Source organism: Haliotis rufescens, unplaced genomic scaffold, assembly GCF_023055435.1.
Source record: "Haliotis rufescens isolate VD_foot unplaced genomic scaffold, xgHalRufe1.0.p SCAF_8, whole genome shotgun sequence".
Taxonomy (NCBI): domain Eukaryota; kingdom Metazoa; phylum Mollusca; class Gastropoda; order Lepetellida; family Haliotidae; genus Haliotis; species Haliotis rufescens.
Window position 1 is genome coordinate 29,562,406 of NW_025964372.1, and position 251,624 is coordinate 29,814,029.

A 251,624-nucleotide genomic window follows, 5' to 3' on the forward strand; every position below is an offset into this window, starting at 1 on the left:
AGAGACGAATGCATGAGACTCGAGTTGTGAAACATGCACCAATGTCTTATTCAAAGTTTCATGTCAAATCTTTTTGATGTTCCAGTGTTTGTTGTTTTTCAATAAAAGTGTTTATCACAGAAAGATGTTCTCGTTTGCGTTTTCTTTGAGCTCAACCGCATACAGCCACATTCGTGAAATGCCGTCTAGTATTTAAAAAGACAAAGAAAGACATCTCATACATTAAAATTCTGTTTCCACACGTAATGGTTCAAGGGACTCGTGCGGTAGCATCAGCATTGTGATGTAGTGTACACTTTCCTAGGGTTGGTCCTTCTGTTTAGAGAGACATGGTGAAAGGGATTCTTAGGTGGTCCTTCTGTTTAGAGAGACATGGTTCAAGGAACTCTAGGACGGCCCTTCTGTTTAGAGAGACATGGTTAAAGGGATTCTAAGGTGGTTCTTTTGTTCACAGAGACATGGTAAGAGGGATTCTTGGGTGGCCCTTCTGTTTAGAGAGACATGGTTCAAGGGATTCTTGGGTGGCCCTTCTATTTAGAGAGACATGGTTCAAGGGCGGCCCTTCTGTTAAGAGAGACATGGTTAAAGGGATTCTAGGACGGCCCTTCTGTTTAGAGAGACATGGTTCAAGGGCGGCCCTTCTGTTTAGAGAGACATGGTTAAAGGGATTCTAAGGTGGTTCTTTTGTTCACAGAGACATGGTAAGAGGGATTCTTGGGTGGCCCTTCTGTTTAGAGAGACATGGTTCAAGGGATTCTTGGGTGGCCCTTCTATTTAGAGAGACATGGTTCAAGGGCGGCCCTTCTGTTTAGAGAGACATGGTTAAAGGGATTCTAGGACGGCCCTTCTGTTTAGAGAGACATGGTTCAAGGGCGGCCCTTCTGTTTAGAGAGACATAGTTAAAGGGATTCTAAGGTGGTTCTTTTGTTCACAGAGACATGGTAAGAGGGATTCTTGGGTGGCCCTTCTGTTTAGAGAGACATGGTTCAAGGGATTCTTTGGTGGCCCTTCTGTTTAGAGAGACATGGTTCAAGGGCGGCCCTTCTGTTTAGAGAGACACGGTTCAAGGAGCTCTAGGACGGCCCTTCTCTTTAGAGAGACATGATTCAAGGAACTCGTGCGGTAGTATCACCTTATTTCTGTAGTGTACATTTTCCTAGGGTGGTCCTTTTGTTTATAGAGACATAGTTAAAGGGATTCTTGGGTGATCTTTCTGTTTAGAGAGACAAGGTTCAAGGGATTCTAGGGCGGCCCTTCTGCTTAGAGAGACATGGTTCAAGGAACTCTAGGGCGACCCTTCTGTTTAGAGAAACATGGTTCAAGGAACTCTAGGGCGGCCCTTCTGTTTAGAGAGACATGGTTCAAGGAACTCTAGGGTGGCCCTTCTGTTTAGAGAGACATGGTTCAAGGAATTCTAGGGCGGCCCTTCTGTTTAGAGATACATGGTTCAAGGAACTCTAGGGCGGCCCTTCTGTTAAGAGACATGGTTCAAGGGACTCGTGCGGCAGTATCAACTTATGAATGTAGTGTACACTTTCCTAGGGTGGTCATTTTGTTTACAGAGACATGGTTAAAGGGACTCTAGGGCGGCCCTTCTGTTTAGAGAGATATGGTTCAAGGAATTCTAGGGCGTCCCTTCTGTTTAGAGAAACATGGTTCAAGGATCTCTAGGGTGGCCCTTCTGCTTAGAGAGACATGGTTCAAGGAGCTCTATGGCGGTGGCCCTTCTGTTTAGAGAGATATAGTTCAAGGAACTCTAGGGCGGCCCTTCTGTTTAGAGAGATATGGTTCAAGGGACTCTAGGGCGGCCCTTCTGTTTAGAGAAACATGGTTCAAGGAACTCTAGGGCGGCCCTTCTGTTTAGAGACATGGTTCAAGGGACTCGTGCGGCAGTATCAACTTATGAATGTAGTGTACACTTTCCTAGGGTGGTCATTTTGTTTACAGAGATATGTTTCAAGGGACTCTAGGGCGGCCCTTCTATTAAGAGAGATATGGTTCAAGGAACTCTAGGGCGTCCCTTCTGTTTAGAGAAACATGGTTCAAGGATCTCTAGGGCGGCCCTTCTGCTTAGAGAGACATGGTTCAAGGAGCTCTATGGCGGTGGCCCTTCTGTTTAGAGAGATATGGTTCAATGGACTCTAGGGCGGCCCTTCTGTTTAGAGAGATATGGTTCAAGGAACTCTAGGGCGTCCCTTCTGTTTAGAGAAATATGATTCAAGGGATTCTTGGGTGGCCCTTCTTTTTAGAGAGACATGGTTCAAGGGCGGCCCTTCTGTTTAGAGAGACATGGTTAAAGAGATTCTAGGGTGGTCCTTCTGTTTAGAGAGACATGGTTAAAGGGATTCTTTGGTGGCCCTTCTGTTTAGAGAGACATGGTTCAAGGGATTCTTTGGTGGCCCTTCTGTTTAGAGAGACATGGTTCAAGGGCGGCCCTTCTGTTTAGAGAGACACGGTTCAAGGAACTCTAGGACGGCCCTTCTCTTTAGAGAGACATGGTTCAAGGGACTCGTGCGGTAGTATCAATTTATGAATAAAGTGTACACTTTCCTAAGGTGGTCATTTTGTTTACAGAGACATAATTAAAGGGACTCCAGGGCGGCCCTTCTTTTTAGAGAGATATGGTTCAAGGAATTCTAGGGCGTCCCTTCTGTTTAGAGAAACATGGTTCAAGGATCTCTATGGTGACCCTTCTGCTTAGAGAGACATGGTTCAAGGGACTCTAGGGCGGTGGCCCTTCTGTTTAGAGAGATATGGTTCAAGGATCTCTAGGGCGGCCCTTCTGTTTAGAGAGATATGGTTCAATGGACTCTAGGGCGGCCCTTCTGTTTAGAGAGATATGGTTCAAGGAACTCTAGGGCGTCGCTTCTGTTTAGAGAAACATGGTTCAAGGAACTCTAGGGTGGCCCTTCTGTTTAGAGAGACATGGTTCAAGGAACTCTAGGGTGGTCCTTCTGTTTAGAGAAACATGGTTCAAGGAACTCTAGGGCGGCCCTTCTGTTTAGAGACATGGTTCAAGGGACTCGTGCGGTAGTATCAACTTATGAATGTAGTGTACACTTTCCTAGGGTGGTCATTTTGTTTACAGAGATATGTTTCAAGGGACTCTAGGGCGGCCCTTCTGTTTAGGGAGATATGGTTTAAGGAATTCTAGGGCGTCCCTTCTGTTTAGAGAAACATGGTTCAAGGATCTCTAGGGCGGCCCTTCTGTTTAGAGACATGGTTCAAGGGACTCGTGCGGTAGTATCAACTTATGAATGTAGTGTACACTTTCCTAGGGTGGTCATTTTGTTTACAGAGACATGGTTAAAGGGATTTAACCAGAGTCAAACACAATTTATAACTTCAAACAATGAAACATCATAAACACATTATTTTGTACCATGAAACACATCTGAATGTTCAATCTTGGGATCCTTGGAATCTGTCTGACGTCAGAACACTTACAATGATAGTTTCTAGATGAGAATGTTAAACCCTCGATAAATATAGTTCTGGCGTGTCTTGTTCCCATTTCAACAGCCATAATTTTGTACTGGCTAATACTGCCACTACTACTGCTACTACTACTAATACTGCTACTACAACAACTACTACTACTACTACTGCAACTGCAACTGCTACTACAACTGCAACTACTACTTCTTCTACTACTACTACTACTACTACTGCAACTGCAACTGCTACTACTACTACTACTGCAACTGCAACTGCTACTACAACTGCAACTACTACTTCTTCTACTACTACTACTTATACTACTACTACTACTTATACTACTACTACTACTGCAACTACAACTACACAACTACTATTGCTAATATTGATGTTGTTACAGTTGCTTATACCGCTACCACTACTGCTACTGCTGTTGTCACTACTGCTACTTCCCCTCCTTCTTCTTTTTCTACTACTACTGCTACTGCTGCTGCTGCTGCTGCTACTGCTGCTGCTGTTGCTGCTGACACTTCTACTCCCACACCACTATTGCTGGTATTGCTGCAGCTGCTATTGTACTGCTACCTATGCTAATACTTCAGTACTTCTGCTATTGCTGATGCGACTACGTACTTTTACTACTATTGCTACTTCTACCGCTACTGCTACTATTTCTACATTTGCTACTATTTCACCAGCCGTTTGTTGTTTTTTATCGAGAGCCTACATAGAGAGTTTTTTCTCGACCCCGTGTGTTTGGTCCGTAATTTGTATGCAAATTAGTCACATTGAGTGGATTGTTTTTTCCGTGGTATCTTAGCAATATTCTATCTTTATCGCAGCGGAATAAATAACAAATGTGCAGGCCACTTGTAGTTAAACACAGTATTTCTGATAACGTTCTCCTTATCAAATATATAAAACCAGAGAACAATCAGTCTAGCCAAAACAGTCATGAAAATTATATGGAAGCTTCACTGAAAATCAGCGATAACTCCAGAGCCTTCTTGCCCACAGCGATTTCAGCGATCGTAATTCCCAAGCTTCAGCATATACTGCCTTGTTGTCCGGGTTGTGTGGGTTGCCTTGTTGTCTGTGTTGCCTTGTTGTCCGGGTTGTGTGGGTTGCCTTGTTGTCTGTGTTGCCTTGTTGCCTTGTTTCCTGAGGATCACATTTTCCGAAAATGAAAAAAAACAAAATCGTGCAGATAAATATTTAATAGAAAGGAAATGTTTGGAATGTGTTGAAGAAAATGCCAAAGCAACACGTAATCGACCGGTAAGTTGAGACTGCCTTAAAAAAGTGATCACGACAGCAACCAATAAATCTCCAAATAACGGAACAAGTCATTGGGCATTGCAACTGTCAATAGCGAGCATGTGATCCACGAGATGAGATGAAAGCCTGGCCCCGTCGTCTCATGTTCCAATTAAGCGTCTGGTGGATGCCAAGGGAAGATTGTTCCACTATTGGGTGAGAGCAATTCCGAGTTCCTGGATACACAGGACTCCGTGAGATGGACACATGAAGCATGTTCCAAAGGTGTTCGATCGGGCTGAGATCTGGTGAACGAGCTGGCCGCTCCATACCGACGATTGTCTCTTGCTCAAGGTACACATACAAGATCTCATCCCTGTAACGCATACCTGTCAGCGTCCCCCTCACTAACACACGGAAATCAGTTCTCCAAACCAGGCTGATTCCAACCCAAACCATTAATGAACCACCTCCCCATCTGTCCTGCTCGGCTACGTAAGCCTCCTGAAATCGCTCTCCTGCTCTAGCTCCCACAGGCGACTACGGACTGTCTGAGTTGAAATATTTACTGCAGTGTCGTTCCGCAGTTCATTTCTGAGCGTGGTTCCCGTCAACAAAAGATTACGTCTTGCTCAGAGCAAGAGAAACCAGTCATCTCGTTGCGTGATGGAATATTCATGACAACCTTCATGTCGCTGGGTAGCTAAACCACGAGCCTTTTAGCAATGTTCCAGCAATATCACGGCGGGGGGCACCAGAAATGGGTTTCACACATTGTACCTATGTCGGGAATCGAACCCGGATCTTCGGCGTGACGAGCGAACGCTTTAACAACTAGGCTACCCGACTGCCCATTATCAAAACAATATTGCTATTAAAGGAGATGACAATTCCGAAGTTTTTTGTTTGTTTGTTTGTTGTTTAACGCCGCACACTGCAAGACATAGAGTGATTGACATCATGAGCATCGATCTACACAATTGGGTTACGATGACATGCATCAACTACGTCAGCGCCCCTGAGTAACCTGTCCCGTTGGTCGCATCTTTCGACAAGCATAGGCTGCTGAAGATCTTGATCATGTTTAAAGAGGGGCTAGGTTCAACGGCATGTACCCAATATTAATCCTTGCGTAAGACACTGCAAGTAAGGCAATGTTCGAAACAGATATTTGTGAGATAGCAGTGAATGATTGAGTATTGTTTAACGCCGCTTGCAGCAATATCCCCGCAATATGGGGGCCCCAGAAATGGGCTTTACATATTGTACCCATCTGGAAAATCGAATCCAGGCCTTGGGCGTGACGAGCGAACGCTTTAGCCACCGCCCATTGAGACCGCTAAAACCACCACACAACCAAAACAGTAAACCACCACAAAACTAAACAATGATACAACCACAAAACTGAACAACCATAAGACACCAAAACCGAACAATCCGATAAGGCAACACAGACAACTAGACAACAAGGCAACAAAGACAACAAGGCAACACAGACAACTAGACAACAAGGCAACAAGGCAACAAAGACAACAAGGCAACCCACACAACCCGGACAAGGCAACGCACACAACTAGACAACAAGGCAACAAAGACAACCAGATACCAAGGCAACACAGACAACAAGGCAACCCACACAACCCGGACAACAAGGCAACAAAGACAACAAGGCAACAAGGCAACTCCGACAACAAGGCAACACAGACAACAAGGCAACCCACACAACCCGGACAACAAGGCAACAAAGACAAAAAGGCAACAAGGCAACTCCGACAACAAGGCAACCTGGACAACAAGGCAACACAGACAACAAGGCAACACAGACAACAAGGCAACACAGACAACAAGGCAACACAGACAACAAGGCAACACAGACAACCAGACAACAAGGCAACACAGGCAACACAGACAACAAGACAATTAGGCAACTCAAATCAACAGATTGTATTTCCGTCTCCCACAGTGCTAAATGAATAATGAACACATGCCCAGCGGCAGAACACAGTTGTGCTCGAACCCCGCCCCGGGGCTGATGCTATCACAGGCCTAAAACAACTACACGGGCCGAGCCTTTTGGAAGAAACTGATAGCGCCTCTTGTGAGAGTATACGTTGCATATCAAACAGAAGCAACTATTTTATTCATCCGGAAAATAGAAACACCTGTCATTATCAGTTAATTGCGTTTTTCAGGAGTGCTATGTGTGTCCGATTTGATGGATGATGAGGGTTTTCAGTAAGGACAGGGTGGGATACACAAAATAACAGACACTCACTAAACCGAATTCCCAGAGGACTAATATCGAGGCGGGGTCCTTCTGAAACAGAAATCTGTATATTAACACCGTTTGTTCGGTGATATTATTTGCACTAACATTACTAAATGTTGGATTAGATTGGCATAGCCTTCTGGAAAAGGGTAGTAAATCTTTCTCTTATTCTCTATTCAAGGTATAGTTTGGTACAGAGTTGTATCTTAGCTGTGAGACCGTCAATAAATTGAGAGTGGCCCTTGCTCGGTTTAGATATTTTTCGCATCAGCTGTGTGTTGAAAAAGGAAGATTCGCTAATATCCCACGTAAAAGAAGATTATGTCGTATTTGTAATGCTGGGTATGTGGAGGACGAGTGTCATTTTTTGTTTGCCCCGGTTATAACAAGTTACGGGTGGGTCACTTTCCAAAGAAATATTGTGAATATTCGACCAAACGAAAATTTTATATCTTTATATCTACAACTGGTTACAGATTAATACGTCTAGCTAGCAATATCTATCAAGCGATGTCACTTCGTATTACATTATTGTCAGAACAATAAGATCTGTGTACACCACGTCCATTGTAATACAAATGAAACCAAAGGCCGATGGCCTACACTTACGAAGTAAACCGAACTGAATGCTAAAAGTTTGTGTAGAAAGTGTTTTTGTGATATAAATCCTCCAGAAATCAACACCGATGTTGACATTAACGCCGGAGAGGGCCGTGCAGAAAGAATTAGGATGATACTGTAGGTTTTGAAGCAATTGCTTTTTATTTGAGAGCTAACCCAGCTTTCAGGGCAGTTCTGTCACAATGGACATGCCGTGTAAGTGAGTGAGTTTGGTTTGACGATGCTTTTAGACATATTACAGCGATATCACGTCAGGTGACACAGACATAGTCTTCACGTGGACCAATGTAGGGAATCGAACCCAGGCCTATGACATCCGGGCTAAACTAGTCTGTAACATGTTCCGTTAACCGCCGGAAATAACGGGGTGTGGCTATAGTACGATCCCCGAGTTCGGTACTATATAAATATATAGAGCGACAAACCCATGATAGAGTGAGTGAGTTGCGTTTAACGCCGCTTTTAACAGTATTCCAGTTATATCTCGGCATGTCAGCTTAATGTGGGAGGAAAGCCCGAAGTGATGCAGGTCTTAGACGTTTACCACTTCGGCGCAACCCACAATCATTGGTTTCTGGCGTACCCAAGGGACACAACTCTGCACAGCGAATTTCGGCGCCTTAGACGACTGGGCCACCCACAAACACGTGCAAAGGCAAGTTAATTGTTTACTTGAAAAAACACGGGAAGATATGACACAAGTCAAAATGAGGTATGGCTCGGACATCATTTTAGTCATTGATGCTTCAAATTTGTAAATGTTCTCCACGTGTCTACCATGTAACTGTTTGAAAACTTTACTAATGCCTTGAATGTTGGAGAAACTTTTTGTGGCAACTGGGCAATGATGCCCTTCCTTTTCCGAGTCCCGTTTCACGTAGCAAACGTAGCGCTACGTAGTCTTAAATCAGGGTAGAAGTTTCGGCCACATGACTCTCCTACAGCTACGGCAAGCTTTGAGAAACGTGACCCTGAACAGAGGCGTGTCCACTGGCCTGAGGCGTATATAACATTTATATCATTTCAATATATATCACCGTCAATACCTGATGACAAAATGGTAATGGGAAACAATGATTCACAACGACCAACTGCATAACGAATTTCTCAATAACAGAACAAACTTAAACAAAACATAGAGGTATTTTAGTAAAGGAACTTTCAATACATTATATGTTTCAAGTTCATCCCTTATAAATATCCCGCCGTACATTTGTCCCAAAGTGCAATACTGTGTAGTTTGAACGGCTTTCAGATAACGAGGAGAAGCCCAGGGCTATATGTGTGTAGAATTGTAAATATGTCGAACCCTACCCCCGGGCCTAGGGTAGATACAAGGAGGATCTGGCCCATCAGAGACTTCCATGGACCCGGTGTCTGCAGGACTATAGCTGTCTAACGGTAAGGAGGGGCGGGGGAATCATGAATTTATATCAAAGTCTAATGATTATTTGATTGCTCAGATAAATTTTTAATGTTTGAATGTTCTCGTAAATTATTAAGTAATAACTGTTTAGGAATTTTAATGTTTTATTGCCTGGTGTGCTGACTCTCCAGGTGTTGCTGAGGATGTCAACTGAAAACCGTGTCTAAAATATAGAGCGAAATTTTCACATTTTTATTTGTAAAGATTATCATAGAAACCGTTAGCTCTGGGAAACATGGGTGTGTTTTATAAGGAACGATGCCGGTACTGAGATTGTTGAAAATAACTTTGTTTGGATTCTCTAATTGTACTCGATGGTAGAACTGTTTCTTTAATGTCACAGTTTCAAGTACCTAATCAACAGCGCGCGAATAACGCAATTAAAACTTTTCACAAAAAGTTCTCATTGATACATCTTGTTATCATGGAATAGAGAATTGAAGTGATCTCTACAAAGTTTCCTTTAGGACAACTCACATAAGGCGTCGAAGCACTGTAACACTTGCCTAAAAACTAAACAAAGTTCTCATTGATACATCTTGTTATCATGGAATAGAGAATTGAAGTGATCTCTACAAAGTTTCCTTTAGGACAACTCACATAAGGCGTCGAAGCACTGTAACACTTGCCTAAAAACTAAACAAAGTTCTCATTAATACATCTCGTTATCACGGAATAGAGAAATGAAGTGATCTCTACAAAGTTTCCTTTAGAACAACTCACACAATGGTTTGAAGCACTGTAACACTTACTTAAAACTAAACAAAGTTCTCATTAATACATCTCGTTATCAGGGAATAGAGAAATGAAGTGATCTCTACAAAGTTTTCTTTAGGACAACTCACACAAGGGGACTAAGCACTTTAACACTTGCCTAAAAACTAAACAAAGTTCTCATTAATATATCTCGTTATCATGGAATAGAGAAATGAAGTGATCTCTACAAAGTTTCCTTTAGAACAACTCACACAAGGGGTCGAAGCAACTGTAACACTTGCCTAAAAACTAAACAAAGTTCTCATTAATACATCTCGTTATCATTGAATAGAGAAATGAAGTGATCTCTACAAAGTTTCCTTTAGGACAACTCACACAAGGGGTCGGAGCACTGTAACACTTACTTAAAAACTAAACAAAGTGCAAAGAAGTATAACTCGTTTTAATGGAATTTAGAAATGAAGTTATCTCTAGAAAGTTTCCTTTAGGACTACTGACAAACAAAATAACAACATTAAAGGCATAAGACAAGCACTATTTTCAATGCGTGAGTAATACATGCATACACATGCAGTCAACCAATTATGTAATCTACCAAAGGTATCTTCTAAAACACAAAACACTTGAAGACGTAATAAAAATATAATCAACAGCAACAACTAAGTCAAATAAACTCCCCTTGCAAAGTCATCTTCGGGCTTCTCCCACATTAAGCTGACACGCCTTGATGTAAGTGAAATACTGTTAAAAGCGACGTTAAATCAAACACATTCACTCACTCACTTGAAACGTTATCGAACATGGAATAAGACCCTTTCATGTTTTTATTTTGAAATTGAACAAAGTGAAAAAGGTTGAGGGCTATTTTTCTGAACATGTATAGTCTTTCTCGGCGGAGGGGTACCCTAGTGGTAAAGCGTTGCCAAGTAGCGGAGGCCTGAGTTCGAATCCCAGCAAGGGTGCAATGTGTATGGCCAATTCTTGGTGTCCCAATATTGCTAAACAGGGCATGAAACCGAACTCACTCACATGGGTTAAAATATTTATTGGTGACGCCCATTCTTGGCTTTCCACTAAATGTTAACCATATCAACTAACAACACACACCAGGTGTTCCAAATACATAATCGGTTCGAATCCTTGTTCGCCCTGATTATATTTCTGCCATATCCACCATATCCGTGCTAGGTTTTATCAAAGTTGCAAAGGTCTAAGACATGCTTAAATTGAGATTTGTTCCCACAGTACGCTACAGTTCAAAGCGGCGTTAAACCAAACTCAGTCTACATAACCGTCACGTTCTTAAGTTTTCAAGTGATGCCCATTCTCGGTGTCCCCCGCCGTGTCTTGGCTGACATATTGCTAAAAGCGGCTTTAAACCAGACACTGACATCCTCCCTGACATCATCCCCGCCACAATCGAGAGGCTGGTCGTAGTTATCCATGGCGGGTGAAACATGACAGGCTTGTCCTGTATTATGACAATCTGAGCCTTGTTCTTGACGCTGACACTTAGTTTGTGTTAGCTGGGACGAATATCGTGAGCACATTTACCATAATTTAAAATTTGAAAAAAATATTGTAATGCTGTTGCTTAATAGCATTGCGATAATATGGTCACCATCACCTTACCCAAGGAAGATACGGGTTAGAATTTATCCTCAGCAACCCGTGCTTGCTGTAAAAGGCGCCTATGAGTGTCGTAAGGGGCGACCAACGGGATCGGATGGTCAGGCTCGCTGAATTGATTGATGCATGTCATCATATCCCAATTGCGTGGATCGATGCTCATGATATCAAACACTGGATTGTCTGGTTCAGACTCAATCATTTACAGACCACCGTCATATAGCTGGAATGTTGCTGAGTGTGGCGTTAAACAACAAACAAACAACCTTCACCTTAACATAGCCGTTCTTGTTTTTCTGGACATGATTATCAAATCAAATATCAAAATCAAATATTCTGAATGGGTACTCGCATATCTCTTCCAAAAGTGGAACTGTGGATAGACACGAAAGAAAATTGTTAATGATCAACGGTATTTATTAATTTGGAGATGTGTATCGATAATATCGAAAGTGTAGCGTAACATCAATGGTAGCCACTGATATTTTTACTTATTCACTATACATAAACGTCGGACAATGGACAATTGAAATGTGGCGACAGTTTGATCGATCGTTTCCCCACTTAATATCAAGTAGGCTTCAACTAACACACTCCAAGTGTTCATTAGCTCCGAATACATAACCGAACCGAATACGGTTCGCCCTGATTATGTTTATAGGTTTGTCAGCACCATGCGCATGCTAGTGGGTTTTCAAACAAAATATTTTGGTTTCGGGATAAGTAATTGTTTTTCCTTCAATTATTATCATTTACCCATGAAAATACACCAAGGAGATTAGAAATTTAAAAACCCTGTTTTGTTTGTTTACAGCAATGGCAGTTTTAACTGTTGCCCGGATTGTATCGGTGTTTCTTTCGATTGCGAGTATCTCCTTGCACGTGTCCGGCCAAGGTCAGTATGTGTCAACACTTGCAGCACAACACCACACAGAATAACATGACACCACACGACACCGCCACACGAAATCATATGACACCAAATGACACCACACACCAACACACAACACCACACGACACCAACACACAGAATCACACGACACCACATGACACCAAATAACGCAACACGACACATCACATAACTGCATCACACAACACACGACACCATACAACACAACACTGCACCACACAACACAACACAAGACCAAACAACACACGACTCCACACGCAACACCACACAACAAATCACAACACAACACACCGCACCATACGACAGCACCACACAGCTCCACGCGACATCAAACAACACAACACACAACACCATACATCTTCCCGAGGCAAGTGAGTTAATTGACTATAAAAGTCCAGTTTCCAACCTTGCCGAACTAGGCTGGCATTATGGTGTTTGGCTGGACTAACGAGTCTATGCATAGTCCAAACAAAATCGCGCAACGAAATCGAAATCCGGTTCGTAAACTGTCATGCAGATTTCGGTCGATTGCAGGATTTGCAAATCATTTGCACCGCCAACTCGTTGTCAACAGATATTTTCCAAATCTTTTCACGTTTTTAATGAAGGTGCTCACGTGATTTGATGCACTTCGCGATCTAAGACCCGTTTTATCATAATTTTGATCTTGATTATCGATCAGATCGTCTTGACTGGGCGCCGCCATTTTGTTTGAAGCAAATGCAAGTGATACGAGAGTGATATTTGATTGGTCCATAAGAGAGGCATAGAAGGAACGTAACTCGTAATAGCCACTGGTGGCGCTACGATCGAGCCCAGGAATTCCAGCCAAGTTCGGCAAGGATGAAAACTGGTCTTTAAAAGTCAGTTAACTCTCTTGCCTCGGGAAGATGTGCACCACACGACACCATACAACACAACACAACACCATACGACACCACACCAAAAAGTCGGTATTGGATGGGGAAAAGTCGCGTGATTTCTATTATAAATTCAATTAAAGGGAGATTATGTTCAATAACTCTCAATATACTAGTACTCGATTCATCTAATTCGACACGATACTGTGTGAAGATATGATGAACCCTCCATACAAGGTGGTTGCGGCAGGCGAGGAGTAAAGCGAGGCGCTGGGGGAATGTACTTTTGCCCTGTACTGTAAACTAGACTCTTACTACCATTGCTGGACAATTAGTAATATAATCGATTGTACATGTAATAAAATAAATTAATAATCTCCTTGTTTCATATATGGTTTAATGGACATGTTAGATTGTCTGATATATACACATACATATTTGAATGTAGACATGTAATTTTCTATTTTGACAGACTCAATGATAGTACACCAAATGTGCACGCGGACATGCGACAGTTCTGAAGACGGTTACTATGGCAACTGTACTTCCTGTTCTCATTTCGTTATTTGCAAGGACCAAGTGGCTTTTGACTTTATGTGTAGTCCGTCGACGCTCTACAACGCCAGGATCGGAGTGTGTGATTGGTCGAATGAACTCTTAGTCTGCGAGTAAGTTGGGGTTTTTTAAATCTACTCAGTAAGTGAAGCAGAATTGCTTCCATCCATCCATCCATCTATCCACCCACCCACCCATCCATCCATCCATCCACCCACCCACCCACCCATCCATCCACTCTTAGTCTGTGTTTGAGACAGACTATTTTTGCAGTCAGAGCTTTAAAACATATATTTTTTCTCGGAAAATTAGTTTTATCCGAAACACGTTATTTTTCAGACCATCTAACATGTCCATTAAACCATATATTTTCAAAACCTGAGGACAAAGACATACCCGTTTGGGGTTTCAGTTTGAAAGCTTTATTCAAATATATCAGGCAGGACACACAAAACACATCCATGTGTGGCCGACCATTTAACATTTGTGGAGGGCTGGGATTTAATCCCAAAAAATGAATTGTCTGACATTAAAATTACACAGTTGCAATATATTTTTGATAATATAAATAATATATTATTTTAAAATAATATTTTGGCTTTTAGCTTTAATGAAACAAATATCTGGTTTGGCAGCTGTAGCTGAACAAATATCTCAATACATGGGTCTCAGTACAAAATCCCAGCTTCCTCCTCACCGAGTGTCATATAGTCGGTCCCTAATATCTGATGATTCGTAGTTTATAAACGCTCTTGGAATAACTGTTGTTTGCAAGCCAAGCATGTCCAGTGAACGAGTTAATTATTTTGTAAAACCAGCATTTTCGGTAACATATTACTATTTTGTTTAATTTATGTGACACATGAAACGACCACCCACATTCTCTCTCCCCCGCTAAGGGTGTTGCCACTTGAGGGGATCTACCTGCTGATTGGCGGAGTATTGGGGTTCGTTCAGATTTGAAATGGCGGCCATATTAGATTGTTAGGGTGACACGGTATCTGTGAACATGCAAAGCTTTTCAAACTGTTTCATGCTTCAGTTTTATGCACAGAGTGCATAGTTTATCACCAAACGTCTGGACTGTAATGTAAACTATGTATTGGGGCTATATGTCACAGATCTGATAAAATGTAAACATCTGACAAATAAAACTATTTGTTACCGTGAATACCATCTTGACATCAGCCCACCTCGGGGCACTATAAACTCCACATTACCTGCTGACATTAACTGTGTGGGGAGCATGTACGGGGAAGTGATGCAGGATCTATTTACTGACATGAACCATGAATCTGCATCATCACTCTAGCCTACCCCAGACCACCTCGACCACCTAGACACCTAGACCACCCTCGACAATTCTACCCTAGATAATACTAGTCATGTCTACCATAGACCACGTAGATCGCACAAGACAATTCTATCCTAGATTATCTAGATCAAACTAGACATTGCTACCCTAGATCGCACGAGACAAGTCTACCCTCGACCATCTAGACCACCTTGACAATTCCACCATAGATTACCCAGATTACACTAGACAATTCTACCCTAGACCACCTAGATCACACCAGACAATTCTACCCTAGACTACCTTGATCAGACGAGGCAATTCTACCATAGCCCACTCAGATAACGCGAAATAATTCTATCCTAAACCACCTAGATGACACCAGACAATTCTACCCTAGACCACCTAGATGACACCTGACAATTTTACCCTAGACCACCTAGATGACACCTGACAATTTTACCCTAGACCACCTAGATGACACCAGGCAATTCTACCCTAGACCACCTAGATGACACCAGGCAATTCTACCCTAGACCACCTAGATGACACCAGACAATTTTACCCAAAACCACCTAGATGACACCAGGCAATTCTACCCTAGACCACCTAGATGACACCAGACAATTCTACCCTAGACCACCTAGGTGACAACAGACAGTTTTACCCTAGACCACCTAGATTACACCAGGCAATTCTACCACAGACAACCTGGATCACACCAGACCCTTCTAACCTAGACCACCTATATGACATGAAACAATTCTATCCCCGTTCAGATCAGACAATTCCACCTTAAATCACCTTGATCGCACAAGACAATTCCACCTTAAATCACATTGATCGCACAAGACAATTCTACCTTAAATCACCTTGATCGCACAAGACAATTCTACCTTAAATCACCTTGATCGCACAAGACAATTCCACCTTCAATCACCTTGATCGCACAAGGCAATTCCACCTTAAATCACCTTGATCGCACAAGACAATTCCACCTTTAATCACCTTGATCGCACAAGGCAATTCCACCTTAAATCACCTTGATCGCACAAGACAGTTCCACCTTAAATCACCTTGATCACACAAGACAATTCTACCTTAAATCACCTTGATCGCACAAGTGAGTGAGTTGGATTTAACGCCGCTTTTAACATTATTCCAGTTATATCACGGCGTTTCAGCTTAATGTGGGAGGAAAGCCCGAAGTGATGCAGGTCTAAGACGTTTACCACTTCGGTGAAACCCACGAGCACGGGTATGGTGCTGACAAACCTAGAAACATAATCGGGTCGAACCGGGATTCGAACCCACAATCAAAGGTTTCTGGCGTGCCCAAGGGACGCAACTCTGCACAGCGAATCGCGGCGCCTTAGGCGACTGGGCCACCCGTGCCCCCATGATCGCACAAGACAATTCTACCTTAAATCACCTTGATCGCACAAGGCAATTCCACCTTAAATCACCTTGATCGCACAAGACAATTCCACCTTTAATCACCTTGATCGCACAAGGCAATTCCACCTTAAATCACATTGATCGCACAAGACAGTTCCACCTTAAATCACCTTGATCACACAAGACAATTCTACCTTAAATCACCTTGATCGCACAAGACAGTTCCACCTTAAATCACCTTGATCACACAAGACAATTCTACCTTAAATCACCTTGATCGCACAAGGCAATTCCACCTTAAATCACCTTGATCGCACAAGACAATTCTACCTTAAATCACCTTGATCGCACAAGACAATTCAACCTTCAATCACCTTGATCGCACAAGACAATTCTACCTTAAATCACCTTGATCGCACAAAGGCAATTCCACCTTAAATCACCTTGATCGCACAAGACAATTCCACCTTAAATCACCTTGATCGCACAAGACAATTCCACCTTCAATCACCTTGATCGCACAAGACAGTTCCACCTTAAATCACCTCGATCACACAAGACAATTCTACCTTAAATCACCTTGATCGCACAAGACAGTTCCACCTTAAATCACCTTGATCGCACTTGTCAATTCTACCTTAAATCACCTTGATCGCACAAGATTGTCCGAAATTAGGCCCGACGTCAACCCAAGGTCATCCCACAACACCTTAGATCACAGCGACCACCTAAGCCCATGTCGAGACCAAACCAGATGACTCTAGGTCATCCTTGACAACTCTAGACCAGTATAGACACCCCACAGCCACCCTTGTCCGTCCAACCACCCTAATTCACCCTTGAGTTACCCTCCTAGAGTATCCTAGATCACCCTTGACCATCTTAGACCCTCTTGGAGTATCCTAGACCACCATTGACCATCCAAGACTACATGTATTTTAGATCACCCATGACGATCCTAGACTCCATGTATTTTAGATCACCCTTGACCATCCTAGGCTACATGTATTTTAGATCATCCTCGACCATCCAAGACTACATGTAGTTTAGATCACCCTTGACCATCCTAGACTACATGTATTTAAGATCACCCTTGACCATCCTAGACTACATGTATTTTAGATCACCCTTGACCATCCTAGACTACATATATTTTAGAACACCCTTGACCATCCTAGACTACATGTATTTCAGATCACCCTTGGCCATCTTAGGCCCTCCTAGAGTAGCCTAGATCTCCCTTGACCATCCTAGACTACATGTATTTCAGATCACCCTTGACCATCCTAGACTACATGTATTTTAGATCACCCTTGACCATCCTAGACTACATGTATTTTAGATCACCCTTGACCGTCCTAGACTACATGTATTTTAGATCACCCTTGACGATCCTAGACTTCATGTATTTTAGATCACCCTTGACCATCCTAGACTACATGTATTTTAGATCACCCTTGACGATCCTAGACTACATGTATTTCAGATCACCCTTGACCATCCTAGACTACATGTATTTTAGATCACCCTTGACCATCCTAGACTACATGTATTTCAGATCACCCTTGACCATCCTAGACTACATGTATTTTAGAACACCCTTGACATTCCTAGACTACATGTATTTCAGATCACCCTTGGCCATCTTAGGCCCTCCTAGAGTAGCCTAGATCTCCCTTGACCATCCTAGACTACATGTATTTTAGAACACCCTTGACCATCCTAGACTACATGTATTTCAGATCACCCTTGACCATCCTAGACTACATGTATTTTAGAACACCCTTGACCATCCTAGACTACATGTATTTTAGATCACCCTTGACCATCCTAGACTACATGTATTTTAGAACACCCTTGACCATCCTAGACTACATGTATTTCAGATCACCCTTGACCATCCTAGACTACATGTATTTTAGAACACCCTTGACCATCCTAGACTACATGTATTTTAGATCACCCTTGACCATCCTAGACTACATGTATTTTAGAACACCCTTGGCCATCCTAGACTACATGTATTTTAGATCACCCTTGACGATCTTAGACTACATGTATTTTAGATCACCCTTGACCATCCTAGACTACATGTATTTTAGATCACCCTTGACGATCTTAGACTACATGTATTTTAGATCACCCTTGACCATCCTAGACTACATGTATTTTAGATCACCCTTGACCATCCTAGACTACATGTATTTTAGATCACCCTTGACCATCCTAGACTACATGTATTTAGATCACCCTTGACCATCCTAGACTACATGTATTTTAGATCACCCATGACGATCCTAGACTACATGTATTTTAGATCACCCTTGACCATCCTAAACTACATGTAGTTTAGATCATCCTTGACCATCCTAGACTACATGTATTTTAGATCACCCCTGGCCGTCCTAAACTACATGTATATAGATCATCCTTGACCATCCTAGACTACATGTATTTTAGATCACCCTTGACCATCCTAGACTACATGTATTTTAGATCACCCTTGACCATCCTAAACTACATGTATTTTAGATCACCCTTGACCATCCTAGACTGCATGTATTTAAGATCACCCTTGACCGTTTCCGTAACCCTGTAACCGTAAGAGGTTATTGTATAAACTTAAGTGGTTTGTATTCTTACAAAGAACAGACATTCTTCAAACTGTTTTTAAAGCTGAAAAGATAAAACCTACGCCCAAAGATATCCTGACGAGGTTTCTAATAAAGGAGTGTCGATTTCTTCTCTGCTTTGATCCTATCCTCTTATATCAGTCAATCGCAGCATTTGGTTCACACCTATGATGAGATGAAATTTGTTGGAGTCAAGATTGTCTTGATTTGGTGGCTTGATACACCCATTACCCTCTCATAAAGTTGTTGAGTGGTGTTGGTATGTAAACGGACATTATGTATAGCCCTGAGATACGTAGAAACTGTGTTAGTTTTGCAGCTGGAGACTGATAACATCAGGGATCGGGAGCAGTACGAATCAGGAATTCAAACAAACGATCAGCAGATCCTGGCATATCTAAGGGACACAACTCTGCATCGCGAATTCAACCTTTGTAATTAATACAAATAGGTTCTTTAATCGTCTTTATTTTTATCGCCAGCCCATTGTCTACATCTGCAACTACTTCAACTACTGCTACACCAACTACGACTACAACTAGTCCTACAACTGCAACTACTGCTACAAGTCGGACAACTAGTCAGACAACAAGTAATACAGTTCAACAAGCGGTCCAGATGGCGGTACGGCGCAGTAATTCCGGTATGTGGCCTGATGGGAAATAACCTGCGCGGAGGTTAACAAGCATTCGTGACCAACTCGTGTTATTCCGGGACAAGCCGAAAAGCGACTCGTGCCCCTCTCATGGCAATTTTTGCGTCCAGGTTCCGGCATACCTAAAACAATTGTCAACTCAGTGCGTGATGGTTCACATATATTTCCCAATATATCATATATATTTCAGATGCAAGTTACAGCACATCGGGACATGCGGAATTATACAGTATGATTGAACACATTTAACTGTGTCTTGGGTATATTTTAAGATGCAAGACATATATAAAATCAAAAATTATTTCTGAGGGATTCTTTGACGAAGAACTTGAAATCATACGCGCATTCTGATAGGTTTGTCGTATTTTTGCACATGACATTCATCGATAGGGGGACGAGTCTTCTTGCAGGTTACGGAAAGGGGCGAGTGGTGACGAGTGGTTAACAAGTTGTGCATATATGTCCAGTGACGTCATCCCAGTGTCCTGTCATTGTCTTTATATCTCATACAATCCCCAACATGTGCAATGCCAACAGCCTAACGAGGCCTTGATGAATCACAATGTTTTTGAGAATCTTTGTATCCGGTACATGGACACCAGCAATGGATATTTTACGTCCGTTTACCAAGGTTCATGGATGTTTTGGAAAACGAAAAAAGATGAATGTTGTTTCAGATTTTTCTTTAGGTTTATAAGTAAAACCAAACACTTCCCCTGGGGGTTTTATGGGATTTAAAACCCTATAAATGTCATAAAAATCCACGGACGCGTTTTATCCGACACATATAGGCTTTACTATTACACCGATGCTTCAACTAAGAGCAATTTAAGCCCAAGGTCAACAGTGGTTGTGTTTTCACAACATATGTGTTTGTTTGTTATATCAAACACACAAAGGGGCGGTCGGGTAGCCTAGTGGTTAAAGCGTTCGCTCGTGACGCCGAAGACCCGGGTTCGATTCCCGACATGGGTACAATGTGTGAAGCCCATTTCAGGTGTCCCCCGCCGTGATATTGCTGGAATATTGCTAAAAGCGGCGTAAAACCATATTCACTCACTCACTCACTCACTCAAACACACAAACCTGTCTTCAGCTAGGCAATGTATAAACACGTTCCCTTTAGGCACGTAACTAATTTTTCATAAAACAGTGGAACAAACAAAATTTAGTGAGTGTGGTGTCACTATATCAAGATAGTGGCCACTGATCATGAGCGTCATATACTGAATACATGTTTAGAATCGAACCAAGGCGTTCGGTCTGACGAGCGAGTGAGTGAATGTTTTGGTTTTACGCCGTTTTAGCAATATTCCAGCAATACCACGGCGGGGGACACCGGGAATGGGCTTCACACATTGTACCCATGTCGGGAATCGAACTCGGGTCTTCGGCGTGAGACCCGTAAAGATCCGGGGTAGAATAGGTCTTCAGCAACCCATGCTTGCCATAAAAGGCGACTATGCTTGTCGTAAAAGGCGACTAACGGGATCGGGTGGTCAGGCTCGCTGACTTGGTTGATGCATGTCATCGATCCCAATTGCGTGGATCGATGCTCATGATGTCAATCACTGGACTGTCTGCTGAGTGCGGCGTAAAACAAAAAACCAAACCAAATCTTCGGCGTGACGAGCGAACGCTTTAACCACTAGGCTACCCGACCGCCCCCTGACGAGCGAACGTGCCATGTTCCACAGAGCGCTGTAACGCTATATATCTTAGCGCTATAACGATCGTAACTCCCATGATGTCATAGTGCTTAGGTCGTTTTGTGGAACGGGAAACATAGTGCTAACATTATCACATCTTCCCGAGGCAAGGGAGTTAACTGACTATAAAAGTCAAATGGAAACTGGACTTTTAGAGTCAGTTAGCTCCCTTGCCTCAGGAAGATGAGACTATGCTTACTTAAAACAATCTTAAAGCTAAGATCGCTTTGTGGAACGGGGTCTGGAGAACAAGGTAATCCTCGAGATGTCCATGGCTGTCATACATAGGTTCATTTCAAGGTTTTGTTTTTTGTGTTTTTTAGTTTCCATCATTCATAAACGTTAACAAATTGTCAGATTTATCATCCATTGCAGCTGTGTATGACGTCTGCACAAGCACCTGTGTCGGTCGCGACAAGGGCTACTACGGCTTCTGCGGCGACTGCAGGAAGTACGTCGTCTGCTACGAAAACATGTCGGTGTTCACGTGTCCAAACTCTCTCCTCTACAATTACGTCACAGCCAACTGTGATTGGCCAAAGAATGTGCCGAAATGCGCGTGAGTACTGACGTCATGGTATTGTCACGTTGCCGCTGTGGGGCCGGCATATGATGATGATGATGATGATGATGATGATGATGATGATGATGATTATTATTATTATTATTATTATTATTATTTCTGGGTTGGCGGGGGGTTTCAACGCCGCGCTCCAGTGATCGATATAGTGAGCAACGATCAACGCCTCCGGGGATTCGAACCAGGAATCCCAAGGCAGCCGGGAATATCATGTCTGGATTTACGAAATAGCAGCGTAAAAGAAGAACGTCTTTTTGTCTGTACGGCGAACTGGCATCTTGTAATTGTAAAGAGATTTTCGAAAAACCAAAGCTTTTGGGGAATCCTACGAGTTCAGGTTTGGTTCTGAGAGACCAAAGGATATGCTCGGGAACCCACGACCTGCGGAATCTGGCTGTGCATGGCTATGGATAGACTTAGATCTACATGTAGTCACTGAAATGAACATATTTTACAGATGAAAAACAGTTGTTAAATTATAGTAATATAATATAATAAAAATGAGCCTAAAGATTCTCTTCATTTTCAGATAATGTAGTAATCTAGACTTGCCAAATATTATAGACTGGCGTACTTGTATGGATGTATTTGTTTCAGGGTCTGTATGACAGACCTGTGCTCCCTGGTTTGATAAAGAAATGTAGACTGATGTTTTATTTTATCCACATATATTGTTTGTTTATTGTTTAACGCCGCACTCAGCAATATTCCAGCTATATGACGGCGGTCTGTAAATAATCGAGTCTGGACCAGACAATCCAGTGACTGACATCATGAGCATCGATCCACGATATTGGGATACGATGACATGCATTAGCCAAGTCAGCGAGCCTGACCACCCGATCCCGTTAGTCGCCTTTTACGACAAGTATAGTCGCCTTTTACTGCAAGCATGGGTTGATGTTGACTTGGTATTAATAATAGGTCTCTGTTGATGCAATGCAATGCACATTTGATTTCCTAGGACAACATTACAAGGACCTGTAGCCCGACTAAATGAAGCTGCAGTAATTATCACGTCGGCAACTACAACATCGCCCAGACCAACATCACCTACAACATCTCTAGCGACGCCTCCCATTACTTCTGTAACAACACCAGCAACTACATCTGTAACAACGTCAGCGACTACATCTGTAACAACGCCATCTACAACTTCTGTAACAACCTCATCTACGACATCCCTAACTACATCTGCAACCACAACCCATACTACTTCAGTTACAACATCGCCTACCACTTCAGCTACAACATCAGCAACTACCTCTGCTACCACATCAACTACTACTACTTCAGCTACAACACCTGCCACAACATCATCAACTACGGTTACTACCTCCCCTACTACCTCAGCCACAACCCCGCCAACAACCTCAGCTACAACATCAGCAACTACCTCTGCAACCACAACCCATACTACTTCAGTTACAACATCGCCTACCCCTTCAGCTACAACAACAGCAACTACCTCTGCTACCACATCAACTACTACTACTTCAGCTACAACATCTGCCACAACATCATCAACTACGGTTACTACCTCCCCTACTACCTCAGCTACAACCCCGCCAACAACCTCAGCTACAACATCAGCAACTACCTCTGCTACCACATCCCCTACTACTACCTCAGCTACAACCCCGCCAAGAACCTCAGCTACAACATCTGCCACAACGTCAGCAACTACTACGGCTACGACCTCTCCTACTACTTCAACTACAACCCCAACAACCTCAGCTTCAACATCTGCCACAACGTCAGCAACAACCTCTGCAACTTCTACAACTACGTCAGCTAAGCCCTCTGACGCGATACTAAAAAGTACAATACATCGTTCAATTTGATAAACCCCCTTAAACTTTAAAGCTACTCTCTCTAATTCCTAAAATGGCGCCGTGGCTCAATTCATAGAGCACTGCAAATTCCACAGTATGATGCGAATTGTCTTTTTTCTCGTGTGTTTCTCAACCGATGCTCAGCTTCAGATGTTGGCTGCGGGCGGAAGAAAAGCCTGCCTCATGCCATGACCGATTCACTATCGCAATATGAAACAAGCGGGTGTTCTTTAATTTCTTTTCAGTAGGATACATGCATATGCAAGGTTTGCTGTATCGGTGTTGAAAGTTTGAAAGACCCTGAGCACAACAAACATATTAAAGATAGCTTAATGTCGTATAAAGGGTAAGGATAAGAATTTATGGATGAACAACTTCTTTATTACAATTAAGAGCGACGTTGTTTCGGTGTAGGTTCTAACTTGCTTGATAGCGGTGTTAGAACCTACACCGAAACGGCGCTCTTAATTGTAATAAAGAAGTTGTTCATCCATAAATTCTTATCCTTACTCAGTACTCCAACTTCTAAATGCGCGGCCTATCAAAGAAGAGGTCGTATGAAGAGTTTGGGGCAGTCGTAAATAAGGGTTGCTATTGAGGGCATACAAACTATTGCAATAGTATTGCGATAGTTCGAAACACTATTGCCATACATTTGAAAAATAGGTATTATTTCGGTAATATTGTGATAGTTTGACAAGTACCCCTAACTCCCTGTAACCTTACATGCATTATTGACATGGTGACAAAGGGCAACAACTGAGACAGATACAGCAGATTGTCTGTTTGTTTGTTGTTTAACACCGCACTCAGCAATATTCCTGCTATATGACGGTGGTCTGTAAATGATCGAGTCTGGACCAGACAATCCAGGGACTGACATCAGGAGCATCGATCGGGGGTTTCCATAATGGTGACACGATGACATGCATCAACCAAGTCAGCGAGTCTGATTACCCGATCCCGTGTATAGATGACGGCGCTCCTATAAGCAAGGCTATATTAACGGGGTCTGGACTAACGAAGTTTCACTGTGTCAAATTGGGTTATTATGACTACCACTGTTGACAGATATCAAGTCGTGTACACAAGACGGGTGTGCAGGGAAACCACGAGGATATTACCCAGACTGCTCGGACCCCTGCCGGAAGTTCTACATCTGTGGCGACGGAAACAGCATGAGCGTGGACTGCCGCCCATTGCTGTACAACGCTAGGAAGGGTCAGTGCGACTACAACTCCGTCAACAACTGCGAGTACGTCATCCCAAGGTTTTCTCCAGACCCTAGAAAATAAATAACCAAATAAATCCAACACAAGTCTAGAATGATTTGGCAAGTCTAGAATGATTTGGCAAGTCTAGATTGGCTCAGCTCCACGAAGTATTATTGTTCTTGGCTCCATTTGCATATTTTTTTGCGTTTTTGCAGATATATAAAAAAAGATGACTTTATTTCTGGGACTTAATGTCAGTCCCGGACTATATGGCAGTTCATGGACATGCTACACAAAGCGAGCGTAACTCTACGACTGTCGTAAATCTATGTTTATGTAGGGGAGTTATTACGGTCACAGCGTAAGATCGCTTTGTGCAAAGTGGTCCACAAACTGCTCGTTACACTGCCACATTCGTTCGCTTGTTTGTTTGTTTGTTTGTTTGTTTGTTTGTGTGATGTTTAACGCCGCACTCAGCAATATTCCAGCTATATGACAGCGGTCTGTAAATAATCGAGTCTGGACCAGACAACCCAGTGATTAACATCATGAGCATCGACCTCCTAAATTGGATTACCATGACATGTATCAACCAAGACAGCGAGCCTGACCACCCAATCCCATTATTTGCCCTCTTACGATAAACATGGGTTGCTGGAGACCATTTCTAACCCGGATCTTCGCGGGTCACATTCGTAAGCCTATGATGAACTATATTATTACGATAGGTCGTAACGCTACAAACTTTTTTATGGATTGCGACCCAGGGCCCTGTTCCATAAAGCCATTTTAGCCTTACGATGATCGTAAGTACCATACCTTAACACTGACTTACGACAGTCGTAGGGCTAAGAAAATCTGATTATCTCTGCTGGGGCCTCCTGTCTATGAAGTCTAGGTCGAGACGTTGTAGTCAAACTGAGGTATTGTCTGTATGTGTAATTTGGATACTCGTTGTCTGTAAACAATTGATTCATGTGTTTAAACAGAAATGCGTCACCATTAGCTGTCGCTGTTGCCGTTGCATCCCCAACAACGTCTGCGACAACTAGTCGTGAGTATGATTTTTATACTTTACTTTGTTACTCTAATGAGTGAGTGAGTTTGGTTTAACGCCGCTTTTAACAGTATTCCAGTTATATCGCGGCGTGTCAGCTTAATGTGGGAGGAAAGCCCGAAGTGATGCAGGTCTCAGACGTTTACCTCTTCGGTGAAACCCACGAGCAAGGGTATGGTGCTGACAAACCTAGAAACATAATCCGGGCGAACCGGGATTCGAACCCACATGCCCAAGGGACGCAACTCTGCACAGCGAATCGCGGCGCCTTAGACGACTGGGCCACCCGTGCCCCCGGAGTTGTAAGAAATTAAAACGGTAGCATGTGAAAAGTGTAGGTGGGAAGGGAGATGAGCTTCGTCCTGTAATCCGACGGATAACGTTTGTTTGGTTGGTTGGTTGATTGTTGTTTATTGCCGCACTCAGCAATATTCAAACTATATGACGGCAGTCTGTAAATAATCGAGTCTGGACCAGACAATCCAGTGATTGACATCATGAGCATCGATCTACGTAATTGGGATACGATGACATGCATCTACCAAGTCAGTGAGCCTGATCACTCGATCCCTTTGAGTCGCCTCTTACGACACGCATAATCGCCTGTTACAAGCATAATCGCCTGTGACGGCAAGCAAGGGTTGCTGAAGACATATTCTAACCCGGGTCTTCACGGTTGCTCGGATAACGACATCAGAAGTGGGGTTAACTGCCCTGTAGGAGCATAAAGGGTGACGAATATACAAGGTCATTCGGCGTGCATCCCAAGGCAAGTGTAGCTTACAGACTGCGGCGTATAGTGAGTGAGTGAGTTTGGGTTTAACGCCGAAAGTCTTGAACGTATACCAGTTTGTTGAAGTCAATCAGTAGGAATATGTGATGAGTAAGGATCAAAAACAGGATGAAACTATGATTCGAATGGACGGTCAGTGGATCCTGGCAAAGTTAAGGGACGCAACCCTGCGCTGCGATTTGAGCATTCACGCTCTATCACGTGTGTCTCTGGGAATACGGCAGCAGAGTCATTAATATTTTTCCACATTTCAGAAACTACAACCTCACCTACTACATCAGCCACAACATCCGTAACCACATCACCTACTACGTCGGCATCCACATCGCCAACAACGTCTCCCACAACCTCGGCCACCACTTCACCTACCACATCAGCCACAACTTCGCCAACAATCTCGGTGACTACTTCAGTGACCACGTCTGCAACAACATCTGCCACAACATCGGCAACAACCTCGGCTACCACATCAGCAACGACCTCGGCTACCACATCAGCAACAACTAGTCGTGAGTAGCTAATCGACCCTTCTTGTTTTTTGTTGTTTTTCGGGACTGAACTACACGTCAGTAAACAACCTAGCTTGGCCATTGTAATGATAATGATTCTTCCTCTTCTTAAGCAACGACATCTCCAACTACCTCAGCAACGACATCCTCAACAACTTCAGCAACAACGTCTCCAACAACCTCCGCAACGACCTCCCTGACAACTTCAGCAACAACGTCCCCGACAACATCGGCAACAACATCCGAAACTACATCTGTAACCACTTCAGCAACAACGTCCCCAACAACCTCAGTAACTACATCCCAAACAACTTCAAAGACAACATCTCCAACGACAAGTCGTAAGTACATACATTCATTTCTTAAACAAACATGCACACATGTATAAAAAAGCTCTTTTAATACTGTGATTTCATATCGCCATCAGCCACAACATCGATAACAACCTCACAGACAACCTCAGCAACCACCTCTCCTACAACCTCTGCCACAACCTCTGCTACAACGTCTGCCACAACATCAGCCACAACCTCTGCAACAACCTCAGCCACAACTTCTGCAACAACGTCTGCAACTACCAGTGGTAATTACTACCTCATTCTATTGAATATCCGTCGTTTAATGTTGGGGAACCAGAATATGATATGGTCCGGCTTAGATCTTGATGTTTGGACTTAGTTTGGTTTGTGTTTTAGTCAAAGGTGAGTTGGTGTGGTTTTCAGATTGTTGTTTTTATGTTCTTTGTACTTCATGTCTTACGCTTGGTTTACGGATTCGACAATCTTAAAAATCGACAATTCAGAAAAAATATAAATCAGAAAGGTTTTTTTTCTACCGCCGATGGTAATGACCTCATTGACAATAAACGTGACAATGAAGCACCGCTGTCAGATTTAGATAACAAAATATCTATAAAGACCCTAACCAGATTTTGTTTTTTTATTACCTGCCGGAACAAATAAAAATTCGGGTACATGTATTTTATTTGTTTCGACCTACCGACCACATCAAAATCAGTCAACCAAAACAAGAGGGCCTTATTGACAAAAAATACCTAACACAAAGAATGTTTTGAAGTTTTCCTCCTTAAGAATCTCGGTAGTGGAGTGAGTGAGTGAGTGAGTATTACGCCGCTTTTAGCAATATTCCAGCAATATCACGGCGGGGGACACCAGGAATGGGCTTCACACATTGTACCCATGTCAGGAATCGAACCTGGGTCTTCGGCGTGACGAGCGAACGCTTTAACCACTAGGCTACCCGACCGCCCCCTCGGCAGTGGAAGATGGAAGGGGACCTCTTCCAAAGGTAGTAACGTTGCAGTTTAAACATTTCGGAACGCATTGGGCGGCGTTTCCAACAAACATGTTCACAATATCGCCTTCTCTTTACTTCAGCTACCACATCTGCAACAACGTCAGCAACAACCTCACCCACAACGTCGGCAGCCACATCTGATACAACTAGCCGTGAGTGCTTGAATTATCAAGAATGATTCAAAACATCTCCTTTTGTAAACTGAGAGATTTCAAAATACATGTACAGGCTCAAAGGAGTTTTGTCCCTTTTATGTATCAGGATCCGCTGATCGTAAGTTTGAAACACGATTTGCCTTGCTGACGAACCTTGGTCTTTCACCATATCCACGTATGTCTGGTTTTATCAAATCAACGACCTGCTTAACTTGGGTCGTTTTCTCACACTATCATTTTACTGAAATACAGTTGCTTGTTCGTTTGTTCGTTCGTTCATTTGTTCGTTAATTCGTTCGTTCGTTCGTTTGTCTGTTGTTTAACGCTGCACAATATTCAAGCTATATGTCGACCTTGGCCAGTAAATAATCGAGTTGGATCAGACAATTCAATGATTGATATTACGAGCAACGTCCCACTACGGCGTTGATATCAGGAACGTCACCGGGAGTGACTTCCCTGTTCCAGACAGTCACCTCTTACGACAAACATAGGTTACGGAGGTCCGATTCTGACCGGACAGTTAAAATCAGGGATAAACTAAACTCCCCACCGCCAAAGCGTAATCCCTCACGGGAATCAAATGTATTTTCTTACACTTTATCAGCTACCACGTCGCCAACAACATCAGCTACAACATCCGTGACGACTTCAGCAACCACGTCAGCTACTACATCCAGGACAACATCTGCGACCACTTCAGCGACCACCTCTGCAACAACATCAGCTACCACAAGCGGTAAGCAGGGAAATAACATTATCAACCAGCTTCGAACCATCCTGGGCCCACTTGCACAAAGCGATCTTAGCGCTACAACTATTGTAAGCCTATATTAAAGTATGGGAGTTAAGATCATCTTAGCGCTAAGATCGCTGTTGCAAGTGGACCCTGGGTGTACTTGTAGCCGAGTGATAAGAGGCGTGCGGGGTTCGATTCTGTATATGGGTACAATGAGTGAATCCCCATCATGATATCTCTGGAATATTTCTGAAAGCGGCAGACCCGGGTTCGATTCCCGACATGGGTACAATGTGTGAAGCCCATTTCTGGTGTCCCCCGCCGTGATATTGCTGGAATATTGATAAAAGCGGCGTAAAACCATACTCACTCACTCACTCACTCTGAAAGCGGCGTACAACAATACTCACTCCATCCCCTCGTTCAGTGTTTGAAATAGTTGATTGTCTGGTGGTAAGTGTTGCATGTTTCTCTTCTACAGCTACTACGTCTCCCACCACATCAATTACAACATCTGCTACAACATCACCAACTACCTCTGCTACCACGTCACCTACGACTTCACCTACGACGTCTATAACAACCTCTGCTACCACATCACCTACAACTTCAGCAACCACGTCACCTACAACATCAATAACAACCTCTGCTACCACGTCACCTACGACTTCACCTACAACGTCAATAACAACCTCTGCTACCACATCACCTACGACTTCACCTACAACATCTATAACAACTTCTGCTACCACATCACCTACGACTTCACCTACAACGTCTATAACAACCTCTGCTACCACGTCACCTACGACTTCACCCACAACGTCAATAACAACCTCTGCTACTACATCAGCTACTACCTCTGCTACCACTTCACCTACGACGTCACCTACAACGTCAGTTACAACCTCTGCTACCACATCAGCTACTACCTCTGCTACCACGTCACCTACGACTTCACCTACAACTTCAATAACAACCTCTGCTACCACATCAGCTACTACCTCTGCTACCACATCACCTACGACTTCACCTACAACGTCATTAACAACCTCTGCTACCACGTCACCTACGACTTCACCTACAACGTCAATAACAACCTCTTCTACCACGTCACCTACGACTTCACCTACAACGTCAATAACAACCTCTGCTACTACATCTCCTACGACTTCACCTACCACGTCACCTACAACTTCAGCAACCACGTCACCTACGACTTCACCAACAACGTCAATAACAACCTCTGCTACCACATCACCTACAACCTCTGCTACCACGTCACTTACGACTTCACCAACAACGTCAATAACAACCTCTGCAACCACATCAGCTACTACGTCTGCTACCACATCACCTACGACTTCACCCACAACGTCAATAACAACCTCTGCTACCACATCACCTACAACCTCTGCTACCACGTCACCGACGACTTCACCTACAACGTCTGTTACAACCTCTGCAACAACATCACCTACAACTTCAGCAACCACGTCACCTACGACTTCACCTACAACGTCAATAACAACCTCTGCAACAACATCAGCTACTACCTCTGCAACCACGTCACCTACGACTTCACCAACAACGTCAATAACAACCTCTGCTACCACATCAGCTACTACCTCTGCTACCACGTCACCTACGACTTCACCTACAACGTCAATAACAACCTCTGCTACTACGTCACCTACGACTTCACCTACCACGTCACCTACAACTTCACCTACAACGTCTATAACAACTTCAGTAACCACGTCACCTACGACTTCACCCACAACTTCAATAACAACCTCTGCTACCACATCACCTACTACCTCTGCTACCACGTCACCTACGACTTCACCTACAACGTCAGTTACAACCTCTGCAACCACATCACCTACTACCTCTGCTACCACGTCACCTACGACTTCACCAACGACGTCCAAAACTACCTCCGCCACAACGTCCGTAACAACCTCAGCAACGACGTCAAAAACAACATCGCCGACAACATCGGCAACAACAACGGACCCCTTCAACTGCGTGTACTCCTGTCCTGTTGGGGGTGCCACTCAGGTGTATGCGGTCTGTAATTCGGGTTGCTTCATCTATTGTGTCGACGGAAACGAGATCAGTCGTAACTGTGCAAATTTCAATTTCATGTCCTAGAAAAGCAAGACTATATTATTCGCTATATAAATTAGCCACATTAATTCAATAACTAACCGTGTTGGAGTCAACAATAAACTATGGGACTTTCGGCCCTAGACAGGGTGTTTGAGAAAGACACGGATGACAGGAATACGTATCTTACCTTACACATGAATGGTTGGCTGAGACCCATTCTATTATTTTCAATGTACCCCGCTAACATGTAAAGAATATCCTTATGTTCCTTGCTAGAACTGCCGAACTGTTGACATTACATTTGCCACATACCAACCCAAATTTTGTATCTCGAATTAATGATGTTAGACGCCATTCTCCGGAATGTTACGATATTTTTCGAATAAAACAGATCTAGGGGGAATAACTCTATGTTTGATTTCTGTCGTCTGCTATTTTTCGAGTGAGTGAGTGAGTGTGTTGGGTTTAACGCCGCGTTTAACAGTATTCCAGTTATATCACGGCGTGTCAGCTTAATGTGGGAGGAAAGCCCGCAGTGAAGCAGGTCTCAGACGTTTACCACTTCGGTGAAACCCACGAGGACGGGTATGGTGCTGACAAACCTAGAAACATAATTGAGCCGAACCGGGATTCGAACCCACAATCATAGGTTTCTGGCGTGCCCGAGGGACGCAACTCTGCACAGCGAATCGCGGCGCCTTAGACGACTGGGCCACCCTATTTCTCGATGAATGTGAAACATGAACGAAAGGGGTGAATGCTAAACTGTGATATTCTTACTGAATCGGCCCAGAATATACATATCTAAGACATACCTGCAATATAATAGTGAGTGAGTGAGTGAGTATTGTTTTACGCCGCTTTTAGCAATACCCTCAGCAATATCACGGCGGGGGACACCAGAACTGGGCTTCACACATTGTACCCATGTCGGGAATCGAACCCGGGTCTTCGGCGTGACGAGCGAACGCTTTAACCACTAGGCTACCCGACCGCCCCCTGCAATATAATAAGGTTTGCGGTAAGAAATATCCGTTGTCCACTGGTACCTTTGGTGACATGGGTTGATGGACCCTGTTTGTTAGTTTGCGACCCCGATGGTACATTAAGGGTCAGCTCATGTCCCCCTCGACACTGCTGGACAACTTACAATATGTATGTGTTATTTAACGCTGCACCCAACTTTCAACCCAAGGTTCTGATAGTTCCAGCGAACCTTATTACAGTTCAGACTGCACGCCATGTGACGCCCTGTTGGGGCGGGGCGAGATGGTATAATACTGTTAACCTTCTAGCGCCTAATGGGCAGCTTGGGTTGTATACTCCCCAGGAAGCTGAAAGTACTCTACGACCAAATATGTCTTGCATGATAATCACATCTGCAATAACCACAACAACTGCTACTGCAGCTGTTTGTGTTTGTTGTTTAACGCCGCATTCAGCAATATTCCAGCGAGATGACGGCGGCCTGTAAATAATCTAGTCAGGATAAGACAATCCAGTGATTGATATTATGTGCATCGATCCACGCAACTGGGATACGATGACACGCATCAACCACGTCAGCGAGCCTGACCACCCGATCCCGTTAGTCGCCACTTACGTCAAGCATAGTCGCCTTTTACCTCAAGCAAGGGTTGCTGAAGACCTATTCTACCCCGGATCTTCACGGTTACTACTACTACTACTACTACAACTACTACTACTAGTAGTAGTAGTAGTAGTAGTAGTAGTAGTAGTAGTAGTAGTAGTAGTAGTCCCATGGGAAATTTTTGGTAAGAGAGAGCGACTAAATTGATCGGGTGGTCAGGTTCATTGACTTGGTTTATAGGGTGTCATCGTACCCCGACGGGGTAGATAGTTGCTCATATCATTCACTGGATTGTCTGGACCAGATTCGATAATTGTTTAGGTCCCCGTCATATAGCTAGAGTGAGTGAGTTGTGTTATATGCGAAGTCCTGCAACATACTGGATATAGCGAATGGATCTGTGGTATTATAGACATAATACCCTGTATATTCGAGGATGAGTAAGAAGATATTGTGTTAGACACAATTTGATATAAGTGAGTGTGTGAATATAGTTTACGCGGCTTTTAAATATACACAAGCCACACATAGTGAGGTGTGAGTTGGGTTTAACGCCGCTTTTAACAGTATTCAAGTTATATCACGGCGTGTCAGCTTAATGTGGGAGAAAAGCCCAAGTGAAGCAGGTCTCAGACGTTTACCACTTCGGTGAAACCCACGAGCACGGGTATGGTGCTGACAAACCTAGAAACATAATCGGGGTGAACCGAGATTCGAACCCACAATCATAGGTTTCTGGCGTGCCCAAGGGACGCAACTCTGCACAGCGAATCGCGGCGCCTTAGACGACTGGGCCACCCGTGCCCCTTCAGTGTGAGGAATCGAACGCGAACGCTTTAACCACATGGCCCCCACAACAAATAAGTCAGTCAGCACAAGGAGCAATGGAAGCCTAGTGACACAAGGGTAAAGGAATTGGATTTTCGCTCACTTGACTCACCCGTCGTCCGACGAATCCCATTTTCAATATGGCCACGGAAGCCATATTGAAAAACCTATTTGTGGTCATTACTCATTTTTGTTCAAATTGGAAAAACATTCTCGCACTGTAAACCCTGTATCAAATAATAAAGAAAAAGTTGACGAACGATGCTGAAACGTCAAGTGATTTTTCCCACGAATGATGGCACCTAAATTCAAGTGGTTTGAATCCGATTTTCACATATTGAAAAAATGTATACATGGCTACACTCTAAACCAAAGTGTTCTACTTCTGAACACTAGACAGAACACATGAATATAACACTTTTAGAACGCGTCCATGTGTTCTGAAAATATTGATGTTCTCGGCCCAGAACAGGTGTGTTCTACAAACATATTACTAACGTTTCAACGTGTTCTGACGATGTAACACTTTTAGAACGTCTGTAAAGATTCAGGACACTACACGTTAAAATCAGACACGTGCTTCCACAGTACAGAAATATAATAATACATAGATTTAGAGTGTATTACTCAGTCATTTTTGTTCACGCTGGAATAGAATTTGGTTCATGAGTAGTTTGTATTGGGGCTCCACATGGATGTTCCGTCTTTCACTATATTCTAAATTTAACTTTGATTTGACCCTTGCCCTTTGACCATACTGAAAGCTGAAACAGTTTATGGTCATTACTAAAACATTTTCTTTCAAAATTTAATCAAATGTAATGTATGTGTACTTAGTGGTACGTATATAGCTAGCATTGCAGACAGAGTTAAAAAGCTATTTATGGCTAGTACTCGTCAGGTTTTACACAAAATGGACTCAAATTTGGTATTTGTTTAGTTTGTTGTGGGATTCAACACGTTTGAACATCTGAACACCAATACTGACAGCAACGTTTATTAAGTGTTGACTACATGAGATGAGCTTAAATGACGTGGCACTATTTTAAGAATACAGGGCGATCTTCGACTTAAAAAGGTGTATTTGTGCCCAACAAAAACTGTTTTTTGTACTCATATTATTTATTACATATCTTGACGTTACTTTGCTCAAAAGCTGTTAGACCAGGGTTACAACATTCAAGGCCTTAGTTTTCAGAACGTTTATGGTAGACACGAGGAGGACATTCTAAATTTGACACATCGGTGACCAAAATGATGCTATTTCCTATTTTGACTTGTACCATATGTTAATATTTGTTCAGGTGAACACTTGACTCGCCCTTGCATGTGTTTGTGACGGATGCCACCGGTGGGGTAGGATACTCTCACCTTTTCGCGAACACCAGGTATCAACACTATTTGATCGTGGTTCATAAACATATACACCTGTGACGATCCGGGGTAGAATAGGTCTTCAACAACCCATGCTTGCAGTAAGAGACGACTTTGCTTGTCGTAAGAGGCGACTGACGTGGTCGGGTGGCCAGGCTCGCTGACTTTGTTGATGCATGTCATCGTATCCCAATTGCGTGGATCCATGCTCATGATATCAATCACTAGATTGTCTGGTCAAGAATTGAGAATTACAGACCGCTGCCATATAGCTGGAATATCGCTGGGTGCGGTGTTAAACAACAAACAAACAAATAAATACACGAGAATGGTGTGATCGGGATCGTACAATGGAGGAGGTGGTCCGAGTCACAACAGAGAGAATCTCACCCAAGTGCTTCCCAGATCAAATATATCAAGACTCGTTGATACAAAAAGTTACAAATATCCGACGCTTGTATTTTATATAATACATAATGTACACATAACTCCAAAGCAATGGTAGTGAGTGCGTGAGTGAGTTGGGTTTAACGCCGCTTTTAACATTATTCCAGTCATATCGCGGTGTCAGCTTAATGTGGGAGGAAAGCCGGAAGTGATGCAGGTCTCAGACGTTTACCACTTCGGTGAAACCCACGAGCACGGGTATGGCGCTGACAAACCTAGAAACATAATTGGGGCGAACCGCGATTCGAACCCACAATCATAGGTTTCTGGCGTGCCCAAGGGACGCAACTCCGCACAGCGAATCGCGGCGCCTTAGACGACTGGACCACCCGTGCCCCCCAAAGCAATGGTATTTGAGATTTCACACTTATCATATTGGAACATATTACATCAACTTGTGATGAAATAAAATATAAATGTATGTTAGCTCAAATATTTATAAAATATTAGTCAAACGTCAGTACAGAGAGCAAACGAATAATCATATACCAAGCTTGTACCCGTATGTGAGTGAGTTCGAAGGTCTTCGCGGCCCTTTGAGCTATATCACGGTCCTTGTTCCATTTGCAGTCTAGTTAAGGGTGGCGTTGTACAAAGGATCTTGGCACTAAAGTGATTATAACCTCCATACCTTAACATAGACTTACGACAGTCGTAGAGCAAAGGTTATTTTGCGGAACGGCAACCACCACGTCATAAACACGACGTGTGAAACTGGCATACTCTAGGTTGATATACAGTATACCGTTTGTGTGGGACAACAAATCTTGCTCAGAATGTATATTCCTACTATAATGTGAGGGAACCCCCACCCCCATCCCCACCCCCACACCTCCCCACCACACCCCCAACATAACGCAGGGCGTATATATATATACGTTCAGCGCTAAGGGGAATCCCCGAGCACCAGTATGGTACTTAGAGAGCAAAAATCATCACAGAGTGAATCTGGAATTCGAACCAAGACCGTCTTAATGAGGAATAAAATCTTACCCACTCACTCACTTAGACGCAGACACCATTTTAATGTTTTGGATCTCGTGCGCGTTGGATTTTGACAAGTCCAAATGCATATCGAACGATTAATTAATATTTTCTTTGGTACAGTCTATACATGTATGAATTCATCGAATTTCAAATAATGTTCTTTTAACCTTCACCTCAAATTCAGTTACTGAGTGAGTGAGTAAATGTTGCTTAAGCCGCATCAGCAATATTCCAGCTATTCGCGGCTTCAGTTACTGAAATGGCTCAAACAGATAGTTCTCCAAAACAAATGCTTGTAAAATGTTATGTTGGTGAATAAGATAATGAAACACTTAAAATAATTACAAAATATTTCGCAGAAAAGAAAACTGTTGTTAACGGTTAAAAGATGGAATTTCTACAACTCTGAGATATGAACAGACAACAAAAGACATGAGCCGTTTTGAACTCTGAACTGCAGACGAGAGCAGGAAGACTTTGCACGATTTTCACACGATTGTGTCATTCGCGCACGCGCGAAGAGGCATTTTGTCCTCAGTCGTCAGTCGAGTCGGCACGAGAGAGCACGTGGACAGCACACGTGGTGAGTTTTCTGATGAACATTGCTACTGTTAATTGTTGAAATCTTGCAACATGTCTGAACAAAGCATCATTTACGTTAGCGCAATACCTGAAGAATTTTTCAACAAAGAATTACTAAGCCGTACTGCTGACATCCTTTGCATTGAAGGAAAATTCGACAAGGACTGTGTGTTCCGGTATTTGGAGAGTAAGAATCTCCATAAGAGCGTCGAAGCATTTGTCCGTACGTCCATGATACAGAAATGGGCATTAACTTTCAACGACAAGTCGGCCCTGGAGGAACTGTCAAAGTTATCCCCGTTCAGTTCGGAGGGTTCTCGCTACAGCGTCTCGCCCCACCAGGGGGCTCAGTACGCGCTCCGCATCCATCGCCTTCCTCCGCGAGTCCCCGACACACTCGTCGCCCATGCGCTGAAAGAATACGTTGACAAGGTGGTGAAGATAACGAGAGAGAAGGTCGACTACAAACGCCGCAAGCCGCGAGTTGTTCGGAACGTTCTGGTAGAGATGAATTGGTTTCAACTCTGCAAACTGCCCCATCGGATTGAAGTCCAAACACACGAATGTCTTATTACCCTGCGAGACAGGGAGTCTATGTGCCTCTACTGCAAACATATTGGGCACATCCGACGACAGTGCCCGTACGAGAGGGACAGGGGCCCATTCCTGATTCCAATCGAGAGTCCAGATCACCCTAACACGACCATCTACGTCACTAAAGATTCGCCTCTTGCAAGACGTGCTGCCAAAACTCATAAAGTGGGAGCCAGATCCTCGCCCAATGGAGCCCGGAAACCAAGAAACAAAACCCAAGTTCCAGCATCGAGCACACCAAATGTTGAAGACAAGGATCGGAAAGAATCGGCTCCAGATGTTTTTGGAAAAGTCCGCAAGCTGCTCAGAGCCAAGGATAACCCTTTCTCTGTGTGGCCACTGTTTGGTGCCTTCGTGGAGCCAACACGCAAGCGTAGGATTGACTTGCGCTGGTCCCTGCCTCGACACTTTGCCCTCAGTTTGTAAGAACTGTTTCAACCAAGTGATGGCATTTTTTCCATTTACATCAACTCTGATAATGTAATATTATGGAAGTATATTTCTGATTCTATGAAAATCATTTTAATTTGTATTCGAAAGACTTTTTTTTTTCTATTTTCTTGCCAATTTCATGTAATGCTACATCCAGCTGTCCAAAATGTCGGACTTGTAATGGACAAGACAGTCCAAAGATGGACTTAAAATGTTGAGTTATTTTAATTTATTTTATCATTTCACGATTTGTTGGACATTTTATTTGTATGTTTATGTACAAAACAGGCTTGTTGAAATCTGATTTTATAATTAAGGGACAACTTTACACTTGTTCTGTTTGAACCAATCTTATATTTGCAATAAACACTTAATTACATGTTGAAAGTGTTCATAACTTCTGTTACATAGCCAAGGAATCATGGAGTTCCCTGGGGCACCATGGAATGGTCAAGTTATACAAGACCGAGAACGCCCTGGGATTTTGGGTCGGAACAGGTGCCAAAGAGTCGGTGCTTGACCCAAGTAACGGGATCTGGGTTAAAATAGGTCTTCAGCAACCCCTGCTTGCCATAAAAAGCAACTATGCTTGTAAGAGGCGACTAAAACGGAATCAGATGGTCCGACTCACTGACTTGGCAGGTGCATGTCATTGTATCCCAATTGCGTAGAGCGATGCCCATGTCAATAACTGGATTGTCTGGGGCAGACTCGATTATTTAAAGACTGCCATCGAATAGCTGGAATATTGCTGAGTGCCCGTAAAACAAATGAGTAAAAGATCAGGTGGCTACATTGTTAGACTTGTTGCTTGTCAGGCCCTAAAGATGTGCTAATGCTATCAAACACTGGTTTACCTTATTCAAGACGCATTTGGATTTGGCCATGATTCAGATTGCACATCAAAATAGTGCAACGGCACTATAGCTCACCAGGATATGTAGTAAACAGTATATAGAATGTAAACAACCACTTAAAACAAAACATAGGCTACCAACAGGATTGGGTGGTAATGATCACTGACTTGGTTGATGCTCATGTCAGTCACTGGATTGTCTTGACCAGATTCAACAGACCGTAGTATAGCTGAAATATTGCGGAGAACGGCTTTGTACAAGAAATAAAGTTACTGACAGCATTGCCACTCAAATGTTTTGCAAAATTACCGAGGACTAAAGTATAAACAAATATGAAGTAACTATCCTACATGTACAATGTTTCTAAACCTGCAAGAATGAAAGTACCATATTTTGTTGAGTATAATGTGCACACCTCTCTAGTAGATTCAGAATTTTTTTGGGGAAAAAGAAATCGTACATATGTCCAGATATACAATGAACACTTTTTAGAACCAGACGGTGTAATTACATGATTAATTTGCTTACTTCAGTACGAATTTATTGACATGGTATTTCCGCTGTTACGTGCTCACGGTAATGTCTTTGCGTTTGGTGAAAAACCCATTATGGCGTGTATAATGCGCATCCCCTTCTACATAGCTTTCTTTCTTTAATTTAGTTTCAAACCCATGGAGAAGTTTCTGAAGCATACACATTCTCCAATTGTATCTCAAAACAGTAAAATACTAATGAGTCCTCATGAGGAGAACCACACATGCCAAACTTCAGCATCCTCACTCTGGCAATTTCAGAGATGTTCACAATGAAAAAGCTGCCTTTTGTCATAAGAGTATTACCATACCTTTTGAGCTGAAATGGCCATATTTGAAAATCAGATGGTTTACTGGTGTGAAGTTTCATCATCAGTGGTTTCTGAGATGTTTACAGTGAGAGGAAATGCATTTTCAGTGAATTTAGGAGCATGGTTACAAGGTCAAAATCTATATTATCAGGAAACAAAATGTGACTTTTGAGCCCACAAACTACACACTTACCGAGTTGCATTACATTACACCCTCTTGTCTCCTACCCCAGCCACTCAACAGTAACCCAAATCCCTCAACTAGGACCCCAGCAACTGAGCCCTCGCCTCCTCGGCACCTGCCCCCCTCAGCACAACCCCAGAAGCCAAACCCCCTCAACACACCCACCGTAAGAGGCGACTAACGGGATTGGGTGGTCAGGCTCGCTGACTGGGTTGTTGTTTAACGCCGCACTCAGCAATATTACAGCTATATTACGGCGGTCTGGACCAGACAATCCAGTGACTTTGTTGAAGAATGTCTTGGATCCCAATTGCGTGGATCAATGTTCATGATATTAATCACTGGATTGTCTGGTCCAGACTCAATTATTTACAGACCGCCGTCACATAGCTGGACTATTGCTGAGTGCGGCGTCAAACAACAAAACAACACTCCCACCCCATCCAAGACATGACACAAGACTGCAAGTGTAAGACACTGTTTTATATTTGACAACACATTATATACAGTTGAGCTTCTAACAGAGCACTGAATCTGTACAACTTCAGACATGCATAGGACTGGTGAAATGCTGACAGGACTTACAGACCCTAGCATGGCAGTGAATAAATAGCAAACTTACAAAACACTGATCGCATTGGCTTCATTCTTCATGTCATAGACTACGCCCAAGTCAGCCGAAGCTGTTTTCTCAAGTTTAAAACCCCATATTGTTTGGTAATGGATATTTTGGAAATGTATGACAAAACCTATACAATATAAATTACATTTTTGCCCAAAATTTCCCAAATATTCTTTGATCATACACTCATTTTCTTCGATTGCAGTAAGAAATGTGTGGACAAATAGTAATAAAATGACAAAACATGTATAAAGAGAAAGAAGTAGCAGAAATGTGATCTTCTATGATGTAACAAAACAATGGGAAATATGCTCATTTCTCTGGAAAAAAATGGAACTCTCATTCTCTTCAATTTTTTTCTAAAATTCATCTTCATGAGAACCCTGTTAGGGTGAAAACAATATATACAATCACAAATAAAACATAACCTAAAAACAGACAAACATGGTCCTGATGAACAAACTCGTACTGTTCATATTTTCACCATAATAATGTTCCGGTACTCCTAAATGTAACCATGGTAACATTCTAAACAAATTACATAAAACAAAGTCAGCACAAGTTGCATGTAAGGGTGTTAGTCTTTATCAGACTAGAATCACAGAAATTGTATTGCACATGTCAGTACATAATGGAATACCTATCTACACAAATATTCTACAGTGTACAACAGAATTCTTTCAAAAATTGTCTAATTTTGTTGTCTTTAGTGTAATATGTCGGTCAAAGAGAAATATTTATATTAGAATTAGTGAGTTGGGTTTAACGCTGCTTTGAACAGTCTTTCAGTTATATCACAGTAAGTTATTAATATTCCCTTAAATCTAAAACCAATTTTGTCTTTCCTTCCTTGATCAAAGTAAAATACTAAGGAAGGAAGTTTCTCCTACACAGGATATATTGGACATCATCTCAACCTGGACTAAATATACATATATATATATATACCGTACAATCAAGGATAGAATGCTGTTGTACAATATTGTACATGTAACAAATACATACAACCTCGGCACTATCTACTTGCAACAACCTACCTGCCATTGTGCCAACTCATCACATCAAAGAATTGGATATAACATTCTTCAACAACCTGATAGTAAACGTACAAAATAATAATACTTCGTATTCATGAAAACAGTTACCATAGATACACAATACTTCAGAACCTGAAGTAAAAGCTTTGGGTAATAATTGATCGGAGCCACAACATGCTACATGTCACTTCTATGCCTGTAGATCGGTCTCTTGAAGAAAATTGTTCAAATATATTCTTGTTTCTCAGATTCCCAACTTTCTCAAACATTGTTAAGAATACATTTTTCAATGAAATTTCATTTAAGCAGGAGATTCTAACTTATTGCACTATCCATGCCTTCCACTGACCTTGTGTCCATCTCTTCGAATTCCATGCAACAAAAGGTCATGTTTACTTACATGGATTTGTAACTACTCAAAAATACATTAAAAAATATTAATCATCCCTCCCTCTAACATCAATTTGGAAAAAGTCATGAGAAACAAAAATATTTCTGAACTGGCCTAACATCAAATGTTCAGTATGACATCTTACTATGCCTACTACACATCAGAATATCCTGTCTGTCTAGAAGATGGGAATGTGAACTCCCAGGCAAAACCCATCACACCATGCAAAGTAAGTCAAACCCTATTATCAGGGATTCTACCATGCCATTGAAGAATATGTGATTCCTACTGGCGTTCACTTCCAAATTAAAATAAGAGGTTTCAAATACAGTGAGATTACCTCAAATTTCAAAACAGTTACCTCCGAACTGTACCCTTTCCAGTTGAACTGTTCCGATTAGCAAACTTCCAGTAACCCCTTTACATGTATGTAGATGACTACAACTGTCCAGAAGGTGCAGGATCCAGACTAACAGGGTTCCATTTTACTTGATGGAGTAAGTGGGTGACAGGGGATACCAGAAATGGGCTTCACACATTGTACCCATGTTGGGAATTGAACCCGGATCTTCGGCTTGACGAGCAAACGCTTCAACCACTTGGCTACCCCACCGCCCATTACTTGATGGATGTGTTGACATCTAGTCAAAACAGTTTGGACATATTGGCTTATAACACTTTCTACCGTAACAACTTCAGCATGGAATGGCAATCCTTAAAACCAGGGCTATACCCACTTGGATCTTGTTTGTTTCTTGTGGTTTGTTTTACAGAGGTCTGTGAAACTCAGAGCACAGTATGGTGCTCACAAACCTAGAAACAGAATCAGTTTGAACCGGGATTTGAACCCACGATAAAAGGTTTCTGGAATGGCCATGGGACGCAACTCTGCACAGTTAATTACAGCGCCTTGGACGACTGGGCCTTCCTTGACCCCAGCCTAGTTTTAAGGGTGAGTGAAGTTATCATGATAAGAATAAATACATATTGAAGTTTATATTAAATGGGAATGTGTAAATTGATAATATATGTACATCATAAACATAAATGGACACATTAAGGTGCTAATTACCTTAAAAATTGAGTAAAACATTATGAATATATGAAATTGGAATTAAAGAGAAGAGTGTGTGTTTCAAAGACTGTTTTAGAGTTAAAGTACAGTAAGAAATCATTGGCTATTCTGCCTGTGCTACAGTGACATAAAGCTTGTGAACCGTTGTCTTTAATCCAGGACTCCAGTTTTCGACATCTTTGGGTTGGTAATTCAGACTTTCTTCTCACTGAGACTTACTCAGGTTGTCATCTTGTACAGTGAAACCCTGTTACCTCTGGCCACTTATTACGTCGAATACGGTACCTCAAGGACCTGGGTGGGATATATCCAGACATCATAGTCTGAGACAAGGAGTGAGTGAATGAGTTTGGTTTAACGCCGCTTTGAACAGTATTCCAGTTATATCACGGCATGTCAGCTTGATGTGGGAGGAAAGCCTGAAGTAATATTTACCACTTTGGTGAAACCCACAAACATGGGTATGGTCCTGACAAACCTAGAAACATAATCAGGGGGAACCGGGATTCGAACCAAAGATGATAGGTTTCTGGTTTGCTCAAGGGACACAACTCTGCACAGTGAATTGTGCCGCTTCAGACGGCTGGGCCAATCTCAATATTACATTACACAACATATTTGGATTTGACCAGAACCATCAGATAACATAGTCTGAAACAAAACATGTCAACTTCCTAAAGATGTTTTTAACGAGTTTCACTGCACCTTCAATGTAAACTCAGGAGTGAGTGAGTGGGGTTTAATGCTGCTTTGAATTGTACTTCAGTTACATCATGGCTTGTCAGCTGTTAACCAATCTGGTGACACCCACAAGCACGGGCACGGTGCTGACAAACCGAGAATAATAATCAGGGCGAATCTGGGATTCGAACCCATGATCATAAATTTCCTGGCTTAAGGCACACAACTGCTCAGCCTGCACCTTAGACAACTGGGTCACAGCACTTCCTTCTTAGGAATGAGTTAACAAAGATTTCACTGTTTAAACATGTCATTTCAGTTCCGTAAATCTGTGTATGTATGTTATCCCATCTGAAGTTAGCAAATGTCCAACGGTAGCCCTGGTGTACTACACAGCTTCACAGCACCACTGATGCTTGCAGGCAGGATATAACAGCTAGAGCCCTAGAAGAGTGTGGCTAGTGGTCCCTTTGTCTGCACACGTCCTGGTGTGCGGTCCCAGCTGGGTCACGGGGTGCACGGTTCAGCAGCTGACGTCACGCAGGTCACTCAGGAAGCCTTCTGGGGTCAACACACTCGTCGCACCTGGGAGTGAAGACAGGCATTATTGAGTGGTGGGTGAATGAATGGGAAAGAGTTGATGGGTGGGTTGGTATGAGTTAGTGAGTGGGTTTGTTTTGTTGGTTTGTTTTTTAATGCTACACCCAGTACTATTCCAGCTATATGAAGGCAATGTGTGAGAGAGTGAGTGTGTGAGAGAGTAAGTGTGTGAGAGAGTAAGTGCATTGTGTGTTTGTGGGAGAGAGAGTGTGTGTGTGTTTGTTTGTTTGAGAGAGACAGTGTGTGTGTGTTTATGTATGTGAGTAAGTGGGTGTGTGTTTGTGGATAGGTGTGGGAGAGTGTGTGTGTGTGTGTTTGTTTGGGAGAGAGAGAGACAGTGTGTGTGTGTTTATGTATGTGAGTAAGTGGGTGTGTGTTTGTGGATAGGTGTGGGAGGGTGTGTGTGTGTGTGTTTGTTTGTTTGGGAGAGAGAGAGACAGTGTGTGTGTGTTTATGTATGTGTGTAAGTGGGTGTGGGAGAGTGTGTGTGTGTGTTTTTGTTTGTTTGAGATAGAGAGAGTGAGAGACACAGAGAGACAGACAGTGTGTGTGTGTTTATGTATGTGAGTAAGTGGGTGTGTATTTGTGGGTGGGTGTGAGAGCAAGAGTATATGCATGAGAGTGTGTGTGTATGTGTGTGTGAGTGAGTGAGGGTGTGCGTGTGTGTGTGAGTGAGAGAGTGAATAAGTGGGTGACAGAATGTGTGAATGTGTGTGAGTGTATGTGTGAGAGTCAGTGTGCGGGTGAGAGAGTGTGTGCGTTTAAGAGAGAGAGAGAGTATCCTTTCCTTACTTAAATATGAACCATAAGATGTCTGTGTGAGTAGACACTGGGTTACTTCATTTAACACTGACGGTACACCAAATGATACGGTCACAACACTATAAGTTATCTATTTGATATTGATATTTAAAATAACAAATACAAAATGAAAATTACAATTGTGTGTTTCTTGGAAAATTTTGGTTCATACAAAGCCTAGGGGAGCCCATTATATGTAGCATAACCATCGACTGCCTGCATTGCCATTCTCACTTACCTATGAGGACTTCCCAGTTCTTGACTGACTGTGTGACTTCGTATGCACACCGCATCTCCGAGTACGTCATCCCCCCCATGATGAAGACCATGAGTCGAGGTCCGCTCCGAGCACTTGACTGACCCTTCTCCTTGTGCCAGTGGCCATATCGCGCGCTTGGAACACTGGAAGACAAGAAGCCAGTATAGAGTCTTCCATTTACAAATAAAGTGCATGTGATTCCATGGCATTTGATTCACTAATGAAGCAATATTTTTAGCATTTATGTTACCATAAATTTAAAAAATTAGGCCATGCCCACTAGCAGACTACTTTTGTAGGCTTGTGTTACGTTACTGCAATGATTGATGTCAGTGAATCGTGACATACACTTTAGTGTGTTAATGATTAAATAAGCAGTCTGGGAATTTATTATTGTTGATTTATTTTATTTATAAGAATTGATTTCAATATTTCTTGCATAATACAGAGCAGAGCATGTATACTGTTTTGTTGGTCATCTACCACCTACGACCTACGAGGTAGCGTTGTAGCGAGGGATCACTGTATATGTAAAATATAGCGTGCACACTTTGCATATATCCATCTTAAGTCAATTCTTAATTGAAGTCTCATCCTAAATACCATTGTAATCAATAAGGGTCAGTTTCAATGCTGTTTACGAGACAACACCCTGTAAGCGTGGCCAGAGTGGCCATTACCTTCGAGCAGACATGGCAGACCGTGACACGCCCCCGGACAGAAAGGTGAAGTGTTTCCCGTCCAGCTTCTCATCTATCGCATCCTGTAGCAACAGTAACAACAGTATGAACACCTGCTCCAGGAGATGATCTTACCTGGTTATACTAGAGCTGCAAACTTGTCAGTCAAAACATTCCCCAGACCTCAGGACTGGCTACATGAAAATCTCACCAGCCCTGTTCAAAGGATCATTTTGTCTGTTGCAATTATAACTAGATCTCCATAACTAGTGTAGGTAGTTGTCAGAACTTGGAAGAAAAATGTGGCCCGTCCATGATAAGTAACTTTTTTTTAATCTCGCCCATCCTTCATGGCATTAGCTCGTCAAGGATGGTGGGACTGATGGACATTTGTAAATCTGGTCATATTTACAAAACCACTTGTAGTCAAAGGAGGTGGTGAGGTGAAATGGGGTTTTACGTTGCGTCCAAGATTATTGCACTTATATCATGTATATAGTGACCTGCATGTACGTGTGTGTGTTTGTGTGGCTGCTTATACTAGTCCGGACTGATGCCGATTTATAGTGCTAGCTCACTGAGATACCATGCTGCAGTTTAACATGAATACCCCACTCAGACACAGTATACTGACTCCGAGCCGACCAGTCCTTGTTTTAGCCCCTTAATGCTGAGCGCCAGACAGGGTAACAACAAGGACCATCTTTTAACGTCTTTTGGTATGACGCGGCCGGGGATCGAACCCCGGACCTTCCGCTCTCCGGGCAGACGATCTACCTCTAGACAACGGAGACGGTCTGTAGTCAAAGGAACAGCCATGAGGAACTTATTAAATGTTATGTCAAAATCTCCCCTTGCTTTCATGGAACACTATTATCTCACCCAGGTATACTGATCAAATTTGCATAACTGCTCCATAATAACTGTAATACTTGCTCCATCTGGTAATAGCTATACTAAGCAAAAGAAGAACATCCGATTCTTTAACATTACATGGCATGATGTAGTAATATGAAAGAATCAGGTGCTCCTTAACTTCTTTTGAGAAGTATATTTCATAGGTTCCACATTTTATCATCCTTCTGCCAAACTGCCGGCATTGTAAGCTCCACACACTGATGGTTGTGGCCACAACTGAACCTTGTGCATATAAGCATTGGTTAGCAATGTTTGGAGTTTAAATCAAACAGGTCATAGTGACATGGATTTTTTACTTCCTTGGGCTAATCATATCATTCAGCATCATAACTTTAGGTGACTTTGGGAAAAATTGATGTTTAGATTAGTGCCCTCCTCAAGGGCTCCCCTCTTGTCTGAATCGAATCATCTAACCTCAGCACGTTGTACATGAGGGGTCATTAAGAATAACAGCTTGACAAACACATGGACATAGCGCATCCAGGAGGTATAAGTTTTCATAATCCCACGACTCTTCCAGAAATAGATGAGAGAGTGAGTTGGGTTTAATGCCGCTTTTAACATTATTCCAATTATATCAAGGCGTGGCAGCTTAATGTGGGAGGAAAGCCCGGAGTGATGCAAGTCACAGGCGTTTACTACTTCGGTGAAACCCACGAGCACAGGTATGGTGCTGACAAACCTAGAAACATAATCAGGGCGAATCAAGATTCGAACCCACAATCATAGGTTTCTGGCGTGCCCAAGGGAAGCAATTCTGCACAGCAAATCGCGGCGCCTTAGACGACTGGGCCACCCGTGCCCCCCAGGAATAGATGAACTCTGGCATACATGTGCAACTTGGGTCTGTATCAGAAGGAGCTCAGGCTATCTGGCACAAAATCCAACTTTCGGCCTGACTCTGTGTGCCTACCTCTAAAATGTCCTTGAGGTATGGCGTCCATCGTGAAAGCTGGTACGAGTGTTCGGCTGTCCTCTCCTTGCGGTTGTACGGCTGGTAGGGCTGGGCCTTGCGCCGTCCGCCCTGCAACACCAACCCTTGGTATAAACACACCATCACATTCTCACTCCTTCACACAAAACAAATCTCTCAGCAGTGAACCCATCATGTTGCTGGTCCCTGGGAAAACTTGACTGATTATAAAGGCTTCTTTGTGTAAACCAACATTAGAAACTGGCACTGGTCCTATAGTCCTTGCCAAACTGCCTAATAGTTATGGTATGATAAGGACAAGGAGAATTTTGCTATTTTTAAGGGTTTTGCTATATGTTATCATTATAAGGATTAGTGGACTAAAACTGTTAGTTTGTAATGCTGTTTAAACACTTCATATGTTTCTAAAACTAAGGTAGGAGGAGGTGAATAACATTTGAAAAAACAAAAACACTTTAAGTGACTTCGTAAAGGAATGTCAAAAGAAAAAGTGTTTCTTACAATGTTTGTTTTGTTTTTCTTGTTTATTGTTTAACGCTGCACTCAGCAATATTCCAGCTATATGACAGCGGTCTGTAAATAATCGATTCTGGACCAGATAATCATGGCATCATGAGCATCGATCCACGCAATTGGTGAGGTGAGGTGCGGGGAGGTGAAATTGGGTTTAACATCGGGTCCAATATTATTGCACTTATATAGGGACGTGCATGTATGGCTGCTTGTACTAGTCCGGACTGATGCCGATTTATAGTGCTAGCTCACTGAGATACCATGCCGCAGTTTAACATGAATACCCCACTCAGACACAGTATACTGACTCCGAGCCGACCAGTCCTTGTTTTAGCCCCTTAATGCCGAGCGCCAGACAGGGTAACAACAAGTACCATCTTTGAACGTCTTTTGGTATGACGCGGTCGGGGATCGAACCCCGGACCTTCCTCTCTCTTGGCGGACGCTCTACCACTAGACCACGGAGGCGGTACCACGCAATTGGGATATGAGGACATGTATCAACCAAGTCAGCGAGCCTGACCACCCGATCCCGTTAGTCGCCTCTTACAACAAGCATAGTCGCCTTTTACGTCAAGCATGCGTTGCTGAAGACGTATTCTACCCCCGGATCTTCACGGGTCGATAATCTTGACAATAGGGACTGTCAAATAAAAGGTTATGGATTTTTTTTAATATTGTTAAACATAGTTGATTCAGCTTTCTTTTTACAAATTTTCAGGTGATAATTCAATTCATTGCTCAAGAATATATTTAACAAGGGTTTTGTTTGTTGAGCAACAAATACACTAATAGTCTGTTTTCAATAAGTGTGATAAGATATGTTAGTATGCTAAGTGAATGAATATTGCTGCCAAGTCAATTTTCAGATAAATGTTGAAATATCAACAGTGTATTCAGATTAAAAAGGGTTTAGGTCAAGGTCAAGGTTAACATAAAGAGATGACCTTGACACAGGAGGCTTAATACGGCATGTCGTGATAACAAATGAAATGGGTGTATAAAGCATTATTGTAGTACTTCCCTGGCAAAATTTGATGTAAATATTGCAAATAAATACCGGGTATATAATAAACTAGGTCATGTCTGAAAAAGAATATTTATTCAAAAACAAGAGAAAAATGTGCAGACAGAGAAATATGAAATGAAATAATGTCCGAGTTTCACAACCAATATTCCAAAATGAAATAGTTCTCTTTTCAGTTAGTAATAAGTATCAAGGAAAACAGCCTTTCCTAGTCTCATCAAAACTTACATTTTATTTGATTGCTGTTTAATGCTGCATTCAGCAATATTCCAGCTATATGGTGCTGCATTCAGCAATATTCCAGCTATATGGTGTCTTTACCAGACAATCCATTGATCTACATCATGAGCATCGGTCTACGTAATTGAGATACGATGACATGGATCAAGTCAGATCGCCCAACCACCGGATCTCGTTTTACAAAAGTTTACGTGATGTGATCAGGCCTAAAGTGAGAAACTCTCCCTAGTCCTGCACTCACTGAATGGACTAGTGCAACTCTGGATGTTTTAATAATGTCTTGACCTACAAACTAGAAACCACGGTAACCCCTGTTGGGTATAACTCAAAAACACCAGCTTGTTTATGATGAAACTCATGCTTCAGGGTGTTCATAGCTGTGTAAAATCAGTCACACTACGTGGATCATCATACATGCATAATGGACCAAATTCTCCTCGTCAAATTCCCATGGCCAGAAGATTCGAAGAGTATTTTTCTTTGACAAATGGTAATCAGAACTCTCTCCGCTGACAGTAACATGCAATTACATGAAGGGCAAGGTATGACAGGAGCCCTTCTGGCGCACAGGAAATGTCAAAATTAAACATAATGGCAAAATTGTAATAATCGTTATTATCGTTATTAACGACCTCATCATGTTCAAATGACTAAATATCAGCCATGTTCATCAGTAACACTTTTGGGACTTGTGATATTTACAAGTAGAGAAATGAATGGTTTGTTTGTTTGTTTGTTTGTTTGTTTGTTTGTTGCTTAACCCCGCACTCAGCAATATTCCAGCTATATGACGGTGGTCTGTAAAATAATCGAGTCTGGACCAGACAATCCAGTGATTGACATCATGAGCATCGATCCACGCAATTGGGATCGATGACACGTATCAACCAAGTCAGTGAGCCTGACCATCCGATCCCGTTAGTCACCTTTTACGACAAGCATAGTCGCCTTTTACAGCAAGTATGGGTTGCTGAAGACCGATTCTACCCGGGATCTTCACGGGCTGAGTATGAATGGCAACCAGGGAACATCCGCGACCAAATCTGGGATTGTTTAACCTACATTTCCTTCGTATATCAGCTTTGGTCAAACACTTGCTCATGCTTTAATGTTAAACCAATATTTCCTGACCACCTATAAAATCAGAAACATTGTACCCATATCTTAACATCTGGGAATGTTATAAGCAGAAACCAGGTACAACAAACTACACACCTGAAAACTTTTATTGTAACAGTTTCTGAAAGTATGTTTCACTTTTTTTTATAAAGCAGCTCCAGTGGGCCACAGAGAATCCATATCATACCATGTCCTTAAAATATAGTCTCAAAAAACATGTTGTGAGAAGTATGTGCAGCATAGCTCGGAATGGACTCTTCCACTGGCAGTGGTGCAACTTAACACTTAGTGAGTGAGTGAGTGAGACAGTGAGAGTGAGTGAGAGGGTGAGTTGGGTTTAACGCCGCTTTTAACAGTATTCCAGTTATATCACAGCAAGTCAGCTTAATGTGGGAGGAAAGCCCGAAGTGATGCAGGTCTCAGACGTTTACCACTTCGGTGAAACCCACGAGCACGGGTATGGTGCTGACAAACTTAGAAACATAATCGGGGCGAACCGGGATTTGAACCCACAATCATAGGTTTCTGGCGTGCCCAAGGGACGCAACTCTGCACAGCGAATCACGGCGCCTTAGACGACTGGGCCACCCGTGCCCCCGAGACAGTGAGAGAGCTTAACATTGCTTTTAACAGTATTCAACTACATCACGACTTGTCAGCTTCACGTGGGAAGAAAGCCCAAAGTGTGGCTGATCGTAGACATTTACATGCATGGTGCTGACAACCCAAGGGATCAGGGTGAATCTAGGCATTGAACCTATGATCAGCAAATCCTAGCACGACTAAGGGACGCAACTCTGCACGCTAGACTACTGCGCGACCTGTGCCTCCTGTTACAGAATATGACAGATCCAACACCAGCGGATTTCTTACATATTTTTATAATAAAGATACTCTATTTGTCATGTGTATATCAAACTGGAGACTATCCTGCCCATAATCAACTTCATGCAAAAACACAGGATAGGAAGTGTGGAAAAAAGAAATCTCCATTATAACGCCAAGATCAGGACACATCCATTCTGTGTTATAGTGAAGTGCAGGAAACAGCATTCAGGGGTGAAAGGGAAAGTTCAAGGACAATCATTTCATCAATAAGTGCAAATCAAAGGCCCCATGCAAAATCATAAGATTGTTTTAATATCCCTTTCCCACACGTGAATATGCTGACATTCTCAAGTAACATACCCATTGCATGAAGTAAGAAGTCTTCAAACAATGACATTCAATTTTTATAAGCTGCATTTCAAAAGCTGTAATAATTTGAGATGATGTCACCAGTCACAGCACCATTGGAAGTTTCTCGGTTATTTTTTCAGTTGTGAATTGTTTATTACCAGATGTGCAGACAACGCATGCTTCCACACTCATGCAGTGCAACAATGCATAATCGTGCACAATAACACGACCGGATGGTCAGCAAATAGCAAAGATGAGTCTGAGGCTATATCCTGTAGCATGACAAAACAGTCTGTTACCACGACGCCACTTTACTGTTACCATGACGACACTATCAACCCTATTACCATGACAACATACAGAGTACTACAAACAGACCGCTTCCATCGACTGTTAACATCCACACTATCAGTACCTGATATACAATGATACAGAACTTTTTTAACAGAATAGCTCACTTATATTTCCAACATGCATAAAATTCATAATGAATTGAAAAAAATGAACTTTTTCTACTGCTAATTTACTGAAAAGATTCCTTTACAAATCAAACAAATGTCATTGTCATATTTCACTTTCTAGATAATGAATAGATAGAAATTCAAAATTACAAAACTAAACAAAACAAAATTAAGAAAGATACATTTTTCAAAATGGATCCAAGTTCGGATTATACGAGTACAGATCTTTGGTCATCTCATTGTCATGGAAACCATGTGTAACAAAAGTGTGAAATTGAGGTTTAAAAAGAGTGCAGACACTAAATTTTGTAGATGTACCAAAGGCCTGAAAAACATGAAACATAAGTGCCACCCTTCAAACACAAAAACTTTATTATTATTGGGGCTTTTTTTTAACATTGTGTATTCACCTTGAAGCAAATTCATTTTGAGTAAATGTTTTGTAATTAAATTATCCTTTGTACCAGGTTCTTGTATAAACCATAAATCTAGCAATGTTCCACAAAATGACAAAGGATATTTTTTTGTCCTGAAAATAAGATAACATTATATTATGAACATGATTAAGACAGCTATCCCTCAAGTCACATATATACATGTATGTGAATATTTAAGTTAGAAATCTTTATGTAATGTTTGTGAAATAGAACAAAATTGTTTTAAAAGATTGTCATTTTTCCAAACATTGGTTAAAGTTTTGTAAATAAATCATTATTTCCTAAATTTTAAAAAATAGTCCTAAAGTAGTAGGGGGGATACTTGGAGTATTTTGATTGCTAAGAAATATATATTAATATTTTAAGACAAGCAAAACCTAAACATGAGATTCAGTTTAATAATAATAGCCAGTTAACCCTTAATCATAACAGTTAATCCTGGTGATTAAACTGGTTAAACCTTAATCCTGATGGTTAATCAATTAACTGTAAACACCTAACTGTAATCCCTTAATCCTGATACCTAACTGTCAACACCTTAATCCTGATACCTAACTGTCACCCCTTAATCCTGATACCTAACTGTCACCCCTTAATGTAGCCTGTCATCCTCACAAGCAACCTGTCATACCTTAATCCTGATACCTAACTGTAAGCCGGCATTCCTGACACCTAACCGTAACTGTAAGCCCTTAATCCTGATACCCAACTGTCAGTCCTTAATCCTGACACCTAACTGTAAGCCCTTAATCCTGATACCGAACTGTCAGCACTTAATCCTGATATCTAACTGTAAGTCCTTAATCCTGATACAAAACTGTAAGCCCTTAATCCTGATACCTAACTGTAAGCCCTTAATCCTGATATCTAACTGTAAGTCCTTAATCCTGATACCTAACTGTCAGCCCTTAATCCTGATACCTAACTGTAATCCCTTAATCCTGATACCTAACTGTCACCCCTTAATCCTGATACCTAACTGTCACCCCTTAATCCTGATACCTAACTGTCACCCCTTAATCCTGATATCTAACTGTAAGTCCTTAATCCTGATACAAAACTGTAAGCCCTTAATCCTGATACCTAACTGTAAGTCCTTAATCCTGATATCTAACTGTAAGTCCTTAATCCTGATACCTAACTGTCAGCCCTTAATCCTGATACCGAACTGTCAGCCCTTAATCCTGATACCGAACTGTAAGCCCTTAATCCTGATACCTAACTGTCACCCCTTAATCCTGATACCTAACTATCACCCCTTAATCCTGATACCTAACTATCACCCCTTAATCCTGATACCTAACTGTAAGTCCTTAATGTAGCCTGTCATCCTCACAAGCAACCTGTCATACCTTAATCCTGATACTTCAACATCCCTGTCGGCTCTTAATTTTGATACCAAACTGACAGTCCTTAAACCTGACACCTAACTGTATGCCCTTAATCCTGATACCTAACTGTAAGCCGGCAATCCTGACACCTAACTGTAACTGTAAGCCCTTAATCCTGATACCGAACTGTAAGCCCGCAATCCTGACACCTAACTGTAACTGTAAGCCCTTAATCCTGATACCGAACTGTTAGCACTTAATCCTGATATCTAACTGTAAGTCCTTAATCCTGATACCTAACTGTCAGCCCTTAATCCAGACAAATAACTGTAAGCCCTTAATCCTGATACCTGTCAGCCCTTAATCCTGATACCTGTCAGCCCTTAATCCTGATACCGAACTGTCAGCACTTAATCTTGATACCTAACTGTAAGCCCTTAATCCTGATACCCAACTGTAATCCCTTAATCCTGATACCTAACTGTAAGCCCTTAATACCCATACCTAACAGTAGGCGCTTAATCCTGACACCTAACTGTAAGCCCTTAATCCTGATACCGAACTGTCAGCACTTAATCCTGACACCTAACTGTAAGCCCTTAATCCTGATACCGAACTGTCAGCACTTAATCCTGACACCTAACTGTAAGCCCTTAATCCCATTACCTGTCAGACTTTAATCCTGATACCTGTCAGCCCTTAATGCTGATACCTGTCAGCCCTTAATGCTGATACCTGTCAGCCCTTAATCCTGATACCTGTCAGCCCTTAATCCAGATACCTGTCAGCCCTTAATGCTGATACCTGTCAGACCTTAATCCAGATATCTAACTGTAAGTCCTTAATCCTGATACCTAACTGTCAGCCCTTAATCCTGATACCTAACTGTAATCCCTTAATCCTGATACCTAACTGTCACCCCTTAATCCTGATACCTAACTGTCACCCCTTAATCCTGATACCTAACTGTCACCCCTTAATCCTGATATCTAACTGTAAGTCCTTAATCCTGATACAAAACTGTAAGCCCTTAATCCTGATACCTAACTGTAAGTCCTTAATCCTGATATCTAACTGTAAGTCCTTAATCCTGATACCTAACTGTCAGCCCTTAATCCTGATACCGAACTGTCAGCCCTTAATCCTGATACCGAACTGTAAGCCCTTAATCCTGATACCTAACTGTCACCCCTTAATCCTGATACCTAACTATCACCCCTTAATCCTGATACCTAACTATCACCCCTTAATCCTGATACCTAACTGTAAGTCCTTAATGTAGCCTGTCATCCTCACAAGCAACCTGTCATACCTTAATCCTGATACTTCAACATCCCTGTCGGCTCTTAATTTTGATACCAAACTGACAGTCCTTAAACCTGACACCTAACTGTATGCCCTTAATCCTGATACCTAACTGTAAGCCGGCAATCCTGACACCTAACTGTAACTGTAAGCCCTTAATCCTGATACCGAACTGTAAGCCCGCAATCCTGACACCTAACTGTAACTGTAAGCCCTTAATCCTGATACCGAACTGTTAGCACTTAATCCTGATATCTAACTGTAAGTCCTTAATCCTGATACCTAACTGTCAGCCCTTAATCCAGACAAATAACTGTAAGCCCTTAATCCTGATACCTGTCAGCCCTTAATCCTGATACCTGTCAGCCCTTAATCCTGATACCGAACTGTCAGCACTTAATCTTGATACCTAACTGTAAGCCCTTAATCCTGATACCCAACTGTAATCCCTTAATCCTGATACCTAACTGTAAGCCCTTAATACCCATACCTAACAGTAGGCGCTTAATCCTGACACCTAACTGTAAGCCCTTAATCCTGATACCGAACTGTCAGCACTTAATCCTGACACCTAACTGTAAGCCCTTAATCCTGATACCGAACTGTCAGCACTTAATCCTGACACCTAACTGTAAGCCCTTAATCCCATTACCTGTCAGACTTTAATCCTGATACCTGTCAGCCCTTAATGCTGATACCTGTCAGCCCTTAATGCTGATACCTGTCAGCCCTTAATCCTGATACCTGTCAGCCCTTAATCCAGATACCTGTCAGCCCTTAATGCTGATACCTGTCAGACCTTAATCCAGATATCTGTCAGCCCTTAATCCTGATACCTGTCAGCCCTTAATCCTGATATCTGTCAGCCGTTAATCCCGATACCTGTCAGCCCTTAATCCCGATATCTGTCAGCCCTTAATCCTGATATCTGTCAGCCCTTAATCCTGATACCTAACTGTAAGCCCTTAATCCAGACACTTAACTGTAAGCCCTTAATCCTGATACCCGTCATCCCTTAATCCTGACAATTAATCAAGCAGGCCCCTACTCCTGACCCTAAAACTGATGGTTAACCTGTCATCCCCTCATCCTGATGGTCAACCCCGAAGCGCCAGTCTGAGACACAATCCTCATCTCTGCTACTGCTGAAACTAAACAAACCAAAACATAAAGCCGAGAGAGGAACGAAACCCAACGGAAATAAAGGTGCTGCTACACACAGTACCTCACCATCACAGTCGAAAGAACAGAATCAAATCTAGAAACCAAGGATCTAGTAATAAATCTAGCTGCAAAAACGTAAGCCCATTCAAATTCCAGAGTTTCAGTGTTTTGAGGGCAACGTAATCACAGCTATGCTCCATCTCACCTGTAGACCGCCCTGAAACGTCCCATAACTAGAGCAGTCTTGAATAAGACGGCTATAGTTTTTCCCTTGACCCTTAATAATAAGTGGCATGAAGGAAAAGAAAGACAGAATGTATGTAAATGAAATAATAATCTTCGTTTGTTTGTATATTTACCTCCAGAATTCTAAAAGAACTTTCGTCTAGACGGCTATAGTTTTTTCCTTGCCCCTTTATATTGAATGGTGCATGAAGAAAGAAAATAACAGAATCGTTGTATTTGAAAGTTATGGAAATGTTTTGTAAGCCAGTATCAAGGCTTCCTTTGCTTCATAAAAACAAACAATACAGAAGATATTTAGGTGACCAACTGCATGCTATGTGTCAATAATATTTTCTAAAAGTGAGATGAACGTAATGTAAATAAATATCAAAACATGGATCTGAGAAGCATCAGTATGAACATACAGCATTTATATACTACATAGAAACTCAGAGCATAGCTGTTTAGTATCAGAAACATTACGTTATAGTTTATCACAGGAATTGTGCCATAAGGCTCAGTAGCTCACCTTAATATGGGGTATTTGCAACATTTTGAATTTGAAATACAAAATTTTGAGTGAGTGAGTTGGGTTTAACGCCGCTTTTAACATTATTCTAGTCATATCACGGCATGTCAGCTTAATGTGGGAGGAAAGCCCGATGTGATGCAGGTCTCAGACGTTTACTACTTCGGTGAAACCCACGAGCATGGGTATGGTGCTGACAAACCTAGAAACATAATCGGGGCAAACCAGGATTCGAACCCACAATCATTGGTTTCTGGCGTACCCAAGGGACGCAACTCTGCACATCAAATTGCTCAACCTTAGACGACTGGCCCACCTGTGCCCCCAAAATCAAAATTAAAATATGTTAACATCTTCTTTTTCATGACACTTTCACTAATAAAGATAAAATGAATCTTGTTTGACAGAGGAAAACCTTTTTGGGTAGGGGTGGTTTCACTATCTAAATGCGAAATGATTCAGAAATTATCTAAACTTGGAACATTCCATTACACCAGAAATGGGCTTCACACCCTGCACCCATGTGGGAAATAGAACCCAGGTCTTTGGCATGGCAAGCGAACGCAATGCCACTGACCCCAGTGAAAAAGAAATGTAAAACACATCTTAGCACTCAAAAAGGGTAAACTGCTGGTCCCATTGAATTTGATTTCTTTTTTTAACGTTGTATTGGCAATATCTCCGGGATAAAGCGACTCTACAAATGACTTCGTATCTGAACAGTAGCTAAACAACATTTTCAATATGGCCACTGTTGTGCACACCATAAATCATGATCATGGGTTCAAATCCCGGTTCTCCCAGATTATGTTTTTAGGTTTGTCAGCACCATACCCGTGCTCGTGGGTTTCACCAAAGTGGTAAACGTCTGAGACCTGCATCACTTCAGGCTTTCTTCCCAAATCAAGCTGCCATGCCATGATGTAACTGGAATACCATTTAAAGCATGTTCAAACCCAACTCACTCACTCACACACTTATAGAGAGATGCATTGAGTAAAATGTCAAGGTAGCATATCAACATGGATGCTACACAGTTTCAGAGAATTGTAAAGGCCCATGAAGAGTGGATGAGGTGAGGTGAAATTGCGTCGCGTCCAAGATTATTGCACTTATATAGCGACATGCATGCACACGTGGGTGTGTGGCTGCTAGTACTAGTCTGGACTGATGCCGATTTATAGCGCTAGCCCACTGAGACACCTTGCTGCAGTTTAACATGAATACCCCACAAAGACACAGAATACTGACTCCGAGACTCCAGTCCTTGTTTTAGCCCCTAAATGTCGAGCGCCAGACAGGGTAACAACAAGTACCATCCTTAACATCTTTTGGTATGTTGGTTGGTTGGTGTGTTGTTTAACGCTGCACTCAGCAATATTCCAGCCATATGACAGCGGTCTGTAAATAATCGAGTCTGGACCAGACAATTCAGTGATTAATATCATGAGCATCGATCCACGCTATTGGGATTGATGACATGCATCAACCAAGTCAGCGAGCCTGACCACCTGATCCCGTTAGTCACCTTTTACGACAAGCATAGTCACCTTTTACGGCAAGCATGGGTTGCTGAAGACCTATTCTACCCCAGAATCTTCACAGGTCTCTTTTGGTATGGGCATCAAACTGAAGAGTGGATGACGGTCGAACAACAAGTCACAGGCCCACACAAACATTCAGTTTGCGGGAGCTAAAATTGATTTGATAGAGTGGAGGATTTAATGGTAAGCAAAACTATGAAATCAAAACATGAAATTTCCAAAAGAGTTTGCAGAACTTTGGCAAAAATAAAAAGCTTATGACAATATCCCAGACCAGATTCATGCAGGATTATTTACACACCGGTAATTTACAAGACTAAATTATTTAGACATTGTGAAATCTGCTGATATAGTCCTTAAACAAATTTACAAGATTAAATCACAAAGACATGTTGATCACTGCTGTTTAATTCATAACATAACGCACTTCATTGATCCTGATCGAAAATAATTTAATCTGTGAATAAGTGTATATTCACGGTGGATATTTGGATCAACATCCCACGTTGTTGGTGTACAATTACACACAAAGTCACTAACCACCCGATCCACTTTGTCACCTTGTATGACAAGCATCAATAACTGGGGCCAACTCATGCCTGGAATCCCTACTGAGATATACTTTGTTTGTTTGTTTGTTGTTTAACACCACACTCAGCAATATTCCAGCTATATGACAGCGGTCTGTCAGTAATCGAGTCTAGACCAGACAATCCAGTGATCGACAATATGAGCAAATGGGATCGATGACATGCATCAACCAAGTCAGCGAGTCTGACCACCCAATCCTTGTCTCCTCTTACGACAAGCATATTGCCTTTTACAACAAGCATGGGTTGCTGAGGACCTTTTCTAACCAGGATCTTCAGGGGCCCTGAGATATACATGGTATATAACATACAATTCTATGTGGAGAACTTTATCACATCAATATTCTTACTTTTCAAATATTTAGCTAAATGTTTCGGCTTGTTTGTGGCTTAGAGCTTAAACATGCATAGAAGCAGTAAAAAAAATTATTGTCTTGTCTGGATAAACCACAGCTCTGCTGCATTGCACCTAAATCCAAGCAACTTAAAACAAAAATAAAAACAGAGACTCAAATGATTTGATAAAAGAAACACAAAAGAAGCTAGAGAGTAACACAAAACAAAGTCCAGTGATGGATAATTCCCGCCGCCACATATCGAGTCTCGTGTCCACCTCTCCCACAGATACACCCAACCAGAATTTTTTAAAATACACACCCCTCCACACAAGACTAAATTTAGTGGGCTGGTAGCTTTGAGCCCTTTGCTTCCATCAGAGCCATCCTGGTAGTAAGGTCAAGGTCAAGGTCAAGGTAACATAAGGGGCTGTATAATGAGTCTCCAGGTAATATTAGTTATGGAGTAGTTATGTTTTTCAACAGGTATTTGCATTTTCTTAACTAGATTAAAGGATGCTATATCACAAACAATTTATATGGTTATAATGTTGTCAATGTTTTCTTTTAGTTTTTCAAATAAAGAACAAATCTGGAAAACTTATGAAACAGCCCCTCAACATCAAAGATTGTGCTACTGTCATAATAATCATTAAATCATTTAATGACCTTGGTATAAGAAAAATTAATTCAAATTTTCTGAAAAACAAAATAAGTTAGTATTTTTGGCAGTTATTATAAGCAATAAAATGGTTAGGAAAATGATTATGGAATCCAAAAATACTGTTTAAAAAACATTAATGTCGACAATAATCACGATGATAGGGAGATACTGGAGTACATTCACACAAACCTAGATAATGGCCTGCATAACCCACAAAAATGCATCACAATAAATTCAGATTATGTATCTACTTTGTTCAGTACATACTATTACTGCATCACTGAAGTAAGTAAAGTTTTAACAATATACTGATTTCTCAAACAAATGAAAACTGAACAAATGAACTCTCATACAACTTATCAGCATTTACATAGTAACAGTCTAAGGTCGCTGGCAAGTTAGTTTTGTTTGTTTGTTTATTTGTTTGTTGTTTTACGTCGCACTCAGCAATATTCCAGCTATATGACGGAGGTCTGTAAATAATCAAGTCTGGACCAGAAAATTCAGTGATTGACATCATGAGCATCGATCCACGTAATTGGGATATGATGCCATGCATCAACCAAGTCAGCGAGCCTGACCATCCGATCCTAGTCGCCTTTTACGGCAAGCATGGGTTACTGAAGACCTATTCTAACCCAGATCTTCACAGGTCGGCCAAGTTAGTGTCAAAGTTGTTATTTTGATATATGCTACTAATCATTTTCTTTCTTTAAATAATCACAAGTGAGGGCCAAAAATCAACTATTTCTATTCCCAACAATACTCTATTAATCCACAACCTACAGATGATGTTCTCTAGCCCCAGCCTTGTATAAATAATTTGACATTGTGTTACCATGGTTACAAGTAAAATGCTAACCTCCAGCTGTAATCATAAATCCTTAACTGCCAATTATTTCACATTCCTATAAACAAACTGGAAGTGATTCCATAGCTCTTGCTTCACTAATAAACCTTTATGGTCTTGGTATGTGGATTTACGCCATATGCACACCGTTTTTTATGTTTATACCTCCATAAATACTAAGAATATTGAAGTCTACTCTTGAAAAAAATTAATTAGTCTATTAGCATGATTAGATAAAAGGTATGGTTTGTGTTATGACTGATGATTGATGAGGATGATTTCCAATAGGGTTACCATGGTTACAAGTGGAGTAACGGCTTTCAAAGTTTTCTATCACAAACATGATAAACTTATCACCAACAACTTATAGTTCGAAGTGAAATTAATAAAGTTCATTTCAATCTTACAAATATAAAACTCATGAATAAGTAACAAGACATTAAACATAGTAGGTAAAACTACAATATTACGGGGTTTTTCTTCTAAATGATCAGATAGAATATTACATATTATATGCATAGCCAAAGAAAATAAATAATTGATGAAAAATTATCACATTGATCACAAAAGGCTAGAGTATTTCATGAATCTTAAAATGCTTGATATCATAAGTGTGCAAGATGTACAAATATTGAGAGGACGAACAATCAGGTTCTTGTTCATAAGAACTCAGTTTTAGTTAGCATTATCTAACATAACCAGGATTATAACATAAGAAGATATTGTATATCATTATATTATATATATGGCACAATATCAAATACTTCACAAGTAACGTTTATGTTTTAATCTATATCTGTTAATTAATCCTTAAAAAAATCACAAGACTGAACATTCATACCCAAGGTCAGTGAACCCCAAGGTCAGTGAACCCCAAGTTTAGTGAGAGTTATTCCGGTCTAATAGGCTTAGTGAATAATACTCATATTGATACTACAACCTACTGAAATGATGACAACTCTAGTCTATCAGTTTTGGCACTGGAAGAGTTTGGTAAGCAGATTCAATGTGTGTAGTGGCAACATAGCAATCCCACAGGAATTACAACAAATACAGAATAGTTCCCATCAACAGCCGTGTACGTTGTTGAAATGTAAACAGTGTGTATGAGGGCAATGGATTAACCATGATAGCACGGAGTCTGGGTACTTGTGCTCCATGCTTTTGTGTCATCCGATTTTAAATAACATGCACATGGCAGTCTTACATGCATTAACAAATTGTTCCCTCACATTTCGCACGAAAACGTGCAAAAAAATATATATTCATAAAAGTATTTTTACCTTACTCAGCCTGAATTGGCTCTTAAGTATTCTAAATGAGGCCAAATGTAATCAACTAGGTTTTCATTCAAAACAAAAGTGAGGATCAAAGATTTTTCTAGAAACTGGATGACATTCTGACAAACTCTCTTTTGATGCAAGTCTGTGTGTCCGTGTGTCCATGTGTGTCCATGTGAGTCATGTGGGTCCATGTGACGTGTGTCAAGTGTCCATGTGAGTCATGTGTGTCCATGTGACATGTGTCATGTGGGTCCATGTGAGTCATGTGGGTCCATGTGAGTCATGTTGGTCCATGTGGGTCCATGTGAGTCATGTGGGTCCATGTGATGAATCCATGTGGGTCCATGTGTCTCCATGTGAGTCATGTGGGTCCATGTGAGTCCATGTGGGTTCATGTGAGTCACATGGGTTCATGTGAGTCACATGGGTCCATGTGACATGTGGGTCCATGTGAGTCATGTGGGTCCATGTGAGTCATGTGGGTCCATGTGAGTCATATGGGTCCATGTGACGTGTGTCATGTGTCCATGTGAGTCATTTTCAAGGCTGTGAGTCACATGTGTGTCATGTTTGTCATGCATCATGCGAGTCATGTGTGTCATGTGCAAGTCTATGTGAGTTGGGCAAGTCTGTGATGTGATACTATGTGTGTCCATGTGACGTGTGTCATGTGTCCCTGTGAGTCACGTGGGTCCATGTGACATGTGTCCATGTGAGTCATGCTGGTCCACGTGGGTCATGCGGGTCCATGTGAGTCATGTTGGTCCATGTGAGTCATGTGGGTCCATGTGACATGTGTCCATATGAGTCATGTGGGTCCATGTGACATGTGTGTCATGTGTCCATGTGAGTCATGTGAGTCATGTGGGTCCATATGAGTCATCTGGGTCCATGTGAATCATGTGGGTCCATGTGACGTGTGTCATTTGTCCATGTGAGTCATGTGGTCCATGTGACATGTGCGTCATGTGTCGATGTGAGTCATGTAGGTCCATGTTACATGTGTGTCATGTGTCCATGTGAGTCATGTGCAAGTCTGTGAGTCACATGTGTGTCATGCATCATGCAAGTCATGTGAGTCATGTGCAAGTCTATGTGAGTCGGGTAAGTCTGTGATGTGACACTATGTGTGTCCATGTGAGTCATGTGCAAGTCTATGTGAGTTGGGTAAGTCTGTGATGTGATACTATGTGTGTCCATGTGAGTCATGTGCAAGTCTATGTGAGTTGGGTAAGTCTGTGATGTGACACTATGTGTGTCCATGTGAGTCATGTGCAAGTCTATGTGAGTTGGGTAAGTCTGTGATGTGACACTATGTGTGTCCATGTGAGTCATGTGCAAGTCTATGTGAGTTGGGTAAGTCTGTGATGTGATACTATGAGTGTCCATGTGAGTCATGTGCAAGTCTATGTGAGTCGGGTAAGTCTGTGATGTGATACTATGTGTGTCCATGTGAGTCATGTGCAAGTCTATGTGAGTCGGGTAAGTCTGTGATGTGATACTATGTGTGTCCATGTGAGTCATGTGCAAGTCTATGTGAGTCGGGTAAGTCTGTGATGTGATACTATGAGTGTACAGGTGACATGAGGTGAGTAGAGCGGTAGAGAGGCAGAGAGTACTTACATCCTGTATGATGGGGATGCCGAGGTTCTGCATGTTGGTGACGATGCACTTCTCCTCCATGGGAATCTGGGCATGCTGGAGCAGCTTGGCCAGGTTCTCCTCCGTGATACCTACAGTGTAGTACAGTCGCACGTCAAAGTCATATGACACTATGTCACATCAAAGTCATATGACACAGGTACAGTGTTGTACAGTCACACATCAAAGTCACGTGATACTGTGTCACATAAAAGTCATATGACACAGGTACAGTGCCGTACAGTCACATGTCAAAGTCACGTGATACTGTGTCACATCAAAGTCATATGACACAGGTACAGTGTCGTACAGTCACACATCAAAGTCACGTGATCCTGTCAAATCAAAGTCATATGATATATGTACAGTGTCGTACAGTCACATGTCAAAATCACATGATACTGTCCCATCAAAGTCATATGACACAGGTACAGTGTCGTACAGTCACACATCAAAATCACATGATACTGTAGCATCAAAGTCATATGACACAGGGACAGTGTCGTACAGTCACACATCAAAATCACATGATACTGTAGCATCAAAGTCATATGACACAGGTACAGTGTCATACAGTCACACGCCAATGTCATGTGAGTGTGTGAGTGAGTTGGGTTTAACGCCGCTTTTAACATTATTCCAGTTATATCACGGCGTGTCAGCTTAATGTGGGAGGAAAGCCCGAAGTGATGCAGGTCTTAGACGTTTACCACTTCGGTGAAACCAACGAGCACGGGTATGGTGCTGACAAACCTAGAAAAATAATCGGGGTGAACCGGGATTCGAACCCACAATCATAGGTTTCTGGCGTGTCCAGGGGACGTAACTCTGCACAACCATGTCACGTCAAGTCACATGATACATACAATGTAGGATGTTCATACATCAAAGTCACGTGATACCTATTAAAAGACGGTCACAGAGCAAAGTCATGTGATACGTAGAGCATGTAGAGTAGGATGTGCACACTGCACAAGTCTTGTGATACCATGACACACAAAATTCAAATGACATTTTCATACGTATTTCAAGTCATATGACATGTACAACTGAATCAATAGAGCATGTCTGCATCTATTTCCTTTAACGGAAGTCACGCATGTTAAATAAGATATAAATATTGTCACAAAACTTATCATGCTTGATTAGGACAACAATACTGAGGTTGGAGACCAGACACAATGACACCATTGCACTACAGACAATAGACAATTTACCCAATTAAGATGTCCATTGGCGACCTTTGTTTGTTTGTTTGTTTGTTTGTTGTTTAATGCTGTACTCAGCAATATTCCAGCTATATATTCTGGCAGTTGTAAATAATCAAGTCTGGACCAGACAATCCAGTGATTGACATCATGAGCATCGATCCATTCATTATGGATATGGTGACATGCATGAACCAAGTCAGCGAGCCTGACCACCCTATCCCATCAGTCGCCTCTGATGAAAGTAAAGTCGCCTTTTACGGAAAGCATGGGTTGCTGAAGATCTATTCTACCCCTGATCTTCACAGGTCCCATTGGCAACCTATTCCATTGAGTCCCTTGAGTTTGCTGGTACCATATGGCAAACTATTCCAACCGAGTCCATTGAGTTGGGTGCTACAATACACATGGCGACCTATTCCAACCAAGTCCACCAAGTTGGCTGGTACCACATTGCGACCTATTCCAACCGAGTCCATTGAGTTGGCTTCTACAATACACATGGCAACCTATTCCAACCGAGTCCATTGAGTTGGCTTGTAAAGTACACATGGCAACCTATTCCAACCAAGTCCATTGAGTTGACTGGTAAAATATATATGGCAACCCATTCTACCCTGAGTCTATCAATATAAAGCTGGCCTCATAATGCTCATTAGAGCTCTGTGGTAATAACAGGAAAGGGGACACTGAGAAAGGGCTTAGCACAGTGTATACATTAACAGCTTGAAATCCTGATCTTGAATGTGAAGAGCCGACGCCTTACCCATCTGAGCTAGCCCATTATTGTTAGTAGTACTTACACACATGGTGACGAACCTTTCCACAACGAGGAGATTATTATTTTTGACTTGCCCGACCTGACTCACCTCCCTTGTGAATGATGTAAAGGAGGATAATCCTGATCTTGTCATAGGCTGTGATGTTCTGGTCCAGTAGGATCGGGACGATGTTTCGCATATGATCCTTCACCTTTTCTCCATCTGCATCAGTTCCCATGGCAAGATCCTGACAATTACAAAGAGTACTCCCTGAGTCCCTTGATGAGAATGAAAATCAAGAGGGAGCCAACCTGCCCCCAATGGCATCTGGTAAACCACTTAACTTGTCTTGGCATCCAATTTAAGAACTCTTGAGTCATATCAGCTTACATAGCCAATACAAGTTAATACTGGGACTTCAAAGTGCATGCTTATGAGCTCAGGGCTAAATATTGTATTGCAAGGAATAAAAAAGACTAAAAAATAAAGTTTAACGTTGAAATATTGGCATCTGCTTACCAGAAAAACATTTCATGACCTCAAATATACTACACTGCGTCATCCAGAACACCACTTAATAACGCTCGTCATCTGGCGTACCAAAAGAGGGTCGACACCCTCAATCAAGTGCATACTAATCCATTGACCGCGGTAATGATGTAGTGCTTTGAGTTCATGCCAAAAATATTTTAGTCAACTAGACCGAGCCTTTGTGTTAATGCATGGACCTTTACATGCAAAGCTCGATCAAGAGAATTTTACTGGACTCTTGCTTGGGACAAGTGGCTAAAGTCACAGACTGCTTCTAATCATCAGTGATGGTTGTTTTTTACAGCATCAAAGGTAAAACAATATCTGAAAATATTAGTCATTGTCCTAAAGGACTCTACCACATGTACAATCACAACTCCCAACACTGTCTTACCTGTTCTACTTTACACAGCTTGTCTATATGTTTCTGATACTGCCTCAGGCAGTCCTCAGCAAGATGGAGGTGTATGGAGTACAATCACAACTCCCAACACTGTCTTACCTGTTCTACTTTACACAGCTTGTCTATATGTTTCTGATACTGCCTCATGCAGTCCTCAGCAAGATGGAGGTGTGTGGAGTAGTTGCTCAGCTCCTTCTGGTACTGAGGCATCTTCTTCAACATTTGTGACAGGTCTCGGATGTTGGCCTTGTCCGGGGTGGTCAGACGCTTATCCTCAGCAAAGCGTTTTAGTTTTTTAGTTACTTGTCTGAAAAAAACAACGTATAAGCCAATTAGAAAGGTTTAGAAAGTTAACATGAGACAATGATGACAGTTTTATCATCGCTAATGTTTCTGGGGTTGTCATAGTCAGTGGGTTGTCACGGTCGGTGGGTTGTCATTGTCGGTGGGTTGTCATAGTCGGTGGGTTGTCATAGTCGGTAGGTTGTTGGTGGGTGGTCGGTGGTCGGTGGGTTGTCATAGTCGATGGGTTGTCATAGTTGGTGGGTTGTCACAGTCAATGGGTTGTCACAGTCAGTGGACTGTCACAGTCAGTGGGTTGTCACAGTCAGTGGGTTGTCACAGTAAGTGGGTTGTCAGTGGGTTGTCGAAGTCAGTGGGTTGTCAGTGGGTTGTCACAGTAAGTGGGTTGTCAGTGGGTTGTCACAGTCAGTAGGTTGTCAGTGGGTTGTCACAGTTAGTAGGTTGTCAGTAGGTTGTCAGTGGGTTGTCACAGTAAGTGGGTTGTCACAGGGTTGTAAGTGAGTTGTCACAGTAAGTGGGTTGTAAGGGGTTGTCAGTGGGTTGTCACAGTAAGTGGGTTGTCAGTGGGTTGTCGAAGTCAGTGGGTTGTCAGTGGGTTGTCACAGTAAGTGGGTTGTCAGTGGGTTGTCGAAGTCAGTGGGTTGTCAGTGGGTTGTCACAGTAAGTGGGTTGTCAGTGGGTTGTCACAGTAAGTGGGTTGTCAGTGGGTTGTCACAGTATGTGGGTTGTCAGTGGGTTGTCACAGTCAGTGGGTTGGTGAGTGACACGACCAATTGAATGTCCAGTTTAGTCGTGTCTATGTTGGAGAAGTCATGAGCAATTTTGGTTTCTCGCCCATTTACAATCGCGGCGCTTCCTGCACTTGCAGCCCCACCATAAACATTTTTACTAGAAATATCTTTCTATAGGGTCAACCATTTTCTATTTTCATAAATGTCACCAAACGTTTTTTTCCGATGTTCTATCTAAACTGGTTACCAAAGCGTTTACTCAAAAAGTCAAGTCTGGCTTTGGGAATTTTTATTTCATAGTGACAGATTTCAGTAGCTGTCACTGCATTTCGTTTCTGCAATTGACATGTTGGCTGCGATACAATGCGCAGACACTCGATCAACTTTTGTAATGCATGCTAATTGATGGGATCATCTCAAACCTCACCTCAGTCATCTTCCCGAGGCAAGGGCGTTGACTGACCTTATAAGCCCAGTTTCCACCCTTGCCGAACTAGGCTGCAATTCCGGAGTTACATTCTGGCTGGACTAACGAGTCTACGCATAGTCCAAAATTGCGGAAAAAACTAGTCATCCAGTTCGTAAACAACATGGGTTTCAACGTCAACTGGGTGTCGACATATATTTTCCAAATCATTTCATGTTTTTAATCAATGTGCTCAAGTGATTTGATGCATTTAGCGGGATAAGACGCATTTTATTACAAGATAGATCGTGATTATTGATCAGATCGTCTTGACTGGGCGCCGCCATTTTATTTGAAGCAATGCAAGTGATATGAATGATGGTAACTGATTGGTCAATAGAAGAGACACAGGAGAGACGTAACTCGTAATAGCCACTGGTGGCGCTGCGATCGAGCCTAGAATTTCCAGCCTCGTTCGGCAAGGGTGGAAACTTAGTAAAATCTAAATATTTTTTACATTTGTATACTTATCCTGCATTACTCCTTAATGCATTCACTGCTTACTTACGACAACTAGAAGGACAGCGCTGAGAAGGTCCTGGGTGAAGAAATAAAGTTGTTGTTCTCAAGTCCCAATCAGTGGCCTTCCGTCGCTGTCCTGTGACCTTGATGACACCTAAGGTCATCTTCACATCACTGCCTGTCGCCCAAGCTCTTAGAAAAACATACTTTTGAGGTTTCTGAAGCCAAAGTGGGGAGGCAAGTCTAATGACAGGTGGGCCTTAAGCGTAGTAATGCAGGATAAGTATACAAATGTAAAAAATATTTAGATTTTACTAAATTTTTTACTTATCCTGCATTACTCCTTAATGCATCTGTATCGGACGGTTTGGAGGTGGGTAAACCTTCAGAATACAGAAACCTCAATAATTCACACCCTGCAATACGACCCTATTTGGTCGATAAACCGTGAAGCGGAAAAGTTCAGACAAAAACGCCATTACGGTAGGGTTGTTCAAAAATCAAAAACATTGAACATAGGAATTAAAGAGAAATTCCCTATACACGCTTAGTAATAAAGAAAATAATAGCTATTCAGCTAATTCTTTACTTACTGCATCATAGAGCCGTCGCTGACAAACAAGATTGTCTAATATTCTTCCACTGGTGGCGACTGAGTGACTGCACATGGAAGTTGACTGGCTCTGTATAGGGCGAGTTCATTATTTGCGTCAGTGGTTGGCAATCTGCAGGATAACAACCAGAGGGCCAAACTTCGAACGTCTTCGACATCCTCGAGAGTCACAACGCGAAGGTTATGACTAACGAAAATATGTGTCGAATCTCCAGAAATATCCTTCCGTGATTGTTCCAAAACCACAATTGCCGTGTTGAGCCCTGGTAAGGCTGACACCTTGAGATCTTGAGGGTAATTCGCTCTCGGCGAGTTCCGTTTGATGATCTCGTAGGCCTGAAGGATTACTGCGCGTAACCATATAGATATGGTGTTTGCGATTATGCGACTAACTTCTGTCGTGGACGAACCACGCCTTGTCTTGGAGCATCGAATGAAAACTCGAACTGCTCGCACCGAGCCCAGGAGAACTTCACCATGTACGATTCCCACAATAGTCGATATCGGTGGGATGGTGAAGAACGGTCGGGTTGGCCTGGTAGTAGATTTTAGCAATAAAATCCCAGCATAACCCTAGATGTCCCGTTCCGTGCGTCCCATGCTCAAAACGGATCCGGGTTGAGTCGATCACATGTAGTTCGCTCACCCGTACCGCCATTGCTAATGCCAAGAGAAACCATTGTTTCCTTGGTGATGTCCAAGCTCCTCACAGCGATAGCCCGTTCGCGGAGCTCTCTATACTATACCGAGAGTGTAACGAAGGTGTCACGCGCTGGGAAGGAGCTTGAAAATGAGGATGCAATGAGGGGCTCGAAGGGGGCCCTCGCAAACCTCGAAGTACCACGTTCAAGTCCCAATCAGGTGGCTGGAACTTGGCCTTCTGATCCTCAAACCTGAATGAGCATAATATGGCCTGTAGTTCCGTGACCTTAATCACACTGTGAATTCCAGCTGAGTGGAAATTTCTCACAGAAGCATTCCAGTTACTGCTTCAGGAATACAGCTCTTCTTACCAACAGTATGTCTATGTTGGATTTTCCCAATCAAACTGTGGTCAACGGTGGGGTTAACTCTACCCTTATACGGACACCATGATATAGTGCGATAAGTACGAAATCGTCCTTGAGACTTGTCTCTGCCACTCCCTTTCTCAGTAAGGGAATGCTGCTCTTCCCTGAGAAACGCGCGTCTAGGCTTATAATTCCCTGACTTGGACTTTCCAAGCTTTTTGGGAACTTGACGTGCGTGTCTGCGATCTGTTCGTTGAACAGGGGAGTAGATGATCAAGGTTGACGTAATAGACTGCCCTTGAAACCAGCATCTCAGTTGGAAACGCTATAAAGTCTTGGGTGTAACGGTAATCACCGTCAGAACGGTCTCAAGATGAATTTTCCTGTGGTCAAACTGACGCTGTAGGAAAAACACCATAGTTTGGAAGTGATCTAATCAGATAGGGTTATCCTCTAATAGATTCTGATCCACTGCAAACATTGACGATATTGGTCGCTTAAATCACGGAGCAAATGTGAGTTTTGGAGAAGGCTTCCTCCAATGACCTCGTGGTGTCCCTCTTATTTACCCTGTTATCAGGGGAGGGCGTTACTGACACGAGATGGTCTGCTTCCCAATCGGGTACATGTGCTAAGCTGATCATGTGCCGGTTACGTAACCGAGTACACTGTAAGCCTTGGGCTAACGTCATTGTAGAGACCTTGATTGATACGCAGACGCTGCGCTCAGCGCAGGTCTGGAATGTTGGAACAGCGCTAAGCTGATCGTGCGACGTTTGCGTAATAGGAGCGCTTTGGGTAGCAGTCAGACGCTGCGCTCGGCGCAGGTCTATGCTGGATATGTTGGAACAGCGCTAAGCTGATCGTGCGACGTTTGCGTAATAGGAGCGCTTTGGGTAGCAGTCAGACGCTGCGCTCGGCGCAGGTCTATGCTGGATATGTTGGAACAGCGCTAAGCTGATCGTGCGTCACTGGCGTGATAGGAGCGCTTGGGTATCAGTCAGACGCTGCGCTCGGCGCAGGTCTATGCTGGATATGTTGGAACAGTGCTAAGCTGATCATGCGCCGCTTGCGTAATAGAAGTGCTTGGGTTGTAGTCAAGTGCTGCGCTCGGCGCAGATAAATCAGACACAAAGCTCAAAAGTATTGACTGGATCAAGGCTTGCGTCTAATCTACCCCCATCATAGCATCTCGATACGCTGGTGCTGGTGCTGTCGCCGACGTCACAGATTATCATACATGTATCTGGAAGTGTCCGGCGGCTGAAAAAATAGGAGCAGTTACGATACTCACAAAATCCTCCGGTATTGTTGATTTCGGTGGATGGTGTACTTCTGCAATCAGTCGTCATAATACCTGCCGATAATAACGGTTGGGTGGTAATGACAGAACCATATGTCATTCGCTATTCTGCGATAGTGACATTCCTCTCGTCTCACGACGGAATAACTGCAAAATATGATTGTGAGTAATCTGCTTTTATATAGTAAACTCGTTGGATTAGAGATTTACATAAAAATTACATTTTGAATTTTGGCGAGCACATCTACGTGCATGCCTATGACCGTGGATAAAGAGCTTTGGGCGATTATTCCACGACAATATGTACACCGAGCAAACATAATTATGTTACGCAATTAAACCATTGAAGAAATGGTACTGGAAGAATGCCGTAGAATTGAACAGTAATCTATCGGCAAAAATACGAATTGCAAGGGTATACAATATTTTTATATACGCAATTCAATGTAAACCAAGGCTATTTACATTTAGAGATTGGAGAGCACATCTGCGCGCAAACCAACCAATCGTGGATGATAATCTTGTAAGGTTTTTTCCACGACAATTAGTAAAATGCTCAAAGGTATGTTACGCAATGAAACCCTTGTTGATGAGATAATACTGGAAGAGTGCCGAAGAATTTGAACACTAATCTATCGGCAAATTTATGAGTTGCAAGGATATACAATATTTTTGTATGCGCAACCCAATGTAAACCAAGGGTATTTATATTTTCATTTAGGGTTTGGAGAGCACATCTGCGAGCAAACCAAACAACGTGGATGATAATCTTTGTAAGATTTTTCCCACGACAATTAATACCACGCTCAATCATAAGTTACACAATTACATATATATATGTATATTCAATGTCTGTACATATAGAGTAGGGAAAGGGCCACCTAAGTTGGATAACTTTTGCCCAATCCCGTTGACCATATATGTCAATAAAACATGTTTAAAACAAACACAAATACGCCATTGTTGATGAGGCGGTACTGGAAGAATGCCATAGAATTGAACAATAATCTATCGGCAAAAACTACGAGTTGCAAGAGTATACAATAGTTCATATACGCAACTCAATGTAAAACCAAAAATACCAACAAAAAACTATTTAATCGCATAAACATAGGTACGCAATAAAAGAATTGTTGATGAAGCGGGACTGGAAGAAAGCCGTAGATTTGATATTAATCTATCGGCAACCATATTTTTAACGAGTTGAAAAAGTATACAATAATTTTAGTATACGCAACTCACTGTTACGCCAAAGCTAGTAATATTTAAGAACATAAGAATATGTTATATATACGTAGCTGAGAATTGTAAACAATATGACTACCTTGGCAGGCAAACGATTGTAACACAATTCAAAATGGCGGCGAACAACAATATTTTGGCGGGAAAAAAGACAAGCGTCTTTTCACGCCTAATTAATTCACATAAAACTACACAACATGGTGAAAGTAATATGAAAAGAATACATCACCCATCGCAGATCAATTTTTAAGATTGTAGACAAACTGAAGGTCTAAAATTAATCCAAAAGGAGAGCTCCGCTTGGACACGTCCTAGCTGTGCTGCGACAAGCAGTGATGTGACGATGACCTTAGGTGTCATCAAGGTCACAGGACAGCGACGGAAGGCCACTGATTGGGACTTGAGAACAACAACTTTATTTCTTCACCCAGGACCTTCGCAGCGCTGTCCTTCTAGTTGTCGTAAGTAAGCAGTGAATGCATTAAGGAGTAATGCAGGATAAGTAAAAAATTGGACTTTTATAGTCAGTTAACTCACTTGCCTAGGGAAGATGCACCTCAATGTCAAATGACAATGACTGCCCAACTAACAATCAAGATGTGTACCTAATTAACACAGTGATCCCATGATACCTGCCCCTTTGTTGTTGATGACTGGTGATGACTTGCAAAACAAACATCGTCAAGCATGGTCGCTGTCTGGTAAGTGGGAAACAAGTATATTGCACTGTTGGTAATTGAAACTCACTGTCCAGACCCAGAAACCAGGGTGACGTACAAAACAACCTTAGCGCTAAGACTGTCGTAAGTCTGTGTTAAAGTACTGGGTGACATTGTACAAAACAACCTTAGCGCTAAGACTGTCGTAAGTCTGTGTTAAAGTACTGGGTGACATTGTACAAAACAACCTTAGCGCTAAGACTGTCGTAAGTCTGTGTTAAGGTATGGGAGTTACAATCACCTTAGCACTAAGATCGCTTTGTACATCGGCACCCTGATGTCCGGATAAGAGAAGCATTTTACATAGTATTTATCTGGTTTTATCTAAATATTGTCCGGTATTCGAGGTTTCTGGGTATCTGGGTTCCACTGTACATGATTATATATCTACTCACTGAGACACTACAGCAATGTGCTGATGTCGTAGTTCCAGCCAGAGCTCATCATGGTCGTCCAGGAGAACCTCTTTCTCGTTGACATCACTGCCGCTAGTGTTTTCGTACCTGTGGAAGGTGGATCATGTGTATTTATACTTTATAGACACATATCTTGCATCTATTCATTCAGCTTAACCAAGGGTGATGTGGCAGAGGCATTATTTGTTTTGTTTGTTTGTTGTTTAACTCTGTACTCAGCAATATTCCTTGCTTTAAAAGGCGACTATGCTTGTAGTAAGAGGCGACTAACAGGATCGGGTGGTTAGGCTTGCTGACTGCGTGGATTGATGTTCATGATGTCAGTCACTGGTTTGTCTGGTCCAGACTCGATGATTTACAGACCGCTGTCATATAGCTGTAATATTGCTGAGTGCGGTGTTAAACAACAAACAAACAAACTAAAAACATTTCTTGTCTTGAGATTAATGTGAAATGACATTTGATCACTGTCAGATTCAAGTTTTGATGTCAAATGATCACTCACTTGTAGACATCATTTTCTATTGGCAGAAGGTCATAGGCCATGGCCTGGAAGGTCAGCTCATGCAGGAGAGGAGAGATGGGGTCAAATCCTCGGTCCAGAATCAAAAGGACAGACCTGTCCTTGGCAATACCCTGTTGAGCATACAACTTCATCAGTAACACAGATAATTATTGTAAAATCACCAAATTAATGCGAGTATCAACCCCTCGCCTAAAATGCATCAAGAAATTAATGCGAGAAACCCTTCCTAATTAATCAGCAAACGATAACACCAAGACTGAGAATGTCATGCAATAGTATGGACTTATATAACTTGCTACCTTCACAACATAACTTCAACTGCTTAACATGTGACTAACTTCCATGATATCAAAAGCAGGAACTTCCAGTTAACGCATATTCAAATGAGAAAGGTCAGGTAAACAACAAAGATTTACAGGTCCTAAGTGTTGTCACACAATGTAGCGCAACCTTCTGAAAGTAAATGCGCAGTGTCATGTACATTCGTCAGCACTCGCCCCTTTCCGTAACCAGCAAGAAGACTCATCCCCCTATCGATGAATGTTATGTGCGAAAATACGACAAACCAATAAGAATGCGAATATGACTTCAAGTACTTCGGTCAAAGAATCCCTCAGGAATAATTTTTGATTTTACATATGTCTTGCTTTTAAAAATATACCCAACACAGTTAAATGTGTTCAACCATACTGCATACTACTGTAAGTTCCGATGTGTTTTCAAGAGTATCTGGAATATATTCGATATATGGGGGAAATATATGTTTGTTAATATCATTACACAAGTTGACAATTCTTTTAGTTATGCCCGTTTGCGCTAAGGCAGAACCCATCCCGGAATAAAACAAGTTGGTCACAAATGTGTTAAGTATTTGCCACCACTGCTGTGACTGTAAGGGCCTTCTGACTACGTGGGTGAGCAGACTTTTACTTGAATGTTAGGGAGGACTACTTTAGTTCCACTGTGGGCATCCTGCTTGACTGAAAGTAGTTATCAGAATCTGTAAAATACAAGCTAGTCGAAAAACTAAAATCTATGAAGTAAGAAAGCAGTTATATTGTGACCAACCTCCCCCATGGTGATGTCATCGGCCTTGTAGCCATCGATCTTCTGCTGCACCATCTGAGCAAACTCAGCATTGCGATCAAAGTCACTGGAATATTAGAATTGTCATTGTCAAAAACATAAAACACAAGCATTTTACAACATACTTCTGTCCGTGCCAATTCTCAACACTCAACATTGCTCACTCATGTTTTACAAGAGAAGCATAATATTTCCTGTCACTGGTATGCAGTCTTTGCTTCAAACACACACCTGAGCATCAGTCAACAATAACATTTATTTCTGCTTTTAATATTAGTTTTCCATTCTAACAAAAGGGCTGCCAACATGTTTCAAAATTTCCAAAATTCATTCGTGAAGAAAGTTAAGAATCAATTTCGATAAAGTAAACATTATTATGGTTATATCATATCAACAGGACATGATCAGGACAAAAGGCAATTTTTTTTCGCATTTATCGCCCACAATTAAATATCCTCAACACACCACATCAGCCATTTTACAGTTCACTGTGACTTGATGAGTAAATGCTTTAGCCAAGAAGCCTTCCTGGGATGCAAAATAACCTGAAATATTAACTGGCCAGAGTTGTGATACATAAGGAAGTAGACTGGAATTTTCACCTAAAAGTCAATAAAATTAACTCAGGCAAGCAGACTAATGCCAACCCACTCCCTGTTGTGAATGTCTTACAGAGTAATAAGTCAAAACAATTGCCAGGCTGCCATCAGGACCCACAGACTGCAGAAGCTGGGATCTCTAGGAGTGCCCTGTGACACACATAAACATCTCTAGGAGTGCCCTGTGACACACATAAACATCTCTAGGAGTGCCCTGTGACACACATAAACATCTCTAGGAGTGCCCTGTGGACCACATAAACATCTCTAGGAGTGCCCAGTGGACCACATAAACATCTCTAGGAGTGCCCTGTGACACACATAAACATCTCTAGGAGTGCCCAATGGACCACATAAACATCTCTAGGAGTGCCCTGTGGACCACATAAACATCTCTAGGAGTGCCCTGTGGACCACATAAACATCTCTAGGAGTGCCCTGTGGACCACATAAACATTTTATAGGAGTGCCCTGTGGACCACATAAACATCTCTAGGAGTGCCCTGTGGACCACATAAACATCTCTAGGAGTGCCCTGTGGACCACATAAACATCTCTAGGAGTGCCCAATGGACCACATAAACATCTCTAGGAGTGCCCTGTGACACACATAAACATCTCTAGGAGTGCCCAATGGACCACATAAACATCTCTAGGAGTGCCCAATGGACCACATAAACATCTCTAGGAGTGCCCTGTGACACACATAAACATCTCTAGGAGTGCCCAGTGGACCACATAAACATCTCTAGGAGTGCCCTGTGGCACACATAAACATCTCTAGGAGTGCCCTGTGGCACACATAAACATCTCTAGGAGTGCCCTGTGACACACATAAACATCTCTAGGAGTGCCCAGTGGACCACATAAATATCTCTAGGAGTGCCCTGTGACACACATAAACATCTCTAGGAGTGCCCAGTGGACCACATAAACATCTCTAGGGGTGCCCTGTGACACACATAAACATCTCTAGAAGTGCCCTGTGACACACATAAACATCTCTAGGAGTGCCCTGTGGACCACATAAACATCTCTAGGAGTGCCCAATGGACCACATAAACATCTCTAGGAGTGCCCTGTGACACACATAAACATCTCTAGGAGTGCCCTGTGACACACATAAACATCTCTAGGAGTGCCCTGTGGCACACATAAATATCTCTAGGAGTGCCCTGTGACACACATAAACATCTCTAGGAGTGCCCTGTGACACACATAAACATCTCTAGGAGTGCCCAGTGGACCACATAAACATCTCTAGGAGTGCCCTGTGGCACACATAAACATCTCTAGGAGTGCCCTGTGGCACACATAAACATCTCTAGGAGTGCCCTGTGACACACATAAACATCTCTAGGAGTGCCCAGTGGACCACATAAATATCTCTAGGAGTGCCCTGTGACACACATAAACATCTCTAGGAGTGCCCAGTGGACCACATAAACATCTCTAGGGGTGCCCTGTGACACACATAAACATCTCTAGGAGTGCCCGGTGGACCACATAAATATTTCTAAGAGTGCCCAGTGGACCACATAAACATCTCTAGGGGTGCCCTGTGACACACATAAACATCTCTAGGAGTGCCCTGTGACACACATAAACATCTCTAGGAGTGCCCTGTGGCACACATAAATATCTCTAGGAGTGCCCTGTGACACACATAAACATCTCTAGGAGTGCCCTGTGACACACATAAACATCTCTAGGAGTGCCCAGTGGACCACATAAACATCTCTAGGGGTGCCCTGTGACACACATAAACATCTCTAGGAGTGCCCGGTGGACCACATAAATATCTCTAGGGGTGCCCTGTGACATACATAAATATCTCTAGGAGTGAATGTCTTCCAGTGTAAAAAGTCAAAACAAATACCAGGCTGCCATCAGGACCCACAGACTGCAGAAACTGTAGGCCCAAATAAACTCTACAGGCCACCGTTTTCAAAAAAAGACTGCAGCTTATACAAATACAGAGACACGATAGACACGGAATTTACTGCAGGCCAAAGGACGCATACAACTTTGAAACTACGAGCCCGAAACAAGATCTACCTTATTTCGTTCACTTATTTCGAACACTGATGTCTCACCTCCTAAATCTGACAGCAGGGTACTCCCCCAGGGTGGCACACAGCGTGGCGATCTGCTCCGCACAGCGCTCCAGGTTCGTGGTCCTGCCCCCTGTCCTCTGGGGGTTGAAGTAGTACTGGAAGGTGTCATGCGAGTCCAGGGAAAACACCTGCAGCCAGGAAGCAGCATGACCAGTGATGACAAACACTGAGCTTCTTTGTTTGTTTTACATGTTTTAGGCTTAAGTCTGCAATGTTCAGCTATAGCAGGACATATGTTGGTTTGGTATTTTAAGAGTTGGTAAGTGACAATAAACAGGAGGCATTTTATGGTTGACATCTTCTTTATGCTATTAGGTGCCCTGTGGCACACATAAACATCTCTAGGAGTTCCCTCCCTACATTGTTAGAGTCAGTGTTTCATTACCTGTGCTTCATATGGAAGGAAAGCAATGTTGATCTCCTTCAGAGTCTTCACTCTCTTGCTTGCACTGGATTTAGTCAACTCGTTGAACAGCTCGTCAGGACATGCTGGAGACAAAACACATGTTACATTCCTGAACTGTTGCCTCTGCATTATCTTTGCAATTAGATTCAGGGATGTATGTCAAACATTTACTTTTGTGAGTGAGTGAGTTAGATATAACACTGATCTGAACAGTATTCCAGTTATATCACGGCGTGTCAGTCTGATGTAGAAGTAAAGACCAAAGTGATGCAGGTCTCAGGTGTTTACCACCTTCATGAAACCCACAAGCGTGGGTAGGTGCTGACAAATATAGAATACTAAACGAGCTCCCGTGTAATACCAATTTTATGAAACTCGTGAATAGTTCTGGTATCTGACTCGCTTTCGCTCGTCAGATACCATAACTATTCACGAGTTTCATAAAATTGGTTTTACATGGGAGCGAGTTTAGTATTTTATTTATTACTGGCCATTTATAACGTTTTTAGAATTATACTGTTGAGTGTGAATAGGCTGACACCTACACGATCCACGGCATAATCAAACTGAGTTTAACACAGTAATACTTCAAATACGTCAAAAGTTGAAACGTATGAATTTAATACCATCCAAGGGTCCACCTTTAGAATTCAGGCGTCCGTTCCACAAAATTATCGTAGCGTTAAGGTTATCGCAACTCACATACTTTAACTTAGACCAACGACTGTCGTTGCGCTACAGTACGATCGCCAATACCCGATGACGTAATTTGTGGAATTTTGTTGCAAGATCCTTCGGCGAAACAATGCCATGTGACGTCAACCTAGCAACAAGGTTGCTGGGGTCATCCAGTGTGCATAAGCTCCTCTCAGTGATCTATCATCTCCACACGCAATGTCGTTGAATAAGCCAAGGGATGTTGAGAGCTTTCAATATTTGTTCGTGAAACGTGTTCCGAGAGTACATAAGCACGCGTTTTGGTATTACACAATGTGTAATAAAGCTATATGTTTATTAAATGGGTGATCTTTTCACGGGCAAGTAATAAACCTAGATACATAACAGGGGTGAAGGGGAATTCAAACCCACGCGTTTTGGTATTACACAATGTGTAATAAAGCTGTATGTTTATTAAACAGGTGATCTCTTCACGGGCAAGTAATAAACCTAGATACATAACAGGGGTGAAGGGGAATTCAAACCCACGCGTTTTGGTATTACACAATGTGTAATAAAGCTATATGTTTATTAAACGGGCGATCTCTTCACGGGCAAGTAATAAACCTAGATACATAACAGGGGTGAAGGGGAATTCAAACCCACGCGTTTTGGTATTACACAATGTGTAATACAGCTATATGTTTATTAAACGGGTGATCTCTTCACGGGCAAGTAATAAACCTAGATACATAACAGGGGTGAAGGGGAATTCAAACCCACGCGTTTTGGTATTACACAATGTGTAATAAAGCTATATGTTTATTAAACGGGTGATCTCTTCACGGGCAAGTAATAAACCTAGATACATAACAGGGGTGAAGGGGAATTCAAACCCACGCGTTTTGGTATTACACAATGTGTAATAAAGCTATATGTTTATTAAACAGGTGATCTCTTCACGGGCAAGTAATAAACCTAGATACATAACAGGGGTGAAGGGGAATTCAAACCCACGCGTTTTGGTATTACACAATGTGTAATAAAGCTATATGTTTATTAAACGGGCGATCTCTTCACGGGCAAGTAATAAACCTAGATACATAACAGGGGTGAAGGGGAATTCAAACCCACGCGTTTTGGTATTACACAATGTGTAATACAGCTATATGTTTATTAAACGGGTGATCTCTTCACGGGCAAGTAATAAACCTAGATACATAACAGGGGTGAAGGGGAATTCAAACCCACGCGTTTTGGTATTACACAATGTGTAATAAAGCTATATGTTTATTAAACGGGTGATCTCTTCACGGGCAAGTAATAAACCTAGATACATAACAGGGGTGAAGGGGAATTCAAACCCACGCGTTTTGGTATTACACAATGTGTAATAAAGCTATATGTTTATTAAACGGGTGATCTCTTCACGGGCAAGTAATAAACCTAGATACATAACAGGGGTGAAGGGGAATTCAAACCCACGCGTTTTGGTATTACACAATGTGTAATAAAGCTATATGTTTATTAAACAGGTGATCTCTTCACGGGCAAGTAATTAACCTAGATACATAACAGGGGTGAAGGGGAATTCAAACCCACGCGTTTTGGTATTACACAATGTGTAATAAAGCTATATGTTTATTAAACGGGTGATCTCTTCACGGGCAAGTAATAAACCTAGATACATAACAGGGGTGAAGGGGAATTCAAACCCACGCGTTTTGGTATTACACAATGTGTAATAAAGCTATATGTTTATTAAACGGGTGATCTCTTCACGGGCAAGTAATAAACCTAGATACATAACAGGGGTGAAGGGGAATTCAAACCCACGCGTTTTGGTATTACACAATGTGTAATAAAGCTATATGTTTATTAAACGGGTGATCTCTTCACGGGCAAGTAATAAACCTAGATACATAACAGGGGTGAAGGGGAATTCAAACCCACGCGTTTTGGTATTACACAATGTGTAATAAAGCTATATGTTTATTAAACAGGTGATCTCTTCACGGGCAAGTAATTAACCTAGATACATAACAGGGGTGAAGGGGAATTCAAACCCACGCGTTTTGGTATTACACAATGTGTAATAAAGCTATATGTTTATTAAACAGGTGATCTCTTCACGGGCAAGTAATAAACCTAGATACATTACAGGGGTGAAGGGGAATTCAAACCCACGCGTTTTGGAATTACACAATGTGTAATAAAGCTATATGTTTATTAAACGGGTGATCTCTTCACGGGCAAGTAATAAACCTAGATACATAACAGGGGTGAAGGGGAATTCAAACCCACGCGTTTTGGTATTACACAATGTGTAATAAAGCTATATGTTTATTAAACGGGTGATCTCTTCACGGGCAAGTAATAAACCTAGATACATAACAGGGGTGAAGGGGAATTCAAACCCATGCGTTTTGGTATTACACAATGTGTAATAAAGCTGTATGTTTATTAAACGGGTGATCTCTTCACAGGCAAGTAATAAACCTAGATACATAACAGGGGTGAAGGGGAATTCAAACCCACGCGTTTTGGTATTACACAATGTGTAATAAAGCTATATGTTTATTAAACGGGTGATCTCTTCACGGGCAAGTAATAAACCTAGATACATAACAGGGGTGAAGGGGAATTCAAACCCACGCGTTTTGGTATTACACAATGTGTAATAAAGCTATATGTTTATTAAACGGGTGATCTCTTCACGGGCAAGTAATAAACCTAGATACATAACAGGGGTGAAGGGGAATTCAAACCCACGCGTTTTGGTATTACACAATGTGTAATAAAGCTGTATGTTTATTAAACGGGTGATCTCTTCACGGGCAAGTAATAAACCTAGATACATAACAGGGGTGAAGGGGAATTCAAACCCACGCGTTTTGGTATAACACAATGTGTAATAAAGCTGTATGTTTATTAAACGGGTGATCTCTTCACGGGCAAGTAATAAACCTAGATACATAACAGGGGTGAAGGGGAATTCAAACCCACGCGTTTTGGTATAACACAATGTGTAATAAAGCTATATGTTTATTAAACGGGTGATCTCTTCACGGGCAAGTAATAAACCTAGATACATTACAGGGGTGAAGGGGAATTCAAACCCACGCGTTTTGGTATAACACAATGTGTAATAAAGCTATATGTTTATTAAACGGGTGATCTCTTCACGGGCAAGTAATAAACCTAGATACATAACAGGGGTGAAGGGGAATTCAAACCCACGCGTTTTGGTATTACACAATGTGTAATACAGCTATATGTTTATTAAACGGGTGATCTCTTCACGGGCAAGTAATAAACCTAGATACATAACAGGGGTGAAGGGGAATTCAAACCCACGCGTTTTGGTATTACACAATGTGTAATACAGCTATATGTTTATTAAACGGGTGATCTCTTCACGGGCAAGTATTAAACCTAGATACATAACAGGGGTGAAGGGGAATTCAAACCCACGCGTTTTGGTATTACACAATGTGTAATAAAGCTATATGTTTATTAAACGGGTGATCTCTTCACGGGCAAGTAATAAACCTAGATACATAACAGGGGTGAAGGGGAATTCAAACCCACGCGTTTTGGTATTACACAATGTGTAATAAAGCTATATGTTTATTAAACGGGTGATCTCTTCACGGGCAAGTAATAAACCTAGATACATAACAGGGGTGAAGGGGAATTCAAACCCACGCGTTTTGGTATTACACAATGTGTAATAAAGCTATATGTTTATTAAACGGGTGATCTCTTCACGGGCAAGTAATAAACCTAGATACATAACAGGGGTGAAGGGGAATTCAAACCCACGCGTTTTGGTATTACACAATGTGTAATAAAGCTATATGTTTATTAAACAGGTGATCTCTTCACGGGCAAGTAATTAACCTAGATACATAACAGGGGTGAAGGGGAATTCAAACCCACGCGTTTTGGTATTACACAATGTGTAATAAAGCTATATGTTTATTAAACAGGTGATCTCTTCACGGGCAAGTAATAAACCTAGATACATTACAGGGGTGAAGGGGAATTCAAACCCACGCGTTTTGGTATTACACAATGTGTAATAAAGCTATATGTTTATTAAACGGGTGATCTCTTCACGGGCAAGTAATAAACCTAGATACATAACAGGGGTGAAGGGGAATTCAAACCCACGCGTTTTGGTATTACACAATGTGTAATAAAGCTATATGTTTATTAAACGGGTGATCTCTTCACGGGCAAGTAATAAACCTAGATACATAACAGGGGTGAAGGGGAATTCAAACCCATGCGTTTTGGTATTACACAATGTGTAATAAAGCTGTATGTTTATTAAACGGGTGATCTCTTCACAGGCAAGTAATAAACCTAGATACATAACAGGGGTGAAGGGGAATTCAAACCCACGCGTTTTGGTATTACACAATGTGTAATAAAGCTATATGTTTATTAAACGGGTGATCTCTTCACGGGCAAGTAATAAACCTAGATACATAACAGGGGTGAAGGGGAATTCAAACCCACGCGTTTTGGTATTACACAATGTGTAATAAAGCTATATGTTTATTAAACGGGTGATCTCTTCACGGGCAAGTAATAAACCTAGATACATAACAGGGGTGAAGGGGAATTCAAACCCACGCGTTTTGGTATTACACAATGTGTAATAAAGCTGTATGTTTATTAAACGGGTGATCTCTTCACGGGCAAGTAATAAACCTAGATACATAACAGGGGTGAAGGGGAATTCAAACCCACGCGTTTTGGTATAACACAATGTGTAATAAAGCTGTATGTTTATTAAACGGGTGATCTCTTCACGGGCAAGTAATAAACCTAGATACATAACAGGGGTGAAGGGGAATTCAAACCCACGCGTTTTGGTATAACACAATGTGTAATAAAGCTATATGTTTATTAAACGGGTGATCTCTTCACAGGCAAGTAATAAACCTAGATACATAACAGGGGTGAAGGGGAATTCAAACCCACGCGTTTTGGTATTACACAATGTGTAATACAGCTATATGTTTATTAAACGGGTGATCTCTTCACGGGCAAGTAATAAACCTAGATACATAACAGGGGTGAAGGGGAATTCAAACCCACACGTTTTGGTATTACACAATGTGTAATACAGCTATATGTTTATTAAACGGGTGATCTCTTCACGGGCAAGTATTAAACCTAGATACATAACAGGGGTGAAGGGGAATTCAAACCCACGCGTTTTGGTATTACACAATGTGTAATAAAGCTATATGTTTATTAAACGGGTGATCTCTTCATGGGCAAGTAATAAACCTAGATACATAACAGGGGTGAAGGGGAATTCAAACCCACGCGTTTTGGTATTACACAATGTGTAATAAAGCTATATGTTTATTAAACGGGTGATCTCTTCACGGGCAAGTAATAAACCTAGATACATAACAGGGGTGAAGGGGAATTCAAACCCACGCGTTTTGGTATTACACAATGTGTAATAAAGCTATATGTTTATTAAACAGGTGATCTCTTCACGGGCAAGTAATTAACCTAGATACATAACAGGGGTGAAGGGGAATTCAAACCCACGCGTTTTGGTATTACACAATGTGTAATAAAGCTATATGTTTATTAAACGGGTGATCTCTTCACGGGCAAGTAATAAACCTAGATACATAACAGGGGTGAAGGGGAATTCAAACCCACGCGTTTTGGTATTACACAATGTGTAATAAAGCTATATGTTTATTAAACGGGTGATCTCTTCACGGGCAAGTAATAAACCTAGATACATAACAGGGGTGAAGGGGAATTCAAACCCACGCGTTTTGGTATTACACAATGTGTAATAAAGCTATATGTTTATTAAACAGGTGATCTCTTCACGGGCAAGTAATAAACCTAGATACATAACAGGGGTGAAGGGGAATTCAAACCCACGCGTTTTGGTATTACACAATGTGTAATAAAGCTATATGTTTATTAAACAGGTGATCTCTTCACGGGCAAGTAATTAACCTAGATACATAACAGGGGTGAAGGGGAATTCAAACCCACGCGTTTTGGTATTACACAATGTGTAATAAAGCTATATGTTTATTAAACAGGTGATCTCTTCACGGGCAAGTAATAAACCTAGATACATTACAGGGGTGAAGGGGAATTCAAACCCACGCGTTTTGGTATAACACAATGTGTAATAAAGCTATATGTTTATTAAACGGGTGATCTCTTCACGGGCAAGTAATAAACCTAGATACATAACAGGGGTGAAGGGGAATTCAAACCCACGCGTTTTGGTATTACACAATGTGTAATACAGCTATATGTTTATTAAACGGGTGATCTCTTCACGGGCAAGTAATAAACCTAGATACATAACAGGGGTGAAGGGGAATTCAAACCCACGCGTTTTGGTATTACACAATGTGTAATACAGCTATATGTTTATTAAACGGGTGATCTCTTCACGGGCAAGTATTAAACCTAGATACATAACAGGGGTGAAGGGGAATTCAAACCCACGCGTTTTGGTATTACACAATGTGTAATAAAGCTATATGTTTATTAAACGGGTGATCTCTTCACGGGCAAGTAATAAACCTAGATACATAACAGGGGTGAAGGGGAATTCAAACCCACGCGTTTTGGTATTACACAATGTGTAATAAAGCTATATGTTTATTAAACGGGTGATCTCTTCACGGGCAAGTAATAAACCTAGATACATAACAGGGGTGAAGGGGAATTCAAACCCACGCGTTTTGGTATTACACAATGTGTAATAAAGCTATATGTTTATTAAACGGGTGATCTCTTCACGGGCAAGTAATAAACCTAGATACATAACAGGGGTGAAGGGGAATTCAAACCCACGCGTTTTGGTATTACACAATGTGTAATAAAGCTATATGTTTATTAAACAGGTGATCTCTTCACGGGCAAGTAATTAACCTAGATACATAACAGGGGTGAAGGGGAATTCAAACCCACGCGTTTTGGTATTACACAATGTGTAATAAAGCTATATGTTTATTAAACAGGTGATCTCTTCACGGGCAAGTAATAAACCTAGATACATTACAGGGGTGAAGGGGAATTCAAACCCACGCGTTTTGGTATTACACAATGTGTAATAAAGCTATATGTTTATTAAACGGGTGATCTCTTCACGGGCAAGTAATAAACCTAGATACATAACAGGGGTGAAGGGGAATTCAAACCCACGCGTTTTGGTATTACACAATGTGTAATAAAGCTATATGTTTATTAAACGGGTGATCTCTTCACGGGCAAGTAATAAACCTAGATACATAACAGGGGTGAAGGGGAATTCAAACCCATGCGTTTTGGTATTACACAATGTGTAATAAAGCTGTATGTTTATTAAACGGGTGATCTCTTCACAGGCAAGTAATAAACCTAGATACATAACAGGGGTGAAGGGGAATTCAAACCCACGCGTTTTGGTATTACACAATGTGTAATAAAGCTATATGTTTATTAAACGGGTGATCTCTTCACGGGCAAGTAATAAACCTAGATACATAACAGGGGTGAAGGGGAATTCAAACCCACGCGTTTTGGTATTACACAATGTGTAATAAAGCTATATGTTTATTAAACGGGTGATCTCTTCACGGGCAAGTAATAAACCTAGATACATAACAGGGGTGAAGGGGAATTCAAACCCACGCGTTTTGGTATTACACAATGTGTAATAAAGCTGTATGTTTATTAAACGGGTGATCTCTTCACGGGCAAGTAATAAACCTAGATACATAACAGGGGTGAAGGGGAATTCAAACCCACGCGTTTTGGTATAACACAATGTGTAATAAAGCTGTATGTTTATTAAACGGGTGATCTCTTCACGGGCAAGTAATAAACCTAGATACATAACAGGGGTGAAGGGGAATTCAAACCCACGCGTTTTGGTATAACACAATGTGTAATAAAGCTATATGTTTATTAAACGGGTGATCTCTTCACAGGCAAGTAATAAACCTAGATACATAACAGGGGTGAAGGGGAATTCAAACCCACGCGTTTTGGTATTACACAATGTGTAATACAGCTATATGTTTATTAAACGGGTGATCTCTTCACGGGCAAGTAATAAACCTAGATACATAACAGGGGTGAAGGGGAATTCAAACCCACACGTTTTGGTATTACACAATGTGTAATACAGCTATATGTTTATTAAACGGGTGATCTCTTCACGGGCAAGTATTAAACCTAGATACATAACAGGGGTGAAGGGGAATTCAAACCCACGCGTTTTGGTATTACACAATGTGTAATAAAGCTATATGTTTATTAAACGGGTGATCTCTTCATGGGCAAGTAATAAACCTAGATACATAACAGGGGTGAAGGGGAATTCAAACCCACGCGTTTTGGTATTACACAATGTGTAATAAAGCTATATGTTTATTAAACGGGTGATCTCTTCACGGGCAAGTAATAAACCTAGATACATAACAGGGGTGAAGGGGAATTCAAACCCACGCGTTTTGGTATTACACAATGTGTAATAAAGCTATATGTTTATTAAACAGGTGATCTCTTCACGGGCAAGTAATTAACCTAGATACATAACAGGGGTGAAGGGGAATTCAAACCCACGCGTTTTGGTATTACACAATGTGTAATAAAGCTATATGTTTATTAAACGGGTGATCTCTTCACGGGCAAGTAATAAACCTAGATACATAACAGGGGTGAAGGGGAATTCAAACCCACGCGTTTTGGTATTACACAATGTGTAATAAAGCTATATGTTTATTAAACGGGTGATCTCTTCACGGGCAAGTAATAAACCTAGATACATAACAGGGGTGAAGGGGAATTCAAACCCACGCGTTTTGGTATTACACAATGTGTAATAAAGCTATATGTTTATTAAACGGGTGATCTCTTCACGGGCAAGTAATAAACCTAGATACATAACAGGGGTGAAGGGGAATTCAAACCCACGCGTTTTGGTATTACACAATGTGTAATAAAGCTATATGTTTATTAAACAGGTGATCTCTTCACGGGCAAGTAATTAACCTAGATACATAACAGGGGTGAAGGGGAATTCAAACCCACGCGTTTTGGTATTACACAATGTGTAATAAAGCTATATGTTTATTAAACAGGTGATCTCTTCACGGGCAAGTAATAAACCTAGATACATTACAGGGGTGAAGGGGAATTCAAACCCACGCGTTTTGGTATAACACAATGTGTAATAAAGCTATATGTTTATTAAACGGGTGATCTCTTCACGGGCAAGTAATAAACCTAGATACATAACAGGGGTGAAGGGGAATTCAAACCCACGCGTTTTGGTATTACACAATGTGTAATACAGCTATATGTTTATTAAACGGGTGATCTCTTCACGGGCAAGTAATAAACCTAGATACATAACAGGGGTGAAGGGGAATTCAAACCCACGCGTTTTGGTATTACACAATGTGTAATACAGCTATATGTTTATTAAACGGGTGATCTCTTCACGGGCAAGTATTAAACCTAGATACATAACAGGGGTGAAGGGGAATTCAAACCCACGCGTTTTGGTATTACACAATGTGTAATAAAGCTATATGTTTATTAAACGGGTGATCTCTTCACGGGCAAGTAATAAACCTAGATACATAACAGGGGTGAAGGGGAATTCAAACCCACGCGTTTTGGTATTACACAATGTGTAATAAAGCTATATGTTTATTAAACGGGTGATCTCTTCACGGGCAAGTAATTAACCTAGATACATAACAGGGGTGAAGGGGAATTCAAACCCACGCGTTTTGGTATTACACAATGTGTAATAAAGCTGTATGTTTATTAAACGGGTGATCTTTTCACGGGCAAGTAATAAACCTAGATACATAACAGGGGTGAAGGGGAATTCAAACCCACGCGTTTTGGTATTACACAATGTGTAATAAAGCTATATGTTTATTAAACGGGTGATCTCTTCACGGGCAAGTAATAAACCTAGATACATAACAGGGGTGAAGGGGAATTCAAACCCACAATCACAGGTTTCTGGCATGTCCATTGGACGCAACGCTGCACATGTAAATGCAGCGACTTCCACGAATGGGCCATTCATGCCCATGTACATAAAGGAAACCAATGTAAGATTGCCACCTGGCAAAAGCATTGAATATAGTGAGTGGACTTCAGAAACTGTATTTCATACAAAGCACAAGGCCTCCAGCGTGTTAATGAATGGTGCTGGTAAACTTCAACAAACCAGACTGTTTAACTGCAGCCTCCACTCACTCACAAGTCAAAACATAATTTTGAGTTTCTTAGTGCGAAAGCTTTCTCAAGTACGGTAATACACACGTCTTAATATTTAACACATCTTTTTGGTTTCTATTGGCCATGACAATGACAGGTCACGAAAAAGTCAACTAAATTCAATGTCACAGTGAGTTAAAAATCAATTGTAAATTACCACTTTCTGATGCTCTGTTAACAAGGTTAATTTACGTGATTTAATTAATTTACTAAATATGTTTTGTTCGGGGCACATTATGAGCATCATACTTGCTCTTGTGTAACCATGGTAACTTACCTTCCGTGAAGAAAACATGCGCAAGAGCGTACTGTGTCGAGTGGACATTCTGGAAGTCTTGTATCAGACCCTTCACCGACTGAGGATTAAAATACAAAGTCTCATGTAATTGGGGTTTTTTAGAGAGAAAAAGATGCTACAATTCTGCAACAACAGTTTCATTTCAAATCAACTTGACCAGTTCTGCATGAAACACTTACAAATCACAAATACGCAGGGATATTAATATTTCACAAATATTCGGAAACATCTTCAAAGTCTACATTTCAAAATTCTGCAGGTATTAACTGTGTTAGTTGTGTATGGGAAAATTAATTACAAGCTGATTCAAAATACACCCAAACTAACCTTTTCTGTTGGGGTTATAAGGTATATAGCCTCCAAATTCGGCAATGGTTCTCGTCGTTTGTTGATATCTTCAACCACTGTAAAGGAGAACCAGAAACAATTACATCATATTTCCAGACAGTGGAGGTGTAACGACATGGTGGCGTCATGATACGATACGTAACCTGATACTATGGCTGCGATATGATTCGTATCCCGTTACAGTACTTTTATTTCAGAAGTCTTTTTGTGTTATGTAAGCATTTTTTGTCTAAATCAATGCATTGTATCGTGTATCACATATCGGGATACAATACTGTATCGATGTATTGTTAAACCACTACCAGATAGCTACAGACTGTCATTGAATATATTCTATATAGACATTGTATTACCATGATACTACTATAAATATACCATAGAACAAATCCACATCAAATAGCATGTGTCATTCAGTAATTGTATTGACCCTAGAAGAATTGGTCTTCAGCAACCCAGGTTTGCTGTAAAAGGCAACTATGCCTGTTGTAAGAGACGACCAACGGGATCGGGTGGTCAGATTCGCTGACTTGGTTGATGCATGTCATCATATCCCAATTGCATAGATCGATGCTCATGCTGTCAGTCACTGGATTGTTTGGTCCAGACTTGATTATTTACAGAGCGCTGTCATATAGCTGGAAAATTGCTGAGTGTGGCGTTTAACAACAAAAAGTAATTTATCAACTTGTGCTAAGTGAATCTGATGTAGGTCTAGGCCAGAGTTTGAAATTCCTGCTCTCCCGCAACAGGCAATGTTAATCATTGACCAGCATATTTTCATGCTCTCCTATTTTTTAGGCAGAAGTATGTAAAGACAATAAAACAAAAATACCTAAAACAGTATGTGTGACAGAATTATTCATGTTAATAATTAATATAAAACTTTAGGTGTTGATCAAACAAACTGCTCATCAAACAAACATATCTGCTCATCAAACATGCATAATCTGCTCATCAAACATGCATATCTGCTCATCAAACATGCATATCTGCTCATCAAACATGCCTATCTGCACATCAAACATATATATCTGCTCATCAAACATGCATATCTGCTCATCAAACATGCATATCTGCTCATCAAACATATATATCTGGCCATCAAATATATATATCTGGTCATCAAACATACATATCTGGTATAAAAGGTCAAAACTCAATTTAACCAATTTGCATCGCAAATTTCCACATACATGTTATGCCACTGGACATGATCTCGGTCATGTTGAGACATGCTGAGATCATGCGCATACTCAGCTGGTCCACAACCAGCACCTTCCAGTCCGATCCTGTCTTCTTCACAGACAGGATCACATCATTGAGTATCTCTGAAAATGGAGCAGAAAAGAGAGTTACCATGGATACATGACATCACTTTAATTCAAGGTTCATTAGCATTTTGGAGATACACGACCAATAAACCAATAGCCTTGATATATCAACTTGTGTGTCAGTGGCTGTTATGGTAAAATGCAAACAATGAATTATTCAGTGTTATTAGGTATTACATTGCAGTAACTATTATAACAGGTGAGGTGGAATAGGGTGTGACCTCACGTTCAAAATATTTGAACTTCTATCATTGTCTATAGCAACATGCGTGTGTATCTGCTTGATCTAGTCCGGACTAATATGCTTTTATAGTGCTAGCCCAATGAGCTGAGACAGCATGCCGTAGTTAAACATGAATATCCCACTCAGACACAGTATCCTGACTCTGAGTTGATCAGTTCTTGATTTATACCCTGAATCACGAGAGCCAGGCTGGGTAACAAGAAGTACCTTATTTTCATGTCTTTTCATCTGACACCGCCAGGGATCAAACCACCAACTTTTCGCTCTCCAGGCAGACACTCTATGTACTAAACCACAGAGGCTGTCATCAATATATCATGGTCGCCATTAACTATTCTGGACAAGACACACTAAGGGTTCATAGTATAAGCAATATGTACTTTTCTGTATCAGGATTTTGAGTAATTAAACTAAATATATTCAGCTATTTCCAAGGTTCATTGCAGACATGTAAATGAACACAAAAAATAATTCATCAAGTCTCTTACCAGGTCCGGACGCAATGCCAGATTTCAACATGTTCAATCAATGCTGCACTCAGATTACCTGGTCATGCTGGTGTTTAGAGGTTTATTTGACAAGTGCGAAAAGAACGGTAACTCTCCTTAAAGGGGTGTAAGTCTTTATTCGCACCATTGCCTTGAGTTTTCAGTGATGCCTTCAAATTACAAGGTAAGTTAATATCCAGGGTTAGAAATTGGCACTAGTCCTGTAGTCCTTGCCAATCTGCCCAATAGTTAATGTATAAGGACTAGGAGATATTTGCCATTTTTAAGGGTTTTTCTTTATGTTATCATTATAAGGACTAGTGGACCAAAAATGTTTCTACCACTGATATCATACTCAAATCACTGTACACCTTGTAATCACAAGGCAAGTAACCCATGGTGTTTTTTCAAAGTGGCGACACTATTACGAGCGCCAGAAAACTTTCAGACACATTTTCTCTTTTAAGAGCAAAAAACTTCAAAAGTGCAAAGTTGCAAAGTGTATTACATTCATCCCTAATGTTATTTCCTGCGTTAAAACTTCTCCCATTTCAAAAATGGATTGTACATCGAAGTTTGAATACAGCATCTGGTGGCCTGATGCTTTAGTGAGGTAATGATTTCATTGGTTTATCTGGATTCTCAGATATCATATCGCGATGATTTGTAAACTGAATGTCCTGAAAACAAAACTTTGGGGTATTTTTTAGATATACAAGGTAGTATGTGATGATTGTGTTCCAAGCCTATCGAAATGATACAAGAGGGTAGTGGTCAATATGATAACCGCCCAGTAATTTGAGTGCAGTTTTGCGTCCAGACCTGTTTATGGGCAATAAAGCGCCTATTAAACATTCTCATGTCATTATCATCATCCCTGATCATATCAATCTTTATTATGTTTACCTGCAAATACTTTGCATGATAATGAGCAGCATTAGAAATTGTCACTTGTCCAATAGTCCTTGCCAATCTACCCAATAGTTAAGGTATCCTTAGGGCTAGTAGAAATTTGTCTTTTTCAATGGTTTTGCTATATGTTATCATTATCAGCTGATTATAAGGGTGAGTGAGTTAGCATGGTTTTACGCCACTTTTAGCAATATTCCAGCAATATCACAGCGGGACACAAGAAATGGGCTTCACACATTGTACCCATGTTGGGAATCAAACCCAGGTCTTCGGCATGGCGCTATAACCACTAAACTACCTGACTGCCCCGCTGATTATATGGACTAGTGGGCTAAAACTGTTTCTACCGCTGATAACATATATTTTATTTATGCAAAAGGCATTACACAGATCATGCTGATTGGGATTATTTATTGACAACATCAATAATGCAATATTACATCAATGCCATAATACTCTATCAATCCATACCACTGTTCATTATTAGGGATTTGTTGTGGCACAAAAAATTGTATAAACCTGTTTCATGAACATGATGAAGCGTTCATCTTTCTTAAATGTACAACGCAATTCCTGATCGCCTAAACAAAGACGCATATAGATAGATTGTATATACGTCTTTGGCCTAACCAACAAACACATCACGATGCCATATCCTTGTTTTCCTTATGACCTAGAAATCATACGATCGCATGTTAATTTTCTGTCAAAAAATCAGTAACCAGAAGTGGTCGAATTATTTCCAATGGATCATCTAATTTGTATGACAGGCAGTGATTTATTCGACATATTGTTAAAAACGTATATTCATTTACTCAATCTGTTCTACGAATGGAGTTCTTTCGACCAATGTCAAATACAGTGTCAATATGTTAATGTACTGCATATTTATGATCCACAGTGACAGCAAATCAGATCAAAAATATTTTAGTCTGAGACTGTAAACACGGATTTTCAAAGATGCTTTGTACAATGTAGTAATGGGGAAATCTGAATATACAGTTTCACATTTGATTAACTGAACTGCCACGATATATAGACATTATCATATTTCTTACTGTCGTGAACTGCCCTCTTCAACGCCATCTTGGATGAGTAACCCTATGAAGCTCCTCGCAGCGTTTTCCTGCGCGTGCAAATCTATAACGGTTTCGGTTATCCTTGTCTGGAGCCTAATGCAAGTGCTCGCTGGGAAAGAAATATTCAAATTAAAACCAAACTTAAATGTATCGAATATAATGCTTTTTATTTCAAAACGATTCCATAATATGTTCTATGATTTTTGTCAAAATATTTCTATTTTGTTTCGAGGTGATGAATATTTCCATAAATGGGAACGGAATACATAATGCGAAACGAAATATATTTCCGGCTAAACTTATTTCACGAGGTATTAAAATGTGGCCAAAATCATTTTGTGTATAAGCGTGTATAAATTTTATTTACGTGGCACTTGTGGCTCTAATGCGCAGAAAATAATTTGATACATATTTGAAAGGAATATTCAATAAGCTGTTTACATATTTTACGAGTGGATCAAACAGTGAGTGAAGCGGTAGTAAAAGGCTCACGGTCACCCCACATATCGATCACAGATTGTATCAGATTCTCGTCATTGACAGAGTAATTTTATTAGGATATGTAAAGTTCCACAAGCTTGTTGAAATGAATTTACCTAGAAGTAAGCTTCTAAAACTATCACATAAAAATGGTTGTGCATTATAATAGTGCTCATCCAACGAATGAAGAATCGTTATTCAAGTGAAAAATATAATATTAGCACGTAAGAGGTATTATTCCGACAGACAGATTGGAACGAAAACAAACAACTGAGTTGATAAGAACAAATGACAATAAAAACATATTTACCGTAAAATGCATAAAAAAGGAGGGAAATCACAGGGAGATCAAGTATATTTACATACAGTAAACTACGGTTATAACGAACACGCTTATAACGAACTGACCGATATAACGAACTTATTTTTTAGTCCCGGCCATTTGTTGTATATATGCTGCATATATGCTTATAACGAACTACGGTTATAACGAACGAAAATTAGTGGTCCCTTTGAGTTCGTTATAACCGTAGTTTACTGTATATAGAATTTGCATATGGGGTCTGACCTGTTTGAAAGACATGCAGACATCATTATAGGATTCAACCTTTCGACAGTCATTCATCAGGCAATTCCAGACTCTGTAAACCTGACATGTAAATGAATTGACCCGAATATAGATGAGTTTTATCCCTGGGTACCTCCACTGTAACTCCATGTGGGGGTGGGGGAGTAGTTCGACTGCATACATTTATGAGATTTTGAAAGTATTGTGAACAATATTGAAAATGAAATGTGTCATATTCTTTAAACGATTTACATGGAGATAGTTAGTGCCAGCTGAAGACACCAGGTCTGGGAGATGACACTTATAGCCAGTATACACAAATCTTAGGGCTGCTTAGTATTTTGTCATATATACTTTTTAGTGCTGGACTTGGTAAAAAAAATGGCAATTAAGGGGATAGTGAATGGGGTTTAACGTTGCGTCAAAGAGTATATACACACGTGTGTGTGTGTGTGTGTGTGTGTGTGTGTGTGTGTGTACTAGTAGTCCGGACTAAAGCCGATTTTATAGTGCTTTCCCACAGAGACACAGTATACTGACTCTAAGCCGATCAGTCCTCTTAATATCGAGCAACAGGCAGGGTAACAATAAGTACCATTTTTAACGTCATTTGGTAAGACGCGGCCGGGATTCGAACCCGGACCTTCCGCTTTTCCATGCAGACGCTCTACCACTAGACCACGGAAGCGGTCGCCTGTGTAATCAAAGCTAGGTCAGACAAATCAGTGACTAAAAGCAAGCACAACGATTGACGCCTTTGGTCTCTGATGACACATTCTGCTTGATTAAGACTGACATTTAATCCAGAAATAAAGTTACCTTATTTGAAAAGATATATATCTACAAAATTAAAAATAAAACCCAAATGGAGCCCTGAACTATGCTTAAAATGTAGGCAATAAAGACTTTCCAAATCATTCCAGATTTTAGTTGTTTTCTGTTTTTTATTTTTCTCTAGGGTCTGGGAGAAAGGCTAGGCTAGGCTACATAATAACCCTTCAATCACTATCCTAGTCGGCTCTAAACCCCTTGAACACTCGGGTTAGAATTGGTCTCCAGGAACCTATGCTTATCGCAAGACTCGACCAACAGGATTTGGCGGTCAGGCTCGCTGACTTGGTTGATGCATGTCATCGTATCCCAACTGCGTAGTTTATGACTCATTTGCATATGCATCAACTTGTTTTCGTCGCTATAGTATGGCTGAAATAATGCCAATTGGACGTTAACGTTTATAACTCACTCACCCTATTGCGTAGGTCGGTGCTCACGATGGCGGCCCGGTCCAGACTCGACCATTTACAGATTGCCGTCACATAGCTGAATGCGGCGTTAAACAACAAACACACAAACAAACAAATGTAGCGATAAGCATAAAGAACCTATCTCTACGGATAAAGGGGCACGGGTGGGCCCAGTCGTCTAAGGCGCCGCGAATCGCTGTGCAGAGTTTGGCACGCCAGAAACCTATATGATTGTGGGTTCGAATCCCGGTTCGCACCGATAATGTTTCTAGGTTTGTCAGCACCATACCCGTGCTCGTGGGTTTCACCGAAGTGGTAAACGTCTGAGACCTGCATCACTTCGGACTTTCCTCCCACATTAAGCTGACACGCCGTGATATAACTGGAATACTGTTAAAAGCGGCGTTAAACCAAACTCACTCACTGACTCATCTCGACGGGTAGCGAGTACCGCCCAGGTGATCTTCCAGTCTATGGCTCCATTTACAATACTGTTATACTTGATTCAATTCGGCGCTGTTCCCACAACCGGTAAATGACTGTATACCATTGATCTGAAATTGAAAGTTTGAATGGTTGCACAGCGTAAGTAGTAGGTACTTATGCATTTTCATAGTGTGGTGGTGTCTATGTACGAACTCAGTAATGCGCATGTACTATATACAGTGTGTTATTGGTGTAAGGAGCTTATCTGTGAGCATAACAACAATTAGGTCATATAAGTTCATTGCGTGTCGTACCTCACCTGCTTTGATCGATGCTCACTATATCAATCACTTGATTGTCTAGTCCAGATTCGATTATTTACAGACCACCGCCATATAGCTTGAATATTGCTGTGTTAAACAACAAACAAACAAGTTAGACACCCTGGTCAATATACATAATGTTATCGTGTATCAGCACCGATACCTATATAAACTGGACGTCAAATAGCACAGATAATTGTCATTATCACTATGCGAAATATAATCAAGCTATCTGATTGTCTAGTCGCCATCTTGTAAAAACAAAACAAAACTTTTCCATAATTATACGCTATCTTCGTTGGAAGCAAGTGTTTATGAGTCATTATCAATTAGTAATGATACCAGGTGTTGGCGGAAAGGTAAGCGTATACTGCCTCATTGGTGGCGCTGTTGGAATATCACTCGACAGATATTGAGTGACCTGTGTCTAGGCTAACGCCGCTTTGAACACTATTACAGTTATATCACGGCGTGCGAGGTTAACGTTGGAGGAAAACCCGAAGTGGTGCAAATCTCAGACATTTACCACTTTGGTGACACCCACAAGCATGGATATGGTGCTGACAAATCTAGAAACACAATCGGGACGAACCGGGATTCGAACCTACATTCATCACAGGTTCTTGGGAAAGCTATTGGAAAGTTAAAGTGGGTAAAATAGGTGGAAATGAATCGGTTATTTGAACATTATTGAGCGATATCAGATACTTCTTGGACACATAGTTTTGATTTTGTCAATCCGAGCAGAAATTCCGATTCACATGCATAAAAAAACCAGATAAGTATTGATGTCCATGGTGATGCCTTCTCTTGCTGTTTTTTACTTGCTTTACGGATTTTATACAGATAAATACTTGCCGGTAGGTATAGAAAAATTTAAAAATATGCAATTTATTACTTTGGTTATTTTTCTGCTGGCATAAAACAAATAAAAAAGGTTAAATGTGTGAAGAGAGCCTGCATCACAGCTGTTGCTTTGATTCACGTGTTTAATACACACACACACACACACACACACACACACACACACACACATATATATATATATATATATATATATATATATATATATATATATATATATATATATATATATATATATATATACAAAAATGAGGTAAATGTTCACTCGGTGTACATGTAATATATAATAAAATAATAAAGTGTGTGTGTGGTGTGTGTGTGTGTGTGAGCTGCAGTGGGTCCTTGTTTAAAACGTATATTTGGGTGCAGTATGCCATCAGCTTATCGGTGGGATAAAAAAAGAGAGAGCATATTCTACACTCCCTGTTTACCGAAACAAAATTTACAATCGGTTGATCCACAAAGCAAGTGAAAAAAGTGTGCATGAACGTTCGTGTACACCCCCGACCTTCGGTCTCACGGTATACACGTCCAATCTACTCGTAATACCCCGTAGACCCCTCTATTTACGTATATTTATAAGTGCAATAATCGTGAACGCGATGCTAAACCTCATTTCACCCCACCTCCATTGACACTTGCAACTTTCATTAAGCGTCATAAAATCTAGGTATGCGTTGTATACTGGCGCGTCACCATCTTGTAAAAAACGTACAACTGTTTGTTGCCCAGTCGGGTTGCAATAACACACAATCAACAAAGTCACCGAACCTGACCATCCGATACACTGAGTCGCCGCGAATGTGTTCTGTCTTTCTTAATTTGTTAAAAGGCAACGACAGCATCGAAGCCATAATGAAAAAAGCCGCCATATTAAATGTTGAAATTGTTATAATTTTGGGTTTGGGGCATGCATTTTTACCTTATAAGAGTACGACCAGCATAGGTTGCTGAAGATGAATTTTAACCTGGAATCTCTTGTGATGAAAATCATGAGATGAAATATATTTTTGGCGTTTTTTATTTTATTTCATTGTGCGTTACGTTAATTAACATGCATCTATTAAAAAAAAGATTGTTTTGAAAATACTGACAGTTAATTTTACTTCCTGTTTAGTTTTTAAACCTCCCGGGTGTATCTTTTAAATTACCAAATACAGTTCTACCATTTCGCAAGCCAACACCCACGACTTCTGCTCTGCAGCGTAATATTTAATCCGTAAACTATCAAAAAACAATAAGTCAAATTCCACACACGCATTCCCTTCACCGGGGTCAGGAATTGTGCAAGCGCAATGACTTCAAATGCACCATTGCACATCACTATCTTCTCAATAAGCAATTAGTGCGAGTTCGTTCAATAAACAGCCAATAATTGTTTGATTGTTGAAGAGTGATTTATCACTCCGATTCACGAGATGATGTCTGCGCTGTTGTTACGTAACACTAGGACGGTGATGTCAAGTGCAGCCGCTCATGCCGTTGTTGATACGGGCATTTATATTGCTCAACCACTCAAGTACCGTATTTTCTTTAATAAGCGCGCCGACGCTTAAATTTTCCATCCAGCTCCAAGACCTTGCGTTTGATAGCGGTACAGGGATAGATAGAGAACCAGCGCTTAAGATTTCATATCTACATTATATAAATATACAATAGGGATCTAGTTGAATCGGACATACCTTGCACACATTCAGTATTTGGCGCTAATTTTGATTATAGTTCCGTTAAACAAAGCGATCTTTTACAGATACAACACATAATTCCCATTCTTTGCGCTAAGATAGCTTTGTACATAATTTATAGGCGCTTATTAGAGTGAGTGAGTTTGGTTGAACGCCATATTGAACAGTAAGCAATCATATCACGGCTTGTCAACTTGATGTGGGAGAGACGCCCGAAGTGATGCAGATGTTACACGTTTACCACTTTGCTGAAACCAACGAGCATAAATATCGTGTTAACAAACCGAAAACAGTCCGCACGAATCTGGGATTCGAACTCGCGACCATGGGCTTCTGCCACGCCCAAGGGACACAACTCTGCATGGCGTATGTCGGCGCCATAGACGAAAGGGCCTTTCGTTAGAGGAAACACGGTGATATTTAAAGGGAAAATCTGTTCAACCTTCTGACGACCATTTAGAGTCAATGTCTAGACGTTGAGTGAACGCTTGTTGTGAAACTGAGATAGAAGGGTGTTAGGACGCACATTGACTGTCTATTCAATATACATGATGAATTTTGAGGATGCAGGCAAAGATTGGTTTGGATATTGTCTTGATTAGCTCGTTTCAATTTTAATGTTCTTTTGCCTCTTAAATGCACCCTAAAGAATTGGGACGCTAGGGATACCAATCGCCTCCAGCCTAATCTCCCTTTAAAATGAATGGCTGCATATTATATACTCTGTTAATAAAATTATTTATAATCAAACAGGACCGATTTAAACTGTTGTGGGGGCATTCTTGCATGTATTCAGTGCGCAATGGATAAACGAGGATTGTGTAGGATTTAATGTTGATATTTTGACATTTCAAGATTTATGAACAAACAACAAAAATAAGATTCTGATGCAAAACAAAAGGGTCTAACAAAAACTAAAGTCTTCTTCTACGTCATCAAATATATTTTGATTGTATCACTCAAAACATAACATTTCATTTCATTCAACAAATAATATTAATCAGAATCTTTGTGTGAATTTGACGTAATGGAACAAAGACGAATCCAAGCGGTCTAGTTATTGACCGATTGCCTGTCACTCATATTGATTTTCCTTTTATCTCTGTGGCGACTCCGGATCCGCATCATTGTCCATTCCACATTTCATATTTCCCCAACTACCTGTGTTATTCTGTTATTGGTGCCCAACCTTCGAATATGAGACTGTTTTTACAAGTTTCAAAGCATCTCCCGACGTTTAAATGAAGTATGATCTGTGAACTTAATGTGTGGATCAGTTCCTAGGATTCTGACAAGACGTAAAACCTATTTTACGAAGTAAATGTCATCAAGCGGCGAGGCAAAAGCAGGTGAGTGGATGTCGCTTGTTTCGAGTGATTTATTTCAGCAGTACACATGTCATTGCGTGGGCTGTGTTTGTATAGCCTGAATGGAAAAGAATATTTATTGGATCCACCCCATACCCTTTTCTTATTCAGTGGGTGCATATTATGTGTGGGTTTTTTAATCTTAGTTAACAATATGTACATCTGCACTGTCATTCTGACACAACAGTCAATACAGATATGACAACTCGTAGGTGGTCGATTTATTTGTATATACCTGTATATGGTGTGTCAATGTGCTCACAAAGATACGTACATGCACACATACACAAATCACAAGTAAAAGCCTTATTGAACAATTTTATCTTCACAGTAAGAGGAGTTCTATGTCACAACAAAGTCTTGGACAGAGATAACTTTGTTTGTGTCATAGGTTCACAGACAGCCTTTGTTTTTTAGATACGTAAGGATGAAATATTTTTTGGCCACTCAGCATCTCTTAGATGGGTTTATTAGCAATAGGTAATACACTGTTACATGTGTAATAAAATGCTTTCATCTTTGTCTGCACAACTAACATGCCTAAGATTTCAGAACCACAACTGAAACATTGGTGTTCTTGGAAAATTTGAAATATTTTGATACATTTGGTGTATGTGCGTGATAATATCCTTCAAAATATAGATGTTTAGAAATTTTGAAATACCAAGATGCTTTTGATTGCTGACTTTTAAATGAATCAGATGTACGTATAGGCCTACCATACCGCTTTAGGTTCACATGAACATTATGAAATGGTGAAAGTATGTATTGGAATCAACTTCGGATGTAAAAACATGTAAGAATTGTCTTTCACTTTTTGTCAATCTCATTAAAATCATATCTACTACGATACAATACCCTGAATCCTGAGCAAAAATTGACTGTCTTAATCAAAAGAAGGCTGGATGGGTTCTTGAGCCTATCAGAAGTCAGCTAAAACAATTCAGCTCCGTTTCTTTGCCATCTCAATTCAGAAATTTCAATCTTAGAAAACCCACACTGAACAAAATTCACCCTTTTTGATGTACATGCCTGGTGCTTGGAAACTATAGGATTTATGAAATATTCTCAATGTAATAGTTTGGTTTTATTAATTTGCCTTCGTTTTCGAAATACCAAAATCAGATATGCCAGTCTGAATGCTTCACTCACAATTACTAATTAAGAATTTCTGTGCTGATTGGCTGTTCACCTCATGTGGCCCGTGGAGGCATCCTCGCTTGATTTTTACAAGACATTTACATATGTTCTATTAAAGCACCTGTTCGGATGCCTCAAGCCTATTATAGAAGGGGTTTGCGATTTAGGCTGAAAAAATCTACCAATGAATGGCATTGATACTCTGAATTTGAGTGTATTTCTTGGCAGAATAGAAATGTCAGTTATGTGTAACATGCTATCTACTACTTGATTAGTTTTAATAATTAACATTATGATTAATTATATATAAGAAGCCATACTTTCTCTGTCCTCCAGAACTATTTGTGTCTGTTCTCTAATACTATGTATGAAAACCCTGAAACCATGTAATATACATGTATTGTAAATAAAACCAACAAAAACCCTTTCTTATTTATAAGAAATCCCAGCCAAAAGCAGAGTCGATTGTACAATTCCAACAACACCATAAGCATATGTTTATCAATCCCTATCAAAATAGTGATGATAGTAGGTGCTTGTGAAACGGTGACCGTATCCTGCCCCACTGGTGGCACCTGTCACAAACGCATCCAAAGGCAAGTCAATTGTTCACCTGAAAAAACTTGGGAACATAATTCTATGTATGTTATAAGTAAAAATAGAGATATAAATCGGACATAATTTTTGTCACTGATAGATCAGTCTTCAGAAGAATGTTTTGAATGGATCTCTGTGTCAGAAACACCTTCATATTACCAAGTACCATCATGTCCAGGAAGGGGAAGATAATCCTTCTACACATTCATCATTAATGTTATGACAGTTGGAATAGCTGATGGATCAGCTTCGCAAGGATTAGGCTAATAATAGTCTTTGATGAAGAAGTCAATTTCACTGCTTCCACTGTCGGCATGTGCATCTTCCCTCCTGCCTGTTTATCCAACAGACAAGAATAGAGAGCCAGATCGGTACTATTTTGGTGAGCTATACCTTACTGGACATTCAAGGTTGATGTGTGGGATGATAACATGGCACATGGCTGTGCTGTGTGTAAAGATGTAGCAGGCACTAGGGCCCTTCCAGAAAGCATTGTGCTTTTATGGTTGTAGACTCCAGTTTGGTCCCAGCAGCATAGTTTTCTTATTTAAACATATATAACTACAAAATAAAGAATACCGTATTCGACGTAATAAGCGCCCCGCTCTAATAAGCTCCCACGGCGACATTTGCTAAGATATTGGCTATTGAACAATCCCAATCAGCACCCCTTCCGAGTGATCAATGTACACAAGACATTTATTCGCGTATAATACACACTCGTGAGTTATATGCACCATTAATTATGGGCATATAATTCTGGAAAAATATATCTGTCGTACATAAACATTTCAGGCTGTCAGCATAAACCACGAAATTTATCTTTCAACTCTGTTTTTTCCACCAAAATAACATTCTAATAAGAGCCCCCTATTTCTAATTTTGAGAGCGCCCTGGTTGCTTATTACGTCGAATACGGTATATAACTACAAAATAAAGAATACTGTATTCGACGTAATAAGCGCCCAGGGTGCTTATTAGAGCGGGGCGCTTATTACGTCGAATACGGTATTATCCAAATTGAGACCAGAATTTCAGAGCTGTGCGATCTAGACTTGCCAAATCAGTCTAGACTTTAGTTGGATTCATTCTTTTAATTTATTCTCTTGGGTCTGGGAGACTAACTATGATGGTTTAACTCCCTTTCTTTAACATTGAGGGGCAGTGGGGTAGCCTGGTGGTTAAAGCATTGGCTCATCAAGCTAAAGTTCAGAGTTCGATTCCCACATGGGCTTCAATGTGTGAAAACCCATTTATGGTGTCCCCCGCCGTGATGTTGCTGCGAAATTGCTAAAAGGTGCTAAGAACCATACTCACTCACTCTTTTACATATACCTTCGACAGTCATAGCGCTTCACTCTTGTTGTGGAACAATGACCTGGACTGGATTAGTATGACAGTATAAATCAGATATGTATTGAGGCTACTTTTTGTGAGTGCTCTTTCCCTGATTGCTCTGTGGTCCTAGGCATCATAATTGTCCAGGGCCCCGTTCCTCAAAGCGATCTTAGCACTAAGGTGATCGTAAGTCCCGTACTTTAACATATGGTTACGATCATCATAGCGCTAAGATCGCTTTGAGGAACGGGGCCCTGATCTTTGATTTGTCATCAGTGTTCCTGTGCTCACAGGAATAGGATGCATGAAACCCTAACATCGTCAACTCTGTTGCAGATCAGTTCTGAAGACTTATGAAATTAGATTAATTTGAAACAATGCATGGGCATTGGAACGACTGTAAGACATTTCCTGGCTTGTTTTCTTTAGGAATCACCTAAGGGCATTTTGTGTCAGGCAAAAGTAAATAATGAGTGAATGTGGTTTCATGCCACAGTCTGCAGCATATATAATGGCTGAAATTTAGCCTTGACCATGCAAACCAGTGATTGATAGCATGAGTAAAACTCCATGCTGTCAGGGTATGTTGACACTAGGGCTAGGACCATACACCAACTGTGCCATCTGATACGTATCACGATACCATGCTCATGATCAAATACATATCACAAAATCTTGCTCACGATCCGATATGTATCACAGTACCTTGCTCACGATCCAATATGTATCACAATACCTTGCTCACGATCCAAATCACAATACCTTGTTCACGATCCAATATGTATCACAGTACCTTGCTCACGATCCAATATGTATCACAATACCTTGTTCACAATCAAATATGTATCACAGTACCTTGTTCACGAGCAAATATGTATTACAGTACCTTGCTCACGATCCGATATGTATCACAATTCCTTGTTCACGATCAAATATGTATCACAGTACCTTGCTCACGATCCGATTTGTATCACAATACCTTGTTCACGATCAAATATGTATCACAATACCTTGCTCACGATCCGAATCACAGTACCTTGTTCACGATCAAATATGTATCACAGTACCTTGCTCACGGTCAAATATGTATCACAGTACCTTGTTCACGATCAAATATGTATCATAATACCTTGTTCAAGATCAAATATGTATCACAGTACCTTGCTCACGATCAAATATGTATCACAGTACCTTGTTCACGATCAAATATGTATCACAATACCTTGCTCACAATTCAATGTGTATCACAATACCTTGCTCACGATTCAATATGTATCACAATACCTTGCTCACGATCAAGTATGTATCACAATACCTTGCTCACGATCAAATACGTATCGCAATACCTTGCTCACGATCAAATATGTATCACAATACCTTGCTCATGATTCAATATGTATCACAATACCTTGTTCACACTCAAATATGTATCACAATACCTTGTTCACGATCAAATATGTATCACAGTAACTTGTTCACGCTCAAATATATATCACAGTACCTTGTTCACGCTCAAATATGTATCACAGTACCTTGCTGACGATCTGAAATGCCTGATCACGATGCTTACATGTGCTATTACATGTGGTGTGTAAGTCATCTTTTTCATAGACAGGGTGGCCAAATACCTGGCACACTGATGATTTACAGTTGGCAGTGTCTAGTATGGCGCAATGGATGAATTTTTTTAGTTTTCACTACTAATTAGTGTTTGATGTAATAGTTATTAAAGCAGACATTTAAGGTAAGAATAAATATTTTTGACTTTACTTAGTGTGGGACTGTGATCGATACTTGTATTGAGAAGTAATATTTGTGATATATATATTGGTGTATCGTCCTATTACTATTTGAGACACATTTATAGCTACCAAATGTCCATTTAAGTCGCCCATCTAACAAGAAGGCGAAGGGGACCCATTCACTCGGCTCAGTCCAATAGATTCTTGGCCGGCACTGGCAGGAATCCATTTTGAAACTCGTCTCCTGCATGTGACTATCATGTGACTCAACATGGCAGCAGCCGTGAACCTTATTAATGATTTGAATTGCCTATGTTGCTTTTGTTCTCAAGACAAAGTAAATACCTAATTTCTAACTTAAAAAACATCCGTCATAGGAACTATATGCGACGGGATCTGGTGTTACTGGGTTTACGGTGAATTCATGCAATATTACTACACCATTGTCGCCCATTGTATAAAGTACATGGTGAAACGAGCCGAGTGGACCTGACCGGGGACCCATTAAATCAACGAGTGTCTACTTGAAACTAAATTGTAAAAAACAGACAGGTTAACATAGTTTTTATATAATTTTAATTTCATTAAACCAAGTCATAGGAATGATTCAATAAAAAAAGGTAATAGAGATTATAATGATTCATTCATTCATTTAATGTAGACATACTACATACATCAGTGTGTTGAGATTTGAATTCCAGTGAAATGCTCACTGGATCTGATTTGTACCTGCTTCCTGGGTGATTAGGGGTGGTCGGGTAGCCTAGTGGTTAAAGCGTTCGCTCATCACGCCGAAGACCCGGGTTCGATTCCCGACATGGGTACAATGTGTGAAGCCCATTTCTGGTGTCCCCCGCCATGATATTGCTGGAATATTGCTAAAAGCGGCGTAAAACTATACTCACTCACTCACTCACTCACTCCTGGGTATATAACTACAAAATAAAGAATACCGTATTTGACGTAATAAGCGCCCAGGGCGCTCTCAAGCTTAGAAATAGGGGGCTCTTATTAGAATATTATTTTGGTGAAAAAAACAGAGTTGAAAGTTCGTAAATTTCGTGGTTTATGCTGACAGCCTGAAATGTTTATATACGACCTATATATTTTTCCAGGATTTAATTGCCCATAATTAAGGGTGCATATAACACACGAGTGCGTATTATACACGAATAAATAAGTCTTGTCTACATTGATCGGAAGGGGTGCTAATTGAGATTGTTCACTAGCCAATATATAAGCAAATATCGCTGTGGGCGCTTATTAGAGCGGGGCGCTTATTACGTCGAATACGGTATTATCCAAATTGAGACCAGAATTTCAGAGCTGTGTGATCTAGACTTGCCAAATCATTCTAGGCTTTAGTTGGATTCATTCTTTTAATTTATTCTCTTGGGTCTGGGAGACTAACTATGGTTTAACTCCCTTTCTTTGACATAGGGGGCAGTGGGGTAGCCTGGTGGTTAAAGCATTGGCTCATCAAGCTAAAGTCCAGTGTTAGATTCCCACATGGGCTTCAATGTGTGAAAACCCATTTATGGTCCCCCATCGTGATGTTGCTGCGATATTGCTAAAAGGTGCTAAGAACCATACTCACTCACTCTTTTACATAAACCTTCGACAGTCATAGCGCTTCACTCTTGTTGTGGAACAATGACCTGGACTGGATTAGTATGACAGTATAAATCAGATATGTATTGAGGCTACTTTTTGTGAGTGCTCTTTCCCTGATTGCTCTGTGGTCCTAGGCATCATAATTGTCCAGGGCCCCGTTCCTCAAAGCGATCTTAGCACTAAGGTGATCGTAAGTCCCGTACTTTAACATATGGTTACGATCATCATAGCGCTAAGATCGCTTTGAGGAACGGGGCCCTGATCTTTGATTTGTCATCATTGTTCCTGTGCTCACAGGAATAGGATGCATGAAACCCTAACATCGTCAACCCTGGTTATTGTCAGGTAGGTTTTGAGGACAATACAACCAAGAACCCCTCTAGCCAACAGAACAGTGTTCAAAATTAACGTAAGTCCTCTGGTCAGGACAGAAAACTCAGGAAGGATGAGTGATTTTTACCATCAGATAGAAGACAACTCTGTTGCAGATCTGTTCTGAAGACTTATGAAATTAAATTAATTTGAAACAATGCATGGGCATTGGAACGACTGTAAGACATTTCCTGGCTTGTTTTCTTTAGGAATCACCTAAGGGCATTTTGTGTCAGGCAAAAGTAAATAATGAGTGAATGTGGTTTCATGCCACAGTCTGCAGCATATATAATGGCTGAAATTTAGCCTTGACCATGCAAACCAGTGATTGATAGCATGAGTAAAACTCCATGCTGTCAGGGTATGTTGACACTAGGGCTAGGACCATACACCAACTGTGCCATCTGATACGTATCACGATACCATGCTCATGATCAAATACATATCACAAAATCTTGCTCATGATCCAATATGTATCACAATACCTTGTTCACCATCAAATATGTATCACAGTACCTTGTTCACGAGCAAATATGTATTACAGTACCTTGCTCACGATCCGATATGTATCACAATTCCTTGTTCACGATCAAATATGTATCACAGTACCTTGCTCACGATCCGATTTGTATCACAATACCTTGTTCACGATCAAATATGTATCACAATACCTTGCTCACGATCCGAATCACAGTACCTTGTTCACGATCAAATATGTATCACAGTACCTTGCTCACGATCAAATATGTATCACAGTACCTTGTTCACGATCAAATATGTATCATAATACCTTGTTCAAGATCAAATATGTATCACAGTACCTTGCTCACGATCAAATATGTATCACAGTACCTTGTTCACGATCAAATATGTATCACAATACCTTGCTCACAATTCAATGTGTATCACAATACCTTGCTCACGATTCAATATGTATCACAATACCTTGCTCACGATCCGAATCACAGTACCTTGTTCACGATCAAATATGTATCACAGTACCTTGCTCACGGTCAAATATGTATCACAGTACCTTGTTCACGATCAAATATGTATCATAATACCTTGTTCAAGATCAAATATGTATCACAGTACCTTGCTCACGATCAAATATGTATCACAGTACCTTGTTCACGATCAAATATGTATCACAATACCTTGCTCACAATTCAATGTGTATCACAATACCTTGCTCACGATTCAATATGTATCACAATACCTTTCTCACGATCAAGTATGTATCACAATACCTTGCTCACGATCAAATACGTATCACAATACCTTGCTCACGATCAAATATGTATCACAATACCTTGCTCATGATTCAATATGTATCACAATACCTTGTTCACACTCAAATATGTATCACAATACCTTGTTCACGATCAAATATGTATCACAGTAACTTGTTCACGCTCAAATATATATCACAGTACCTTGTTCACGCTCAAATATGTATCACAGTACCTTGCTGACGATCTGAAATGCCTGATCACGATGCTTACATGTGCTATTACATGTGGTGTGTAAGTCATCTTTTTCATAGACAGGGTGGCCAAATACCTGGCACACTGATGATTTACAGTTGGCAGTGTCTAGTATGGCGCAATGGATGAATTTTTTTAGTTTTCACTACTAATTAGTGTTTGATGTAATAGTTATTAAAGCAGACATTTAAGGTAAGAATAAATATTTTTGACTTTACTTAGTGTGGGACTGTGATCGATACTTGTATTGAGAAGTAATATTTGTGATATATATATATTGGTGTATCGTCCTATTACTATTTGAGACACATTTATAGCTACCAAATGTCCATTTAAGTCGCCCATCTAACAAGAAGGCGAAGGGGACCCATTCACTCGGCTCAGTCCAATAGATTCTTGGCCGGCACTGGCAGGAATCCATTTTGAAACTCGTCTCCTGCATGTGACTATCATGTGACTCAACATGGCAGCAGCCGTGAACCTTATTAATGATTTGAATTGCCTATGTTGCTTTTGTTCTCAAGACAAAGTAAATACCTAATTTCTAACTTAAAAAACATCCGTCATAGGAACTATATGCGACGGGATCTGGTGTTACTGGGTTTACGGTGAATTCATGCAATATTACTACACCATTATCGCCCATTGTATAAAGTACATGGTGAAACGAGCCGAGTGGACCTGACCGGGGACCCATTAAATCAACGAGTGTCTACTTGAAACTAAATTGTAAAAAACAGACAGGTTAACATAGTTTTTATATAATTTCATTAAACCAAGTCATAGGAATGATTCAATAAAAAAAGGTAATAGAGATTATAATGATTCATTCATTCATTTAATGTAGACATACTACATACATCAGTGTGTTGAGATTTGAATTCCAGTGAAATGCTCACTGGATCTGATTTGTACCTGCTTCCTGGGTGATTAGGGGTGGTCGGGTAGCCTAGTGGTTAAAGCGTTCGCTCATCACGCCGAAGACCCGGGTTCGATTCCCGACATGGGTACAATGTGTGAAGCCCATTTCTGGTGTCCCCCGCCATGATATTGCTGGAATATTGCTAAAAGCGGCGTAAAACTATACTCACTCACTCACTCACTCACTCCTGGGTATATAACTACAAAATAAAGAATACCGTATTTGACGTAATAAGCGCCCAGGGCGCTCTCAAGCTTAGAAATAGGGGGCTCTTATTAGAATATTATTTTGGTGAAAAAAACAGAGTTGAAAGTTCGTAAATTTCGTGGTTTATGCTGACAGCCTGAAATGTTTATATACGACCTATATATTTTTCCAGGATTTAATTGCCCATAATTAAGGGTGCATATAACACACGAGTGCGTATTATACACGAATAAATAAGTCTTGTCTACATTGATCGGAAGGGGTGCTAATTGAGATTGTTCACTAGCCAATATATAAGCAAATATCGCTGTGGGCGCTTATTAGAGCGGGGCGCTTATTACGTCGAATACGGTATTATCCAAATTGAGACCAGAATTTCAGAGCTGTGTGATCTAGACTTGCCAAATCATTCTAGGCTTTAGTTGGATTCATTCTTTTAATTTATTCTCTTGGGTCTGGGAGACTAACTATGGTTTAACTCCCTTTCTTTGACATAGGGGGCAGTGGGGTAGCCTGGTGGTTAAAGCATTGGCTCATCAAGCTAAAGTCCAGTGTTAGATTCCCACATGGGCTTCAATGTGTGAAAACCCATTTATGGTCCCCCATCGTGATGTTGCTGCGATATTGCTAAAAGGTGCTAAGAACCATACTCACTCACTCTTTTACATAAACCTTCGACAGTCATAGCGCTTCACTCTTGTTGTGGAACAATGACCTGGACTGGATTAGTATGACAGTATAAATCAGATATGTATTGAGGCTACTTTTTGTGAGTGCTCTTTCCCTGATTGCTCTGTGGTCCTAGGCATCATAATTGTCCAGGGCCCCGTTCCTCAAAGCGATCTTAGCACTAAGGTGATCGTAAGTCCCGTACTTTAACATATGGTTACGATCATCATAGCGCTAAGATCGCTTTGAGGAACGGGGCCCTGATCTTTGATTTGTCATCATTGTTCCTGTGCTCACAGGAATAGGATGCATGAAACCCTAACATCGTCAACCCTGGTTATTGTCAGGTAGGTTTTGAGGACAATACAACCAAGAACCCCTCTAGCCAACAGAACAGTGTTCAAAATTAACGTAAGTCCTCTGGTCAGGACAGAAAACTCAGGAAGGATGAGTGATTTTTACCATCAGATAGAAGACAACTCTGTTGCAGATCTGTTCTGAAGACTTATGAAATTAAATTAATTTGAAACAATGCATGGGCATTGGAACGACTGTAAGACATTTCCTGGCTTGTTTTCTTTAGGAATCACCTAAGGGCATTTTGTGTCAGGCAAAAGTAAATAATGAGTGAATGTGGTTTCATGCCACAGTCTGCAGCATATATAATGGCTGAAATTTAGCCTTGACCATGCAAACCAGTGATTGATAGCATGAGTAAAACTCCATGCTGTCAGGGTATGTTGACACTAGGGCTAGGACCATACACCAACTGTGCCATCTGATACGTATCACGATACCATGCTCATGATCAAATACATATCACAAAATCTTGCTCATGATCCAATATGTATCACAATACCTTGTTCACCATCAAATATGTATCACAGTACCTTGTTCACGAGCAAATATGTATTACAGTACCTTGCTCACGATCCGATATGTATCACAATTCCTTGTTCACGATCAAATATGTATCACAGTACCTTGCTCACGATCCGATTTGTAACACAATACCTTGTTCACGATCAAATATGTATCACAATACCTTGCTCACGATCCGAATCACAGTACCTTGTTCACGATCAAATATGTATCACAGTACCTTGCTCACGGTCAAATATGTATCACAGTACCTTGTTCACGATCAAATATGTATCATAATACCTTGTTCAAGATCAAATATGTATCACAGTACCTTGCTCACGATCAAATATGTATCACAGTACCTTGTTCACGATCAAATATGTATCACAATACCTTGCTCACAATTCAATGTGTATCACAATACCTTGCTCACGATTCAATATGTATCACAATACCTTGCTCACGATCCGAATCACAGTACCTTGTTCACGATCAAATATGTATCACAGTACCTTGCTCACGGTCAAATATGTATCACAGTACCTTGTTCACGATCAAATATGTATCATAATACCTTGTTCAAGATCAAATATGTATCACAGTACCTTGCTCACGATCAAATATGTATCACAGTACCTTGTTCACGATCAAATATGTATCACAATACCTTGCTCACAATTCAATGTGTATCACAATACCTTGCTCACGATTCAATATGTATCACAATACCTTTCTCACGATCAAGTATGTATCACAATACCTTGCTCACGATCAAATACGTATCACAATACCTTGCTCACGATCAAATATGTATCACAATACCTTGCTCATGATTCAATATGTATCACAATACCTTGTTCACACTCAAATATGTATCACAATACCTTGTTCACGATCAAATATGTATCACAGTAACTTGTTCACGCTCAAATATATATCACAGTACCTTGTTCACGCTCAAATATGTATCACAGTACCTTGCTGACGATCTGAAATGCCTGATCACGATGCTTACATGTGCTATTACATGTGGTGTGTAAGTCATCTTTTTCATAGACAGGGTGGCCAAATACCTGGCACACTGATGATTTACAGTTGGCAGTGTCTAGTATGGCGCAATGGATGAATTTTTTTAGTTTTCACTACTAATTAGTGTTTGATGTAATAGTTATTAAAGCAGACATTTAAGGTAAGAATAAATATTTTTGACTTTACTTAGTGTGGGACTGTGATCGATACTTGTATTGAGAAGTAATATTTGTGATATATATATATTGGTGTATCGTCCTATTACTATTTGAGACACATTTATAGCTACCAAATGTCCATTTAAGTCGCCCATCTAACAAGAAGGCGAAGGGGACCCATTCACTCGGCTCAGTCCAATAGATTCTTGGCCGGCACTGGCAGGAATCCATTTTGAAACTCGTCTCCTGCATGTGACTATCATGTGACTCAACATGGCAGCAGCCGTGAACCTTATTAATGATTTGAATTGCCTATGTTGCTTTTGTTCTCAAGACAAAGTAAATACCTAATTTCTAACTTAAAAAACATCCGTCATAGGAACTATATGCGACGGGATCTGGTGTTACTGGGTTTACGGTGAATTCATGCAATATTACTACACCATTATCGCCCATTGTATAAAGTACATGGTGAAACGAGCCGAGTGGACCTGACCGGGGACCCATTAAATCAACGAGTGTCTACTTGAAACTAAATTGTAAAAAACAGACAGGTTAACATAGTTTTTATATAATTTCATTAAACCAAGTCATAGGAATGATTCAATAAAAAAAGGTAATAGAGATTATAATGATTCATTCATTCATTTAATGTAGACATACTACATACATCAGCGTGTTGAGATTTGAATTCCAGTGAAATGCTCACTGGATCTGATTTGTACCTGCTTCCTGGGTGATTAGGGGTGGTCGGGTAGCCTAGTGGTTAAAGCGTTCGCTCGTCACCCTGAACACCCGGGTCCGATTCCCGACACTGGTACAATGTGTGAAGCCCATTTCTGGTGTCCCCCGCCGTGATATTGCTGGAATATTGCTAAAAGCGGCGTAAAACTATACTCACTCACTCACTCACTCACTCCTGGGTGATTAGCTTTAGGAATGTCTACATCAATACAAAGGACATTACTCTGTATCAATGAATCGTCGATCATGATATTGGTTAATTACAACGATTTCACTGGCAATGGTACCATCCAGACTAATGACCAATGTTTCACACTGCTCATCACAGAAGCTGCCATAATCATGCCGATCATGTACGTAACTAGATATGTAATATCACTTATTTGGCATTTCTGCAATGGAAATGCCAATCACAGTCAATATTGCTTGGCACTTGAGAGCTGACTGGGTAATGACGTTCTTAAAATACTCAGTTGTCATTGATTCCATCGTGATCTGTTTAGACATTTTTGGACTATTGATCGGGCTGGGATATTGCAAGAAGTAGTCATCTGCACCTGAAAAAGACCTTGGCAGTGTGTGGCCTTGCATGGAGTTGAGACGAGGTGTCAGTGTTATTTGGTTTGCAGAAATCTTAATGTTCGGTTAGGTCCAAAAGTCAGACTTGTTTAAGATGTGATAAGGAATGAGATTATGATTAAATTTCTGAATATAGAAATTTTGATGGTTTCTGCTATAAATAGGCCTAATCTGGTTTCCAGCAAATCAATGTTGAAGTGTTCATGAACTCCTGACTTTTTTATGACTGCCTCCGTGGGCATGTCGTACTAAAAGACATGGTACTTGTTGTTACCCTGCCTGACGCTCGGCATTAAGGACATAAAACAAGGGCTGGTCGGCTCGAAGTCGGTATACTGTGCCTTACTTGGGTATCCATTTTAAATTCCACTGTAAAACTGGCATTAGTCCAGACTAGCACGCACGCATGCACGCACGCACGCACGCACGCAAGCACATCGCTATACATGCTATAAGTATATAAGTACAGTACCTGATTGTTTCATTATCAGATCATTCTGTGGTAATCTTGATCATGGTGAACTGTTAAGGATTATTTTTCATGAGGTTACATTGAAGTTTGGTTACATGTGATTGTCATGATTGTTATACTTCTGTGTCTGAAATAACTGCCTGCCTGCCTGCCTGCCTGCCTGCTCGCCTGCCCGTGGCTGCCTGCCTGCCTGCCTGCCTGCCTGCCTGCCTGCCCACCCGCCTGCCCGTGGCTGGTAACATTTCTGTTGCGCTGCATGAAATATATCTGGCAGATAATTTTAAGACTAATTACGTATTCAGTTTTATCATAACTCCTTGTAGATTCTAATGTGATTGTTTTGCAGTCCAAGACTTGCAGAAAATGTAACTGACTGCAGAATTGCAGAAAAGTTGAGGAATTTGCCTTGTTTTTATCAATCACTTCACCAATTTTCATTACTTTCAAGCTTTTCTTACAGAAAATGTAACTGACTGCAGAATTGCAGAAAAGTTGAGGAATTTGCCTTGTTTTTATCAATCACTTCACCAATTTTCATTACTTTCAAGCTTTTCTACAAAATTTTGCACTTGAATGATGCCAAAACATTTAAACAAACAAAATATGAATCCTGCAATAAAACGAAATTGGAAATTCACACTTTCAAACGGTCTTGTGACATAATGCATAATTATTTGCATAATTTTATGTCTTATCCAACAAAAACCGTGTATAATGACAGTTTGTGGAATTATTTTGTTTTTGGAATTGGATTCAACGTTTTGAAAAATGTGTTTGTATTAATTTTGAGGAGGAAATCGTTATGTTTTTAAACGGAGAATTTTCCATAGATTTTAGCTGCAGAATGTTGGTAATTTGACTGTAGAATTTGTCTAGGACTGCCTCTTGTGAGATGGAAGCTAGGCTACTGGGGACCTATTTTTTTTGGAATCCAAAATACAGCCCTCATAGAGCAGCTTGGAAATAATCAAGTTCTAGGAAACCTGAACAGTTCTATCCATAATAAGATGCCAAGCTGACATTTTCTTTGCTTTTGAACAAAGGAAATTTAAGAGTGTCAGTTTCAAGATAGATTTGCATAATTTGAAATTGAGGCCTTTATATTTCACTCTCTTTCAAGATGAAGGAATAATCAAATGTTTTTAGAGATGATAATTTATGATTTAATCCCTATAATCATTTGTTTTATTTGAAATAGGGCATTTAATTTGTAATGTCCTTGCTGTTTATGAGGTTAGTGGAACAGCTCTCACTTCATGCAAAGATATGGTATCATGCGTTACCGAGGCAATACTTTTAATTTGATAACAGATTTGATTGACCTGGACCAAAAGCCACAAAGTTTTTTTTAGTTTCATTTGTGAAACTGCTTAGTCTTTTGTTTGCTTATCATCCTGCATGTATTGCCTGTAAAAAAATTATTTTTTGTTGTTGATTTTAATTGTGATCTGTCAATTAGCCAAAAATAATAATTCATTGCCTGAGATATCCAGATATTCTGGTGGCAGACATTGAGTTACTGCACAGCAAATGGTGTAGGTTATACAGATGCCAGAATATAGGCATTCTGATGTGAGGGTGCCTAAGGGATTCTAGCTGAAATGACTCTTAAAGGTTCATTGCTCTTGGGGCCTGTGTGTTGAATATGGAGCTGTGTATGTCCTAACCAGGGAAGACAATGTGCGTGTATTCTGTGTGTAGTGGTGGTGCCAGAGAAATACAGGCATTATTTTGAATTTAGTTCATTGGATTGAGTACATAGAGCTTGTTATCGCATTAGGTTTATCATGAGAACTGGAATGTTTGTAAAAACCCAAGTTGATATATGCAACTCCAAAGAAGTTGAAGAACACCGATTTTTTTTACGACTGGTCTATCCGTCATGGCTTCTGGGTATTGCAATGCACAGCCTTCCAATTGTTTATGATCCTTAACTTGTTTTGAGTGGTAAGTTTTGTGTAGTTTATATATTTGACTTGGTTAGAAAATCTTAGAGAACCTGTGCTGATGAATCTAGATTTTCCAGATTTGAAACCTTAGCACATTGTTTGAAATGTGATGACCTTAAATTGTTGGAATGTTGCTAAAAAAACCAACCTCACTCACTCACTCATTCACCGGCCCGCCCGCTCACTCACTCACTCACTCACTCACTCACTCACTCACTCACTCACTCACTCACTCACGAAAGGTATTTATAGTTTTCTTTGGATAGTCAATATATTACAATATAATAAACAATGGTTTTTTTATGTTTTTTTAAATTTAATGTGTATTTAATCAGATAATGGTGATTTGTTTTGTGTATATTACGCAAATACACATTTTGTCTGGATCTCAGGGATGTAAACTCCTGAAAAGACAATATTCAGGGATAGACTAAGGACGGCACAACAGGTCAGCTGGTACTGAAACGTACTGTCCTTCGCGAACACTCCCTGACCAACAAGTCGGATAGGTTTGGTCATCTGAGGAATTCTAGACATAAATATTGATAAATATTTCAATACACTTCTGCATACTTGTGTCTGACTTTGGCAATACCATCAGCACGCTAAGCCCTTCCTTACATATTAGCAGGCCTTCTGTCATTCCTTGTGGGGATTCCAGGGAAAAGTTGGTCCCCAGCAACTATGGTAACGTATGTTTATCGTAGGCGGTAAACAAAATGGAAAAGTAGGTCTTGTTAATGTGTGTGTTCTCATGCTCCAGTGTAGGGGGTAGTAGGGTAGCAAAGTGGGTAATGCGTTCGCTCATCACGCCTAAGATCCAGGTTCACTTCTCTACATGTGTACAGTGTATGGAGCCCATTTCTGGTGTCCCCTGCCGTGATATTGCTGGAATATTGCTAAAGCGGTAATAAAACCTCACTCACTCACTCACTGAGTGGTGTGGGTCTTTCCTCATGCTTTCAGGCACTGGTTTGTCTGGTCCAGACTTTATTACAGGCTATGGGTAGATTGCTAGAACATTGGTGATTCAGAGTTCATCATGAATAACAACTACTTCTCTTCTGGAACAGGGGCGGTTGGGTAGCCTAGTGGTTAAAGCATGCGCTCGTCACGCCGAAGACCCGGGTTCGAAGCCCGACATGGGTACAATGTGTGAAGCCCATTTCTGGTGTCCCCCGCCATGATATTGCTGGAATATTGCTAAAAATGGCGTAAAACCAAACTCACTCACTCACTCTTCTGGAACAAAGAACCAAGGGCAGTGGGGTAGCTTAGTGGTTAAAGCGTTCGCTCGACGCGGGTTCGATTCCCCAAATAGGTACAATGTATGAAGCCCATTTCTGGTGTCCCCTGCCGTGATATTGCTGGAATATTGCTAAAAGTGGCATAAAACCATACTCACTCTGCATTAGGAACCAGGAACCAGCACCTGACCTGCCATTTCAGACCAATTACAACTGTCAATTTCACACTTTATGACCATCGATATATAGATAAGTAATCATTGTGTCTAACCCCGTGGATGATGGCATTTGTGACAGAAAACCGTCACTCTCATGTGAAGAGGATGGTAGGTGTAATTAGTGATTACTAGGGCTGCAACGAATAACCTATGAGGTGAATACAATTCATATCACGAATATAGGGTAATGAATACGAATATTAATTCACGAATACAATAATAAGTCAGCAGTTGATGTATTATTTGTCATATTCAGCATGTTCAGTGAGGCAACAACAACATAAATTATTTGACATGGTTTGTTAATTATCTATATTATACATTTACATACTACACTTGTCCAGGTACTTAGTCTTAGTATCTGCTCAAATGCTACAATGACCAGTGACCAAATTCCTGTCAAATTAAATATTATAAGAGTGTTGTCTTTATCATGTTTATAGAAACCTATGCATATCATATGTTCTTATGGACATTTTAGGTACAGGGTATGTAAATGCACATGATTGCATATTCATAAATATTCGATTCTAGTGGCAACGAATAACGAATTCAATTCATGAATGGATACAGTTCGATTCACTGAATACGCGAGTGAATCGTAACGGCCCTAGTGATTACCAGATTTTTCGTCTGAAACCCTTTTCAAAAGAACAAAGACGTTGGGAAAAGGCTAAGAACGAAGTTGACCTATTTCTTTAGGTCACCAAGGAGAATGTTAGCCCACAGTGGTATTAATTCATTAGGTTTGTGAGTACTTTATTTCATTTATGTCACAGTGCGTAATGACTGAAGAATAATGGCTCGACTTAGTCTCCTCCAGATGACACAAAAGCCAGTGATCGCCTCAAGTGTAGTGCTTTCAGCAGCCATTGTGGGGGATGAAGATGAGGTTCCAAGTGGGCTTCCAGACTGACCATCTGGCCGACATGGATAGTTACAGTCATAATTACGCTCTTTGAAGGTCGCGTGGGGATTGCCGGGGCGTCACGGAGGGGTAGAGTGAGGACAAGGACAAAGGATGGGGGAGGCAGGGATTATTTCCTCCCAATGTCCTGGAGGTGTGGTATGGCCACCCTGTAAACAGTGATACATAATGACGCAAAATGTGGGTCTGATTAGAATGTCATTAATCATGTTAATCAAGCAAATGCCTGGGCTCTTAGAAGACAGGAAATGTCATCCAGTAGCCTAGACAAATTGCTTAATTTTAGAAATGTTTTTGGAAATAATAAAATCTAAAATAAACGTCATGGAATTGGAGATCTTAAGATGCTTTTTAATAAATTTTCATTGTGTAATAATTAGGGATGGGTATTGGAGGTTTAAAGTTTATCACAATATTTTGCGATGCACAAGGCTGTATTGCAATATGTATCACGATATATTGTATAATTCTCAATTTTGAATTCTGAAGCAATCTGATACATTAAGGTATGAATTGAAGTTCATAAATGGAACAAATCAAGATGCTGGTACAACATGATGTTTACTCAGTCAATAAATACGCAGCCATCTTGGATGCATGCGCCGGGGCAGCGAAGGCATTTGGCAAGTATATGACATTAAACACATGACAAAAATCGCTATTTGAAATCACCCGATATATATGACCCGAGCATGAAAAAATTATATTGTGATACGAAGTGTGGAAAGAATGAACTTCATTTTACCGATATACCGATAATAACGCAGACCCTTAATAATATTATTAACATCTAATAATATTATTAACATCCAAAGTCGAGTTGATAAATAGTTGATTGCCATGATCATGATGATCATGCACGTATTGCATATGCTCTGCTGTTGTCATGATGCACCCAAGTGATGCACTATGGGTAACTGGTAATGTCCCATGGAAGTAAGGATGTTTAGCAAGGAACAGTCATAGTGTGTTCACTCAGTACACCACATTCATCATCGTCAGTACTTCGTGGCTTTGTATACTCTACGTTCCACCATAACCTGTGAACATACTTGTTCTGGTGTAGTCACTATTTTTAAACCAACCATTCCTACCATTGCCAGGTTCCAGCGAGTATTCTGACCAATGAGCACTCCGGTTACAGTGGCTTTATTTCCTTGTGCCCATCGGTTCTACACATTGCTTCAGTGTCAGGAAACGGTAGAGTTTACATCAGATCCATGAATTGTGCACAGCCTCACTACAGCACTTGATTTGAAATAGCCATGCATCACTACTCCACCGCAGATCGGCACTATGTATTTACGGATGGTGTAGGAATGTAGTCTATACAAACCTAGCAAGTATTGATGATGTGCATTCAATGTCCGGGACCTCTATCCAGTTGTCCAATTGGCCGGAAAACTGATACACAAGGTCTGATACGCAAGGCCTAATACACAAAAAAACTGATACACAGAAAACTGATACACATGGTCTGATGCAGAGAAAACTGATACACAAAAAAATGATACACAAGGTCTGATACACAAAAAACTGATACACAAGGTCTGATACATAGCAAACTGATACACAGCAAACTGATACATAGCAAACTGATACACAAAAAACTGATACAGAAAACTGATACACAAGGTCTGATACATAGCAAACTGATACACAGCAAACTGATACATAGCAAACTGATACACACACAAAATGATACACAGAAAACTGATACACAAGGTCTGATGCAGAGAAAACTGATACTGAGAAAACTGATACACAAGGTCCGATACACAAAAAAACTAATACACAAGGTCTGATACACAGCAAACTGATACATAGCAAACTGATACAGAGAACACTGATGCACAAAAAACTGATACACAGAAAACTGATACACAGAAACGAATATACAAATCTGATACAAAGAAAAGAGATAGACTGATAACTGCTTACATGACTATAACAGATATATGATGGTCGTATATGTAATAGATATCCTACCTAGGATTAGAAAATGAAGTCTATGATTCACTATCTTATTTTTATCTTAATTCAGCAAACAAATAATTTATTAGTTCCCATGATAATAAAGGGTCACAGTAGGTCCTTAGTATCCCACTTAGGATCTGACTTAAATAGGATTCAGTTTTCTGTTTTCTGTGTATCAGTTTTCTCAGATGCACCAGTTTTCTGGCTGATTGTATCAACTGTTGCTCATGCTATCAACCACTAGTTTGAAGGCTACTATGATGTAGATAGACTACTGCCAACTAGCATTAAAACACATTAAAACAACATTCACTCAGAAATTCACTTTTTTGTTTGACAACAGTGAACTGGTTTGATTACTTACAGATGCTGTGATTTTGCATATTCTATGTTCTAATCTAAGATAGACTACTGCCAACTAGCATTAAAACACATTAAAACAACATTCACTCAGAAATTCACTTTTTTGTTTGACAAGTGAACTGGTTTGATTACTTACAGATGCTGTGATTTTGCATATTCTATATTCTAATCTAAGATAGTCTATCTACAGTGTACAAAAACATTGACATCCATCCACCTATTCTTTGGTTCATGATGATTGCCCTGGGAATGGTAGCTGAAATAGCTGTTGATAATAAGATCATGTGTACTTTCAGTCTTACCGGGGGAAATATTCGTTTTGTAAAAATGTGTATCTCTTCCCACAGAAATAGATTTTATGACAAATCAGTATACAGATTATGGATGCTTGACTTTTATCTCAGTGGTGTTATTATTTCAAACAATAACAAAGAACCTTTAAAAAAATCTCTTCCTTTGCGACCAATTCACAGTGCAGGAAATTTCTGCTGACTTGGCAAATCGTGTTGAGAGAAAACATTATGATGAGAAAGTACTAATTGTGCTCATTTACATAAACACACAGACACTCTGGCAGCAGGGGTGAACCAGGCCATGGTGGCAACTTCCTATGTATTGATTTACTGCATGATGGTACATTCAAGTGATGTATGGCTCCGTCTAGGTGAACCATTTCATGGTCGACAATATAACACGCACTCTCAGCCTGTCTGTGTCTTCCCATTGTTTTACCTCAAAAACTAGGCTATGTAGCATTGGTTCAGCTGTACAAAACTGTTTAGCATGCTTGCTGCCTCCTGCGATTGATATTGAAGCGACACTGAAGCGATTCCGGTAGCTCCTCACAGAATCGATCAATAGTGGATGCATTATTAGTTGGCATGACTCATCGGGGCTTCAATGATCCTGCTCCCATCGCAGGTCTTAGTTAGACCAACCAGTTAGTGTTTGCAAGCTGCATGTACAATATTTAGGATCAAACTTAATTTGAGGACTTTTAAATTAACCAATATTCAGTGAAGAGGAGAGGAGCTTGCAAAGTATGGGCCTGACTGGATCGTTTGTTTTTAGCATCCGATTAAATTCGACTTTTTAATGTGAAGTTTGCAAGTCTGGATGTGGATCACTGTGGCTGGATTGAAAGGTTGGTGTTTTGGGGTCGGAGGACCTTCTCTTTGAATGCAGCCCATGATGCGTGACTGATTGTTGGGAGCAGCTGGCTGAAGGATAAGCCCAAGATATACATTAATTCTCATGTTTAGATGCTCGGATCAAGTTCAACATTCAAGACATGGTGTGGAACGAAATCACTGTTATCCTGCAGTGTTTATGAAATACGCCCGGACACTACCTAGACCTGTTCTGTTAATGCATTAACATTGACGACATGTAAATATATGTTACTGTGTTGTAATAGCATTAACTTTCTTTGATGTGGAATTTGAACCCTTATTCAACAAACCGTGAAACTCATTGTGTTAAAAATATGTGAGGATTCAAAAACTGGAGTAGCGGCTTTGAGTTGTTTAGCCTATCTAGGATGAGTCATGGCTTGGGAGAAATCCCCCTCTCGGCTCAGGAGACAAGATACGAAATTACCTTTATCTCCGCTCCCTTGCTTTCACTGCTAGAGACTGTGCAGGATGCATAGAATTTAAACAGGGTGAAGGAGACTCCAACCCTGCAGTGGAGCTGACTGTCATTGTATGTACATTTTGTGCACGACCGTGGATTTGATGAAGTGCAATCACCGTTATGTATCTGACAGACGTTTCTGACTCATAATTGTTTTCTGATGATCAATGAGAATTAGTAGATTGACAAGATTTGGAGACTGGATTCCAGGCCGAAATCTTCATATGACGTTTGTGATGAAAATGGAAGTGTTGGATTTAATGGATGTGTGGGACTACTGACTTTTGGGGATGAATTCAGTTTGACAACCGAGGAGGAAGACCACTGATGGGAGAGTGATTGGGAGAAGCTGAACACATGGAAAACTCTCACCGTAGGTTCTACACAAATCTCAATATAACGAGATTATGATGAGGTGAATTAAAAATTCAACAATACTCTTCAATCTAACGTGAATTTCAATTTACTCATCTAAACAATTAACCAATGGTTAAAATACAAAAAATTATTAAAGGATGATCTGTAATTGTTTTCATTCATGGTTTATTTATATGCGATTAATTGTCAAAATTGTGACTAAGATAATTGTTTGTGATGAATGTGTAATTCAAGGAATGTTTAAGTCTATCTCAACTCTTCATCGTAGTATTTAGGGATGCGGCACGTCCTTGATCCGGCTAACTACTTATAATTCTCACTACAGTGGCTGGGAGATTAAGGGGAAGGTTTATTTAGGGAGATCTTGGCAAATCCCTCTGTGTGACCAGACAGTCAATTGGATTCATCAAGAAGTCTTCCAACAAAACATGTTGAGATGTAGGCACTTTTTCACCAGGATTGTAAATATGTACTTTTGTTGTAGTATTTCCCTAGAAACTGTAACACAGATTCAGGGCTTTTTTCTAGCATGGGGTCAAACTTCAAGGTCAGTGGAGTGGCTTTTTCAATGATTTTCTTATTTGTGGGTTAATGTTTGCACTACCTTCCTGATGCTGTGTTGAATGTTTGTCTACACCCGGACAGATAATTGGCCAGATCCCCTCCGGTTCCCTCCCCTCAAACTAGCAGTTGGTGATACAAATACCTTCTGGGCCACTTAGGTAGACAGGTGCCCTCGGGGGCATCTCATAACCGAAAAGGAAGTTTAAGTGTTTCTTGTTATGGTATTGTCAAATTGATATGATTATTAATGAAACTTTTCAGTTTGATTTTTAATCTTTAAGATGATATTGAAAAGGGAGTGGTTTCTTTAGGTTTTAGTTTGCAAATTAGGAGTCAGGTTAGTTTGAGTGGTAAATTGTTGTTCTTCAGAGCTGCTTGATATCTTTTGTGATGAGTTCAATATCAAGTAATGTTTTCAAGAAAGCATGTTTTACTTGATTCATTTTTGCTACCCAGTACATATGTTCTTGACAGAAGGTGTTATTAATCAGACTATCAGAGTGCAGTTATTAAATTCTAAATTATTTTATGTGAACACTCTTGTCACACCGAAGGCCTGGGTTCAATGCCCCACATGGGCCCCGCCTAAATATTGCTGCTCACTCACTCACTGGCTCGCTCACTCACTCACTCACTCACTCACTCACTCACTCACTCACTCACTCACTCACTCACTCACTCACTCACTCACTCACTCACTCACTCATATGGATGCTTGTGTAACATTTTGTACTGTGGGTTATAAATAAAGAAATCCGAGAAGCAGAAAATTTGACAAACTTTTAAAAGACATGCAAGACTTGTTTCTTCAAGAGAGTCTGTGACTAGATCAATCATGATCTAAGTGCATTTGAGCAGTAATTTGGAAAACATGCCATTCAAATAAGGGTAACAATAAGTACAATCTTTTAACATCTTTTGGTATGATGCGGCCCCATTTGGTATCATGTGTGAACCATGCTTCAGTTTAACATGTATGTCCCACTCAGACACAGTATACTGACTCGAAGCTGACCATTTCCTGTTTTATCTTCTTAATGCGGATCGTCAGGCAGGGTAACAATAAGTACAATCTTTTAACATCTTTTGGTATGATGGCGACGGGTGATTGAACCATTGACCTTCCACTGTCCGGGAGGTGCTCTGTCCTCTACAGCATGCAGGCAAGGTATGGATGGATGTTCCTTTGTATGTTGTCTAACCATGATATTCCCATCCCGATCACCCAAACTGCAGGCTTTTCAGGATGAATGATTTCTTGCAAGTGAGAAAGCAACAAGTGGATTAAGTAATATGATCTGCTTTACGAACGTACTGTGCCATTACATGACTGAAATACTGTACCAAAGGGCTATACGACAAGCTCACTTACGAAGGTAGTACATGCACTAAAAACTAACACGTAGTCTTTGAAAACATTTCTTTAAAATAATTGTAATGTATTTTTTTCAATAGAATCTTTCCCCCTCTGCTGTTTTCATGTGGAATCAAGAAAACTAGACTTGGTTTAGGGTCATCTAGACTTGCCTTGTCTTTTCGTAAAAAAATAAATATATTTGAGCATCATGGCGCAGGACGAAAATGTTCCATTGAAGGAATATAAATGTTGAAATAGTCAGTCCTGTCTTCAAAGTTCAGCTTTAGTTTCTGAAGCATGTTTTGAGAAGCTCCCTGTTCAACGTTACTGAGGTAGTAGCAGTTTTGTTTAATTGCAAGGGTTAGGTCAGAGAGCAAATCAGTCTCCCTTAACCTCCCAGTAGACCTAACGTTGGACAGGAAACATCAATACTCTCCTGTAATTGTGTCTTGGCTAATGAACAGAGGACGAGAGTGAGCAGTAGTCGATGTGTCAGATGAGGGACGGTGTATGATTCACAGGTGATGAATATGGATACAACATACATCAAGGGCTTGTGTTTGACAGCAGACATCATCGGCTGCTCACTAGGTCGTCGTGGATGGATCCTTTCGTCAAAATGATTATTATTGATTTTTGAGTGGAAATCAAGGGGGATATGTCTTGTTCAGGATTCTTTGTCTTTTGTCGATCTAAGGTTGAGTAGAAGTTGACAACTGTTCAAACTTGGAAACCATGTCATCAATGTGTTAAGTGTAGTATCTTCTATTGTCAGATTCAGTTTAAAGCAATAGGGTTTTTACCCAAGAATTCAGATGTTTTGACTATTATTGTTGATTATCAGACCCTTTCCTCCCAAAACAGATGGTCATTTGTTATATTTTAGTTAGTATTGGGGGGGCATGGGGGGCCCAGTTGTCTAAGGCGCCGTGATTCGCTGTGCAGAGTTGCGTCCCTTGGGCACGCCAGAAACCTATGTTTGTGGGTTCGAATCCCGCTTCGCCCCGATTATGTTTCTAGGTTTGTCAGCACCATACCCATGCTTGTGGGTTTCACCGAAGTGGTAAACATCTGAGACCTGCATCACTTCGGGCTTTCCTCCCACATCAAGCTGACACGCCATGATATAGACAGACAGACAGACAGACAGACATGTTTATTCAGTAAAAGGCCAATGGCCCAAAATACAGACATGTGAGCATGACATTTACAGGGCACAGAATTTATCATTAATTATTTTGTGAGCATAATATAAGAATTTACAAACTAGAAATAATGTTTGCTCATTATAATTACTAAGAATATTTATTTACATGAGAATTACTGTAATGAGTAGGCATAGGAAGATTAACAAGGTATTTTTGTCTTAGGGCAGAATATAAATTACAATTAAAGAGTACATGGAATTCATCCTCAATGACATTAACTCCCTTACTACTACAATAGTTACAGAATCTGAGTGAACGGTCTGTTTGATACTGGAATACTGTTAAAAGCAACGTTAAACCCAACTCACTCACTCACTAGTTAGTATTGGATAGTATTGGTTTAGTCTGTGACTTTAGCCACTTGTCTGAAGCCTGAGTCAAGTAAAACTTCTTTTGGTTTAGTAATCTTTGCTAATAAAAGTACATACATTAACACTAAGGTCGACTAAAATTGATGTCAAATAACTGGTTCTGTCTAGTAAAACCAAATGTTTTTGCCACAGATGTTAACATCAATTATTTATTTACATTTTTGTGTGTTAATGTCTTTCACAGAATCTTTTTTATTTTGGTCCCACACACATTTCCAACTTTATTTTGCAACAAAGTATATAAATATCTCCCTGATCAGAAAATGAGGCAGCAATTCCAACAAACAAGGAATCACTTTAACCAAATTTCCACTAAATAAAAGCCAGCTTTCATAATCAGTAGGGCGGTCGGGTAGCCTAGTGGTTCGCTCGTCACGCCGAAGACCCGGGTTCGATTCCTGACATGGGTACAATGTGTGAAGCCCATTTCAGGTGTCCCCAGCCGTGATATTGCTGGAATATTGCTAAAAGCAGCGTAAAACCATACTCACTCACTCACTCATAATCAGTAGCTTAAATTAAATTCCTCACTTGGCTGATAAATTGTTGCCCACAAGACATATGTGATACACACTCACTTCCTAAAGAAACGCGAACCATAGAAACATAGAGAAGTATGTATGTTTAGAAGAAACGTTTCCAATGTGTACCACTAATGACAAAACTAACAATCAGTCAAGTGTTACCACAGTAGCTTTATTTTTATCACAATATGCTGCATGTGTTTTCCAAACTTTACACGCAATACCTGCACGAGACAAATGGTGCATCTCGAGTTATGGATCTATGATGTCACATGTGATGCGTTCATGAGCGTCAGTTCACGCAACATACCAGTATGTTCGTTTGTGCATAAAACCAATCTAATGTCTCTTGAATATGAGTTATATTTCATATATTAACCAACATGTATGCAACTCATGTGTTTTTGTCAGTGAGTATACAATTAGCCATGGAAGTCAAACATGGTAAAAGATCGGGGCAAACACTAGACTCCACTTCATTTCCACATAAGCTGTAACAACCCCCCTTGAACAAGGCGCCCCAGCATCAACGACCATGTGCAGCGAGTGTGACATTTTTGTTTTTGCATATTATCATATGTCACAGTCACTTTGACATTTTCAAGACAGAATATTTGAAATTGAAATTGGTAATCTGATCTGATGGCTCGGCAAAAAAGATGGAAAAGAGAGACAGATCTGTTTCTTGCTATGCAGCCAGCAAGGGGCCAGGAGCAGCCATGTCTATTGTCTGCATGTTGTTGTAGCATCATGGAGGTGTTCATTAGCAAAAAATAGTTCTTCTTGTTGAACTCAGCAGTTTTCGAGCTGTGTAAGGCAGTCTGTAAATTCAAGTCTGGAATAGACAACCTAGTGATTGGTATTGTGAGCATTGATCCCCCAAAAGCGGTGTATTATGCACGAGATACAGTAATACTACTAATAGGCACAATGCAGTAATAAATAAGTCTTCATTTTTTAATTTTTTTATGTTTTTGCCTCCTTTATGACGTGTAATTAAGTTGGTCTGGCCGTATTAGGAACATTGAGATATGTTGATATGGTGAGGTGACATTGTGTCATCATTACATTATCTGAATTGAATTTGATGTTTAATCGGAGTTAATACATGCTGTGTTTGAAATAAAGGGGATCTGGGCGTCGTTGAGGTTTGCTGCTGATAATATTTCTATTAATCCTACTTTTTTACATTTAAGATGTTACAAGCACTACAATATTCGACCTTATTAAATGCCCCACTCCAATATGTTCCCTCTGACCAGCGTCTAGACTAATCTGGGGCAGTCGGGTAGCCTAGTGGTTAAAGCATTCGCTTGTCATGCCGAAGACCCGGGTTCGATTCCTGACATGGGTACAATGTGTGAAGCCCATTTCTGGTGTCCCCCGCCGTGATATTGCTGGAGTATTGCTAAAAGAGGCATAAAAACCATACTCACTCACTCTAGACTAATCTGTAAGGAATGTTTACAAGTGCTGCATACAAAACACAAAAAATTATATCACAGTCCATATTTTGTTGTGTGCATTACAATTTTGTTTCAGTAAAACATCACTGTAGAAAGAGTATATAATTTCACAGGGTACTTATTACAGTGAGTGCGGTACTTCAATCTAATGCTTTAATTTGTAACACTGATTTGCTGGTATTAAAGTATGTCTTTGATATATGCATGTGGTTTAATGTGGCTAGATCTGGCCCTCATGGTAATCATAACTGAACAAACAGTAATACTCATATCAATACCTCTCTGGGAATCTCTTGATAGATTTCACAAAAACATTTTGATATTGCAGCAGATGTAAAAGTTTTATATATTGATATTGTGAGGCAACACCTGGTTTTTGGAGACAAACATGTCCATAAGAATACCAGGGAGTAGCCACCCATCTGTGCCATCCCAGGGGGGACCAGTGCAGGTGACAGGCTGCTAGCACTACAACTACTGTTGTTCATGCACTAGTTGAAAAGACAGATTGTAACAACTGTCTTTATTTCTACAGTTGAGGATTTCTAGGTGAGGAATTTACTTGTTGTTTGATACTGATAGTTAAGATATGGTATATGGTTTTACCTTGAAGTAGAAAAAGTAGGGCCCCCTAAAAGTGGGGTCGAGGGGACCCCCAATGATTGATTCCATGTGGCTGTGCAGGCAGTATGAGGGTCCAGTAAAGTAATGAAATGGTTTGGTTTGGTTTGTTGTTTAACTCCGCACTCAGCAATATTCCAGCTATATAACGGCGGTCTGTAAATAATCAAGTCTGGACAAGACAATCCAGTGATTAATATTATGAGCATCGATCTACGCAATTGGGATTGATGACATGCATCAACCAATGAGTCTGACCACCCGATCCCGTTAGTTGCCTCTTAGAACAAGCATAGTCGCCTTTTACGGCAAGCATGGGTTGCTGAAGACCTATTCTACCCTGGATCTTCACAGGTCAATAGTGTAGTGTACTGTCTAAATAGATATTGCTAATTCTCGCTTTTTAATTTTATCCGTTTTACCACAGGCAGCGGTAGAAACTAACATTTTTAGTCCACTAGTCCTTATAATGATAACATATAGCAAAACCCTTAAAAATGGCCAATTTCTTCTAGTCATTATGATACCTTAACTATTGGGCAGTTTGGCAAGGACTATAGGACCAGTGCCAGTTTCTAACACTGCACAGGGATTCTGTTATTGATTCTGGATTCCATACTTCATTTTCTTTACAAAATATCACAAGGATGGGGCACCTTATTTATTATAGCATTTCCTCCCCAAGCCAACAAGCCAGGTTCGATAGCTAGGTTATATGTACTGTAACCTGCATAAAAATCCTACTCACTCACTCTGTCTTAATATTGTGTGATTATTCCTCAATACGGGTTCGATAGATATCCTACTCCCTCACTCTCTCTTGAATAGTCTTTGATATCAAATATTTGAAAATCGATAACCAGAATCTAATCAAGAATCAAATGATGTGCACCCATTCATTTACACCAACTAATGCCATCCATACAAACACATTCATAGAACTTCACAACCAAGATGGAGAACTATCAGCCAGAACCCTTTTCAGAATATGTGATTCCGGTAGAAATACCCCGGGATAATGTCCCAACCATTATTACTGGCTGCTGCTGTGGCACCGAGGTTGTTGTTCGCTGTTGAGGCCGCATGACCTTGTGTTAAAAAACTCTGGGAGTGAAGAGATCCTACATTGATTTGCCATCATAGACAAGCAGGAGGATATTGTCTTGAGACTCTCCATGGAAGGAGATGGGAAGGGTTAAGATTAATACTCTTGGCTAGGCCTGACAAGCCTGCTACTATATTAAACCTAGGAATGTTTTGAAATCATGGGGTCCGCAGATGGCAGCCTGAGAGTAATAAAGCTGCTTTTCTAATTTATTTCTGGATTGTGTGAGTGAGTTAGGATTTTACATCACATCGAACAGATTCCAGCTACATAGTGACTCACTGGTTTTGGACAACTATTTTTATGATAGACAATAGAGTGAGTGAGTGAGTGAGTATGGTTTTACGCCGCTTTTAGCAATATTCCAGCAATAAAACAACACCAGAAATGGGCTTCACACATTGTACCCATGTCAGGATTCCTACCCGGGTCTTCGGCGTGACGAGTGAACGCTTTAACCACTAGGCTGCCCGACCGCCCCGATAGACGATAGAACTGCATGGTTTAACGGGTATAGCAGTATAATGCAATATTTTTATTTTCAAGCAATATGTTGTGAAATATTTTACTGTGTACCAGTGTATTGGGTAAAAAAAATGTAACAAGTTTCATTATTATTTGTATAGTTTACTATAAAATTTACACAGAAATTCCTTCACAAATTATGTTTTCTATCATTAATGATTGACAAAACCTGGGGTAGAATAGGTCTTCAGCACCCTATGCTTGCCATAATAGTCGACTATGCTTGTCGTAAGAAGCGACTAAGGGGATTGGGTGGCCTGGCTCAATGACATGGTTGATGCATGTCATAATATCCCATTTGCATGGATCGATGCTCATGATGTCAATCACTGGATTGTCTGGTCCAGAATTGATTATTTACAGAATGCCGTCATATAGCTGTAATATTGCTGAGTGCGGCGTTCAAAAAAATATAATCGAACCAATAGAGAAAACTGTGGAAATGATTTTCTCTCACATTGTATTTCCCTTGATGTATCCATGACTACAAACTCATCGTGACTGACCAGAATGAGTAATATTATGTAGAAAATAGGATCTGCATGTACAATCAGTGTCAATCACTGTCAAACACTCTAGCTCCCAATATATCACAATACTTATCACAGATACCTGTTTCGCTATATATTGCAATGCAATCTTTTTGCTAATACGGGGCGGTCGGGTAGCCTTGTGGTTAAAGCGTTCGCTCGTCACGCCGAAGACCCGGGTTCGAATCCCGACATGGGTACAATGTGTGAAGCCCATTTCTGGTGTCCCCCGCCGTGATATTGCTGGAATATTGCTAAAAGCGCCGTAAAACCATACTCACTCACTCACTCACTTTTGCTAATACATAGCCCTAATAGACGAAATTGTTTTAATTCTGTATTCGACCCTGCAATCGGTTTTCTCGGGGGTCAGGGTTGTTTGCGACTTACACCATCTACCATGAGCAAGGAATAGTCCATATTATTTTCTTTGTCATTTAGGAAAAATGGATGCCCACCAATGAAACTTGCTTGAAATAAAATGAAAATTATTCACCCATTCACATGATAACCCGATTAATACAGGATGGATCATATCCATAGTCCTGTAGTCCTTGCCAAACTGCTTAATAAATAAGGTATCATAAGGACTAGTAGAAGTTTGCCATTTTTAAGGGTTTTGCTATATGTTGTCATTATAAGGATTATTGAGTGTAAAGCGATCAAGTGAGCGGGGTAATAATAGCGCTTTGAGCATGCCCCTGAGTGGTGTGGAAATATATGTAGACTATCATTATCATAATTCTGGGTGCCCCCATTGATGTGGCTGAAATATTGCTGAAAACGTTGTAAAACCATTAACGCTCACTATATATACTTGACTTCCAAGTTAATTTGAGCTCTGATAATATTAAGTCTGATGGCAGCTGTGGGAAGTGATCAGGGCCCTGTTCCAGAAAGTGATCGGAACTACGATTTTCGTAAGTCTGTGTTAAAGTATGTGAGTTATGACTGTGTTAGCTCCACGATCGTTTGTGGAACCGGGACCAGGCCGGTTGCGATGTGAAGCAACTGCTGGACTCTATTGATTCTTCCAACTGTGTAAGAACTCTCCAAGACAGGCTCTTTGGTTAACTTGTCTACGTAGCAAAGTGTCCCCCCTAGAAGCCGACACCTTCCTATTGATTCCACGGTGTTTGACATTTAAAACACACAAGTTGACTGCCATAGGTGGCGATGTGCTGCGTGGAAACGAATGAGCCCATAGTTAACTGTGAAACTGAGCTAACAGAGCGTGTGGCGACTGAAGGGAAATTGATGTTAGGTTCAAATACTGCTGAAGAGTTGAAGATTAGCGATGCTAGTGTCAGAGATGTTTTGGAAGGGAGTTATTTTTCGTATTGATCCGTATGAAATATAGACTTTTTCTTTGCTTTGAAATATGATTGGAGTGAGTGAGTGAGTGTTGCATTACACTATTGTAGAATGTTCCAGCAGTTGTCATGAATAAGCTAACACAATGTACCCATCTGGAGAATTGAACCTGTTCTTTTACATGAAAGTTTTGATCATTATGCTATCCAACTATGCATGAAATTTCGAACTCTGGAAAGTTTCACCAAAGTGGTAAATGTCTGTCATTTGGCTTTTCTCCCACATGAAAATTGCAGAAAGTATGTGAAAATCAAGTAATCTACCCCTGCCTCAGCTTTTCCACTGCATAGCTCTGTCATGTTTACAGCCAGTGCCTGTCACAGTCTTGACAGCAGGTCAGTTTTGACCAGATTTTCCAAGGGAGTACAATGTGTTTGTACTGCAAAAGTTCCTCTTTTTCTTGCTAGGCTCCAGGTTTGTTTAATTCTAGTTATGTGATAGTGCCTTGTGTCAAACTCAGCAATGGGCGAGGAACTCTGGAATGTCTGGGACCATGTGTTACTGACCTGCCCACAGTAATATTACAAAGCAGTATGATATTGATAGGGACATTTTCTGAATGAGTCAGTAACTGATTAAGCTTGCACACCTTGAAATAGACTGGGATGTTATACTAAGTGGTGTGTAACCACCAAGGAACTATCAGCTATAGAATCATCTGCCCAAGGCAAGGGAGTTAACTGACTTTAAAAGTCCAGTTTCCACCCATGCTAAACTCGGGTGGAATTATGGAGCTATGTTTTGGCTGGACGAACAAGTCTGTCCATAGACGAATCAAAATTGTATCATGAAATCAACATCCTGTTTGTAAACTTCCATGCAGATTTCAGTCGATTGCAGGATTGGCAAAGCATGTGTACCGACAACTTAGCGTCAAAAGATATTTACCAAATCTTGTCATGTTTTTAATCATTAAGTTTAATAATTAAGGTTCTCATGTGATTTGATGCACTTCGCAAAGTAAGACCCATTTAATGACATTATAGATCTAGATTATCAATCAGATCGTCTTCACTGGGCGATGTCAGTTCATTTGAAGCCAATGTAAGTGATATGAGAAGTCAGTGTTAGAAATTGTCACAAGTCCTGTAGTCCTTGCCAAACTACCCAATAGTAAAGGTATCATAAGGACTAGCAGGAATTGGCCATGTCTAATGCTTTTGCTACATGTTATCATTATAAGGACTAGTGGACTAAATATGCCTAGCTTGGCAAGGGTGGAAACAACTTCTACAGTTAGTTAACTCCCTTGCCACGGGAAGATACTATTGAATATGACTAATTAAATGCTGCAGGAAAAATATGAGATGAATCCCATGATGAAAATACCTTTTATCTGAATGTCAACATTGATTAGACCATTTGTCGTCCCTATTCAGTTCAAAGTTTATATGAAATTTTAATGTTCTATCATGCTTAGTACTGAGATAAGCCCTGTATGGCTTCTCCTGCAACCCAGTAAACTACAGTTACAACAAACTCAAAGGGGACCACTAATTTTAGTTCGTAATAACCATAGTTCATTACAAGCATATATACAGCATATATACAACAAAAGGTTGGGACTCAATAATAGGTTTGTTATATCGGTCAGTTCGTTATAAACGTAGTATACTGTGGTATTTGAAAGTTGCTGATGGTGTGTATGTTGTGTTTAGTTTGCTTGTTTGTTTGTTGTTAGTGAGGCACAGACTGCTTAAATGGTCCTTTTCTATTGAAACTGGATTGTATCTGAACTAAAATTGTTATAGTGTTATATACAGGTGCAGGGATGGTAATAGAGTTGCCTCCCTTTGTGCATGTCGGTTTCAGTCAGTGTGAACAATGACCTGTGAAGGCTTCTGATGCAGTATTAAACCCTAATGGTCCAGCACTTTAGCATCTGACTTAAACAGATAGTTATTCTCATACAAACATTGCTACAAATAATCAGTTTTCGATAATGATTAGTTTAGAGAGAATATTGATTGTAAAACCTGTGCTTATTTTAATTATATGACTACATTCCAGTATGATTTTGTTGGGAATCACATTCTGATAAAAGACAAATGAGTCTTGAGATAAAACAAACACAACATGAATGTAAATATTACATTGCCTAAATATGTCAGTGGAATTCCCTCTCAGATATGCTCTTTAATTACATGTATATTGCAAAACCAACAATTTATCCAAGTGAATGCCCTGTGTTTTTGTTACACAATGGCAACCTTCAAAGCCCAGTTTACTTGAACCCAAGTTGTATGCAAATTGAGACTGAGATGGACTGTGTTGATCACACCCATAAACGTGATTCCTGTCACATAGGTCGTAGTTGACTTGGATGTATCTAGTTCCCAATCTCTGTCTGCTGATACACAGTGGTCACTGAGACTGATTGTCTCCAGTGTGGATGGGTTCAGTAGGTCAGTATGAGGTGTTATATCACATGGCGGTTATGATATGTATACCCATATATATATATATATATATACTACTCAAAAGAAGTTAAAGAACACCCGAATCTTTCACATTACTATATTTGATCTTTCATGCCATGACAGATTAACTATAGTAATATGAAAGAATCATGTTTTCTTTTACTTCGTTTGAGGAGTATATTTCGGTGTTAAACAATGTCCGCTAAACATTATCTTCTCTCCAAATCGGTGTTAAATTGTTACCTAACCTAATTACCTGAAAAATACCATGGACAAGTGAATTTATTCATGGCAGTTTTAGAATTTAAGAAGAAACTGGCAGATCTAGAGAAGGTGCAGGGGGTGCACAGTTTGCTGTCTTGTCGAAGTATGGTTCTTATGTTCCTTGCAAATACATCAACTAGCCCATTGGTCATTGACCAGTGAAAATCTAGAGGGACTAATTTTCTTTCACCTAAAATGTAGATATTTTACGTACACCACAAGTTGTGGACCAGTTGCCTATGACCAATGGTGGGTCTCTCAGAGTATGGCTACGGGACCATTTTGCTCACACTGAGAGGGTTGTTGGTGGTCCTCAGGAGTCAGTGACCCCCAGAAAGCTGGGGCACTTACCTACTGTGAATAATTTGGATTTAGAAAGAGGGACTTTGCTTTATTGTGTGGTGCCCATTTCCAGTACGATTACATAATAAGTGTCCTGTATGAAACTGAGACATCACCTCTCCGTTATTAGGGTAGTATTTTAACTGAAAGATTGAATGCATCATGTTTATGGTTGCGTTGATGGTCCATCTGTTGTGCAGAGTTGCTTCCATTGTGAGTTTAAATCCCGGATTCACCCTGATCACGTTTCTAGGTTTGTCAGTACCATACCTGTGCTCCTGGGTTTCACCCAAGTGGTAAACGTCTAACATCGGCATCACTTCGAGCCTTTCTCCCACATCAAGCTAACAAGCCGTGATGTCACTGAACAACTGTTCAAAGCAGTGTTAAACCCAACTTATGCACTCACTCACACTCATAATATTTGAGTGAGAAGACAAAGTGGGTTTTGAATTATTTAAATCCAGCATACTAGGACTGCCATGTTGTGTTGGCCAACTCTGTGTCTGTTCAGCAGCAGACTAAACGTATACTAAGTGTTGTTGGAAGTCAAATTGAGAAAAAACACATCATTTTGTTCAAAATTTTGATTTTATTTAAATCCTTATTTGCTTAACTTCAGAGGTCTTTTAACATTGCATGCCATGCAATAATGTAAAACTGAGGATAATAGCCTCTTACTCCTCATTGGTCCTGTTATCAGTACAAGTCACATCTACAAAGCCATGACATTGGTGGGGTGGTCGGGTAGTCTAGTAGTTAAAGTGTTCGCTCGTCACGCCGAAGACCCGGGTTCCATTCCCGACATGGGTATAATGTGTGAAGCCCATTTCTGGTGTCCCCCGCTGTGATATAGCTGGGATATTGCTAAACGCAATGTAAAACTATACTGACACATTCATAACATTGGTAATAACTATGACTTATTGGGACATTTTTAATTCCAATTTGGGAATTTGTACTGACATTTGCTTCAGACCTGGTGCCAAATACCAGCCTCTGAGCAGATCTAGATAAATCCCTGGATACCTAGAAATAATATTGCAACAGTTTTTAAAGAAGGTCTTGCAAAGATGAGGGTTGTAGTTGGTTCATTTATTGTCGGTTTTCTTGTCGGGTGTTTAATGACATCAGTACAAACAAGGTTGAAGTGGGTTCAGCGACGTGCCGTAGATCAATGGCAGACGTAGGACAAGGTACCATTTGAATAATGAAACATGTAGGCAAATGAAATTATGTTATAGCGACGATCCGGCTTCCTGCATTTCAGGTGAGAACGTGCAACTATATACAAGTGACATACTTGCGGCGCCGTTATCACTCTGAAGATAACAGCATATCACTAGATGAAGATTGTCTGTTGAGTATCCATGTTATGCAAGGTGCCCGTGACTATCCCAGGTTGCAATCAGCGTGCTTCATCTGTTTTGTAATGTTTCTTATTGAACGGATCCTCCTACTGCTTGTAGACTAGCCTTGTGAGAAATAGCCATTAACACCAGACCTAGGTGTTTTCAGCATTGTCTGAGCGGGATATTTCACCAAGACCTCACTAAAATAGACAACTGACTTTTTTCGTCTGTGAATAGACTGTTAATAGGTCTTTCAGCAATTGTGGATGCAGTTCTCTCGTGCACGTCAGGGAGAAAGGCAGCAGACAGATAGTTAAGACTCTTGTGCTGTCGCAATCACAACCCTTTATACCAGATGGTCTTACAGGTTGTTAGACAATTGAGGACGTCGACGTACTAACATTTCCTTGATTACAGCAGTGTAGTCCTTGTAGAGATTGTGCAGTGTTGGTTGTGTTGATGTGAAATGGACACTGAATGACAGAGATGTGTTTGAAATGGGCATCTTGTAAATAGCGTGGATTACAAGACAAGAGGTTTCATTGGATATATATCACCATGATGGAGCATTCCAAGTCCCTCTCGGACACTGAGCAGCCTATGACAGAAGGTAAGGGGATGTTTTCCGTGCATGTCTCTCATTATGTCACAATGTTGCTATGTTTTGATATCAAGCGGGGATTCATGTGATGAATGTTTGTCAACATGCATCCAGGCATCCTGTTTCCATTTTGTGTGCATGTGATCTATTGTTTGAATGCTGGTATGGGTTAATCATGTGTTGATGCGACATTAAGAAAATTTTGCTATGTCAGCATTTTTAACCCTGCTGTATCAATTTGAATGTCATTGACTGATATAGATATTTTCAGGACTTGTCTTCAGCATGTTCAGATGTTGTTTACCTACTTCCACAGCGGCAGAAATTGGCACTAGTCCTAGAGCCCTTGCAAAAATGCCCAATAGTTAAGCTATCCTACGGACAAGAAGAAATTTATCCTTTTTAAGGGATTTGCCCTATGTTATCATTATAAGGACCAGTGGCTTCCAGATATTGTTTACAACTTAGGACCATTGGTTTGTGATATGTGTTCTATTGATAAAGCACGATGAATTACATACATTATATATATTAATCAAAAGATTTTGTCATATGGCCATAGCGTCATGCCGTGACAAATTAACTGTAGTCATTTGAAAGAATCAGGTATTCTTTAACTTCTTTTGAGTAGTATGTGTTTTGATTTCATTTGCATTAACTATTGCTCATTACCATACTTGCAAGGAATGTCTCATGCTTCATAGTGATCAAATTGGAAATAATGTGAGGTTCAAAGAAAATAGTACGTGTCAGTGTGTGAGGTTATATAATGTGTCAGTGTGTGAGGTAATATAATGTGTCAGTGTGAATAAGGTAATATTATGTGTCAGTGTGTATGAGGTAATATTATGTGTCAGTGTGTATGAGGTAATATTATGTGTCAGTCAGGGGTCCGGAAAATTTAAAATCCCAATCGGACATTTGCATTTAGGCCACGCCCCCTTCAAATAGCGTATTTTAGTACGACTTTTCACACACATTACAAGTTTACGTATTCATAATATGATGAATTATGAATTGTTTCAATTTAAATTGTTTAATTCACCGGACAATTAATAACAAATAATATCAGTTTAGATATACATGGAAAACATACGTTTGTTTCTGTTATAATAACGATCTGTTAACGAAGTGAATGGTCTAATTAATATTCATGAGTTATATTCATGAGTCTGCTCAAGTGTACGTGTTGTAACATTTGGATCCAGACTATTATCCCATATTTGGTCATCACGTGACCTCATGGGAAAAGGGTTTTTTTAAACTAAAGATTATTTAAAAACAAGACAGATAATTTAATCACAAATACTAAAATATTGTTGATAGCAATAGTTATTTGAATACTTTTTTCATCTGTACTTAATTATTGAGCATAATTTTTTTTTATATTGATCGTCCGAGAAAGCAAAATGGCGGTCAATCAAGATTCAATATACGACTAGCTACTGAAAACAATAAAATCTGCAAATCCTCATTGTATGTCAACCAAGTGAAAGTCGTTAGCCACGATTGACAAAATGATCGTCCCGACTTTGAGGGTTTGGCAGATCCGCTCGACTGATCTGCATCGGTCGACTGGCTGTCGTCCCGCTTTCGCTTCTTGTCTGAGGTTACGTATCGTAGCATTGTGAGGATAATGAGGTACATCGATGATGCAAGGTATTTATGTACAGTTGTAAACACCTTTCACTCAAATTAACAAGATGTTCTCAGTAATTAATCCTTGATTAATCAGTGTCAACTCAGTTTATTGCCTATTACAGTGATTGACCGATTGGACTATCATGTAGGTACGATGTATTTACAGCAATCAAAACAAACAAAGCTTGTCAGTGTAGATAATGTTCATTGTGTTGTAACTGCAGACAGAAACTACTCAGTCCTAACTGTTGATCATGTCTGGTCAAAATTTAAGAATGTCCGGACAATACTTTTTAAAATGTCCGGTAAGCAATATTTTCAACCAGACATTTGAGATTCCCAATCGGAAATGTCCGGCACATATGACGGTTTCCGGACCCCTGATCGAGACTATTATCCCATATTTGGTTATCACGTGACCACACGGGAAAAGTTTTTTTTAAACTAAAGATTATTTAAAAACAAGACAGATAATATAATCATAAATACTAAAATATTGTTGATAGCAATAGTTATTTGAATACTTTTTTCATCAGTTCTTAATTTTTTACCATAAAAAATTTGGATATCGATCGTCACAGAAAGCAAAATGGCGGTCAATCAAGATTCAATATACGACTAGCTACTGAAAACAATAAAATCTGCAAATCCTCATTGTATGTCAGTGATTGACCGATTGGACTATCATGTAGGTACAATGTATTTACAGCAATCAAAACAAACAAAGCTTGTCAGTGTAGATAATCTTCATTGTGTTACAACTGCAGACAGAAACTGCTCAGTCCTAACTGTTGATCATGTCCGGTCAAAATTTAAGAATGTCCGGACAATACTTTTTAAAATGTCCGGACAGAAAAATTTAAATGTCCGGTAAGCAATATTTTAATCCGGACATTTGAGATTCCCAATCGGACATGTCCGGCGCATATGACGGTTTCCGGACCCCTGGTGTCAGTGTGTATGAGGTAATATTATGTGTCAGTGTGTATGAAGTAATATAATGTGTCTGTGTTTGAGGCAATATAATGTTTCAGTGTCTATAATGTGTCAGTGTGGGAGGTAATATTATGTGTCAGTGTGTATGAAGTAATATAATGTGTCAGTGTGTATGAGGTAATATAATGTGTCAGTGTGTGAGGTAATATAATGTGTCAGTGTGTATGAGGTAATATAATGTGTCAGTGTGTGAGGTAATATAATGTGTCAGTATATGAGGTAATATAATGTGTCAGTATATGAGGTAATATAATGTGTCAGTGTGTATGAGGTAATATAATGTGTCAGTGTGTATGAGGTAATATAATGTGTCAGTGTGAATGAGGTAATATAATGTGTTCCTAGTGTTGAGCTGGAGTTGTATGAGGCAGTATTATGTGTCCCTAGTGTTGAGCCGGAGTTGTATGAGGCAGTATGTGTCCCTAGTGTTGAGCTGGAGTTGTATGAGGCAGTTTTATGTGTCCCTAGTGTTGAGCTGGAGTTGTATGAGGCAATATTATGTGTTCCTAGTGTTGAGCTGGAGTTGTATAAGGCAATATTATGTGTCCCTCGTGTTGAGCTTGAGTTTTATGAGGTAATGTTTTGCTGATTCATGTTTACATTGTCTTGTCACATGATGGGCACAACCACACGGCTGTGAATGTCCAGGACACTGTGTCGTGTAACACCAGTATGTGCCAGGAGCCTCAAGTAGACAGTGTAGACTACAATACTCCGTAACCGGACCTCGGTGTCCATGTACTGACCTCATCAAGGCTGTCTGTCACCAGCTACAGCTGAACAATATTGTCAAATCACATTCAGCTATTCATTCCTTTGAACGATCTATTGTTTCGTCTTGAATTACAGTCAACATCCAAATTAATTAACTTGTATATGTATGGTGTGTTGTTGAATATGAGTAGAGACAAAGTTCTTGTAAAGAGTTTAAACTGATTTTTAGGGTTTGTTGGAGTTTTTGTATTCAGTTGATTGCATTGAAATCAAAATAACTGGAAAACCTCTGGCAGCGTGGGTTCGAATCCAGGACGGGACTCAACATTGCTCAACCCCCTCCCCCCCAAAAAAACAAGAAAAACAAACCCCAAAAAGTATAAGAATCTGTACTTTACAAAGAAGGTGTTATCCCAAATATAGCATTTGTTACATTTGACCACTTTCTAAATGGCATTGTGTGTTTATAACTCAAAATTAATTTGAAAGTGATGTTTCATGTTTTCATAAATATTTGACATTAATGATAGGCATAAAAAAGATTATGTGTTCTATTTTTTTTTAGCATTCAAAAATATTCTGGGCATTGAGTTGACATGGTCATATGTTGTAGTAAAACATGTTTGTCATGCTGATATGAGTAATCTAGAATACTATCAACATGATCAAATACATTTTGCACTTGTACTTTTATGCTCCAGCAAGTGATAGCATGCATGTGTTAAATATATACTTCTTATCAGCTTATTTATTCCTGCCCAGGAAGTGGACACTCATAGACACTGAAAATAGCTCCCCAGTACAGTTTAATGTGTCACATGATCTAGTCACATGACCAGCCCATTCGGACTGTCTATGGTCAGATGATGCTGGTGGAACTATATGTTCCTCTGATGTGATCTATTTATAGCATTCAGCTTCCCCCTCACCATGTGTGTCTAAGTTCCTGGCACTGCGCCTGATGCTGTGGTAGAGCAGAGGCTGTGCTTTAGTCAAAGTGGAGAGATATTTATACAGCTAGTATAGGCTTGTGGATTTATTCTACGCTTTTTGGATTACCTACAACATGGAGAAGAGTATATTTTGTGGCGGGTTTTTACTAGTGGATTTATTTTGGTGAGTGTGCATTTTTGAATGGCTGCTTTTGTGGTAGGTTATGCATGGATACCGGCATGAGATGTCTGCCTCAGTATAACACGGCTATTGTTATATGGTGTGAAACTACCTCATTATAAGGCAGTATTTTGATAATGATTTTATTTTTCATGTGATATGACTTCGCCTTTAATAAGTAGGCGTGATTGATGGGTAAAGTAGCTCATTTTGACAGGGTGGTTATTTATTATTTAAGTCATGCTGAACTTATTTCATTGAAATATTTCTCTAAAATTTTGTTTATGATGTGATTAGTGACGTATATAGATCCTTAATTCATGTATCCTCGTAATGAGATATATCCAAGTATATCTTCAACTATGCAGAGTTGTGTCCCTTACCTGCCAGGATCTGCTGGTCTGCTTGCGCCAGATGAACATTGATTTTGATCCTGTCAGCATATGATATCTGTGTTGTTGGATTTCACCAAAATTGTTATCATTACTTGATGTCTGCCCATGCTTTGTCAGAGAGGTGTTTTTGTCGTTTAATAGGCAGGCAGCAATATTCCAGCTATGTCATTGAGGCTTGTAAATTATCAAATCTGGAGCATACAAGCCAGTGATTGATATTATAAGAAATGATCCACACAGTCAGGGTATGATGACACACAAGCAACCAGCTGCCAATTCTAGCCTGGAATTCCATGTAGTGTGTGTCTGTGATAAAGCATGGGTTGTATATTCCTCAGGGAGCTGAGAATGAAAATTGAGTGCACATTGATCCATTGGCAGGAACAATAATGTAGGATTTTGAGCATGCTTTCAGGTGTGGATTTGGTGTATTATAAGTATGTACATCATTATTGTTATCACAGGGTGGTTTAAGGGAAATATCAACAATAACATCCAAGCCTGATACTGACCAGTTGATGTACTGTATTTCCCCAGTTAAGGCCATGACATACCATACCATACCATACCATACCATACCATACCATACCATACCATACCACAGGTAGAAACTAACATTTTTAGTCCACTAGTCTTTACAATGATAACATACAGCAAAACCCTTATAATGGCACATTTCTACTAGTCCTTATGATACCTTAACTATTGGCCAGATTGGCAGGAACATACAGGACTAGTACCAATTTCTAATGCTGTACCATACCACAAGTAGAGCCCTGGGGCCTTCACGATTTAGGTTACTTTATTTTATCTGAATATCTCCCCTAACAAAATTAAGTTGAGGTTAAGATTATTGCACTGTGTGTGTGTGTGTCTGTGTCTGTGTGTGTGTCTGTGTCTGTCTGTCTGTGTCTGTCTGTCTGTGTCTGTCTGTCTGTCTGTCTGTCTGTGCAAGCCCACTGAGATACCATGCCACACTTTAACATGAATACCCCACTCAGACACACTGTACTGTGTCCGAGCTTGTTTTAGCCCCATAATGCCGAGTGCCAGGCAGGGAAGCAACAAGAACCATTTTTTAACATCTTTTGGTATGATGCGGCCCCAACCTTCCCCTTTCCAAGTAGATGCGTAGATACAAATAACATAGGACATGACCCCACTCACACACCTTCCTTAATTTTGAATGCTGATTAATTATCAATTTTTGACATTTGGATAATGTCAGGGACTAATTTTGAACAATGGCTTACCAAAACCTCAGGCTCTTCAGCATTATTGATATACTTCTGCTTCAAGACAGTTTGCATGGTTTTGTTGAAATGTGAGCATTATTCTGTGGGAGTACTGGTATGATCAATCAGCTGTTGGCGAGTGGGCTAGTTATTGAACCAATCAATAATGAGTCTCGTGTTGTAGATGTAATTAACACCTAGGGTAGAGAATTGAGTGTGAGGGGTCACCCTACAGTGTGTGGCTTCTGTGGTAGGATCCACCATCTGCTGACAGCAGATATTGAAAAACAAAATAAATGGTTAATGTAAGTTGAAATACTTCATGGAGAGAAGTATGTGGCAGGAAATATTTGGCATACGCCGACACAACTCGTAAACAGGTCACAAGTCACAGGTCACCTTGACCCTGCTACTTTGCATTTATCAAATCTAATAATAGTGTCCCAGAAACCAACTATCGATATTAGTAGATGACAGGATGTAACAACAAACAAACAATAATGACAAACCATAAAGGAGTTAAAATTTGTTTTTTAATTAGTTTTAATTATTTTAATTTGTGGTAATAAGATCATTAAATCAATACTCTGGACAATTTCTAATCATTTTCTGATTCATAATGAAAATTTGGTTGTCAGGAAAGCGCAGGAAAATGTTTTGTTAATGATGTGATGTTTCAGTCAGATTTGCAACTGTATTTATACCAAAAAGAGCCCGTTAGGTTTGAGCAGTATTTCAGTTATATCATGGCCTCCAGCTGTGAGTGAGTGAGTGAGGTTTGAGCAGTATTTCAGTTATATCATGGCCTCCAGCTGTAAGTGAGTGAGTTTGGTTTACTGCCATTTGAACAGTATTTCATATATACATATATATGCTTGCCACCTGCTGTGAGTGAGTGAGGTTTGAACAATATTTCAGTTTTGTCACGGTCACCTGCTGTCATATTGATGGATTATTGCTGAAACCCTAAAACCCTATTCACTCACTATCCTCATGGAGGGTTTGGGGTAGGAGTGGGACATTCTCAAATATAACCATGGTTGCAAAAGTGGCACAAAGAATGTTTTGGTGCAAATTAGGTAATAAATTACAGTAATATATGTAATTTTAATTTCATACTGTCTCTACTTCCACCATGCTCTTCACACATCAATACACTCTATACACATACAGATGGTCTTCACACATCAATACACTCTATACACATACAGATGGTCTTCACACATCAATAAACTCTATACACATGCAGATGGTCTTCACACATCAATACACTCTATACACATGCAGATGGTCTTCACACATCAATACACTCTATACACATGCAGATGGTGAGAGGCTTTACTTAAATGTCATTGTTAGTAACCTGATGTAAAAGTGTTGGCTTGTCTCACCTTAGAACCAGGTTCAAATCCCATGCTGTCATACAACTGTCATAATATTGCTCAGAGTAGCTTAGAACTATACTTGCTCACTCAGAAACTAAACAATGTACTGAGGCAAGAACTATTGTATTTTTTGTGTATTCCTTAAAATAACTATACATAAGGTTTTAGCAACAGTATGAATGAGAAAATAAGCTAAGATATATTTTTAACTTGTTTTGTCTATAAATGGGTGGGATTGGCTTGAAATACAAAATTTACAGAAATTAATTGTTTGAAAATAATGACTGATCCTTTCAAGAACAGGCATTGTCATTGGTTATGCATGTCATCGATCCCAATGGTGTGGATCGATGATCATGATGTCAATCACTGGATTGTCTGGTCCGACTCGTTTATGTACAGACCGTCATATTGCTGGAATATTGCTGAGAGCGTCATTAAACAACAAACAAACCAAACCAAAACAACATTGGTAATGTGACCATATCATGCACACCATCTATCAGTATCAGTTTCATGTATTCTTGTTCGTTATTGTTTTTTGTCTGTGTAGCAAGTTTAGCAACCTGTTTCAAATATAGGATGTTCTTTGCAATAAATACCTTATTTTATCTTATCTCTGAAATTTATCCCAATAAATCTGCTACAAGAGCTTCTCAAGATATGCTACATAAGCCATGAGGTTGGATGTTCCTCTTGGTTGATAAGAGACTCTTTAGGAAGTTTTGAGGGCTGTGTTTACAACTATATGTATATCCATTTAGTCCAGGTCAGTGGGAGAGATTTATGGGCCCCTGGAGTGCCAAGCTCCTGTCTGTTTGATATAAGTCTGCAGCATCACTACCCTACAGGAAGTCAGCCTGCAGCCTGGCTGGTGATGAAATGGCTGTGGAGATGAGGTGATAGGCGATGTCAGCTGTGTAGAGATGAGATAAGCAATGTTCTGTGTGCCTCCAGAATGAAGTCATATTAACGAAAATAGGCCAAATGATTTATTTCTTGAATTTTAGTGTAAGCCAGGATTAGAAATTGACATTAAGTAGATTGCAGCTCTGTAGAAGATCATTTTGTGGACTAGTCAAATTAAAAAAAAATTAAATTATTACATTAAAGAGAGCCTAAACTTAGGCCACTTTTCAGTGTCAGCAAGTTTTGATTGAACAAACTTATTCTGGTAACTCATCTTTGGGGATGATTCCGGGCTAGAATATTGGCCACCAGCAACCTAGGCTTGTCTCCCTGTGGGGGTTTGAGGTAAGAATGTAGGCCCTCCCCCAGCAACCTATGCTTGTCTCCCCGTGGGGAATCCAGGTTAGAATGTAAGTCCCCAGCAACCTATGCTTGTCTCCCCGTTGGGATTCCAGGTTAGAATGTATGTCCCCAGCAACCTATGCCTGTCTCCCCGTGGGGATACGAGGTAAGAATATTGAGCCCCCAGCAACCTATGCTTGTCACCCCGTGGGGATTCGAGGTAGGAATCTTGAGCCCCCAGCAACCTATGCTTGTCTCCCCCTGGGGATTCGAAGTTAGAATATAGGTCCCCAGCAACCTTGGCTTGTCATAAAAGGATACTAAATTGATCGGGTGGTTAGACTCGGTGACTGAATTGTGAGGACTGATGCTCATGATGTCAATCACCGGATCATCTGGTCCAGACTCTTGCTATGACTGATTGAGATGCAGATTACCCATTTATTCTGTTTGTAAAGAGAATGTGAATTGAGGGGGAGCTACATTTAAGCAAAGTGGCAATCTTGGCAACATTTAATCTGGTCATTCAAACCCTGCTGTTATGAGGGTAATGCTATTTGTAAGGTCAGTATCAGTTGCAGACGTTGAGGCCTGCCATTAACTGCCCTGCTGAACAGACCAAGTTGGCCTTCGTTACCAGCATGAGGGTATTATCAAATAACAGTATCCGACACTTAGCCTGATAACTTGTAAGCTGGTTTATGGTAATTCTATCTATTTAAGCTATTATGCCCACTAATTCGTCAAGATCAATCAAGCTATAAATGACTACCAGAATTCCACAGAGGTAATATTCCACCAACCTACAGTGACTTAGTCTGAAGCCATGGGCACCCAACTGTGATGGCTAATCTCCCTTCGACGGCAAGCCTTTTTCAATAATTTTGTTGTACAAAATTGCCCACCAGTGTATTTTTGCAAGATAATGGTATATGACTATGGTTCTTACTAAGTATGGGTACTGGAGGTTTAAAGCTGATCACAATGTTTTACGATGCACAATGTCATTGCGATACGTATTGCGATATATTCCATAATTCCAATTGTTTAATTCAAAATAATTTTGAAACACTAGTGTATGAATTGAAGTTCATAAATGGAACCAAACAAGATGCTGGTACAACATAATGTTTACTCATTCAATAAATACGCACTGATGCATGCTTCGGATGCATGCTTCAGGTATTTGGCAAGTGTAAAACATGATAAAAATCGCGATTTGAAATCACCTGATATACCAAGCATTAAAATATGATATTGTGATACGTATCGTGGAAAGAATGAACCTCAATTTACTGATATACCGGTAATACTCACACCCTTAGTTATAACACAGATGTAGATAACAGATCTAACTTTTAGCTGAAACGTGTGAAAAAAAGGTTTTGTAACTTGAACATTCTGTCAGAGGGGTTATTATTTGCATGAAGTGTGTGGTTTTGTCAATCTGACCTGGGTCGACTATTTCTAGCAGTGCCTGATTAGGTTGCTCCTGATGCCGACCAGCAGTGGCATAAAAGTAGGAAGTGTTCCTCATCCTCATTGAAATAGAAGTCACAATGATTTGCTTCAAACCTATTTAGAGTGACCTGCCCTTGCCATGTAAAATAATCTGAAATGGAACCCAGATCCAAGATGATCATAACTTTCATACTTTAGGCAAAATTACATTAATACTTTGTACATGAAATTGTCACCCCACTCAGTTCTGCCAAACTGGGGGCGTCCGGGGAGCCTAGTGGTTAAAGCGTTCGCTCGTCATGCTGAAGACCCGGGTTCGATTCCCGACATGGGTACAAATTGTGAAGCCCATTTCTGGTGTCCCCCACCGTGATATTGCTGGAATATTGCTAAAAGCGGCATAAAACCATACTCATTCACTCACTCACTCTTCAAAACTGTCATGCTTGACATTCATTGACAATTCATGTACACAGGTATCATGAACAACTTGATTGTAAAGTTATCTAAAAATAAAGATCATCACATATTTTAAAAATTTAATAATTATTTATTGTGGCCTCTTAATGGCTTTCACCAGTTGTAACTCTACGATTGTTTCATGACAGTCTGACATGCATCGCTATCAATGATGAACATGGAGACAGGAAGAAACTAGTTTTTTGGCCTAATTATGTGATTGAGGAAGTCGTAGATACATTGGGAGCATGAAACTGTTCAACTCACATCTGCTCAATTCACACATCGGAACCAGTGACACATGTAAGGCAACCAAACAAGCAATTCATCCGTCTGCAACTTTTCAGGTGACAAATGTCAAAAGGACGTGTCAATGATTTTGTCACCTTTTGATAAAAATTCTTCTAAATCATTACCAAATGTGAAAATGATCTTAAGGACATTCAGCTCATGTGTTTGAGAGAGTCAGTTTGGTTTTTTACAGTATTTCAGGTATATCACAGCCACTTGGTTTCATATTTGCTTTTAAACCTTGCATTTTCCCTGGAACACGAACGTGATCTGAAAGCCTGTCTGTGGACTATCCAGGAGGTTTCAGTGTACCAACCCGAACTTTTTGGCATCACTTTCACTTTGTACCCAATTACAGCCCGACTCTTCCGACTAGGTGCTGATGTTGTAGGCTTTAAGAAGTCTAATGATTGTGCATGTGCCACAAAGTAAAGCTATGATGTTAAGGGATCACTGAGTGGCATGTAGGACCTGACGACTCAGGGTACATAGGCTCACACGCAGGTACGTCACACCATACACCCCACGAGATGGGTGGGGGCGGTCTAGTAGAGTAGTGGTTAAAGCGTTCGCTCGTCTCACCAAAGACCCGGGTTCGATTCCCGACATGGGTACTTTTTATGAAGCCCATTTCTGGTGTCCCCCGCCGTGATATTGCTGGAATATTGCTAAAAACGGCGTAAAACCATACTCACTCACTCACTCATGAGATGGGTGGACTATTTATATTGTTAAGATGATAATGTTTAAGATGGACAATACAGGTTTTTACGAGATGCACAAAAGGGCGTCCAGTACTCACAAATGTTGACATTGGACACAGAGAAAGAATATATTGCATCCCGGTGGATGCACAGTAATATTCATTGTACCTACACCGTATCAAGAGCAGTTGTGGGTGTCATTTCACCCTTCCATCATGACCACTGTCCACGTGATCATTGGTTCATTCCTAGACTAAAATCTAGTCTCTGAAATGAACATATCGTACATAAAAAAACAGTTGTTTAGTTATCTTAATAAAAATATAATAAAAAGGAGCCCAGTGACTCTCTTCATTTTCAGATCTAGACTTGCCAAACATTATAGACTTGCATGGGCTGTATTTGATATATATTTGTATCAGGGTCTGTAAGACAGAATAGTTCATTCCAGGCTCTATTAAAAGTAATTATCCAAACATACAGTACACTACACCATTTCATTACTTCATAGACCGCCTCCGTGGTCTAATGGTAGAGCGTCTGCCCGGAGAGCGGAGGGTCCGGGGTTCGATCCCCGGCCGCGTCATACAAAAAGACGTTAAAAGATGGTACTTGTTGTTACCCTGTCTGGCGCTCGGCATTAATGGTATCTCAGTGAGCTAGCACTATAAATCGGCATCAGTCCGGACTAGTACAAGCAGCCACACACACACATATACGTGCATGCACGTCGCTATATAAGTGCAATAATCTTGGACGCGACGTTAAACCCAATTTCACCTCACCTCATTACTTCATATTGCCTGCAAGGACTCTTAAAATGAAGTATCGTGGTCCCCTGGGACCTCCACTTTTGTAAGTCAAGGTAAAACCCTTGACAAGAAGACACAAGATCAGGTTAGTTCTTAGTAAGCATGGTTAAATGGCAGGTCTAGACAGCAATTTTTTAAAGTCATTTTGTTATATCAATTTATCGATATGTCATGATTTTTTTTAGTTTATATATCGATGCTAAACTTACCAACCAGTCACACCCGTACAAAAAGGGTGTTGCATATTCAGAAAATTCACAATTACGGCTGGAGGTTTTACTACATTGTGACGGAGGGAATGCCATGTCAGCTATCTGTAGGAGTCCATTAGCGGAGGCTGGCTGCCGGGCAGGTATGTTGGCTTGCTCAACCAACCTGGCAGAAACAGGCAGGTACAGCTATTTCGGGGCACAGTTGGGATGCCGCAATGTGTATTACAGTACATATGGTGTGTAAGAGGGAGGTACATCTGGCTCTCGGATAGACTTGCACAAGTCTCTCGGGAAATAAATATTAGTTGAAATCATAATTCCCAGGTGATGTGAGGAATAAGAACATGTTGTCCCTTTAAGAACCTGCATACTGTCCGCTTACATAGTCTTGCCTATTATAAGGATAGAATTATTATACATCCATTACAGACTTGGATTACAAGGCTCTGTGTGTGACCTCCACTTTCATTCCTAGGGACATAATGATAGATGTGATAAGAGTGTGTCAATATTTAGCTGCTGATGCATCAATTTGGGGGGGGAGGGAAGGGAGGGGCATGGAAGGGAGGGGCACGGGTGGCCCAGTCGATTTGCGGTGAAGAGTTGTGTACCTTGGGCATGCCAGAAACCTATGATTGTGGGTTCGAATCCAGATTATGTTTCTAGGTTTGTCAGCACCATACCATTGCTTGTGGGTTTCACCGAAGTGGTAAACGTCAGAGACCTGCATCACTTCGAGCTTTCCTCCCACATAAAGCAAGTGGGAATTAAACCCAACTCACTCACTCAATGCGGGGTTTGAAATTGTTTTTTATTTTTGATAGTCCAATCTTTGAAATTCATGCTTATCTGATAACCTGTGTCTACTAAATTATGCTGAAAACAAGTAAACATTTAATAATGGTTGTACTCATTGACGAGTAATCTCTGGGATTTGACATTTACCACCTTGGTGAAATCAACGTGCGTGGGTATGGTGCTGACACACCTAGAATTATACTCCGGGTAAATCTCTGGGAACCACAATCACAGTATTCTGGCATGTGGGTAGTGTACAGTGAGGCAACATGTGGGTAGTGTACAGTGAGGCAACATGTGGGGTAGTGTACAGTGAGGCAACGTGGGGTAGTGTACAGTGAGGCAACATTTGGGGTAGTGTACAGTGAGGCAACGTGTGTATAGTGAGGTAAGGAGATGAAGCTGAAGAACTGCTTCCTGATGTGAACCAGATGGTAGAACCCATTGAAGACAGAAACTACTTGTCTTCTGGAGAACTCAAACCAACTTCTGAGTCGTCAGAACCCCTCAGTTGCAGGCCCACAGCTGATTCTTGGCATCCTTTAATGGTGAGGATCTAACCAAGCCTGACAACACTAGTGGTATAATTAGCCCTGTGGACGAGGGGCATCCCTGTTTGCTACCCCAAACTCTCTTATCTGTTAGCTGTGGGCTAACCTATAGTCACAGAAATAAAGTTAGGTATGAAGTTTAATGAAGTGATTCTGTGAAGGATCCCCAGAAGTTGACATCAGTAGTGCAGTGAAATTAAGTTAATTTGGCAATGATTTTTTTATCAATGGGCCAGGAAATTTGTTCTGTCAATTGGCAGTTAACAAAGAATTGTTCTTAAAAAATGTGAGATCTTTGGGAAGAGTTAGCTAAAGGCAACTACAAGTACCATATTTACCATGACAAGATTGTTTTTTTTGTCATAAAATAAATATATTCCACAGTTATGGTGCAGGACTAGAAGTTGGTCAGGGGCACTTAATTCTGCAAATAGGGTAGTCATGACAGCAGAGTTGTCTTGCCACTGGACTTACAGCTGTGTGAGCAGCAGGATGGGATATTGTATAACAACTGTTATGTACCACCTGTTCAATATGACAGATATCAGTTCACAGGTGTTGAAGGAAGACCTCAGCAGGGGCGGGCGGGGGAGTGACGGTGTGTTCTTCACAGTTTAGTTGGTGTGAGTTATGGGCATTGCTATTTTAAAACGCTTCTATTTCAAACATGTTAATCATGAGCTGTGTGAACATGTGTCCAGTTCCTCAGTGGTAGAAACAAAATGTTTCTTTCTCGTACAGACTTCAGGGTATATCAGTCATTTATGAATCTTAAGTGCAGTAATGTTTATCTCTGTTTTGTTTTGCAATATTCCGTCTATATGACGGCGGACTGTAAATAATCAAGTCTGGACCAGACAATCCAGTGATTGACATCATGAGCATCGATCTACGCAACTGGGATTGATGACATGCATCAACCAAGTCAGCGAGCCTGACCACCCGATCCCGGTAGTCGCCTCTTAAGACAAGCATAGTCACCTTTTACGACAAGCATGGGCTACTGAAGATCCGGGGTAAAATAGGTCTTCAGCAACCCATGCATGCCATAAAAGGCAACTGTGCTTGTCGTAAGAGGCGACTTATGGGATCGTGTGGTCAGGCTCGCTGACTTGGTTGATGCATGTCATCATATCCCAATTGCGTAGATCGATGCTCATGATATTGATCACTGGATTGTCTGGTCCAGACTTGATTATTTACAGACCGCCGTCATATAGCTGGAATATTGCTGAGTGCGGCGTTAAACAACAAACAAACAAAACATCCTTTACAGAGCAGTGGCACTGTTTTTATTGTTGGCTTTTAAATGTGTTATCATTATTTGGCGAAGTGTAAAATAATTGAGCTGTGCTTTGGTGAAAGCCTTGGTTGAAATAGATTGAAATATGAGCTGGCCCCTGCTCTAAAACAAGCATTTGGTTATACCCACACAACTGGAAACTCTTCCTCATTCTTGGTGGTGTCTAAGGTCATCTTGACCCAGCAAGGGCATTCATTCAAAGGAGGGATGAGCTATTTGTATATAATACATAAAAAGTACATCTTCATTTTAATCCCCCAAATTGATGTTTCCAAAACATTAAGCCTTATACAAGAATTATGATTTGGTCATAATTACATGAGTAGGTCAATACATTAGACTAACATTTAGTCTCTGAAATCTTATATTACACAATATCCTTCTTGACTCTAAAAATATAAAAAAAATTCCCTATGCTGATTTCAGAATAGAGCTAGCTTGAGCTGGCTAGACTTGCTTTTGTATGCGTTTCTAGATTTATTATTTTTCATAAAATAAATATATTCCATGGTCATGGTGCAGGACTAGTCAATACATGTGCAGTAGATGATTAAATTTTAATTTCAAATTGTTTGATAGACATTACTTAGAAGTTGACGGATGACAAGGTAGACACAATTTCATGGATAACAACTTCTTTAATACTGTAAAAAGCGACGTTTCAGTATAGATCCTTATACCGTTGTCAAGCAAGACTGAATGAGGGACAATTTCAACTTAATATATTTTGAACAATCCTTTCAAGGATAATTACCATGTGTTTCTGAGATTTCAAGTGACATTTGGAATACTCCATTATTTAGCCATGTTTCCTGACGACTAGTTTGCTCGACAAAGTTCATAAAATATTCAATTGAAGTACATTAGGTATGAATTTTTGTTTCTTTTTTTGCTACAGATTGAAGTGATAATAGTTGAAAGTAATATTGGAAATCATATATTGGAATTAATTGTTTCGAATTAATTATACTATAACTTTACAATATATAAGATAGGAAAACCTCTCTAAGGGGCCACCACTTTGTTTTTTTAATGGGGGTAGCCTTGATTTGGGTTAGAGAGGATTTTTTTTTATTGACAACACATTTGTCTTGTGGGGTAAAACCTGGGGAAATAGTTAGCCCCTGTTAAGTATGTATATAAATAAATAATGAAATTAATTTTGACAATCATTTTTGTGTATTGGAGTGAGTTAAAGTGGTGTTGTCTGGGTGACTTTCCTTTATACAGGGTTCCGGGGTAGAATAGGTCTTCAGCAACCTATGCTTGCCGTAGAAGGTGACTATGCTTGTCGTAAAAGGCGACTAACGGGATCGGATTGTCAGGCTCGCTGACTTGGTTGAAGCGTGTCATCGATCCCAATTGTGTGGATCGATGCTCATGATATTAATCACTGGATTGTCTGGTCCAGACTCAATTATTTACAGACCGCCGTCATATAGCTGGAATATTGCTGAGTGCGGCGTTAAACAACAACCAACCAACCTTATACAGGGAGGGGGGAGGGGAGGGGAGGGGAGGGGAGGGGAGGGGTGGAGCCTCGATTAACATGCTGGCAGTAGGGCCTGGTGACTTGCTCTTATATTAACACCATCTGCCAGACATTCAACACACTCAACATTACAATAGGGTGGCCAAATTGTCTACAGTGCCACAGTTCACAGCGCAGAGTTGCATCCCTTAGGCATGACAGGATCCTTTGACCCTGATCCTGATTCTTGGTTTGTTAGCCAAAGCGATAAACGCCCGGTATTACTTAGGGCTTCCTCCCACATTAAGCTGATACACTGAGATCCAACTGACACAAGGTTCAAAGGGGCCTTAAGCTTTACTCAGTCTCTCACTATTGTTTTGACAGAAATTAGCATTGCTTATCATCTGCTGAGTATTTCTTCCATATTTTGTCAATATCTCCTCAAAATGAATTAAATAAAATATTTATTAATATTACCTTTTATTGTCAAGTGCAAATAATTGCAATAATATAAAAAAAATTATATTGCCAAGTAAATACTATTGTTTTTTTAACTAGACATAGTTGGGTCCAGATAAGTCGGTCTCACAGTCCCTGAACCATACTATTTTCCATTCCACCCAGCCCTTACTGTAGCCCTAAACAAAGCGAGTCTAGATTTACCACAGGAGAATCTCCCATCTCACTTGGGCTCCTTTTCACTTTAAATGTAGTGGCTTGTTTCTATCAAGTGATATATTTTCAGAGACTAAACGTTAGTCTAGGGTCAAAGTGCACTGCAGCCAACAAGTCACGTATCATTGCCCTTCAATTGCTAATTGAAACATGAATAATGTCATTCATCAGTGTATGCAATAATTGACCTTTCATTGTAATGAGACCTTCCATGGTGTATATTGCCTCCAATATGGCTCTGATAATCCTCAACAAATGAACACCACAGACTCGACATAATTAACTTTGGTACTTAATTATTTATTCCTTATTTACATTGACAACAACCCTGATTACATTGGCAGCCGTTAATATTTGTATTGGTATAATTGCTATTGCTTGATATGCTGTAAGAGGCAGCTGGGAGTGTTCTCTGCTGTATGCGGATTAACAGAAGGATGCAGTGGCATAAGGGGTCCTTTTGGAGTACTTTTGACCCACGGGACCTGCATAATTTAAGAACTGGGCAAAACTTTCAGAAATTGTTATGAAAGATATCGAATACAGGGTTTTACAAGACGCAGAATTGAGTGTCCAGTACGCAGAAATGTAAATAATGGATGCAGACAAAAATATATATTGCACCCGAAGGGACATATAATTCTTTTTATAAATGCACCAACTTCTTGACAAGAAATATACAGTTCCTGTAATTAAAGTAGTTATCAAACCTTACAGTACTGTACACTACACCATCACGTTGCTTTTCAGGACCCTCATATAGAACCGTTGAAATAAGTAATTGGGGGTCCTCTGGACCCCTAGTTTTGAAGGTCAAGGTAAGACCCTGCAAATATGCAGTCTTTAGCCACTAGTCTGAAGTCTAGTCTAGTAAAAGTCTGTTTGGTCTAGTAAGCTCAGCTAATAATAGTCCATATGATAGACAAGACTGCTGGAGGAGATGCTAAGAACCATGTCGGGCAAATAGTCTCAAAAGTTTTGGGCTTTGATTGTGAACTAGTCTTTGTTCATGTCAGTAAATGACATGTCAAAACTAAATAACAAATGGTATATTTGGGTAAAGACAATGGCATTGTATTCATATTCAAATCTAAATAAGGTAAGGAAACAAGTATCAAAATGTCTGTTTTTAGCAGTTTTGCATGAAAATAAGCATGCAATGACAACGGTATGCCATGTTCGTCAAATGTCCATAAGTGTCAATTTTAATGGCTGGTGTTAGTAGTTGTCATGAATATATTTTCATAGACGTACATGAAAACATTACAAGCTAGGGCTGGAATGAGTCCAAATTTACTTCCCAGGTACCCGCCCCCCTATTACCCGACCCTACCCGGGTACCTGCTGTAGGTCATAAGTTGGGCACAAAGTGTTCATTTGGGAACTGTTTTACCGGAGCCCTGGCAAAAAGTGTTCAGATATAGTATAAAAGAGAGATATAAGTGTAAGAGAGAAATGAGGCTAGATGTCAGCAATTTGAACATGTCTGATCATTTTCATACCATTATTACAAAGTTTTTTTGCAGCTTTAACCTTTGACATTTCCTTTTTGTCAAAAAGGACGCTTACCCCTTTTCTGACTGTGCAACATACTGATTGTAAGACACTAGGGAATTAGACCCGTGAAGATCTGGGCGAGATTAGGCTTTGTCATTGTGTCGAATAGTGGAAGCAAAATAGTATCATGTCAAATAAACAAGTATGGACCCAGCCAGGCACTGACACCACGAACACTGAGTAACAATCCATGCCACTGATAAAGAGACTAACAACCGATCCACTAAGTCACCTGACCCATGGAGATCCGGGGTAGAATAGGTCTTCAGCAACCCATGCTTGCCGTAAAAGGTGACTCTGCTTGTTGTAAGAGGCGACTAATAGGATTGGGTGGTCAGGCTCGCTGACTTGGTTGATGAATGTCATCGTATCCCAATTGCTTGAATCGATGCTCATGATGTCAATCACTGGATTGTCTGGTCCAGACTTGATTATTTACAGACCGCTGTCACGTAGCTGGAATATTGCTGAGTGCGGCGTTAAACAACAAACAAACAAACAGCAAGGAACAAGAAACAGAAATAAATAATAGTCAAGCCAGATAATAAAACATACAATAGGGTTACAATTTTGTTTCACGTGTCTGCAAAACTGATATGCTACAGATTTGCCATCTACCTAATGATAAGGGGCCTACAAGGAAATGTCACTAGTCTAACAAACATTTGTTCATTTTGAACCCTGTTCAGCGTTAGAAATTGGCACTAGTCCTGTAGTCCTTACCAAACTGCCCAATAAATAAGGTATCATAAGGACTAGTTGAAATTTTCCGTTTTTAAGGTTTTCCTATATGTTATTATAAGGACTAGTGGACTGAAACTGTTAGTTTCTATGGCTGCTGTTCATCTTTTTGGGTTAAAATACAAAGCATGTTTATTGAACACAGTGAATATTCTTGAACAGTTGAAAGATGTCTAAATTACATTTCAGTTGAACAGTATGACAGCTTTCAATGTTTCTATTTCAAGCTTGACGCTGGGGTCGACCCTTGCCACCCACCATCTTCATCTATAAACTAATTACAGGTCACTTCAAAGGAGCAATAACATTTCCCATTTCCACTACTCGGCATATTGCCTCTCTGTTGTCGGCTAAGCCGGGTTTATTTGTCAGGAGAAAATAGGTGTCCCTTTTAATCTCACTCCCTCACTATTAAATGTCCTTTGATAAAGTTGAACTTTGATTATTACTTCAATGACATTTTATAACATTTTGAAGCAAGGCGGTTGAGTTTTACTTTGTTCTGTTATGTCAACATTTTGAGGAGAGTCAGTCAGTCAGTCAGTCAGTCAGTCAGTCAGTCAGTCAGTCAGTCAGGGGAACAATTTCACTCATTATACCCATGTGGGAATCGAACATGGGTCTTCGTCGCAAAAGCGAACGCTTTAACCACTAGGCTTCCCTACCGTCCCATTTTCGAAGGAGACCTTTTGGTAATAAAATACAATGAAACAACACGTTATATGGCATTTTCAAACTGTAGCCAGATGCAGGTTTATGCCAGGTGGTCTTGGTTGGCCACAGTATTCAGGATATAATATCCTAAGATTTAAATTTCAGATTTATAATTGAGTGTTAATGCTTTGCAAGACAAATTAGGATATGGGATATGTCATGCATCAACCAAGTCAGCGAGCCTGACCACCTGATCCCGTTAGTCAACATTTACAAGTGTGGGTGGCTGAAGAGCAGTTGTGACCCGGATGACCATATATGGTTTCTGGGTTAGAATCGTTCCTCTGCATTCTCTGCTAATCGTATGAGGAGTAACAATGGATGAGTGGTAAGGTGACTTTGTTGATTGGGTGTCATCTTACCTGACAGGTAAACCCATGGATGGAAGTCAGCATTAGCCGCTAGCCAGGACCAGTTTTATTAATGGTAAAGGTATCCTAAAGGCTAGTAGAATTTCAAACATTTTCAGGGGTATTCAGGGGTAGAAACTAACATATTTAGTCCACTAGTCCTTATAATAACATATAGCAAAACCTTTAAAAAGGGCAAATTTCTACTAGTCATTATGATACCAAACTACTGGCCAGTTTGGCAAGGACTACAGGACTAGTGCCAATTTCTAACGCTGGTATTGCCATATGTCATCACTAATCAGGCAAGTTAATTTCCATCCCTGTTTGAACCCACTGCCTTGTCTGGTCCAAACACAGTTATCTATAGGCTGCTGTCATGACAAGCATCATCAAGCCAGGGATACCCTAATCTGCCCAAGAAAGCTAAGGATAGATTTTATTGGGGTCTGTCTCCAGTCCCTGAACCATATTATTTTCCCTTCTTCACAACCCCTACTGTAATGCCACAGCTCTAAATAAAGCAAGTCTAGGTTTACCACGTGTGAATCTCCCATCTATCAAGGGTTCCTTTTCAATTTTAATAGAGTTGTTTGTTGCTATCAAAATAACGTATTTTAAGATACTAAGCTAGTCCTGATCCTTGACTGGAATTAAAATATAGGGAGATTTTATTTTACTAAAAGCCTAGGCAAGTCTAGATCAAACTAGACGATGTCTAGTTTCCTTGATCCACACAGCAGAAGAGGAAAGGTTCTTTTGAAAAATAAAAAATATAATTATTTGTAAGAAACCTTTTCATTAACGAAGTTTTAGTCTAAGACTAAGCATGAGCCAAACTTTATTGATGCAGTAGACAAGACCAGTGATTCAGTCTGACCCTCACAGGGAATCATTTTTTAAGGTGACTCCTTTTCGTGAGGCAGTTTGGAGGGATGACAGTCATTGATTCAAGACTTTCAACTAATTCAGATTATTTTTCCTGGCACTGCGTGATCCTATACTTATTGAAAGCAGTGTAGATCGGCGGCAGCGGTGGTAGATGCAGCATCAGCAGAGACAGACTGCTTTTTAAGAATTGGATCATATCCAAGTTTGCCACAAGTACCGTATTCGACTTAATAAGCGCCCACGGCGATATTTGCTAATATGTTGGCTAGTAAACAATTCCAATTAGAACCCCTTCCGATTGATCAATGTACAAGACTTATTTATTCGTGTATAATACGTACTCGTGTGTTATATGCACCCTTAATTATGGGCAATTAAATTCTGGAAAAATATATCTGTCATATATAAACATTTCAACCTGTCAGCATAAACCACGAAATTTACGATCTTTCACCAAAATAATATTCTAATGAGAGCCCCCTATTTCTAATTTTGAGAGCGCCCTGCGCGCTTATTACGACAAATACGGTATCTGCTGAAGATATTTTGAAGGCACCTTAGACCTTCCTCTGCTATCAACAGGAGTTGAATATCACCCATCCCCCACATCCATGCTATTTTCAGGCATGGAAGGCAGGTTTTGCCAGCAGACGTCAACATGGGGAGTATTTAGGCGTGAGCATTGGAATGGCTGTCTGTGACTTAAATCAGGTCGCAGACATCTGGGGCAAGTCTGACCATATTTTGGGATATGTCTGTCGTCTTTGTTGAATTGAATGATGCATGAGTGAGTTGGGTTTAACGCCGCTTTGAACAGTATTTCCAGTTATACCACAGCAATTCTCCTATTCAGGCATGTATGGTCTCATTTGAGAGATCACTTGTATTGATTCTCTCATGGAAGATGCAGTATTAGAGTGAAAACATCTTTTGAATTTTCTGTGAATGATGTGATCATCTGAAGTTTGTTGTTTGTTTGTTTGTTCTTTAATGCTGCACTCAGCAATATTCCATCTATGTGACGGTGGTCTGTAAGTAATTGAGTCTGGACCAGACAATCCAGTGATTCGTATGAGCATTGATCCATGCAATTGAGATACAATCAATAGTAACAATGACATGCATCAACCAAGTCAGCAAGTCTGACCACCTGATCCCGTTAGTCGCCTCTTGCGCCAAGCATAGTCGCCTTTTATGGCAAGCATGGGTTGCTGAAGACCTATTCCACCCCGGATCTTCATGGGTCCATCATATAAAGGGTTGTCTGTGCAAATTTGGTTGTCTAGATGAGCTTAATCTGAGAAGGACTTGTCAAGATGGAACACAACACATATGTTTTCACTTATGCAAAATTTATTCAAATTATAAAAAATTGTCTTGGCTGATGGATTATTTTCTTTCTGTGCCTCAAATGTTATGCCTTAAATTCATTTGAAGTTGATTTTTAGACAATTTTTAAACTCTTCATCTTGTTTTTCTTTAATATTTTTAAAAAAATTTGAATCATCAGTATTTTTTAATTTATTTATATAAATGATGTACACTGACTCCATGATGTAAGGTACATCTTTGGATGGAATGGTGAACTTCATCATTGTAATTATTGAGTCATGTATTTCAGCATGTGATGGGGAGGGTAGAGTTTCCAGTTCGCAACAAAAAGTGAAGTTTGCTGGTTAGAAATTCCAGTTGTTAAGAATATTCAGGACCAGCTTTTTGAATTTTGTTATGACGACAAACAGTTGTTGGGGAAACAGCATATGTTGCGCTATTTAAGTTACAGCCCAGCTGGTGCGAAGTAATATTGGGTAGTCTCATAAGGCATTGACCGCAAAGATCGTACTCACTGTACTGGGTAGTTTTTGCGTTTGCTGCAGCAGTTGTGCATCTCACTGGCTGATTGGGTGTCATCTGGGGACCGTCTCAAAACCTCAAATTTGATTTAATTCAAATTAGTTTCACATGGTTTTGTTTCAAAGTGGCATTTTAGGTAATAATTAGTTAAATGTCATTTTATGTTGCTTTTTAGAAAATGAGAAATATTTGTTTATGAAATTATTTTGTATTTTCAGTGGTTTTGTAATTGACTTTGATATGATTGAAGTTTTCATATACAGAACCGATTCTACCATTTTATGGATTTAATGTTTGTGTATCATGTTGAAGTGATAAGGTGAAGGCTAAAAGGTATTGTAGACTATTTTAACTGGGAATAGTCACTTCAAGTCTCTGTAGTTAATAAAATGTTGAGGTCCATGATTGTGGGCCAAACAGTCGTCTAAGGCGCCGCGATTCGCTGTGCAGAGTTGCCTCCCTTGGGCACGCCAGAAACCTATGATTGTGGGTTCGAATCCCGGTTCGCCCCGGTTATGTTTCTAGGTTTGTCAGCACCATACCCGTGCTCGTGGGTTTCACCGAAGTGGTAAACGTCTGAGACCTGCATCACTTCGGGCTTTCCTCCCACATCAAGCTGACACGCCGCAATATAACTAGAATACTCTTAAAAGCAACGTTAAACCCAACTCAATCACTCACTCACTCTAAGTTTCATTTAAATAGTATTTGACATGAAAGCAAGCTATGTAAAGAATCAGTTCACTCCCACTCACCCCTAATGATGGCTGAATGTTGAATAAAGCAGACAAAAATGCTCTGTGTTTGACAAAAATAGAAATATACCCAGAGGCTTATGAGAAGTGTAGGCAGTAAAATAGGTGCAGTGTGGTTCAATAGAGCTCAAACTCCCTGCAACACTACAATCATATAATCCCTCCACCCTTTTCCAGTGAGAGGAAAACAGCAAGGTGTGTGTGTTACGTCATATTTGTAAACAAACTGTCATCGCCCAACTCACCTGCTATGTAATATGCTGGTTAGATTTATCATCCACATTAAGGGCAGATGTGTGCAAAGAGGGGACCTTACAATGTATATTCAACAAGCATCTAAAGAGTTGAGAGGCTGTTTGTACGCGGAGCAAAGTAAGTTGGAAGTACATGTCTATAGCTGTAGGTAGATGTTTGTGAAAGTCAGGTGTATTGAGTGAAACATATCCATAACAGACTGTTCACAACCGACATAACATAATGATTGGATTTTGTGAAGCGTCGTGAGAATTTCTGTGAGGTATGATTCACTCCAGATAACCCGTGTCACCATGATGGTTTCACCTTTCTTGGCCTGTTTCAATTTAAGGATATTAATTCCTTATTGAAAACCTTTTACATTTGTTACAATTGCATCTGAGAGTTTGGGGATTAGCGATTTTACACTAACCTTGTTTGACACAGTGTGATGGATGAAAATATAAACATCAAAGACTTAATTTAATTAAGTACCACTTAAATGTATTGCAAGATTATGTCTTGGTTGTAAGGGTTGGTCCCATGGGGTTTCTGGGTAGAATTGGTCCCCAATATACTATGCTTGTCGTAAGAGGTGACTAAGTTTGTTTGTTTGTTGTTTAACCTCGCACTCAGCAATATTCTAGCTATATGACGGCGGTCTGAAAATAATCGAGTCTGGACCAGAAAATCCAGTGATTAATGTCATGAGCATTGATCCACGCAATTGGGATCGATGACATGCATCAACCATCCGACCATCCGATCCCATTAGTAGCCTCTTACGACTAGCATAGTCGCCTTTTACAGCAAGCATGGGTTACTGAAGACCTGTTCTACCGCGGATCTTCACAGGTCAGGTGACTTAGTGGATCGGTTGTTAGTCTTTTTATCAGTCGCATGGATCGTTACTCAATGTTCGTGGTGTCAGTGCTTGGTGGGGTCCATACTTGTTTATTTGACATGATATGCATTTCCTTCCACTATTCGTCACAATGGCAAAGCCTAATCCTGATTCAGGCATCTGATATTTCTGTCTAATTCCATCTTCTTCATTTCTCCCTGGGTCTATCCCACCAGGGTTCAGGCCTAGACCTGGTTGAGGCCCCCACCCACCAACCAATCAACCCCCTGCACACACACCCACCCCCACCCCCCAGTTTGTCTCACTTTTTTGATTGTCATCCTTCAGTCACATGCCTGTTGATCCAACAACGGATAGCCTGATCAGTAGTTTCTGATTAAGGGAGTTCAGCAGTTTATACATGTTTTCTGTATGGATAACTGTTTGGCTCTTCTAACAAGTTATACTTTTGGACCATTGAAAATTTCAATGCTTCAATAGTTTGATCAGAGGTTACAGCCATATACTATCAGCAGGGACAGAAATTCATGCTGGCCCATTAGCCCAGGTCAGTTTCAATTATGGTTAAGTTTCCTAAGGGCTAGTAGAATTTTCAACATGTTCCTATATGTTATCACTAGTCAGGCTAGAAGACTTCTTATGATAATTTCTATCCCTGTATCATGTGCTTTCACCACACCTTCTATGGAGTGGAGTCTTCAGCTATATAGGTCACATTGTATATTACTGAATTGATCAGCAGGCGATCATAAACCTATCCTTGTCTTTGCATATTCATGTCCTAACAGCAGCAAAATGTGAACACTCTGTAGGTTTTACTGAAAGATTCTGCATGGACTTCATATTTGGTGGTTAGTTCCAAGGGAGGTAACTCATCAGACCTTTGCGTCCCTCAGCCTGAGCTGTTGGGCCTGTTCCATTACTTTCACTTTGTATGCATCATAAAAAGATGTGTTTTTTTCATTATTATTGAAATCAACCCCTGTCCATTAACTCACTCACTAGTTCAACCCCTGTCAATTACCTTATTAGACGTAATAAGCGCCCTGCTCTAATAAGCGCCCAAAGCGATATTTGCTAATATATTGGCTAGTTTACAATTCCAATTAGCACCCTTCCGATTGATCAATGTACACAAGACTTATATATTTGTGTATAATACGCACTCGTCTGTTATATGTACCCTTAATTATGGGCAATTAAATTCTGGAAATATATACAGTGTATCTGTCATGTATAATACACACAGACTTTTCTTTTGTATCATTTCAGGCTGTCAGCATAAACCACAAAATTTTCGATATTTCAACTCTTTCACCAAAATTATATTTTGGGCGCTTATTCCGTCGAATATGGTATCTCACTCACAAGATCAACCCCTGTCAATTAACTCACTCATGAGACCGACCCCTGTCACTGAACTCACTAGACCAACACTCGTCTTTTAACTCACTCACAAGATCAACCCCTGTCAGTTAACTCTCTCACAAGATCAATCCCTGTCAATGGGAGTGTGGGTTCGAATCCCAGATGGGACTCAACCCAAATGAGTATTAGAATCTGTACTTTACAAAGAAAGTGTTATCCGAAATATAACATTTGTTACATTTGACCACTTTCTAAATGGCAGTGTGAATTTAAAACCCTGTCAATTTACTTACTCACAAGATCAACCCTTGTCAACTCACACACAATGCCTCCAAGGTCTTGTGGTAGTGTGTCCGCCCGGAGAGCGGAATGTCCGGCGTTTGATCCCCGGCCGCCTCATACCAAAAGACTTTCAAGATGGTACTTGTTGTTACCCTGTCTGGCGCTCGGCATTATGGGGCTAAGACAAGGACTGGTCGGCTCAGAGTCAGTATACTGTGTCTGAGTGGGGTATTGATGTTAAACTGTGGCATTGTATCTCAGTGAGCTAGCACTATAAAATAAATCAGCAGACACACACACACACACACACACACACACACACACACACACACACGCACAGAGTGAACCCTGTAGACACAATTCTCCTCGCTGCACTGTAATTTCCAAGAATCTCAGTTTCAAACACATTCGAGGAAAAAGAAAGTTTCCTTTCCCAGTATCAGTGTGCATCCTAGCCAGTATATACAATGTATTTCCTGATTGAATTTGACCTACTTAACCTGAAGTGGCCGTGATGGTGGTCATGTGCACGTTGTAGTTTCTAGACATGAAGACTCTCGGTCACGAAGCCATCGAGAAGATCCTTCAATATGTCAGAAGGTAGTGTTGGCCACTTTTTCATATCCCACCACATGTCTACTACTCTATGTAAGCAGTTTGTGACTTCATTGCCGCTAGCTGGAAGTCTGAGTATGGTAATACAAGTTTCAGCCTTGTAACCAATGTTTGATTTTGTTTGTTTGTTTGTTGTTTAACGCCGCACTCAGCAATATTCCAGCTATATGACGGTGGTCTGTAAATAATCAAATCTAGACCAGACAATCCAGTGACATTAATTATGAACATAAATCTAAGCAAATGGGATACGATGACATGCATCAACCAAGTCAGCAAGCCTGACCTCCCGATCCCGTTAGTCGCCTTTTACTGCAACAGCGTTAGAAATTGGCACTAGTCCTGTAATCCTTGCCAAACTGCCCAATAGTTAAGGTATCATAAGGACTAGTAGAAATTTGCCATTTTTAAGGGTTTTGCTATACCGTTATCATTATGAGAACTGGGGGACAAAAATGTTATTTTCTACAAGCATAGGTTGCTGAAGACCAGTTCTAACCAGGGATCTTCACAGGGGCAGTGTTGTTGGTTCAGTGATCACTTTGGGACCAATATTTGCACGCAACAGACTCCCGAAATAATTGCTTGGAATCCCCAGGACTCGCAAATAGAAACACCAAGTTTAATCTGTGATATATTCATTTCAGAACTCTCAAATGGATCATTAATCATGTAATTGTATATCTATCTTAATCAAATCATTAGATTATATAACACTTGGAGTAACTCTGGGTTGACAGCTGTTCATGTTTAAGTGAGTTTAGGCTAATGAAAAGACAGAGCCATGTTTACTGAGGTGACGTGTATGGCATAATATCACAGGGTTAGAAATTGGCACTAGTCCCGTAGTCCTTACCAAACTGGCCAATAGTAAAGGTATCCTAAGGACGAGTAGAAATTGGCCCATTTTAGGTACTTTGCTATATGTTATCATTATAAGGACTAGTGGACAAAAACTGTTAGTTTCTAACCCTGATATCAGTGTCACTTCCTGGTGGAAGTAAGCTGAATACACCTCATAGCAAGGGGCGGTCGGGTATCCTAGTGGTTTAAGCGTTTGCTTGTCACGCCGAAGACCCGGGTTCGATTCCCGACATGGGTACAGTGTGTGAAGCCCATTTCTGGTATCCCCCGCCGTGATATTGCTGGAATATTGCTAAAAGCAGCGTAAAACCATACTCACTCACTCACCTCATAGCAGTGGTAGTTTCTAGTAGAATTAAAGTTATGCGATTCACTGCCATGGCAATGTATACATGTAGTATGCAGTGAGATGTCTATATTAGTCGTTATTATGTACTGTAAGGACTTTTCACAGCAATGATTTATCTACAACTCCAGACTTAAGGGGGCCTTGCCAGCAAATAGGGAAAAAATATTATATTGTTCAAAAGTGGATTTTTTAGTGTTCTTTAGTGTTCTTATTTTGTTATTATTACTGCTCTTTCTGCAGATTTGGGGCTGAATATGGGCCCGTGGCAGGTCCAGATCATCTCTGGCTATATTCATTGGCCGAGTAGTTGCCTCATAAGGTCTATAGTTGTATAGACTAAGGCTTAGGTTTGATTCCCCACATGGGTACATTGCTGGAATATTGCTGAAACTCACTCACTCACTCACTCACTCACTCACTCACTCACTCACTCAATGTTTACACTTCTTTTCTTTTTCTAGAAAATCTGTTGTTTGTTTTTGTCATACTTATTTCTTATTCTTTTGTTACAGAGAAATCTTCAGGCTCCAAAATGTTGAAGAAGGCAAAATCATTCCGAGATGACATCAAAACGAAGATTAAGCGGAGGCCATCGACAGGGGCACAACAGATGATTCCTGAAAATAAGTCCCCGAAGAACAAGCAGTCAAAGGCCGTCAGCAGAACCAATAGCATGAATGAGGGGTCCAAAACAGACAGATCAGAAGACACAGACGTGAGTAGATTTACTAGACAAGTTATGCCCAAACAAGACACTTGTGTTCCAGGGGGCACGGGTGGCCCAGTCGTCTAAGGCGCCGCGATTCGCTGTGCAGAGTTACTTCCCCTGAACACACCAGAAACCTATGGTTGTGGGTTCGAAATCCCGGTTCACCCCGATTATGTTTCTAGGTTTGTCAGCACCACGCCCGTGCTCGTGGGTTTCACCGAAGTGGTAAACGTCTGAGACCTGCATCACTTCGGGCTTTCCTCCCACATTAAGCTGACACACCGTGATATAACTGGAATACTGTTAAAAGCGGCATTAAACCCAACTCACTCACTCACTTTTGTTCCAGGTCACCCGACCAACCCATTGTTTCACTTGTGCCCCAGATGTTTTATCACAGAGGAACATCCATCTTTTACGGTTGGAAACAAATTGGATGTTTTCACATATCATTGTTGCTATTATGACCTACATATTTAAGAAACATTGCAACTAACATCAGTTCTAAAGAAGCCATCTGTGGTAAAACAAAATGATATAAAATATCCTTATTACCAATATCTGTCGAGTCTTTCAAGTAATGTTTGACTTTAAACACACAATACCATTTTGAAAGTGGTGAGTCCTGTCCGGGATTCAAACACACACTGCCAGAGTGAGACACCTAATCGCAAGCACACAAAGTCAGCGATCTAACCCACTCAGCCAGCAAGACTTCAACCAAAATGAAAGTCCAACAACTGGTTGTCTAGATCACATACTTTGTGTACCCCTCTGACAAGTAAATTGGCACCGCTCCCATGGCCGAAAGCTATGAACACACACTGCCATTTAGAAAGTGGTCAAATGTAGCAGATGTTACACTATTTGACTTATTATGACAGTATTATGCAATCAGATTTAGCAGTTGGTTGTTAGATAACCAGTAGAACTGTTTTGACTCAGATTCACATAACATGATTGAACATTTAGAAATATGCAGTAGGGCTGGGACAAGTCCAAATTTACTATCCAGGTACCCACCACGCTATTACCCGACCTTTTCCGGATACCCGCTATATGTCTCAAGACTTGGGTGTAAAGTCTGATTGGGAATAATTTGACCGTAGCCCTGGTAAAATTTAGATACACGTATCTAACGATCTTGTCATGCATACACTGAAGTTGACTAAAGTTTTATCTTTATTCAAACCTATAAAGGTCAGAAGGAATGGGTGCATAGTCAGACAGAAATGCGAACAATTGTGACTTGTAGTGTAACCATAGTTTTAGATATTTTTTGTCAATAAACAATATATCACATGACTAACCACGGGTCCGGGTAGTCCTGTGGGTCCTACTCAGTACCCACCTGATCTGAGTACCCGAGTTACCCGTCCCAGCCCTAATATGTTGTCCCATTTTTTGTCTTTCTAAAAAAGGTCAATTTTATGAAAAGTCTCTCCCACCTGACATTTTCTACATTTTAGTTGAACACTCGTTCTGTAGATCAGTCTTGTGGAGTACAAGCCATTATTGGTGCTGCTCTTGGCATCTGCATTGTACGGTCAGAATAATTATTTAGTTTTTAGAATCATATCACAGATAGGAACATGTTGGGATAATTCACTATTGATATGGAATGCATTGCTATGCATTGTCTTGGAATCAAGGGACATAACTCCTATGACCTAGGACAGGGCTTCCTTCACTATACACAACAGACAACAAACACAAAAATATGATACAAATATAGGATATAATGTAAACAAACAGTCCATTACTGTTAATTGGCAAGAATTTAATCAATAATTGCTTTATCAAATTGAATGGCAACACTTAATATCTGTTATTACTTAAGACAAGTACCGTATTCGACGTGATAAGCGCCCAGGGCGCTCTCAAAATTAGAAATAGGGGGCTCTTATTAGAACATTATTTTCAGTTGTAAGATCGTAAATTTCGTGGTTTATGCTGACAGCCTGAAATGTTTATTTACAACAGATATATTTTTCCAGAATTTAATTGCCCATAATTAAGGGTGCATATAACATACGAGTGCGTATTATACACAAATAAATAAGTCTTGTGTACATTAATCAATTGGAAGGGGTGCCAATTGGAATTGTTCACTAGCCAATATATTAGCAAACATCGCCGTGGGCGCTTATTAGAGCAGGGCGCTTATTACGTCGAATACGGTAATATTAATTCTAGGATTTGATCAAAAAAGATGTGATGTCTGAAATAAGGGCCGCAAACTTTTGAGGAAATTTAAAGTTTCCATTTTCGCAGGTTTACAATTATTTTTTAAATATCAATCTGTCTTGCTGTAGCCAGTTATCTGTGTGTGGAACTCTAATGAGCTGTATTGGACAAATGTTAATGTGGCAATTAGCCGGCTATTTGTTAATTGCATGTTCGGAGATGTTGTGGTATTTGGGCTTTTTATTCGTAGCAGATTGTCGAGTATGAATGCTGACACATGTGACAAGTATTCGTGTCAGTAGGATAGGTATTGCAAGCATCTGTCAAACCTGACAGTCACAGTAGTTGGCACATGTGACAATTATCCAGTCAAATTACTCCCTGAAGAAACATGTGACATTTACCAGATTCGGCGGTAATGTTATTTGTCCATGGTTGTGAATGTTGTCTCTCGAAATAATTGAGTCAAATGGTTATGAAGTAGGAAGACTAGAAGTTTGATTTCTAAAAGTTTGATGTATTCTTAATCTGATTGCCTTTGTGGTCTAGCGGTAGAGCGTCCGTCTGGAGAGCAGGAAGTGCAGGGTCAATCCCTGGCCGTGTCTTAAAAGATGTTAAAAGATGGTACTTGTTGTTACCCTGCCTGGGGCTCGGCATTAAGGGGAGAAAACAAGGACTGGTCAACTCGGAGTCAGTATACTTTGTCTGAGTGGGGTATTCATGTTAAACTCCGGCTTGGTATCTCAGTGAGCTAGCACTATCATCTCGGCTTTAGTCCAGAATAATACAAGCCAAGGCCGCAGTGCGGGCAAATATTTGTACAAGTATCACTTGTCCCCAACTTGTATTTTCATGATTCAAATAAAACTGCTTTCTATAAAAAATACCGTTTTGACCAAACAAGACATTAAGGTCAGAACTATTTTATCTAATGTATATTCAGGAAAAAAATATGTATTAAAAAAATATTTTATTTTTTTTAATTTGCATCACAAGTTAAATATAGCATTGTATATTTATAACATTAAAAATTAAAATATTCATGGTAGGTTTGTCTGTAGGACAACGAGTATTTAGTGATTGCAGACTGAAATGGATATCATGGCTTTTTGTACCTGTGCTCTTTTTTCTCCACAGGGATCTGTGTCACTTGGGGCTTTCTTCAGAAATTGAACTTTGGTATGACTAAAATAGTTTTATGGATGGCTTTAAACCAGATTCACTAACAAAGTAGACACAATTTATGAGTAACAAGTTCTGTCGTGTGATTAATTACATTAAAGAGGTTGTTATCCATAAATTGTGTCTACTTCGTCATCCATCAACCTTTAAGAAATGCCTATCAAACAATCCCTCATTGAAAATATTGTCCTTTGGAATACCTGTTTTATCACTTCCTGTACAGCAATAGTATGATCAGTTATTATATCCTTATTCTTTGACTGAAAAACAACTACGGTTTAAGATGATGTGTTATAATGAAAATGGTGAAATATCCTTACCTCTTCCCTTCCATCAGTGTGTAAGAAAACTCAGTCTGAATGATGCAGGCTCCGCTGCCCTCTCTGCGTCTGCCAGGAGCTCCCGAGGAGCTTCAGTGCACGGGGCTATTTCTCAGTAATCTCAACCAACTTTCCTACACAGGAAGGCTGTGTTTTCTGTTACACTGATTTTTATTTTCCTCCAACTGTTGATATAAAAGTATTAAACACTGTGTGGCAGAAACACGTCTGTATATAGAAGAGAGATGGGGAGCCGATTGTGATGTGTTTATCATGTTTATGGAATAATTGAAGTTTGTGAAAAAGTAAACGGTGACTGCCGAGTGGTGCATGCTGGGAGTGATGGCAGGGTAGTGAGTTCACTCCGATATCTTTTAGTGAAATGACAAGTCAAAATATCCACAAGAAGTAAGATAAAAACAATTTCAATCTATTTTTGTTAGCCAGCTCTGTCTGTGACTTTCGCCACTATTCCGAAGCCTGAGTCTAGTAAAATTCTGTTCAGTCCAGTAAGGTCAGCTAATAGATCTACTGAACATGATGTTAAGAGCCTTGTTTGGGCTAGTGGACTTAAAAGTGTTTGGCACAAACTGAAGTCTTTTCTTTAAGGGGGCAATGGGGTAGCCTAGTGGTTAAAGTGTTCGCTCATCATGTCGTAGGCCCTAGTTCAATTCCCCACAACATGTGATGCCCATTTCTTGTGTCCCGATGGGGTAGCCTAGTGGTTAAAGTGTTCGCTCATCACGTTGTAGGCCCTAGTTCAATTCCCCACAACGTGTGATGCCCATTTCTTGTGTCCCGATGGGGTAGCCTAGTGGTTAAAGTGTTCGCTCATCATGTCCTAGGCCCTAGTTCAATTCCCCACAATGTGTGATGCCCATTTCTTGTGTCCCGATGGGGTAGCCTAGTGGTTAAAGTGTTCACTCATCATGTCCTAGGCCCTAGTTCAATTCCCCACAACGTGTGATGCCCATTTCTTGTGTCCCGATGGGGTAGCCTAGTGGTTAAAGTGTTCGCTCATCATGTCCTAGGCCCTAGTTCAATTCCCCACAACGTGTGATGCCCATTTCTTGTGTCCCGATGGGGTAGCCTAGTGGTTAAAGTGTTCGCTTATCACGTCGTAGGCCCTAGTTCAATTCCCCACAACGTGTGATGCCCATTTCTTGTGTCCCGATGGGGTAGCCTAGTGGTTAAAGTGTTCGCTCATCACATCGTAGGCCCTAGTTCAATTCCCCACAATGTGTGATGCCCATTTCTTGTGTCCTGATGGGGTAGCCTAGTGGTTAAAGTGTTCGCTCATCACGTCGTAGGCCCTAGTTCAATTCCCCACAACGTGTGCTGCCCATTTCTTGTGTCCCTCACTTTGATATTGCTGGCATGTTGCTTAAAGTGGTATAAAATCTAACTCACTCACTTTTCCTAATGATTGGAAAATAAGAAGATATGACCATAGTTGTAGCTAAAGGTTATTCTGTGTTAATATGTACTATAGAGAACAGCGTCTTCTTTCCTGACAAGATCAGTGTTTGAATTAAGGGAAGTCTTTGAGGTCTCCTCTTGTGGTATTTGAATCAAGATTATGACAACGACTCCTTGACTCTCATGCTTTATTTTGAACACTGCAATAGTCAATATTTTGAAGTTACTTGTGGTATTTCAAGGAACCTGTTTGTCGTACAAGGAGACATCGGAAGATCAGAGTCAGGTTGATTGTGTGTCATTGTACTCAAGCGGCATAGGATGCTGCTCAGAATATCAACCACTGGTGTGTCTCTGTCTCCTCCAGAATCAGTTATTTTCAAGCTATGGTGATATAGCTCGTATACTGCTGACTTGTGCGTAAAACAACAAAAGATACTCAAGTTACTTTAATTGTTATTTTGTAAGACATTACTTAATGAACCTGACATGGGGAATGTTAGTCCTGCACCGTGACCGTGGAATATATTTATTTTCTGAAAAAAAATAAAGTCTAGCCAGCTCAAGCTAGCTCTATCTGAAATCAGCATAGGGAAATGTTTTTTTATTTTTAGAGTCAAGAAGGATATTGTGTAATATAAGATTTCAGAGACTAAATGTTAGACTAGGGGAATGTCTAGCTGTGTGGACAGATTGGGTGCAGTGGTCGAAAATAAGGGGGTAACCAGTTCCTGGTGTTATTTTTGATATTATTCTAATATTAGGGTTATGAGAAGGACCCCTTTCCAACACTATGGTGGCAGCACAAATCAATCCTCTCGGGGCAGAATGGGTCCCATGTACCCCACACTCTTTATGCAAACTGGGAGGTAATCGAAGATCTAGTCGCAGCCACATAGTGTTCATGGGGTTGAAGGACGGAAGATGAGGAGGAGGGATTTGTCATGAGAAAGCCTGGTGTTGAACGGACTGCTCATTGATTAGGAATGTACATGACATAATTTATTGTGAAAACGAAGTGTGTGATTGTGAAGTGCCTGATTGAGTCACTGGAGGATCACTTACTCTCCCGCTTCCCCATGTGGGCATCTGCTGAGGGGGCCGTGTCAAACTAAATATCCACTGTCACTCTTCATGGTAATAGCTGCTATTTTACATGTGCATCTGCATCTGATGATCTATTGCTGTGGATGGGGACAAACCTTGGTATTGCATTGAGGAAGGATATCAGGTCTGTCAAATCAAGGATATATGTTGCATAGATATCAACAGCTTTTGAAACGTGCCCCCAGTTGGATTAGCGCCATGTGAATCATATCCTTAGCACAGCCATACTTTCCTGTGATTACGGTAACATTTGTTCTTGGCAGAAGTGTTTGCTGTTGAATATTTCCTGAGAAACAGTTATTTATGATATGGGTGTGTTAATGGTGATATCATAGTGTTGGTGGTGGTATAGTGTTTTGTTGTGGTGATATCATAGCTAGAGCAGTCCCAACTTTAATCCGTGACAAAAAAAATAAAAAATCTGGGGCAATTTTTGTTAATGCTGCAACCAATTTTTTATAAATTGTGCACACAATTCTGCAGACTTTTGAGCTATATGTTTTTGTGAGTGAGTGAGTATAGTTTTACGCCGCTTTAAGCAATATTCCAGCAATATCACGGCGGGGGACACCAGAAATGGGCTTCACACATTGTACCCATGTCGGGAATCGAACCTGGGTCTTCGGCGTGACGAGCGAACGCTTTTTACCACTAGGCTACCCGACCGCCCCATATGTTTTTGTGAATCTCCTAGTTCTCCACCTGTTTGACTTGCGGCAGACATTTTTTCTGATAAAATTATCCACGGCTAAATAGCTTTTGAAGTGAATCTGGTGATCACTGTTGTAAACATACAGACATGCACTTTCAGACAGCAATAATATAACAGTCAACTTCTCTTCAAAACGAAATCAGGATATTAGTCTCAATTTGCCATTTCTCAAAATGTAAAATGTTTAACAGATTGTAAACTGTTTTTTCTTTATTCCATATTACACAAACACCTCAATAATTATTATTAACTCCCATACTTTAACGTGGACTACGACTGACGTGGTGCTACGATCACTTTGTGATGGACCATTGGCAACTAAATGGTCGGGTCGTCAGGTTCTGTGACTGGCTGATGCTTATAATATCAGTCACTGGTTTGTGTTGTCCTGACTTGATATCATATTGCTGCAAATATTGAGCACTAGGATGTAAAACAAGAAACCAACAAAACATTGATGCTAAGAGCATTTAGAAAGTTGTCAGCATTTGTGAGTGAGTGAGTGGTTATTATTGTATGCCAAGTTTAACAATATTCCAGCAATATCCATGTGGGGAATAGAAACCCAGGCCTTGGCCCAATAAGCGAACACTTTAACTGCTAGGCTACCCGTCAGCATTAGTCTTACAGACCCTGATACAAATATATATCAAATACAGCCCATGCAAGTCTATAATGTTTGGCAAGTCTAGATTACTGCAGTATCTGAAAATGAAGAGAGTCACTGGGCTCCTTTTTATTATATTTTTATTAAGATAACAGAACAACTGTATTTTTCTGTACGATATGTTCATTTCAGAGACTAGATGTTAGTCTACCGTCAGCATCTGTAGCTGTTTGTATGATGAAAGGAGATGGACTTTCCCCAGTGGTATTGCCACAGTACACACATACTCCGGCACTTTGGTAGGTTTCACTGCCACGTGGTGTAAAATCATCAGATATGCCTTCAGACGCTATCAGTCCACATCTCAGTAGTGGCAGGCTTTTATCTTCTACAGTCCATATTGTACATGTAACAGGATATCTTGTAGTACCCCATCTCAGACAGCCAGATACCTTCATGTTGTAGTGGAAACCAGATAGTTCCTCCATCTTATCTGTTGCTATGGTGACAGGTTTCCTGTTACATGAGTGGTGATGGAGGGCTAGGGTTGAGATGGGCATGTTCTTCCATCCATCTGGTGCTGGTCAGCCTGGCTAGTTGGCCGGATGATGAGCGTGAAGATGACAGGGGCAGATAACAGAGTGTCTGTCTGTACCTGAACACTGGCCAGCTCCCTTGCTGATGGAGGGGATGATAACAGGCCTTATACACCTAGCTAGTACATCTGGAGTCTTGGGGTCCTTGTCATAACCCGAAAGATAACAGGCCATATACACCTAGCTAGTCCATCTGGTGTTTTGGCTTCCTTGTCATAACCCTAAGGATAACAGGTCATATACACCTAGCTAGCCCATCTAGAATATTTGGGTCCTTGTCATAACCCTAAGGATAACAGGTCATATACCCCTAACTAGTCCATCTAGAGTCTTTGGGGTCCTTGTCATAACCCTAAGGATAACAGGTCATATACACCTAGCTAGTCCATCTAGAGTCTTGGGGTCCTTGTCATAACCCTAAGGATAACAGGTCATATACACCTAGCTAGTCCATCTAGAGTCTTGGGGTCCTTGTCATAACCCTAAGGATAACAGGTCATATACACCTAGCTAGTCCATCTAGAGTCTGGGGTCCTTGTCATAACCCTAAGGATAACAGGCCTTATACACCTAGCTAGCCTATGAGGAGTTTTGGTGAAGTGAGTGAATGTTTATTTAAGTAACAGTCTGTAACATTACTGTATCGAATCAGTCTGTATAAATAACAAGACTACATCAGGCAAACCAGTGATTGAAAGCCTGAGCAACAATCACCTTTGCTGACATACAGTTACACCCATTGTTTCTACCCAATCCCCATTTTAGTCGACACAGGATACTAGGCACAACTTCGCCCCTGGAAGCTGCACAGGGAGGCAAAAGCCAAATTTCTAACATTAGTGGAAGGAGGGGTTGAGGGTGAAGAGTAGACTAGATTACTGCAGTATCTGAAAATGAGTGAGTGAGTGAGTTGGGTTTAACACCACTTTTAACAGTATTCCAGTTATATCACGGCATGTCAGCTTAATGTGGGAGGAAAGCCTGAAGTGATGCAGGTCTCAGACGTCTACCATTTCGGTGAAACTCACGAGCACAGGTATGGTGCTGACAAACCTAGAAACATAATCGCTGCAAACCGTGATTCGAACCCACAATCATAGGTTTCTGGCATGCCCAAGGGACGCAACTCTGCACAGCGAATCGCAGCGCCTTAGACGACTGGGCCACCCGTGCCCCCCTGAAAATGAAGAACTTGCATGGGCTGTATTGAAAATACTTGTTTCAGGGTCTCTCTAGATGAATAGAGAATAGAGGATCTCTTGGAGGGAAGGGAATGAAAGAAATGTTATTAATAGGCTTGATTGGAAGGATGAGTAGGAAGAGCCATGGTGGATGGAATGTGTGTGGAGGAAGGGCAATACTGAAAATGTAGACTAGCTTATAGTCCATGAAATAAAAATATGTGTAAGGCTGAATAAAGATAATTTTAATAGGGAACCACCAAGTATTAAGGAACACTCCAGCTGAGAAGGGGATGAGTATGGGTTGAGGGAGCTGAGAATAGGATGAGTATGGGCTGATAAAAATTGGATCAGTATAGGCTATGAGCATAGAATGAGTATAGGTTGATAGAAGTGAAAATGGGATGAGTACAGGCTAATTGAGCTGAGAAGGGGATGAGTATTGGTTGATGGAGCTGAGAAGGGGACGAGTATTGGTTGATAGAAGTGAAAATGGGATGAGTATAGGCTAATTGAGCTGAGAAGGGGATGAGTATTGGTTGATGGAGCTGAGAAGGGGATGGGTATTGGTTGATGGAGCTGAGAAGGGGATGAGTATTGGTTGATGGAGCTGAGAAGGGGATGGGTATTGGTTGATGGAGCTGAGAAGGGGATGAGTATTGGCTGATGGAGCTGAGAAGGGGATGGGTATTGGTTGATGGAGCTGAGAAAGGGATGAGTATTGGTTGATGGAGCTGAGAAAGGGATGAGTATTGGCTGATAGAAGTGAAAATGAGATGAGTACATAGGCTAATTGAGCTGAGAAGGGGATGAGTATAGGTTGATGGAGCTGAGAATGGGATGAGTATTGGCTGATGGAGCTGAGAATGGGATAGGTGTTGGCTGATAGAGCTGAGAATGGGATGAGGAGTATAGGCTAATTGAGCTGAGAAGGGGATGAGTATAGGTTGATAGAAGTGAAAATGGGATGAGTACATAGGCTAATTGAGCTGAGAAGGGGATGAGTATATTGGCTGATGGAGCTGAGAATGGGATAGGTGTTGGCTGATAGAGCTGAGTATCAATGTGATGGGGGTGATTGTTTTATCTGCTCCAGGGTCTGTCGGGTCTGTGAGATGGACGGAGTAGCTCTATGGCTGGTGGTAGAGTAGCCTGCAGTATCACTGCTATCTGTTCAATATGATGACCCCGACATCTACACCATGTTGCTGTGTACACAAGGAGGGGACAATTAGGGATGAAGATACCCAACACAGCTAATGTAATGACCCATGGCCGTCTCTGCCATGTAAACAGCTGAGACATGGCTATAATGAACCGAGGAATGAGGAGGTGTTTATGTGCATCAGTTCCTTCATAAAGTTAGCCTGCGACCCCTGACCTTACAGGCCACGTTAACTACCCGCCTCAGCAGTCTGGCTGTAGGTGTGGTGAGGTGTGAAGGTGGAGAGCTGCCCTGTGGAGTTTCCACTGACCATTGGTCTTGGGGTCATGTTTACTCCAGTGTTGACTCAGCTGCCACTAATAATGTCAGAGTCTGGAATCACTGATGGAGCTGATTGAATTGAGATGTGGAGGCTGTGGCAGAGTTGACATTGTTTTGATACGGCTCACTGTTCTCCCATAAAGTTTCACTTTATGCTTGTAGTGATTGATGATGAAAAATATTTTCAGGATTTTGAAAAATTGTATTGGTTTCCACGGTGTTAATGGCTGGCCCTTAACAGAGACCTAAGATAAGATAAGATAAGATAATATTTATTGCAGAAACGTTCCATTACGGGACAGATGCAATTTTAAAAGACAAGACAATTATGATTCATATATACATATATACAGACATACATAATTTACATTCCTGTAGACACATAATGCCTAATGCCGATATCTGATCTCTGGTGTCAAGGTATTCCTTGAGACACTTTATGAAGTTTACTTTTGATACTTAATTTTCAAAGTTGGTTCCTGTTGTTCATAATCAAACTTGTAGGGAAGCTGGTAGTCCAGTGGTCGAAGGGTTCACTTGTCGCATCTAAGACCCGGGTTCAATTCCCCAAATGGGTACAATGTGGGAAGTCCAATTGCTGGTGTCAACTCAACTCACTCTCTAACTCATGGTATGTACAGGGATTAGTTGCTTCGAAAACTTACATATTGTATCTGCGGAACATCTGTGTTCTACACGGAACATCTGTGTTCTACACGGAACATCTGTAGAAACATGTTTTAACAATGGACTGAAATTAAGGATTCAAGTAAAGGCTTCTTTCTACCTGTTGAACATTAAAGATTAAAAGGGGGAAAATGCAAGGCTCTTTGGACCAACCGACTGGATTCAAACTCACTTGTTCTAGGATTAGTTGCTTCAAAAACTTGAAGATTATGTCTGCTGCTCTGCAGACGCATACTGTATTGGATCTGGCCTGAAATCATAGAAGTCAAAGGATCTGCATGTTAAACATGAAAGATTGAAAGGAAAAATGTCAAGGCCCTTCAGACCTCAGACAGCCGCAATACACATTACACATCATCTCCCACGGAAAGTAATTGATTAATGAGTGCAAGCGGATACACCAAGCATGGCATTATCGCTGCCTAGTATGTATAGCTGACCATACCCACTAACAGTGGCACCACTTAGCACCAAGCTGTGTATGAGGGTCTTGATGGGGGGGATCAGAAGGGCATTACGGCCTGCCTAGTATGTATAGCTGACCATACCCACTAACAGTGGCACCGATTAGCACCAAGCTGTGTATGAGGGTCTTGATGGGGGGGGCACCACTACATATTGTAGAATATGTTTTTTGAAGTCATATTTGTCATGAAAATTGTTGAACAGAGCAATGTTTTTCCTTTATTTTGAGATTTTGTAAATAAAATTCACAAAAGTTTTTTTTTTCGTGTTCTGTAACTTGTCCTTTCTTCCGTTTTATGCTGAGCTCAGCATTTCATCATCACTATGCTGAACTGTTACAGTAAAATTTGGACCTACACTTTCGATAGTGTCTTTCAGTCGATTATGCTAGAGCGTAAAACCTTTCACAGTGATAGAAACTAACAGTTTTTGTCCACTAGTCCTTATGAAGATAACATATAGCAAAACCCTTAAAAAGGGCAAATTTCTACCAGTCCTTATGATACCTTAACTATTGGGAAGTTTGGCAAGGACTACAGGACTAGTGCCAGTTTCTACCACTGCTTCACAACTTTCATATGCTTTGTCCTGACTGCAGGAAGAGAAAGCAGAGAGGCAGAAAATTTGATTTGTGTCGGAACTAGTAATGAGTGTGTGAAGTCTATTGGTGCTGACCCTGAGTCATGACCTTGGCCCGTGTGTGTCTGACCTGCCCCTGGATCTGTTGAATCTTCACCCCATTTCAGAAGGGTAATGTGTTGCTGTTTGGGGTTTGAGAGGCAGTAAACTTGACAAGAAATAAATGTCAGTTCAGTGTGTGTGATAGGTTCTGTGAATTTTGTTTGTGTGTTGTTTAACGCTGCACTCAGCAATAGTCCAGTTATATGACGGTGGTCTGTATATAATCGAGTCAGGACCAGACAATCCAGTGATTGACATTATAAGCATCGTTCCACGCAATTGGGATACGATGACTTGCATCAACCAAGTCAGCGAGCCTGACCACCCGATCTCTGTTAGTCGCCTCTTACGACAAGCATAGTCATCTTTTCAGCAAGCATGGGTTGCTGAAGATCTATTCTACCCCGGATCTTCACGGGTCGGTTCTGTGAATGAAAATAAATTGATACAAGTTACAAGGGGCTGTCTACACTTACTGGTATCAATATGAAGTTATGGGGGAGGTTGGGTAGCCTCCTGATTGATGTGTTTGCTTGAAATGTGAATGCCATGGTACAATGTGTAATATACCTGCCATGATATTACTGGAATATTGCTTAAAGCAGTGTAAAACCATACTCACTCACTATTGAATTCTGAACACTCTCATGTCATTTCTTGCAACATTTTCTGTTAGAGAGGATTCTGTTTACTTTTTAGGCAGTGCTGTAGTATTTGCAGCGGTAGAAACTAATAGTTTTCGTCCTTTAAAAGGGCAAATTTCTACAAGTCCTTATGATACCTTTACCATTGGGTGGTTTGGCAAGGATTACAGGACTAGTGCCATATTCTAACGCTGATTTGTGATTGAAAATTATCTCTACACAGCAACATACACTGTGATATTTTTGAAGTTCTGTTCAAAGCAGTGTTGAGCTCCATTAGCTCACTTTCCCTTACAAAAAGAACGTAGTAGATGAGTGTATATTTTGTTACTTGAAACCTGTTTACAACTTGGATGGTGAATCCTGTTAATGTTTTCAGTGCTGATAGAATTCTCACCGATTTTTAATGAATGTTCAACAAAGGGCGCTTTATGATCAAACCAATCCTTGTAAATTGTGAACTATCTGAAAATAAATCTTGCTGAAATATTGTTTAGACGATCAAAATCAGTCTGTCAGGGTTTAAGTATGTGGTAGATTCTACACCTAGCTCAGAAATATGAGAAATAGATCCCTCAAATGACCTCTTCGGTAACCCCAAACATTGCCGCTACAAATGGCGTCACAGAGATATAATGATAGCATATATCACAGCCTCACTGCCGATTCACAGGCCACTGTTTTAATCTATTTCCAGAGAACTTTCACTAAAATATCCCTCAAACAATAACCTCCTTGTGTTGAATTTAAAACAGGTCTTGACAGTGTTGATAAAATTGGGTTCTTGGAGGAGACGTTAATCACAGCGATCACCCCGTTCGTCTGGGACCCTTATCAGTGTGTTTTCCAAGCAAAGTAATTTCAAGTTCCAATTGTTATTTCGTCAGTTGTGTGGTAACTGAGGATGTTACAGGTTTCATTTATTGCAAGCTCTGGTTTGAATGTTAGATATTCAGGAATGGTCATGATGGATGAAGCAAGATTCCACAATCGGGCATTACCTGTATTGGATAACTGTGTGAGGTGAAGCCATCTTGGATTCAAGGCTTCAATTAAGGCTTGTATTTTGCAAGAATCACAGGAAGACACTACGCATAAAGATTGAGGTGAACGATTGATACTGTCCCACCTGAGTTTGTATTGCCGGAAAATATAATCGGAAATTCAGAATCAGAATAAGATTACTTTCCGTTGTTGAGTTGACGTGACTTTGGATTTCAATAGGTATATTATTGATTTTCCTAAATGTGGATACTCTGAAGAATTAACATGGTTTAATGGTGAAGTACCTTGACTTGTACCAACCGATATCAGCTGCTTGAATGAATGAAACAGGAAGTGTTTTGTATCTTGCGGATTTTAGATGCATATAGAGTTGTTGACTCTTTGTGTATTTGAGGCACAGACAGTGTGGTTGGCTTACTATAAACTGTTGATGCTCTCAATAGTGATGCAACTGCTCTCTGTGAAAGTCTTACTTTACAGAGATAACAGCACCACCGCTACTATTTGCTGACAATGTGTGAAGTCTTGTTAGAGCTAATTGACAAACCTGTGAAGGCGTTCTGGAATTTATACATCAAATTTGTCAGCCCCCAAAACAACTTGCACCTTATCCGTTAGCAAAGAATATTTCACAGTAGACCTCGTCCCTATCAACAGCAAAGAAACCGAAGTTGGAAACTTAACTTCTCTGGGATAGATTCAACAGTGACAGTTCTTTGTATTGCTGTGTAAGACACACCATGTTATCATGCCTCACCACAGACATAACATCAACTTGCTGGATAACACCCCTCTTCTTCCATCTGTGTGAAATTTAATTTCAAGATATTTTCTCCGACTCGAAACAATATCTGATATGCTGAAGGGATGGGACGGATAACACAGAATCCAGCTATGCATCATCACGGACTCTGGCGGAGTTGAATTTGAGTTGATGCAGGTGAATTGATATGAGAGGAAACTAGCTGAGTGCTGCATTATTATAGCTGTAGGCGTGTTGCCAGTGAATTGTTAGCATCTAAGGATGCGGATCCGACTCAGGAGCTATGTTTATAAGGTTGCAGAGGAGCAGGCCAAATCAGGCTGCTGTAAATGTCCGTGCTTCTCAGACATGGCCAAACACAAACAGGTATGTCGTTTTACACCATGTTTTCTGACAGTTTTATTGAATATGTTGAAATAGCTATTTAAGATGGTTGAATGTTGGTTTATATTTAATTTGATTAATGGAATGTGATCCGCTTTTACAGACAGACCGGCTGTGTTGAGTGTCGGCAGGAAAGGTGTGGAGCCAGTGTATTTTGGTCTTTGTGGAATGAGGGGGCATTGTATAGCTGTGTTATGTCATTGAAGTGGTTTTTGACATTTTCATCTATTTTGTTTCATATTTAAAATATTTGAATTTGTGTGTCACTGTGAATAACATGGTACTAATGTTATTGCCTTTGGTTAATCTTTGATAGTCGTGAAACAGTTGTTAAGACAAAGTCAATCTATCACACAAATTATATTTTCCAAGATGTCCAAGATTCAAATGTTCAACCGGTGTCACATCATTCACTGTTGACACTATTTAGAGAGTTCAATCTTGTCTGGTTAAAATGGGGATGAACCTGTTTTTTTTATGAATTTATTCATATTAAAAATGAAGGTCTGAAATCTATAATTACCTCAAAATTAAAAAAGCTGCAGGTTTAACCCCTCACTCACTCTAACGCTGATGTTATTCAGTACATTATAGTTTTCATTAACCCTGTTTATGTCAACAATTAGTAATTAGAGACACAGTAAAGTTCCAATTAGCCAGACAGTACAGTTCCTGCAAATCATCCAAATAATCAGCTGTCCAATAACAATTATGCTTACAGCGTCCAGATTAACAAAGTTTCGCTGGATACAGGTTCTACCTGATCAGACCATGTTTAGTGGTCCAGTGTTCAAAATTTGAAGCTTAAAAATTAAGGGATCTTTGTCGTAGCCCTTAGTTAAAAAGTAATCATTTAAGGGGTCCCTAGATTCGAACCAGATCAGATCATGTTTAGTGGTGCAGTGTTCAGAATTTAAAGCTTAAAAATCAAGGGATCCTTGTCGTAGCCCTTAGTTATAAAGTAATCATTTAAGGGGTCCCTAGATTCGAACCAGATCATGTTTAGTACTACAGTGTTCAAAATTTAAAGCTTAAAAATCAAGGGATCTTGTCGTAGCCCTTAGTTATAAAGTAATCATTTAGGGGTCCCTAGATTCGAACCAGATCAGATCATGTTTAGTGGTCCAGTGTTTGAAATTAAAGTCCTTGTGATAACCCTTATGTCGAGAGGTAAAGATTTAAGGGGTCCCTAGGTTAAAAAAAGATCACACCATGTAGGGTAGTGTAGATAATGAGCTTGTTAGGGTAATGAAGATAAGTGTCGAATAAGGAAACATAAACACAGACTACAGAGGGCATGTGGCGGAGGCCGAGTCTATGAATAAGTGGACTAAGAATATCTTGGTTGGACTTGCACAAGTCTCTAACACAATAATTATTAGTTTAAATCATAAGTTCTAGATTAGGTAAATAATAAGAGCAAGTTGTCTCTGTAAGAGATTGGCGTCCTTGTCCTGTCCACATGTCTAGACTTGCCTATTAGGAGGATAGAATTACTACACATCCATGGACTTTTCTTTCAGTACAGCCTTGGAGCAAGGCTATATCTCAGGCTGGAACGGATGACTGTACCAGTGAGCTGGGTGGAACTGTCTAGGCTTGTTGTTCTAAGATTAGCCTTGCTCCAAGGCTGTGCTGAAAGAATATTTCATGGATGTGTAGTAATTCTATCTTCCTTGTAGACAAGTCTAGATAGTCTAAGGACTCCAGTCTCTGATAGGGACAACTTGTTCTTATTATTAAATAATCTAGAACTTATGATTTAAACTAATAATTATTGTGTGAGAGAGACTTGTGCAAGTCTATTCTAAGATTTCTACACTGTTTTCTGCTTGTCAGAGATTATGTTGTCTGTATGTCGTCTTTGTAACAGATTGGTTAATATTCACTATCAATATGTCATATTGGTGTTTTGTGTGGGTTCTGACGTATGTTAGTATGTCAAGTGTCTGTTGGTTAATATTCACTATCAATATGTCATATTGGTGCTTTATGTGGGTTCTGACGTCACTGTTAGTATGTCAAGTATCTGTAGTGTCAGAAGCTGTACACGGCTCCTATCTGACATATTGACAGTAAAGCTGGTCAGTGAATATGAATAATTTGTTACAAAAGACAACATAGGCCTAAACTCAACGTCATTGGGTAGCCTAGTGGTTAATGCGTTTGCTCGTCAAGCTGAAGGCCTGGGTTTGAATCCCCACATGGGTACAATGTGTGAAGCCCATCCCTAGTGTTACCCTGTTATATCGGTTGTGAGATAAAAGGCTGGCAGCCAGAATATATAAAAAACTTAAATGACTAAAAAGTGACAGGTTGATCTTTAACATTATTAGATTGATTAGGTTTTGGAACAGACTTGGGGGGCACGGGTGGCCCAGTCGTCTAAGGCGCCGCGATACGCTGTGCAGAGTTGCATCCCTTGGGCACGCCAGAAACCTATGATTGTGGGTTGGAATCCCGGTTCGTCCTGATTATGTTTCTAGGTTTGTCAGCACCATACCCGTGCTCGTGGGTTTCACCGAAGTGGTAAATGTCTGAGACCTGCAGCACTTCAGGCTTTCCTCCCACATTAAGCTGACACACCGTGATATAATTGGAATACTGTTAAAAGCGGCGTTAAACCAAACTCACTCACTCACTCACTCACTCACTCACTCACTCACTCACTCACTCACTCACTCACTCACTGGAACAGACTTGCGAGTTCTGTGTGTTGATGAAATGTCTCCAGGTGTTTATTTGAGAAATACTTTTTGAACATTCTGTAGAAGTTCAAAATTGGCTGTTCTGGTTGTTTCCACTAATGCTATTTCTCCAATGAAGATGTATGTAGGTCCTCAGGGAAATTCCATGATGGTGATGGTGTTTCCTGGCACAAGGACTGCGTATACACGGGGGAGTCCAGATGATCTGAATCAGGCAGTAGTGGATCATTCCCGGAAGTCACAGGGCAGAAGGCCACTAGGTAGCCCATTTAGATGGCTTTATTGGAGGAACACTTGGATTTATTCCTGTATTGATTGGCAATGGCAATTTATTTTGTGAATAGATTGAAAGAAACTGTCTAGATTGTCACTGGGCCTGTTGCCTATTATCGAGTTAAAGAGCATTTGGTCTACATTAATCAGATGCTTGATACAATCTATGGGTACGGATTTGCCAAGGAGCCTGAATATACAGTGTTGCCTCCCTTTGGCATGCCAGAATCCTATGATTTGGATTTGAATCTAAGATTCTCCCTGATTGTGTTTCTAGGTTTGTCAGCAACATACCATTCCTTGGGTTCCACCAAAGTGGTAAACTTCCAAGGCTGGCATCACTTTAGGCCTTATTCCAACATCAAGTTGACCCGCCATGATATAACTGGAATACTCACTCCCTCCCTTATGTTTGATACAGTGATATGTCTGTAACTTTGTAACTTTGAACTATTTTACTGTCTTACTTCATCTACCCCGCTTATGTACCTGTGCATGAGTTAAGTATTAATGATCATCTTGTGATTAAGATACGAATGTAACTTAAATTCCTCATGTTAGACAAACCAACAGCTTGTTACATAATGTCCCATCGCAAAGGACTATGGATTTACTGTTGAAAGTGCCATTTTACCAACTCACTCACTCACTCACTAACTCACTCACTTCACTCACTCACTCACTCACTCACTCACTCACTCACTCACTCACTCACTCACTCACTCACTCTATAGCCCTGATGAACTAGCCATACTTTTATCTCTTCTGAACCTCTTTACCTACCCACCATATCAGAATATCTTTCAGCTGCCATGTTTAAGAGTTGGAAGTGTCACAATGACAAACCAAACAAAATGCAGTGTTAGAAATTGAAGATGACCCTGAAGTCCTTAAGTTTTTCTACTGTTGTATTTGAATCTAGGTTCCCCGAAATCTGCAGATTTTAACATCAGCATTATGACAAGGATCCCTGACAACACTGAAATATGCAGTTCCTACCAATACACAACTGATCTGTTGCCCGATACAAACCCAGCTGGACTTGGCAATAATTGTTAGTTTAAATCATAATTTCTAGATTACATAAATAATAATAGAAGACCCTATAAGAGACCGTCGTCCTTACTGTCTGCTTATCTAGACTTGCCTATTATGAGGATACATTTACCATACACCCATGGACGTATCATTCAGGACCGCCTCCGTGGTCTTGTGGTAGAGCGTCCGCCCGGAGAGCGGAAGGTCCAGGGTTCGATCCCGGGCCGCGTCATACAAAAAGACGTTAAAAGATTGTACTTGTTGTTACCCTGTCTGGCGCTCGGCATTAAGGGGCTAAAACAAGGACTGGTCGGCTCGGAGTCAGTATACTGTGTCTGAGTGGGGTATTCATGTTAAACTGCGGCATGGTATCTCAGTGAGCTAGCACTATAAATCGGCATCAGTCCGGACTAGTACAAGCAGCCACACACACACATACACATGCATGCACGTCGCTATATAAGTGCAATAATCTTGGACGCGACGTTAAACCCAATTTCACCTCACGTATCATCAGCAAGGCTAAGACCCAACCTGCAACATCCCTAGCTGTTTGGTGCACCACCCAGACTGGCAGATGGAGGATGTCGGGATGAGATGCAGAGGCAGACAGCGTGGGGGCTTGTTGTGTCTGCATCTCACTGAATCATACCTGTAGGGGTATGGTTAGGCCCCGTCACATGATCGAGCTCTCTGATTGGCTAGTTGCCGTCCTGTGGAAACTTGTACAAGTGGCTTGGCAGGCGTGATGGACATTGTGACGTCACAAGGTTTAATGTGGTGTCACTTGTTGGACGCGTTAATGTGTCAATCTTTGCACTCTGGAATTATTCTGAGAGCCTGTGGGTGGTCCCTGGATCAATCTGATTGTCGTTGAAAATAAGATTGTTACTTGGGGATCCTATGGATAAATTTGTTACATGTGTCAAGATTGGAGTGTACAGGTTTTTGTCAGCGGAATATCCCTAGAAAACCTCAAGAACCCTGATCTCCCCTTAATCCTTACACTTTGGTGGCTTAACTCTGAATGATTCTCATCCTACGTCAGGTAGAGTTCCGCTTGTGAAAACAAACAAGCTTTAAACATGACACTGCAGATATAAGTTTCCCTAGAATTATGTAAACTGAAACACCTACAAGGAAAACAAATACCTTCCTAATTTCTATGAAAAAAAATTGTCAAGTTCAAATCTGTCTGAAAATGTCTGTCACAAGGAAAGGAATGTGGAATTGCCTAGTTGACCACTTGTAAAGACAGAGGGACCATCCCCATGAGGGAAAAATGATTTTATTCTTAGAGCTTTCTGTATTGGCTTTGCTATAGAAATATCACGTAAGTTTCAAAGTGTCAGATTTTTCTGGACTTCACATTTCTTCCTTATAAAAGGAAAGATTTAAGTCAGAATCAGTGGTCATTAAATTATCGCTTCAGGTCATATGGACAATGAATGTTTTGAGACATTCCCCATGTTTGGTGACAGACAAGGATATTGGTTGCCGATCAGGATGAATGTAGCCAAGTTATAGTCAATACAACAACACAAGGGACAACAGCCACTTCCTTGTACATGTCAGCATCAATCACCCTCCCAGTGTATTGTTGACAGGACAACATCCAGTTGTCTCCCCTGCAGGTGACCATGACACAGGCAGACTTGAATCAGTGTGTCTGTTTGGGCCAGTAAAATATGACTTGAACTGGGAATTTTAAATGTCGTCCTTTCCTGGGACTGACATGAATAGTGTTGAAATATTTAAGGCTAGACGTTTAAAGTACTGGTTTCACATACTTTTTAGCTGTTGTTATTTAATAGAAAACAAACCAGGAACTGGAAATAATGGAAACTTGTTACCTTATATTTCATTATGTAGAGTTCCATCGGGGTTTTTACCTCAAGGTTCCATCAGGGTCCAGAAAACCCACAATAACAAATTTCAAGGGGTCCTTACCGGAAATGGGACTTTCTCTGTGGTCTAGTGGTAGAGTAGAGCAGAAGGGCCATTGTTAGGTCCCTGTCCACGTCATACCAAAAGATGGTACTTGCTGTTACCCTGCTTGGCACTTGGCAAGAATTTGGAAGAATGAATATTACTGTACTGTAAGATTTAATAATTACTTTAATTACAGGAAAATTATATGTCTTGTTAAGAATTTCGTAGAATGAATATTACATATTGTATATTTTTTTCTGTGCCCATTCTATACATTTGCAGACACTAGACACACATTTCCGGGTTCTATAAAACCCTGGTTACAATGTGACCGTGTTTGTTTTCTTCCCCAAAGAAAGACTATATATTAAACGAAAAATGAACCCAAAAATTGGGGTGGGGGTGGGGGGGTAGTTATGCTATTAAGTAAAAATTATACGGAACTTGGAACAGTGCATTAATAAATGTAGTCATTGATGTTTTCATGTAGCTTTGTCATCCTGCCTTCAGATATTTTTGGCATAACAATCCGTGAAACAAGTAATTAAATTAGTCTTGCCTTAACTTGGCCAGGTAAAATGATAACAAAAGCATTAATTTCACCATGTTTCTTGTTGTTATCCCCCGCCGCGCGAAAGCGCGAAGCGGGGGATATAGTATTCACGACCGTCCGTACGTCCGTCCGTCCGTCCGTCCGTCCGTCCGTCCGTCCGTACGTCCCACCTGTTTGTTGCCGCGATATCTCAAGAACTAAACACTGGATTGTCTTCATATTTGGAACTATGGTGTATATACAGACTCCGCAGACACCAGTCGGTTTTGGTGACCTTGACCCCATTTTCAAGGTCACAGCAGGCATATCTGCTTTTGGAGTTGGAAAACGGTGTTTCCGTGATATCTCAAGAACTAAACACTGGATTGTCTTCATATTTGGAACTATGGTGTATATACAGACTCCGCAGACACCAGTCGGTTTTGGTGACCTTGATCCCATTTTCAAGGTCACAGCAGACAAATCTGCTTTTAGAGTTGGAAAACGGTGTTGCCGCGATATCTCAAGAACTAAACTCTGGATTGTCTTCATATTTGGAACTATGGTGTATATACAGACTCCGCAGACACCAGTCGGTTTTGGTGACCTTGATCCCATTTTCAAGGTCACAGCAGACAAATCTGCTTTTAGAGTTGGAAAATGGTGTTGCCGCGATATCTCAAGAACTAAACACTGGATTGTCTTCATATTTGGAACTATGGTGTATATACAGACTCCGCAGACACCAGTCGGTTTTGGTGACCTTGATCCCATTTTAAAGGTCACAGCAGGCAAATCTGCTTTTGGAGTTGGAAAACGGTGTTGCCGCGATATCTCAAGAACTAAACACTGGATTGTCTTCATATTTGGAACTATGGTGTATATACAGACACCGCAGACACCAGTCGGTTTTGGTGACCTTGACCCCATTGTCAAGGTCACAGCAGGCAAATCTGCTTTTGGAGTTAGAAAACGGTGTTGCCGCGATATCTCAAGAACTAATTGCTGGATTGTCTTCATATTTGGTAGTATGGTGTACAGGCGGGGGATATTTCGTCACTCTGTGACAAATACTTGTTTTACCTGAATAAACATGAGCAATACTTCCTGTTTCTATTTATAACTTAGTCATCCTTCTCTTGATTTTTTTAGAAATTGGTTAGTTATTGGTGTATTGATTCATTTCTTATAGTGTTGTAAGTGTAAAATAGAAATCTCCACTAGCAAATGAAGGTCTAAAGATGTGATTTTAATGTACTTTATTCAGTGTTTTGAAATTGAGCAAGCCAGATTTTTAAATTACAACCATCAGATACACTGCTATAAACATAAGGTTTTTGGAAGGACACTCCTTCTGTCAGTGACCGCCTCCGTGGTCTTGTGGTAGAGCGTCTGCCCGGAGAGAGGAAGGTCCGGGGTTTGATCCCCGCCCGCGTCATACCAAAAGACGTTAAAAGATGGTACTTGTTGTTACCCTGTCTGGCGCTCGGCATTAAGGGGTTAAAGCAAGGACTGGTCGGCTCGGAGTCAGTATACTGTGTCTGAGTGGAGTATTCATGTTAAACTGCGACATGGTATCTGAAGTGTGCTAGCACTATAAATCGGCATCAGTCCGGACTAGTACAAGCAGCCACACACACACACACATACATGTGCATGCACGTCGCTATATAAGTGCAATAATCTTGGCCGCGACGTTAAACCCCATTTCACCTCACCTTCTGTCCTGATTACCCTGATGACCAGTATGGTAGAATACGGATGGTAGAATATTCAGGGTGGACTTGTATGTCCCCCAGTACACAATGCTTGTTAGGCCACCTCCGTGGTCCAAGGGATAGAGCATCTGTCCAGGGAGCAGAAGGTATGGGGTTCGATGTCATACCAAAAGATGTTAATATGGTACTTTTTGTTACCTTGCCCATGGTTCAACATTAATGGGATAAAACAAGGACTGCATGGTCGGCTTGGAGTCAGTATTCATGTTAACACTGTGGCATGGCTACTAATCTCCCTGGGCTAGCACTATTAAACCAAAATTAGTCTGTTCCAGTATAAGCAGCTAAATGCCATCATCATGCCCTGGGGAAGTCAGGTAGCCTAGTGGTTAAAGCGTTCGCTCGTAAGCCGAAGACCCGGGTTCGGTTCCCGACATGGGTATAATGTGTGAAGCCCATTTCTGGTGTCCCCCGCCTTGATGTTGCTGGAATATTGCTAAAAGCGGCGTAAAACCATACTCACTCACTCACTCACTCATCGTGCCTCGATGACCTTTATTGGTGCTCATAGTCTCAGTCACTGGTTTGTCTGGTCCAGATTTGATTATTTTCACATTAACGCTGGAATTCTGTTGCCTGTGGAGTTAAACGACATTCACTCACACTATTATTAAGCTAAAGATTAATCCTTGTTTGTGAACGTGGTGCACTTGTCAGGTTGAACATGGCAACATTTGAGTTGACGTAAACAGTCTGTGGCTCTTTACATGAACCCAGATGGAAAATAGATCTGTCATAGCAACTAGTTTACTCAGTGGCTGTCATTATTTTCCTGCATAGCTGCATGATAAGAAAGCAAAGTACAAAATAAGAAAGCCATGGACTTTGATGGATCTACAGTAAAAACCTTATCTTGGAGGGTAAGTGCAAATCACTGAGGTGACTTCGAGTGAAATATGACATGACTATCCTTGCATTGTATGTGGAAAAAAAACAGAGAGCTTTAAGTGCATGACTTTAGTACACTTTGCATTGTGGGTATAGTCACTGCAAACAAAATCCGTCTTTGTCAACTGTTTTCACCCGTGAAGATCCGGGTTAGAATAGGTCTTCGGCAACCCATGCTTGGCATAAGAGGTGACTATGTTGTCGTCAGAGGCAACTAATGGGATCATGTGGTCAGGTTTGCTGACTTGGTTGAGGCATGTCATCGTATCCCAAATGCATTGATCAATGCTCATGATATCAATCACTGGATTTTGCACACCCAAATATAGACTAGCAGAAATATGAGTAGATTTTGCACACTATAAACTTATTCATTGGTTTGAGTAAGAATCGACAGAGTATTTGGAAAATGACAAGTAAGCAAGCTAATGATTGTATGTCATCGTTTTATGAATATATTGTCAACTCGTACTCAACCCAGCAAATAGTTCACGTGTGCAACATATGCCCTTATTTCTGTTAGTCGATGTTTTAGTGTGCAGAATAGCAGACACATTTCTACGTTTTTGAACATACATTAGCTATTTTCTTTGGTAGGCCTGTAGCTAAGAATTTGAGGAGGAAGTGAAATATGAGTATAAATTGTGGATGCAATATTCATAGCACAGAGACTTATATTTGGGAGTTGTTTATTTCTTATATGAGATATCAACATTATTTACAGCCTCTTTAAGGATGATGACATGTATAAGCTATAAAAATGTCCCCATATTTTAATAATGATGACACCCTCAAAAGAATCTGACCTAGGCAATGTTGGGCACGTCCCGCATATTCTCACAATCCTCACGTCAATTACCTGCATCTTTTCTAGCAGTACCGATTGTCATATCTCTCCCGCTTTTGGATGCGATTGTTTGGCCATTGTGTCTATTTGCGTTGCCCAACTTCATCTATGGGGAACAACTTACAAGACACTTTCAAACATTTTTTTTTGGCCAATATACAACGTAATCAATTTGCGAGCGCATGTTCGAATCTTCAGAAATGACGTGATGGTAGAACAATGTTCTTTACAATTTATCGCATAGCTATCTTATATAAATCTATATCAACTGCGCAAACTAAGTGCTTAATTATCAGCAAACATGATTCTTGCCCTATCCAAAGGTTCGTGTTGAAAAGAAGAAAAGAAATTATCCAATGTATTTATTACCATCTCAAATGTCAAAAATGATGTATGTCAAAATAGCAAGTACAAGCAGATATAATCATGTACTAATCGTTCTCGACTGTTGGTGTTATTATGTGAATTATGTAACAACAACCACGATAGTTGCCAGTCAGTTCTAGCTGCTGTAACCACGGAAATGGATCTCGCTATGTAGAATGTGGACTACCATTGTGCTGTAATGCAGGTTATGTACTGGTGAAGCTAGATGGGACTATTAATACCTGCTGCTGCAGTGGTGCCTGTAGACTAAAATATGGTAGACTTGCTGTAGGCGCCATTGGAAACTCTTGGAATGTGCCTGTAGACTAAAACATGGTAGACTTGCTGTAGGCACTTAGTAACTGGCAACTCTTGGTATGTGTCTGTAGACTAAAACATGGTAGACTAGCTGTAAGAGCTACTGGCAACTCTTGGTACATGCCCGTTAAATAAAACATGGTAGACTTGCTGAAGGTGCCACTGGCAAGTCTTGGACTGTGCCTGAAGAATAAAACATGGTGGACTTGCTGTAGGCACTACTGGCAACTCTTGGTATGTGTCTGTAGACTAAAACATGGTAGACTTGCTGAAGGTGCCGCTGGCAAGTCTTGGAATGTGCCTGAAGAATAAAACATGGTAGACTTGCTGTAGGCACTACTGGCAACTCTTGGTATGTGTCTGTAGACTAAAACATGGTAGACTTGCTGTAGGAGCCACTGGCAACTCTTGGTACATGCCCTTTGAATAACCCCAGCAACCTGCATGCTTCTTGGAAGAAGGCGACTAAATGGATCTGGTGGTCAAACTTATCGAACCACGTCATGGGTCGTTGCTCACAATATCAGTCACTGGTTTGTCTGGTCCAGGCCACCAGCCACCATCATATGGCTTGAAAATTGCTGAGTGTGGTGTTAAACAATGCACATGCACAGGCAGACACACATTCATGGTGGGGACTTACTGGAGGAATCCCATTTTGCTTCCTGGTATGTTTATATTCAGTTATTGTAGCTTGCATTTCTTCAGCTATATTTCATATCTTTTGACCTGTGAAGTATTCAACAACCCATGCTTGCTGTAAAAGGTGACTATGCTTGTCGTAAGAGGCGACTAACAGGATTGTGTGGTCAGGCTCGCTGACTTGGTTGATGCATGTCCTCGTTTCCCAATTGCATGGATCGATGCTCATGATGTCAATCACTGGATTGTATGGTCCAGACTAGATTATTTACAGACCGCCGTCATAAAGCTGGAATATTGATGAGTGCGGTGTTTAACAACAAATAAACAAACAAAAGAAAACATATCTTTTACCTACTAATAAATTTGAAAGTCACTCACACTGTTGATATGAGGGTCAGAATACAGGATCTTGAACGCAACATTAAACCTCATTTCACCTCACCTCCTTAAAATCCTTGATATAAAATCAGTTCAAGGAACATAAAGAATGTCATGAACAGCACCATTAAATTTAATACCATCAAACATTACTCATACGGGAACTACATCGCAAACAAACTATTAGTAATAAAAAACATGACTGATTAGAAATGACATACGACATGTCACATGACAGGAACAGCTAGTAATGAAAGAATGAAGCCAGAGCAAGTCTAGATAGGAAATGCTCTTCCTGTAAGTGGAAGGCTGTGGGTGTCAGCTCTGCTAGTATCTCCCTCCCTCCTACTTTCTCTCCATCCCACTGGGTCGCGTCTGCTTCATGAGTAGCAGACGCACATTTGGCAAACACATTGACTGATAGCTTCCCTCACTCACGCTGCATGGACTTATAAGTCAGGGACTCTGCTGTAGTGAATAGTCCCGGACAGAACAGCCTCAGGTTAAGTGTCAGGACTGTAGAAGAAGCAGACGTAAGAATGGATTTCTGATTGGAAGATTGTTTCTCATTTCTGACACATGGAATAAGATGGAATTAGTGGTTCGAGGATTTTCCTTTGGATTTGTGTGAAATTATTTGACATTGTAGTGTACGTTGAGGTGATCAGAAAAAAAGTGTTGTTGATGATGATAAGTGTTGGTATGCGTTCCTAATTGTATACCTGATATTATATCAGATAGGAGGTCTGATATCATGTAACATCTGTAGTGTTGTGTGAAATTGTTCCGTGTGTAGTTTGAAGGACTCTAAAAACTTGTATATCATGATAAGTAAGTGGTGAATCACTGTTTAATCAGCTGTAACTCTAACTTTGACAGTCTGCTATTATCTTCTATAGGAAGTTATACTTTATTGTGATCCTTGTGTGAAGGGAAAGCAGATAAACTGGTCCTAACCGACTTGTTCAGTGAATTATTTGGCATCCTTGTGAGTTGGTTGGGATGTGTTGATGCCTTATCCAGTGTAGGTTGGATGATATAACCTTCACAAGAGTTGGAATTGATTCAACGCTGGCATGAGTGTTATTGTGGTTGTGAGAAGTCAGTAGATGCAGCATCAACAGGTGAGTCAGGCTGAACTGTGAAGGCAGCAGCAGACGCAAGATTCCTGTGAGCAGACGGCATCTGACTTGCAGCAGACTGCTTTCTCATATCACCTGTTTGACTTTTGGTGTGCTTCAGACTTTGGAACCATACCTCTACATGAAGAAACAGATTGAAAATGTCATCCTTCGTTAGCACAAGACTTTAATTTGCTGTTACGAGAATCATATTTGATGCTGACTCACTCCAGATGTATTACTTTTCGTGGTATTCGTGGATTGTCTGTTTCACTTAATATCAACTTGAAACATTCTTGGTATTTTGTACCATAAATGTCTTATTGTAACGTGTCAAAGGAGCAGCCTTTCAACAATTCAACTGATACTTTTCCCTGGAAGACCAAGAGCTTGTTTCCACTGTGCTCATTGAGCATTTCCAGATTGGAAGTCAGATGAAAGTCATGTTGTTTTGTGTTCAGTAGTAGTTTGTACCACTCTCATGCCTAACTGAGGGCTCCACAGTGCAAGAGTTCAGCGGTGTGTGCCGCCTAACTGTGGACTAGTTGATATCACGGTAGTGTGTGGTGTTTGTATAGGATTCCCACAACCCGACACCACCTCATTCTGAAAGGGATACAGTTCTGTGGTTATTGGTCATTCTCACCTGTGTCATGAAGGATCTCGTGTTTTCTTGAACTATTCACAAGGTGGTAGCGTTTTGTACCATGGTGACCCAAATGTTGACATTATAGTCACATAACTACTGTTCTGTCTGATTGACTTTCTCCTCTTCTATGTACTGCACATGATAACAAGTATTGAATCATGTCGGCAGGAATTCGTGGATCGTGACACTGGATTGATTTTTTTCTGTGATATGATGGTTAAAGTGTCTGACACATACCCAGGAATCCTGATGGTTCTATTTTGTTGTCTGAGATTATAAAACAACGTCTTTGAATGGTTAGGCTGTCCAAACTTAAACACGCCATGGGCAAGAACAAGAAGGAATCGGTGGCGTCGCAACCAAAACGCAAGGTAAATACTCCTCTTGTTTCTTAGGGACTGAATAAGGAGAAGCTGTGCTTCTAAGATGATAATACTTCATTAGCAGCAGAGGTAATGAATATCTGATTAAGATAATGTTTCTGTATCTTCATGACCTTGTCAGGACCAAAGTGTATTGTTGGATCACAGAAAGATCCCGAGATGCAGTGTTTTATAGGACTGGCACAGATCAATTTGTGCGGTATTGTCTAAAATACTCTACTCTAAAGAAGTTAATGAGAACCTGATTTCTTTCATAATACAATATTGACTAACCATAGTATTATGATAGAATAGGGTGTTCTTTAACTTCTTATATATATATATAAACACACAAGTATGATCCAATTGCAGAAGAGAGTGCTCAATACAAAGTGTGTATCATGTGTGTGTGAAACTCAGTTGCAAAATGATGTAAAGAAAGTGTATCCAAATCTGTATGTATATAAGTATTTATGAGGAAGGCATGTGAAATGGATTGAAAATGAACAGTAAAATTCTATTTCCGATGGTATATACAAGTCTATGCTAATTTGAGCGAAAATTGTCCTGAATATTTTCATGTTCGGCCTTTGTTCATACTTTTGTATTATTATTTTAGATTGTCATCCCTAGTTTGCTATTTGCGTCTAATGGAATCTGTTTGGGCAGATAATCAAGACTGACTACATTGACGTTTCATAAACTATTGTGAAACTATTGGTCCGTATATCTGACCCTGAGTAGGTCGAGATAAATCCCTGCAGTATATTAAAAAACACTATATATTTTTTATTCCGTTAAATGCCAACTTACATTATCATGCTATGAGTCATAAAACTCTACAACTATTACAGTGAAGGATAACCAGAATATAACATGGACTTTAATTTGTGTGTTATCAGAATTAGTTTGACATTATGTGGATCAAACAGGGCTTCTTGCCTTGTTTGATGCCTTGTCATGTAGACTGTCACTCGCAGTTGTAGGTTAACTTAGGGGCTTGTTTCATCCCTTGTCAAGTGGACTGTCACTTGCAGTTGTAGGTTAACTTAGGGGCTTGTTTCACCCCTTGTCAAGTGGACTGTCACTTGCAGTTGTAGGTTAACTTAGGGGCTTGTTTCACCCCTTGTCAAGTGGACTGTCACTTGCAGTTGTAGGTTAGATTAGGGGCCTGTTTCATCCCTTGTCAAGTGGACTGTCACTCGCAGTTGTAGGTTAACTTAGGGACTTGTTTCATCCCTTGTCAAGTGGACTGTCACTTGCAGTTGTAGGTTAACTTAGGGGCTTGTTTCACCCCTTGTCAAGTGGACTGTCACTCGCAGTTGTAGGTTAGATTAGGGGCCTGTTTCATCCCTTGTCAAGTGGACTGTCACTCGCAGTTGTAGGTTAACTTAGGGGCTTGTTTCACCCCTTGTCAAGTGGACTGTCACTTGCAGTTGTAGGTTAACTTAGGGGCTTGTTTCACCCCTTGTCAAGTGGACTGTCACTCGCAGTTGTAGGTTAACTTAGGGTCCTGTTTCATCCCTTGTCAAGTGGACTGTCACTCGCAGTTGTAGGTTAACTTAGGGGCTTGTTTCATCCCTTGTCAAGTGGACTGTCACTTGCAGTTGTAGGTTAACTTAGGGGCTTGTTTCACCCCTTGTCAAGTGGACTGTCACTCGCAGTTGTAGGTTAACTTAGGGGCTTGTTTCACCCCTTGTCAAGTGGACTGTCACTCTCAGTTGTAGGTTAACTTAGGGGCCTGTTTCACCCCTTGTCAAGTGGACTGTCACTTGCAGTTGTAGGTTAACTTAGGGGCTTGTTTCACCCCTTGTCAACTGGACTGTCACTTGCAGTTGTAGGTTAGATTAGGGGCCTGTTTCACCCCTTGTCAAGTGGACTGTCACTCGCAGTTGTAGGTTAACTTAGGGACTTGTTTCACCCCTTGTCAAGTGGACTGTCACTCGCAGTTGTAGGTTAACTTAGGGGCTTGTTTCACCCCTTGTCAAGTGGACTGTCACTTGCAGTTGTAGGTTAACTTAGGGGCCTGTTTCATCCCTTGTCAAGTGGACTGTCACTTGCAGTTGTAGGTTAACTTAGGGGCTTGTTTCACCCCTTGTCAAGTGGACTGTCACTCGCAGTTGTAGGTTAACTTAGGGGCTTGTTTCACCCCTTGTCAAGTGGACTGTCACTCTCAGTTGTAGGTTAACTTAGGGGCCTGTTTCATCCCTTGTCAAGTGGACTGTCACTTGCAGTTGTAGGTTAACTTAGGGGCTTGTTTCACCCCTTGTCAAGTGGACTGTCACTTGCAGTTGTAGGTTAACTTAGGGGCTTGTTTCACCCCTTGTCAAGTGGACTGTCACTTGCAGTTGTAGGTTAACTTAGGGGCTTGTTTCATCCCTTGTCAAGTGGACTGTCACTCGCAGTTGTAGGTTAGATTAGGGGCCTGTTTCATCCCTTGTCAAGTGGAATGTCACTCGCAGTTGTAGCTTAACTTAGGGACTTGTTTGAACTCAGTGCCTTCAACATTTAATAGAGGAAGCCTCATCAAGAACATTTTCCTTTAACAATTAGTAAAAAACTGCCTGCAGTGAATTCACTTTTTGAACTCAAGGACTTCCTGTTTCTCCTTGTGAGAATTCCTTCAAGCTAATGGGGGAACCTTGTGTCCAATGTTTCATTTAAAATGTTGTTTTCAACATTTTGGTTGTATTTCTGTTCAAAAGTTTAATAATACCTGTGAATGTTCTACCTCTGTTTCATCCCTGCCATTGATCTTGTAGTTTGGCTGTCCTCACACCATAAAATCTTCAGAATTTCAACAGAAGTTACCTTCACTGTTAATGGTCCATAAACAGTTATGCTGGAAACAGTAAACCATAAGCCTATCATTGTGGGTTCGAATCATGGTTCGCACCAATTATGTTTTTGGTTTTGTCAGCACCATACCTGTGCTCGTGGGTTTCACCGAAGTGGTAAATGTCTGAGACCTGCATCACTTTGGGCTTTCCTCCCACATTAAGCTGACACACCGTGATATAACTGGAATACTGTTCAACTCATTCACTCATCCAGACAGTTGAAAATGAATTAAAATTGACTCCAAGTCAAGTCAACATTGATTAGGCAAGTCTAGATTGCCTCAGTCCTAGGACACTAGCATTGTTTGGGGTTCTGTTTGTAATTTACTAATAATGATGCAAATATATATTCTTAAATAAGATAACTGTATTTCTGGGAGTAAATGTGAGTCCATTACTGCTTGTGTAGCGTGCTGTAACATAGATGTTGCTTGAAACAATGTTACATAATCACTTTCAAGTGGTATAACATCCGTATCAGCGTACCGCCAACTGCACTTCCATTGAACATGTATTTATAGCCAACATTTGCTGTTGGTAATATAAACCGGCAATGTTGGTCCCACCTGGCCCGGGCGCTGGAGTTTTAGTACAGTCGATTGTTTATGATATTGGACTCTGTCGATACTATGACGTGATGTTATGCACGCTCCTACTTGATGACTAATGCTTGCTATCTCCCTCTGAGCATTATGCATTATGCCGTTTCTGGAATACAAATCCTTAGACCAAAAATTTACAGTAATAAATGAAACAGCTTATTACTGCATGCACAGATCCAGAAGGGGGTGCCATTTTAAAAACTTATGTTAATGTTAAAAAAAAAAATGCAACTGAATCATTTGGTGAGATGTTTCAATGTGAAAACTGTTAGAAATTGGCACTAGTCCTGTAGTCCTTGCCTAACTGCTAATAGTTAAGGTATCATAAGGATTAGTTGAAATTTCCCATTTGCAAGGGTTTTGCTATATGCTATCATTATAAGGACTAGTGGACTCAAAATGTTAGTTTCTGCCGCTGAAAAACACTATTTTATATTTTCAGGGTGTAAACAGAAATTGTTTACTGAATGAATTATTTGTATTTATCTGTCAATTTCGTTGTTGATTAAGCGTTTAAACTATTAGTCATACTACTGACCCAGAAAGTTATTGAATGATCATTTTCTTTCTTTTATATATAGCAAAGCCTTGGGTTGAAATTATTCCAAATTGTTTATAAGAACAATAACTATCATATTATACGGAGGTAATGAAACTTAAGAGGGATGATTTTTAATAAATAAATGCTCAATACATGAATTGAATAATTTTCAACAAGTTTCACATTTTTAACATCAAAATGAAAGACTAGGTATGTACTATTAGTCACATGGAGAGCAAGTTTCTAACATTCCTGTCTAAGATGGTCCTACAGCAAGGGACCGCCTCCGTGGTCTAGTGGTAGAGCGTCCGCCCGGAGAGGGGAAGGTCCGGGGTTTGATCCCCAGCCGCGTCATACCAAAAGACGTTAAAAGATGGTACTTGTTGTTACCCTGTCTGGCGCTGGGCATTAAGGGGCTAAAACAAGGACTGGTCGGCTTGGAGTCAGTATACTGTGTCTGAGTGGGATATTCATGTTAAACTGCGGCATGGTATCTCAGTGAGCTAGCACTATAAATCGGCATCAGTCTGGACTAGTACAAGCAGCCACACAAACACACACACGTACATGCACGTCGTTATATAAGTGCAATAATCTTGGACGCGACGTTAAACCCCATTTCACCTCACCTCACCTCACCTACAGCAAGGTGAACAAGTGCATAAGGTTGTGCCCACGGGGATTCTGGGTAGGAATATAGGTCCCCAGCAACTTATGGATCGGGCAGTCAGGCTTAATGACATGGTTGATGCATGTCATCATGTTCTGATTATGTGGATCGATGCTCATGATGTCAATCACAGGATTGTCTGGTCCAGACTCGATCGGCAGATGAAAGATCTCCGTCATATAGCTGGAATATTGCTAAGTGGGGCGTTAAACAACAAGAATTTATCAACTCTGTGGAAATACCAGAGTGCGTATGTTTCCTTTTAATCTCAAGAGAATCTATTCTGTAGTAGTTTTACTACTGGGTTGGGCCAGTCAGGTCTATCTGTGTCCTGGACAGTCAAGGTGGCATGTCCGTGAGATATTTGTAATCCGCTTGACCAAGTGGAGATTCCGGGCTAGTATTAGACCCCAGAAACATACTCCGAGTGATCAGATGGTTATACGTTTCAGACATGTCATCCTACTCTGATGGCATAGAGCATTGCTTATTATATCAATCAGGGGATTGTCGGGCCCAGACTCTATTATTTACAAACCGGTGTTCTGGAGCTGGAGTGAGTGAGTGAATATGGTTTTACGCCGCTTTTAGCAATATTCCAGCAATATCACGGCGGGGGACACCAGAAATGGGCTTCACACATTGTACCCATGTCGGGAATCGAACCCAGGTCTTCAGCGTGACGAGCGAACGCTTGAACTAATTTTCGATTTTTATCTGCTGGTCTGTTGGCCCATGGCCACTTAAAATTATGAAAGTCTTGCTGAAACGTTAATCAAAATTTCACCCATTCTCTGTGTATGTTCAATTGTTGAAATGACACGTGAAGATTCTGGGTAGAATAGGCCTTCAGCAATCCGTGCTTGCCATAATAGGCAACTATGCTCGTTGTAAAAGGCGACTAATGGGATCGGGTGGTCAGGTTCGCTGACTTGGTTGATGCATGTCATCGATTCCAATTACGTGGATCGATGCTCATGATATTAATCACTGGATTGTCTGATCCAGATTGATTATTTACAGACCGCCGTCATATAGCTGGAATATTGCTGAGTGCGGCGTTAAACAACAAACAAACACTGCTTGTAAATCGTGTAATTGCAATGAGAATATATTTAGGGGCAATAAGGTCGTGTGAATGGTTAACTCAAAGATCATCTCAGTAGAATGACATAACCAGCGACCATTTTGTAATTTTCTGAACAACAAATTCTTTATTTGCTCATGAATCGTCATGAAATTGGGCAAATGGAAGCCAACATTTAATGTCAGAGTGCAGGAAAGGACATTTTATGGGTGAGGAGTTCTTACATTTCCAGAGCCCCCTGGGTAACTCAGTCGTGGCCTCCAACATTGAGTTTGGGGCCAGTTATTTCGGAGAAGGGCCAGTAACTTTTGAAAAGAGCAAACCCTGCTGGCTACATACGAATCTCTTGTTAAATAAATCCCTGATGTAGCACATTACATAATGTAAGGGAGCGGCAGGGTAGCCCTGTGATTAAAGTGTTTGCTCATCACGCCGGATGCCTGGGTTCGATTCCCCACAAGGAATATTTCTGGATCATTTCTAAAACCACACTCACTCAAATGTAGAGTAACACATAACCTGATATTTCACCATGACGCATGTAAACAGCACACAAAAAGCTAAGAAGAATTTGATATTATTTTACAATTTTTGAAAGTGACCAAATATTTAGAAAGCCCGTGTGATCCATCTTGAGCCTCATTAAACACCAGTACAGTTTAGATTGTAACATATCCCTGAGGGATCGTCAGTCCACACTCCCATACATTAACATAGACGTACGACTGTCATAGTGCTACGATCGCTTTGTGGAATGGACCCAGATAAACAGCTTGTTGGTAACTATGGTGTGATGTAAGTTTTGGTGTTCCCATCAGAAAGGCAAGGTGTCCAGGTTAGGCCAGCCATATTTTTTATGTGTTTGTTATCTCATACCTCAACCAGCAAGAGAGTGGATGGGCAGGCAAAAAAAATAAAATATGAAATTTTGAAGTTGAGAACTCTTGGTAACATTTCTTGAATTAATTTATGATGTAGATTAAATCGCTTTGCTTTGAAAAATGTGTTAATAAATATGGCCAAAGAAAGATCAAGCGTTTTTTTAATGTGCAACTGTAGGGGTAATTAGGGCATAAATTTCCACAGCGGTGGGCAATATTGAGATAATAAAACTTTATTATTTCCTGTCAGAATGAAAATTCACTGTAGGCTGGAGATGAGAAACACAGAAAATAGATATGGACCTTATTGGGTCCACTGACAAGGTTTCACTGTCAAGCCAGACTTCAACATTCATTGAGGTTCCTGGGTTTGCAGACAGGGGATTCTAATCTGGGGGATTATTGTGAGATATTTTCACAATATGCACCAGCGATACCATATCACAGAGATAATCCCCAGGTGTTGACTACGTCTCTGTTATCTCACAGGACTTTCTGGTACACTTCCGTGACCTCTCTATCACACCAGCAATCAGAGTACTGAAACTCAAGGTTTTCAAATGATGTTGGCTGAAGATAATGTACTGCAGGGGAGGAAGTATTAGGCCATTACAAGAACAATTTCTAATCTGAACCAAGCCAATAACGCGAGGGAATTTCTATCGATGCAGATTTTAGGTGATACAGTAGTATTAATATATACCGTATTCGACGTAATAAGCGCCCAGGGCGCTCTCAAAATTAGGAATAGGGGGCTGTTATTAGAATATTATTTTGGTGGAAAAAAAACAGAGTTGAAAGATAAATTTCGTGGTTTATGCTGACAGCCTGAAATGTTTATGCACGATAGATATATTTTTCCAGAATTAAATTCCCCATAATTAAGGGTGAATATAACACACGAGTGTGTATTAAACGCGAATAAATAAGGATTGTGTACATTGATCAATTGGAAGGAGTGCTAATTGGGATTGTTCACTAGCCAATATATCAGCAAATATCGCCATGGGCGCTTATTAGAGCGGGGCGCTTATTACGTCGGATACGGTATATATATTCTTCAGCTGTATATATGTGAAAGTTGAGGTAGCCGTTAAGTGGCAACAAGTGTCACAATTCTGTTTGGTTAGAGATTACTCCAAGAACATGTGAATGATGATGTTACTTGAAAGTGGGATGTTGTGTTGTGCTATTCAAGAAAATAGCAACTTTGTCAGCTCGCTCGAAGATTGGTCACATTATTTGAGTTGAACATTGTGATAATGTGGGTTAGACATTGTGGGAATAAGGGTTAAGCATTGTGATGATGTGAGTTAAGCATTGTGATGATGTGAGTTAAGCATTGTGATGATGTGGGTTAAACATTGATGATGTGGGTTATTCATTGTGATGATGTGGGTTATTCATTGTGATGATGTGGGTTATTCATTGTGATGATGTGGGTTAAAACATTGATGATGTGGGTTATTCATTGTGAGGATGTGGGTTATTCATTGTGAGGATGTGGGTTATTCATTGTGGGGATGTGGGTTATTCATTGTGAGGATGTGGGTTATTCAATGTGATGATGTGGGTTTAACATTGTGAGGATGTGGGTTAAACATTGTGATGATGTGGGTTAAACAAAGTTATTATTTTGTGTTGCAGGAGGCGGACAAGCTGCAGATGGAGGTGGAGGAGGTGAATCGCACCCTCAACTTCATCGTCCGCGCCGTGGTGACGCAGGGGAAGCATGAGGTGTTGCCGCCGTCAGCCACGCTAGTCCTGGAGACAGTCATGAACGTCTTTACCCTGCTGAGCAACCACCTGCTCAACCAGGACAGGTAGGTGTTTGTGTCCTGTGTGCCATATGTGTTTGTGTCCTGTCTGCCGTATGTGTCCTGTGTTTGTGTCCTGTGTGGGGTATGTGTTTGTGTCCTGTGTGCCGTATGTGTCCTGTGTTTGTGTCCTGTGTGGGGTATGTGTTTGTGTCCTGTGTGCCATATGTGTTTGTGTCATGTGTGGGGTATGTGTTTGTGTCCTGTGTGCCATATGTGTTTGTGTCCTGTGTGCCATATGTGTTTGTGTCCTGTGTGCCGTATGTGTTTGTGTCCTGTGTGGGGTATGTGTTTGTGTCCTGTGTGCCGTATGTGTCCTGTGTTTGTGTCCTGTGTGGGGTATGTGTTTGTGTCATGTGTGCCATATGTGTTTGTGTCCTGTGTGCCATATATGTTTGTGTCCTGCGTGCCGTATGTGTTTGTGTCATGTGTGCCGTATGTGTTTGTGTCATGTGTGCCATATGTGTATGCGTCATGTGTGCCATATGTGTATGTGTCCTCTGTGCCATATGTGTTTGTGTCCTGTGTGCCGTATGTGTTTGTGTCCTGTGTGCCGTATGTGTTTGTGTCCTGTGTGCCGTATGTGTTTGTGTCATGTGTGCCGTATGTGTTTGTGTCATGTGTGCAGTATGTGTTTGTGTCATGTGTGCCATATGTGTTTGTGTCATGTGTGCCGTATGTGTTTGTGTCATGTGTGCCGTATGTTTGTGTCATGTGTGCCGTATGAGTTTGTGTCATGTGTGCCGTATGTGTTTGTGTCCTGTGTGCCGTATGTGTTTGTGTCCTGTGTGGGGTATGTGTTTGTGTCCTGTGTGCCGTATGTGTTTGTGTTCTGTGTGCCGTTTGTGTTTGTGTCCTGTGTGCCGTATGTGTTTGTGTCCTGTGTGCCGTATGTGTTTGTGTCATGTGTGCCGTATGTGTATGTGTCATGTGTGCCATATGTGTTTGTGTCCTGTGTGCCGTATGTGTTTGTGTCCTGTGTGCCGTATGTGTTTGTGTCCTGTGTGCCGTATGTGTTTGTGTCCTGTGTGCCGTATGTGTTTGTGTCCTGTGTGCCGTATGTGTATGTGTCCTGTGTGGGGTATGTGTTTGTGTCCTGTGTGGGGTATGTGTTTGTGTCCTGTGTGCCGTATGTGTTTGTGTCCTGTGTGGGGTATGTGTTTGTGTCATGTGTGCCGTATGTGTTTGTGTCATGTGTGCCGTATGAGTTTGTGTCATGTGTGCCGTATGTGTTTGTGTCCTGTGTGCCGTATGTGTATGTGTCCTGTGTGGGGTATGTGTTTGTGTCCTGTGTGGGGTATGTGTTTGTGTCCTGTGTGCCGTATGTGTTTGTGTCCTGTGTGCCGTATGTGTCCTGTGTTTGTGTCCTGTGTGCCGTATGTGTATGTGTCCTGTGTGCCGTATGTGTTTGTGTCCTGTGTGCCGTATGTGTTTGTGTCCTGTGTGGGGTATGTGTATGTGTCCTGTGTGGGGTATGTGTTTGTGTCCTGTGTGGGGTATGTGTATGTGTCCTGTGTGGGGTATGTGTTTGTGTCCTGTGTGGGGTATGTGTTTGTGTCCTGTGTGCCGTATGTGTTTGTGTCCTGTGTGCCGTATGTGTTTGTGTCCTGTGTGGGGTATGTGTTTGTGTCCTGTGTGGGGTATGTGTTTGTGTCCTGTGTGCCGTATGTGTTTGTGTCCTGTGTGGGGTATGTGTATGTGTCCTGTGTGCCGTATGTGTTTGTGTCCTGTGTGCCGTATGTGTTTGTGTCCTGTGTGGGGTATGTGTTTGTGTCCTGTGTGGGGTATGTGTTTGTGTCCTGTGTGCCATATGTGTTTGTGTCCTGTGTGCAGTATGTGTTTGTGTCCTGTGTGGGGTATGTGTTTGTGTCCTGTGTGGGGTATGTGTTTGTGTCATGTGTGCCGTATGTGTATGTGTCCTGTGTGCCGTATGTGTTTGTGTCCTGTGTGCCGTATGTGTTTGTGTCCTGTGTGGGGTATGTGTTTGTGTCCTGTGTGGGGTATGTGTTTGTGTTCTGTGTGGCGTATGTGTTTGTGTCCTGTGTGCCGTATATGTTTGTGTCCTGTGTGGGGTATGTGTTTGTGTCCTGTGTGGGGTATGTGTTTGTGTCCTGTGTGGGGTATGTGTTTGTGTCCTGTGTGCCGTATGTGTTTGTGTCCTGTGTGGGGTATGTGTTTGTGTCCTGTGTGCCGTATGTGTTTGTGTCCTGTGTGGGGTATATGTTTGTGTCCTGTGTGCCGTATGTGTTTGTGTCCTGTGTGGGGTATGTGTTTGTGTCCTGTGTGGGGTATGTGTATGTGTCCTGTGTGGGGTATGTGTATGTGTCATGTGTGGGGTATGTGTTTGTGTCCTGTGTGGGGTATGTGTATGTGTCCTGTGTGGGGTATGTGTATGTGTCATGTGTGGGGTATGTGTTTGTGTCCTGTGTGGGGTATGTGTTTGTGTCCTGTGTGCCGTATGTGTTTGTGTCCTGTGTGCCGTATGTGTTTGTGTCATGTGTGCCGTATGTGTTTGTGTCCTGTGTGCCGTATGTGTTTGTGTCCTGTGTGCCGTATGTTTGTATCATGTGTCCCATATGTGTTCGTGTCCTTTGTGCCATATGTGTTTGTAGGGGTAGGTTTCCGGACAATCAGAGTACTGAAACTCAAGGTTTTCAAATGATGTTGGCTGAAGATAATGTACTGCAGGGGAGGAAGTATTAGGCCATTACAAGTACAATTTTTAATCTGAACCTGTGTCACAAGCCAATACCAAACTTGTTACATGTATTAACCAAGGACTGAAGTCGTGCATTTTTGTATTTTGGAATTTTTTTAAAACTGTAAAAAAAATCCTATTTTCAAGGCAATAAGTTTGACTTTGACTCTGTTCATAGTATTGTGTAGGACCATATCTCTAAAACTAATAGGTATTATTCCCTGACACTTTGCACGCACAGAGACCAGGGTGTCAAATAGTACTTTTGCTACTTAGAGATTTTTGGAATTTATATTTTTTGGTTTCCATGGCAACAAGTTTGCTTTTGACTCTGTTGATAGTGGTTTGTACCTGACATAGATATACAAAGATCTGAATCCCAATTCCATGGGGTTGTTTTGTCACTGGAAGGAAGTCAAAGTGGTTATTTGTTTTGTAAAACTTTACATTTTTGTTTAGAAATAATTATTTAGCTGTGGTTTGTGCAAAGCGGTATTCATTTTCACTTTGTCATTTTTCTCCCATTTGGCTTCAAGTGAATGCAATTTGAGTTGTGAATGTAATATAAAATAGTGTATTTCCCATAGGAATCATTTGGATTATGTTTGAAGTTGAATGTTGTCCTTTATATGGATAATATTAACAATTTGAATGAAAGCAATGGGTGGGATGACACATTCTGGAAATGGCAAGGCAATGATTAGACTGGGGTGTTTTCAGGTTGACATTTCCGTTTATAACGTTAGGTTTTGTCTCCCTTGCATACTGACATTAGCATCTGCTGGATGTAGTTTCTGTGCTTGGTTTTACGTCACCCATTCCCTGTGTAAAGTCAGGGGAAGAAGTGTCCCCAAACAAACCAGTGGCTGACATCATGAACAACACCCACACCATACAGTGGTGACATGCAGTCAGGGACTGGTAATTTATTATAGGGTTAGGGGTGCTTTTGAAAATTGACAGCAAAAGGGGTGGGGTGGGTTGACAAAATTTGTCACAACTATGGGGGACCTTGAAAAAAATGTTACCTAAAATTGGGGGTTCAGCATAATATGATATGCAGTCCTCGGACCAATCTCTCCACCCCAAACCCCACCCCACCCCACCCCAACCCCACCCCACCCCACCCCCCACAACACCCCACCCCCTTCTCGTGACAATGAATCTGAAACCTTGTTATGATGTGCAGCAACACAATGGGTTTGTGTTTTGTTCATTCCATTCATATAAAATTAATATGTATTAAAATGATCTGAAAAAGAAAAGAATTGGAAACTGAAACTTTATGCACGTGTTAGGTCCATAATGTGGCATGAATTTGTTTGTTGCCTGAAGATGAAATACCAAACACAAAAAAACAGGAAATGTTATGTAAATTAGTATGATCTTGCCAGACAGTGTCCAGATATCTTCCTGTTGTTATAGTTTCACACAATTATTACCCTGTTACAGTTCAAAGCTGGCTTCCCATCACAACAAAGTGTGCCAGTGCCTGGCCAAGTTCATACGATGGTCGGACAGCGTGCTGATGAAGAGTGAGGACACGTTCAACAAGGAGACTGCCAATGAAATAATTGCTGCCCTCTCTGATGGGATAAAGGTATGTATTGCAACTGTCGATGAAATGTTTTCAAATGTGATTGGAAACTTAGAATAGAGCAAATCTTTGAAAATGATGGAGTAGTTCCTGCTTAGCAACCTCATTTGCATATTTATTGGATCACATGGATAACACTATCCATTTATCACATGGATAACACTATCCATTTATCACATGGATAACACTATCCATTTAAGAATTGTCTTCAATATGTTTTTAATTTACCAAGGTGTCAGCGTAAGAAACTGTGCTTTCAAAGACTGTTCAAGCAGTAACACAAATATCAGATGATACGAAATAAGTGAGATCTTTCCCGCAATTATGCAACACAATCCCCACCCACTCTGTCATCAGACAATCAGGAGACAGTGGTCCACTAGTGGGCGTGACCTAATTGGTTATCGGTTTATGGAAGCATGAAGGCAATAATAATTGCTTGGTTAGCCGATCAATGTTATGGAATAACTTGCAACTTATTTTTGATTGATCATTTTTGTTTATGTTCAGAATAGCGAAGGTGAATGAATTTATTTTTTTACGAAATCCCAATGTTTCCCACCCAGGATCTGACGCAGCTGTGTATAGAGAAGATGGCGTCCCGGAAGAGCAGCCTGCCCAAGTCCCCCACCTCCAGCTCCAGCCTACAGGGGACACTCGAGAGGTAGGGGCATGGACTCTGCCATCTTCGCTTACTGCACACCCTTTGAGATGCCTATAGATTTCTGATATAGCTTTTTGAAAATGAGAACGAGATGTATACAAGAGAATAAACTCGTCGTGTCTTTAACTGCAGTCAGAAGTGGAGTGTAGGAAATTTTGAGTCTGAAGTCTACTGAAAATCAAGCAGACATATGACTTCAGAACAGTGAAGACTTTTTCGCACAGATTTGTTCCAACATGAATTGAATTAAGATTTAATGTCATAAATGACTCATTGTGACAACATTCATCAGTCATTAAGATATGATATTATTATTATATTTTCTCTGCGTATTATCTTTCAACTTTACACTGCTGCAATAACAAATATTGCAACATCCCTAGTCCCTTGTTATACAATACACCTACCTTCCCTTGCAGCAAGGGTTCCTCCCTTCCTGACATCCCTAGTTATACACCACACCTACCTTCCCCTGCAGCAGGCGTTCCTCACTTCCTGACATCCCTAGTTATACACCACACCTACCTTCCCTTGCAGCAAGCGTTCCTCCCTTCCTGACATCCCTAGTTATACACCACACCTACCTTCCCCTGCAGCAGGCGTAACTCACTTCCTGACATCCCTAGTTATACACCACACCTACCTTCCCTTGCGGCAAGCGTTCCTCCCTTCCTGACATCCCTAGTTATACACCACACCTACCTTCCCTTGCAGCAGGCGTTCCTCACTTCCTGACATCCCTAGTTATACACCACACCTACCTTCCCTTGCAGCAGGCGTAACTCACTTCCTGACATCCCTAGTTATACACCACACCTACCTTCCCCTGGAGCAGGCGTTCCTCGCTTCCTGACATTCCTTGTTATACACCACACCTACCTTCCCTTGCAGCAGGCGTAACTCACTTCCTGACATCCCTAGTTATACACCACACCTACCTTCCCCTGGAGCAGGCGTTCCTCGCTTCCTGACATTCCTTGTTATACACCACACCTACCTTCCCTTGCAGCAGGCGTAACTCACTTCCTGACATCCCTAGTTATACACCACACCTACCTTCCCTTGCAGCAGGCGTAACTCACTTCCTGACATCCCTTGTTATACACCACACCTACCTTCCCCTGCAGCAGGCGTTCCTCACTTCCTGACATCCTTTGTTATACACCACACCTACCTTCCCCTGCAGCAGGCGTTCCTCGCTTCCTGACATTCCTTGTTATACACCACACCTACCTTCCCTTGCAGCAAACGTTCCTCACTTCCTGACATCCCGCTGACCCCGAGGGAACGCGAGATCCTGGAACAGACGAGCGGCATGGGTATCTATGACAATGCTACAGTATCCCGCTCCAGCGAAGGCCTCAGCAACCCCACTATATTTTCCTTCGACGTTGAAGATTCCCCACCCCCCAAACCCCCTCTTCCAGATGGAGCAAACTCAATATTACCACGGTAATGACAACACGATAATTATCTTGTAGCTTGGGAGGATTTCTGTTTTTTCTCATAAGTTTTCAGGACTTGAATCCAGCACAGCCCTTCTCATGAGCGACTTAGGGTTCAAGTTGCAATTTGCTTTGTGGAGTTGTGTCCCTTGTCCAGCCAGGATCTGCTTATCATGGGTAGCTCAGATTATGATCTTTCAACTGCCATGCCATGATATAATTGAAATACAGTTGAAAGTGTTGTAAAACCCAGCTGACTACCTTACTCCAACAATGACCTGACAATATTACTTCTGACATGTGTTGATTTTTCAGCCCACCATGCTGAGGCTAAGATTGATCTTATTAGCCACCTTTTCATGTGTTGTTCAGAAAAATCAGCCAACACGCCAATGTTGAGGTTTCATGATCATTTTAATTTCATCCACATTATTTCATTTTGTTGTAGGATATTAGGTGCAGATGTACCCGACGTTGACTTCCCACCACCACTCCCTGACAAGGAGAAGCGCCGGTCAGGGAACATGTATGATCTCATGTCCAGCACCACCTCCACTACATCCCTCACACCAACACAGTCACCACAGAACAGCATCCTGATTAGTCCAACAGGCGAGATCCTGACACCTTTCAGCCAATCACCACACAGTGTGTCGCCGATGAGCCACTCGCCATCAAGTAGTGTCGGCTCCGGACTTAACAAATCCACAGAAGACCTCATAGCCACGGCACAGAGGTCGAGTCGGACCAATAGTATAACAAAATTAACCGAAGGACAAGTAATGAATTCATCGTCTTCAAGTGTAATGCGTTCATCGACAAATCAACATACAACGTTTGACGAAATTAATTCCCTGACTTATAAAATTAACCAGCTAACCTCCAGCATTGATGAAAAGCCTCCTCCTATTCCAAGCAAGCAGCGTCTCCACAGACTGATGTCGACGTACGATAACGTCCCAGACGCCCTCCAGGTGTGCAACGCGTCCTCTATGTCCTCCGCTTCCAGGTCTGTGTTCAACAGGACCATGGAGTCCCGGATCTCGTCCTCCTCGACCTGCAGCTCCCAGTCCTCACAGAGCTCTCAGTCTACACAGTCTTTCATGAGTGTGCTGACCCAGAAGTCCGCCTCCAGTAGTGCTCTGCTGTTCTGTGCTGACAGAACGAGCTCCCAAGAAACTTATTCAAGTTCGGAGACGTTCTCGTCGGCCACCAGTCACTCCAGTACCGAGAGTCTGCCAAAACCTCCACCTCTCCCACCCAAGAAGAGGCACAGTAAGTGGCATACATAGTCTAGCAGTCTTACTCACACTTTTAACTGTTTAATAAGGCCACAGTTTTATATTTATCAGTTTACAGATTCGACTAACCAAGACAAAAGTCACAACCAGAAAATCTTATTTATATATTTTTAATTTAATATTACTTGCCTGACCACTCCATGTTTGATAGATTAGAAAAACAAAGCTCTAAACATTAGTTCTTATAAAAATATTAACATTATTGGAATGTTTTGTTTTATTATTCCAGTTTGCAAATTTTTGCTGACATTTTAACAGACTTTGGGACCACATATTGGCCTCTGAGAAGTGCTAGATAAATCTCTGCTTTCACATGCTCAGAATATATGATAACGTTATGACATTACGTGCTAGTAACTGCCTAACAGATTCAGATTTTGCCGTTTCAGTACATGCCTACATGCAGACGTTTGGGTCTTATACCCAACCGTCTTCCCTTGAGTGTATCTCACGGCACTCTATCAACTTCTACGAGGCTCAGTGGCACCAACACCAGATGGAGCTGTTCCAGCCACTTTACCCACGCTCCAACACCATCAGCGTCATCTCCGACATCTCCAACTTCAGCTCGGACACGTCCTTCAGCTCCGGGTCACCGGATAGATTCACCGGCTTGCCGGCACTACCAATCAAAATGAAGCGGGTAAGTTGAAGTGGTACGAGTGGGATCTGCTTCTACCTTCTTTCTGAAGAGCTCCCATTCATCCTGTTTGATAACACTACTGTTAATTAAACAGCACTGTATTAATGTGAGGTTTTGAATTTGACAGCTGCCACAGTTTGTTTTTGAAACCACACAACCCTTGGACATCCCAGTGATATCATATCATGTATATATTTCCGTCATAGCCCTGAGAAATTTTGACACGTTGACCAGAAATGTCGAAGGTCAAGATCTAAAGAGTTGACAGTAACTCAGGAAGCATGTCTTCTTTGGGCCAGCATTCTGAATAGGTCTTGGGTGAACTGTGTATAAGGTCATGGTCACATTGAGATTCCTTCTACACGTATGTTTGCCATTTTTTTAAAAATGCCTTTATCTGGCTGCTTATTGGAGCAGGGTGCTTAATATGGTGAATGCGGTAATTGAATGTAAGCAAGTTGTGACAAAAGAATTTATATTATTTCTCTTTACGTATCTGCAGCAGAATATGAATCGTCAGAGTATGACCTCGACGGGGTCAGGATCAAGTCAGTCGGACATGTCAAACAGCGCGGGTGACATCCGTGAGAAGACCGTCAGTCTCCTGGAACCAGCAGTCACGGGGCCCCGGCCAGCCATAGAGCTGTAAGTTCTCACGCTATTCCTGACTTCCTAAGTGTAACTGTATACATATGCGGAACAAAACAGTTAAGGGTCATGAATGTTTTGGGGGATGTATTTTGTAGTGAAGACTGAGCACACAATTTCATATTTTACATATCACCGTGTTATGGGTTTTCAGAAGCTTAAGAATTCATAGTGTTTTCTCTAATCACATGAACACCTGAAAAACAACATCATTAACTTATAAAAGACAACTTTCTCTTAAAAACAAGCCATCAACTGAGTATTTACAATGTTTGTGTGATACTAAACCCCCTGTTAAACCTTGAGTAATCGGGATAAACATGGCCATCCGAAAACGTATGATGGCCGAAAACCAATGATCCGACGATATTTCATGATCCCTAACTTATCAATTCATTATACAATGATGAGGCTGTAATATTAATTGCTCTGTGTTATTTGACAATTTCTCTTATCCAATCAAATGCCTCTCTTCTTCAGGGACCCCAAACGCCAATCTGCCCCGGCCACTGTGTGTGAAACCATCATCCCCGTCCCTCCCCCGAAGCCTGCCCCCAAACCCGTGACCCCACCCCCTCCCCCTGCCCCCCAGAAGCCTGAGATTCAGAAAGACGCTGATTCTGACTTTGCTGAGCTGAACCCTCTGGATGATGTGGATGTGTCAGATCAGCTCATCAGGAAACAACAGGTGAGTTGTGGATGAGTGAGTGAGTGAGTGAGTTGGGTTTGACACTACTGTGAACAGTGATCCAGTTATATCACGACATACCAGCTTGATTCGGGAGGAAAGCCCAAAGTGATGCTGGTCTCAGACGTTTACCACTTTCGTGAAACCTACAAGTATGGGTTTGGTGCTGACAAAGCTAAAAATATGACTGGGGCAAACCTGGATTTGAACCCACAATCGTAGACTTCTGACGTGAGTTGCAGATGAACACAGGCAGTTTGCTGCGCTCCGCAATTTCAACAATCATGACGATCGGGTCAACGTCCAGTCAGCCTGCTTCTGCCTCAGATTTTTTAATCTTTTTGGTCTTTTTTCTGTCGGCTCATCCATTCATACTGTGTCCACATCTTATGTCAGTTGTTTACTTAGGGGATTGATCCCTGACAGGCATTTATTGTGTGGAATAGGGCAGAGGGCAGGTGGTATTATTACCCAAACAGGATGTCAGTAATAATATGCTAGTAATAATATGCTAGTCACCGATTGTTAATTGTTAGTTTAATTATTCACAATGTCAAGATGAAAGGTCGTTTGTGAGATAGATGCCGATAAACATTATTCTACAGTTACACAATTGTGTTATTCCATGTGACAGGGTGAAGATGGCCCCGACATCCGTGGCGGATGTATAGATGCACTGGTAGTACATGCCACAGCTGCTGGGAAATCAGGTACATGTTTCCTCAAAACTAATTTCTTATCAGTTTATAATAACTCTTCGGTGACTGTGAAACAAACTTTGATATTGACACACTTATGAAAGTAAATATATCTGGCTAAATCAGACATCAAAATATTATTTTGAGTTCAAGTACTGGTTTAAATTGGAGATGTTTTTGGCTGTTAATTGTCAACGTTAATAATTATTTTGGAATCGGCCACATTTTGTTCTTGTTGTGGAAGTATCAGAACATGTTTTACAGTTGTCTTTATTGAGTCATATCATATTTTCTGTACATCACATAGATAGGTGGTTTGTATACAGTGAAATCTTGTTAATCAGGACGATAAAGATCCTTGTGAAATTATCCAGAATAACAAATCTGGAATTCAAGAGACAAAGTAACATGCTCTTGACAATACCAGGAGTTTACTCAAAGCCCGGATTAGCATGGTTTCTCTGTATTCAGCGGACTTGAATCAATGATTGTGGGCCTACGAGCCAACATTGCACAACTGACATATCACAAAGACATAATACTTATAACTGGATTCTGTTTCTGATCGGTCGGCCATTTTGAATGTAGAGAATTATACCTTGACCCCCTATTATTTGCTCTCCACAAATGTTTTGTCTTGATTTGACTTGCAAGAGAGACTGGTTTGAAACATGTCTTGCCTGGCATCATTTGTCACTATGGCAATGGTAAGGGAGTAGTTATTAAGTTCAATGTAGGATAACAAACTCAGTTTTAAGACACATATAACACACACCATCCCACCCACCCAACCAAAGTATTATTAATGAAAAACAACTGAAAATTGCTCTGAAAATGTTCATCCTCTTATGTCAAATGCTAGTTATGATGTATACTACTCAAAAGAAGTTAAAGAACACCCGATTCTTTCATACTACTTTAGTTAAACTTGTTTGTTTGTTGTTTAACGCCGCACTCAGCAATATTCCAGCTATGTGACGGCGATCTGTAAATAATCAAGTCTGGACCAGACAATCCAGTTATTGACAACATGAGCAATGATCCACGCAAGTGGGATAGGATGACATGCATCAACCAAGTCAGCGAGCCTGACCACTAGATCCTGTTAGTTGCCTCTTACGACACACAATATGCGTTTTACGGCAAGCATGGGTTGCTGAAGACTCATGGCAGAATAACTATAGTTATATGAAGGAAACGGGTGTTCTTTAAATTCTTTTGTGTAGAAGTTGTCGAGTTGACTATTCTTTTATAGAAATCGTTATTTTGTTTGTTTTTGAAGAAAAATATTAAAATTAGATCTGTGTTTACTTGACTTGAACTCTAAGTCCACTGAGAAGTTACCTTCAAGACCCACTCACAAACAAGGAATTAAGATTGTTTTTCAATATTGAGCTATTGAACTGCTCCCTAGATCAGTGATGAAGACGTGTGACTGTAGAACCAGTCTCTCTTGGTAAAATGGTTCCATCCAAAACCCAAAGTCCGAGCCTAAAGGTGATCTGCAGGCAAAGACATTGTGTTTTACTGTTAAAGATATTTGTGAACTTTTACATTGAAAGAATTGTTTTCTGACATGCCTAGGAAATACATTTAACTTTCTGGCTGATTGTGGGTATTGGCAACTTGGCATCATGGGTAATATGATTCTTGTTTTCAAAAATATTTGACTATTTCACATTAACATATTATCACAACAAAACTGCTCTCATTTTGGTCATACATGCGCTATTTCCAAACTTCAATGAAGCTTAAGATTGAGTAACTTTAGCTTCATTAGTTTTGACTTTTGTTTTCTAGATATAATCGTTTTGAATTACAAAAGAAATATTTAGATTTTTGTGCGTACCCATGATGCGATTGTTTGATCCCGCCCCTCTCATGATCATGCTGCATGAACCAATCATTTCTCTGCATTCTTCACACAAGGCTCACAAGGCGATCTAGTTAACCAAGAAGGTAAGCTATAGAGAGTTATGTCCCTTCCTTAACCCATTCCTCAGTCAAACTAGCCAAGTTGATGGGAATGAGTGCTCTGTTATTTCATTTTTTTTTTTTGCTGCAATTTTGTTTGCATTGCTGAAATTGTTCACTTTTTTGTCTCTTTTTCTTTTTTTTTAAAGAACTGCTTATTTCGTGAAAATATGAATATTATATTTTTTAAGATATTGCTTCTTTAACACAAAATTGTTTGTTTTGGCAACTATTCGTTTGGAATAAGTGAATGACAATGCTAATCGAGAATTGTTAAGGAAAGTAACGGAGCACCTGAGTTTTGACAACATAAGGAAAGTTGTTGTCATTTCTCCTATGACCCGTGGACCCATTGTTGAGATTGTGACTTTGGGGCAGGACCGTTTTCCAGTATATATATCCATATTGTATCTGTATTGGTGGCTGTAGCAGAGATCTATTTCATTTCTCACATAACAGCATGACATTTTGGAATGTCTGACTTGGTTCAATTTCACCTGATATCATCATATACATGAACATCGTTTCCCCTGCGTGATGCTTTGCATTCATTGTCTGTTTTTCACTTTGGTGTATTTTCTTTTGTGTCATTTTCGTTGTTCTCTTGATATTGTGTCGGTAAAAAAACTGAAGGAATCTCTTACTAATATTCAGCAACAAAAATGTTGCATTATGGGTATGATTCCCTTGCCATTTCCCAATGACCTTGACCGTAACCTTGACTTTCCCAAACCTAATGTGCACATGACGTAGGAGAGGTATTGTTATATAACTGAATGTATATTTTTAAATATTGTGAGATCTTCCGTGTTTTCTGCCTGTCTCTCAAATTAAAACAACAAAACATTTAAAGAAATATCAAATAGTTGAATAGAGTAATGTCAATCATATGTTTTTCTGAAAAAATAATTTTGTCAGTATTTTATTTCCATTGCTTACTAACAAATGCAGAAACGCTGATTTTGATCTTTTCTCTCATTCAGCTGCAAAGTAAGAAATTGCTTATATTTCACGTCATACTCTTCCCCATCACTCACGACCTGGTATGCATAAATAGCTCTTTAGTTGAAAAAGTTTATTTTCTTTTATTACACAATGTCTCGTCTCTATGTGGCTGGAATACTGCCTATGTGACGTTAAGTAAGAACTCACTCACAAAACACTTAGTTTTATTTGTCTGGCTTAACTATGAGGACTGCATCATACTGATGATACCAACTTGATTTTCATGTATAGAGCATGCCATAGTGAATTGGCCAAGCTGGTGGTGGGTGCATTGTGAATGAGAATGGTAATTAATGCTTGCATTCTCACACATTTGGTGGGCTACTGGTTAATGGAATCTCACGTCTGGCTACTGGGTACATACATGTGATGGGGTTTGGGGAACAGGAATCTCACATCTGGTGGAGTTTGGGGGACAGGAATCTCACATCTGGTGGAGTTTGGGGGACAGGAATCTTGTGTCTGCTGGAGTTTTGGGTACAGGAATCTCTTGTCTGGTAAGGTTTTGGGTACAGGAATCTCACGTCTGGTGGGGTTTTGGGTATAGGAATCTCACGTCTGCTGGAGTTTAAGGTACAGGAATCCTGTGTCTGGTGGGGTTTGTGGTACAGGAATCTTGCATCTGCTGGGGTTTAAGGTACAGGAATCCCGTGTCTACTGGGGTTTGGGGTACAGGAATCTCACGTCTGCTGGGGTTTGGGGTACAGGAATCTCACATCTGGTGGAGTTTGGGGTACAGGAATCCTGTGTCTGCTGGGGTTTGGGGTACAGGAATCTCACATCTGCTGGGGTTTGGGGTACAGGAACCCGTCTGCTGGGGTTTCAGGTACAGGAATCTCTTGTCTGGTAAGGTTTTGGGTACAGGAATCTCACATCTGCTGGGGTTTGGAGTACAGGAATCCTGTGTCTGGTGGGGTTTGGGGTACAGGAATCTCATGTCTGCTGGGGTTTTGGGGTACAGGAATCTCTTGTCTGGTAAGGTTATGGGTACAGGAATGTCTTGTCTGGTAGGGTTTTGGGTACAGGAATCCCGTGTCTGCTGGGGTTTGGGGTACAGGAATCTCACACCTGCTGGGGTTTAAGGTACAGGAATCCCATGTCTGGTGGGGTTTGGGGTACAGGAATCTCACATCTGCTGGGGTTTGGGGTACAGGAATCTTACATCTGCTGGGGTTTCAGGTACAGGAATCCTGTGTCTGGTGGGGTTTGGGGTACATGAATCTCACATCTGCTGGGGTTTGGGGTACAGGAATCTTACATCTGCTGGGGTTTAAGGTACAGGAATCTCACATCTGCTGGGGTTTAAGGTACAGGAATCCTGTGTCTGGTGGGGTTTGGGGTACAGGAATCCCGTGTCTGCTGGGGTTTGGGGTACAGGAATCTCACACCTGCTGGGGTTTAAGGTACAGGAATCCCATGTCTGGTGGGGTTTGGGGTACAGGAATCTCACATCTGCTGGGGTTTCAGGTACAGGAATCCTGTGTCTCCTGGGGTTTGGGGTACAGGAATCTTGCATCTGCTGGGGTTTGGGGTACAGGAATCCTGTGTCTGCTGGGGTTTGGGGTACAGGAATCTTACGTCTGCTGGGGTTTAAGGTATAGGAATCTCACATCTGCTGGGGTTTTGGGTTCAGGAATCTCACATCTGCTGGGGTTTATGGGTACAGGAATCTCACGTCTGCTTGGGTTTCAGGTACAGGAATCCCGTGTCTGGTGGGGTTTGGGGTACAGGAATCTTACGTCTGGTGGGGTTTAAGGTATAGGAATCTCACATCTGCTGGGGTTTTGGGTACAGGAATCTCACGTCTGGTGGGGTTTGGGGTACAGGAATCTCACGTCTGCTGGGGTTTCAGGTACAGGAATCCTGTATCTGGTGGGGTTTGGGGTACAGGAATCTTGCATCTGCTGGGGTTTAATGTACAGGAATCCTTTGTCTGCTGGGGTTTGGGGTACAGGAATCTTACGTCTGCTGGGGTTTAAGGTACAGGAATCTCGCATCTGCTTGGGTTTAAGGTACAGGAATCCCGTGTCTGGTGGGGTTTGGGGTACAGGAATCTCACATCTTGTGGGGTTTGGGGTACAGGAATCCCGTGTCTGGTGGGGTTTGGGGTACAGGAATCTTACGTCTGCTGGGGTTTGGGGTACAGGAATTCTACATCTGCTGGGGTTTAAGGTACAGGAATCTAGCATCTGCTGGGGTTTGGGGTACAGGAATCCCGTGTCTGGTGGGGTTTTGGGTACAGGAATCCCGTGTCTGCTGGGGTTTGAGGTACAGGAATCCCATGTCTGGTGGGCAAGTGGGTACAAGATGATTACACATCAGAGGGAGCCACTGATGTGATGCAGGTTTTACATTGATGTGATAGAGCTGTAGATATAGCTGTTATTGAAGTGGAGAGAAAGAAAACCCAAAAGTTTTATCTTCAGATTTTTTTTCTTCAGAGTTAGTAGAATTAATTTTGATTTCCAAATGGCTGCAATTGTAACCATTTTGAGAAAGAATGAAGTGTTTTGTTTTCACTTGGCACTATTATCGGTAATTTAACCACACTTAAATCATACATTCTATTATCCTGATGCTACACCAAGAAAAAAGGAAAACATCCAGTGTGAGCATTCAGCCGTGTTATTAAGTGTCTGTAATGATGGGTCATTACAGTGGTATTTACCATGAATTACCTTGATGTGTTAATTGTGACATTTGCAAGGAATGTGTCAAAACAGATCAATGTTGTACATCTCTTGTTCCTATCTCTCTGTCTTCTGCCTGTCAACTGTGCGTGATAACGGTGTTGTGTGTGACGTTGTTGAACAGTAGCCGTGTGATACAGGGAAGTATCAAGCATGGGAAGGCTCATACATGTGATAACACCAAGACAATGTTCCATTCTTTGTCATGCAATGAATAACAGAAAACATTTGATCCTTTAGAACAGATTAATTTTATACTTGGTTTAAGAATCCCTCGGATAAAACAATTCAAATGAATTTTTTTTAAATGTAGTGGGTTTTTTTGGTTCCACAGACCAGTATGAAGTAAATTGTTAAATTATTTTGAATACTAATTTTAGAACCTGTTTAAAATGTATCTTAAAACATTCAGAACACGAATTATGATGAATCATGACAGATCTGTGTCTATGACTGAAGAGAGGTAACTCTAAACTTGCCTCAACATATCTACATACTTTTGTTTTGCCCTACCTACTTAGCATTGTAAGAAAATCAATATATTATTTGAAATTGAAATTGAGATTTTTTTCGACCAACCAAATTTTTTTGCCAAATATCTGTAAGCACCCTCAAAATAAGAGTCTGACCTTAGTCATTTTGATTAACCAAGAGAATTTGTAAATAATTAAGGACATATTCTTCACATCAGGGGCAAAATGGTCGCTGTGTCGCTTGGTGGTAAGAACCTTGGGTATTCATGAGGAAGACCTGCGTTTGATACCCCATCAGGGTACAATGTGTGAAGCACATTCTTGGTTTTGGTGATATAGCTGGAGTAATGGTAAGGGTGGAATAAAACCATTCTCACTTGATGGAATGTACAATACCAGTGTTTTGTTGTGACTGGAACTGGTCAATGGTAGATTATAACAAGGGAGTGGTCAATATTTGGACATTATTTTGATTTTTACTAAGGAGAATGTCCTGAACGTATTCTATTTGTCTGCAGGAGGTTGAATTGTTACGTATGTACTGTATGATTGTGGCTGATGGTGAGGTCACTTGATGTGACGGTAATGGGGGGGATAAGGAAGAGGAAGTGAGAACAAGTTTTGATTAACTGAGAGTATGCGACTAGTTGTTAGGAATATTGCATTCTATAAAATGACAGATGTGATCTGAGACTACATGATGTTTTTTAAAGTTAAGAATATTGCAGAAGATGAAATTAGGAGGGTCTGAGAGTATGTGACAAGTTGTTGGGAATATTGCATTGGATACAATTATAGAGAAGAAAGAAACTAATATGAATCTTTATATATTTAGGGTAGGAGTTTTGAAATTGTTCAAAAGTGAATTTGAAGCTTAGTTAAAAAATCATAAATGGCAAATTTCTCTTTTTCTGTGCATTTTCTTGGAAATCTGTGATGCGGGTGATTTAGTTAATGTGAGGAAGATACCTTTTGTTGAATCAGGAATCAAGTGGTCATCTCTCGACCGTGCCAGGAACTTGTGTTTTCGTTACATTCAACTGGCAGGACTATGCCTGTTTTCAGAGTTCATCTACCAGGAGGCGTTCCTGACAACCTACCGGACGTTCATCGTCTGCAAGGAGCTGATAGATAAGCTGCTGTACCGCTTCTACAAGTTCCAGCACGTCAAGGACAAGAAGAGACTCTCCCGGAATGCTTTCTCCCTCCTCATTAGGGTGGTGGATGAACTGGGGTAGGTGAACAGAATACGGAGGAAGCCATGATGGCTGGTTGCTTCTATGTTTGTTTGTTTGTTTCAGGGTTAGAAATTGGCACTAGTCCTGTAGTCCTGGCCAAACTGCCCAATAGTAAAGGTATCATAAGGACTAGTAGAAATTTGCCATTTTTAAGGGTTTTGCTATATGTTATCATTATAAGGACTAGTGGACTGAAACTGTTAGTTTCTACATCTGTGTTTGTTTGTTTGTTTGTTTGTTGTTTAACGCAGCACTCAGCAATATTCCAGCTATATGATGGCGGTCTGTAAATAAAGGAGTCTGGACCAGACAATCCAGTGATTGACATCATGAGCATCTATCCACGCAAATGGGATATGATGACATGCATCAACCATGTCAGCGAGCCTGACCACCCCATCCCGTTAGTTGCCTCTGACGACAAGCATAGTCGCCTTTTACGGCAAGCATGGGTTGCTGAAGATCTATTCTACCCCGGATCTTCACGGGTCTGCTTCTATGGGACACTGTGTAGTTGCATCAGGTTATGATGACTGTTGGGTTGTCCATTGGTCTAAAGCGTTGCAATTTGCTGTGTAGAATTGTGTCCCTTAGAGACACCAGGATCAAGTGGTTGTGGGTTCAGAGTGTACATGGGTGTTTAAAGAACTACCCTTTTGAGTATAACCAAAAAAGAAAAGTGCAGACTACTGGTAGAAAGAATAGATATAATGACATTTAGAGTATACAAGGTTATTATACCCCTGACCTTTTAGGTCGCTGCTATATGGTTATAGCAAGGTTCCATCCGTCCATCCGTCTGTCCGTCCGAAAACTTTGTCCGCGCGATTTCTCTGAAACTATTCAGTGGATTCATCTCAAACTTAGTACATATAACCTGTGTCATGGAGGGGTGCAGTCAAAAGAAAAATTGTTTTTATTAATTTTCCATTTTTTTATGAATTTTTCAAACCCTAACCCTATCCATTATTTAATTTGAAACTACTGACACACTAGGCGGGTCGGGGGTATGAGTAAGCCACGCTCACTTTTGCCCTTGTTTAATAATGAAGATGGGTGTTTAAAAATGAAATGAGATTGAAAATTAATACAATAATAGTTTTGACGTATCTCCATACAACTTATTACATGGAGATTAAATTGAATTATAATTTGCATTCAAAATTAATGCAGTAATAGTTTCCATACAATTCATCACAAGAAATGTTTTTGAATGTTTGTAATTACATACAATAATTGTTTTGAAATTGTATTAAATGCTAGTTTCCTTACATCTTGTTATAGGGAAATACAGTTAAATTATTATGGGTGTTTGAAGTGGCTACGTTAAACATTTTGAAGTATTAATGATAATCAATGCTGGTTTCGATACACCGTGTTAAAGGGAATTGTAATTGAATGAATGTTCAGATGAAATACATTAATAGTGTGGAAATATTAATCACTGCTGAATTACACACAACTTGTTACAGGTACATGGAGTTAGAAGAAGAAGTGGTTCGGCGGATGATGGACCTGGTATATGAACTGGTCTGTCAGGGAGAGTTGATGCTGGCAAGGATTCTTCGCAAGAAAATTATCGAGAAGTGTGAGCAGCGTCAGAAGATCCTTGCTGACAATGCCAACACCGTGACCCCCGTACAGTCAATCCAGCTGTCTCAGAAGTAAGAGAGATAATGCACTGCAGTGTTCAGAACAAAGCGCGAAAGTCAAGTGCTTCTTGCCATTACCATCGTGTTAACAGTTAGAAACTTAAGGGTCCCTAGATTCAGGTGCTCTAGGAACAAACCTCAAGGAACCCCACAACCCCTGTAATTTTGATCACTGCCCTGCATGGCAGTTACCATCATGAGGATTGCCTTTTGGGATATTGTTGCAATGTATTGTTTGTTGTTAACTGCCAATCAGAAATTTTCCAGCTATATGATGGCAGTCTTTAAGTAATTGTAGACAATCCGGTTATTGACATCATGAGCACCGATCTACACTGTTGGGAGACCCGTGAAAATCGGGGGTAGAATAGGTCTTCAGCAACCCATGCTTGCCGTATAAGGCGACTGTGCTTGTTGTAAATATAAGAGGCGACTAATGAGATTGTGTGGTCAGGCTTCCTGACTTGGTTGATGCATGTCATCGTAACCCATTGCAAAGATCGTTGCTCATAATGTCAATCACTCGATTGTCTGGTCCAGACATGATTATTTACAGACCACCGTCATATAGCTGGAATATTGCTGAGTGCGCCGTAAACAACAAACAAACACATTTGGGATTCGATAATATGCATCAACCATAACTGCTAGTCTGACCACTAAAAGAACGCCATGTTTAATATTGTGCCTGGCAAACATGTAGATGTACAAAAGTTTCAGATCCAGTAGTCACATGATATTCCTCCTCCTCTTTCAGCCTGCCAGACCTTCTCCACTTCAAGTCTCAGGAGATCGCAGAACAGATGACGCTCATGGATGCTGAACTGTTCCAGAAAATAGAGGTCAGGAAAGTTTTGTTTTCGTGCCAATATTTGTGTTTGTGTTTGTGTTTGTGTTAAAACTAAGTTGAGTTTGCAAATATCTTTTGTATGAGTAATATAATATTTTGTAATATTATTATTCCTGCGATCCTACCTCTATAAAAAAAATTCTGTAATTTGGCTATCATCTCACTATAAAATCTTCAGATTTTCGACAGAAGTCCTCTTCACTGTAAACTATCCATAATCTGTTAGGCAAGTAATGGTATCTAGCTTGCCTCTTGTGCATGTGAAGGCGGAAAACCTCACATGGCTTATGCCATAAATCGTGTATTTTGGTTGTCGTCACAAGGAAATATGGGATAATCTTCCACTGAGCTGCCATTATATTTGTGTCCTTGTTCCTGCTTGTGACGTCATCACAGGACCCTTTCAGATCGTCTTCGGGGCACGAACAGTGTCAGTGACATATGTCACTTCCGGTTCCGATGACATCATTTCCTGTTCTTATGACATCATTTCCTGTTCTTATGACATCACCCCCCGTTATTATTTGGCTTGTGTTTGTGTTCAGCTGAGTTTATGTTGCAAATACTGTATTTTTTGTAGTGTTATTTTATTACTATAAATGGCATAAAACCCAACTCACAATAGAATTTATTAAGACTCGTGTGTACTTAAATTTTACTGTAATAAAATGACTATTAGAGTTTTCTGAGCTCAGTTTAGACACAGTTTTAGTATGGAGACCTTGACAGACGGAGTCAGTATTAACCCTTGGCTTTCTGCAGATTCCTGAGGTTCTGTTGTGGGCCAAGGAACAGTCTGAGGAGCTGAGCCCCAACCTGACCCACTTCACTGAACACTTCAACAAGATGTCGTATTGGTAGGTGTAATCTCACTTCACTGAACACTTCAACAAGATGTCGTATTGGTAGGTGTAATCTCACTTCACTGAACACTTCAACAAGATGTCGTATTGGTAGGTGTAATCTCACTTCCCTGAACACTTCAACAAGATGTCGTATTGGTAGGTGTAATCTCACTTCACTGAACACTTCAACAAGATGTCGTATTGGTAGGTGTAATCTCACTTCACTGAACACTTCAACAAGATGTCGTATTGGTAGGTGTAATCTCACTTCACTGAACACTTCAACAAGATGTCGTATTGGTAGGTGTAATCTCACTTCACTGAACACTTCAACAAGATGTCGTATTGGTAGGTGTAATCTCACTTCACTGAACACTTCAACAATATAGATTGTCCTGAGGTTCTCAAGGGTGTCAGTGGACAATGTTAGTGGAATGAATTTATCTTACTGCACACTCATTCGAATCGGTAAGAATACCACAGTTATGCTTTTATCTATTTGGTTCATTTGCAGACGACAGAAAACAAACTTAGAGTTATTCCCCCTTGATATATTTCATGCAGAAAATTTGGTAAACATACAGAAAATGGTGTCTTTCATCAGTAATTCGAGAAATATGTAATTGCTGATTTGGTTTATTTGAGCCCTTTCTGACCTCAAATATATGTTCAGGTGTCGCACACGCATCCTGACGCAAGAAGACCCCAAGGAGAGAGAGAAGTACCTCATCAAATTCATCAAGATAATGAAGGTTAGTGTCATCCCTAAATCACCACAACCGCCTCCGTGGTCTAGTGGTAGAGCTTCCGCCAGGAGAGCTGAAGGTCCGGGGTTCGATCCCCGGCGGCGTCATACCAATAGACGTTAAAAGACGGTACTTGTTGTTACCCTGCCTGGCGCTAAAAGGGCTAAAACATGGACTTGTTGGCTCGGAGTCAGTACACAGTGTCTGGGTGGGGTATTCATGTTAAACTGCAGCATGGTATCTCAGTGGGCTAGCACTATAAATCGGCATCAGTCCGGACTAGTACAAGCAGCCACACACACACAAGTGCATGCACGTCGCTATATAAGTGCAATAATCTTTGACGCAACGTTAAACCCCATTTCACCTCACCTAAATCACCACACACCCAAGTAGGGCTCTCAAGGGTAATCGTGTATTGAAGCACACGTGTAGTTTACATTCCCTGACTGCCTCCCTGGTCTAGTGCATAGAGTATTGCCTGGAGAACGGAAGGTCAGTGGTTCATCACCAGTCACTTGAGACCAGAAGATGTCCGACGTAATAAGCACCCCGCTCTAATAAGCACCCACGTCGAGATTTGCTAACATATTGGCTAGTGAACAATCCCAATTAGCACCCCTTCCGACCCCTTTTCACATATATTACGCACTGCTTCCTTCCCCAATTCGCGTATAATACGCACTCGTGTGTTATGTGCATCCTTTATTATTGGCAATTAAATTCTGGAAAAATATAACTGTCGTACACAAACATTTCAGGCTGTCAGCATAAACCACGAAATTTATCTTTCAACTCCAAAATAACATTCTAATAAGAGCCCCCTATTTCTAGTTTTGAGAGCGCCCTGGGCGCTTATTACGTCGAATACGGTACTTGCTTTTATCCTGTCTGGCGCTCATCATTAAGGGATATTACCCCGGACCTGTCCACTTGGAGTCAGTATACTGTGTCTGGGTGGGGTATTCTATTTAAGTTGGTATTTCCGCTTTTTAAAGTGTGCAGTGATGCTGTCTTATTGTTGATAGTCTTTTGGAGATATAAATGTGAAATTAATTAATGCGAGCAAAGAACTTTTTGTTCACACTCACAGTAATTTCAAGATTTACTGTGTGGTTTTAAAACATTGTAAAGTCTGTGTCATGCAATATGACAACAGATTCCAATGTGTCGTGTACGATTATTGCAGCACCTGAGGAAGATGAGCAACTTCAACTCATACCTGGCCATTCTGTCTGCTCTTGATTCGGCACCAGTGAGGAGACTTGAGTGGCAGAAGCAAAACTTAGAGGTATGTTTCCTAGCTCCGGAGAGTTACCTCCCTTGACAGCTGTTTTAATTGTACTCTCTTGCCTTGTTTGACACCTCGTTCCTCTTTACCTTAAGTTTCTGCTGTTGTAACAGATGGATGTAGATGTAGGTTATCTAAATACTGAGACACTTTCACTGTCAAACAGCTCGCCTCACATCGTTTTGTTGTCCAAAGTACCAAGAAAGTCAGTCATTATTTGTGTTCCTTAGTTTTTTCACTTGATCCAAACATTCAATATGTACACTCATGTGTTGAGCAGTTTGTTTGGAAATACATGTAGAAAAATGAAATATGAAATACCTCCTCCTCACAGTTTTGAAAAATTTGGATTATTGTTGACACTTAATACGTTGTTGATACTGGGACTGTTTTGACCACTGGATGTTGTTGTATTTCAGGCTCTGAAAGAGTTCTGTCAGTTGATTGACAGTTCTTCATCATTCCGTGCATACAGACAAGCACTCTCCGAGACGGAGCCTCCATGTATACCGTACCTGTGAGTATTCCTCAGACTTGTCACGGACATGAATCATTATGTTACGTAGGACATATGTCATGATGTTATGTAAGACATGTGTCATGATGTTACGTAAGACACGTGTCATGATGTTACGTAGGATATATGTCATGATGTATAGGACATGTGTCGTGATGTAGGACGTGTCATGATGTTATGTAAGACATGTGTCATGATGTTACGTAGGATATATGTCATGATGTATAGGACATGTGTCGTGATGTAGGACGTGTCATGATGTTATGTAAGACACGTGTCATGATGTTACGTAGGACATATGTCATGATGTTACGTAAGACACGTGTCATGATGTTACGTAGGACATATGTCATGATGTTACGTAAGACACGTGTCATGATGTTACGTAGGATATATGTCATGATGTATAGGACATGTGTCGTGATGTAGGACGTGTCATGATGTTATGTAAGACATGTGTCATGATGTTACGTAGGATATATGTCATGCTGTTGTGTAGAACATGTGTCATGATGTTATGTAGGACATGTGTCATGATGTTATGTAGGACGTGTGAAGTGATGTAGGACGTGTCATGATGTTGTATAGGACATGTGTCATGATGTCATGTAGGACATGTGACATGATGTAGGACGTGTCATGATGTTGTGTAGGACGTGTCATGATGTTACGTAGGACATGTGTCATGATGTAGGACATGTATCGTGATGAAGGACATGTATCGTGATGTAGGACATGTGTCATGATGTAGGACATGTATCGTGATGTAGAACATGTGTCATGATGTAGGACATGTGTCATGATGTTATGTAGGACATGTGTCGTGATGTAGGACATGTATCGTGATGTAGGACATGTGTCATGATGTAGGACATGTATCGTGATGTAGAACATGTGTCATGATGTAGGACATGTGTCATGATGTTATGTAGGACGTGTCATTATGTTGTGTAGGACATGTGTCATGATGTTATGTAGGACATGTGTCGTGATGTAGGATGTGTCATGATGTTACGTAGGACATGTGTCATGATGTTACGTAGGACATCCGTCATGATGTTGTATAGGACATGTGTCATGATGTTGGGTAGAAATTGTAACATGGTATTTCGTAGGACATGTGTCATGATGTTACTTAGGACATGTATCATGATGTTATGTAGGACATCCGTCATGATGTTATGTAGGACATGTGTCATGATGTTATGTAGGACATGTGTCAAGATGTTATGTAGGACACGTGTCGTGATGTAGGACGTGTCATGATGTTACGTAGGACATGTGTCATGATGTAATGTAGGACATAATGTCATGATGTCATGAGATCCGTGACGATCTGGAGTAGAATAGGTCCTCAGCAACCCATGCTTGCCATAAAAGGCGACTTTGCCTGTCGTAAGAGGCGATTGGGTTGTCAGGCTCGCTGACTTGGTTGATGCATGTCATCGTATCCCACATGTGTGGATCGATGCTCATGATGTCATATTGCTGAAATATAGCTAAGTGCAGTATGCAATTCACTATACAGAGTTATGTCACTTAGACGTGCCATTATCCGCTGATCACTGTTTCAAATTGCAGATTTCCCTGATTTTGATGCTCAGTTTTACAATCATACCCTGCTTGTGGTTTCACTAATCTGCCTTTCCACCGGCATTATGCATGAGTTGACCTCAGTAATGTTGAAAATATCATTAAACCTCACTCACACGGCGGGGACACAAGGGCCCATGTTGTCAAGGGAACCGCAATTGGCTGTGTCCCTTGGGCATGCCAGAAACCTGGGTTTGAATCCTGGTTCGCCCTGATTATGTTTTTTCTCTCACTGGCATTTCTACCTGGTTCTTGTTATAGAGGGTTGATTCTACAAGACCTGACCTTCATCAACATCGGCAACCAGGACCTCCTGCCCGACCACAGCATCAACTTCTCCAAACGTTGGCAGCAGTTCAACATCCTCGACAGCATGCGCCGATTTAAGAAGTGGTATGTGAACTTCAACAGATTTTTGTCGATTTCAGGTCAATAAATTTGGGCTCAGTTTTTGCTAGTCTATGTAGGTTGATTAATCTATGGGTCGCCATCCGAGGGCTGTGATATTGATGAACATGCCATGTAGCTCACGTTGTCACTCCATTTCTATTTCTCAGTTTTTCTTTCTGGCAGCTTTTGTAGCTCACCTGGTTCTGAATTATGAAGTGGATAGGTGGATCCAGAGGGGAGGGTCCATGGGGTCCGGACCAGCCCTTTTGAAAACCAAATGAAGTACAGTAGTATGTTGAAGGCAGTATAATTGAGGATTTCGATATTGCTGGATCCGCCCTTGAAGTGAGCTCATGGCATGGCAAACAATTTCGGAACTTCTCAATAATTGATTGCATTATTCTTTTTCAAGTGAGAGTGACATTTTCTTTTTATTTACAGCAACTATGAATTCAAGAAGAGTGAGAAAATATTGTCTATCATCAATGAGTTTGATGACTATTTATCTGAAGACCTTCTGTGGCAAATATCAGAGAAAATAAAACCAAGGGGAGGAAGAAAGAAAGTGGAAGTGGACTAAACACTTGACCAGATCCAAGAACTGTGGAAACCTGACGAAGTGCGAGATGAACAGATTGACAGATGCACATGCTGAGTGTCTTCCTATCAGAGGCCTTTTGCCCAGTCCAGACTGTGAAGCTTACAAGTTTTTGGGTTCCAAGTCGATCTCACTGGCCTCCTGACAATGACACATTAATAGGACCTTAACAGGACTATCTACAGAACTGCTGGATTGGTGAACAAACTTAGGCAGACTATGTGAGCTGTAGAACCCTACTCTTATTATTGACCTTGTGCGTCAAGTCAGTCATCTCCATGGACTCGCTCCAGTGCCACTTTGATAGGAATTAACAGGACTATCTACGGCACTGGTGGATTGGTGAACAAGTTAGGCAGACTGTGTGAGCTGTAGAACCCCACATTTGTTATAGACCTTGTCTGTCAAGTCAGTCATCTCCATGGACTCGCTCCAGTGCTACTTTGATAGGAATTAACAGGACTATCTACAGCACTGGTGGATTGGTGGATAGTTAGGCAGACAGTTAGGTAGACAATGCATGTGTGAAGCTACAACACCCCGCCATCTCCGTGGCCTCGTGACAATGCCACTTTCATAGGGCTATTTACATCACTGCTGGATTGGTGAACACAGTTAGGCAGACAATGCATGTGTGAAGCTTCAACACCCCACTATCTCCATGGCCTCGCAACAATGCCACTTTCATAGGGCTATCTACATCAATGCTGGATTGATGAATGCAGTTAACCTGACTGTACATTATTTCTGGATAGAAGTCCATCTTAAAAAAGAAGGTGCTTGTGTAGGGCTGCCTTGTGTGCTGAGCATATGCAGAGCATTGAGTTGACGTAAAGACCTACCCCGCTTGATGCAATATGTCTTGTTGAACTTTGAACAAACCCTAAGGGTATATGAGGTCAGAGGCAGGCAGAGTTGTGTCCCTTTGAAGCCAGGATCAACTGGTTCTGGGTTTGAATCCTGAATTCATCCACTTATGATACTTGGTCTGTTGCGACTATATGGGTTGGTAGGTTTCATTAAAGTGGTAAACGGCTATGACTTGCATTACTTTGGACTTGTCTCCCACTTTAAGCTGCAAAAGAAGTTAACGATGTCTGATATGTACTGAGACATTTAACCTAAGCACTCAGTTGCTCGATGTGTGTATTTGTTTGATGTGTGGAGGTATCATTCAGTTTGATACTTGGACAAGTTACCATGACACTGATGTAACCCTTCTTACAAATTTCAACATATCTTATGTTCATTGTGAGGAGAAATCAAAGAATGAAAAGTGGACATAATGGCCGATATTTCAAGCTAGAGAAAAGCACCAATTGTCTGGATATCTGCAGTGAATTTCAAGGAAGTAGTGAATGTTTTGCTGTGATTTTTATTGAGAATCTGAACACCTTGTATAGAAATCTTGATATGAAAATTGGATATTTGTGGCCTCTTGTCATTTACAGCATTCATATCATTGTTGGATTGTTAAATTTGTTTTTACCACTGAATACCAAAATGTGTATTTGTGTTGTCATTTCATGTTGAAATGAGTTTGACTTTTGATAAAGTGCGTTGCAGCCACTTGCACCTGGATATTTTAATCTGGGTTATCTGCTCTTGTGTGGAATGGTTATCACAAGGCAGTTGTGGATTGACCTTCTGCGAATCTTCTGGGTTATCTGCCCTTGTGTCGAAAGGTTATCACAAGGAAGTAGTGGATTGACCTTCGGCGAATCTTCTGGGTTATCTGCCCTTGTGTGGAAAGGTTATCACAAGGAAGTAGTGGATTGACCTTCAGCAAATCTTCTGGGTTATCTGCCCTTGTGTGGAAAGGTTATCACAAGGAAGTAGTGGATTGACCTTCAGCAAATCTTCTGGGTTATCAGCCCTTGTGTGGAAAGGTTATCACAAGGCAGTAGTGGATTGACCTTCAGCCAATCCGGGTTATCTGCCCTTGTGGTGAAAGGCTACAACAAGGCTGTGTGGAGCAGTGTATAGACTTTCAGCTACTCTGAAAGAATTATAGCGTTTAATAAGTTACAAATTGGCTGCCATATCTATATCCGGCCTATTGCCTGCATCACACCAGACACCAGATGGCGCTTCCCAACAATACCTGGAGGTTATAGTTACGAGATTTAATAATTGTTGTGTCAAAGATATTAAATTAGTTTATGCAATTTAGCCGATGACGAGTGTGTGTGATTAGATGTGTAAGAGCTGCCATATCTGTTGTTGTAACTTTGGCTGTTTCTGCAGGGATTAGGACAACAAATTGGAGATATTTATGCATAATGAATTGAAGATATTTGTATTTGTTGATTTGTTAATGCAACTAGTGGTTCACCACAGGGTACGAGTGCTGGATAGGACGGAATACAAGACTGTTTATGATTGTAGTAGACCCAATTCCCTTTGCCTCGAGTTGGGATGAGAAAGTGATATGCAGTTAGTCAGGCGATACTATCAAAAAAATCATTTCTCGTTTGGTGTTAGTCTTTATTAGGGCTGGGACGAGTCCAAATTTACCACCCAGGTACCCCACCCACCCCCTATTACCCGATACCTGCTGTAGGGTCAACAGTTGGGTATAAAATGTCCAATTAGGAATTGTTTTACCGAATATCTATAAAACAATCTGGTCATGCATACACTGAAGTTGACTGAAGCTGTATCTTTACTCAAAATGTCAGATGGAATGCGCGTATGGTCAGAAAGATATGTAGTGACTTGCAAGTAACCATGGAGTTGTATTTAACGATATATCAAGTGACTAACCACGGGTCTGGGTAGTCCTTTGGGTACACGGGTCCTACTTACTACCCCCCCGACCTGAGTGCCCGAGTTACCCGTCCCAGCCCTAGTCTTCATCCTGCTTGTTTACCTATGTATGCCAGAGAGAATACTGTAACTAAATCTGCAGGATTTGTGTCAGAGATCGTGGATACTACTTTGGCATCACATGGCAAGTTTCAGACATTTTTTAGGGAGAAAAAAACAGAAAATGTATTTTTATTTGATTTATTTTTTATTCCTTCTACCTAGACCAAGAAATAAAAAAAATCTTTTAATAAATCTGTTTATATTGGTGGATATTTTGTACATTTGTTTGATTTTTCTTTTGGTACGCATCTCTGTGAGAATCATTCAAAGCACATTTCCAGCAGATTTTTCCTTTCATGAACCAAAACAACCATCCACGTTTTGTTTTAAGGGGGATTGATATTCCACAGTCTTATTCCTGATAGGTAGAAGTTGTAGGTCGTGCCCCATGTGAAACTGTGACCATCTCGTTGTAGTTAGGGTACTGCTAGATTGATGTTCATAAAGAAGTTTGGGTTTAGCCGACCAATAACGTATGGATGGTCCAACTATGACTGCCTTTGACCCGATTCTCTTCAAGATCCTCATGTGTAATTAGATAAAGCTGGAACTTGTATCTTGATTGAAGTATGGCCGTCTGAGGTAAAGTGACTGTGTGACGCCTGACATTTTGGGGGATTTACGGATTTGATCGTGAAACATTTGGTCTGTAGGTCGATAAAAATAAAAATAAATGCATTGTACAGGATTTTTTTAATCATCTTAATGTTTGATCGGTGGGTAATAAAAAAATAATAAGGACAAATTATTGCTGGAAATTTTCTGTTTTAGTCATATAGAACCCTTGGATTATATTTATCTTTATTGTCAGCAGTTAACAAAACTTTTTCATGCTGTTATATTTTATTTCTGAATTTTGATTTTTAAGGTCGGATCTGTAAACCAAGCCAAAAAAAGTAAGGCCTAATTGTGACTTAATGAAGGAGTGAGTGAGTTGGGTTTAACGCCGCTTTTAACAGTGTTCCAGTTATATCGCGGTGTGTCCTGAGGAAGCATAATAAGCATGATAATTGCCTTTAGATGACATCATTGGTTTGTGTACCCAGCTTTCTCAGTGTGTCATAACAGTTCTTTCTCTAGGACATTGACGGATTGTATTCCAAAATGTCCTGGAGATTTAGTCCAATTTGGTTATGGTATTGACAAGTGTTCTCTCAAAAGATGCTAAAATTTGAAAATGTGCAATTGACATTTGTCTCTTGCCACATCATTGCGTTATGTCAGATCGCTCTGACATATTGAAATGTTTGATCATCTAGCAAAGGTGAAAGGTGAACTTCTGTAGTTCCTCTGGTTCTTGGCTCCATTCAAGAAAGTGTCACACAAAACAGAAATCCCATCTTCAGTGTAGTTACGTGGGTAGCATAGGTCTTCAGCAACCCATGCTTTCCGTAAAAGGTAACTATGCTTGTCGTAAGAGGCAACTAACGGGATCGGGTGGTCAGGCTCGCTGACTTGGTTGATGCATGTCATCATATCCCAATTGTGGGATCGATGCTCATGATGTCAATCACTGGATTGTCTGGTCCCGACTCGATTATTTACAGACCGCCATCATATAGCTGGAATATTGCTGAATGCTGCGTTAAATAACAAACAAACAATTCAATGAAGTTAGCTCGAGCCAATTTGGAATTAAGAATGATATTTACATGTATACTACTCATCTTCTGATAGGAGCGGTCAGGTAGTCTAGTGGTTAAAGTGTTCCCTCGTCACGCCGAAGACCTGGGTTCAATTCCCGAGATGGGTACAATGTGTGAAGCCCATTTCTGGTATCCCCCGCCGTGATATTGCTGGAATATTGCTAAAAGCGGCATAAAACCACACTCACTCACTCACTCACTCATCTACTGATAGGGGTAGTGAAATATTTTATGCCATATACATCTATGTGTCATAAGTATGGTTTGTCCTGGAATGTATGGTTCCCTATCATCCCTAGAGTATGTTTTAACATGTTGCATCTTTTGTTATCTGATTTCTGCATGGTCAGCATTTTCTTGCCTATTCACCATAAAGTACTCCCAGAAGAGTTAGGGACCACCCAATTCTTTCATATCACTGTTAGTTCATCAGGACATGATGGATTACTTCAGCCATGAAAGGGGCGGTCAGGTAGCCTAGTGGTTAAAGCGTTCGCTCGTCACGCCGAAGACCCGGGTTCGATTCCCGACATGGGTACAATGTGTGAAGCCCATTTCTGGTGTCCCCCGCCGTGATATTGCTGGAATATTGCTAAAAGCGGCGTAAAACCGTACTCACTCACTCACTCACTCAGCCATGAAAGAATCTGGTGGTCCTTTACCTTTTTTGAGCAGTATAGATGTCTAAGTGTTTTATATTGGACTAGATTTGTCGAGAAAATGTAAGGAGGACCACAATGTGTTAATTCTTAATTCACTTGTTAAGTGATTTGGTGAGACGATGATGTGAAATTATGATAGTAGCCTGAAACATGATTGCCTGTCCATCTTGTTTTGCACATGAGGCAGTGGCTTCTAGATCGCTTAGACTTGCACACATATGCAATGAAAGGATGCATGATTAGTGGAGATGTACAATCATGAATAAAAAAGATGGAAGTGACCTTCAAAGTGGCAAGATCATGTGACTTACTAACCTTTGACCTGTGTGGCTGGTCCACTTGCTGAAGATTAAAGGGAGAGAACTTGAGTCTGCTGGCAGACCACAAGAAAATACAGGCAAATGCTGTGTAGACCTGATGTAAATTGTAGAGATTGTGTATATGCATTTGTGTGCTACGATCGCATTATATTGGATGTGTGATCCTCACACACGTGATATGTTATAAATATTTGTACAGTGTGAAAGTTCATATTGAATGTTAGGTGTGTACAAATTGCCATCTGTACAGACCCCAAAGATATTTGACAGTGCTTTTTTGAAAAATTGATGTATTGCTCTGTTATGTATAATTGTCTAATTCCATAACTTATTTAATTCTTATTCATAGTTAATACCAGTTAATGTACAGGAAAGTCTTTATAAACATTTTTAAGATATGTATTTCAATTGTGAGAAATGCAACAGTGCTTTAAGACAAAGATTATCTGTCACAATCAACGGTTTGATATAATCTACTCAAGAGAAGTTACGTTATTTTGACATGACTGGTGGGTATGGGAACACAGCTTTCCAATTGTGGGTGTTTCTTAACTTCTTTTGAGTAGTATATATCCATTAAGTTAATCTGAAGATTGTGTTGTGCTCTCTATATCCACAAGTATTCACATGTTATATGCTAAAATGGCAGACACATTGGTTGGTGATAGGACACTACTGTTAAACAACTGGAGTGGTTCCCCTCAGAAGAGGTACCATATTTCCTCTATAAAGAGCCTGGACACTATTGACTTCATTTAGACCAACCCCCTGTCAGAGGCTAGCTCTTACCATGGCCCAGTCCTTTGTCCTTCTATATCTGTTTTAAGATGAGGGGGTACAGTGATTAACATTCAGATCAATTCCAGCCTGACTGGCTAGTCTATTAAATTGCCAGTCTAGCTAAAACGTTGCCAGTGTGACCTTTTTACTCTTATTGTTAGATTGGCATTCTAGGAGTTGGTGAGTGAGAAAACATACAACTTTATGGATAACAACTTCTGGTTTATGATGAAGTTGTCATAAAAGGTTGTATGATTTCTTTAACTCTTGACTGAATGAGAATAATTGATATTGTGCAAAATTGATCTCTACTTGAAATAATAATTGCCCATTTTCTGAGATATGTTGATGTTTGGTCATTCTCAAAATGCCATGATTTTTTTCTTAATTTAAGTTCATAACAATCTTTTAAAAAATGCAAATTTTTATGAATTTTTTAACTAAATCTACAAAAACGCAGAAAAGATTCAGTCTGACTTTAAAACTTGCATGTTGTAAAAGCTGACTGTCTGAGGCTGGTATTTGCAGCACTTGATGACAGCTCAGTTTAAAAAACTTTCTCATTTTCATGTAATGGGGAAAAAACATTAGGTGTAGTTGCTCTCACCCTTATTTGCAAACCCTACCCCTGGGCCAGACTTTTAATAGAGGAAAGATGGTAATCTGTGGCAAGAACATGGTACATGCTTTCAGTGTCTAGATGTTTTGTAATAACCAAGTGTTTCTTTTCAGGTTTCGGCATTGTGCCCGAGCTGACCTGACACCTCTTTGCCTGAATGTAAACGATGTAAAATATCCTAGATATATGGTGTGATTGACCATCTTTTAGGAATCACTATGCCTGCGATCATGTGATGGGTTTTAATACCTGATAAAACTTACCATTTCATGGATGATGTACACATTCAAATAGAGGCGTCTGTATTATTTTCGAACTTGCTTGTCACCTTATGTGCTGTAGTTGCCATCCAGTATGACATCTTTAAGAATCTTTCAGAGTTTGTATACTTGCTTTTCCAACAGTGGTATATTTGACATAACAGTCCTGTGAGGCTAATCTGCTTTCACCTGACTCTAGGTGGTGACGAGCAGTGTATAGAACCTGTACAGCATGACAAAGCCTGGCTCTGCCTGCGGATCTCCGTGTAGCCCATTTATTCATACCTCACTGGACACCTTGTGAAGTCTGGGGGCATTACCAACTTATTTTTCAAAGATTAGGCATTATTTCAACCTGAAGGAACCATAGATTGTATTGATGCTTTTAGTCTCCAGTAATTTGGTAGCTTTTATGTTAGTTGAGAACAAGATTATGTGAAAATTGTATACTGTAATAATTTACCTTATATGCTGTATTAAGGCCCTGCTCCCCTCGACTAACTTCTAGATCAATTTGTAAGTATAGTCGTTGTGAATGCCCCTACTACATGACTGTCCCTATTTTCCTATGTGTGTTCCATATTTTATTTCTTACAGAAAATCGTGTAGAAGGGGTATGATTACTTGGTAAATACTTTCGGACACATTTTAGTTCTGTTGCCATTTGAGCTAAGTTTTTTTTTAAATTATCTTGTGTAATAAGTGGCCCCCTCCTCTCCCTTATATATTTTCTAAGCACCTAGGGCATTTAATATGTTTATTATAGCAAATATGGTATGAATCATCTCTAAGATTAACAAAGATATTTTTGTTTAGTCACCACATGATCAAATGCTGTGCGATTGGATGAGAAAAGGGAGAATATTGTGTCATATTGACTGACTTGTTCAAGATGTTCCTCGAGTAACCCTGTTATTGGTGCAAGGATATGAATGGGTATTACATTTGAGGCATGCATATTTGGGCTACTTATCTATTTCTACTGTGGTCTGTATACTTGGAGTGAAACGGCTTCTGGGATGGTATAGATGTATGCAATTTTTCCTGTTTATTTATTTATTACAAGAACTGTGCAATGTTGATGTGCTGTTGTATCATTTGCAAACATGAATAAATGTCCTTTCAATATTTTATGCTGATGTTTTTATTGGCTAAGATGTCTAAAATATGGTGTTCTGGAAACTTGCTTCTTGAAGCTCATAAAGCATCTGCCCTGTGGGATCCTGGGTTAGAATAGGTCCCCAGCAACATATGCAGGTCTTAACAGGTGACCAAATGGATTGGGAGGTCAGACGCTGTGATATCTCACCCTGAAGTCATGGATCATTGCTCACAATATCAGTCAGTGGATTGATTGTCTGGTCCAGACTGAATTATTTACAGGCCACCATCCAATTCCTGGAATATCTTTTGTAGTGTTCCAGCTCTATTCACATTGTACACTAAGGATGGGATTCACATATTGTACTCTTCTGGGTCTCTGGGCTTGTTGATCTAACATGCAATCACTTGGCAACCCAGCCCCTCCACCCGAAGTGTGATCAATGAACATACTGAACTTCCTCCAGATAGATGACTGTAACACCAACTATCAAGTGGTGGTATCCAGATGGATGACTGTAACACCAACTATCAACCGGTGGTATCTGTAACACCAACTATCAACTGGTGGTATCCTGATGGATGACTAACACCAACTATCAACTGTTGGTATCCTGATGGATGACTGTAACACCAACTATCAACTGGTGGTATCCTGATGGATGACTAACACCAACTATCAACTGCTGGTATCCACATGGATGACTGTAACACCAACTATCAACCGGTGGTATCCTGATGGATGACTGTAACACCAACTATCAACTGGTGGTATCCAGATGGATGACTGTAACACCAAGTATCAACTGTTGGTATCCAGATGGATGACTGTAACACCAACTATCAACTGGTGGTATCCTGATGGATGACTGTAACACCAACTATCAACTGGTGGTATCCAGATGGATGACTGTAACACCAACTATCAACTGGTGGTATCCTGATGGATGACTGTAACACCAACTATCAACTGGTGGTATCCAGATGGATGACTGTAACACCAAGTATCAACCGGTGGTATCCTGATGGATGACTGTAACACCAAGTATCAACTGGTGGTATCCAGATGGATGACTGTAACACCAACTATCAACTGGTGGTATCCTGATGGATGACTGTAACACCAACTATCAACTGGTGGTATCCAGATGGATGACTGTAACACCAAGTATCAACCGGTGGTATCCTGATGGATGACTGTAACACCAAGTATCAACTGGTGGTATCCAGATGGATGACTGTAACACCAACTATCAACTGGTGGTATCCTGATGGATGACTGTAACACCAACTATCAACTGGTGGTATCCTGATGGATGACTGTAACACCAACTATCAACTGGTGGTATCCAGATGGATGACTGTAACACCAAGTATCAACCGGTGGTATCCACATGGATGACTGTAACACCAACTATCAACCGGTGGTATCCTGATGGATGACTAACACCAACTATCAACTGGTGGTATCCAGATGGATGACTGTAACACCAAGTATCAACTGTTGGTATCCTGATGGATGACTAACACCAACTATCAACTGGTGGTATCCAGATGGATGACTGTAACACCAACTATCAACTGGTGGTATCCTGATGGATGACTGTAACACCAACTATCAACTGGTGGTATCCAGATGGATGACTGTAACACCAAGTATCAACCGGTGGTATCCACATGGATGACTGTAACACCAAGTATCAACTGGTGGTATCCACATGGATGACTGTAACACCAAGTATCAACTGGTGGTATCCAGATGGATGACTGTAACACCAAGTATCAACCGGTGGTATCCAGATGGATGACTGTAACACCAAGTATCAACCGGTGGTATCCACATGGATGACTGTAACACCAAGTATCAACTGGTGGTATCCTGATGGATGACTGTAACACCAACTATCAACTGGTGGTATCCAGATGGATGACTGTAACACCAACTATCAACTGGTGGTTTCCAGATGGATGCCTGTAACATCAACTATCAACTGGTGGTATCCAGATGGATGACTGTAACACCAACTATCAACTGGTGGTATCCAGATGGATGACTGTAACACCAACTATCAACTGGTGGTATCCAGATGGATGACTGTAACACCAACTATCAACTGGTGGTATCCACACGGATGACTGTAACACCAACTATCAACTGGTGGTATCCTGATGGATGACTGTAACACCAAGTATCAACTGTTGGTATCCACATGGATGACTGTAACACCAACTATCAACTGTTGGTATCCACATGGATGACTGTAACACCAACTATCAACTGGTGGTATCCAGATGGATGACTGTAACACCAACTATCAACTGGTGGTATCCACACGGATGACTGTAACACCAACTATCAACTGGTGGTATCCTGATGGATGACTGTAACACCAAGTATCAACTGTTGGTATCCACATGGATGACTGTAACACCAACTATCAACTGGTGGTATCCTGATGGATGACTGTAACACCAACTATCAACTGGTGGTATCCTGATGGATGACTGTAACACCAAGTATCAACTGTTGGTATCCACATGGATGACTGTAACACCAAGTATCAACTGTTGGTATCCACATGGATGACTGTAACACCAAGTATCAACTGTTGGTATCCACATGGATGACTGTAACACCAAGTATTAACTGGTGGTATCCTGGTGGATGACTGTAACACCAACTATCAACTGTTGGTATCCACATGGATGACTGTAACACCAACTATCAACTGTTGGTATCCTGGTGGATGACTGTAACACCAAGCATCAACTGGTGGTATCCTGATGGATGACTGTAACACCAACTATCAACTGGTGGTATCCTGATGGATGACTGTAACACCAACTATCAACTGGTGGTATCCTGATGGATGACTGTAACACCAAGCATCAACTGTTGGTATCTGTAACACCAACTATCAACTGGTGGTATCCTGATGGATGACTAACACCAACTATCAACTGGTGGTATCCTGATGGATGACTGTAACACCAAGCATCAACTGTTGGTATCCTGATGGATGACTGTAACACCAAGCATCAACTGGTGGTATCCTGATGGATGACTGTAACACCAACTATCAACTGGTGGTATCCTGATGGATGACTGTAACACCAAGCATCAACTGTTGGTATCCTGATGGATGACTGTAACACCAACTATCAACTGGTGGTATCCTGATGGATGACTGTAACACCAAGCATCAACTGGTGGTATCCTGATGGATGACTGTAACACCAACTATCAACTGGTGGTATCCACATGGATGACTGTAACACCAAGCATCAACTGGTGGTATCCTGATGGATGACTGTAACACCAACTATCAACTGGTGGTATCCTGATGGATGACTGTAACACCAACTATCAACTGGTGGTATCCTGATGGATGACTGTAACACCAAGCATCAACTGTTGGTATCTGTAACACCAACTATCAACTGGTGGTATCCTGATGGATGACTAACACCAACTATCAACTGGTGGTATCCTGATGGATGACTGTAACACCAAGCATCAACTGTTGGTATCCTGATGGATGACTGTAACACCAAGCATCAACTGGTGGTATCCTGATGGATGACTGTAACACCAACTATCAACTGGTGGTATCCTGATGGATGACTGTAACACCAAGCATCAACTGTTGGTATCCTGATGGATGACTGTAACACCAACTATCAACTGGTGGTATCCACATGGATGACTGTAACACCAACTATCAACTGGTGGTATCCTGATGGATGACTGTAACACCAAGCATCAACTGGTGGTATCCTGATGGATGACTGTAACACCAACTATCAACTGGTGGTATCCTGATGGATGACTGTAACACCAAGCATCAACTGTTGGTATCCTGATGGATGACTGTAACACCAAGTATCAACTGGTGGTATCCTGATGGATGACTAACACCAACTATCAACTGGTGGTATCCTGATGGATGACTGTAACACCAAGCATCAACTGTTGGTATCCTGATGGATGACTGTAACACCAAGCATCAACTGGTGGTATCCTGATGGATGACTGTAACACCAACTATCAACTGGTGGTATCCTGATGGATGACTGTAACACCAAGCATCAACTGTTGGTATCCTGATGGATGACTGTAACACCAAGTATCAACTGGTGGTATCCACATGGATGACTGTAACACCAACTATCAACTGGTGGTATCCTGATGGATGACTGTAACACCAAGCATCAACTGGTGGTATCCTGATGGATGACTGTAACACCAACTATCAACTGGTGGTATCCTGATGGATGACTGTAACACCAAGCATCAACTGTTGGTATCCAGATGGATGACTGTAACACCAAGTATCAACTGTTGGTATCCTGATGGATGACTGTAACACCAACTATCAACTGGTGGTATCCTGATGGATGACTGTAACACCAACTATCAACTGGTGGTATCCTGATGGATGACTGTAACACCAACTATCAACTGTTGGTTTCCACATGGATGACTGTAACACCAAGTATCAACTGCTGGTATCCACATGGATGACTGTAACACCAACTATCAACTGGTGGTATCCACATGGATGACTGTAACACCAACTATCAACTGTTGGTATCCTGATGGATGACTGTAACACCAACTATCAACTGGTGGTATCCTGATGGATGACTGTAACACCAACTATCAACTGGTGGTATCCTGATGGATGACTGTAACACCAACTATCAACTGTTGGTTTCCACATGGATGACTGTAACACCAAGTATCAACTGTTGGTATCCACATGGATGACTGTAACACCAACTATCAACTGGTGGTATCCACATGGATGACTGTAACACCAACTATCAACTGTTGGTATCCACATGGATGACTGTAACACCAAGTATCAACTGCTGGTATCCTGATGGATGACTGTAACACCAACTATCAACTGGTGGTATCCACATGGATGACTGTAACACCAAGTATCAACTGTTGGTATCCTGATGGATGACTGTAACACCAAGTATCAACTGATGGTATCCTGATGGATGACTGTAACACCAAGTATCAACTGTTGGTATCCAGATGGATGACTGTAACACCAAGTATCAACTGTTGGTATCCTGATGGATGACTGTAACACCAACTATCAACTGTTGGTATCCAGATGGATGACTGTAACACCAAGTATCAACTGGTAGTATCCTGATGGATGACTGTAACACCAACTATCAACTGTTGGTATCCACACGGATGACTGTAACACCAACTATCAACTGGTAGTATCCTGATGGATGACTGTAACACCAACTGTTGGTATCCTGTTGGAATCGACTAAGAGAGTATTTCAAGTTTGGTTTTTCAACAGTGAGCTGAAATGTGGTACTTTTCTATATCACGTCATATTTTTAGGAGCGATGAGACGTCATAATATAGTGTTTTGTTTTCTATAAACTAGTTACGCCTGGTACCCACCAGGTGGCGTCCAGATAGTGTGAAACTCTCCCAACAGATGCGGTCGACCTAAGTATAGTCCTCGCCACTTAAAAATCACGAAATATCGCCATCGTTAATCAACAAAGCCGGCTGTATGTGCTTATACAAGTTAATCTGCCGATGAGGAATATTATTTACACGAATGACAAAAATTGCAATGTACGCTTTCCAAGAAACGTCAACTATCTTAGCGATAAATGTCCTCATTGACTTCTGACCACGTGCTTACAATCCGACTGAGGATCGGCAGTGTGCATCGTCTTAATATTATATTACCAGTACGAACTGAAAGAAAAACAAACGCAGAGCAAGGTCATTGCTAAATATAGCCTCTCGAAGTCACCGGAATATCGATTCTTACCCGGATCGAAACCACGTGATTCTCGATGATGTTTATCGATATAGTGACGATAGATAGAAGCTAATGGTTGATTGATATAGAAACAATAGTGAGAAGCTAATGGTTGATTGATATAGTAACAATAGTGAGAAGCTAATGGTTGATTGATATAGTAACAATAGAGAGAAGCTAATGGTTGATTGATATAGTAACAATAGAGAGAAGCTAATGGTTGATTGATACAGTAACAATAGAGAGAAGCTAATGGTTGATTGATACAGTAACAATAGATAGGAGCTAATGGTTGATTGATACAGTAACAATAGATAGAAGCTTATTGTTGATTGATACAGTAACAATAGATAGAAGCTAATGGTTGATTGATATAGTAACAATAGAGAGAAGCTAATGGTTGATTGATATAGTGACGATAGAGAGAAGCTAATGGTTGATTGATACAGTAACAATAGATAGAAGCTAATGGTTGATTGATATAGTAACAATAGAGAGAAGCTAATGGTTGATTGATATAGTAACAATAGAGAGAAGCTAATTGTTGATTGATATAGTAACAATAGAGAGAAGCTAATGGTTGATTGATACAGTAACAATAGAGAGAAGCTAATGGTTGATTGATACAGTAACAATAGATAGGAGCTAATGGTTGATTGATACAGTAACAATAGATAGAAGCTAATTGTTGATTGATACAGTAACAATAGATAGAAGCTAATGGTTGATTGATATAGTAACAAAGAGAGAAGCTAATGGTTGATTGATATAGTGACGATAGAGAGAAGCTAATGGTTGATTGATATAGTAACAATAGAGAGAAGCTTATGGTTGATTGATACAGTAACAATAGATAGAAGCTAATGGTTGATTGATATAGTAACAATAGAGAGAAGCTAATGGTTGATTGATATAGTGACGATAGAGAGAAGCTAATGGTTGATTGATATAGTAACAATAGAGAGAAGCTAATGGTTGATTGATATAGTGACGATAGAGAGAAGCTAATGGTTGATTGATATAGTAACAATAGATAGAAGCTAATGGTTGATTGATATAGTGACGATAGAGAGAAGCTAATGGTTGATTGATACAGTTACAATAGATAGAAGCTAATGGTTGATTTATATAGTAACAATAGATAGAAGCTAATGGTTGATTGATATAGTGACGATAGAGAGAAGCTAATGGTTGATTGATATAGTAACAATAGATAGAAGCTAATGGTTGACTGATACAGTAACAATAGAGAGAAGCTAATGGTTGATTGATATAGTGACGATAGAGAGAAGCTAATGGTTGATTGATATAGTAACAATAGAGAGAAGCTAATGGTTGATTGATATAGTAACCATACAGAGAAGCTAATGGTTGATTGATATAGTGACGATAGAGAGAAGCTTATGGTTGATTGATATAGTAACCATAGAGAGAAGCTAATGGTTGATTGATATAGTAACCAAAGAGAGAAGCTAATGGTTGATTGATATAGTGACGATAGAGAGAAGCTAATGGTTGATTGATATAGTAACCATAGAGAGAAGCTAATGGTTGATTGATATAGTGACGATAGATAGAAGCTAATGGTTGATTGATATAGTAACCATAGAGAGAAGCTAATGGTTGATTGATATAGTAACCATAGAGAGAAGCTAATGGTTGATTGATATAGTGACGATAGAGAGAAGCTAATGGTTGATTGATACAGTAACAATAGAGAGAAGCTAATGGTTGATTGATATAGTGACGATAGAGAGAAGCTAATGGTTGATTGATACAGTAACAATAGAGAGAAGCTAATGGTTGATTGATATAGTAACAATAGAGAGAAGCTAATGGTTGATTGATATAGTAACCATAGAGAGAAGGTAGCTGTACATGACGTAATGACTTATTCGATATATATAACCCTGTACTGTGCTTCACTATTATCGCCTGATATACCAAATGGTGAGGGCCACCAAACTGTTGATGCCTGTGCCTATAACAGAAACACGAGATAAGAATGGATTAAATGGCCGAGGGTGTGCAGCTACTTGTTGGCTACTAAGCTGCTAGTTGGGTATACGCAGAAGCTAACGTTGCCAACGGTGATTAGCAGCTACCGCTGCCCGGCCCCAGTAGCTTATTTAAACGCTACCATTGCTTGGCAACTACCACGCTGCCAAATATAGCAGCTACCACTGCTGGCCAAAGCAACTACCTCTACCTGGCCGCAGATAGCCGAACAAAGCAACTACCTCTGCCTGGCCCCAGATAGCCGAACAAAGCAACTACCGCTGCCTGGCCCCAGATAGCCGAACAAAGCAACTACCGCTGCCTGGCCCCAGATATCCGAACAAAGCAACTACCGCTGCCTGGCCCCAGATAGCCGAACAAAGGAACTACCGCTGCCTGGCCCCAGATAGCCGAACAAAGCAACTACCTCTGCCCGGCCCCAGATAGCCGAACAAAGCAACTACCGCTGTCTGGCTCCAGATAGCCGAACAAAACAACTACCACTGCCCCGCCCCAGATAGCCGAACAGCTCCCCGGCCCCAGATAGCCGAACAAAGCAACTACCGCTGCCTGGCCCCAGATAGCCGAACAAAGCAACTACCGCTCCCCGGCCTCAGATAGCCGAACAAAGCAACTACCGCTGCCTGGCCCCAGATAGCCGAACAAAGCAACTACCGCTCCCTGCCCCCAGATAGCCGAACAAAGCAACTACCGCTGCCCGGCCCCAGATAGCCGAACAAAGCAACTACCGCTCCCCGGCCCCCAGATAGCCGAGCAAAGCAACTACCGCTCCCCGGCCCCAGATATACCAGTGGTATATATATCATAGGCAGTTTGGCAGGGTATATAGGTTTTAACAGGGAGTCTATATATTTTAACAGGGAGTGTATATACGTTTTATATATTCCCTTAATTAAGTAAGTTGATTATAATATCTACTTAAATAAACAAAGTGCTGCCAATACAAATTATAACAGCAGCTGGGGTATCATTACCATGGCCAGCAGCACAGAGTCATGTGCGGGTCAGCGGGTTGTAGTTAATGCCAGAGAATGGCCGGTTGGCCACTGAAGCTTTACTTTGTGGATGAGGTGCGGGATACTGCAGGCTGACCATGTATGTAACGTAACACGATACATTGCAGTCTGACAGTGAGGGTTAAAGATAGTACGCTTTCTGTTAGTCGGGACTTGACCCTCGGACAGCGGCTAGGCAGGTTGGCTCACTTACGCCTCAGAGATCCTGCTTGGCCATACTACTATGTAGTTATATAGACATATTAAGATCACGAATAAACGTTGTGGACCCACAGACGGACTTGTGTGTTGTCATAAGAGAAATATCCGGTAGAGCATCAACGTCTACCTAGGATATAATGGTGGAGCTTCGATCCTCGGTACCTCAAACCCAATGCAACAAGATAAAGAAGTTAGTCAACACAAAGTGAATCGTTATTTCGTCTGGGGTCCACAACAATCACGACAACAACCAACAACCAGCATTCTGGTTCGTCTATCCTCAAGCTATTCTGTGCTCATCATTATTGTCATCATTGTTCTTACTCGGAGATATTGTTACCATCCTAAAAGGCCAACCCCTTCAGCCGTCCCGGGGACCAGCAACTTTTCCAGGATACAACAGAAAAAGAACCCAGGATTCCTTGTTTCGTCACACCCCTCCCTCAACCATCAAGAGGTGATTTCGAAGACTGACATTTTCATCGACGACCACTGTGTTAACAACATCAAGTTCCACTTAACCAAGACATTTGTTTCATTCCGGTAATTCCTGTGTGTTTGTGCCAGCCACTATCTCAAAAGAAACAGTCCTCAAAGGCATTGTGATTTGCAGTGAAAATTTGTTGTAATTAATGTGCTATAGCCCTTCATATTTGTGACATTCGTAGGAACAGTTTTGGTAAGCATTATTTCATATATTGTATTACAATCAACAAGAATGACTTTTTACGCTCTGAAACCCCTCAATGCCAATGAACGTCTTCCCCTAGCCTCCCCCGAAGTCTTGAGTCCTCCCATAGTATACCAGTCCTTACAGTCTAGAAATGGTTCAACCCAACAAGAAACTATTTTCACTCCCCGATGGGAAACCTTGTATGCAACCGGGTCACCACGACCTCGTTCACCACAGCCTCAACACCCCCAGGACCCCCAACAAACTCCCCCATCTTACTTGCCTCCTCCATCACAGTGTAGCTCCCTCTCCTCCCCACCCCCCTCCCAATCTGAAATACCTGAAACATGTCAGCTGACCAATCGCCCGAGACCACACGCTGATAAACCTTCGTCCACTGATAATCGAACCTCTTTATTAAGACTAATTAACTGCTCCCGCCTCCCGCTCTCCATGTATGATGGCAAGGATTCC

General features: G+C 40.8%; 3 protein-coding genes across 17 annotated transcripts; 2 read left to right on the forward strand and 1 right to left on the reverse strand.

The window, feature by feature from the left end:
* The first annotated feature begins 21,844 nt into the window (after nucleotides 1-21,844).
* LOC124124687 (probable cyclin-dependent serine/threonine-protein kinase DDB_G0292550) lies at nucleotides 21,845-31,825 on the forward strand. Its single transcript, XM_048389774.1, has 9 exons — nucleotides 21,845-21,930; nucleotides 22,954-23,339; nucleotides 23,377-23,772; nucleotides 24,858-25,041; nucleotides 27,105-27,356; nucleotides 27,473-27,700; nucleotides 27,787-27,942; nucleotides 29,439-29,570; nucleotides 30,052-31,825. Exons 1-9 carry the CDS (start codon nucleotides 21,845-21,847, stop codon nucleotides 31,649-31,651), a joined length of 3,420 nt encoding a protein of 1,139 aa, XP_048245731.1. The 3' UTR covers nucleotides 31,652-31,825.
* Nucleotides 31,826-40,873: 9,048 nt separating this feature from the next.
* On the reverse strand, nucleotides 40,874-95,507 carry LOC124124684 (syntaxin-binding protein 1-like). Of its 6 annotated transcripts, XM_048389923.1 has the most exons (19): nucleotides 95,378-95,507; nucleotides 92,538-92,672; nucleotides 91,324-91,400; nucleotides 90,976-91,054; nucleotides 79,722-79,825; nucleotides 79,316-79,464; nucleotides 76,603-76,687; nucleotides 75,514-75,644; nucleotides 74,988-75,095; nucleotides 67,886-68,050; nucleotides 67,735-67,777; nucleotides 66,918-67,056; nucleotides 64,823-64,932; nucleotides 60,725-60,790; nucleotides 57,385-57,456; nucleotides 48,383-48,493; nucleotides 46,552-46,634; nucleotides 45,851-46,014; nucleotides 40,874-44,796 (listed from the first exon to the last, which is right to left on the reverse strand). In XM_048389923.1, exons 1-19 carry the CDS (start codon nucleotides 95,403-95,405, stop codon nucleotides 44,735-44,737), a joined length of 1,911 nt encoding a protein of 636 aa, XP_048245880.1. In that variant the 5' UTR covers nucleotides 95,406-95,507; the 3' UTR covers nucleotides 40,874-44,734. The 6 variants fall into 6 exon arrangements, with proteins under 6 accessions (XP_048245880.1, XP_048245881.1, XP_046343859.1 ...); XM_048389924.1 differs by lacking the exon at nucleotides 67,735-67,777 and having other exon boundaries at nucleotides 57,385-57,396; nucleotides 67,843-68,050; XM_046487903.2 differs by lacking the exon at nucleotides 67,735-67,777 and having other exon boundaries at nucleotides 67,843-68,050.
* A 6,631-nt stretch (nucleotides 95,508-102,138) lies between these two features.
* LOC124145558 (rap guanine nucleotide exchange factor 1-like) lies at nucleotides 102,139-241,455 on the forward strand. Of its 10 annotated transcripts, none has more exons than XM_048389915.1 (22): nucleotides 123,741-125,021; nucleotides 138,926-139,617; nucleotides 169,030-169,232; nucleotides 206,756-206,931; nucleotides 211,076-211,223; nucleotides 211,787-211,884; nucleotides 213,130-213,336; nucleotides 213,778-214,604; nucleotides 215,005-215,273; nucleotides 215,779-215,918; nucleotides 216,402-216,609; nucleotides 217,244-217,319; nucleotides 219,237-219,266; nucleotides 224,515-224,683; nucleotides 226,160-226,351; nucleotides 227,097-227,181; nucleotides 227,952-228,046; nucleotides 228,708-228,786; nucleotides 229,970-230,071; nucleotides 230,491-230,588; nucleotides 232,443-232,574; nucleotides 233,013-241,455. In XM_048389915.1, exons 2-22 carry the CDS (start codon nucleotides 139,566-139,568, stop codon nucleotides 233,149-233,151), a joined length of 3,525 nt encoding a protein of 1,174 aa, XP_048245872.1. In that variant the 5' UTR covers nucleotides 123,741-125,021; nucleotides 138,926-139,565; the 3' UTR covers nucleotides 233,152-241,455. The 10 variants fall into 10 exon arrangements, with proteins under 10 accessions (XP_048245874.1, XP_048245872.1, XP_048245871.1 ...); XM_048389914.1 differs by having other exon boundaries at nucleotides 123,742-125,021; nucleotides 215,776-215,918; XM_048389916.1 differs by having other exon boundaries at nucleotides 123,743-125,021; nucleotides 215,020-215,273; nucleotides 215,776-215,918.
* The last annotated feature ends 10,169 nt before the right edge of the window (nucleotides 241,456-251,624 follow it).

Excerpts from the sequence above, each read along its gene's own strand:
- LOC124124687 (XM_048389774.1), top strand. The coding sequence starts at position 21,845 with ATGTCGGTGTTCACGTGTCCAAACTCTCTCCTCTACAATTACGTCACA. Across the intron at positions 27,357-27,472 it reads TACCACATCAGCAACAACTA|CAACGACATCTCCAACTACC; the intron begins GTCGTGAGTAGC and ends CCTCTTCTTAAG. Across the intron at positions 29,571-30,051 it reads AACATCAGCTACCACAAGCG|CTACTACGTCTCCCACCACA; the intron begins GTAAGCAGGGAA and ends TCTCTTCTACAG.
- LOC124124684 (XM_048389923.1), bottom strand. The coding sequence starts at position 95,405 with ATGGCGTTGAAGAGGGCAGTTCACGACA. Across the intron at positions 91,055-91,323 it reads TTATAACCCCAACAGAAAAG|TCGGTGAAGGGTCTGATACA; the intron begins GTTAGTTTGGGT and ends TTTAATCCTCAG. Across the intron at positions 79,826-90,975 it reads GCATGTTTTCTTCACGGAAG|CATGTCCTGACGAGCTGTTC; the intron begins GTAAGTTACCAT and ends TTTTGTCTCCAG.
- LOC124145558 (XM_048389914.1), top strand. The coding sequence starts at position 139,566 with ATGATGGAGCATTCCAAGTCCCTCTCGGACACTGAGCAGCCTATGACA. Across the intron at positions 215,274-215,775 it reads TACCAATCAAAATGAAGCGG|CAGAATATGAATCGTCAGAG; the intron begins GTAAGTTGAAGT and ends ACGTATCTGCAG. Across the intron at positions 216,610-217,243 it reads AGCTCATCAGGAAACAACAG|GGTGAAGATGGCCCCGACAT; the intron begins GTGAGTTGTGGA and ends TCCATGTGACAG.